Here is a 288358-nt window from a genome sequence, read left to right on the forward strand (position 1 = left end):
ACAATGTTCACTCCTTAACGAACTTGCATATAAAGTAGAGCCTAGTGCCCAAGCTTATATCATCTAAATGATGAACACATGCAAAAAGTTTTTAAAAAAAGAAAAAGAAAAAATAGAAGCAATTGAGATTGGTCATCTGAATAAAAACTGCATGATGCTTACATATTCTACCATAGCCAGAACATTCAAGAACATTTAGACAAGGAAGTGTGACATGAGCTGCTATGAACATTTTTAACCCCTCCATAAAAAAGTGAAGGTGTTTATAGACATTAAAAAGGTACACATCTATTAAGTCCATCCACAACACAAAACCACAGAAGAACTACATTCAAAGTAAAGTGTTGGCTTAACAATTTTAACAATACCTCATAGCCTTAAGCAGCTGTATTAGTAAGAAAAAGCATATTCAAAATAATTTTGGAAAAAAGAATCACTGCTCCTGTGCAGTTGGCATTTTCCTAAAGAAAAAGCATTAAGCATCAAAAGGTCCTAGTCTAAGTGGACATTGGTGTATACCAAAGCCATTCTCATTGACTAGTTGGGCCTTTTGTATGTTAGTCATGTAGCACTTTCCAACAGTGCATAGTTGGGAAATCATGACCAAAGTATAACTCAGAAACTTTAAAGTCTTTGAACCAGACTCACTGATGGTACAAGTAAGTACAGTTCCAAGAATGCAATACACTTGGGCTTATTTTCACTTGTTGTACCTTTTGGTCCATAACATATGGGAAAGAAGGGGAAAAAAAGTGAAAAAAAAAATTATCTCTCATCTTCTAACTAATGCTCAATGAAAAAGCAGTAAAAGCTCTGAATCCCTTTTTACCTCCCCAAACTACCTGCCTTCTCTGGGAAATAATTCTCTCCTTCCCACTACTTCTTATTTGTCATTGTCCCTAAACAGGACAGAAATCCAGGGACCTTGTGGAAATCTGGGGACTCCGTAACCTCTAAGCTCATGTCAACTAAGAGAGAGAGAGTTTGGAACTGTAAATCAGATCCAGTTCCTCTTTAAATCCAGGGAAAGGAGCCTCCTTAACCCATACAAGAGAAACTGATGGGCAGCTGGTTCCCATCTAAACTATGCAGAGAGAACTGGAACCAATATAGGGCTCCCCTCTGTATTTTAAAATGAACAGTTCCAGTTCTTGAGTATTTCCAAGAGTATGAGGAGTGAGGCAATTGACCTGGCAGGAAAGAGAAGAAAAACGAAGCAAGAAGAGATGCCCTTCAGGCTTTCTGCCTATTCTATCACAAAATTAAACAAAGAGCTTACCAGTTTTCCAGTTGGTAGAAATTGAAAAGTAAACAAAAAATCCCTTATAAAACCATTTTGTTTAACAAAGAGTACAATTGCAAGTAATAGAGAAATTGCTTTTATAAGCCTTTATAAGCTGATCCTTTCTATTTTCTTATTCCCAAATAAACTAGTGAGGAACTACAATAAACTTTAAACTTAAAAAATACATGCTGAGTGGAAAGATATCTTGCTTAAAGCTCTGAAAAAGGAGTCACAAGTTTCAAAATACAAACAGAATCTATGAGGAACCACTGACACCACTGCAGTTTGTGTTTGGAGACACTCATGCACAAGGGTAGCTGAATGCACAAGTCACAACATTCAAGGTGTGCACCAGTCCAGTGACTGATCTGCACATACCCTGTTGTGACTGACTTAATGGTGAACTAAGTGACCTGGCATGTTTCTTTAATGGACAAAATTGGTTTATAAGGTTTAAAAAATCAACAAAAGGCAACCAAAAAACTGCAAACCTACAATGCATAAAACTTGGAAAGAGGAAATGTGCACTGTGTTACTGGAACCAAATGTGATTTTTCTAAATGTATTACAGATGTTGTTTCCAATGAATACATTCTTGTCTTTGTAACATTTAGCCCAGAGGAAGTTTGAAAGAACAAGTTATAAACCCTTGAAAAGAGAAGCTTATAGTACAAACACTGGAAGGCCCTTAATTATGGTATAGATGCCTTGGCACTGTTACAATAACAAGTAGTACTCTATGAGTGACTGATACAGGAGGCAATCCTTATTTAATATCAGTCACACTTCTAACTAGTAATAGAGCCTCCACAGCTGAATTAACAGATATTTGCTTTGCTTATCTTATGGTATACTACTTTCAATGAAAATTATTACTTTATCCAATTTTTGTGTATTTTCTAAAAATATTGTTACTTAGACCACCTGCTTATGTCACCTATTCTTCACAAATACTATTACCTACACACATCTGTGTGCTAATTTCCCTTTCAGGAAAATTCCAGCAAAATAATGGTTCTGCCTTTGACAAGGTTATGCAGTGACTTTAGAAGAGGAATCAACTAACATGTCAACTGTGTTTTCATTTAGTAAAACTTCAGACTTAACCTTTGCATTAACATGAAACTCCTTGCCTTTAAGGTATCCTATTAAGGTTCCCAGTGGCTGTGCTTTCCAGACTGTGGGGTCAGTAAACAAGCTAATACAAATTAGTCTCACAAATCCTTAAGACATTAGTTATTTTTAAAAAAACAAGGTGTCAGGTAGAATTCCTCCTTTGCAGACTATGTTATTTTTGTGCATGCAGAATTCCCTATCAAGGATGATGGTAACACAAGAGAGCAACATGTAGTATGCAGAACTAGTGGTAAACCAAGAGGAACTCCCTATTTCAGTAGTGTACACAACTTTACTGGAAATAGTAGTGTACCTGATTCACAGAATATTTATTTTAACAAAAGGACATTCTGCACTGTGTATGAACAACATATTAGTTGCACAGTCTTAATACCACACCAGAATTAAGCTGTGAGCAGAATGAGAAAGTACAGTGATGCCTGGAGAACCACTCTTCTCTCTTGTGTTTCACATTCTTGAAGGTTCAAAGTCTCTCTCTTCTAACAAGTTTATAAGAAGGGAGAAGCTGTCTTTTACTGCCTCCATATCATCCAATGAGCAGGGTTTAAGAATCCATCGCTTTCCACGTGCAAGTGGCTCAAGTTCAAAATATTTTTTGATCTATTAAGAAAAAAAAGAGACACCAATGTATTAATATTATAATGACAACACACTGTCTCTCTCTCATCTAAAAAAAAAAAGCACCACCCAAAGCATCAAAAATCAAAATGTAAATGATCAAGATACTAATTTTTAGAATCTTACCCACAGCTGTTCTTATAATACAGGTTATATGATGTGACCTGAAAGTTTTTTCTTTAGGGGTGAGTGACCTGCTTGGAAGCTACCATTCTACCCATACATTTAACAGCATGGGAGGTCTAGGGAAGAATTATATGAACTTAAGGCAAAGAGCAAAGCACATGAATTAAGTGTTCAAAAACATAGCCAAACCAGCAAAAGTAACTAAGAAATTTTAGGTTACGTTTGTACTTTAATGTTAAAGCTGTATGTTTCATCATACACTTATTGGTAAACACTTAAGATGCAGAATTTGTTTCTTAAATTAATTTTGTTTTTTTAAATTAAACATAGAAGACTAGCACACTAATGTGATTAGAATAGTAATAAATATTATATGTGAGACATGATGGTTTTCTATGATGGCCTTTGTTCAAAATCTAGCATGTTCCAGCAGACTTCAGCTGCTTATTAACAATACCTAATAATGCCTATAAAGATGGAAGCCTTTTAACTAAACTAATTCCATTTTTATTTCTGCAGCAACCATGCAGCAAGGAGGCATAAGAATATGATGCAATATAGAATTGCAAGTTTTAAGGTGATTATAAGCCTTTGACAAAATAACTGAGGAAGATGCAGTTTCTGGGAAAGACCAATCGTCACTGATGCTAATTGCACCAACTGTCAAGGAAGAAACACAGACCGACAGAAAGACTGAGAAAGAAAAGATTTTCATTTAGTAGTATACTCCAATCACTTTTCAAAATAGCAAGTACTATATAAAAACATATTTTTGATCTTATCAATGCCTCTTAGAAGAAGACAGCAGTTTGCAGGTTATTTTGGTCCACAGATTACCATTTTCATAAAAATTTTAGTCTTTGATAGTATTTGATCCGATAGTATTTGATCCAAAAGTCTACTCATGTTTGACTTGTCAAAACAGACAAGTTTTTTAGTTTTTACATCCAAAATGATATCCATCAATACTTGCTGTTGTCAACATACCAACAGAAATATTTAGTGCTGACTTAGTTTGAACATTCTTGTTCCTTGTAATTATTGCCAAATATTCTTAATTTTCTTTTATCACAGACTGAGCCACAAATACACAAAACAACAGGAACAGTTACTCCTATTGTGGTAGGCAGCAGAGGCCCTAGACAGGCAACTGGAGCCACACTGTGCAAGGCTCCATGTGCAAGGGAGAGGGAAAAAAAAAAAGGCTTCCAAAGCCCAAACAAGCTGCAACATCTCTATGCAGCTCTTATAGTGTCTATACAACAGTTTTGTTTATCTAATAATGTATTCTAATAGAAGAAACTGACTGTAGTTGTATCAACTCACATAAAACATAATTCAACTGTGACAATGCATCAGGAAGGATTTCTTATTTTTTAGAAGGGAATTTTGAGCAGAACTTCTAGTAACAAATATCAGAAAACAATGGTGGTTTTGAGATGGGAATTTCTGCTTCCTGCAGCTAAGATACAGGTGTAATCTTTTAAAATCTATTTCCAACAAAGCAGAATTGTATAAATAACAACCTGGAAACATTTGAAAACGAAGCATGGTACTTGACATTCACTTCCCCTCAAACAAATTTCAGAAAACACACAAGTTGAAATAAATGGGGCTTCAACAACCAGTATTTTAATATTAGCATAGTTACTTTTTAGCATTGCTATCTCAGTGCCATATTAGTATGTTAGCATGGTTATATGTGAACAGAACCTAAATACTAATCTCTGTAAGGGATATACTGCAATATCTCCTGCAGCTGAAGTGACACCAAATTGAATTTACCCCCATTATGTTGTGCGATTTGGTATACTACTTCTATAGAACTTGTTTAGCATAACTTGCTTAGTAGCTAAATTTGGTGAAACCTTAGGCCTCAAGCTGTGAACTTTCAACTAAATATGTTAAACTTTTACCTAGTCAAGTAAAAGAAGGCCCCAGAGCCGGTTTGAGCCAGAAGATAAGGAAGCTACATTCATTAATGGAACCTGCAGCCTTAGAGATAAGAAAAGAAATGGCCTGCCTAGAGACAGTGAAAGGACCCAATGAAGAACAGGAAGACCCCAGACCCTAATATTAGTACTGGTCTGAACCGTCACATGAGGGGTGGGGAATTTAGATTTTAAGGGTATCATTGCCCAGGGATTTATTTCTTTGAGGTCCCTCTTCAGAGGCACCCAGCTCAAGCTGTAGCGCTATTAATAAAAAGGACTTTATAGAAGAATCTCTTTTCGGTTTACTGATTCAGCGGAAAGCTAGAGAAAGCTTCACCCTGTTATGGTGACTGGCATGAGTAATTTCCATAACAGTTAATATATTGAATTAATGGCACTGATCATAGTATTGGAGAAGAAGGGTAAGAAAGCTCCCTTGCCTCTTTCAGTAACAGCCTCTTTGACTGCTAAATAAGGGAAGTAAAAGCTGCACAGAAGCATAACAAAGCAAGGTGCCAGTGCAGCTAGCTGATGGAGCAGCCTGCTGGTGTTAGGCTGACAAATATGGCTAAGCAATTTGAAATGTTTTGGACCCACAACCCAGAGGATGTCCACCACATCCCCTCTACTGGAAGACTATTGCCATCAGCCCCTTGAGCTCACTGAAGTCTGTCTGCAATCTTATTTACACAGCCTTTTGAATTAAGGCTATACCATATGAAGAAATTATTAGGAAAAGGTCATTACATTGTAAGGAGAGTACTTGGGTTTTAAAGCATTAAATATCTAAATTTCTATTCCAGCAGTAAAACAGCACCAACTGATTTAGTAAAACAAATTTTGCAGAGAAATTGTTTATTTCAATGTCCAACGTTGATTAAAATTTATTATTTACTATTTCTCAGTGTGTAATCAAAATGTAACAAAATCAGCAATGTGCTGTCATTTTCCACACCTAAGGAACAGTTCAGAGTATCTGCATTAATAGGCCTTAAATGAATGCTGAAATTAGTGATCGTTAAGCAGTGGCTTTTGAAATGGGAAGTTTTGATAGTGGTATGAAAGCACAACTGCTTGTATTCATATAAGTAACAGCTATTTTGTTCATACCTACAGAGAAAAATGATTTGCTAGATCACTTGTCTCTAATCCAAATATAGAAGAATAACATTAATCAGCTTACAAATAATAAATAACTAAACCAGAAGTAGCACAGAAGTGATCTTCCACAACCCGGGGGACACTTTGTGGTATGTTGCTATATTACCTCATTAAACTTCAAACTACAATGGAGTTTACTAAACCCCAGAGCTTTGCAAGCAGCCTCTACTACTTTGAAAGTTCCACAAAGAAGTATGCAGACACAAATATTTTCCAATTTACTATAACTTCTCGCCCCTTTAACTCAGAAGATGTCATTCAGTTCTAAAAACAAGTAAGTTTTTTCAGACTTAAAAAGGAACCCTTTTTTACATGTAAGAGTGTCATGGTTAAGCCCCAGCCAGCAACTAAGGACCATGCAGCGGCTCGCTCACTCCCCTCTCCCCCAGTGGGACGGGGGAGAGAATTGGGAAAAAACTCGTGTGTTAAGATAAAAACAGTTTAATAGGACAGAAAGAGAGAAGGAAACAACAACGATAACAACAATAATAATACCGACAAAGGAATGTACAAGAACAAGTGATGCCCAATACAGCAATTGCTCACCACCCGGTGATCGATAGCCCGTCCCCGAGCAGCGATTCCCGACCCCCAGCTAACTCCAGTTTATGTACTGGGCATGACGTCGTATGGTAGGGAATATCTCTTTGGCCAGCCTGGGTCAGCTTTCCTGGCTGTGTACCCTCCCAGCAAGAGAAGCTGGACTGTCCTTGACTACTTAGCAACAACTCAAAACATCAGCGTGTTATCAACATTTTCTCATCCAAAATCCAAAAGATATCCTCACACTAGCTTCTGTGAAGAAAACCAGCTCTATCCTGACTGAAACCAGGGCAATGTGCTCACAATTGTGGAAGCAACCACCGGATGGCTGGAAACATACCCTATGCCCCATGCCACTGCCCGGAACACTATCCTGGGCCTTGAAAAGCAAGTCTTATGGTGACATGGCACCCCCGAAAGAATTGAGTCAGACAATGGGACTCATTTCCGAAACAACCTCATAGACACCTGGGCCAAAGAGCATGGCATTGAGTGGGTGTATCACATCCCCTATCATGCACCAGCTTCCGGAAAAATTGAACGATACAACGGACTGTTAAAGACTACATTGAGAGCAATGGGTGACGGGACATTCAAACATTGGGATAAGCATTTTGCAAAAGCCACCTGGTTAGTCAACACTAGGGGATCTACTAATAGAGCCGGCCCTGCCCAATCAAAACTCTTACGTACTGTAGAAGGGGATAAAGTCCCTGTGGTGCATGTGAGAGATATGCTGGGGAAGACAGTCTGGGTTACTCCTGCCTCAGGCAAAGGCAAACCCGTTCGTGGGATTGCCTTTGCCCAGGGACCTGGGTGCACTTGGTGGGTAACGCGGAAGGATGGGGAAGTCCGATGTGTACCTCAAGGAGACTTGATTTTGGGTGAAAATAGTCAATGATTTGAATTGTATTATGTTAATTGTTACGCAATACAGTATGACATTGCTACTATGGCTGCTATCTACCCTATCAATGGTATTACAGTAAGAATCACCCAGACTGATGAAGAATGAGCTTCACTGAAACCAAGCAACGTGCAGCAGTGATGGAACCAGAACTGGCTTCAGCAGCTTGCACCCAACAAATCCCTCGAGACCGACATCTTTGACCTGCAGACCATGGACATGGACCGTGCCAGATGACAATCCAACACCACATACCATCTCCCCTGCCCTGAGAGACTGCTATGATGGATGAAGCCCAGAGTCATGGACTGACTGAACTCCACAGACATTTTAAAGTGATGGCCCATGAACTAAGAGAATGGTATCTGTGTGTATATATTAAAAGACAGGAAGAGTAATAATGAATAACTGGAATGTATTGAAAAGTATAGGACCTGGGCATAACGTAAACGGTATGGAATAAGGGGTGGATACTGTCCTGGTTTCAGCCAGGATAGAGCTGGTTTTCTTCACAGAAGCTGGTGTGAGGCTATGTTTTGGATTTGGGATGAGAAACTGTTGATAATGTGCTGATGTTTTGGGTTGCTGCTGAGCAGTCAAGGACAGTCCAGCTTCTTGTGCTGGCCTGCCAGCGAGCAGGCTGGGGGTGCACGGGAAGCTGGGAGGGGACACAGCCGGGACAGCTGACCCAGACTGGCCAAAGAGATATTCCCTACCATACAACGTCATGCCCAGTACATAAACTGGAGTTGGCCGGGAGGCGGAAATCGCTGCTCGGGGACGGGCTGTCGATCACTGGGTGGTGAGCAATTGCTGTATTGGGCATCACTTGTTCTTGTACATTCCATTGTTGGTATTATCATTGTTGTTTCCTTCTTTCTTTCTGTCCTATTAAACCGTGTTTATCTCAACCCACGAGGGTTTTTTTTCCTAATTCTCTCCCCCGTCCCACTGCAGGAGGGGGAGTGAGTGAGCAGCTGCGTGGTGCTTAGTTGCCAGCTGGGGCTGAACCACGACAGTCCTTCAGGGGCTTTAAATGCTTGGCTTGTTTGACCACAGTGCACGTGGAAGTGTCTGTGGAGTTCATTCAGTCCGTGACTCTGGGCTTCATTCATCATAGCAGTCTCTCAGGGCAGGGGAGATGGTATGTGGTGTTGGATTGTCATCTGGCACGGTCCATGTCCATGGTCTGCAGGTCGAAGATGTCAATCTTGAGGGAATTGTTGGGCGCAAGCTGCTGAAGCCAGTTCTGGTTCCATCACTGCTGCACGTTGCTTGGTTTCAGTGAAGCTCATTCTTCATCAGTCTGGGTGATTCTTACTGTAATACCATTGATAGGGTAGATAGCAACCATAGTAGCAATGTCATACTGTATTGCGTAACAATTAACATAATACAATTCAAATCATTGACTATTTTCACCCAAAATCAAGTCTCCTTGAGGTACACATCGGACTTCCCCATCCTTCCGCGCTACCCACCAAGTGCACCCAGGTCCCTGGGCAAAGGCAATCCCACGAACGGGTTTGCCTTTGCCTGAGGCAGGAGTAACCCAGACTGTCTTCCCCAGCATATCTCTCACATGCACCACAGGGACTTTATCCCCTTCTACAGTACGTAAGAGTTTTGATTGGGCAGGGCCAGCTCTATTAGTAGATCCTCTAGTGTTGACTAACCTGGTGGCTTTTGCAAAATGTTTATCCCAATGTTTGAATGTCCCGTCACCCATTGCTCTCAATGTAGTCTTTAACAGGCTGTTGTATCGTTCAATTTTACTGGAAGCTGGTGCATGATAGGGGATGTGATACACCCACTCAATGCCGTGCTCTTTGGCCCAGGTGTCTATGAGGTTGTTTTGATGTTCTTCAGTGGCCTGACTCTTGGATACGTGAGCATCTACATGGCATACTTTTCTGACTAGATTCTCTAGACGGGCAGCAATATCTTGCCACAATTCAGCAGCCCAGATGGGCTTGCCTCTGCGTCGCCAGTTGCTCTGCGTCCATTGCTGTAGCCACCCCCACAGAGCATTTGCCACCATCCATGAGTCAGTATAGAGTATTGGCCATTTGTCTCGTTCAGCAATATCTAAAGCCAGCTGGATGGCTTTCACCTCCGCAAACTGACTTGATTCACCTTGTCCTTCAGCAGTTTCTGCGACTCATCGTATAGGGCTCCATACAGCAGCTTTCCACCTTCGATGTTTGCCTACAATACGACAGGACCCATCAGTAAACAGAGCATATTGCCCTTCGTTCTCTGGCAGTTCATTATATGGTGGAGCCTCTTCAGTGCGCGCCACCTCCTCTTCTGGTGATATTCCAAAACCTTTGCCTTCTAGGCAGTCCATGATCACTTCCAAGATTCCTGGGAGATTGGTTTCCTATTCGAGCCCGCTGTGTGATAAGGGCGACCCACTTTCTCCACGTAGCATCATTCGCATGATGTGTAGAGGGGACCCTCCCTTTGAACATCCAGCCCAGCACCGGCAGTCGGGGTGCCAGGAGAAGCTGTGCTTCAGTACCAACCACTTCTGAGGCAGCTCGAACGCCTTCATATGCTGCCAATATCTCCTTTTCAGTTGGAGTATAGCGGGACTCAGATCCCCTATATCCTCGACTCCAAAACCCTAGGAGTTGACCTCGAGTCTCTCCTGGTGCCTTCTGCCAGAGACTCCAGGTAGGGCCATTCTCCCTGGCTGCCGTGTAGAGCACATTTTTAACATCTTGTCCTGCCCGGACTGGCCCGAGGGCTACGGCATGAACTATCTCCAGTTTGATTTGTTCGAAGGCTTGTCGTTGCTCAGGGCCCCATTTAAAATCGCTCTTCTTCCGGGTCACTTGATAAAGAGGGCTTACAATCAGACTGTAATTTGGAATATGTATTCTCCAGAAACTCACAACGCCCAAAAATGCTTGTGTTTCCTTTTTGCTAGTTGGTGGAGACATAGCTGTTATTTTGTTGATCACATCCATCGGGATCTGACGACGTCCATCTTGCCATTTTATTCCTAAAAACTGAATCTCCTGTGCAGGTCCTTTGACCTTACTTTGTTTTATAGCAAAACCAGCTTTCAGAAGGATTTGAATTATTTTCTTCCCTTTCTCGAAAACTTCTTCTGCTGTGTTGCCCCATATGATGATGTCGTCAATGTATTGCAGGTGCTCTGGAGCTTCACCCTGTTCCAGTGCAGTCTGGATCAGCCCATGGCAAATGGTAGGGCTGTTTCCACCCCTGGGGCAGTCGATTCCAGGTGTATTGGACACCCCTCCAAGTGAAAGCAAACTGTGGCCTGCACTCTGCCACCAAAGGGACTGAGAAAAACGCGTTAGCAATATCAATGGTGGCGTACCACTTGGATGCCTTTGACTCCAGTTCATATTGAAGTTCTAGCATGTCCGGCACGGCAGCACTCAGTGGCGGTGTGACTTCATTCAGGCCACGATAGTCTACTGTCAGTCTCCACTCTCCATTAGACTTTCGCACTGGCCATATGGGGCTGTTAAAGGGTGAGCGAGTCTTGCTGATCGCTCCTTGGCTCTCCAACCGACGAATCAGCTCATGGATGGGGATCAGGGAGTCTCTGTTGGTGCGATATTGCCACCGGTGCACTGTTGTGGTAGCGATCTGCACCTGTTTTTCTTCAAAACTCAGCAACCCCACCACAGAAGGGTCCTCTGAGAGACCAGGCAAGGTGGACAGCTGTTTAATTTCTTCCATCTCCAAGGCAGCTATACCAAAAGCCCACCGGTACCCTTTTGGGTCCTTGAAATACCCTCTCCTCAGATAGTCTATACCCAGGATACATGGAGCCTCTGGGCCAGTCACAATGGGGAGCTTCTGCCACTCATTCCCAGTTAGGCTCACTTCGGCCTCCAGCACAGTCAGCTGTTGGGATCCCCCTGTCACTCCGGAAATACAGATGGGTTCTGCCCCTATATGGCTTGATGGCATTAGGGTACCCTGTGCACCAGTGTCCACTAAAGCCTTATATTCCTGTGGGTCTGATGTGCCAGGCCATCTAATCCACACAGTCCAATAAACTCGGTTGTCCCTCTCCGCCTGGCTGGAGGCAGGGCCCCTCTAGTCCTGGTCATAGTACTCATTACCCACTTCTTGTACATAGGAATCAGAAGTCCCTTCAAGAGGATCAGAGGTGAGATCAGCTCTTCTATTCTTTCTGGGAAACTGCCCACTGGAAAGTGGAGCAACGATTTTTCTGGAGGAACCTGAACCCCCCTTTGTAATTGTTTTTTCTTGCAGCTCACGTACTCGTGCCTCTAGGGTCAAGGTAGGTTTTCCATCTCACCTCCTCATGTCCTCTCCGTACTCACGCAGTTGAAACCACAGGGTGGCTCGCGGTGTGTATCCTCTATATCCTCTCCCCTGAGCAGAAGAACATTTACTCCTAATAGCTGAGATACTGGTCCATATAGGTAGGGCATATCCTCTTTCAGTTGCTGGAACTCCCGGGACAGTTTCTCTACAGCAGAGACGCAGGCCCGTAGGGAGGAAGAGAGACTTTCTTCGTATTGCCGGAGTTGGCCAGCCAATTCATCCACCGTTGGTCTCTCTCCGTCTTTCTAGGCCATTACTGCTAATGAGTTGGCATATGATGATGGTGCACTCCGTACAAACTTCCGCCACATAGGTTGCGTGCAATTGACTTCATCTGGATCTTTGGATGATTGTCCATTGTCCAAGTCACCATAAATCACTTCCAGCACAGCTAGCTCCCTCAGGTACCGGATACCTTTCTCCATGGTGGTCCACTTGCCTGGGTGACATAGAACATCTTCCTTGAAGGGATACTTTTCCTTCACACCCGACAGGAGACGTCTCCAGAGGCTGAGGACTCGTGCACCTTTTCCAATTGCTTTGTCAATGCCCCCTTCCCTAGAAAGGGATCCCAGCTGCTTGGCTTCCCTACCCTCTAATTCCAGGCTACTGGCCCCATTATCCCAGCATCGGAGCAGCCAGGTGACAATGTGCTCACCTGGACGACGGCTGAAATCCTTTCGCATATCTCGCAATTCACTCGGGGATAGAGATCGGGTAGTTGCCATCTCTTTTATGAGTTCTTCCTCTTCCTCCTCTTCAAGCAATGACTCGCTCTCTTCCCCCTTCAGTCCTCGTGATGGCCCTGCTTCAGAGCACCCTGCCTCCTTACTCTCTTCCTCTGGCTCCTTCTTAGAAGAATCTTCCTCGTCCCTTACTAAACTAGCTGACTTCCACTTCCAAGATTTATTCTTTTGTACAGGGGTGACTGATACCAGGACGGGCTGGTTCTCTGGTTCAGCTGCAACAATCTGAGTAGCTACAGTGCCCGTTGCAGGGGTTGGAGTAGTGGCAGTGCCCGTTGCAGGGGTTGTTGTAGTCGTAGTGCCCGTCACATTGTCGTCAGATCCAGAGACCCTCTCTCCCCTTTGAATATTGTTAAATAGAGCTTGGTAGGCATGAGCCAGGCCCCAGCACATTGCAATGATTTGTGTCTCCTTGGAACTGCCAGGCTGACAGCATACTTCTTCCAAATATTCTGCTAGTTTATCAGGATTTTGCACTTGTTCGGGAGTAAAGTTCCAAAACACTGGAGGTGCCCACTGTCCTAGGCATTTGCCCATGCTGTTTCACACACCCTGCCATTCATAACTATCCAGCCTTGGGGTAATATTCTTAAATTGCTTGCTAACCTTAGACAAAACCGAACCAGTGTTCCCCAGAAGTACCAGCAGAAGCATTTTAAGTACCTGTCCTGGTTTCAGCCAGGATAGAGTTAATTTTCTTCATAGAAGCTAGCGTGAGGCTATGTTTTGGATTTGGGATGAGAAAATGTTGATAACGTGCTGATGTTTTGAGCTGTTGCTAAGTAAAGGACAGTCCAGGTTCTCATGCTAGCCTGCTAACAAGAACGCTGAGGGTGCATGGGAAGCTGGGAGGGGACACAGCTGGGACAGCTGACCCAGGCTGACCAAAGAGATATTCCATACCATATAACGACATGCTCAGTATATAAAGCTGGGACGAAGAAGAAGGAGGGGGTGGAGGGACGTTCGGAATTGTGGCATCTGTCTTCCCAAGAAACCATTACACATGATGGAGCCCTGCTTCCCTGGAGATGGCTGAACACCTGCCTGCCAAGGGGAAGTAGTGAATGAATTCCTTGTTTTGCTCTGCTTGCGTGTGTGGCTTTTGATTTACTTATTAAACTGTCTTTATCTCAAACCATGTATTTCCTCACTTTTACTCTTCTGATTCTCTCCCCTGTCCCACGGTGGGGGAGTGAGCGAGCAGCTGCGCGGTGCTTAGTTGCCGGCTGGGACTAAACCACGACAGTCCTTTTTGGCGCCCAACGTGGGGCACAGGGTTTGAGATAATGACAGGTTTGATTGGAATGTGCTAGATAGATAGATAGAATTTATAGCTGTTATTGCTGTTTAGCTCTTAATTTCCAGGCCCCTGTGCTTGCCATGGGTTTGCTTTCCTTACGTATATTAGTCTAGTGCTCATTATTGGCTGCTTTTTGCTTTCGCTGCTTGCTGTATTGCTGTACTGCTGATCGTCTGGCTCTGCTGTGCCTGGGAAGATTTTGATAAGAGCAGTGGCGATGCACCTGGGCTGGCAGATGGCCAGGGCATTGCTGCTGTTTCTGTGCTGCTGTACTGGACAGGCTGGAACTCCACTGTGAACTTGAGTCGAAGGGACTGTGATCTGTGGATGAGTCCATGTGGGAGCAGGACACCCCGAAGCGTCTGCGGCCGTGCATAAGCCCATGCCAGAGCAGGTATATCCTGAAGCATCTGTGGCCATGGTTATGTCTGTGCCGTGGCAGGTATACCTCTGAAGGGGTTCTGGCCCAAGGATAAGTCCATGCTGGAGAAGGTACATCTCGAAGCGTCTGTGGCTGTGGATAAATCCATGTTGCAGCAGGTACACCTTGAAGCATTAGTGGTTGTGCATGAGGTCATGCTGGAGCACCTCAAAGTGTGTGGCCATGGAGAAGCCCTCGACAGTGCAGGTACATTCCTGGAGGGACTGGAACTATGGGTAAGGCCACGTTGGAGCAGATTTATCTCTGGAGGTATTGTGGCCCATGGAGGAGGAGGCCATTTTGAAGCAGGTGCACCTCAAAGTGACTGCAACTGTGGATAAATCTCTGATGCAGCAGATATAACCCTGGAGAGACTGTGGCTCATGGAAAGGACTGCAGTCTGTGGATAAGTCCAAGCTGGAGCAGGGGCAAGGGGAGGAGTTCATCGCAATGTTAAACCCTATGGTCCAGTCCAAAGGGCCCAGGGGTGGAGATTGTAATGGAAATACCTTTAAACTGTTGTAACCCATGATTTGAGCTGCATGTTATAGGAACTACTATAGCAGGAACCACCTGAACGAATGGAGGACAAGCCTTACAAGAAGCAGTGCCAGTGCAGCAGTGACCTGACCTAAGCTGGCTTTGGTGCCCAGTAACTCCATGCAACGCCCCACCTCGCCTGTCCTGAGTGACCACCGTAAGGAATGGAGCCCAAAGTCATGGACTAAATTATCTCAATGGACATTTCATGTACATTTGCAGACATTTCACGGATATTTTACAGGGAAGTCTATGGACTAAGGAGACAATAATCTGTGTATTGTATTAAAGGATGGGAAAGGGGATGGTGGTTAATGAGGTTGTATTGGATAGTGTGGTACCTGAGCATAACGTAAATGGTATGGAATAAGGGGTGGATAATGTCCTGGTTTCAGCCAGGATAGAGTTAATTTTCTTCATAGAAGCTAGTGTGAGGCTATGTTTTGGATTTGGGATGAGAAAATGTTGATAACGCGCTGATGTTTTGAGTTGTTGCTAAGTAGTCAAGGACAGTCCAGCTTCCCATGCTGGCCTGCCAGCAAGAAGGCTGGGGGTGCACGGGAAGCTGGGAGGGGACACAGCCAGGACAGCTGACCCAGGCTGGCCAAAGAGATATTCCATACCATATGACGTCATGCTCAGTATATAAAGCTGGGATGAAGAAGAAGGAAGGGGTGGAGGGACGTTCGGAGTTATGGCATCTGTCTTCCTTGGGACACCTTGGACACCCTTCCTTCCAAGGGTGTTCAAAATACTGAAAAGTTATTGTGATGAAAGAGGAAACATTATGATAGAGGGTAGCAAAGGTACCATTATGCATTTCCTCCATAAAAAGCCTTTCGGAGGCAGAAGTATAATTGCTAATCGTCTCCACAAGACAGTACCCAAAATACAGTAACGGCTTTAGTACAGAGCTCAGATACCACATTAAACTCAAGGTCAGTGTTCTAAAAACAAATCTTGCAGGCAAGACATTAGTAATCATCGCAGAGTACAGCAGCCTGCAGAAACCAACACCAGTCTTTAACATGTACGGCAAAGACGAGAGCATGATGCAAATCAAATAAACTGATATTGTGACCTGCAACCGTTATTATCTCAAGCCTCGTGCCCCATGTTGGGCGCCAAAAAGGACTGTCGTGGTTTAGCCCCAGCCGGCAACTAAGCACCACACAGCCGCTCGCTCACTCCCCCCTCTCCCAGTGGTGATGCCCAATACAGCAATTGCTCACCACCTGGTGATCAATAGCCCGTCCCCGAGCAGTGATTCCTGTCCCCCGGATAACTCCAGTTTATGTACTGGGCATGATGTTGTATGGTAGGGAATATCTCTTTGGCCAGCCTGGGTCAGCTGTCCTGGCTGTGTCCCCTCCCAGCTTCCCATGCACCCTCAGCCTTCTTGCTAGCAGGCCAGCATGAGAAGCTGGACTGTCCTTGACTACTTAGCACCAACTCAAAACACCAGCACGTTATCAACAGTTTCTCATCCCAAATCCAAAACATATCCTCACGCTAGCTTCTGTGAAGAAAACCAGCTCTATCCTGGCTGAAACCAGGACAAAGAGATAAAACAACTATACGAAAATAGACCGACACAATCAGATGGCCAACACTGTTTTTATACAGTTGAGTTTTCCACTGGAATACTCTCAGCTCTCCATCCACTTTCATTTCTCTAGTTGCTTTCTGCCCCGATGGCCATCATTCACACTTGTTCTCTACCAAATTTCCTACGAGGATGCATGCTAATCACCAAAAATGTCCAAAGGAAGCTGAAGTTCTCTGAATACTCACCTAGATAGTTCCTGCATAATCAGATAATCAGCAATAACTATTTTACAGCTCCCTTCAACTGCACTAGTACAAAAGGGGTGAGTTCCTAAGAGGAGCTCATTTGTCTTCCCCTCGCATAAATAGTGAAAAGCTTTCTGCCTGTTCATGGATGCCAAAGCAAAATATAAAGACTCAAACATGCTTCAGATTAGACATGTTCGACATCCATTTACATAGTGGCTTTGCATTTTAAAGTGTTTACTTTGGGATTGCTAAATTTTTAAGATATAACCTTAGAAGAAAATACAAACAATTAAGTCCACATAATTTTAAGACTTCTTTACTACTATTTTACAGAATCTCACTGTATCTTCTGACTCCACATGGGGACCCTGTTTTATAGAGAAGCTGAGATTGTATTTATGCCACATTCTGAAGTCAATAAAATCTAAGAATACACATTTGCAATTATTCCCACTCTTCCCACACTCCATGTTCTAAGTCCTATTCTACTGGCACAATACACTAAGCATATGGTTATCAAATGTTGCTCAACCTATGTGCTAGAAAAGTCAAGACACAATAAAAGGATTGATGCCCAGAACTTCAGCTGGTGTAAATTAGCATAGCAGCATGGAACTGATGTTACCAAATCGATCTACTTCAGCTGAGTAACCAGGCCCTGCTGAAAGCTTTTATATATTCTGTTACTGAACCTCATCTAGCCAGTTCACAACACACATGAGCATAATATAGGAAAAATTAGATACTGGAATATACGAATACTGAGTCATTTCTATCTATTACTCGACATGAAAAAAAAAGCTGCTTAAAAGTACTATTTTTCATTCAAATTCAAAATTTTAATACCAAATTTCACCAACACAAAAAAGGCTTCCAACCCACTCTGATTAATCTGTTGTAAACAAACACAAAATGCAGGCAGTCACTTATATTACCAGGCTGTATTTAGAGAATGTAACGGATAAAATTTGTTTTCATCCATTCCTGTTTTACTAAACAATTTTGCTGGGAATAAAAAACCTTGTAATAACATGTGTATATTATATCTAATCAAAAGCTGCACAACCATGTCAGTGTCCTCACTAATCTGAATTTTTCAAAGAAACACATTTACAGGATTAAGCAAGTACTACTGCAAGAGGGTGACTAGTGGAGGTATGAATTAAACTAAAATTACCTGAATCCATATACTAACCACAAGAAATGGTTCATACATTTATCTCACAGAATCATAGAATCATTAAGGTTGGAAAAGACCTCTAAGACCAAGTCCAACCATCAACCCAACACCACCATGTTCCCTAAACCATGTCCCAAAGTGCCACGTCTACACGTTTTTTGAACACTTCCAGAGATGGTGACTCTACCACCTCCCTGGACAGCCTGTTCCAATGTTTGACCAGTCTCTCAGAAAAGAAATTTTTCCTAATATCCAATCTAAACCTCCCCTGGCGCAACTTGAGGCCATTTCCTCTCGTCCTATCACTAGTTACTTGGCAGAAGAGACCAACACCCACCTCACCACAACCCCCTTTCAGGTAGTTGTAGAGAGCGATGAGGTCTCCCCTCAGCCTCCTCTTCTCCAGACTGAACAATCCCAGTTCCCTCAGCCGCTCTTCATAAGACTTGTTCTCCAGACCTCTCACCAGATTCATCGTCCTTCTCTGGACACACTCCAGCAACTCAATGTCCTTCTTGTAGTGAGGGGCCCAAAACTGAACACAGTATTTGAGGTGCCGCCTCACCAGCGCCGAGTACAGGGGCATGATCACTTCCCTACTCCTGCTGGCCACACTATTTCTGATACAGGCCAGGATGCTGTTGGCCTTCTTGGCCACCTGGGCACACTGCTGGCTCATGTTCAGCCAGCTGTCAACCAGCACCCCCAGGTCCCTTTCCGCCAGGCAGCTCTCCAGCCACTCTTCCCCAAGCCTGTAGCGTTGCATGGGGTTGTTGTGACCCAAGTGCAGGACCCAGCATTTGGCCTTGTTAAACCTCATACAGTTGACCTCTGCCCATCGATCCAGCCTGTCCAGATCCCTCTGCAGAGTCTTCCTTCCCGCAAGCAGATCAACACTCCCACCCAACTTGGTGTCATCTGCAAACTTACTGAAGGAGCACTCAATCCCCTCATCCAGATCATCGATAAAGATAAACAAGTCCAGCCCCAAGACTGAGCCCTGGGGAACACCGCTTGTGACTGGCCACCATATGGATTGGTCAAGCAGGACCTGCCTTTCATGAACTCGTGCTGGCTGGGCCTGATCCCTTGGTTGTCCTGCACATGCCTTGTGAGCGCCCTCAAGATGAACCTCTCCATAATCTTCCCTGGCACCAAGATCAGGCTAAACAGGCCTGTAGTTCCCAGCATCCTTCTTCCGGCCTTTCTTGTAGATGGGCAAGCCTCCGGTCATCTGGGACCTCCCCGGTTTAACCAGGACTGCTGATAAATGATGGAGAGTGGCTTGGCAAGCTCCTCCGCCAGCTCCCTCAGTACTCTTGGGCAGATCCCATCAGGCCCCATAGACTTGTGGGTGTCCAGGTGGCATACAGGTCATTAACTGCTTCCTCCTGGATTATGGGGAGTTTATTATGCTCTCCATCCCTGTCTTCCAGCTCAGGGGGATGAAGAATAACCTGCGGATAACTGGTCTGACTATTAAAGACTGAGGCAAAGAAGACATTAAGTACCTCAGCCTTGTCCTCATCCCTGGAGACAATGTTCCCCGCCATATCCAGTAAGGGATGGAGATTCTCCTTGCCTCTCTTTCTGTTGTTAATATATTTGTAAAAACATTTTTTACAAAATGTTTTTGTAAAATTTTCTACATCTCGAATCTGCATGGACAAGAAATGCAGTAATAACAGGAGATTGGGCTTCCTCATATTCATATTGCAAATGTTTCATTGAGCTGCGATGATGAGATTACATTTTTGGACTCCATAAAAATCTGCCTTTTGGAGCAATGGTTTAGAAGACCCAGGAGAGAAAGACAATTTCAATTGCCAAATCCATGAGCAACTGAAGAGCTGCCTGCAACTGTGACCAAAGCATGCACAAATTCAATAACTTTGGAGAAGACAAAAAGGCAAAAGTCCATCACATAGCATTGTTTTAAAAAGGGAAACTACATAAAATGAGTAAATTACAATTAACTGTGCATCTGTCCTGGTTTCAGCCAGGATAGAGCTGGTTTTCTTCACAGAATCTAGTGTGAGACTGTGTTTTGGATTTAGGATGAGAAATTGTTGATAACGTGCTGATGTTTTGGGATGTTGCTGAGCAGTCAAGGACAGTCCAGCTTCTCGTGCTGGCCTGCTAGCAAAGAGGCTGGGGGTGCACGGGAAGCTGGGAGGGTACACAGCCAGGACAGCTGACCCAGGCTGGCCAAAGAGTTATTCCCCCCTATACAACGTCATGCCCAGTACATAAACTGGAGTTTGCCAGGGGGCGAAAATCGCTGCTCGGGGACGGGCTGTCGATCACTGGGTGGTGAGCAATCGCTGTATTGGGCATCACCTGTTCTTGTCCATTCCTTTGTTCGTATTATTATTATTGCTGTTGTTATCATCGTTGTTTCTTTCTCACTTTCTGTCCTATTAAACTGTGTTTATCTCAATCCACAAGGTTTTTTTTTTCCTAATTCTCTCCCCCGTCCCACTGCAGGAGGGGGAGTGAGTGAGCGGCTGCATGGTGCTTAGTTGCCAGCTGGGGCTAAACCACAACAGTCCTTTTTGGCACCCAACGTGGGGCACGAGGCTTGAGATAATAATGGTTGCAGGTCACAATATCAGTTTATTTGATTTGCATCATGCTCTCGTCTTTGCTGTACATGTTAAGGATCGGTGTTGGTTTCTGCAGGCTGCTGTACTCTGCAATGATTAGTAATGTCTCGCCTGTGAGTTTTGTTTTTAGAACACTGACCTTGAGCTTAATGTGGTATCATATGAGCTCTGTACTAAAGCCGCTACTGTATTTTGGCTACTGTCTTGTGGAGACAATTAGCAATTATACTTGTGCCTCTGAAAGGCTTTTTATGGAGGAAATGCAGAATGGTACCTTTGCTACCCTCTATCATAACGTTTCCTCCTTCATCACAATAATTTTTCAGTATTTTGAACACCCTTGGGTAGTTAAAATACCTCTATTGCTACTTCTGGGGAAAACTGTTTCGGTTTTATCTAAGGTTAGAAAGCAATTTAAGAATATCATCCAGACATCTACTCCAAGGCTGGATAGTTATGAATGGCAGGGTGTGTGGAACAGCATGGGCGGTGGGCACCTCCAGTGTTTTGGAACTTCACTCCCGAACAAGTGCAGAATCCTGATAAACTAGCAAAATATTTGGAAGAAGTATGCTGTCAGCCTGGCAGTTCCAAGGAGACACAAATCATTGCAATGTGCTGGGGCCTGGCTCATGCCTACCAAGCTCTATTTAACAATATTCAAAGGGGAGAGAGGGTCTCTGGGTCTGATGACAATGTGACAGGCACTGTGACTACTCCAACCCCTGCGATGGGAACTGCCACTACTCCAACTCCCGCGACAGGCACTGCCACTACTCCAACCCCCGCGACGGGCACTGCCACTACTCCAACCCCTGCAACGGGCACTGTGACTACTCCAATCCCTGCAACAGGCACTGTAGCTACTCAGATTGTTGCAGCTGAACCAGAGAACCAGCCCGTCCTGGTATCAGTCACCCCTGTACAAAAGAAGAAATCTTGGAAGTGGAAGTCAGCTCGTTTAGTAAGGGACGAGGAAGATTCTTCTAAGAAGGAGCCAGAGGAAGAGAGTAAGGAGGCAGGGTGCTCTGAAGCAGGGCCATCACGAGGACTGAAGGGGGAAGAGAGCGAGTCATCGCTTGAAGAGGAGGAAGAGGAAGAACTCATAAAAGAGATGGCAACTACCCGATCTCTATCCCTGAGTGAATTGTGAGATATGCGAAAGGATTTCAGCCGTCATCCAGGTGAGCACATTGTCACCTGGCTGCTCCGATGCTGGGATAATGGGGCCAGTAGCCTGGAATTAGAGGGTAGGGAAGCCAAGCAGCTGGGATCCCTTTCTAGGGAAGGGGGCATTGACAAAGCAATTGGAAAAGGTGCACGAGTCCTCAGCCTCTGGAGACGACTCCTGTCGGGTGTGAAGGAAAAGTATCCCTTCAAGGAAGATGTTCTATGTCACCCAGGCAAGTGGACCACCATGGAGAAAGGTATCCGGTACCTGAGGGAGCTAGCTGTGCTGGAAGTGATTTATGGTGACTTGGACAATGGACAATCATCCAAAGATCCAGATGAAGTCAATTGCACGCAACCTATGTGGCGGAAGTTTGTACGGAGTGCACCATCATCATATGCCAACTCATTAGCCGTAATGGCCTGGAAAGACGGAGAGAGAGCAACGGTGGATGAATTGGCTGGCCAACTCCGGCAATACGAAGAAAGTCTCTCTTCCTCCCTACGGGCCTGCGTCTCTGCTGTAGAGAAACTGTCCCGGGAGTTCCAGCAATTGAAAGAGGATATGCCCTACCTATATGGACCAATATCTCAGCTATTAGGAGTAAACGTTCTTCTGCTCAGGGGAGAGGATATAGAGGATACACACTGTGAGCCACCCTGTGGTTTCAATTGCGTGACTACGGAGAGGACATGAGGAGGTGAGATGGAAAACCTACCTCAACCCTAGAGGCATGAGTACACGAGCTGCAAGAAAAAACAATTACAAAGGGGGTTTCAGGTTCCTCCAGAAAAATCATTGCTACACTTTCCAGTGGGCAGTTCCCCAGAAAGAATAGAAAGGCTGATCTCTCCTCTGATCCTCTTGAAGGGACTTCTGATTCCTATGTACAAGAAGCGGGTAATGAGTACTATGACCAGGACTAGAGAGGCCCTGCCTCCAGCCAGGCGGAGGAGAGGGATAACCGAGTTTATTGGACTGTGTGGATTAGATGGCCTGGCACATCAGACCCACAGGAATATAAGGCTTTAGTGGACACTGGTGCACAATGTACCCTGATGCCATCAAGCCATATAGGGGCAGAACCCATCTGTATTTCTGGAGTGACAGAGGGATCCCAACAGCTGACTGTGCTGGAGGCCGAAGTGAGCCTAACTGGGAAGGAGTGGCAGAAGCACCCCATTGTGACTGGCCCAGAGGCTCCGTGCATCCTGGGCATAGACTACCTCAGGAGAGGGTATTTCAAGGACCCAAAAGGGTACCGGTGGGCTTTTGGTATAGCTGCCTTGGAGACGGAAGAAATTAAACAGCTGTCCACCTTGCCTGGTCTCTCGGAGGACCCTTCTGTGGTGGGGTTGCTGAGGGTCAAAGAACAACAGGTGCCGATCGCTACCACAACAGTGCACCGGCGGCAATATCGCACCAACAGAGACTCCCTGATCCCCATCCATGAGCTGATTCGTCGGTTAGAGAGCCAAGGAGTGATCAGCAAGACTCGCTCACCCTTTAACAGCCCCATATGGCCAGTGCGAAAGTCTAATGGAGAGTGGAGACTGACAGTAGACTATCGTGGCCTGAATGAAGTCACACCGCCACTGAGTGCTGCCGTGCCGGACATGCTAGAACTTCAGTATGAACTGGAGTCAAAGGCATCCAAGTGGTACGCCACCATTGATATTGCTAACGCGTTTTTCTCAGTCCCTTTGGCGGCAGAGTGCAGGCCACAGTTTGCTTTCACTTGGAGGGGTGTCCAATACACCTGGAATCGACTGCCCCAGGGGTGAAAACACAGCCCTACCAATTGCCATGGGCTGATCCAGACTGCACTGGAACAGGGTGAATCTCCAGAGCACCTGCAATACATTGACGACATCATCATATGGGGCAACACAGCAGAAGAAGTTTTCGAGAAAGGGAAGAAAATAATTCAAATCCTTCTGAAAGCTGGTTTTGCCATAAAACAAAGTAAGGTCAAAGGACCTGCACAGGAGATCCAGTTTTTAGGAATAAAATGGCAAGATGGACATCGTCAGATCCCGATGGATGTGTTCAACAAAATAACAGCTATGTCTCCACCAACTAGCAAAAAGGAAACACAAGCATTTTTGGGCGTTGTGGGTTTCTGGAGAATGCATATTCCAAATTACAGTCTGATTGTAAGCCCTCTTTATCAAGTGACCCGGAAGAAGAGCGATTTTAAATGGGGCCCTGAGCAACGACAAGCCTTCGAACAAATCAAACTGGAGATAGTTCATGCCCTAGCCCTCGGGCCAGTCCGGGCAGGAAAAGATGTTAAAAATGTGCTCTACACGGCAGCCAGGGAGAATGGCCCTACCTGGAGTCTCTGGCAGAAGGCACCAGGAGAGACTCGAGGTCGACCTCTAGGGTTTTGGAGTCGAGGATATAGGGGATCTGAGTCCCGCTATACTCCAACTGAAAAGGTGATATTGGCAGCATATGAAGGCGTTCGAGCTGCCTCAGAAGTGGTTGCTATTGAAGCACCGCTTCTCCTGGCACCCCGACTGCCGGTGCTGGGCTGGATGTTCAAAGGGAGGGTCCCCTCTACACATCATGCGAATGATGATACGTGGAGAAAGTGGGTCGCCCTTATCACACAGCGGGCTCGAATAGGAAACCTTAATCACCCGGGAATCTTGGAAGTGATCATGGACTGGCCAGAAGGCAAAGATTTTGGAATATCACCAGAAGAGGAGGTGGCGCGTGCTGAAGAGGCTCCACCATATAATGAACTGCCAGAGAACGAAGGGCAATATGCTCTGTTTACTGATGGGTCCTGTCGTATTGTAGGCAAACATCGAAGGTGGAAAGCTGCTGTATGGAGCCCTATATGACGAGTCGCAGAAGCTGCTGAAGGACAAGGTGAATCAAGTCAGTTTGCGGAGGTGAAAGCCATCCAGCTGGCTTTAGATATTGCTGAACGAGAAAAATGGCCAATACTCTATCTCTATACTGACTCATGGATGGTGGCAAATGCTCTGTGGGGGTGGCTATAGCAATGGAAGCAGAGCAACTGGCGACGCAGAGGCAAGCCCATCTGGGCTGCTGAATTGTGGCAAGATATTGCTGCCCGTCTAGAGAATCTAGTCAGAAAAGTATGCCATGTAGATGCTCACATATCCAAGAGTCAGGCCACTGAAGAACATCAAAACAACCTCATAGACACCTGGGCCAAAGAGCATGGCATTGAGTGGGTGTATCACATCCCCTATCATGCACCAGCTTTCCGAAAAATTGAACGATACAACAGCCTGTTAAAGACTACATTGAGAGCAATGGGTGACGGGACATTCAAACATTGGGATAAACATTTTGCAAAAGCCACCAGGTTAGTCAACACTAGAGGATCTACTAATAGAGCTGGCCCTGCCCAATCAAAACTCTTACGTACTGTAGAAGGGGAAAAAGTCCCTGTGGTGCATGTGAGAGAGATGCTGGGGAAGACAGTCTGGGTTACTCCTGCCTCAGGCAAAGGCAAACCCGTTCGTGGGATTGCCTTTGCCCAGGGACCTGGGTGCACTTGGTGGGTAACGCGGAAGGATGGGGAAGTCCGATGTGTACCTCAAGGAGACTTGATTTTGGGTGAAAATAGTCAATGATTTGAATTGTATTATGTTAATTGTTACGCAATACAGTATGACATTGCTACTATGGTTGCTATCTACCCTATCAATGGTATTACAGTAAGAATCACCCAGACTGATGAAGAATGAGCTTCACCGAAACTAAGCAACATGCATCAGTGATGGAACCAGAACTGGCTTCAGCAGCTTGCGCCCAACAAATCCCTCGAGACCGACATCTTCGACCTGCAGACCATGGACATGGACCGTGCCAGATGACAATCCAACACCACATACCATCTCCCCTGCCCTGAGAGACTGCTATGATGAATGAAGCCCAGAGTCACGGACTGAATGAACTCCACAGACATTTTAAAGTGATGGCCCATGAACTAAGAAAGTGATATCTGTGTGTATATATTAAAAGACAGGAAGAGTAATAATGAATAACTGGAATGTATTGAAAAGTGTAGGACCCGGGCATGACGTAAATGGTATGGAATAAGGGGTGGATACTGTCCTGGTTTCAGCCAGGATAGAGCTGGTTTTCTTCACAGAAGCTGGTGTGAGGCTATGTTTTGGATTTGGGATGAGAAACTGTTGATAATGTGCTGATGTTTTGGGATGTTGCTGAGCAGTCAAGGACAGTCCAGCTTCTTGTGCTGGCCTGCCAGCGAGCAGGCTGGGGGTGCACGGGAAGCTGGGAGGGGACACAGCCGGGACAGCTGACCCAGACTGGCCAAAGAGATATTCCCTAGCATACAACGTTATGCCCAGTACATAAACTGGAGTTGGCCGGGGGGCGGAAATCGCTGCTCGGGGACGGGCTGTCGATCACTGGGTGGTGAGCAATTGCTGTATTGGGCATCACTTGTTCTTGTACATTCCTTTGTTGGTATTATCATTGTTGTTTCCTTCTCTCTTTCTGTCCTATTAAACTGTGTTTATCTCAACCCACGAGGTTTTTTTTTTCCTAATTCTCTCCCCCGTCCCACTGCAGGAGGGGGAGTGAGTGAGCGGCTGCGTGGTGCTTAGTTGTCGGCTGGGGCTAAACCACGACAGCAGCTAAAATGGTAAAAAGCTTGCAGGTGGCATAGAAACACCCCCCCCCCCCCCCAATTAGAGGCTCAGAGTATATTTATATTGTTACAGAAGAGTTTAAAAGAAACAAAAAAAGCTTTCAACAGTTGGAATAAGGACAATGATGATACGATGGTATTAGAGGTAAAAGAAGTCATGTCTAAAAAAGAGAAACAGAAAACAAAAGAAAGGAAATTCTGGCAAATTAAATAGAAACAACAAATGTTGACCTCCTAACCATAGAGTGGAACCCATTGCTTAAATCACTACTGGCGATACTTGACATATGCCTGCTTGTATGCTTCTTCATAACAGTGATCTCATCCATGTCTAGAGAGATCCCTGTAACGCACCTATGTCTAGTAAGCACTCCTCCTAAAACACCTATACCTCATATTTATTGAATCCATATGAAATATCTCTTACGCAACAGGGAGGGGAATGGAAGTGCCTCAGCTGATGGGAAGGGACAGTGATATGCTGTGGTCTGGAGCAGACCTCCACAGCAACCTATGCACAGGACTATTCCCAGGAACATTAGTTTGAGGTTAAACAACACTATCAACCACTGAAATGCTCTTAAATTCTAGTTCTTTGAAGTTAAATATTTATTGCCAGCTGACTTTTATGTGCCACTGAATCCAAAGTCTGTATGCACAATGTTAAAAATTTGCAATTAATCAATTAAATACATATTATGATAATCGGAAGTATGTAACTGAGCTGCTTTTTTGAGGGCTTTAAAGTATGACCTGCTGAAGTAAAAACAAAAGAAAATCCAAGACTGTCATCTTCAGTATTTCTGTGTGACGGTAGGGTAAGCAATTTCTCCAGACAAGATTTCAAAGCCATCAGAAGCCTTTTTGTACAACTCCTCACAGGTGGTTGTGAATGCTTTACAAATTAGTATTTCTAGTTTGTACAGCTTTAAATTTTGTTGTGTTTTTTTTTTAGTTTTGTACTTAGCTTTATAATAGATATGGCCAATATTTTTGGCTTGTAAGTCTTTACAAAGAGGCATACAGTTACTTATACACATATTCCACAAAATAATTTACACCGTGGTTTGTGGAACAGATGCTATCTTCAAGTGGCCACAAGACACTACCCTTTTCAGATTGCAAGTGACTGCTGAAAGAAAAGTTTTTTAAAGAAGATTCATAACTGTTCTGAATGAAGAAACAGGATGCCTAGCAAATCAGCATAGACATGCCGTTCCAAACAGAGAGCACGCAGTACTGTCAAATGCAAGTGTGAGACAAGAAAAAGGGGAGTGAGCTAGAGAGCTGGCAGAAGAATACAGAGGGGTGCTTACTGTAAGATATAAAATATTGCATAATCTATCAGGATGGAGAGAATGTAAGATTTTTTAAATGGATAAGTATTTTTTATAGAGACACGTGCAGTCATGTAATGATGGGTGTGGAACAAATAAGGCTGATGAGAATGAGGACAGAAAACTGCTGAGGGTGCAAATATACTACTGAGATTTGCATGTATGTGGATGAAAGCAAAGATAGACTTTGAGGCACTACTAGCATCTATCAGTTCTTTTCATGCAAGTCTTTACCATGCAACAATGTACTACAGCATATTAGATTTCTTTGGCTACATTCTGTTAATTTGTTCAAAAGAAATAGTAAGAATCAGGTAACTACCAAAAACATACACCTATACTTTGCCTTCCATATCTCATTCACCCAACATATTCTGTTTATATAAGCTTTTCCTACAACTGGAAGACATACAGATAACATGAGAACGGCAGCAGCAGATCTATATAGAGAAAACCAGAATTCCAGATGAAGATTCATAGAACCAGTGCTGGGCTGGACAACCAAGAGAGGGACTCACAATATCCAACCCCCAAAGTGAGCATCCCTTCTTGAGTTATAAGTGAACAAGAAGAACATTGTACAAAAAAGCATGCAATGAAAGCGCAGTAAAAAAGCATTTTCCTTCAATATCTACAGCTTTAATTTTTTAATTTATTCCAAAGAATTAATCAGGAAAGAAGTGGAAATCAGATAACAGATTTTCAAATACAATATTAACCTGTAATTTCTCTGTATTGGACTGTACATTTTCATGCCACAACTAACCCTTTAAGTTACTGCTCCTATTGCTTCCTCTCTTACCCACTGTGTTTTCCTAAGTACTTTGGGTTGCAATAGATACTGTCTGACAGCTACATACTTACAGTTAAAGTGTTAGAATATAAAATCCTAAAGAGTAATGCTGAAAACTAGGCCTGGTTAAAATCAGATATTTGGAGGACATCTAAAAATCACATTTTTTTCCCCACATACTACATAGACACAAAAATGCCAATTTACTGCATCTAAGGACAATTTTCTATGCAAGTTTATTCTTAGCATATCCAAATATATTCTTAAGATATCCTAAAAGAACTGATTGAATTTAAGATCAATTTAAACTTGGGAAAATTTGTTTAAATTGCTATCATTTCCCAAATATGTTAAAAAAAGGAGCATATCCAAAGATAATTTTACAAGAAACCTATCAAAAGCTTTTCCTATACAGAACCACAGAATCACAGAATCACTAGGTTGGAAAGGACCTTCAAGATCATCAAGTCCAACCATTAATCCAGCGCCACCATGTTCCCTAAACCATGTCCTGAAGTGCCGCATCCACACGTTTTTTGAACACTTCCAGAGATGGCGACTCCACCACCTCCCTGGGCAGCCTGTTCCAACGCCTGACCACCCTCTCAGTGAAGAAATTTTTCCTAATATCCAATCTAAACCTCCCCTGGCGCAACTTGAGTCCATTTCCTCTTGTCCTATCGCTAGTTACTTGGGAGAAGAGGCCAACACCCTCGTCGCCACAACCCCCTTTCAGGTAGTTGTAGAGAGCGATAAGGTCTCCCCTCAGCCTCCTCTTCTCCAGACTGAACAACCCCAGTTCCCTCAGCCGCTCCTCATAAGACTTGTGCTCCAGCCCCATCATGAGCTTCGTTGCCCTTCTCTGGACACGCTCCAGCACCTCAACATCCTTCTTGTAGTGAGGGGCCAAAACTGAACACAGGATTCAAGGTGCGACCTCACCAGTGCCGAGTACAGGGGCACGATCACTTCCCTACTCCTGCTGGCCACACTATTCCTGATACAGGCTAGGATGCTGTTGGCCTTCTTGGCCACCTGGGCACACTGCCGGCTCATGTTCAGCCGGCTGTCAAGCAGCACCCCCAGGTCCCTTTCCGCCGGGCTGCTCTCTAGCCACCCCTCCCCAAGCCTGTAGCGTTGCATGGGGTTGTTGTGGCCAAAGTGCAGGACCCGGCACTTGGCCTTATTAAACCTCATACAGTTGACCTCTGCCCATCGATCCAGCCTGTCCAGATCCCTCTGCAGAGCCCTCCTACCCTCCAGCAGATCAACACTCCCACCCAACTTGGTGTCATCTGCAAACTTACTGAGGGAGCACTCAATTCCCTCATCAAGATCATCAATAAAGATATTGAACAAGACAGGCCCCAGAACCGAGCCCTGGGGAACACCACTTGTGACCGGCCGCCAGACGGATTTAACTCCATTCACCACAACTCTCTGGGCTCGGCCATCCAGCCAGTTTTTTACCCAGCAGAGAGTACACCTGTATAAGCCACGAGCCACCAGTTTCTCCAGGAGAATGCTGTGGGAGACGCTGTCAAAGGCTTTACTAAAGTCCAGGTAGACAACATCCACAGCCTTTCCCTCATCCACTAGGCGGGTCACCTGGTCATAGAAGGAGAACAGGTTGGTCAAGCAGGACCTGCCTTTCATGAACCCATGCTGGCTGGGCCTCATCCCTTGGTTGTCCTGCAGATGCCCTGTGAGCACTCTCAATACCAACCGCTCCATAATCTTCCCCGGTACAGAGGTCAGGCTGACAGGCCTGTAGTTCCCAGGATCCTCCTTCCGGCCTTTCTTGTAGACGGGCGTCACATTGGCAAGCATACCACCACTCATCTCCTCTCCACCTTCTCTCGCTCAGATTTGGGGTTTTTTTGTTATATATTCAGTTAAATAACTTAAAGAATACTAGTAGAAATTCAACACTCAAGACCTTTAAGCAGATATTTTTCACAGCCGTTCAGAGTTTTAGTAGCGCTTTTTTTTTTAAATAGACTGCAGATATTCAAAGAATCATAGAAGCGTTTAGGTTAGAAAAGACCTTTAAGACCATCGAGTCCAACCCTTAACCTAGCACTGCCGAGTCCATCACTAAACCATGTCGTTAAGCACCGCATCTACATGTCTTTTAAATACCTCCAGAGTTGGTGACTCTACCACCTCCCTGGGCAGCCTGTTCCAATTCTTGACAACCCTTTCAGTGAAGAAATTTTTCCTAATATCCAAGCTAAACTTCCCCTGGCGCAACTTGAGGCCATTTCCTCTTGTCCTATCGCTTGTTATTTGGGAGAAGAGACAACACCCACCTTGCTACAACCTCCTTTCAAGTAGTTGTAGAGAGTGATAAGGTCTCCCCTCAGCCTCCTCTTCTCCAGACTAAACAACCCCAGTTCCCTCAGCCGCTCCTCATAAGACTTGTTCTCCAGACCCTTCACCAGTTTTGTTGCTCTTCTTTGGATCCCCTCCAGCACCTCAATATCTTTCTTGTAGTGAGGGGCCCAAAACTGAACACCATATTCGAGGTGCAGCCTCACCAGTGCCGAGTACAGGGGCACGATCACTTCCCTACTCCTGCTGGCCACACTATTTCTGATACAGGCCAGGATGCTGTTGGCTGCCTTGGCCACCTGGGCACACTGCTGGCTCATGTTCAGCCAGCTGTCAAGCAGCACCCCCAGGGCCTTTTCTGCCAGGCAGCTTTCCAGCCACTCTTCCCCAAGCCTGTAGCATTGTATGGGGTTGTTGTGACCGAAGTGCAGGACCCGGCACTTAGCCTTGTTAAACCTTATACAGTTGACCTCTGCCTATCGATCCAGCCTGTCCAGATCCCTCTGCAGAGCCTTCCTACCCTCCAGCAGATCAACACTCCCGCCTAACTTGGTGTCATCTGCAAACTTACTGGGTGTACACTTGATCCCCTCATCCAGATCATTGATAAAGATATTAAACAGAACTGGCCCCAAAACCAAGCCCTGGGGAACACCACTTGTGACCGGCCGCCATCTGGATTTAACTCCATCACCACAACTCTCTGGGCCCAGCCATCCAGCCAGTTTTTTACCCAGTGAAGCGTATGCCTGTCCAAGCCATGAGCAAATGGTTTCTCCAGGAGAATGCTGTGGGAAACAGTGACAAAGGCTTTACTAAAGTCTAGGTAGACAACATCCACAGCCTTTCCCTCATCCACTAAGCAGGTCATCTTGTCATAGAAGGAGATCAGGTTGGTCAAGCAGGACCTGCCTTTCATAACCACTTGCTGACGGGGCCTGATCACCTGGTTGTCCTGTATGTGCTGCGTGAGCGCCCTCAAGATGAACCTCTCCATAATCTTCCCTGGTACCGAGGTCAGACTGATAGGCCTGTAGTTCCCTCGATCCTCTTTCCAGCCCTTGTAGATGGGCATCACATTTGCTAACTTCCAATCAACTGGGACCTCCCCGGTTTAGCAAGGACTGCTGATAAAGTGGCTTGGTGAGCACTTCTGCCAGCTCCCTCAGTACCCTATAGTTAGATACCTTTTCATTTATTTGCATGTTTCAGTGCTAGTTTACATCTAGTATAAGGATAATAAACTTAAGTAAGCACCTAGACAGCTTAAGTAGATACACAAATGAATATCCACACTATGGCAAGATCAGTTCAGGGGTGTAAGAAATAGGTGATCAAGCATAATTATATTTTTAGCATGCCTAATGAAGTGTCTATCATGATAAAAGGATAGAAAAACTTACCTTGACAAAATGAATCCTGCAAAATTATAATTAGTAATAAAAACTCTTCTGAGCAGCTTTACACTTAAGGCAAAAGGACAAGACTGAAAAACTTTCTTTTAATATTACATTATCAAATCTTTAAAAAAAAATCAGTAATTATTTAATTTAAGCAAGTCCTGTACAAGTTGTACCTCAAAGTATTTTCCTGATTTAGAAAGTAATTCTAGAAATAGCTGAGTGGCTCCCTCTTCCTATATGATGCTCTCTAGTTACAATTTATGTGATTTATAGTCATGGGCTTAAATTCCAAGGATTCATTTTCTATGCTCTGTAATGAGATACTAACCCACTGAAGCTAAAACTTCAATCTGAGCATTACTATCAAAGGAACTGTGACAACCTAAATTCAAAAAGGTAAAAAAAGTGACATGAAGTTTAAGGTACCAGTAATTCAAACTCGGGCTGGAATTTGACAGCTTAAGTATGATCTTTTCTTGTTGTCTATCAGTCAGACACCTTACATATTCCCTAAGATCTTTTGCAAACTGCGTCACGTGACTGAGCTTTGGTAGCACAAATGTCAAAATGCAAGGTTTGTGTTCATACTGTAGAGTTAACAGGAAAAGCAATCAAAGAAAAAAGCCACATTTTATTACAAGGGCAAGCAGATGCAACACTGAGTACCGTACAAGGAGTAGATGTGTTGAGTAAGGTGACATTTTTACGTAGTCACTTTTCAAAGTAGAACTAGATTTTGAGGACTTTTGCATATGTTTTACCTGGAGACCTCTGATGAAGTGCCAGTATCAACTTCCCTTTCTCTTTATTTACCAGTTTTATTTGATTTCTTTCTTCAAATATGTGCCAACCAGTTTCAACTTGTTGAAATAACATTTTTTTAAAATCAGTTGCCTTGCTGGAATGTTGAACTGATGCATGTGTGGGTGTGTGCATAATACATGCAAAGATACATTAAAGCAATATAAAGGGTCTTGTTTAATCTTTAAGGCAAAATACTGGAGCAGACACCTCTTTACATATCATAATACATCACAAAAACAACCGCCTATCTTGCATAGAAAGTGTTAAGTGGAAGTGCTCTGTTCATTTAAGACAGCTGTGGTTTATATGGTTGAACTGTAAAACTAATCGAATATCACAAGCCATATTATTCTTTAACAGAAGGAGTTAAATTTGCAAAATATTTCATCCTCAAATATCATAATATGTAATAAAATTATGCAATGCAATATATTTGATGATTATATATATTTGATTGTGTACTAAAGTGCTTTCCAGCCAAATTATTTAATAAAATGTTAATGACATGAGTGTAATATATACTATTAAAGGAACTAAAGCAACATCCTGATCTGGAGAAGCGTTAAGGTTTCTCATTTCCTAATGAAGCCAGCTTCAGGCACAAAAGTTTGCCTGTTTCAGGCCCAGACCTCTAAGTTGTCATAAGTAGCAATTAGAAATCCCAGTTGTGTTAACAAATCTCTATGTTATATCATAACTAAAAAAAGCTATAGGATGAGAATTGTTCATAGACCCTCACATAAACCTAATGACAGACACAGTTCCCCAACAGCACACACCACACTAACTTGTGTAATTCTTGTACTTATGATATACACTACTTTGTAGCTCTCACAGGGATAAACCATAGAGTTTGATATAACATTAAACAACAAATAAGGTGTTCCTTCTGAAAGCTTGTTTTCCAAGTAGGGCTTTCTTGCTTAATTGGATTTCTTTTTGACAACTGATAAAATACTAAATTGCTGCTGCTGTTATCAGGAGAGAGCAACAGAGAAGAGTTAATGGAAAGTTTTGGGGAAAACTTGTAAGATTTTACAGCCATAACAGTCACTTTAGGATAACTGGATGATGAGCATCACTTCAATTAAGAGCAACTATTTGTCCAAGTCCTATCTTTTGTTTGGGTGTGACTTCTAGTCCGCTAGCACAGTAACAAGCTGGTTTGCAAAAATAAGTTTTTTTCCCCCCCATATAAAGTGAACTGTTCAGAAATGTGCTGGTTTTGGCTGGGATAGAGTTAATTTTCTTCATAGTAGCTAGTATGGGGCTATGTTTTGGATTTGTGATGAAAACAGTGTTGATAATACAGGCATGCTTTAGTTATTACTGAGCAGTGCTTACACAGAGTCAAGGCCTTTTCTGCTTCTCATACCACCCCACCAGCGAGTAGGCTGGGGGTGCACGGGGAGCTGGGAGGGGACACAGCTGGGACAGCTGACCACAACTGACCAAAGGGATATTCCAAACCATATGACATCATGCTCAGCATATAAAGTTGTGGGAAGAAGAAGGAATGGGGGGACGTTTGGAGTGATGGTGTTCCCAAGTAACCATTATGCATGATGGAGCCCTGCTTTCCTGGAGATGGCTGAACATCTGCCTGTCGATGGGAAGCCATGAATGGATTCCTTGTTTTGCTCTGCTTGTGTGCGCGGCTTTTGCTTTACCTATTAAACTGTCTTTATCTCAACCCACCAGTTTTCTCACTTGTACTCTTCCGATTCTCTCCCCCATCCCACCTGGTGGGGCGGGGGGCAGCTATGTGGTGCTTAGTTGCCCGCTGGGGCTAAAACACAACAAGAAGAAACTTATTCTTCTCTTCTAGGTCTCTCTGTGCCACATCTATGAATATTTTCAGTGCCTCTGAAGCATGGTCAGATGCTCGCGATCTTTCCTAATGCCTCTGATTTCTACATTTTTCTCCAAAAAATTTTCTGTACCAGCTGTCTGAAACAATAAATACAAATTCTTTTGTTGCTTTACGTGAATCGCCACAGTTTTCACAGAAGTAAAAAAAAAGCCACCCACAGCACCTGCTTGGTCTTGCCTTTTGGACAATCACCACTGGTTTCACCTGCCTAAACTGTTTAACGATATGTTGGGGGTTTTCAGGGGTGGAGGGAGCAGGAGGGTCCTGCTTTTTTAATCACTGCTTGACTTTTCCATTATGTGAAAGGAATTAATTTCTTTAAATTAAACTCTTTCTGTAAGTAGAGGGTATCTTGCATCAAAGACATTTTAAGAATCCTCCTACTCAATAATTCTGTTTGCTTCTGCCTGCCTCACTAGAAGGGTGAATTTGAGGGGAAATAAATTATGTTTATGCTTGTCTAAACGTGATTGAAGACATATGGACAAAAGAAAATGGTAGTCTGTGGAATATTTTTTTTTAAACTTTTCTCTTTTGGGCACTGTTTGCCTTTTCCTGTCAATCACCAGCGATGGATCCAGAAAGTAGTAACTTGAGATTTTACTCATGCACTACTTCAGCATAAGTTTCTGCCACATGGAGTTCATAGGAAGGTCTCAGCGGATGTAAACCAACTAGTAGTTGGCCCAGATTGGCCCTTCATGTTTACATACCTTCTTTTTTGTAAAAAATAGAAAGTTCCCTCAAACAGTCCTTAGTGATTGCAGACACTGACACAGCAAGTTGAAAAGATAATGTGCCAACAAATGAAGTGTTAGTCATAAACAGTTGTCTATGCTCATCTGTTAGGCTCTCTGGTCTATTATTTTAAACACCTGAATACTCAAAAAGTCATAGCATAGCTTAAAAATGAGAGGAATTCCTATAATATTATACACCTATTCAGATTCCATGTATTCTTTGTCGTTGCTTGTCTTTATCTATCCAGGGTCGATCTTTTATGGGCCCGTTTATATGCCTTTGGCAAACCACAGTATTTGATGACTGTGGCTGCATAACCCACCGCTCTGGCATGGGGGATCTCGTACCCACTCACAGGAACAACCAACCTGTCAGGCACTCTCCCACCAGTGCACTCCCCAAAGAAGGATTTGCAGGTGCCTGTTACCTACCGAACAAATATCAGACCCCCAAGTTCAGCTTTGTACACTGATGGTAGCTAACTCTTGCCCCGACTTTTGCCCAATATTTGAAATTTTCTTGCCAATTTGACCACTTGAATCTGAGTAACTTGAGCACAATGCTTTCTGCATCCTTCCAGCATGCAAGGGCACATGCCCACGTGAGCTAAAAGCACTCAAATGAAGCACTTTGTCATCACAGTTATAGTTTAATTGAAATCAATTGCAAAGCCTCACAGAGAAACCCACTATTTTCTAATAGTTCTAATAGAGTTGAATAACAGTAAAATGGTTTTAGTTCAGTCAAATGTATTGCCACAGGTATTAGAGGATAACACTGCCATTTCACAGAACAATCGCCCTTTATGTTAGTTTATTGTAATTTAATAAAACTACTTCACAATCCTAATTTAAGACTTATTTCTCTGATAATTATGCTACTTTAACCAGCAATATGACCACTCACCAGTGTTAAGAGTAACTGTCGTGGTTTAGCCCCAGCTGGCAACTAAGCACCACGCAGCCGCTCACTCACTCCCCCTCCTGCAGTGGGACGGGGGAGAGAATTAGGAAAAAAAACCCTCGTGGGTTGAGATAAACACAGTTTAATAGGGCAGAAAGAGAGAAGGAAACAACAATGATAATATCAACAAAGGAATGTACAAGAACAAGTGATGCTCAATACAGCGATTGCTCACCACCCAGTGATCGATAGCCCGTCCCCGAGCAGCGATTTCCGCCCCCCCGGCCAACTCCAGTTTATGTACTGGGCATGACATCGTATGGTAGGGAATATCTCTTTGGCCAGTCTGGGTCAGCTGTCCCGGCTGTGTCCCCTCCCAGCTCCCCGTGCACCCCCAGCCTGCTCGCTGGCAGGCCAGCACAAGAAGCTGGACTGTCCTTGACTGCTCAGCAACAACCCAAAACATCAGCACGTTATCAACAATTTCTCATCCCAAATCCAAAACAAAGTCTCACACTAGCTTCTGTGAAGAAAACCAGCTCTATCCTGGCTGAAACCAGGACAGTAACTGAAGCCATGCTCAGCCTCTCTGTTGTTGAAATACAATGTCATGTGCAGCTTGTAATGTGTTTCTCCCAACAGCAATATCTAATCCTCATCCAAATCAATAAAAAAAAAGAGATCACAGATGTAAAAATTAAAAAGCACATTTGATATAACAGAGAGGAAGGTTTCATATACATTCCACTCCTGATAATGTCAGAGTTAAATTTATCTCAGATTTATCAAGATGTGAATATGTTCATCATAAACAACTTCTAGTTTTGTTTTTTGTGTTTTAATGCAATATTTATGAATTGACATTGAAATGGTCAGCTTAGTTTTTCTTAGCTACAGATTACGTCTCAAATTTATTTTTTTTTTCCAATAGTATGAACTACTTATGTCAATCAATGCTTAACACTACATCACATAAAAATATACCTATTTAAATGATGGAATGCAAAAAGGAGGGAAATAAAAAAATCAAATTATTTTATGCCATACAGATCATTTACTTTTTCTAATTTATATTTCTGCCTTCAAAATATGTAGCTTATTTATTAAGTTAAATAAGCAAAGCTAGGTGCATTAAGACCTAATTTTTCATTGAGATCTGTAGATCTCAAAAATGAGTTCAGGTATCAGTGACTTGCCTTTCATTAATGAATACACAACACTTCCCACTTGCTTCCATGGACATCTTATTTTGATTCTTGAAAAACAAAAACACTTTCAGTTTCAGCAGAAAATATTAGGCACTCAGAAACTTTATATGTTTTGGTCAGGTGTCTAAAGCAATATACTTATTTTTTAAAACTCTGATCATTGTTATTCAAACAATTTTTATCCAAGTGGCAAATACATTGAACAACATACTGGATTATTTAGGGTCACACAAAAAAGAGATGCAGGACAGATTTGCTAAAAAAGGAAATATTTGAGAGGGTTGGAGGGGAAGAGCCTCCCAAAAGAATAGGAGTGAACAGATGGTAGATAAAGGAAAGCCCTGAGGGATATGGGTCAGGTGAAGAGTTAAGTCAGGGCCCTGAATTTTGGGAAAGGAAACTTCCAGCTCTTCAGGGAGTTAGTCAATAGGACCCCCTGGGAAACTGCCCTCAGGGACAAGAGAGCAGAACAGAGCTGGCAGATCTTTAAGGACTCTTTCCATAGAGCGCTCTCGATCCCCAGGTATAATAAATCAGGAGACTTATGGCTGAGTCGAGACCTGCTGGTCAAACTAAAGGGTAAGAAGGAAATGCACAGGCAGTGGAAGCAGGGACAGGTATCCTGGGAAGAGTACAGAGATGCTGCCCGGTTGTGTAGGGATGGGGTCAGGCAGGCCAAGGTGCAGCTGGAGCTGAGCTTGGCAAGGGATGCAAAGAATAATAAGAAGGGCTTCTACAGGTATGTCAGCCAGAAAAGGAAGGTCAGAGAAAGTGTACTCCCCTAATGAACACGACTAGCAAACTGGTAACAATGGATGAGGAGAACGCTGAGGTACTCAACAACTTTTTTGCCTCAGGACTCAGGGAGTGAAGTCCCTCTCACTGTAAGAGAAGATCAGGTTCGAGACCACCTGAGGAACCTGGACATACATAAGTCTATGGGACCTCATGAGATGCATCGCAGAGTCCTGATTGGCTGATGTTGTTGCCAAGATGATATCTGAAAAGTCATGGCAGTCAGGTGAAGTCCCTGGTGACTGGAAAAAGGGAAACATTGCACCCATTTTTAAGAAGGGTAGAAAGGAGGACCCTGGGAATGACCAACCTGTCAGCCTGTTGTGGTTTAACCTGGCAGGTAGCTAAAACAACCACATAGCCGTTTGCTCACTCTCCCCACCCCCACAGCGGGATGGGGGAGAATTGGGGAAAAAAAAAAGGCAGAACTTGTGGGTTGAGATAAAGACAGTTTAATAGGACAGGAGAAAAAAAAAAAAGAGAATAATAATAATGATAAAAGAATATACAAAACAAGTGATGCACAGCACAATTGCTCACCACCCACTGACAGATGCCAAATTAGTTCCTGAACCACAGCCCCTCCCTGGCCAACACCCCCAGTTTATATACTGAGCATGATGTTGTATAGTATGGAATATCCTTTTGACCAGTTTGGGTTAGCTATCCTGGCTGTGTCCCCTCCCAGCCTCCAGTACATCCCCTGCCTTCTCACTGGCAGGCCAGCATGAGAATCTGTCAGACAGAAGAGTCCTTGACTGCTTGGCAACAGCGGAAAACATCAGTGTGTTATCAACATTATTTTCATCCCAAATCCAAAACACAGCACTATACCAGCTATCAGGAAGAAAATTAACTCCATCCCAACCAAAACCAGGACAGTATCCAAACCTTATTATATACCATCTATGTCATGTCCAGGTCCTACACTTTCTAATACATTCCAATTAATCACTACCACTTTTTCTGTCTTTTTATATATACACACAGATATAATTCCCTCAGTTTATGGGCCATCCCTCTAAAATGTCCGTTGAGTTCATTTAGTCCATGACTTTGGGCTCCATCTGACATAACAGTCTCACAGGGCAGGGGAGATGGTGCGTGGTGTTGGATTGTTGCATGCTGAAGCCAGTCCTGGTTCTATGACCACTGCTCTTTGTTCGGTTTCATTAATCTGGGTGGTTCTTACTATAATACCATTAATATGGCATATAGCGACCATAGTAGTGATGACATACAGTATTATATAGGAATTAACATCAGATAATTCAATTGGCTATTCAAAATCAAATCTCCTTGTGCCACACATAGGACTTCCCCATTCTCCCGCATCACCCAAGTGCACCCAGGTCCCTGAGCAAAAGCAATACCATGAATGGGTTTTCCCTTGCCCGAAGCAGGAGTAACCCAGACTGTCTTCCCCAGCATATTTTTTACATGCACCACTGGGACTTTATCCCCTTCTACAGTACATAAGAGTTTTGATTGGGCAGGGCCAGCTCGATTGGTAGATCCCCTAGTGTTGAGTAACCAGGTGGCTTTAGCTAAATGTTTATCCTGGTGTTGAATGTCCCATCACCCACTGCTCTCAGTGTAGTCTTTAACAGTCTGTTGTATCGTTCGATTTTCCCGGAGGCTGGTGCATGATAGGGGATGTGATATACCCACTCAATGCCATGCTCTTTGGCCCAGGTGTCTATGAGGTTGTTTCAGAAATGAGTCCCACTGTCCGACTCAATTCTTTCTGGAGTGCCATGTCGCCATAAGACTTGCTTTCGAAGGCCCAGGATAGTGTTCTGGGCGGTGGCATGGGGCACGGGATATGTTTCCAGCCATCTGGTGGTTGCTTCCACCATTGTAAGCACATAGCCCCTGCCTTGGTGAGTTTGTGAAAGAGTGATATAGACAATCTGTCAGGCCTCCCCATATTTATATTTCAACCATTGTCCTTCATACCAGAGGGACTTTAACCGCTTGGCTTGTTTGATTGCAGCGCACGTTTCACATTCATGGATAACCTGTGCAATAGCGTCCATGGTCAAATCCACCCCTCGATCATGAGCCCATCTATATGTTGCATCTCTTCCCTGATGGCCTGAGGTGTCATGGGCCCACCGAGCCCTTATGTGCCAGTCTAGATCCACCTGAGCCACTTCAGTCTTAGCAGCCTGATCCACCTGATGGTTGTTTTGATGTTCTTCAGTGGCCTGACTCTTGGGTACATGGGCATCTACGTGACATACTTTTACAACCAGATTCTCTAACCAGGCAGCAATATCTTGCCATAATTCAGCAGCCCAGATGGGCTTGCCTCTGCGCTGCCAGTTGCTCTGCTTCCATTGCTGTAGCCACCCCCATAGAGCATTTGCCACCATCCATGAGTCTGTATAGAGGCAGAGTGGCCACTTTTTTCATTCAGCAATGTCTAAAGCCAGCTAGACGGCCTTCACTTCTGCAAATAGGCTCAATTCACCTTGTCCTTCAGCAGTTGCTACGACTTGTTGTATAGGACTGCACACAGCAGCCTTCCACTTCCGATGCTTTCCTACAATAGGACAGGACCCATCAGTGAACAGGGCATACTGCATCACCTTTTCTGGCAGTTTATTATACGGTGGAGCCTCTTCAGCATGCACCACCTCCTCTTCTGGCAATATTCCAAAACCTTTGCCTTCTGGCATGACCACTTCCAAGATTCCTGGGAGATTGGGGTTTCCTATTCGAGCCCACTGTGTGATCAGTGCGACCCACTTACTCCACGTAGCATCAGTTGCATGTTGTGTTGAACGGACCCTCCCTTTGAACATCCAGCCCAGCACCGGCAGTCGGGGTGCCAGGAGGAGCTGTGCTTCAGTACCAACCACTTCTGAGGCAGCTCGAACCCCTGCATATGCTGCCAATATCTCCTTTTCAGTTGGAGTATAGCAGGACTCAGTTCCTCTATATCCTTGACTCCAAAACCCTAGGAGTTGACCTTGAGTCTCCCCTGTTGCTTTCTGCCAGAGACTCCAGGTAGGCCATTCTCCCCGGCTGCTGTGTAGAGCACATTTTTAACATTTTGTCCTGCCCGGACTGGCCCGAGGGCTACGGCATGAACTATCTCCTGTTTGATTTGTTCGAAGGCTTGTCGTTGCTCAGGGCCCCATTTAAAATCATTCTTCTTCCGGGTCACTTGATAAAGAGGGCTTACAATCAGACTGTAATTTGGAATATGCATTCTCCAGAAACCCACAACGCCTAAGAAAGCTTGTGTTTCCTTTTTGCTAGTTGGTGGAGACATAGCTGTTATTTTGTTGATCACATCCATTGGGATCTGACAACGTCCATCTTGCCATTTTATTCCTAAAAACTGGATCTCCTGTGCAGGTCCTTTGACCTTACTTTGTTTTATGGCAAAACCAGCTTTCAGAAGGATTTGAATTATTTTCTTCCCTTTCTCGAAAACTTCTTCTGCTGTGTTGCCCCATATGATGATGTCGTCAATGTATTGCAGGTGCTCTGGAGATTCACCCTGTTCCAGTGCAGTCTGGATCAGCCCATGGCAAATGGTAGGGCTGTGTTTCCACCCCTGGGGCAGTCGATTCCAGGTGTATTGGACACCCCTCCAAGTGAAAGCAAACTGTGGCCTGCACTCTGCCGCCAAAGGGATTGAGAAAAACGCGTTAGCGATATCAGTTGTGGCATACCAGTTGGCTGCCTTTGACTCCAGCTCGTACTGCAGTGGCGTGTCTTCATTCAGCCACAATAGTCTACTGTCAGTCTCCACTCTCCATTAGACTTTTGCTCTGGCCATATGGGGCTGTTAAAGGGTGAGCGAGTCTTGCTGATCACTCCTTGGCTCTCCATCTGATGAATCAGCTTATGGATGGGGATCAGGGAGTCTCTGTTGGTGCGATATTGCCGCTGGTGCACCACTGTGGTAGCGATCAGCACCTGTTGTTCTTTGACCCTGAGCAACCCCACCACAGAAGGGTCCTCTGAGAGACCAGGCAAGGTGGACAGCTGTTTAATCTCTTCCATCTCCAAGGCAGCTATACCAAAAGCCCACCGGTACCCTTTTGGGTCCTTGAAATACCCTCTCCTGAGGTAGTCTATGCCCAGGATGCACGGAGCCTCTGGGCCAGTCACAATGGGGTGCTTCTGCCACTCCTTCCCAGTTAGGCTCACTTCGGCCTCCAGCACAGTCAGCTGTTGGGATCCCCCTGTCACTCCGGAAATACAGATGGGTTCTGCCCCTATATGGCTTGATGGCATTAGGGTACCCTGTGCACCGGTGTCCACTAGAGCCTTATATTCCTGTGGGTCTGATGTGCCAGGCCATCTAATCCACACAGTCCAATAAACTCGGTTGTCCCTTTCCTCTACTTGGCTGGAGGCAGGGCCCCTCTAGTCCTGGTCATAGCATTCGTTACTCATTTCTTGTGAGTATGAATTAGGAGTCCCTTCATTAAAATCAGAGATAAGATCAGCCCTTCTGCTCTGTCTGGCGAACTGCTCGCTGGAAACTGGAGCAGCAGTTTTCCTGAAAGAACCCCCTTGTCTGATTGTTTTTCCTTGCAACTCACGTACCTGTGCCTCTGATGTCGAGGGAGATTTTCCATCCCACTTCCTTATGTCCTCTCCATGGTCACGCAGGTAAAACCGCAGGGTGGCCCGTGGTATATACCTTCTATATCCTCTCTCTTGAGCTGAAGCAGAGGGACGCTTATTCATAATAGCTGAGATACTGGTCCATACAGGTGGGGAGTAGAACATATCCTCTTTGAATCGCTGGAACTCCCGGGACAGTTTCTCGGCTATGATGTCTGGCAGTTTCTCCACAGCTGAGACGCAGGCCCATAGGGAGGAAAAGAGACTCTCTTAATATTGATAGCTTTAGTTTTTTAGGTTTCAAAATAAAGCATTTCAACTATTATTTGAATACCTTTGTTTCATCTTCAATATTATCTTACTGCAGAGAACATTAGAACAATCTTTTCAATATAAAATAAAATATTGAACTTTTTCATAGTTGTACCATTAAAACTGACAAGTTCCTACAACATATTTCAGTTTCAATAATTTTTTTTCTTTTTTAAACAAAGGACTGTTTCAACATAATAATTTGTGGGACGTTTTCAACTTTATCCAAAACCAAAGCAGCTCAAGTTTCTTGACCACCATATCCTAATATGTTGGTCAAGATGGAAGAAGAAATAGCATGTAGTAGGTCCGAATTGAAAAGATGTCTGCCAGTAGCATGTTTACAGCTACAATTAAACCAGAAGCTGTGGACACACAGTTCTTAGAGTACACAGTGACATGTTTAGGCAAGGTTCACTAGTTGTCCAGCTAATCTATCAAAAAGTCTCATCAACAAAATAGTTGACACATGAAAGTATTACGTTAAGACTGGTAAAATATAGATTGCCGTTGATTTTAATTATTAATAATCTGAGAGATATTTAATATTGTTTAAGGTTTAATCCATTTCCTTCTAGCTCATAAGAATTAAAAGAGGTTTGTACTAGAAACATATTTATTGCTTTTTCATCCTAAAAAATCAGTCAGTTGCTATTAGTAAAGATTATAGACATTAGCCAAGAGGATGCGCCTACATAAACATACACAAGCTCAAGACTCTTCTGTAGTGATAAAGAACTCCAAAGCATCGAAACAAAGATAAGGAACTATCCAGTAGTTACAATCTGAAGTTTGAAGAGGGGAAAAAAAGAAAAAAAACACCACACAAACAAACAAAAAGAGAACTATATTGATTCTTAGCATCACCATCCTCCCAAGAGGAGGGGAGGGAATCACTGATTAATAAGAGCTAGATTAAGACCAGCAGTATTGGTGAAGTTTTGACCCTGTGGTCATAGCTTCATTCTTTCCTGCTCCTCATGGGAAGTGCCTTTAGTTCTATCAGCAATTTCTTTCAGAACATGCTTCACACATACACTCCATAGAACTGAGGAACACACAGCAAAAACACGAGAATGCAGGTATTTTATGTGTCACAAGAAACGCATCATAGAATCATAGAATCATAGGATCTTTGGGTGGGAAGGGGCCTTTAGAGGTCATTTAGTCCAACCCCCCTGCAGTGAGCAGGGACATCTACGACTAGATCAGGTTGCTCAGAGCCTCATCCAACCTGACCTTGAATGTTTCCAGGGATGGGGCATCTACCACCTCTCTGGGCAACCTGTTCCAGTGTTTCACCACCCTCATTGTGAAACATTTCTTCCTTATGTCTAGTCTAAATCTACCCTGCTCATTGCAGGGGGGTTGGACTAGATGACCTCTAAAGGTCCCTTCCAACCCAAACTATTCTATGATTCTATGATTCAGGAGAAACCAACAGCTTGCTTCCTTCATTGAGCGCAAAAACACACTATTGGCACCTCCACTGAGAGAGACCTGGGGAACACAAGTGACAAACACTTTCCTGATCACTGGTTATCATGTTTAAAGGTCACTTTATTTTAAAAGTATGATCTAATATATTATGGTATTTGGGACATAGTGTTAGTATGGTTATAAACTCCTTTGCTTTCTTCCCCTTGCAGACAACAAATGAAAAGTAGAGCAGGAGAGATTGTATTGTTCATGGATATTAACTGGTCCAACCCTGGATTCTCTTAACATAATTATCTTTCTCCATAGTCAATGAAGGTTTATTAAAGTTTAGAAGAAAATAAACGGTCCTGTGTAGATAGGCTGGGGGATATGCTTATTCTTGCCAATTGCAGTGGAAAACTTTCAAGGCCAAATTCCCACCTTAGGCTGCTTAATAAGTAACTTGCCAATGTTTGAAGCTGTAACAACTAGATTTATAATACCTTTCCAGACAAAATACACAAGGAATTAACTGGAATGATCACATGCTTTTTTTTTTTTTTTAAAGAAATAACTTACCCAGTTGCCAGAACTATATTTAAAATCGAACATCTATCAAGAGTTTTATATGGCCTCCATAATTGCTGTGCGCCTATCTGAAACCAATCAAAACAAGTAGAAGTCTATTTAGGAATATGGTTGGGAGACATTTTAATCCATAAATAATATATGAAACTGCCTATGGAGGATTTTAAAAAGGGGGTTTGTTGACATGGGTAAGAAGTTTTGCACTAGTGAATAGAAATGGTTGAAAACAATGCAATCTTCTTTGGATAACAGATGATTTTATTGTCCAATGTAAGTATTGTAAAGAAAACAAAAAGAGAATCACATTATTGGCTCAGTTTAGAAATTATAACATTGAACAAATCAAAGTAAAAAAGAAAAAACAAACCAAAACAATACTGGGAGATGAGACGTCTGGTCAGGATTTAGACAGACTATCCAAACAGCTGGAAAATATTTTGATTCTCCAAGGGAAATCTTTTATGCATTTTACTCATGTTTTTGTGGAGCTGTGGATTGTCCTGAGGGGTTTGAAAGAAGGAACATATGCCAAGAAGTTAAGAACATTACCTGGAGAATGATAGTATTTTACTAGTTTTCCAATATAGCCAACAACAGAATCTAAAGTTAAAAAAAAAGATAGAAAAAATAAAATAAGAACTGATGGGGTGGTCAAAATGAGAGATTGATGAAGGGGATTCTTTTGCTTTGTTTTCAAAGTCTAAGCAGGCCCATGTTTTAAAAAAATAGGGTTTTTTTGAAAAAAATGTTTTCAGAGTTAAATTAAATTTTACAAAAGGTTATCTATTCCTTACTAGTTTTCACAATTGGTCCTTTTATATCCATTAAAATGACAGAAGAGAAATAAAATTCATCACACAGTCAGCTCACACTGACTTATTTTTCGTCACATATGTACTACACGTGACAGACTACACTTAACATGTAATAATGTCTTCACAAGTACCTCTGTTTTATAATGATTATGACTTTAGAAACTATTTATTTTTAGAGATTGGCACTATGCTCCTTCTCACCATTTTCAAGTACTTTATGAAATTGGTAACTATGGAGATATTTTGTGTCTTTCTGCAATTACATCTTCTTGTCTTCAAAGCCAGCTTCATATAATTAAAGCTGGGGCTGGAATGGCTCACAATGTCACTTTTCCAGACAAAGGTTGTCTTCCCTTAAAAACTGTAGCTGAAATTTGTGAGGTGTCAAACCAAGATGACTAGTGTGTGTCATCTTACTAATTACTAATTACTTACTAATTACTGAATTACTAATAAATGTAAATATTCAGAAACTAGTCCAAATTACTGCTTCTTGTTCCAGTGATAAGGTTTGAAGTTTTTACTTCTATTTAAGTGGTTCAGCATTTAATATTTGAGGAAATAAAAAAAATAAAATATATATACCAGGTACTTGTGGAAGGAACACACAGAGTTTGCAAACGCCCCTCGACTGACAGGAGTCAGTGACAGACAGGCCCCTGTGAGAAGGTATGTGCCTGGTGGACCCAACCAATCACAAGGCATGGAGGGATGTGATGGGCACTCGGGGCTTGGCACGGGGCACCGTGCCCCAGCAGGGTCCCCAAACACAGGGCCCCGGGGGTCACACACACCTCCCCCAACTGCATGGGTATCACAGCTTCACACACCAATGCGGTCGACAAGGAAATTACATTGCCCAACCAACCACATTCAGCCCAACAAGAGCTACAGAAAGCACGCAAGACTGTGATGTTGAGACAGTGAGTGGCACTGAGATCAAATGGATTAGGAATGATTAATGTGCAAGGACTCACAATTTCATGATTCTCAAAGCAAGAAACTTGACACATCTCAGTATGTTGAAGTAAGAAAGATGTGCATTCTTTCCAAGACAGGCAAGTAACGAGAGTTCATCAAGTCACCGATCAAGCTGAAGCTAGCTTTGTACACAAGAAATCTTGATCCCCTTCTAGCATGGGAAGCCTCCAGCTGCACCTCCTGAGTATCCGTGCTGCCACATGGGGGGCTCCCAGCATGGCTGAGACCCTCATGGGTAGGCAGCTAAACCTGCTCTTTGCTGGTAGGACCATATTGGTGGACTAATTGGCCATTTGGACTAAAGGCCAAAGCATCAGTGCAAATACACTGGCAAAAACAATTCAGAGAAAATTTTGGAAAGACGAGCACATTGAACAAGGTTGTAAGAGCCCAATTCTGTTCCCAGAAAAATTCAAAAGCATTTTTGCCATTAATTTTGTTTGGAGTAGGACAAAGGACAAAGAGATTACTCTGCAGAAGAGTAATCGAGTTCAAATTGTTTGCAAGCTTAACAGTTTTAAGGATGAATGATGAACATATCCAAATCTTCGGGGAAAAAATTTTCTTGCTCTTTTAGTCCAAAAATTGCAATTAGACTTTAAGCGGCACAGTTAAGCCGATCCAAACACCAATTTAAAATTAAGTCCAGAATCTAGAACATAGCAGCCAACTCAGAAATACCTGGGGATGTCCAGATCAGTCCAAAGGATTTATAACACAAAACCAGCATTTACTTAATAATCATAATAAATTTACAAAAGCATGTTAACATAAAGGCCAGAAAAGCCATTGTATTTACCAAGATACAGAATTCTGACCAAATTCTACAGCAAACAGTTAAATTTGAAGTCATCTAGAACTGGGTTTTCACTGCACCTTGAAAAATTACAAATCGAACAGCAGGATTTTAATTCTAAGTAGAAATCAAGTATCAAACATGTAATGAGAAGACTTCCAGTAGAGTGGAAGACCTCAATCTATTTGAAAGTCACTATTTGGTTTTTTCCCCCAACACCAAAATAAAGGAACACTGATTCAGAAACAAAATCTTTAAAAGTAAAACTGAAATGTTTTTCCTATGTTCTTAATTTAAACCATATCTCAATTTTGGATCTATTACAGAAGCAGAGACAGTCTTTTTCAGAAGAGTTTAAATCCTTATGCACAAATATTTCTCCATTTCCATAATCAGGTGGGTTTTTTTTAAGACAGTAAGACGTGACAGGTAGCACATTTGCAGGAGATCAGCGAGTCCCTTGGTTGCTCTGCAAGACGCAGGTCTAAAGGCAGGGTGACATAAACCAGGCAAGAAGTGCAGTAATCCCCTGGGACTATCTGTCATGTCTCGTTGTCATTATGAAAGAAAAATGGTAAACATGGAAGCCAGTCTGCATTTATGAATTTATGGATGTTTGTTAATGAATATCTCAGACCTAGCCAGACAGCTCCTTTTGGAGTGTTTTTCAAATTTCACAGGCTACTGCAGAATGGTCATTTAAAATTGATTAAAAATGCCACCATCATTAGATTATATGAGGAAAAAACACATTAATATGTTAACACACACTCTGAAAGTCTGGGGATCACACATTCCCTGTAAGTTTCAGACATCAGCTCTTTCCAGTGGACAAATAATCCAGGCATGGAAAAAAAAAAAGGGGGGGGAAGGGATTTAATTCATAAAGGCACAAAAAAGAATGATCCAAGAGGACTCTAAGGACCAAATTAAATATATTTCTAGTTTAAGCCATACAGACAAAAATGAGGTATCAGAAATCATACATTGTGATTTATGCTAAAGGAATCCTTCATAAAAATCCCCAATCACACAAAAAGATAATGAGGATAAGATGACACAATTTAAATGCAGATCACCCAGACAGACACCCTCTCAGTCATTTAGTAAGTCCAGACAGATGATTATTGCAGCAGTTCTCTTACCCTGACTATCCTTAAAATCAAGGTAATCACTCACATGAAGCATAAACTAAAGGGAAAAACCAGCAAAAACCCACTTTTTAAAAAAATCTTTTTCTTAATATTAATTTAAGGACTAAAAAAATAGAATGCAACTAGAGCATGAAGAGATTAAGAGAGAGAAACACTGATGATTTATAATGAGTGCTGGTACCAGGCAGGAGAGTAGGGTTGGGATGGCAGTAGATAAGCAGTTCATAAAAGTGTCTTGGGCTACAGGTCATATACAATATAACACAAGATTTTTTTTTATGGGAGAAATTTACTTGCATGTCAGTTTAATCCTTTGCTGCATGCATTGGTGTCCTGGTTTCAGCCAGGATAGAGCTGGTTTTCTTCACAGAAGCTAGTGTGAGACTGTGTTTTGGATTTGGGATGAGGAACTGTTGATAATGTGCTGATGTTTTGGGTTGTTGCTGAGCCGTCAAGGACAGTCCAGCTTCTTGTGCTGGCCTGCCAGCAAGCAGGCTGGGGGTGCACGGGGAGCTGGGAGGGGACACAGCCGGGACAGCTGACCCAGACTGGCCAAAGAGATATTCCCTACCATCCGACGTCATGCCCAGTACATAAACTGGAGTTGGCCGGGGGGCGGAAATCGCTGCTCGGGGACGGGCTGTCGATCACGGGGTGGTGAGCAATTTCTGTATTGGGCCTCACTTGTTCTTGTACATTCCTTTGTTGGTATTATCATTATTGTTCCCTTCTTTCTTTCTGTCCTATTAAACCGTGTTTATCTCAACCCACGAGGTTTTTCCTAATTCTCTCCCCCGTCCCACTGTGGGAGGGAGAGTGAGCGAGCGGCTGTGTGGTGCTTAGTTGCCAGCTGGGGCTAAACCACGACAGTCCTTTTTGGCGCCCAACGTGGGGCGCGAGGCTTGAGATAATAACGGTTGCAGGTCACAATATCAGTTTATTTGATTTGCATCATGATCTCGTCTTTGCTGTACATGTTAAGGATTGGTGTTGGTTTCTGCGGGCTGCTGTACTCTGCAATGATTAGTAATGTCTCGCCTGTGAATTTTGTTTTTAGAGCACTGACCTTGAGCTTAATGTGGTATCATCTGAACTCTGTACTAAAGCCGTTACTGTATTTTGGCTACAGTCTTGTGGAGACGATTAGCAATTATACTTCTGCCTCTGAAAGGTTTTTTATGGAGGAAGTGCAGAGTGGTACCTTTGCTACCCTCTATCATAACATTTCCTCCTTAATCACAATAATTTTTCAGTATTTTGAACACCCTTGTGTAGTTAAAATACCTCTATTGCTACTTCTGGGGAACATTGTTTCGGTTTTGTCTAAGGTTGGCAAGCAATTTAAGAATATCACCCGGAGATCTGCCCCAAGGCTGGATAGTTATGAATGGCTGGAAACATACCCTGTGCCCCATGCCACCGCCCGGAACACTATCCTGGGCCTTGAAAAGCAAGTCTTATGGCGACATGGCACCCCCGAAAGAATTGAGTCAGACAATGGGACTCATTTCCGAAACAACCTCATAGACGCCTGGGCCAAAGAGCACGGCATTGAGTGGGTGTATCACATCCCCTATCATGCACCAGCTTCCGGAAAAATTGAACGATACAACAGACTGTTAAAGACTACACTGAGAGCAATGGGTGACGGGACATTCAAACATTGGGATAAACATTTAGCCAAAGCCACCTGGTTAGTCAACACTAGGGGATCTACTAATAGAGCCGGCCCTGCCCAATCAAAACTTCTACGTACTGTAGAAGGGGATAAAGTCCCTGTGGTGCATGTGAGAAATATGCTGGGGAAGACAGTCTGGGTTACTCCTGCATTAGGAAAAGGCAAACCCGTTCGTGGGATTGCCTTTGCCCAGGGACCTGGGTGCACTTGGTGGGTAATACGGAAGGATGGGGAAGTCCGATGTGTACCTCAAGGAGACTTGATTTTGGGTGAAAACAGTCAATGATTTGAATTGTATTATGTTAATTGTTCAGTATGACATTACTACTATGGTTGCTATCTACCATATCAATGGTATTATAGTAAGAATCACCCAGACTGATGAAGAATGAGCTTCACTGAAACCAAGCAACGTGCAGCAGTGATGAAACCAGAACTGGCTTCAGCAGCTTGCGCCCAACAAATCCCTCGAGATCGACATCTTTGACCTGCAGATCATGGACATGGACCGTGCCAGATGACAATCCAACACCACATACCATCTCCCCTGCCCTGAGAGACTGCTATGATGGATGAAGCCCAGAGTCATGGACTGACTGAACTCCATAGACATTTTAAGTGATGGCCCATGGACTAAGAAAGTGATATCTGTGTGTATATATTAAAAGACAGGAAGAGTAATAATGAATAATTGGAATGTATTGAAAAGTATAGGACCCGGGCATGACGTAAATGGTATGGAATAAGGGGTGGATACTGTCCTGGTTTCAGCCAGGATAGAGCTGGTTTTCTTCACAGAAGCTAGTGTGACACTGTGTTTTGGATTTGGGATGAGGAACTGTTGATAATGTGCTGATGTTTTGGGTTGTTGCTGAGCCGTCAAGGACAGTCCAGCTTCTTGTGCTGGCCTGCCAGCAAGCAGGCTGGGGGTGCACGGGGAGCTGGGAGGGGACACAGCCGGGACAGCTGACCCAGACTGGCCAAAGAGATATTCTCTACCATCCGACGTCATGCCCAGTACATAAACTGGAGTTGGCCGGGGGGCGGAAATCGCTGCTCGGGGACGGGCTGTCGATCACGGGGTGGTGAGCAATTTCTGTATTGGGCCTCACTTGTTCTTGTACATTCCTTTGTTGGTATTATCATTGTTGTTCCCTTCTTTCTTTCTGTCCTATTAAACCGTGTTTATCTCAACCCACGAGTTTTTTCCTAATTCTCTCCCCCGTCCCACTGTGGGAGGGGGAGTGAGCGAGCGGCTGTGTGGTGCTTAGTTGCCGGCTGGGGCTAAACCACGACAATTGGTATGCATACTATCCTTAAGACATACAGTACAGCATTGTTTCATATATGGTGTTTAACAGTATCTAGGAACTAGCCCGCAGTTGCAGTTTTATAATTGATCAGAACATATTTCCCCGAAATAAAAGTAATTTTTCCATGATTTCTTGAACAAAGGCAAACATCCACTGAACTACCTGACAAAGCCTTAAGAGCATTCTGTCCATGAAACAAAGAAGAGCAGGTCACAGGAACAGCACTTATCTCCATCAGCTAAGATCTAAGTAAAAAAATTTTGTCTGAAACTACGTTACATTTGAGTTATGGGGAAACTCACCCATTTGATATGTTTGCCTCCTTGCAGATTAACCCAGGTGCTGCACATTGCACAACTCAAACCAATTTCAGAGCAGTGTGTCAGTGAGCTCGTAGACTTGAAGCCATTCTGGTCTAAGGGCACGAGAGGCCCCGTTTCCTCCTCTCTGTTCACTATTTCACTTTGAAAAGTTGTAAGAGGGAGGGAGAGCATGACATTGCAGCTACAGTTTCTAGTCACTGGTGAATCCTCTCCCCTTCCCCCAATATCATCTCTGCAGACCCTCAATCTAACAGACTTCCTAACTGTACTCATGCATTCACAAGCTGAGCAGAGCTTAATTGGAGGACTGTTTTCCTGGCTCAAGCAATTGAAGTGACTCTGACAGAGCCAAAGTAGTGCAGAGTGAAAATAAGAGACTGAATTTCATGTAGTAGTGCTGCAAATCTGTGCTACGCATTATTTTACATGTTCAGGTCACCAAAGCGGCCATCGCTCCAGCTCAGCATGTTGCAAAACCTTGTCACTGTCTGCTTAAAAGAAGCAATATTGCTCATACAGTTCAAAGATGTAGGGCACAGTCTTGTTCCACAACTATTTACATTTGGATACTTCTATGACAACATGAAAATAATCAAATTCAAATATGAATATTTCTATGTTATACTAATATAAGTGACCCAAAGAGGAGACTGATTAAATTTCAGAAATCATCTGTAGTAAAAACATCATAGTAAACACAGAGTGCACAGCAAGAAAATAAAAATATCTGAAGTATTTCAGGTGAAATTACATGAATTATCATTAAAATATATGAAGGAATTAAAGCATACTTAAAGTAGTAATATTCCTTTTAGAATTAAATAAGAAAATTACTATGAATGATCCAAAATAGGACCAGAGATCCTATATTCATATAAGTGATTTTATTTTATACAGATCAACATATCACAGCCAGATTAACAAAATATTTGAAGAATGCAAAATTATAATGCTTGAACATGGCATATCCCAACTCTGTGGCATATCCCACAAAGTGTGTGCTTTACTTTTTCAAATCTCAGATATAAATGGATCCAAGGGGAATCAGATATCTTCTTGCTTAACAGCTGTAGCAGTATATAAAGTTACCAAGCTGCAGATATTTCTACTGTCATTCCCCCCACACACACTCACTTGAGCAAGATAAAGCAGTTAATTCTATACGCTCCAGTACATTTCAGCTCAAAGGTTAGTTTAAACCATCTTCATCAGTAGATTACACCAGCACGTTTTACTTGGCTCAGAAAATAATGAGGAGCGTTGTACTGGGTTTGCATGGCAAGGTTTTGGTAGTGGGGGGTGGGGTACAGGGGTGGCTTCTGTGAGAAGCAACTAGAAGCTTCCCCTATGTCCAATAGAGTCAATGCCATCCAGCTCCAAGACGGACCTGCTGCTGGCCAAGGCCGAGCCAATCAGTGACAGTGGTAGTGCCTCTGGGATAACATATTTAAGAAGGAGGGAAAAAAACCTGCGCAACAGCAGCCGGGAGAGAGGAGTGAGAATATGTGAGAGAAACAACTTTGCAGACACAAGGTCAGTGAAGGGGGGAGAGGAGGTCTTCCAGATGCTGGAGCAGAGATTCCCCTGGTGAAGACCATGGTGAAGCAGGTTGTCCCCCTGCAGTCCGTGGAGGATTCATGTTGGAGAAATTCATGGAGAACTGTCTCTCATGGAAGGGACGCCACGCTGGAGCAGGGGAAGAGTGTGAGGAGTCCTCCCCCTGAGGAGGAAGGAGCAGCAGAAACAATGTGTGATGAATTGACTGCAACCCCCATTCCCCATCCCCCTGTGCTGCTGGTAGAGAAACAGGGAGTGAAGTTGAGCATGGGAAGAAGGGAGGGATGGGGGGAAGATGTTTTAACATTTAGGTTTTATTTTCTCATTATCCTACTCTGATTTGATTGGTAATAAATTAAATTAATTTTCCCCAAGTCAAGTCTGTTTTGCCCGTGATGGTAATTGCTGAATGATCTCCCTGTCCTTATCTCGACCCATGAGCCTTTCATTATATTTCCTCTCCCCCATCCAGCTAGGGAGGGGAGTGATAGAGTGGCTTTGGTGGGCACCTGGCATCTAGCCAGGGTCAACCCACCACAAGTACTCATACTGCTGGTTATGTCATCACAGTTCAGGGCCAGTAATCAATGTTTTGTGGGGTAACTTCTGAAACAGCTTGTGGTCTTTCCACACAAAACCTGATTTGGCTCCATTTTCATTTTGGTTGTTGCAATTATATTTTCAAGTTGAAGACAATAAGAAAGATGGGCAATTTTCGCTACAAGCAGCCCACTATTTTCTTCTCTTGGTACCAGGGAGCAAAACTATGAAGATATATCTGCTATTGTCAAAAACTCAATCTTTTAAAGGAAAATTAGTACCATTCCTAAAGGAAGTTATAATCAGCATCCATATCAAGTCTTATGAGTCCAGGATTTTAGAAAAATGAAGTTAAGAGTCTGTAGAAGCTAAAGCAAAGACTTTGTGTTACAAGGCATCAATATTTCTCCATTTTCTCCTATGTCCAATACAGAATTATATTTTCTTGAACTTCTGGTATTCACTTTATTAACATCTTCCAGAGATATCTGCTAAGAATCATTCATATTGTGTGGGGTTTGAGGTTTTTGGGGGGGGGGTGTTTTTTTGTTTGGTTTGTTTGGTTTTTTAATAGTTACCACAGATCAGATTCTACAATGGTAAATGTACACATAGTGGACACACTTAAGTTCGACTGGCTTGAGAAATAATACAGTTAAAGAGTTTCCAGCACTGGCATTTTCTCCCCTCAGAACAGGTAAAATTATTGCAGAATGGGAGGAGCTGTGCACTGTCTGATCTTCTTATTTAAATCAAAACCTTCATTCCTAACTTCAAGAATGATGAACAACTTGCTGAAGACATATGACTAAGGACTCAAGACAAACCTTATAGGGAAAACCTGCCTCTACAGTTTGTGAACACTTTGACTGAATCACGCCACAGAATGTTCTGTCAGAGATGAGCATGGTCTTTGCAGACACAGAGCATCATAAGAAACAAAAGCACAGTTACCGAATGGAAACTATCTAAAGAATCAGCAGAAACTTGAGCATTAGCAGAAGGCATCAGCATGCCTTTGAGCCATGACAAGAGAGACTTCTCTCTTGAGCAGAGTTCCCACCTATGAACAAAATGCATAATCACAACCTTCTAAAGTGCTCTTGTCAGGTTGTACCTACTGTGTGAGCTCAGGCCCTGTGTGCAAATGATCAGTTTTGAGGACACAGCCACAGCATTTAACTATTTGTGCCATGTAGCTTGGCTGCTGCTACAGCAGTGTGCACAGAGTAAAAGAGGGGGAAGCAAAGGGCTCTAGTTTCACATCTCACCTTTGCTCTTGTTTGGAATAAGGGGATGATAATACAATGGTTCCTGAATGTCCTAAAGAAGGAAATCTAACAGTATCCTAAATTTCCTAATAACTCAAACATCTGATTACTTCAACTCTAAAGGTCATTTTTGTTTTATAACAAAGTCTGTAACTTAACAGCAGTGGAACCACATGGAAAATAAACTAAGAATGTTGATCTTGATAATCTTTAAGCAAATAAGTATTTGATTAATTTTTTGATTCTGTTTTTATTTTTGTTTCTCCTCTTTTTTTAAAAAGGCCAGTTGAGTTTCCATGAGTATATTTCTTTTGCAAAAAGTGATTCTACAGATGTTTATGATCTTAGGAAAGTAAGAATGTTACAAATCAGGCTTGGGAAAAATCATCATAGGCTGTTTTTACCAACTGCATCACAGAAACATTTTAATATTGACCCTTCAACTATAAACTATAGGAAATATCGAGTGTATTAGTGATTTCCTGATGGTACCTAAAGTTTAAACATTTGTGCACAGAATGAGTAACCTGACAGTCGTCTGAGTCTACAATAATTGGTTTTGGGTAGATTTCTCTGGTTACAGGAACCTTATTCAATATATTAGTGTTTATGTACATTAGCATAATATTTAAATATATTCAAACTGGTTTTCTTTTAATCTGAAAAACTCAGCAGCTCATTACCACTGGCAGTTAAAATGATCCTAGACTCAGTGGCAGCATGCCTAACCTCAAAATCATTGAGGTTCATTGCAGCAAGCAATCCTCCAAATCTCCACAGTATCCAGTGGGGACAATCAGAATTGTGCTGATTGAGAGGAAACTACAACAAGGATACAAAAAGGTCACCACACCTAAATAAACATTGCAGCTGAAGGCAATTTCAAACTTTCTATGCTTTGTAAACTACAGATTTTTTTTCCAAGGAAAAGCAAAATGAGATTCAAGTCTTTCCATTTTTTCTCTTAAATCATCTGGTTTTATAGTATTGATCCTTTATGCTCTGTCAAGCAATATCATAATTTACATAAGTTTTTGCTGATAGAAAAAAACCTGGAGGCCCTCTCCAATGCCAAGTGGCAGCAGTTTAGAGAGTTTAACTGGTGAGTAATGTACTGATTCAATACCACAATGCAAATTTTTTTCAAAATATTTAGGACTTAAAGATTACTTTTGGAAACGGTAATGTTTCCTAACAAATCAAGCATTTCAAGAACAGACCACCCAAACGTATTACCATAAAAAGATGTCAGTTAATTACAAGACAGAACAACACATTTCTACTTTTTCTCCTCTTTTTTTTTTAAACAAAATGTATCCTCTCTAGAGAGTAAAAGGTTTACAGCACGAGGCAGGTTGAATTAACTTTGCTAGTAACCAACTTCCTCATGTTCCAATTATTTTGGAAATATTTTAACTTGAACCATGATAATGAACAGAATGAAAACACAACCCTTTTTCCGCATCTGAAATGGCTTTACTGAGACCACCTACAGTGACTTAAACTGTATGTACTTCCAGCTAAATGTAAAAATACTTGTATTTTTTCAACATATTTTATAACATTTCAACTTCCCCACACAGATTGCTCAAGATCTACTGTATTTCTGCAGTCTGTGCAAAAATTCAGACATTTCTTGGGATATTTCAAATATTTTACAACAGACTGCTTAAATATCAGATATCAAATATTCTCAACCAGTCTACTTTGAGAAAACATACAACAGAATGTTAATTAACTAGTAAAATGTGAACTAGAAATAATTTACATAAAATTTAATCTGCATCATGATGTGCTATCCTTTATTTATGCCAGTCTAACTCCCAGCAGTAAGCCATTCAGACCAGGTCTCCTACCTTTTAATGCAAATAAACACAGTTCTTATTAAGACTTTATAAGGTCTTCGCAAATGCTGCCTTAATTTACACATATATTACTAAACCTCTCCTCCATCTTAATCGTCTTTTAAAATGAGTAAAAATATTTTGCTAAAATGTATGCAGTAATAAAATGCCTGAATGTTTAGAGAGTTACCTACCAGCAACGTGCCTTAAACACTGGGATAGAATGTTAGAGAGGTATCTACCAGCAACATGCCTTAAACACTGGGATAGCCTAGTGAATATTAGAGACACATGGACTGTATTTTTCTACTCAAGAGCAAAGTTCTGAAACAACTACCTTGTACTTCACTATGTATAAGCCATATTTTGTATTCATCAACATTTTACAGAATAGTAAATTCTACTAAAGAGACTATCAGCATCTGATGAGAAAGCAATGTGTATTAGCAATCCATTAGAAAAGGGTAACAAAAGGAAAAAGTATTTAAACAACTGAATTTCATAGCAGATTAGTGGGTGTCATAAAATGTGCTATATCTGTAAAAACATGAACATACTGAAGGGGAACATGAAATAAAACTGGATCAGAGGTGCTCTGGCAGAGAAAGCAGGGGAAAAAAATAGGGATTTTGTAAAGGAATTCAGCCCTGGTCGTTCTCCTCTTCTGGACATTTATCCTACATTTCCTTCTGGGGCTGTGACAAGATCTTTGGTTTTTCTTTCGTATTTTTTTGTGCTATAGGCCTACCATTTATTTTCACATATTGAATGGATGACTATGCACTTTTCATGGATGGCTGTGCCACTGGTGTACTTCTTATGTGAACCTGAATTTGAGGGGATTCTATACCTCATCTGAAACTAATCTACTATGCAAAGAAACTTCTATTTATCTCCTCTCTACACTAAAATGGTTTAAACCAGATGTGTCAAAGTTCCATGTTTAATTATGCCCCATGGAACAGGTCATAAACCTCGTGCTATCACTGACAAACTTTTTTTGATCCCACTTGAAGAGAAGCTTCTTTGGCCCAATAACTACAGAAAACAGACTTATACAAATGAAAAAAAAATCGTTAGCCTTGCTTTGTAAACACAGGGAAAATAATCAGAGGGGAAAAATGGTATTAGATGTTAATGTAGTATCGTCTGGCAAACAGTTGGGTAGTAAAATGGGATAGAAAACAGCTAACAATGCAGAAGCAGAACTAGCTCAAATTTTCACTTCTTGGGAGGTATCCCATTTGCCTGTTTCTGCAACAAAGTGACTGAAAGAAGTTCCCACCCTTCCTGCATGACAATGCAGTGTGGCTGCACCGTAAAATGGATCATGGAGCCACTCTAGAACAAACATCTCTCTCCAAAAAGAGAGGAGGTTTGCATCAAAGGATGCAGAATTTCAGTGATTCTGTTTACAGCAAAGACATCTCCATCTGGCACCTCCAACAGCAGTGTTAGTGTTATTGGGAATGCAAATTTGCAGCTTGGGAAAGAGTAAAAAGTGGCCAAGGACAGGGCGGGGGGGGGGAAATCAAGCTGCCTTTTTACATCCAGCATGTGACAAACTTTCTCCATCAACCTTTTCAACCCATGCATCACTTGAATTGTTTGAGAATTTTTCATGCCTCACTGTAGTACATAGCTCCCAGTTGATCATACCTTATTTGCTGTTGACAGACTCCCCTAAAATGTGCTTTTTCTTGAATTATTGGCTGGTTCACAGAAACCAAAAAACATATTTCTGCAGTGAATATGACAATTTCTATTATCTATACTACAGTACCATATGAACATACGAACAAAAGACAGTCAATAAGGTTGAATAAATTGGACAAAATTTACATTGTTAAGATATAAAGTTTGGTAACCCAAATGCTGCCTATTCTGGTCATGAGGTCTGCTTGCAACACAACTTCAGGTAACAATTCCACTCAACTAGTATTAAAGACTTCAAATTGGCACATGTAAAAGAAGAGCTGGCATGTAGCATTAGCTTTAACAGCATCCATTGTTGAGATGTTAGTCTCTAAAATCGGGTGGGAACTTAGAGAACAAGAGTTAAGAGGAGGAAAGATGGCTGTAGAAATGCTATGATTAGATAAGCTTGTATGTTGAGGTATCTTTGAAAGAACTAGTTTGGATTATAAAAGAGAGACCGAGGTCATTACGTCAGTCCTTTTTCTACAATTTACTTGGGAGAACATCATCATTTTTGCTAACATGGGTGGTTTGCAAGGTCTTGAAACTTAAAATACTGCTTTTTCTGCTTTTTGAACACTTTCTATAACAAATCATGTGACTTGGGCTGGTACAATTTAAACATCTCCTCTGTTTTGAAAGCTTTCTATAGACCTTTCAGAGGCAATGCTGGCTATCTAAATCCTTACTTGGCACCTAAATAAAAGCCTTTTGCTTTTCACCAATTGGGACACAGTCATGCCATCCCACTGTCTCTCTAGTTTCAGTGTTTGATCCAGAAGCTACTCCCTGAGACATTCTGCTAACAGCAGAAAACTATATGCTACAACACTGAGACAGAAAAGACTAGGTAAAAATTACCTTAGGAACAGCAGAAAGAACAGAGAGAGAAGCACAAAGTATTGCTGAGGGTTACCCTAAGACTTCATGCAAGCACTATTGCCTAATGTACATCTGTGTAAGAGAACCTTTCATCCAAGGTCAGGAGAGCCTTCAACCTGAATTCAAATTGATAGCTTCAGATAGGCACCCCTCAGGCAGCATACCCCTTTTGCCTGCAATTTGCCACAGCTAAACTGTATCATTCAGGTATTTGCTACATACCATAGCAAGGCATGAAAAATTCTCAGTTTAAGTGATGCATGTGTTGAAAAGATTGAGGAAGAAAGTTTCATTTGTGTACTGGCTTTTTACCAAGATCGAAACCTGTGGCCTGGCAGAGCACCTGCCTCGAGCAGAAAATTTTGCCTGTAATTCACTGGTAGGAATCACAGATCCCACAGAGGTTCTGCTCACAGGGGTCAGAAAGCCCCAATAAGGAGAAACAGGACCTCTAGAGCTCACACAGTCCATACTCCTGCCTAAAGTTATGCTAACAGCATCACCAGGCAGGCCAGCTGTGGCTTTATTTCCACGAGTCTTGAAAACCTCCAGAGAGACTCCACAACCCCTCTGTCCCAGTGCAGCCATGTTCTCCCGGGGGAGATTTTCCTCCTGATGCCCATCCTGAGCCATCCAAATGACAACTTCTCCTTTTACATCACATCACCTGGCTCCACTCAGAAGTTTGACTTCATTATCTTTCTAACTGCTTCTCAAGGAAGCAGCTATTTTGATCTCATTTTAGCCTTCTCTTTGCCAGACTAGAGAAACCCAGCTCCCTAGCAGCCTCTCTCAGTAAGAAGGTGGCTACAGGCCCCCAGCCACCTTGGCAGCTCACCACTGGACCCTCCCTACTTTCTCCACATCCTGGCTGAACTGAGGACCCCCCAACTGGAACACAGTATCCACAGAGGAAGACAAAGGGCACAGCAACTTGCATATGGCTCTGCAGAGATGCTGCTAACATCCAGAACAAAATTTGGACAACCCACTCATGGTGCTAATCACTTGTGTGCAATCTGTGCAATGTAACCAGTGAGCGATCCAGATGGTAGTGGCTAGAACTGAAATGTAATTAGTTCAGTCAATACAGTAGTATATTTTTAGATCTTCCACTAGTCAAAACAAGAAATGTTGCTCAAGCAAATTTAACATTGCTTAAAAAAAAGATTGCAAAAACTGTATGCGTGATAATTCTATAGAGACTTTTTTCTGACAACTTAGGCAAGAGGTGGAAAGCATATTTTAATTCATGCAATGACTAAAAGTAAGAGCAGTGCCAGAAAATATGTTTTAGAACAATTTTTGGAATACAGGGGCTCATCTGTTTTGCAAAAGAAAGAATCGGAAGCACATAGGAATAAGCAGCTATTTTAAACTTGCCTATTAAGCAAGGACACCAATAGCTAACAGATGTGGTTATTTGCAAATGCTTTCAGCAAAACACACATGACAAGACTCTCCCCTCCTCAAACCCTGATTGAAACCTGTGTCCTGGTAGAGACATGATGAGAATACAAACCTGCCTATAAAACTCAGTATTTGTTTGAGGAGTATTACACTGCATATTGAATTAGTGTTGTGGTAACAGTATCTTTCAGATTATTTCACAGCAAAGTTGGAATATAAAAAAGTTTAATCTAGATTGTCAGTTCCCAGAACTATTTAAACCACTCAATAGAAAACTAGCTTTTGTTTGAATTTTTCAGTCTGGAATAAGAAAAACTTTTCAGGCTCCAAAGGACTCTTTTCTAAAAACAGACCTAATTGTTTCCAAATATACCTCAGAATATTGAGGAAACCCAAACCTTTGCAAAGTGATTTAAGCACCATGGGTTTGATTATCATTGACATATAACACCCATTACATTGTTTGGGTTTGTTTTGATAAATGCCACACAAACATATTAAGAGTGAAAACACAAGAGGAAAACATATCATCTGAGAGGAAAAGAGAGAAAGGAGACACCAGCCAAGTAACAAATGGCTACTTCATGTCTCTAGCTGCGTAATTGCCAAATTTCAAGAAGCAGTAGTCAAGGAGCAGCGTATGAACTTCCAGAAGAAGGGCAGCTAAACTTAAGATCTCTATCAGCAGTCCATCACAAGGAAAAGGTATTGTAAGGAGAGGCAGTAATGCTTATACAAGAGAGCAAGCAATCTGGTTAAAAGCTAGGTGAGTGCTTCTTAATTATAAAACAATACAGTTCTTAACCTTGACCTTTCTAGTTAACAAAAATATGTGCAGTTTTTGTTTTTGGGGGGGGTTGGTGGGGTTTTTTTGTTGGATTTTGTTTGTTTTGTTTTGTTCTGTTTTTTACTTTGCTGTATTTAGGGTACCATAGGACCAACACCAGGAGAAAAAAACAAACCACCCCATGGCCCTAGAAAATCAGACAAGGCAGTAAAGACCTGGGTTCTCCATTTCAAGAACTGCATAGGGTAAGCTATGTATGTTTGGTTAGGTTTTATGTTATGTTGCATTTCAGTGGTTAGAAAACTTCAGCGGAGCAGTGAAGAGTCCCACTGGCTCAATGCAGAATAGCGGTGGTAGCCAAAGATAACAGTGATAAACCACTTCAAGATGTCTGGTGCACCACAAGGGAGTTCTGTTTCAACAACATAAAAAAGACATGGCAAACGGACCATTAAAATCATTCATTCAAAACACATTTGACAGTTTTTCATGGGGACAGTCTTTCATGGGGACAGTCTTAAGATCATAGGTTTTTATTTATTGATTTAAGCATTTTTGACAAGTTACAAACTCTTTTTTATGTAGGCTGAACATATGACGGTGCTTTCTAAATTACTGCAAGCATGGTTCAACTTTTGTTTTGTTTTTTCATCTTTTGCTTTCACTTTTTGCCTAAACAAGTTTATGAAATATTCATAGCTTCTGCCACCTTCTACCCATATCGAGCAACCTAGGATTTTAAACCAGGGTAGAGTTTTCAAGCTGAACACAGCATATTCTCTACTCTCTAATCCTGCAGAACCTCCTCTGCCTCACATCTGCAGGGCTGGAGAGTTGCCAGTGGCAGGTCTGTTCTTCACGGCACCATTCCTTCAAAGCCTGTAGGAATTTCACTGCAGAAGATAATTCTGACCATATCTTACTAAAAGTTGATACCATTTGATGATAGTTTGATAGCCTGTGTAAATATAATCAAAGGTCTTGCTTAATTTCTGGAACAGCTGGCATTCTCATTAATAAAGAAACAAAAACCCTGATTCACACTACCATGATTACTACCAATTTTTGCAGCTTTGCAGTTCAGACCCAAGGCTGAAGTGGCACAGGAATAAAGACACTGTTTTTCTCCCCTGCAAACTGGCTTCCGAAGTTACAGCTGTACTGGGCAGCCAACAGAAGGAAGGCTGTACTGAATGCTGCCTGCACTGGATGACTTGTGGGCATAAACTCTATGCCAACCACCTCAAATCCAGTTACATTCACTGTCTCCCTCATGAGGGATTAGCGGCTCCTTTCCTTGTTGCTACAGGAAGGTAGTCTTCATCATCAGGAAAATTCCTTCACTGTAGCTACTGTCTCAGATCTATCTGAGATTACCAATTTTTGTTTGTTTTTGCTTTCTGGCAGAACTATACAAGAAGAGAGCCTACATTTTAAAACTTAAAATTCACTTGCTAAATACTATTTTTGGTTACTCGTTTCTCCTGCAAGATTATCATATTCCAGGCTTTAGCTGCTGCTCCATTTCTACCAGATGCTGCAAATCACTAGGGAATATTCTGATTAATATTTTTTGTCATATGAATAAGAGAAATACACTTTTTAAAAAATCAGTTCCCATGCTTCATCTTTGCTTTTCACTTTTTGTAAATTAAATTTGGAGTATTTTTCTCAATTTGTGCATTTTCTCTATTTTAAACGAGGAATTAATGGTTCTGTAGTTATTAAAATAAAAATTTTGGCTGTACTGCTAACAACTGAATAGCTGAGTGTGTGTGTTTATATATATATATATATATATATATTTATGCACAAAAAGGAAACACCCTGAGGCTAAGTTATCTTTTCAAGATTCTCCTTTATCATTTTTATCATGGTAGAATTTACAAACCCCACTAGAGATTGGGGCTCCACTGTATGATATGCTGTACAGACATCTATTAAGAACTCAGCTCCAGCCCAAGAGAGTTCACAAATCTGTATTTCTCCTATGATGCACATAAAAACAGTGTGGCCTTTCAGTTCTTCAGAACTAGCCTGGATAACACCCTTGAGAGCACAGACCATCAAGCAATGACTATACTTTTGAGTTTGACTATCTGCATATTTTTAAAAAAGACCAGGTAGCATTTCAGCTTAAAAATTTTTTGAGGGGCACTTTATTAAAAGACAAACATCAAATGGACTTTGACACTTTATAAAACCAAGCTCAGATAAAGATCAAGCAAGTTTCTAACTGCTGAATAGAAGCAGTCAAAAATCAGTGCTTTTGCAACAGCAAAACTTTTTCCATATGGGAAGTGGTGGGGTAAGTGTTTCAGTCTGCTTTAAACCAAAGAAATAAAATTGGCCTCTCATATTATCAAGAATACCACCAATTAAAATAACTCAGTGGGTCTTTTCTATTTCAGTCATCCCACGATGTTTCTCAGTGCTGCACGTTCACATGACAGCGGCTCATCTGACATGCACACACTTGTTCATTATTTTGTTTTACTGCATTGCCCAATGTGCAGCTGTTGACTCATACCCATTGCAATAGATGCTGCACATACAAAACGGAAGCTCAGCCCCAGAGCTTACAATGCATGTGTAACGACAGAAACAACAGATGGATGCAGACAATATCTAAAAAGGAGGTAAAGCTGGTCAGAGTATTCTCAGCACACTGGCAGATGACTGGGTTTTTTTATATATACAAATAAAAACAAAAATATATATATGGCAAGTTTCTTTTGAGTATAGCAGCATACACAGAGGATGAAGATGCTTCTTTGAATATTAGGTGAGCAATGGAATTTAGCATCATAAATTGTTAGATGAATACTACACTTCACGTAGGCCTGCAAATGTTCCTATTTAAACTTTTTTTTTCATCAGAAATGGAGTCCTGAACAAATAGCTTGCTCTCTTTATATGCAATTTGATTCTACTAGCAACTCCCAAGCAATCATTCTTCTTTTTTCCAAAGTGTAAAAAAAATCCAAAACACCAATGCATCAACAGCATTTGTCAATCAAAAGGGTGCTGTGTATTTCTAAATACTGCAGTGGCAGTGACACAAATATAAAAAAATAATTTTAGGACCACATGAACAGATTCGCCACAGTCTTATTGTGATTATTGTTTACGGTGAAGTTAGTGACAGATTTCCTCTGATCTGATTTCAGACTTGTATCAGTAAGCTACTGAGGAGGTAACTTCTAAGTATGAATCCTTAGTAAACTGGGAACAGTGTCTAAGGTAAATGCAACACCACTATTCTCAAAACTACCAGCTGAACCATTGTTCATACTCTTGCCATTTCCCAAACAGAAGCAGTACCTCCCGTTAAGCTACTGACAAAGTGCTACAGTCCAAAATTGAGTTAATATCATCAAGGATATTAAAACGTAAACTGTTTGCTATTGAAGAATGTAAATATTAAAATTATTAAATAAATTAGGGGATCAAGGCCACTGGGATTGGAGATGAAAGGTCTGTCAACTTGCTTTTTCATCTGTATATTTCCTCCTCCCTTCTTTTTTCCACTCATCTTACTCTCCAGGACTCAAGAGGAGATCAAAGAATGCTCCACCCACTGTAAATCAAGCCAGAGGCTGCCAGGCTGTAGCACACAGCCAGGGCGCAATTGCAGGGAAAGCGAACACAACTGCACTTGCATCAGCAACAGAGGTTTACCATTTTTAAAGGGTAGAAATCACACGTTCACTGGTTTCACAATTACAAAAATGGAGTCAGTGGTTTAGTAGACAATAACAACAAGGTTAAAACATCACAGTATTCACTTTTCTTTTTTTAAAATCAGAAGCCTGTTTTCATTTATCTAGGAAATGACTATTTTTTGAAACCTATTAGTTCTTTTTAAAATGCTTAAATTCATATTCAGCATGATTCAGACTAATTTCTATTAACATGTCTGCAAGTGTAACAATATCCCTATTCTTTTCAAGCTGTTTGAATGTGGGTTTTTTTTCAGCATTTTCTTTAAAACTTTAGCTGATTGTTTTATAATTTGTCACCTTTTGTCTTCTTTCAGCAGTATGTCATTAAGTCTTTAATTTGGCGTTTCCTGTTGTCTGCAGTGGGATATATGCTGGTTTAAATCCAAAGGACTGCAGACATAGATGGTGGGTAAAATCTGTGAACCATAAGTAAATTCTTATAAGGAACATACAAAAAAAAGATTGTTCTTCAGTTAGACTTAAGCCATTACTTTCTTCAAAAGAAGAAAAGACACAAGTTAAGAAAAAAGCACTGCCAAAGACCTTCTGCCCAAATGTGCATCTCCATGAAGTTTCCTGCTAAGTGCATATGAATGCACTGCGATCTGGGAAAAGGATCCAAATAGGATTTCAAACACCCAAACATTTTAACTCATTTAAGTATTTCACCATGCTGCTATTCATTCATTCACTGATTTTTTTTGTCCTAGTTTAAAGAGATACTAAAGAAACAGAGCTCTAAATGTATTTACATTCCTAAATTAAGCTCCTCTAACCAGCCTCCTAGTCTGTCATCCCTTCACAGCTAAACAAACTGTAAAGTCTAGCCCTATGTTCTTGAAGCAAAGTCACAAACACAGTAAGAGAAAAGTTTGGTTTTTCAAGAAGAAAAAGATGAAAAGCACTTTTAATCTACTATAGCTGCCTATGTTGTTTCGACGCCACCTGGAAACACACAAGTCTATAGGGCCGGATGGGATCTACCCAAGAGTACTGAGGGAGATGGCAGAGGTGCTTGCCAAGCCACTATCCATCATTAGGAGGAGGAGCTGGAAGCTATTGTGCAGCAGGACACCTATGATGCAGTTGCCATCACAGAAACATGGTGGGATGCTTCTCATGACTGGAGTGCTGCAATGCATGGCTATAAGCTCTTCAGAAGGGATAAGCAAGGAAGGAGAGGCGGTGGGGTGGCTCTGTATGTTAGGGAGTGTTTTGATTGTATAGAAATCAACGATTGTGATGACAAAAGTCGAGTGCTTATGGGTAAGGATGAGGGGGAAGGCCAATGAGGCAGATATCTTGCTGGGAGTCTGTTACAGACCACCCAACCAGGACGAAGAGACAGATGAGACATTCTATAAGTGACTGGCAGAAGTCTCGCATTCATTGGCCCTTGTTCTTGTAGGGGACTTCAATCTACCGGACATCTGCTGGAAGTATAACATGACAGAGAGGAAACAATCTGGGAGGTTTCTGGAGTGTGTGGAGGATAACTTCCTTAACTTCCTGACACAGCTGGTGAGTGAGCCCACCAGGGGAGGTGCCTTGCTGGACCTGCTGTTTACAAACAGAGAAGGACTGGTGAGAGATGTGGTGGTCGGAGGCTGTCTTGGGCTTAGCGACCATGACATGATAGAATTCTCAATTGTGAGCAAAGTAAGGAGAGGGGTCAGCAAAACTGCTATCATGGACTTCCGGAGGGCAGACTTTGGCCTGTTCAGGTCACTGGTTGAGAGGGTCCCTTGGGAGACAGTCCTGAAGGACAAAGGGGTCCAGGAAGGCTGGACAGTCTTCAAGAAGGAAATCTTAAAGACGCAGGACCAGACGGTCCCCATGTGCCGTAAGAAGAGCTGTCGGGGAAGGCGACCGGCCTGGCTGAACAGGGAGATTTTGCTGGGACTCAGGGAAAAGAGGAGAGTTTATCACCTCTGGAAGAAGGGGCAGGCAACTCACAAAGTGTACAAGGATCTCATTAGGTCAAGCAGGGACAAAATTAGAAAGGCAAAAGCCCAGCTAGAACTCAGTCTGGCCACAGTCATAAAGGATAATAAAAAATGCTTCTACAAATATATTAACAACAAAAAGAGAGACAAGGAGAATCTCCATCCCCTACTGGATATGGTGGGGAACATTGTCTCCAAGGACGAGGACAAGGCTGAGGTACTTAATGCCTTCTTTGCCTCAGTCTTTTATAGCCAGTCCAGGTATCCACAGGGTATTCAGCCCCCTGAGCTGGAAGATGGGGATGGAGAGCACAATAACCCGCCCATAATCCAGGAGGAAGCAGTTAAGGACCTGTTAAGCCACCTGGACACCCACAAGTCTATGGGGCCTGATGGGATCCACCCGAGAGTACTGAGAGAGCTGGCGGAGGAGCTTGCCAAGCCACTCTCCATCATTTATCAGCAGTCCTGGTTAACAGGGGAGGTCCCAGACGACTGGAGGCTTGCCAATGTGACGCCTATGTACAAGAAGTGCTGGAAGGAGGATCTGGGGAACTACAGGCCTGTCAGCCTGACCTCGGTACTGGGGAAGATTATGGAGAGGTTCATCTTGAGGGCGCTCACAGGGCATGTGGAGGACAACCAAGGGATCAGGCCCAGCCAGCATGGGTTCATGAAAGGCAGGTCCTGCTTGACCAACCTGATCTCCTTCTATGACCAGGTGACCCGCCTAGTGGATGAGGGAAAGGCTGTGGATGTTGTCTACCTGGACTTTCATAAAGCCTTTGACACTGTCTCCCACAGCATTCTCCTGGAGAAACTGGCGGCTCATGGCTTATACAGGTGTACTCTCTGCTGGGTAAAAAACTGGCTGGATGGCCGAGCCCAGAGAGTTGTGGTGAATGGCGTTAAATCCAGTTGGCGGCCAGTCACAAGCGGTGTTCCCCAGGGCTCAGTTTTGTGGACGGTCTTGTTTAATATTGAAACAAGGATCTAAAACAATTATAAGGTTTTAGCATGTGTTACTAATCAGCTCTAAGGTTTTCTTAATATATGGAAGGTTATTGATTACATGATTAGTTTGACTTTAGTATAGAATCCTTTAGCCTAATAACTGTGTGATTACGTTTAACAGCCTATTCTCATAGTCCTTAGTCTGTATTTGCCTCAATACTAACATTGTAACTATGTATAAACGGTTAATCATGAGGAAAGTAGGCCTCATGAAAATTAAAACAAAGAAGAGTTAAGAGCAAGGACTGGGAGATTAAAGAGAACAGAGAAGATATCTTAACCTTGAGCGTAGAGACAGACTGGCAGGAATGCTCTAACAAGGATGATAAGAAGGAACTGCTTGGCTGAACAACAGAAGGGGTGAACATTCAAGGAGAAGAAATTATCCTCAAGAGACTTGTGACCATAAAAGGGAAAAAGGAGTAGGGGGCTAACTCCCCAAACGACCACCGACGACCACCCGAGACCCCTGCGCATGCATAGTGTAGTTTTGCAACGCCACCATTATGTAAATGTAATAGATAAGCAAGGAGGCGGTGATTTCTTGGAAAATGTGTGAATATTCATGTCTTTCAGGTATATAAAAAGATGAACTTCTGTTTCAGCACATGCATGTTAGGAGGAGCTATCCCCCATGCGTCCAGCGCTGCAATAAAGATATCTGCTTAATAACACTTTGATGTTATTGAGTTTAAATTTCTTAAGTTTGAATTTCTTCGAATCAATATCTTTATTGATGATCTGGATGAGGGGATAGAGTGCTCCCTCAGGAAGTTTGCAGATGACACCAAGTTGGGTGGGAGTGTTGATCTGCTGGAGGGTAGGAGGGCTCTGCAGAGGGATCTGGACAGGCTGGATCAATGGGCAGAGGTCAACTGTATGAGGTTTAATAAGGCTAAGTGCAGGGTCCTGCACTTTGGTCACAAAAACCCCATGCAACGCTACAGGCTTGGGGAGGAGTGGCTGGAGAGCTGCCCGGCAGAAAAGGACCTGGGGGTGCTGGTTGACAGCTGGCTGAACATGAGCCAGCAGTGTGCCCAGGTGGCCAAGGCAGCCAACAGCATCCTGGCCTGTATCAGGAATAGTGTGGCCAGCAGGAGTAGGGAAGTGTTTGTACTTGGCGCTGGTGAGGTCGCACCTTGAATCCTGTGTTCAGTTTTGGGGCCCTCGCTACAAGAAGGACATTGAGTTGCTGGAGCATGTCCAGAGAAGGGCGACAAATCTGGTGAGAGGTCTGGAGAACAAGTCTTATGAGGAGCGTCTGAAGGAACTGGGGTTGTTTAGTCTGGAGAAGAGGAGGCTGAGGGAAGACCTTATCGCTTTCTACAACTACCTGAAAGGAAGTTGCAGTGAGGTGGGTGTTGGTCTCTTCTCCCAAGTAACTAGCAATAGGATGAGAGGAAATGGCCTCAAGTTGTGCCAGAGGAGGTTTAGACAAGATATTAGGAAAATTTCTTTACTGAGAGAGTGGTCAAGCATTGGAACAGGCTGCCCAGGGAAGCGATGGAGTCACCATCCCTGGAGGTGTTCACAAAACGTGTAGACATGGCACTTTCGGGACATGGGTTAAGTGGGCATGGTGGTGTTGGGTATACGGTTGGACTCGATGATCTTAAAGGTCCTTTCCAACCTTAATGATGCTATGATTTTATTCTATGATTCTATGACTATGAACAGCATCACATTCATATAATAACATGCAGACTGAACTGGCATAGGAGTGGGGTCAATTTCTTTAATATTTTGGCTCTACTAAGCTTTGCTCTTTGACAGTTTCCCCGTCATTAATAGCTTTTCCTGTCCTATCGCTATGACTGGCTCTTACATACAAGCGATATATTTCACAGAATTATTTTGCAAACAAAACCAAAGGATAAATATTTTACCATGTAAAAAGTAGGCAAGAACAACTGTCAGCTCTCTACAGCAGAAGGGTTTCCACCGGGGGAAGCCTGACAGACCCTGCTGCCTGCATTGCATTCAGCACACTGCAGGGCCCTCTTGGGAGCTGTGCACTTTGGCCAGGGCAGGTCATAGAGTGATAGAATCATAGAATAGTTTGGGTTGGAAGGGACCTTTAAAGGTTTTCAGGTCACACACTGCAAACACCAAAACCTGGAAGTTTGGAACCAGGGGCCCAGGAGGATGCTGTGGGTGTTGCTTTTGCACCAAAGGTTTTGTAATTTGCCAACATAAGAGTCACAGTTGTCAACATTTTTCCAGGTTTTAGAGCCTTGTCCCTAAACGTATCCCATCTGTACTTTAAAGAGCATTTTCCCCATTTCTGAATCTGTGACACCAATATTTTTCACACAATACACAACATACATGCTAGGGTTTGTATCTTTCCAAGGAGCTTAGAATCTAAATAACATTAAAGGACACATCGTCCCATTGGGAAACTCCAAACTACTTTCTGTTTGTGCTGAACACTTACTGGCACATGAGTTCTCTGCTGCTGAAGAGGTAGGAATAGCCCGTTTGAAGCAGGGAAAAACATGAGAGTAGTATGGGAATGCGCTACTGGAATAACAAGAAAATTCCTTCATGCACAAAAGAATGTATTTAACCCACTTTTTGAAAGGATTCATTATGATAGCTATTTTGGGTTATTTTTCTTTGTAGACAAGCCTGAAGTGATACCTTTCTTGGTGTACTTCCTAATGTTACATCATCCACCACAATGCTTCAGTCTTTTGGAAACAACTTTGTGGGTAGATCCAGGTATTCCACATTCCAAGTCCTCTAAACTCTTCTATACTTCTAATCTATACAAGGCCTGGTGTATACAGCTTTTCATCAAGCATTTGTGCAGAAAATGTGAAGTCTGAACATTCCACTGTCCTATTTTGAAGTTTTTCACTATTATCTTTCCTTCACACAAGGAAATTTTCCATCCAAATTAAAAAGAAAGTTCTACAGCTTTTTGTGTATTTTTTTTAAACAACAAACATTAAGCAACTTGCTGTTTCAATGTAGGAAATGTGTTTAGAATTTCAGAAACACTTATATAAACTTTAGGTCTTGACTTCAAATTGTTCTTTTTCCTCACCTTCATGAGGAAAATACTGATTCTGATATGGTAGTTATGTTGCTAATCCAAAACTTAACACTGTGCATTAAATCTATTCTATGAAGATAAAAAATGTGCAACTGTGCAGATACATCCATCAGGAGAGAGGCATCCAATAATTTTAAGATAGAGAACAGCAAACACCGGACTGAGGGACAGACAGGGACGACTAAACAAAAAAACCAAACTGTAATTTAGTACTTTATCAAACAAAGCACTGGAGAACAGGCGAGCAAGATGTCTCTCCCTTTTCAAAAGCAGAAGAAATCCTGCCAGGCAGCCAACTCCAGCCAAAGTAACAGAACATATCACTGAATAACCCTCATTTGTCATATAATATCCAGCATTATAAACATTACATAAAAATGCATTTATTTCACTTAATTACTGTTATGTTTAACATCTTTGTTGGAGACATGGACAGTGGGATTGACTGCACCCTCAGCAGGTTTGCCGATGACACCAATCTGTGTGGTTGCAGTCGACATGCTAGAGGGAAGGGATGCCATCCAGAGGGACCTTGACAGGCTTGAGAGGTGGGCCCATGCAAACTTCATGAAGTTCAATGAGGCCAAGTGCAAGGTCCTGCACATTGATCGAGGCAATCCCAAGCACAAATATAGGCTGGGCACAGAATGGATTGAGAGTAGCCCTGAGGAGAAGGACTTGGGGGTGTTGGTTGATGAGAAGCTCAACATGACCCAGCAATGTGCACTTGCAGCCCAGAAGGCCAACTGTATCCTGGGCTGCATCCAAAGAAGTTTGACCAGCAGGTCGAGGGAGGTGATTCTGCCCCTCTACTCCGCTCTGGTGAGACCCCACCTGGAGTACTGCGTTCAGCTCTGGGGCCCACAACATAAGAAGGACATGGACCTGTTGGAACAAGTCCAGAGGAGGGCCACAAAGATGATCAAAGGGCTGGAGCACCTCTCCTATGAAAACAGGCTGAGAGAGTTGGGGTTGTTCAGCCTGGAGAAGAGAAGGCTCCGGGGAGACCTTATTGCGGCCTTCCAGTACCTGAAGGGGTCATACGAGAAAGTTGGAGGGACTTTTTACAAGGGCCTGTTGTGATAGGTCAAGGGGTAATGGTTTTAAACTGAAAGAGGGTAGATTTAGACTAGACATAAGGAAGAAATTCTTCACTATGTGGGTGGTGAGGCACTGGAACAGGTTGCCCAGAGAAGCTGTGGATGCCCCCTCCCTGGAAGTGTTCAAGGCCAGGTTGGATGGGGCTCTGAGCAACCTGATCTAGTGGAAGATGTCCCTGCCCATGGCAGGGGGGGTGGAAATAGATGATCTTTAAGGTCCCTTCCAGCCCAAACCATTCTATGGTTCTATGATCTCCTTTCACCATAAACCTTGCCTTGCTATAGACCTTTGTGACTACAAGACATACAGTGACTTGTGCTAATAATGACTTTTGTGTATAATGGGGCAGCTGATCAATTCAGAAATGAATTTGATTTAAAAAAAAACAAGAAACAAACAAACCCCCACAAGAGTAATAATACAATTCAAGTTCTTTCACTTAACTAGCAGGATAAAGTATTTCCAGGCACCCTGTGATACGAACCCACACAAAAGCAAATAGATAAGAAGTCAGCAGGAAAACAAGAAAAATCATAGAATCATAGAATCTTTGGGTTGGAAGGGACCTTTAAAGGTCATCTAGTCCAACCCCCCTGCAATGAGCTGGGACATCTTCAACTTGATCAGGTTGCTCAGAACCCCGTCCAATCTGACCTTGAATGTTTCCAGGGGTGGGGCATCTACCACCTCTCTGGGTAACCTGTTCTACTGTTTTACCACTAGCTATTATCTATGGAGTTCTCTTGCCTCCCACATATATATGAATAAACAATCTGCATTCTGTTAACAGCAGTATTTTTCCCAGCTCCTGTATTAATTTTATAGCCTATCTGTCAAGTCCTAGGAGGAGAGGCTTAACATAGATCAAAAAGCAAGATTCTGCTCACTGTTTACCCAAAATGGAAAAGGAACTGTGAGTGTGAGCAAAAGGGTAATGCTGTTTGGCTTCAACACCGTACAGTACAGACAGAGGCACCTGTAATGACTAATGAGGTGATCAGGTGAAGAAAATAACACCATGTGGTGGGTTGACCTTAGCTGGACACCAGGATCCCACCAAAGCCACTCTATCACTCCCCCTCCTCAGCTGGACAGGGCAGAGAATATATAACAAAAGGCTCATGGGTCAAGATAAGGACAGGGAGAGATCATTCAGCAATTACTGTCACGGGCAAAACAGACTTGACTTGGGGAAATTAGTTTAAGTTATTACCAATCAAATCAGAGTAGGATAATGAGAAACAAACCCAAATCTTAAAAACACCTTCGCCCCACCCCTCCCTTCATCCCGGGCTCAACTTCACTCCTGATTTCTCTACCTCCTCCCCCCAAGCAGCACAGTGAGACCAGGAATGGGGGTTGTGGTCAGTTCATCACATGTTGTCTCTGCCGCTCCTTCCTCCTCAGGGAGAGGACTCCTCACACTCTTCCCCTGCTCCAGCATGGGGTCCCTCCCACGGGAGACAGACCTCCACGAACTTCTCCAACATGAGTCCTTCCCACAGGCTGCAGTTCTTCACAAACTGCTCCAGCCTGGGTCCTTTCCATGGGGTACAGTCCTTCAGGAACAGACTATTCCAGCGTGGGTCCCCCACAGGGTCACAAGTCCTGCCAGCAAACCTGCTCCAGCATGGGCTCCTCTCTCCACGGGACCACAGGTCCTGCCAGGAGCTTGCTTCAGTGTGGGCTTCCCATGGGGTCACAGCCTCCTTTGAGTGCATGCACCTGCTCCAGCATGGAGCTCCATGGGCTGCAGGGGGACAGCCTGCCCCACCATGGTCTTCACCAGGGGCTGCAGGGGAATCTCTGCTCAGGCCCCTGGAGCACCTCCTCCCCCTCCTTCTTCACTGACCTTGGTGTCTGCAGAGTTGTTTCTCTCACATATTCTCACTCCTCTCTCCCGGCTGATGTTGCGCAGGTTTTTTTCCCCTTCTTAAATATGTTATCCTAGAGGTGTTACCACTGTCGCTGATGGGCTTGTCCATGGCCTGCAGCAGGTCCGTCTTGGAGCCGGATGGCATTGGCTCTATCGAACATAGGGGAAGCTTCTAGCAGCTTCTCACAGAAGCCAACCCTGCAGCCCCCCGGCTACCAAAACCTTGCAACTCTAACCCAGTACATCCCATCCCTGCTCTCCTCCAAAAGAAGGTCCAGAAACAGTTAACCTAATTTGTGCACATGTTTGAATGTCAAATTCTTCAGGCTAATGTAACACAAAATACATGTATGTTATAATAGCCACATTCTTTTAGAACTTATAAATTGGTAATACATCAAGTTGTCAAAAAACTATTAGAATATGCCAATTTCATTTTTAAGTACGCACAGAGGAAGTTTTTGTCACCCAATTCCTGTATCAAATATGTTTTAATTTTGTATTTATTCCCACTGACAACTATAGTATGTCCCAGCTTGCTGCAAAAAAACCCTCACAAACGTTGTAGCAAAAAGGGATGGAGGTATTTCCAAATTGGAAGCAAGAGACACCAAGTAACCAACCCAGTCCAAGCAGTACAGCCAGTAAAAGTAATTACACAATAATGTAATATGTTAAATCCAAAATCAACTAGTTTTCACTGGATGACCTTCAAACTTCTAAAAGCAATCTACAAAGGAACAAATCCTGGTTTCGGTTGCGATGGAGCTGTTTTTTCTTCCCGATAGCTGGTATAGTGCTGTGCTTTGGAGTTGGTATGAGAATAATGTTGGTAACACACTGAAGTTTTAATTGTGGCTAAGTAGTTGTAGTGCTTATACTAAGTCCAGGACTTTTCAGATTCCCATGCTCTTCCAGTGAGGAGGTACACAAGAAGCTGGGAGGGGGCATGGCTAGAACAGCTGACCCAGACTGGCCAAAGAGATATTCCCTACCATATAACGTCATGCCCAGTACATAAACTGGAGTTAGCCAGGGGGTGGGAATTGATGCTTGGGGACAGGCTATCAATCACCGGATGGTGAGCAATCGCTGTATTGGGCATCACTTGTTCTTGTACATTCCTTTGTCGTTGTTATTATTATTGTTGTTGTTATCATTGTTGTTTCCTCTTCTCTTGCTGTCCTACTAAACTGTTTTTATCTCAACCCATGAGTTTTTCCCAATTGTCTCCCCCATCCCACTGTGGGAGGGGGAGTGAGCGAGTGGCTGCATGGTGCTTAATTGCTGGCTGTGGCTAAACCACGACAATTGTAGAGAGTCTTATACAAAAAGTAAAAACATTACTCCTTTGCTATCATTACTCCTTATTTATTTAAAGGACTAATGTACTTACGCCATTACTATTTACACTGTGAGACTGGGAAGTTTTCATAGGCTCTTTGCACCCTTTTCCAGTTCATTTTAATTACAATATGTAAGTTTTCATTTTTGGTTTGGTTTTTTTGTGTGTGTGAAGAAACCTCCCCACATTTGCCAGGATTAAGCTTGGTTTTTCACAAGGTATTTGTGATCCAGGCTCGTACTGCAATAAACAAGGAGTATTTGGGATTAAATCGTGTAGCGTGCTGTGTTTTATTAAAACTGTGAAGAAAACAACAGGAGCAAGAGGCATTTGAAAGAGGCAGGCAAGCCCAAAAATGATAGGGAGACGAAGCCAGGCAGCTGACCTGCCCTCCCCTTGCCCAAATGGGGCATCTGAGAACACAGTGTCCTCTTCCTGTTATACAGATTGTCACCTTGTCTTTTTTCCGACCTCCCTAGTACCTGGTATGTCATGGGCTGCATCTGGAAACACATGTAAGAAGGTTAATGAAAAAAATCCTCCTCTTACTAACTTTCAAAGCATCTTCTTTTTGCCAAGGTCAGAGCAACATTCCAGGCTTTTAAAGAGACTACCCTGCTTTTTACATTTTTAACTAAACCACAGGCCAAATACGCTTGATGGGAGAATAAAAGCAGGAAAACAAGCTGGAACAAGCTACTTCTTAGGGGATAATGGGGGGGGAGAAGAAAAATTTCAAACCATCCTTAAACAAATATGTCAATAGGATATTTGTGTGCAAGGTATTTAAGAAAAAAATACAACTCAAACTGTTCTAGTGACACTTACAAGGAGGGTTTCCTGCAGCATCTCCTACATGCACAGTGAGGCTTTCTGTACAGTTCTGACCAGTGGCATCACATGCTTCAGCCCTCTCCTTGTCAAGGGCACCTGTGGGATTGACTCTTCACCCAGCTGCCACAACATGTGCAGGAGCTTAATTGTCTCTGAGATATTGCCATCAGGATATTCAGCATAAACCAGCCAGACAGTTTTAAAAGTCCAGGTTCAAATAAAAGCTCAAACTAACCACAGGTAAGAGGGATGTATATTCACAAGTGATTATGCCCCATGGCAACAGTAGCCTGTGCACAGACTGCACAAACCTCTTGTCAATCCATTTCCTCTTACCTGGATAACTACAGCATTGTACTGTCTTTATCTGCCCATCCTGACACTGCACAGTCTTCTCATGCAAACATCCCGCAGACAAAATACTACTCCCAGACCAAAGGCATAAAAATCTAAGATCTGTTATCTCCAGTTTTCCACAACTTTGCCCCTCCTTATCAATTTGGATTTATCTTACAATAGACACTACTTTGGCAGTAAAGATGCTAGCTGTCATCTTGCATACCTGTCACAAAAAGAGAAGGAAAAAAAAAGGGGGGGGGGCCCTCCATGTTCTTCCAAATAGATTTTCCTGGAAGGATGATTGAACACAGAGAAGAGTGGTAGTTTCCTCTGCAAACTCCAAACACGATCACAGAATACTGCTGCTGGATATTTCTGTGGAAGAGCTAAAAACCTAAATGTCATAACTGTTATACTTCTTTAAAAGCTACTGTTTATCCACATATTCAGAAAGGCCTTGCTCCCATTGTGCAATGTGTGGAGCTGGGCAAAGCTGTAACAGTGTAGTGCCCAGTCAGGCTGTCACACATTTGGTTCTGCATACATAAAAAGAAACAAATTACAATGCAATAAAAAACCTTGAAATCCTCTAAATTAGTAATGAAAAATAGTGAAATAATCAAATGTGACAGATCTTTCAGTAATATTCAGGAACTTGTATTTTAACATTTTCCCAGTTCATCAGACAGCATGAGATGCAAAAAAAAAGACGGTCCAAATTTGACAGGGTATGAAGACATCCTCTGTTTTTCCTCTTCCCAGAGAGCTGAGGTGTCAGAGAAAACACTAGCATGACTAGAACATATAACCCATTCCTTTTATGGCTTAAAAACAATAATTGTATGATAGCAGATCAGAGTCGCATCAGTTTGATGCAAACTATCTTGAGCCACAGTGAAAGAAATTAGCAACCTTTGTAAAAATATTGGAATGATACAGCATGTGTCTGCCATTCACAAAACAGAGAATAGCCGGCAGTTAAATCTTTACCTCATTTGAAATTAGTATGACATTTAAAGGAAAAATATGGAACTCTGATTTGGATATATTTAAAAAGTATGATCCCTGTGAAAAAAATCAGAATGGGATTTATTCACATTGACTAAACATTTTTGATTATATGGGATATCTGGCTATCATACTTAAGACCGAAATTATGACAAAAAGGTTATGACCAAGTTATATCATTAAATAGTAGGTATTAAATTACTGGTAATAATTGATGAGGGAAAATTGAAGAACAGGGATATCGCTTAATAGTCCCTGCAACTAAGGAGAAAAATTAGGCCTCTACACAAAAGATAGTTCCAACTGCCTTTTTTTCCTAACCATTTTGATTGATGGAAATCTGAGTATATACTAAGATGACCACCAAAGATATTCCAAAACTAAAGTACACGGATTAACTTGTTAATTCAGTGAAAAAAACATTTAGACATATATTCTACAGTACTCAGCACATCCCTTGTCATAAAGTAACCTCCTTCTCACTGTTCTAATTTTGAAAGACTTCAAAATGCATGCCCTATGATTTCCCTCATTATAAAAGATGTAGTTTTATATGATGTTGCAATTACAAATGAAAAGTGTTTGGCAGGGATGCTGATAGGCATATTTATCTATTTAGCTATTTTTGTTCAAGCACAATTTTCTGCAGGTTTTTCTTTTGATCTAGTTTTAACACCAATTCCCCAGACAGAATTAATTTGGTCAGTCCAGTTCCCTTAAATTCAACAAAATATTCTGTTAAAAAAAATCAATCAATCAATCAATCGATCTATCTATCTATCTGCCTTGAAGAATTCAGAGACAAAAATCTACATTTTAGGAAAATATTCTCATTGGTGATAATAAGGAGGTTTTCTGGTAAAATAAAAAGCAAGCACTTTAGGGTGATGGAATGAACTATGGTAATCTACATATTTACCTCCCTATATTGCTCTTAATGAAAGCAAGCAGAGGTTTTTCCAGTGTAATTTTTATCACAGCTACCTGGGACTGGGGAGCTGTGGTGCTGAGAAAAATGCCAGCTTCAGCTAGCAGTTACCACAGATCATGAACAACTTGTTTTCTTTAGGAAAGCCCATGTTGAAATGAAATTTCAGAAGTTTGTCATTATACCTCTTCTTCCCCATACCCCAGCCAGCTTCTTGGCTTTCCACCCCAGTTTGAAGGGAAGAGTTTTCAGTTCCTTTGCAGAACTACTGGAATTCATTTCTATCTGTATTTTGGAAACACTGAAGAAAAGGCAATAAAAATGTGTCCAAACAGCTATAGCAAAGTATCTTAAAGAACATATTTTTTTGTGTCACCTTCCCAATGAAAGACAACTACTTACGATGAAATTCTAGTACTTTTTCTGCTCTAATTTTAAAGGTTGTTATTCTTGGGCTTTATACCATTTCTCTTCCTTCATTATTATTTAAGAGAAGAATCCCTCAAAATAATGACAGTATTCTGTACACAAGTTTCTATCCATTGATTAACGTCATCAATGCTAATTTCAATCACTATATATATCAGAACAATCCCTTTCCTTCCTTAATATTCTTCAGTAATGTGTAGACTGCTGTTCCCTTCTCAGTCTACATGTACCAAAGCTTTATATATTAAGCCCCGCTACTCACTCCTCACATATTGGTCCCAGTATCCTCTGTAAAGTGGGGTCAATTTGTATGCAAGAATGCAGGCAGTTATCATCCTGGCACTAAGATGTTTGAAAGTATCTGGGCAAGATATACAAGGTGTTCTTGAATACTGTTGCATATGATTATGCTTCATTCTTGAGTAGGTCAGAGATGTTTCACTTCCCAAGTGAGATTTATTGGCAGTTATTACTAGGATTTTTTTAATACTTTCTGAAGGCTTCAATTACATATGTCTTGTGCTAATACCTCCCAGGTTTTTTAGAACTTGTTATGGATATGTTCCCAGAAGTTCATTAGCCATTCGTTCATTCATTAGCATTAGCAGCACTATATTTAAAAGATCCTGTTAATAAAACACATATCTCCAACTTACAAATTTAGGACTAAAAAAACCCTGACTCTTTTGGAGAAACACACAATGACACAGGTGATGTTTACATATTTTCATATGCTACTATAAACAAGCCTTTTTCAATGTTGATACTTCCAGGAATTTTCTTCAAAACTTGAGAATACTATCATTGTACATTAAAAGCCATACCTATTATTAAAATATGCATTTTTAACAGGGTGAAGTGCACTTCCATCAGTCAGATGATAACCAACTGCATGAGTGATTATCAAAACATTTCATCAGCATTTAACCCTTTAAGTCTTTGATAACTGCATTTTATTCTAGGGAGTCATATTGACTAAGAATGAACAGATACACAGAAGCAAGCTGCAAGTAGTACAAATGACTCAAGTATATATGCTAGTCCTCACTCCTATATCCCTCATAAGCTGGTCATTTTCTTCCCTTGTCAGTTTATACTTCTTCCTCTCCTGAATACCTTTCAACTATGTGACAATGAAGAAATCAAACACCAAAACAGCAGCAGCTACATATCCTCTGCATGGCAGTGTAATTAATTTCTTCTGCCTTAAGACAGTGTCTAGCACTGAAATCATAGCCTGTTTACTTCTAACTGGTACTATATTACACCAAAGACTTAATTCTTGCTTATATAAAACTTGCACAAAGACCAATTTACTCACAATGGTCCTATTCAGAGTTTAGAGTCCAAACCAGCAGTTCCTTTTATAGCCAAGGCAGTGACAGTTGTTGGACAGAACCCTAGTTCTCATGCAAAAGTACAGAGGAGCTTCAGCTCTAGTGCTACTTGTATTCCTATAAATAAGAAAGCAAACATCTATGCACATTCATTCTTTTTGGTTTTGGAGCTATTTAGAATGGTCATAAGTTTAATATTTTAAAAGAAATAATCTTAAAGAGTTTTTTAAATAGTTTTTATACCTAAAATCAAATATATCTGAAAAAGATCTTTCACAGGTTAATTAAAAGGTAAACATTTGTATGAAGGGGTCTCAGAAATCAGTACTTCTATGCTCATTTGAATTGGGATGCATAAATTCTGATAAACATATGAGACCCAAGGGGGAAAACATTAAACTAAAATGAGGAAATGAAAATGCAACAATAGATATTGTAACTTCCAAAAGAGGAAGAAAATAAAATTATTAGCTGCATATATTTTATGAGCATTTGCAGAATCACAAGGTATTAGCCGAGAGAATCAGAGAGCTGAGAGGACAGCATTCATGCAAGAGTCACGTAGGTCACCCATGCTCACAGAGCTGTCGCATAACCAGATGAAGTTGCTGGTGACTACCTGATCACTGTCACCAAACATGGAAGTGTTTCACATCGTAATTCTTTAGCCAAAACAGTTCCTTTACAACAAACTTTTCAGATACGTCTGTAACAGTAAATTAAACATGTCCATGAGTACATTCCAGGGAACTGAGGCCAACTAGTACAAAATGACATGTGTCTAGGGTGGTAAACTCCCCTATTCTGCAAAACAGAGTGGCCTCACAGAAACTACCTTTTGGGAATGATCCCTGGAACACCAACTACCAAACAGTGTCCAGGAAATAGCTCACTGGTTCTGGCATCAAGTTAATCAGGACATTTTTCCGTAAAACATTTATTTTGGACATAGGTAAGGAAATGCAAAATATTCCCATGTCCAGTCTGCATCCAAACAGAGAGAAACTGCAACCCATCAAACCATCTTCAGCTGGTACAGGGGAAATAGTTCAACATCATGTTAATTAAAACCAGGCAAAAATTGGGAGCCCAAAGCTGAGGAAACAGATACTACTTTGTTACTGCAGTAAGGCAGGTGAGGAACAGCATATTAAAAACTTCATGTCTCCAAGGAGAGGGTCTGGTTAAAAACTTAGTTTTCCATCCATGAAATGCAGAGAGGCAGAGAAACGATGCTATCCCTGTGTTCATAACCTACATGGTTATCCTACTTAACATGGTTACTCTACTCTCCCATGTCAGATGACACAGCTATCCTACTTTAGGGAAGTTGTCTCATCCTCCCCTGTTTCCTCAGCCTGTCAAACAGGTCTCAGGAACAAGTTGGGGACAAACAATGCCCGAGTCACCAGCCAGGAACAATTAAGAAATAATCATGACCTTCACACTGCGAGCTCCTAGATCCGATAAAGCCACAGCCTCAGCGAAGGATGCATCTCACATCTCGGCTTCTTGTGCATGGAACAAAAGGAAACACTCACAGCCATGGCTGAGTTACATAAAGCATGCATTTCACCAAACTGCATTTTTGCTGGGTACATTTCCCTGTCCTGCATAGAGTTAAGGAATGTAACTTGGGCCATATTCTATGAAATTCCTTAAGGCTGCACTATTTTCATATATAATCCAGTTTATGACAAAGCAGAATAAAGCAGGAGTTTCCCCATCTCTGCACTGTACAAGATTGTCTACTATATTAGGAAACTCCACTGCTGTGTTTTGGCAGATCCCTGTTGTGTCATTGGTTATAATGTATCTTACACAAACTAGCTTAATTAACTTATATAAACTCAGTTTTCTTTAGCATATTTTGCATGCCCATAAGGCAAATTTCTCTATAATTTTTAACAATCATCTCCTACAGTGACAACCTTTATCTGTAATAATTGATAGAACTTATTAGTGTGCAAAAGAAAAATCATTCTAACTACCAATACTTATTTACAATTATTCTATCCAAGTGTTTTGCTATTGCTAGCAACCTTAATAGGCATTGCCTCCTAGTATTAAAGTAATGAACATAAAACCATAATTTTTAGCATATTACAGTAAAGATTATTTTTATATAGTTATTTTGAAAATAAAGCCCTCATCTTCTGTAGGTATAAGATTAATAAACAAATCTGTGTATTAAAGTTATCTTGAAGCTAGCACTGATTTTATGGTATATTTCCAATTCCCAGACTAACAAAATACATAATTCATCTTTTATTATACCTGAAAATTAGGACCAATTCCATAGCTAGCAATTGGGTCCTTTAACATGCAACTTCTCAATGAGAGTTCAGAGGTCATTCCTACACAGTAATGCACCTTCATAAATTACATCATGACATTACTCTAAATAGATTTAAAAATAAATGCTTTTAAAAAAAAATCAGAGTCCATTAAAATTGTTCCTACTCTCTAACTCTTCTGGAACAACTTACTCCTTTGACATATATACAGTGAATATAAAAATCCTGGGAAAAAAAAGAAACTCCAAAAGTATCTCATGTGGCCATCTCTAATTTAGGAAAGTCAGTCTATTTTAGTGAAAGAATGCAAAAAGCCTGATCAGACAGTCACTATCAAAAAGTGTTTAACTTCAGAGCTGCAAGCCTAACCTTTTGCTGTCTAGCATGCACCAATTAAGCCCCTATAAAGAAGACACAACTAGATTCACAAAAAATTTCCATTTCAATTACCAGGTCACAGAGAACAAACACCATGTATCATCAGAAGTTTCCAGTAAAGATGTCCTACAATCTTTCCCGTTCATATTATAAGACTCAGTCTTTCACATCCTCATTAGTTTATATTTCTGGGAAATATCTAAACCCTTGAAATTCAAAGCCTATAAATGTTTTCCATCACAATGTCTATTTGGGATTGAGAGTGTTCCAGTTTTCATTTTAGTCTTTCTGATCATCAAAATGTGACACTTGAACAGTTTATAGCAATTGTTTTAACATTATGTTACTCATTTATAAAACTTGGAATGCATACTTTTATAGAATAAGCAAATTATACAATATAAAAAAATAATGATTAACTGAGACCTTTGCTTACAAAGTATTACTCCCTACACCTAGAAGGTTAGACTTATAAAATGTAAATATGATCAGTCTACTATCTGACATTGTTAGAGATTCCTTTAAAATTTCAGGGGGAAAAAGAAAAGTCAAGGGCTTTTACAGAAGACTAATTTCTGTGTTCAAAAAATGCTATTTTAATATAAATATGCCATTCTAAGATTTTGATGTTTCTTTATATTACAAAAGCTAATTTCTGTATTTAAATTGTGTCTTAAGCATAAAACACGAGTGCTATTCCTCAGGTTTTGGTTTAGTTATTTTAAGTTCTCTGCTGAAGTAGAGCTATAGTGAAACAGAGGTGGCAAAACAATTCATGCAAATTGCAAAATAGAACAATAGAAGTTCAGTGGTGGTGTTGGGCTGATGGTTGGATTTGATGATCTTAAAGGTCTTTTCCAACCTTAATGATACTGTGATTCTGTGATTCTTATGACGACCATCTTATTAATGAGTCTTCCTTTTGCTGGGTCACAGGACTCAATAGTTATCATCAAGGCCCTGAGACCAAGTAAAGCCTCAGCTTTCATCTACTTCTGATGATCTCTTCAAAGTTTCATTATAAGATTTCCTTGCACTAATTAACAGAGATCAGAGTCAATTAGCTATTTGCAGGATGCCCATCACATCACAAGGCACCTATGTTTGCAGTGATGCTGCATGACAGCAAACTAGATCAATATAACACAAGACTAATTTTCTTCCCTAAATGTGCATCTCCAGATTTTGGTCACCTCTGTGCAAATATTGTCAAGACTGCTAAACCCAGCACAAGCCAAGTAACTTTAAAACTCTTTACATATAAGAATTACTGTTTTTTCAAACTGTAATGACAGCTTCCAAAAAGCACCAAGAAAAATAGTAATAAACCCCCAAATTTATCAGCGTTCTTTTAACATTCCAAAATGAAGGATCAAGCTTCCTGCACAACTACGTTTTTAACTCCAGAAGGCATTTAGGAGAAGTAAATAATAAAATAATTAATGTTTTCGCACTGCAATTACCCCACAGTCTCTCTGTAAAATGCATCTTCATCTTGGAGCTAGGCTGGACCACAATAGCAGGCACAATACCAAGCCCTGCATTCAGACCACAAAAGAAGTTCACTTCACACTGTGAATGCTGAAGCAGCATTGCCATTCATCTGCCAGTTCTGTACTTCACAGAACATTTGTTTCTTTGAATACAGTGTAATCTTCTATTAATTACAGGATCAGCAACCAGTAGTAGAAAAAGTCTCTATATAGTACATTTGAAACTAAAGACGTTAATGAATACAGTGGCTCCATCTTTCAGTTGAGCTAGGACATGCCTAAATTAATGTGATCTTAATTCTGCTCTATGAGAGTATGCACAGAAGTATAATTCCAAATTAATAATTATTAATATGCATTTTGTGCTAGTATGTCACAATGACCATTACATAGGTATCTCCAAATCTATCTTGAAGGCAGACCTGAGCTTCCTTTGATGTAGAGCTGAGTCACGATTTCAGACCAAGGGGAGAGTACCTGCAGTGGTGTGCTGAGTGCCAGGACATCCTGAGCTCAGTGCCACACTAACACAACTGCATGACTTCTGGTCTGCTCAGAGTACAGAGTCTGCCTGCAGCTGCCTGGAAAATACTACTTAGAGATCACAGAATCACAGAATGGTGGGGGTTGGAAGGGACCTCTGAAGATCATCTGGTCCAACCCCCCCCTGCCAAGGCAGGATCACCTAGGGCAGGTTGCACAGGAATGTGTCCAGTTGGGTTTTGAAGGTCTCCAGAGAAGGAGACTCCACAACCTCTCTGGGCAGCCTGTTCCAGTGCTCCATCACCCTCACAGTAAAGTTTTTCCTCATGTTGAGGTGGAACTTCCTGTGCTGCAGTTTATGCCCATTGCCCCTCATCCTATCACTGGGCACTACTGAAAAGAGACTGGCTCCATCCTCCTGACAGCCACCCTTCAGGTATTTATAGACATTGATAAGGTCCCCTCTCAGCCTTCTCTTCTCCAGACTAAACAGCCCCAGGTCTCTCAGCCTTTCCTCATACAAGAGATGTTCCAGTCCCTTAATCATCTTCGTAGCCCTCTGTTGGACTCTCTGCAAAAGTTCCCTGTCTCTCTTGAATTGGGGAGCCCAGGACTGGACACAATACACCAGATGAGGCCTCACCAGCGCAGAGTAGAGGGGGAGGATAACCTCTCTCGACCTGCTGGTCACACTCTTCTTAATGCACCCCAGGATACCATTGGGCCTCTTGGCCACCAGGCCACATTGCTGTCCTATGCATAACTTATTGTCTACCAGGACTCCAAGGTCCTTCTCCATGGAGCTGCTTTCCAGCAGGTCAACCCCTAACCTGTACTGGTGCATGGGGTTGTTCCTCCCCAGGTGCAGAACCCTACACTTGTCCTTGTAACATTTCATGAGGTTCCCCTCCGCCCAACTCTCCAGTCTGTCCAGAGCCCGTTGAATGGCAGCACAGCCTCCTGGTGTATCAGCCACTCCTCCCAGTTTTGTATCATCAGCAAACTTGCTGAGGGTACATTCCAACCCTTCATCTAGGACATTGATGAAGATGTTGAACAAAACTGGAACCAGTACTGATCCCTGGGGAACACCACTAGCTATGGGTCTCCAACTGGACTCTGCGCCGCTGACCACAACCCTTTGAGCTCTGTTGCCTAGCCAGTTCTCGATCCATCTCACAGTCCACTCATCCAACTCATACTTCCTGAGCTTCATTCTGAGGATGTTATGGGGGACAGTGTCAAAAGCCTTACTGAAGTCAAGGTAAACCACATCCACTGCTCTCCCTTCATCTACCCAGCTAGTCACTCCATCATAGAAGGCTATCGGGTTGGTCAAGCACAATCTCTCTTTGGTGAATCCATGCTGGCTACTCCTGATAACTTTCTTTTCATCCATGTGCCTAGAGATGGCCTCCAGAAGGAGCTGTTCCACCACCTTCCCAGGGATGGAGGTGAGGCTGACTGGTCTATAATTTCCCGGGTCTTCCTTCTTGCCCTTTTTGAAGACTGGGGTGACATTGGCTTTCCTCCAGTCCTCAGGCACCTCTCCCATTCTCCATGATTTTTCAGAAATGATGGAGAGAGGTGTTGCAACAACATCAGCCAGCTCCCTCAATACTTTTTAATCTTTGGTTGATTTTATGCATCTCTTCAGAGCAAATATGTATTTCTTATTTGACATATTGAGCTATTGATATTCTAACTTTTATTTGGTGGAAGACTGAAAACTGGTTACCACATGGGAATTTTGAGTGCTTTTTATTTTCTTGGTTTTATTTTTTTTTAAATGAAGCTAACTCACATTCTGCATTTTAAACGAGATCTCAAGTTCTCTTATAAGTGGGACACACTGCAATTTTATAACACCAGAAAAACTTTGAGATGTCACAAAACCACTCCTTTAACCAATGAGACGGGGTTTACAGAACTATTACTCAACATGCCATGGATGTGAAAATCATTTGTATGTTGTTTTAACCAATAGATTAAAGTAAACTTAAAATTATTTTTCTGCTATCTGATAATAGAGTACATGCATATCATATAAAAAACAATGAGATGAGGGTATGATAAAAAGGATGAGGGAGAGAAGAATGGACATAGGAACTGGAGAAAGAACCACAGGGTCAGAAACAACACTGAAAAATCCTGCCTCACACATATAAAACTAAATGAAAGTCAGAAGAACAAAGACAAACGATTTTAAAAGGGGTTTTATTGTTTGTTTGTTTTTCCTCAGTTCAGTTGCACTGTGAAAGAAGTCAAAGATAATAATACAGCAATTAAGCTAACTATAGATTCTTGAAACATTTACTCTGGGCTTTGATCACTGAACCCAAATCCCTCAAATCCAGTTTTGTGTTACATCCTCATTCTTGCAAGGGGGGTCTAAGCAGAGTTGCCTTCTCACACGCAGTCAGGTGCTGCTTTTTTCCTCATCAGAGCCAAGCAGAGCAGATGATCCAAACAGATGCAGAACTGCAACAAATGTGATTGACCAACCCCTTCAGAAAACTGCAACTTTTCTCCCCATCATATTCTAAACCCTGAGGCAAAGACTTGTGTATTTCACTTCACTTTCCGAATCCTTAAAATCTGAGAACCTTTCTTAGAAGAACAGATTTCCATTATGAGTAATGATAAGAGGAGCTAATACTATTGAAATTCAGGGGAAATTCATACTGAAAGATATCTTTAATTTTACTCTAAAAATTTCTTGAATGGAATGGATTACATTCACAAGTCTAGAACTCATGATTCAGCTTCTACCATTCATGTCTGTCATTTCTGTGCAAAAGCTTGCTTGATTTGCCCAAATGAAGTCTGCAGTACTCTACATTTTACAGAGGGTAAGAGAACTCTGAGGTTTTGGGGTTAGAGAGATGGAAGAATAGGACTGTTAACTGGCCTTTCTTTTCCTGGATATTTTGATAACATTAAGTTCTTCTAGGTGATCAAAGAGAAATGGATAGTGGATTATTTTTTTTTACTGTATTTAAAAATAAAGTCACTATAGATTGGCAAATGATTAGAAATGTCTGAGAGAAAACATGAACATAGGATTTCTTAGAGTTAATTTGTGCCCAACCACTTAAAGTATCTCTGTGTGTTATTCACGTCCTGCCACATCTTGATTAAGACGAAGATGCTTTCAGAAAAGTGTATCCTTTCCAGTATAGCAGTAGAGGTTGTCAGTGTCAAAGGTGATCAAGGTCTCCATATATTAAACCACAGGTATCCTTGTGTAAAGTGAGAATTCCATAAGACCAGTATAAAGACCAGACATGAAGACCAGCACAAACATGTACATTGCAGTGAGACAACTCATTCTTTATGAAAGTACAGATCTTTTCAGGGCATAAAAATTCATGCTGGACCTAACAAGCTTAGGCCTCTGTTATAATTTCTATCTATCATCTCCTTTACCTCTAGGTATATGAGGCCAGATTTTTAATGCAATATTATTTAGATGTATTTCAATCCTTCTGCCAGTTTTTTACTCCTCCAGAAGGATGTTATTATCCAAACATATGGATCTGTTCTTTTCTCTGTAATCTAATGAACAATATTTTATGGGCTGTATATTCATCTAGAAATATTATATGCCTGCAGTCACATACACTGTATTGAAGGTAAGAGAGAAAAAGATACTGTTTATGTTCTTTATACCTGATTGTGTTTTATGTTTCTCATGATGAAGAACAGGACCAGCAAATCTACACACATTGTAAAGGCCTTTTTAAAAACTGCTCACCTCATGGTCTAAACTACTTGCAATAACAGATTATCATCTGATTTAAAGGCTCCTCTAACATAAATAGATAAATTTATCTTGCCTACAGGCATAAATGAGAGTGCATCTGCAGACTTATAGTAATGTTTATCTATCGGTCTCTTTCACAACTTAGTAACATACATGAAAGAAGCATTTTAATAAATTCATCTGCCTTTTGTACTTCAGGAGAGGGGGGGAAGAGAAATAAAACATGCAGACATCTCCAGTTTTTGCGTAAGCCAACAGTATAAAAGGAGTCTATTACAATACACTTGTCTCTTGACGGAACTACTCGAGAACCTGTCATAAGGCATGCCAAGTTCTCTTAAACACTCTGAACAGGTTTATTATTACTAGTCTACAAAGTCTGCAAAAATTCTTGGCAAACCTACCACTCAACAAGAGGAACACTAGACCAGATGTGTTTGGAATACAAAAGTGCAAAGTTGCCTATTTCCATTTACAAGTCACCTTTAATCTTTTCAACTAACCTTTCAAACTATAGTCAGTCCAGGGTCTTTTCTACTTTAGTGAGATAGATAGATGGAAATGTAATGAGAGAGCTCAGTTGTCATACTAGCTGCTCTTCAGCCAAAACCACTTTTCTATTATGTTAGTTAGTCTTTTGGCAAATGTAACTGAAGACAAACTAAAATAACTAAATGTTGCTGGGCAGTAAAAGGACAGTGCACAGATATACAATATTTTACAGAATCACAGAATCACAGAATCATTAAGGTTGGAAAAGACCTTCAAGATCATCAGGTCCAACCGTTAACCCAACACCACTATGCCCACTAAACCATGTCCTGAAGTGCCACATCCACACATTTTTTGAACACTTCCAGTGATGGTGACTCCACCACCTCCCTGGGCAGCCTGTCCCAATGCTTGACCACTCGGTGAATAAATTTTTCCTAATATCTAGTCTAAACCTCCCCTGGCACAACTTTAGGCCACTTCCTCTCATTCTATCGCTGGTTACTTGGGAGAAGAGACCAACACCCACCTCACCACAACCCCCTTTCAGGTAGTTGTAGAGAGCGAGAATGTCTCCCCTCAGCCTTCTCTTCTCCAGACTGAACAACCCCAGTTCCCTCAGCCACTCCTCATAAGACTTGTGCTCCAGACCCCTCACCAGCTTTGTTGCCCTTCTTTGGACATGCTCGAGCACCTCAACGTCCTTCTTGTAGTGAGGGGTCCAAAACTGAACACAGGATTCAAGGTGCGACCTCACCAGCGCCAAGTACAATCACTTCCCTACTCCTGCTGGCCACGCTATTTCCAATACAGGCCAGGATGCTGTTGGCCTTCTTGGCCACCTGGGCACACTGCCGGCTCATGTTCAGCCAGCTGTCAACCAGCACCCCCAGGTCCTTTTCTGCCTGGCTGCTCTCCAGCCACTCCTCCCCAAGCCTGTAGCGTTGCATGGGGTTGTAGTGACCGAAGTGCAGGACCCGGCACTTGGCCTTATTAAACCTCATACAGCTGACCTCTGCCCATCGATCCAGCCTGTCCAGATCCCTCTGCAGAGCCTTCCTACCCTCCAGCAGATCAACACTCCCGCCCAACTTGGTGTTGTCTGCAAACTTATTGAGGGAGCACTCGATCCCCTCATCCAGATCATCAATAAAGATATTGAACAAGACTGGCCCCAGAACCAAGCCCTGGGGAACACCGCTTGTGACCAGCCGACATTGATGTTCACTGCAGCACTGTCTGGAGGATGTATGTAAACATACATGCACTCATCCAGGTTAATTTTGAATGATCTTTCCTCCCCACTCCTTCTTTTCATCTGTCTACCAGAAAACATCTGGAATGTCAAAACTATAATGTTAAAAGTGGCCAAGATGTCACTGATACTGATTAAATGATCAGTAATAGTTTCAAAATCCTTAATTTTCCGTTGGTCATGTAATGTAATAACATAGTAACAATTATTAATCTCTGTTTTGGTGGGGTTTTTGGGGGTTGGTTTTTTAAAGAGTTTCTGGCTCCCAAAATTGAGACAAAAAACTGTTTAAGAAAGATAATTAAAATTGAAGATTCTGGAGCATAATTCTTCGGCAAACAATGACAGCTCTAGCAAATTCAGGATGTAAGTAATCAGAGCTTTTTTTTCTTTTTCATAAAGCCATGTATGTTGCTTAAAATTTAAGATTTCAATTTATCTCTCTGACCAATGCATGTGATTTAAATGATTTGGAAATACTAATTCAGTGTTTTGAGATGTTATATTGCTGTAGTTATCAAAGTTACAGGCTGTGTGGATATGGTATGGCAGAGTACCCTCATGCAAATGCTGGTAGTAAGCAGGAAAGTTGGGCTGTTTCTTCAGGAAAGCGAGTTGAGTGTTGGTGAAAAGTTCAAAATCTTCTGAAGTTGTTTTAAACAACAAAGTCTACAAACTAGGAGCATGCAGCATCTTTCTACCATTTCAGCAATGATGGATTCTAACAGGATGGTAGTAAGAACTATTTTCCGCATTACTGTGTCTAGGATGGTAACCTAATTTCAGCACATTATGTAGGCATTCTTCTACTTCCTTTGTACAAACCAAGATGAGTTGCTCAAATCTGGATGACCTTATGGAAATAAGCATCATACAGTTGTTGCTCTCAACAGCTTATGTACACCTATTCTCATCTTAATGATGAAGCTCAGCAGTTGGAAAGATCATGACTGAGACCTCCCAGGATGATGAAGAGCAGCTGCTAATCGTGCCACAAGTTATGCAACTGCTGGGGGGGAGTTCAAAAACCAAAGCAGATTGCTATGAAGACAGTCCTATGTACAACAGATAGATATCTATATAACTGTAGGGATAAATACTTACCTGTATGCACAGGAACATCAGACAGAGCCAGACATCCTTCTCCTCAGGGGAAACTCAGAACCATGAGACACTATGTGCATTTTGCTCTACATGAACACCATTATATACCTCCAAGGTGAACCCTGGGATCTGACTCGGAGATTGATGAAAGTCAGATTATCCATGTTAATATTCTGATAACATTATGTCAATAGAGTGGAAGGACAAGCATATAGGATGCAAAGGGGAAATATTTCTATGGATCAGTGCTTCCTTTGCAAACAAAATTTTGGGATAGCAAACCCCTTGGACAGAAAACTTTTTTGCATAGAAATTTTTCCATTCAGGTCATGTAATACTACTAATCAATAAATAACTTTCTGAGGACTGTTGAAGAACAAACACCCATTGCAAAACATGCCATAAAATGGGAGTTGATGAATGATATGAAGAAGTGTCCTCCTACAACTCTTTCTGAACATAATGCCAGGACATGTTTGGTTACTGCTTGTCAAATTAAGACAATTTTCTCCTTTCAACAAGCACCTCTTAAAAAAAAAAATCCTTATTAATTAATGTTATTATTCCATAGCAACTTCCTTTACACTGTCACAACAAAGATCTGTTCCATCATAACAAGATTACATAAAATATGCACCCTCCTTTGTTGCATAACACCACCTAAAATGGTCTTTACATAAGCTTCTTTTACCAATGAATTTTTTCTGAACATGTATGCCTTTTGGACAATCAAAAATCTGAAGTTGCTTTCTTCAGCTTAATAAAGCTGTTTTTATAGTCTTGCTGCTCCTTAACTCCTTAAAAGATTTATTATCATTATTCAAAAAGATAGTTGATAAAGAACATTTAACTGTTTAACAATACTCAACAGACAGTTGATTATAGAAAGACACATCAGTGTACATATGGCAGGCGGATAAATTATGCACATCTGGATTACTTTTGGCAAGAAACACAGCTAAGTGTCTAAAGCCAAGTTAATCAGTCTGTCATTATCAATATGTGCATTTAATTAAAAGACAGCAAGGATTCAAAGTCATATTTTCTATTTCTTCATAAATGTTCCAGTGCTTCATGAGACTGCAAAGCAGGTGACAAAACACATTGCTTAAATTGACAAAGGCTGTATAAACAGGGATAATTTTGAACTTGTCGTGCATATAGGAGTAGTCAAATTTTCAAGTCAACTCTATTCTTTATTAGTTTATACTAAAAATATAAGTACACAGGCAAGGCATATAATAAAGCTCTAAATAGCCAGCCTCAAAACTTAGCTGAAAACGGTTAAAACAATTTGGTAAGTTCAATGAAAATGAAACAAGATTAAATTATCAGAAAAGTTGCAATTACAAACTCATTTGTATCAATAATTGTTTATTTTTAGTGATAGTTTAATGATAAAATATGCCACCCCATATCTGACTTTCTTGGCCAAAACAAAATAACAGATTAGTGGTAAATAGAGCTTACACCATCTTGAAAGGCAAGCATAAAACTGAAGGTTGAGAAGTCATGCTTATTCTTAATTTAAATCTAATATTAGTAAACAAAACATAAAAACTCCAATAGATATGGATTAATATTTGCCATGGACACCAATAGGTATATAAAACCAAATTAGGTGATGTCCTGGTTTTGGCTGAGATAGAGTTAATTTTCTTCCTGATAGCTGGTATAGTGCTGTGTTTTGGATTTGGGATGAAAATAATGTTGATAACATACTGATGTTTTTTGATGTTGCTAAGCAGTCAAGGACCATTCAGCTTCTCATGTTGGCCTGCCAGCAAGAAGGCTGGGGGTGCACAGGAAGCTGGGAGGGGACACAGCCAGGACAGCTGACCCAGGCTGGCCAGAGGGATATTCTATACCATATAACATCATGCTCAGTATATAAACTGGGGGAGTTGGCCGGGGAGGCGCTGAGGTTCGGGAACTAACTGGGCATCGGTCAGTGGGTGGTGAGCAATTGTGCTGTGCATCACTTGTTTTGTATATTATTTTTCTTTTTTTTTTTTTCTTCCCCTGTCCTATTTTTCCTTACCTTTTCTCCTTGGAGAGACAATTTAAGGGGGAGACATGTTCCTTCACCCTCCCCCCCCCAATGGGATGGGGAAGAGAATCGAGGAAAAAAAAGGAAGAACTCATGGGTTGAGATAGTTTAATAGGACAAACCTTGTCTTTTCTAACAATAGCCTGCCAGCCCCAGAGACAGACTACAAGAGATATGTGGCTTGGCCCTTACAAGACAAACTTTAGATACTATGTGTAAATAATAATGTTTCCCTAGTGCTATGAAATACAAAAAAGCTGATATGGCCGTAAAATATAGAACCATAGCACAGTAAAACCTTGCAGATCCAGTACCTGCTTGCAGCACACAATTTAAAGGAGAAGTAGCATGGAGTTGTTGGAAGGTTTCTGGTATTGATCCATGTCTAGCATAGAAAATTATGATGATAAGCAAAGTTTTATTTTGGAAATTACTCTCAGCACCTCAAAGCTCATGAACAGGAAGACTATGATGGTGGTGGTATCTATAACTCCTCCTCTGTAGGAACAGCAAGCATTCTACTAAAAGGGTAGATATATAGAAACCCGACTCGAAATCAGAGAGGTTTTTAATAATAAGGTGATAAACCCAAACTCTTTTTGAAAGACAACTATTTTCAATAGTGTCCTGGTTTCAGGACAAATAGCCATGAAGTAGAAATTTGCTCAATAAGACTAGACTTCAATTTTCCTCTTATCACCAGAAATTAAGACTTTCAGAGTGCTTTCAAGTAAGACAATTATAAACATCATGGTGATGACTAAGTGTTCACATCTGTCCCAGCAACAAAAGCTGCAGATAAGAAAACATTTCTCTATTTCCAAGCATTGCACAAAGCAGCCATCTAAGCAAAGTCTGAAGATGCAACAGAGACAAATTTGATAGAGGTTGTGAGATTGATGGCCCTGCTAAGATCTATCACTGTTGTAGAGGGAGGGCAGTTGTCAGGAGTGCAGTCATCTGAAAAATGCTAAATTTGTGGAATCCTGTGGTGTTTTGCAGGATTTCTGGTAGAGTTTTCCTGCATTTCTATAGAACGACATCAGTTTCTTGCCGAGTCTTTTGTGGAGCTCAAGCTGCAAATTCCTTCAAATAGGTACAGGATTGTCACACATTTCAAGCAGTAATAGTTTATACTAGTCCTCACAAAACTCCCATAAACTTGACTCCTGAAGAGCCTCATCAATCTAAATTAACAACAAATTAACTGATGAAGCAACAATTAAGGTCCAAAAAAAGAGAACTGGGAATCAGATTTAAAGCTTTTTCTTTTTAATCTCTGGAAAAATGCAGAATTTTATAAAAGCTTGAAAACAGCTCCACTACACAAACTAGCCATGACTACTTTTTGCCTATTAATACAAAATTAAAGAATCGTTATCCATTAGCACTTACATTCTGTATATTAACACTTATATTCTGAATATTAGCACCTACATTCTGACTTATTAATTCTGAAATACTTCTAAATAGGAACAATATTTTCTTTGCATACAAAAGATGAATTAAAATTCCATTAAGAACATACAATCAAGCAAAAGAAATGGAAACAACTGAAATAATCTAAACAGTAACAGAGAATCTTAATTCTGCAGGATTGAGAAAATTATGGCCTTCAGTGGGTATACTAGCAAAATGACCACTTCAGTATGGACATTTCACATATCTAAAAAATATTTTATAAAATACTATTTATGCATTATTTAACACCATACCTGAATGAACAAGTAAGTCCTCAACCTAAAATAATCAAAGTAGTATTTTACCTTGACATCCCGCTGCAAGCTTTTTGTGGGCTTAATTTTTTTTTTTAAAGAATGTTTATATCTCCTCACTGAATTATAAGGGGAAAATGATCAGACAAATAGAGAATATTAAGTCACCATAGATCTCAAAAAACATTCAACTCTAAGGTTCAACTGTTTCTGGATCATACACCCTTAATAAGAAGATAGTGAAACTGACTGTACATATTGAAAGTATGCAGAAAAAGTTTCTCTATAACAGATAACCAACTAGGAAATACTGTATATTTCTTGGGTAACTCAGGAATACCATTTCAGAACTTGACAGTGCTATATTTATTTCCAGAGAGAAAGAGAATCCAGATGGATATCAAACATGAAAATCTTTTTCAAAGAGACAAAGAAGGTTTTGAATGACACAATGCTCAAGTGTCAAAGCAACATTACTATCTCCTTCAATTAATTTGCAGCTATTGCTGTCAAACAAGTTACAAACTGACAGGTTATGTAAGTACACTAAAAATTGTATTGTGAATATAAATTCAAAGTTTAAATCCAATGAATTCAAAAATCAAAATTCATTTTCAGTGAATGAAACCTAATGATTTTCATAGACAGCTTTGGCACATTTTCCAGCATTCGATGTATTTTAGTCAATTGAATCTAACATAGTGAGTCCCTGACTGATAATCCTGAGCAAGGTAAGTCAGTCAACTCTTCCTTCATTGCTTTATCATAATACCTAGACAATACATATAGTATTCTCAAGCATTTTCAGTTATTCATTGCAGGTCTCAGAATACTTAAAATTGTACTTTTCAGAATACAGAAGTTGAAATAACTGTAAAGCCCCCAGGACTAGAAAACTGGCATACTAGTGTATTGCTTAAATGATTTGCATAACAACAACAATTTATAACTGAGGTATCTCTTTAATTCAGGTTTTGTGTGTCTGAGAACAAAATGGAGTGGAAAGAACAGAAACATAATTATGAATCTGAACTGTCCTGAGAAGGACAGTTTTGCAATATATTTTGCATCTAAGAAGCTAGATTTCTAGTTTCCCCTCAGCCATGGTTCTATCTAATCTAGGACATTAGTCAAGTTCCTCCTTTTTCAATACATCTTTGTTTTCTCCCTCCAACCCCTCTCTGCCTGAACTGTCTTCTACAACGGTGTTTTAGGGCACTGTCCTTAGATAACAGGTCTCCTCCCCAGCATGGTGTTGGCTACAACTGCAGACTCCAAACAATATTTTTATTGAATGATACTTAATATACACTGCTCATCTTCAAATGCCTTATGGAGATTCAGACCCATGCACATCCTGATCAATAGTACACAGGAGAGGATTCAAATACAAGGCCACGACTGAACCAAACTAACACAAAGAGTCTCCACATGCTCCACTGCCAGACACAGTAGATTTTTAAATTATCTCACAGTAAGGGTCTACCAAAAATGGATATGCCGCTTTGCTGACCTACCCTTCGAACACAGCTCACTTCTGGAGCATCCATCTCCCTGCATAGGGGTCAGCGACTTGATGTTCTGATGCTTTCTACACACACAAAAACCATCAGCCAAATCCCATCCCTTATTACCTGCAAGAGCAGACCCTTTAAGCTTTTACCCTGTTTGGACACTAGCAACCATCTTCCTTTGTCAAAAAACTAACACATAACAAAACAAAAACTTAATTCAATGTTCCTGATTTCAAAACAGACAGTTCTTTAGTCAATAAACATTCCTTCTACACTACAATTAAGTGAAAGGTGACTAAAAGGCAAAAGAATTTTTAAATGACTGGAGAGTTTGCAGAGGGTTTGGAAGGAATAAGCTTGCCAGAAATTGCTGGCAAGAGCACTCCCTACAACAGCCGGCAATGGGATATCCAAGCATGCATTTTTGCTTCCTTTCCCAGACATTACCAGTATTACCACCCCCACTTTCTTATTTATGTGGGGGAAGGGTGGCATTATTGAATTCGTTTTCTTAGTTAAGCAAGATTTTTTCCTATTGCACAGAAGAAATGACTTCCAAAGGGAGAGGTAGCCAAATACATCTGGGGAGCATTTTAAGCCCATTTTTTTTACAGTTACTAAAAACTCCGTTGGCATAGCATAACACTTCACTGTTATGCAACATATTAGCTACTGCATTCCCAGTTTAGAACATTTTTAGAGGTATATTTCTCAAATATAGCCTGGAGACACAAATAATGACTTAAGAGAAATGTAAGAAGGCACACCCATTTTCTTCAGTAAAAGAGCACCTGCAACTACTTTTATATTTTGTTTCTCCTGTTTTGCAACCTTAGTGGTTGCTTCCCATTCATGATGTGGACTAAATCATAACCACTTCACCCCATTAAGGTTTTTACAGTGGACAACCTGCAGGAACTGTAGCTTAACTTGCAGGAAGGTATAATGTTTTGTTGCAGGTTATATGTCACGACATATAAACAGCAAACATTTCTATGTTGCATTTTAGTATCTGTATCAAAAGTTAACATCTCTGTCTTAGAAGAAATACTTTCTTAAAAGGCAATTATGAACTGTAAGGAAAATTTTCCAAAAGCCTGCATTTGGCTCTATCCCCTCTTCTTTTGTTGTGAGCAGTCTTCCTGAACTGAGCAACAGTATTACTGTCAAAAAAGATCTTAATCTTTTCATATAATACCTGGCAAGTTTATGTAAAAACAATTTACATGGCAGCAAACTTTCTGTGTTTTTTTAAAAGAATTTCCAGACACCAAGCTGCAAAAACTATTCATGTCTTTAAGAAAGCCAACAAGAATATATAAAAATTTATGATGTTCTTCAGATGGGTAAGTAATACTTACTCTTTCACTGCCCATGACTGGCAGTACATTAATCTACTCTTAGACTGACTTTTGCTTATAAGCCAACTTTGAAATACTGTTCCAGTGTCTTCATTCCTAAACACCCTCAAAATTTAGTCCAGTGAGATGACATTAGTCTCTTCTCACTGACCAAATGCTTTGTAATAAGCAAATTGGCAGAGATTACTTAACAGTACTTACTGTTAATTACTTAACATTACTTACAGACACACTGGGTAACTGAATAATTAAATCAAATAGAAGAGCTAATAAAGAATGCATAGACACTGAACAGACAATGTTATTTAGGGAATGAAGAATGCAAATGAAAAGAGTAGTAAAGCTTAAGTGTGTTTTGATTCAGTATTCTGATTTGTTAAACATTTTCTCATCATTTTATGCCCTAATAAGTTTCCACTGACTAACATGACCTAAAGCTACAGAGAAAGCTAGTCGAGTGCAGTTTCCTAGAATGTATCTATCTCCACCAAGTTGCTACAACAAAACATCATTTAAAATAATCCAGAATATGGAAATGTACCCTGGTAAAATTCTTTGAGTCTAGTTTGTGGTAACCACTAAGATACTTTGAATACTACAGTGTTTCAAAATAAACTAATTTTATATAAAAATTCTAATCATAAGCTAATTTTATGTCATGGCAAAACTAGGATTGACACACTGAGGAATTAATTGAGAAATGCAGCATTGTACACAGAAAATGTTCCTGAAGTCAGATAATAAAAACATTTCTTAATTATGGTCAGCTGTTCTCAAACATTTAAGTTTGTACATACTAACTAATATTAATAAAACTAATACTAGTTGCAATGAGACACAAAAAGATCAAGACAACAAACTCTGTCCCTGTAGCACAACCTAAAAGTTAACATAGTTGTATGCCAATTGTGGAAAACTGATTTTTGACAGGCAGCAGGAGTAAGAATCAATTAGCAGACAGAAAATAGTACCTTACCCCTAAGACCACCCATTTGTTTTATTACCTACTGCTTCAATGCACAATGATAATATAGTTAAAAGGCTGCACTTCAATTTTTACTAAAGCCAGCCAGAACAGAAAGAGCAATGACAAGAGTTTGCTATGAGTTAAAGGCTATCAGTGCAACAGCTTAAAAGGATATTCTGCATGGTAGCTGTACTCTTCTCATCATGGAGATTCAGGACACTGCCAAGTAAGCAAATGAAACAAAAGAGCAAATATAAATTCAGAAATAGGTAGCTCTGACTTCTTCTTTTTGCAATTGCAAAGTGGCCATAAAACATTTGCAAATATTAACCAAAGATGACGAAATATATTAGTCCATCTTAAAGACAGGCTGTCAAGTCCAATGCAAGTGTCAGGAAGCAACATTTACTATTAGGAAAAATTATTCTTCAGAACAAAGACAATGGGGTTTTTTTGGTCTCTGCAATTATAAGTGTAAATTTAAGATAAATCTGTATTCATTTAATGACCAATGGCATGAAGATTAGTGTTTAATGTTTGCTCCAAAAGAAGCAATAAAGGATATGAGGAAAAAAATCATAATATGCTGCAGAAGACTAGAAATCTCCATTCCTGGGCAACTGCCACTAGATTTTTGGTTTTTTATATATATGCATGTATATATACATGTGTGTATACTTAATAAATACAAATAAAAATTATATATTATACAAACATGCATACACATACTCTGTACAGATCTCCATATAAGCAGCACAGGCACATAATTAAGGTGTCTCCAGGACTCATAAAGAAAGTGCAACAACCTTGTTAGTGTTTAGCCTTTCTTTCGCACCCAGTCTCATTATAAAACAGTCAACCATGGAAGTACTTTAAAAAGTTGTTTTTCTTTTTATATTTACAGCATGATTTTATAATGTACCTTTCATGTTTTAAAGAAGCTGGTACTTCTGTATATCCTCCTGGCAAATTCAACATGAACCACAAACTTTCTAATTTTCAACTTTCAGAAATCCGAATGCTTTTGAATATCGGGCTTTTCAACTTTGCAATTTAATGACAACCCTGCCTTTGGCCTTTTCTGACCTGTTGTGAAGTAAATCAGGCACACTAATGTGGGCTAACAAGTCTTTTTCACACTATTCGATCACCCTGCATCTTTTTTTCTCCACAGACACTGCCTCTTTCCCACTCTCTGTCTAGCCATCCTCCCTCAAAGCAAAATGGTCACTGTAACCCTGCATTACTGCTCATTAGATCACAGGTTAGTCAAGTGGAACTGCCAGAGGTTCCCAAAGGAGAGCTATACTTCAAAATGTCCATGTCAAATGAAGAAAAAACTCCTGAGCGTGGGGTCACCCAGATCAATGATCAAAAGAGACTGAGAATAGTGGAGGGAAAAAAGAAAAAGCAGCTCTTTTTTGTTAAAAAACAGCCTTCTGTATAATAAATTAGAATACAAAGATACTAAGCTTTTCCTCTCCCTTAACAACACTCCATTTTCACTTTAAAATGGAATACCTTGTTTTTCAGAAGATTTTCTAAAAGTAAGATTATTTTTCAAGTTCTAAGAGTGAGGTTTCAATAAACCTCAAAATTACCTCAAGAAAATTAACAAGAGAAATAATCATGGAAAATATTGGGGATTTTCTCTCCATCATATAAATATTTAATTATTAAAAATGTAATTGATAGAAATTTTCATTAAATTATGATCTTAATTTAAACAAATGGTGCATTCTGAACTTCATGAAAAATGATACAGGTGGTATGTCCACAGAAAAAGTAGTCAATCAAAATTACAGTTTGCACTCTTCTGAAACATGACGTGCAGACACGTGCAATACTTGAAGAATGTGCAGCACCATTTTTGTAGCCTCTTCATCTTCTAAGAACATATAGCAACTGTAGAACATGACAACTAAGAAAACCAAAGAAAAATCCAAAGCAACAAAAAAATATTTTTAAATAAAGCAACAACTTTATCTGTAATTAATTTTGATACACAGAACAGACCAGTTACCACAGTAATGTAAAAACCAAAACAAGAAAGCAAATGGTGTGATAAGACATTATGAAAAAATATTGGAAAAAAAATACAGAACAAATCTGTATTGACAGAGAGACCAATGGGACAATTTAATTTTACAAAAATAATGCAATTGTAGCAAATATGTAACAATATATGCAGTAATACTAATTATCCTACTCTATACATATGAACAGCCTTTTAAGAAAAGCTGATTCACTAATGCAGGTTCAGGGTTTTGTTGGTTTTTTTAACAGTTTGCTATATGCCTCGCAGTGTGCATTAATACTTGAACAAGGAACTTCAGCATGTATTAACTTTAAAAAGGCCTACACACAAATATTGAGGTTTGAACAACCAAAGATAACAGAGAACATCAGAAAAGTAATGATGTTGAGAAATTGTGTGTGCACATTGCCATGGATTACTCCATGTACTGTTAATACTCTATTCTTCTAAACTGTAGAAAAAAATAATTTTAAGAATGACCTGGGTAAATATGAATACTACATTAAAACATTTTAACAAAAAAAAATAATTTCCTCAAGTTCTGGGTTTTTTGGGGGTTTTTTTGCTTTAAATAAGTTTTCTAGTTTATTTGTATAATCCTTCACTAATAATTCTTTCCTAGACTAACTCAAAATTTTGGGCTGTTCAGATTACAGCAGAACAAGTTACTGTTTCATGTGAGACTGCTGTAATAGTTTTTTCTAAACATTTAAACTATTTTGAGAAAACATTTACGCTTTTCCAGCATGACTAATGATATGCTGCAGTATCAACAAATCATCATTAGAATAATGTCGTTATATTCAAAACTCTGCTTCTAGTCTTATGAAGAAGATTGTTCCCAGATGTCAGAGAGTGGATAATTCATGATTCCTCAGGGGTATGTCTGCATCTGCTGCTTAATCACTGCAAGAAGGGGATGGGAGAATGATTTCCCCTTTTTGAGCCAGATGTCATGCACTGGACAAGAAGAGATTTCTCAAAAAATAATGGACACTGTTCTCAGCATACATCCCTACAGAAAGCGGCCTCCAATGGACTGCTTTAAGCAAAAAAACCTCAGCATTACTCCATCTTCGCTGAACTGTGGGACGCTTCACCACTTTTGAACTTGATGAACTCCCCTCCATTCTTCATATCTGTTTCAATCAGAGATTGCTCTCTACTCATCTCTTCTGCTTTACTGCTAGTAAAGTTTTGGGGAGTGTCAGGGAGAGGTGTGCACAAGATTTGTCACTAGTCCCTTTCCATTCCTCCTGTTAATCCTTATCTTTGGATTATCCCATTTTCAAAAACCACAATGTCCTGTCCAACATTCAAGCTCATAACCTGGGAACAGTCTCTCATTTCTGGCTTCCCTCACACCCACACAGTATGCAAGATTTTTCCAGAAGCATAATGGTATGAAGGCATCCTGGAAAAAAACAGTTCAGCACTGAGAATGGATAGGAAAAGATTTAATCTCACCTTATAATGCTAGGTCATGCTTCCTTGGTCCTTGGCAACTGCAGTGTTGTCCCAGTAACATGCATCCAGTACAGTGATGCAAAGACGATCCTTTCCCTATATGCTGGTTTTGGCTGGGATAGAGTTAATTTTCTTCACAGTAGCTAGCATGAGGCTATGTTTTGGATTTGTGCTGAAAACAGAGTTGATAACACAGGGAGGTTTTAGTTACTGCTGAGCAGTGCTTACACAGAGTCAAGGCCTTTTCTGTTTCTCACACCTCCCCACCAGCGAGTAGGCTGGGAGTGCACAAGAAGTTGAGTTGGGACACAGCTGGGACAGCTGACCCCAACTGACCAAAGGGGTATTCCATACCATATGACATCACACTCAGCATATAAAGCTGGGGTAAAAAGAAGGAAGGGAGGAACATTCAGAGTGATGGTGTTTGTCTTCCCAAGTAACCGTTACACATGATGGAGCCCTGCTTTCCTGGAGATGGCTGAACCTGCCTGCTGATGGGAAGTAGTGAATTAATTCCTTGTTTTGCTTTGCTTGTGTGCGCGGCTTTTGCTTTACCTATCAAACTGTCGCGGCTTTTTCTTTACCTATTAAACTGTCTTTATCTCAACCCATGAGTTTTCTCACTTTTACCCTTCCGATTCTCTCCCCCGTCCCACCGTGGGGGAGAGAGCGAGCAGCTGTGTGTTGCTTAGTTGCTGGCTGGGGCTAAACCATGACACCCTATCCTGTCACTCAAAACACGTTCTTGTTGTATACAGTCTCACATGTATGCCATCATCTCCACGACCAGAGCTGCATGATTCTTTCCCTTTCATAATAATAGGACTTTTATGCTCACCCGTCTAAAGCAGTTTCAACCTCCGAGAGGCAAATGATGCATCAATTTTCAGTTTTTTCTTTGTTTGAAGAGGCACCAAAAGCATCCCATACCCAAGCTGAAGTCTGAGCACCTTCCGATTTGATGCAAGTTTAAAGAAACCCTGCATATACATGTTCCCAGCAATGTCTTTGAGTTGGTAATTATAGACAATATTAATCTATGTTACTTCACAGTGCGGGTAGTGCTGATGTAGCTGAAAATTTTCTACTTTTAAGGCATATAATTAAATTCCATCTTTAACTATCTATATGGATATGAAATGGATAGCTTTTCTCCTATTCAGTTACTCTTGAACCTCCCTTCTGGCATGACCAGTAAAGATGCTCATCATGATCTCCATGCAGTGTGAGAATCTAATTAATTCCCACAGAATGGACTGAGACCAGAAATTCATTTCATATGCCTACTCTAATGTAATGATTATTATGTGATCATAATCAACTTGAATTTTTTTTTTAAATTTACTTCTGTTACATTGAATACCAAATATAAATGACATAGAAAAAGTACACAAAATTATCAGAGACCCTCTTTCCTTGGCAAATAAAAGTTTCACAGTATAGTTAACTTCCCTGCAATCAATAAACTTATTTTAATACTAAAAGACATTCTGATACTTTCTTTTTTTTAAAAAAAGGGATATGTCCTCATCTTTAAAAATGCAGCAGCTTGTATTCTTGCACTCAAGAATTCGTTCTAATATAAGAAGGATGTCTGAAAGGAAAACACATCCTAAATCACTTATACAATAGTGGAGTTTTCACAAACTTGATCCAATGCATTACTAAATACTTTTCCACTCTTTTTCATCTGATCCTGAGACCTTTTTTATAAAAATTGTAGAATTGTATTTGGAAAGCAGTTATATAGCCACTAGTTTGTTCTATTTGAAATAGTTATTTATTCTGAAAGAAATCCTCTCTTGCTCATGCAAAATTTTTGAGCACTCAGGAATTCCTCTGAACAGCAGTTTCATGGACACAGAGGCCCAAAAGGATCATTATGATCATGTAGTCAGATTTGTATCCAACAGGCCTTAGGACTTCATTTAATTACCTACTAAAGCCCAGTAACTTTTGACCAAGCAAAAAAGGTTTCAGAAAGAACTCTAAAAAGCTGCCCTCTTCTCAGCTACAGAAGTCTTTAACGAATACTACATAAGCATTCATAAGTATACAAATAATTATGAAAAACAATTAGTAAAAGATGAACAAGAGGAAATGGCCTCAAGTTGCGCCAGGGGAGGTTTAGATTGGATATTAGGAAAAATTTCTTCACTGAGAGGGTGGTCAGGCATTGGAACAGGCTGCCCAGGGAGGTGGTGGAGTCGCCATCCCTGGAAGTGTTCAAAAAACGTGTGGATGTGGCGCTTCAGGACATGGTTTAGGGGACATGGTGGTTCTGGATTAATGGTTGGACTTGATGATCTTAAAGGTCCTTTCCAACCTAGTGATTCTGTGATTCTGTGAATACAGATTTTTTTATCTGAAAGCATTTGAAAGTTTCTCTAATCACTTCGCTTTTTATTTATACAGACTATGCCCTAACTTCACAGTCACTATGTTTAGTTCTGCAAGCACAACTCCTCTTTGAATGACATTTTCTTTTGTCCTGGCTAGGAAGACAATGAGGACGTTTACTTTTCAAAGCACATAGTGAAAAGAAATGCTTCTTTCATACCTCTCTCTCAACCCCAGAAAAATTACTTTAACATCTGCTCCAGAACCTTCATTGATAAGGAATAGGGGAAAATTATTTCCCAGGTTTTCCTGTATAACCTTCCTCTACTGAGGTTCACTCTAGTGGGATAAGCAAAAAAGGTGAATGAGAAAGTTGGCGGGGGAAAGGTCCAAGTCCCACTGGGTTTATATATGATGAGTCTTAGAGTTCCACATCGCCATTTTTCTGCACCAGTACCACTTCCACTCTCGCCTTTCTCCCTCCCCTTGTTTGGGCCTATACACTAACTTATCCAATTGTCCTGTGAGCTGAGTCTGTTTGAAAATAAGACCAGGAAGGAGAATGTGTTCTTAACTGAAGTCTGACAAATAACTCCTGTGTTCCTGCAAAGGCCACAGTTGTGAAGGAAGCAGCCAATACTCAAAATAGCAGAGTCTATTTCCAAAACAATCTTCAAATATCAGGGGATACACCTTGGATGAGAAGTATTTGCAGTGAGGGGATTGCAAATATTAAGGTCATTAAGGTCACTATGATCTCAAAACAGGGTAGGAATTTTGGTTATTTGCTGTAGTAATTTGAAGATAAATCATTTCAGAAACAGTTTCTTGACGAACCAAAAAATTTGCCCCCAATTTAACTTCATTATAGTTACCCTGTCAAAGTACACAGATTTGGAACAGCTGGTCTTTAAGAATTCAGATTGATTAACTGATTTGAGAGGCTTGACCAGGGTGAGAATGGGACAGTCTGCAAAGAGCGCTTCCATTTTCACTCTCTGCTTCAGGCTGTTTTTGTAGTACCTGGTACTGGAGGCATTATCTGTTCAAAGCTGTTAGCTGAGATGATAGTGCACATTCTCTGAAGCTAAGCTTCCTCACATGTCACTGTTCAACACAGTTTTTCAGATTGTTAGTAATGACATCTACAATAGTACTCACACACTGATAGGTTAAAAGGTTTTCCAAAAAGAAACTATTTTCCCCTAAACTTGCAGAAGCTACAAAAGGCATGAACTATGGCAAAATAGTATGAAGACACTGATCCCTCTAACACAAAATACAAAGTCCTTCAGTCCTTAAGTCCTGGAATTAAGCTTGTCGTATATGCAGCCAACTCAGACCATAAAGCATCAGCAGGCTCAGAAAGTGCAGTTTCTATAGCGCTCTAGCTCCCTTGCATGAGTAAGGGCCTCCGCAGATGCTGACAAACCTGGTCATTCTCCTGCGATGGTTATTTAGATTTAAGACACTTAAGGCATCAAGATGACATTGTCTATCTACAAAATTATTTCCAGACATAAAAAAACAGAGAAGAAACCAGCAGGCTAACAGATATTACCCCTAACATCACTCAGGTGGCTCTTTTCATAAGGAGAGTCACCCTCCACTTTTCTGCTAGCAGAAAACCACAATTCAAAAACCAGATGCCTTTAAAATACTCTCAAATAGATAAATACATCACAATCTATGTAAACATGGGATCAACCTTTTACATTTGCTTTTGAAAATATTGTTTACAATTCAAAGATATTTTTAATTTTGCTCTATCGAAGAAAAAGACTTTCCTCTGGAGTTTCACACACCACAACTTTAAAGTAAGATCTTGTGTGCAAGAGGAAAAAAAAGCACTTGTGATCAGCTCACTACATAATCTTTTCACCTTTTTTTTCCCTGACAACAATATTTAAAAAGATAATATAATCTTAAAATAGACCGAGAAGACTTTTGATTCACTGTCTACTAGTAAGTCTATATTAAAAAGTTCTAGCATTTTTTAAAAAGGGAATTTAGACTATATCTTGAATGATTTCCCCTTGTACTAGTGGTCAACAATTTATATACATATACATATGAAAGAAATGTATTAATTGTCTGCACTTTTGGATAACTCAAAGGAAACCCACCAAAAGGTTATACTCTATGAATGTCTTCACATATATGATCTTAGAATAGAAGAGTTCAGTTGGAACCTACAACAATCATCTAGTCCAACTGCAATCTTGAAAAAAGCCTTAAATTAAAAAAAAAAACACCAAAGAGACTCCCCAAAACCAACACCCCACCACCCAAACACATAGCTGCTTCACCATTGAACTGGCAGAGCTCCATGGTTCAATTGGGTTTCTACTTTGGCCAGTCCTACATGGCTTCCAGAAGTCCTCAAAAGATTCAGATGAGTGTTTGCTCAGAACAGCCTGTTCCTCAAGTACAGTGGCTATGGACAACTTCCAACACATCTTACCTGCACCTCCTAAATATTGCTCTGACTCAGGAGGAAAGCAACTCTCAGTTTGCATATTGTTTCAAATCACAGGAATCCACTGCAACATCCAGCTTCTGATATTAATACACGAAGTAGCATAGATTCCAAAATAAAAACCAACAAATTGGTAATCATAGTCATGCTGCTGTTCCCTTGCAAAACAAATTACAGTGCTCTTATCACCATAAATCTCCTGTAATATTTTAAGCCTGTAACAGAAATCTGACTATTCTAACAGAAATCAAAAACACTTGTTATAATCAAAAACCAGCAGCACACTCCATCAGCAAGATACTTACTAAAAAAATATAATTAGGTACACCATTCTAGAATTGCACCCTGTATTTTGGAAACAGTGGCCAAACAAACTGATATGCCACTACTAAACCATCTTCCCATCTGCTGAGTAACTAAATTTATTTTTCACTTGTAACTATATTTACTAATTCAGGAGGTTTCCAAAAACAGCAGTAAGAACTGACTTACATATGACTGATTCTTCATTATTGTAATTTTAATCTAAGATAAGGTTATTTTGCAATATACCTATTGACTCAAATATGATTGAGTTTTACAATCTGGTTAATATGTTAATACAGTCTTTATTTCAACATGGCTCAGTTGATATAATTTAGTAGCTATTTGAAAACACTTACATATGTGCTACTGTCACAAGAACATCAAAACAACTTACTTACAAATATCTTTGACATGGGAAGATGGAATAAATACCATACAAGTTGACATAACAGAAATAAGAGGCACAATATTTAAAATGACATCTTAATTTATAATTTCTAGAACGAAGTGTCAAATGTACTTTCTTGGTGTCATTTTAAAATTTAAAAAATAGGAAACAGACAACCATCAACTGAACAAAGGAAAAAAGGATTACATTAACTGATTCGTTTTTCAACTTAGCTTCTCCTGTAATTTTTCCTAATCACTTCAATAATATTAAGTATTTTCTCCAATCATGCCTGCAAAATGAATTAGGTTCAATTACATTTAATAAATTAAATTAATTGGATATTCTTAAAAATAGTCATTGTTTTGAATTGAACTATTCATGACATCATTGCTTAATAGTTACAGCATGCAGCTTCTACAATACTGTTTCTACCTAAGCAATGCATGGAGAAAACACACTAAAACTAAAATATAAAATTTTGAAAAACTGAAGCAACTGCACTTCCCAACAATAAATATAACTAACATCTGTTGCAGAAACTGCTTGGCACTTGTACAGTTTTGTGAAGGATTTTTGTTGTAGATAAATATTTTTCTACAATTCCTATTACACACCACTCAGATGTTTTCTTTAATTATACTCCAAAGGGTCCTTTCATATCAATTAAAGAAAGGCAACTTGTTGTCTAAAAGAATGCATACATAGTTCTAAATTTCAACTGTGATTCATTTGTCTTATGACACATAAAAAAGTAAGGCAATACCTATATTTAATGGACTTAGTTCTGCAAAAATGTCTAATAAAACTCAATGCTCAACACATTATTTTTGTTAAAGCTTTAAAAATGCTCTTTTTGAACTAAGAAATGGTTCTATGATGATTCAACATTTTATTTTCTTTCATTTCACACTTCAGTAATGAGGGCAAAAACACAGCAAAGCCTTTAGAAAAGCAAGAAATTTCTGTTTCAACATCAGCAAAATTGACCAAGTAAGGCTCCCGCTTTGCATTCACAGCAAATACAGGACATAATTTTTTCAGGGACAAAATATCAGTAACAACTTTGTGACGTTCTTCTTTTTTTTTTTTTTTAATTTTGTTTTCCACTATTCTGAAGTAAAAAATTTCAAAGACATACACTGAGCTCTTGATACAAGTTTTTTTTCTGAAAATATGCATAAGCTGTGTGCATTTAACAAAATTTTTGTATTCAGCATTTCATACAGACTCAAAGTAGCAAGACTTTTTTGCTATGAAAATATACTGAAAGATATTTTATTTTTTATGAAGAGCATGCAGTAGAAACATATTTAAATGCTACTGTAAGCACATAAAGATCTTTTCCTCTACTGAGATATCAAGCAATTGGTAATGATGCAGAGGGATAAGGAGAAAATGAGGGTACTGTCAATAAAAGAGAAGAAATGCTAACTCTAAATACACAAAAGATTCAGTACAGGCCCAAAGGTCTATCCACATGGGCTCAACTGCAAAATGTAGAGTTAAGTCTATAACTTGCTGTAAAGCAAACTAACTGGCATATGTCACATAGCATATTGTTCCTCTCCTGTATTCACTATTATCATGAAACAAGAGAAGGAACATTTCTTAAATGAGATTTATAATCAAAATCTTCAATTAACTTTAAACCAAATTTGGAGGTTTTAAAAAGGAAAAAAAACCTAAAATAATAAAAGCTTAAAATTACTTAAATCATGTGAAAAAAACATTTCTGTTGATGGAAATTGTAATCTGCATAGCTCTATGAAAAAAGTAAAATTAAAAGACCTTGGGTATATTTGGATGAATAAAAAGAAACCAGTTGTGTCTCAGGACAGTGTCATTTTTTAAGTGGAAGGCTTAGGAATACATGCTTTGCTTTTACACTGCACAATAAACTAGAAGAAACTAATAAACTGATATATTAAAATCTATACTACATTTCCTTTAAACATTCATTACTTCTTCCTAAATTCATTTTTAGGGGAATAAGTCCTAGAACTTTTATATTCTATCCCTGCATCATTTCAGTTTACCTTTTTATGTAACTTGATATACTAAATCCAAATTCTTTATTTCGGGTTTGTTTTTTGGTTTGGTTTGTGTTTCTGTTTTTGTATTTTTTTTTTTTCCTAAGCACAGATTCTTGGAGGAATAGATCAACAATTTAATAAAACATTTTACAGTATAGCTTACACTATTCTCACTCTCATCTTCTGATATTAAAAACATCACTATATCCCAGTCACATTTACATTTGTCCTTCTTAACACATAAGCTTGACATTTTATCCTATATTTCTTTTTGTTAACTAAAGAGGCATAAATAGCAATAAAACAATATAGAATGTACAAAAAGCTATACTGTACAAATAGCAGTTATCCTACAGATTAATGTTTTGCATTGAATTGAATTGGCATTCTTCAGAAAGATCATCTTTTTGACAAAAGCACATCTAAGAGAGCAACAATTTTAAATACAAAGCAGCAACACAGTAAGGTGCTGAAACAGTTTTGGCTCTGCCATAGTAAAAAACACCACTCACGGAACAAACAGGAGATTTCACATACAATCTTTAATGGGAAGAGTCCTTTAAATGACATTTATGAACAGAATGACACAATCAAAGTTTAATTTCTTCCTACTTCAAAAGAATAAGTGGAGCTTCTCATGAAGATTCGGTAACTTTCAGCATTTCCTCAAAGGTATGTGACATGATAGGAATGTAGGGAAGAAGAATTTTTCAGAAACTTAAGAGCAAAAGGTACACTGAATAGAACAATTATATAATTTACTATGTGACAACTACAAATCAGACAAAGACATTATTCCTTAAAATAAGAAAATCAGAACAGGTTAAGGACTTCAGAACAGGAATTGCAACTCTGCCCTCACATCAGTATGTAACAGTTAAGAAAAAAGCTTTTACATAAAAGACTACCCACGGCTGCAATCTACTGGTCTAAGCAGTTGCAAAGAATGGAGTAATGGGATAGTGCAGAATTAAAACTAATAGCAAATAAAAACCCAAGCAAAACAAAAAAATCACTATTCCAGTAGCTTTTGATAAGAGTAGTTTAAAAACATCTTTTCTTCCTTAAGCAAAATATGGTGAAAACACAAGAACTGTGTTTGTATTATTTGGCTGTTTTCCAGAACAACTAGGCCTGTACAGAGTGCATTGGACTAAGTTCTTAGGGGCTGGGACTGTTCTTGGTCTGTGTACTTACAGCGAAGAGTAACTGAGGCCAGTCCTTAACTAGGATGTCAGGGTAATAGGTAATACTGTGTTAGTCGTGTGCAGATAGTAAATACAAACAGGCAAGATGCTGCCACATTAACATACCTCTTGTACGGAGCGAGCTGCTGGCTTGTCTTGATGATTGGCCAGTATTAAGAATGGCAAAGTACATAACTGTGGGTGCTGGAGAGCAGAATGCAGTTCATTCCTAGCAGTTTCTAGATCATCTTCAGAGGAGGCACTGTCTAATACAAATATTACCCCTTGGGATCCTTGGTAGTAACGACTCCAATATTTCCTGATATTGTCAGTCCCTTTCAAGACAATAAGAAGAACGAATTAAAACAAGTATAGTTAAAGAGATTTAACACTTGTATCTGAAAATAACCCTTCTACTTAGAACAATCAAAGCAATAGACTAAATTTTCTCTCCTAAATATACATCATTGAAAGAATAAAAAGGAAAAAAAGCAACCATAAATACCACACACACACACACCAGACTAACATTGTTTAAATAAGGAACGAATTTGACTCAGTGCAGTTCTTTATCCCTGAAAGTTTCTGCTCCATTAATGAGTACTACCATGCTTCCAGTGCCACCTAGACTAACCCTTATACCTTCTCACTGAAATGTCTTGGTATTAATATATAAATCTTTGCCCATTCTTTTTTTCTTAGCTCTGCAACTCCTTCCCATAACCTGTAGCTTCTGTCATGGCAGTTGCTCACATTTCTGAGCATGATAAGGTCTTCCAGTTCATCTCCAAACTATCAGGCAAACACTTCATAACTGGAAAAAAGGTGTCAGGAAAGCCTATTAAAGTTGTAATTAGACACTTAATGAGGAGAATGGTGATACAATAGTGAGTTGAACAGTGACAACATGCAAAGGCATTCATTTCAACTACTTTTGCTCTGTCAGCCACACTATGGATATTGGAAGAGCCCAACAGTAGACACATGAGTGACTATACAGGCTTATGTGCCACAGTAATTTTTAGGACACAGTTCAGCGGCACTCAGTCATCTCAACAGAAGTCAAGCAATAAGGTTATCTACAGAAAGCTTTTGTCTCCCCTGGAGAGCAGTATATGTTTGTAACATTGAGGTAGGAAAAAAAAAAAGGTATTTGACAGCTGTCAAACTATCTAAACTATAATTTGGATATGGGCTATTCTTTGTATGTCTGAACCTGACACTACACTCATGGGGACTAACACTAAAAAGTTAACAGCAGCAGCAATACTCTAGTAGAAAGCTTGACATGTCTGCAAGACAGTGATTTGCAGAAATGTGCTGAAAGTATCCTTTACAGATGCTATTCTTACTTTGAGATAGAGAGAAGTGAACTTTAATGTAGACACAGATACCAAGTGCTGATAATAAAAAACCTCCATTTTTAGTGAAACAAAAAAAACTACACAAAAGTTCTGACCAAAACGTAGGCACACAATGAGGATTTAATGCAACATAATTACTATAACATTGATATGATACTTAAAATATTCACTTAATTTGTACACTGTGCAACAGAAAAGACAGTCACTAAACAAAGGTGAAGAAACCAGTATCTAAGAAGGAATTTACACCATACACTTTAGGCACCCAACTCAGAGTATTCAAATCTTGCTACATGAAGTTACTCCCTTCTCTGTACCAGCCACACTAGAACCTTAAGCACTCAGCTTCTGTATTCTGCACCTAGCACAATTTAGGTGGCTAATGAATGTTGTGAACACACATGTTTTCCTATAGAGGATATTGAAGTCAGACCTGAACAGTATTTTTCTGCAAGAGATCTAAAGAGATGGTTAAAGGAAAACGGTCATGGGATTTAGTCAAGACCTTGCTTATTTCTCAATTTAACCAGACTCATAAAGTAACAACACACAAATATGACAGGTGTTTAATTTATTTTATCAACTTCTGAAGATCACCATTACTTATACAGAAGAGGGATTGCATTGAAAGCTAATTCTACATTTCTGTACCACCATAATATCTATCAATTGTACTTGTAAAGAATTTCATAGCATCTGTTAAATGTCCCAGTCTTTCCAAAGAGCTGTCTATGCCAGAAACAAGTAGAGCAAGTTGCCAGAGGGACAGTATTTACATAGCCACACACAGCAGCGTCGCAGGCTTCTGAAGTATCACATTACTTTAAAAACTGGTAGAGAATCATTTTCAATGAACTGAAAGGCCAACACCATGACCAGTTCTTTGAAGGTCTTTTTTTTCCCCCCTAGCAATACAACTTCTGTCTTATCTACTCTAAGCTTCAGCCAGATACTTTTCAACCACATGTTGCTGCCAGACCCTGAGTCTTATCTCTATAACTGTACTATTTCTAAGGAGAAAAATTGTGAAGTGAACTGCAGAGCATTTGACCTCTTGTATCCAGGCATATGGAAGAAAGCAGCACACGGATCCCTACATGAGACACTGGAGCCAGAAAAGCAGTATGGTGACTTGTTGACCTTATGGCCCTGTCTTTTTGGTTCAGGTTCTTTAGCTGCTGAACTTTGTTTCTCCACATCAACTGTCCCAAAAGAGACATTACCAAAGCATAGTAGTCCTTTTCTCTCCAGCCCTGGCCAGTCACCATGGCATAGTTCTAAGAACCACCTAATAATGCCCAACAAAACTTGGTATTTCCTTCAAGGTTTTCCATTAGAATAGTGACCTGCTCTAAACTTGCTCACGCTTCATTTCTGATGAAATCACAGCCTGAGGTTTAAGAATTAAAAAAAATTGTACTAAGCAGACAAGAAAGAAGACTGAGAAAGTCTGTAACTCAGGGTGCCATTTTAACTTGTTTTTCTGGCAAATGTACTTGAAAAATAATTCTTGGCATCAATAAGCTATCAGTAACTGGAAATCACAATTTCTACAAGACAAATAAGCTTATATTCTTTTGCCTTAACTCTTCATATCCAGGGATCACAACCTGTTCTCAGCTTCTTTCTCCAGAGCATTAGGTAGTATGTGGTGATGCTATCCTGGGCAGGAAACGCCGGCCCATGAATAATGATCCATCCATCGCACTTCATGTTATGACAAATTTAGTCTGCAGAGCAAGCAGTTGTTTTTAAAGGTGTAGTTTAGCACAGACTATCCTATGAATTAATCTTTTCCTCTATTCCAAACGTTTCTAAGACATGGAAATTAAAAGTCTGAGTTCTCCGACAATCCAGAATGCAATGTGCATCCATTAAAAATCCTCAGGCTCTCAGAGACCACTGAAATGAAACCAGAAACTTAACTGGTACCCAAAATGACCTATCAAACAATAGTAACACATGAGAGAAGTATTTAGGTTTGTCAGCCTAATACCATTTGTTGCTCTAACAGCTTTGCAGGCACATGGCTGTTTCTTCAATCACTTCATGCCTAAACTAAGTTTAAAAAAAAAGAAAACACTCAGGTAAAAATCCCCAAAGCATCAGAAAAACCTAGGGAACATGTCATGCAAGAGGTTCACTAAAATGTGACATTCACTGTAGTATTTTGCTCAGAGACAGGCAAAAGCCATGACACATGCCCAGGCATATGTTTCCCTTGACAATAAACCCACAGGAGCCAAAAGTCTTGTGATGCATTGGGACTGCGTGGCAAGGTTTTGGTAGTGTGGGGGCTGCAGGGGTGGCTTCTGTGAGAAGTTGCTAGAAGCTTCCCCTATGCCCGATAGAGCCAATGCGAGCCAGCTCCGAGACAGACCTGCCGTCGGCCAAGGCCGAGACATTCAGCAATGGTGGTAGCGCTTCTGGGATAACATATTTAAAAAGGGTGGAAAAAAACCTTAAGAAGGGGGAAGAAAAACCCGACATGCAGAAATTGCAGCCAGAGAGAAGAGTGAGAGTATGTGAGAGAAACAACTCTGCAGACACCAAGGTCAGTGAAGAAGGAGGAGGAGGTGCTCCAGGGGCCTGAGCAGAGATTCCCCTGCAGCCCCTGGTGAAGACCATGGTGAGGCAGGCTGTCCCCCTGCAGCCCATGGAGGTCCATGGTGGAGCAGATCTCCACCTGCAGCCCATGGAGGACCCCACACCAGAGCAGGTGGATGTGCCTGAAGGAGGCTGTGACCCCATGGGAAGCCCATGCTGGAGCAAGCTCCTGGCAGGACCTGTGGACAGAGGAGCCCAGGCTGGAGCAGGTTTGCTGGCAGGACTTGTGACCCTGTGGGGGACCCATGGCTGGAGCAGTTTGTGAAGAACTGCAGCCTGTGGGAAGGACTCATGTTGGGGAAGTTCGTGGAGGTCTGTCTCCCGTGGGAGAGACCCCATACTGGAGCAGGGGAAGAGTGTGAGGAGTCCTCCCCCTGAGGAAGAAGGAGCAGCAGAGACAACATGTGATGAACTGACTGCAACCCCCATTCCCTGTCCCCCTGTGCCGCTCAGGGAGGGAGGAGGTAGAGAAATCGGGAGTAAAGTTGAGCCTGGGAAGAAGGGAGGGGTGGGGGGAAGGTGTTTTAAGATTTGGTTTTAATTCTCATGATCTCTACTCTGATTTGATTTGGAATAAATTAATTTCCCCAAGTCGAGTCTGTTTTGCCTGTGACAGTAATTGTCGAATCATCTCTCCCTGTCCTTATCTCGACCCACAAGCTCCTTGTTATATTTTCCCTCCTCTATCTAGCTGAGAAGGGGAGTGATAGAGCAGTTTTGGTGGGTACCTGGTGTCTAGCCAAGGTCAACCCACCATATGTGACTAAAATAACCCATTTACAAATAAATTGGGGAAAAAAAACAACCACCAACCAACCAAACAACCCACCACAACACAATCATGCTACTTATTAGAAAAGATAGTACTGAGTCATCAAACATAGGTTTGAATTATTTTATAAAAGGAAAAAAATAACCTCTCTTCTTATAGAAAAACTATGAGGTGCTGTAATTAAAAACTCCAGTCATTCATCATTACTACAGGGCAGGTTTATTCGACTAACTGTTCAAAATTTTTAAAAGTTTTCATTTGTAATTTTTAAAATATCAACTAAATTAATTCTTTTTGTTTATCAGCAAATGGTATAGTGTTTCCATATTAACAAATTTTATTATTTTTATCAGTTCCAATAAGTACCCTCTCAAATGCCCCTTGGAAGCAGGGGGCGGAAGAGTTTGAGAGTTATGTGCAGTTTAATATACATCCAAAACAGGTTCCACAATGGCTGAGACAGAGGTAATTTTCCCCATAGCAGCCCTCATAGTGCTGTGCTTTGTACTGGTAGCTAGAAAGGTGTTGATAACACATCAGTGTTTTGGCTACTGCTGAGCAGTGCTTGCACAGTTTCAAGGCTGTCTCTCCAACATTCCGCCCCCCCCATCAGTAGGCTGGGGGTGGGCAAGATCTTGAGAGGAGACATAGCCAGGACAGCTGACCCAAACTGGCCAAAGGCATATTCCATACCCTATGACGTCAACTCAGCAATAAAAGCTAAGAGAAAGGAGGAGGCGGGGGGGGGGGGGGCATTTGTTATTATGACATTTGTCTTCCGGAACAACCACTACACATACTGAAGTCCTGCTTCCTGGGAAGTGGCTGGACATCACCTGCTGATGGGAAGCAGAGAATAAATCTTTTGTTTTCTTTTGCTTCCACGCACGGCCTTTGCTTTTTTCTTGTTAAACTGCTTTTATTTTGACCCATGTGTTTGGTTATTTTTTCCATCTTATTTTCTCCACCCCTTTCCTGCTGAGGAGGGGAGTGATAGAGCGGCTTGCTGGCACCTGGCGTCCAGCCAAAGTCAACCCACCACACACAATGATGCACTCCTGTAAATTTTATGCAAAATGCAGAGCTGCAAATTTTCCTTTTAACTATGAATACTTCTGTTTACATTTTCATTCACAGCAGTCTGAGGCTACCTTCAATTCCTCCTTTTCAGTACTTTCAGGAGAACAGAACATAGCATTATTGAAAAAAAATCACTGAACAATTTAAAGGCGTCAAATTTGTTAGTTGTCAAACCTGCAGCAAGTCTCCATCGAGAGCACAACAAATGTCACACAGCTCTCGCTTTAAGATAGTCTAGCCTGTGCATGAAAGCTCTTATTCACCTCAAAACAGAAGGAGGAGTACATCACAGCTCCAGAGAAGTTATATTCTCAATCCAGGGAAGAACTTTTTTTCCTTCCCGCCAAAAATAGTTAACCTGAGGCCATGAAAGAATGCGGGTTGCAACCAGTTTTTGTAACACTTCAAATATAACATCCACTCACCTGAAATAAAGATACCTACCTATTTTGAAGGTTATATAGTTGATAACAAGTTACATAGTTAATTCCTCTATGGATATTAAATAGTTTATAACTAGCAAAAAGATTAAAAGATGACAAGGAATATGTCAACTGCACCACAAAAATCTTCTTGCCTGAAAGACTGCCCCATTGGTGGGGGAGTAAGATGGAAGGGAAGGGAAGGGAAGGGAAGGGAAGGGAAGGGAAGGGAAGGGAAGGGAAAAAAATACAAAAAATCTTGTATGTTCTTGCAAAATTTTTAAATATACCCTACCCCCTCCCCGAAAAACCTTATGAAAAGGCTTTTGAAATAACTTTCTAAATTTACTTAGCATTTATAAATTCACTTTCCATCAGTTCCTCACAAGGAAAACTGCCATGTTTTCTCAGGTGATCAGGAAGATACTTGAAATCTTAGAAATCTTAACACATTTTTAAGAGATCTGGCTGCTTCTTATCTCAGACATACTTTCTGTTTAGATCTCCCAGTAATACCCTTGACGAAATACAGCATATAGATTTTTTATTTTTTACATGAGCTATTTTTCAACCTGTTTTCTCCTTTTTATTACAAATAATGTTAGAAAGATTTTATAAGATAATCACTTTGTATGTACATGTAATTTGTCTACACTGACAGACACATCCACACACAGATACAGAAGTTTCTCGCAGGTGTAATGTCAGTCACCCTTCGATAGCTATTTTGTATTGCTACTGCTTATTGCTAAGCAGCAATACAGATGCTAAGCCAAAACCTTCCTCAAGGTTCAAAAGTTCCAAGACTTTTGCTTCCTAGGGTTTAAGACCAAGAGATCACAGCCTGCCTTCTCCAACTTTTCAGGCACTGTACTCCTGCAATCATACACAAAGCATGGTAGCAGGGAATTGGCAGGTTTTTTTCCCTCAAGGAGGAACATTTTGAGATTACTAGATCAGCTATATTCACTGCAGCAATTCAACAATACTCTGAACAAACAGCGTAAAAGAAACAACCCCCAAAAAGCTGAGGAATAAATCTTTATCTTTATTAAAAAAAACAGAAATAGGCATCATTTATTGTGATTATTTTTACTTTTCTTATCGAACTGAAGTTTATGGAAACCACCTCTGTCATCTCTTGTCTGCCTTCCAGGCTTCCCCAGTGAGATTAATCTGGAAGTCAGGCCTTCAGTATTTTCCCTATTGGGTAACTTAGGTGCTGTCTCCAACTTCGAATCTCCACCTATTCAGATATTTAAAACTGTTAGAACAACATTTAGGTTGCAAGCACTTGGAAGTTTTAGAAACACCATATTTACACTTGCCTGCAAAAAGCCAGATTGATCTACTTCAGCATGTGTATTACACTACCATCTTAAAATAAAACATGCAATTTGAAACAAAAATCTCCTGTTCTAGTCAGAACCATGAAGTTAATTGAAAGTTCATAAAAGTTCGTAAAAAATCTTACAGATTACTTTAAAAGGAAGATAAAATATGTGCCTTGCAATATGCTCTAAGATTTATTTAAGTCTGAAGCTTTAATAGTTTTCAGTAGGTGGCACACCACACAAAACTGGACTTTATGTATGACAGTCATTCTCAAAATCACCTCTGCTTTTATTTTTTTTAATTTTTAAAAGCACAAACACAGTAAGTCCTCTAGGGTAAGCAAAGCGAATGGCTGGCAACAAGAAAATCACCTACCAGTTTCCTTTCTACCTATTACCACGTCTCTGCCCTCCCTCCACCTCTGCTGAAGGACTCAACAGCTGAGATCTCAGAAGCAGCAGCAGAGCTCCCCAGACTGACAACTGCTGTCAGCACCCAGCAAGGCTCAGATGTACCCTCCTCCGAGCTGCAGTCACACCTTTGGAAACAGTGCGGGTAATCTCAAATAAAGCTCAAAACACTCTTTATGCATCTATCTCTATGGCACTTAAGACTAGTAGACATACCACAGCTGTGTTAGTTCTGTCTGTCTAGCCCTTCTGCTGACTGGCTCACAAAGTTTGAATCTGCTTTAGCCTTTGAAAGGATCAAAGTCATTTCTGGCTAGAATAAAAAATAAAAACTTTTTTGGGGGTGGGGTGTTCATAAAACATAGATATCTTTTCTGATGCTAAATTAGGCTGTTATACTCTACCCTTTGATTCAGCCTGAAGAAAAAGGAGTTGTAAGTGCAACAGGAGACAGAGAACTTGTAGCAAACCAAAGTTTCCACTTTTCTCTCCACAAAATATCCCATCCAGAAGAAAAGCAGCCCCTCACCCCACAAAAAATGTAACTAGGAAATTTTGTGTTTTGCTTATCCTATTGTACATAGCTTTGATGATAGGTGTTGCTTACATGGCTCCTACTTGTCTTGAATGAGATAGGCAACAGGTTGTCTATTCACACCATAAAAAGCTAATTGTAGAAAAAGAATGTTTTCAAAGAGCAGTGGAAAGATGGCTACTGCTGAATCCTTATCTGAGCTTCCTCAGGACTCAAGATCCATAAGCAGGTGGAAATGATCTCTCTTATCTATGAAATGAGGATACCACCTGTCCTGGTTTCAGCCAGGGTAGAGTTAATTTTCTTCACAGAAGATAGTGTGAGGCTATGTTTTGGATTTGGGATGAGAAAATGTTGATAACGTGCTGATGTTTTGAGTTGTTGCTAAGTAGTCAAGGACAGTCCAGCTTCTCATGCTGGCCTGCCAGCAAGAAGGCTGGGGGTGCACGGGAAGTTGAGAGGGGACACAGCTGGGACAGCTGACCCAGGCTGGCCAAAGAGATATTCCATACCATATGACATCATGCTCAGTATATAAAGCTGGGATGAAGAAGAAGGAAGGGGTGGAGGGACGTTCGGAGTTATGGCGTCTGTCTTCCCAAGAAACCATTACGCGTGATGGAGCCCTGCTTCCCTGGAGATGGCTGAACACCCGCTTGCCCATGGGGAATAGTGAATGAATTCCTTGTTTTGCTTTGCTTGCGTGCGTGGCTTTTGCTTTACTTATTAAACTGTCTTTATCTCAGACCATGAGTTTCCTCACTTTTACTCTTCCAATTCTTTCCCCCGTCCTACCGTGGGGGAGTGAGCAAGCGGCTGCGTGAGGCTTAGTCGCCGGCTGGGGCTAAACCACGACACTACCTGACAACTGTTGCCATCTTCTCCAAGGGTTCATATTTTCCATTCAATTTGGATCGCACGACAGTGTGAGTCCCCTTCCTACTCTCTCTTCTTTTGCTCTTTACTTCCAAATTAAGGCAAAATACACATGCCTTGTTTAACCAATCTTATTTAAAGTTTTTTTTTTTCTCAAGCTCTCATCTCACCTAGACAATTCACTTAGCTGGCCTAAGAGTGTGAATTTATTACTTTGGTAATGAAGCTTAAGGAGGAACAACAGTGGGGAGGACTGTTATCTCTCTTTTCCTGGGCATGCTCAACCAGCTGGAAACTCAAGCATTCCCCATATTTACCACTCTGCTCTTGCTAAGCACTTAACACAATTTGTCTTGAAATTTCAAAGATGACTACACAACATTTTGATTCTCTATGCGTGTGAAAAAGGCCTTTGGGTGGATTACAGAAACGTAACACAAACATATGACAATATATTTTAGTACGTAAAACAGAGAAAGTTACTAAACTCTATAACATGTTAGTATTTTTACTGGCATCTCACCAGTAGTTTCTAAGTCTGCATTTACAAGATAGCAAACTAAATTATAAAATAGACTTATTCTAAAAAAAACAACTGTAAATTATTAGTTGGCCTCTAGAATGGGCCTATAATCTTGATTTAGGCCTGAATAAGCATCCACATCACAACTAACACCATGAATTTGCATTATGTTTTGAAAACATTACAACAGCAAATGATGTGGTTTATATGGTGGTTTAATAAATAAATAATTCAATTAATAAATGGTGGTTTCAGGCACTGTGTCTTCAGGCTGGAAAGATGCTTGTTAGAACCAAAGCAGCAGCTTCCTATTGCCTTTGCACCTTCATTATCTGTCTTGAGATTAAACCTCAGCATCCCAAACTTCTATCAGCAAAACGCTGTTAGAAACTTCTGAACAACAAATGTTATCATCTGCCTTATTTTTCCAGTCTTTCCCCATTCTCCTGTATGTTCATTGTACACAATTTCATCCTTAGTTCCCACCAGAGATTGCTGCACTGTAACAGGAAATCATCAAACCTGTAATTTCTTTCTATACCATTACTCAATTGAGTTGCATAATATAGAGAGATATTTCAAGTTATCCTGGTAAGAGTACATTCTGAAAGAATGTGGACTAGGGCACGGCACATCTTCACAATTACACGCGTTACTTTATAGTCTAAATTTCTGGAAAAAAATGTGTGGGTTTTTTAGTTTCTCAGGGAGCAGGAAGGGTTTCTTGGTATATCAAAATAAAAACTTAGAGAACAGGCAGTTCAACTTGACCAGTAAATAAAGCAAGAGCTCCTTTTCAAGTAATCCAAGCAGGCCTATGTTTGATTTGAAAGCTATATATAGCTTACCTGAGCTAGTGCTCATAAGTAAAAGCTTATATGTACAATAAACACAAGGAACACACTTCTCTGAGCTGGCACATGAGCCATTCTAAAATTATAGCCCAGTTTGTATTCCTGTATGACTTAACCTCTGCAATCTGAGAAATGACATTAAGGAGATACATTAGATACTGATCAGCCTTCTGCTCCTCCTGCTTTTTACTTTTTGTTCTTTCTAGTCAGCATTTGTTCAATTTTTCTCGATTTTATCCGCTTTGGTGAAACATAGGTTTTAAATTCCATCCACACTGGAATTTTTAAATTTAGCATTTCTAAATTTAAAACAACTAACAGTTTGGTATGATGAGATTTAGACACTGCTTGTTTTTATAATCAAATGAATAAACGCTATACCTCCAAGTTCTTTTACATTCAAGATGGCATTCTGGAATGGCACCGCTTTTATGCTAAAACCTAAAAAGTTAAATAAAGGGTATTAGTAAGTTATTTGTTAAAGAGGCCATTTGAAATCAACTGCATACATTCAAAAAAGACTACTTTTTTCACCAAGAACTAGGATTTTCAATGTGAAATTATTTTTCAATACAGTGTTTAAAAATATCAGTTGGGGGGGGAATCAGTATGAGCAATGAAATTTGCAAAGATACTATTACATAACTGGCATACATTAAATTCAGCATAAAACTTATCCAGGCAATCTACCATTTGGTAAGGAGTTAGTACAGAATATGCCTTTATTAAACTATACTATATATATACGCTATACTATATATATACACTATATACTATATATACCTTTATAACTAAAAACTTATAACTATACCTAAAACTAAAGTTTAGATTTCAGATTACCAGTAATACAAAGTGATCCTTCTGCAATTTTTAGGAGACATGGAAGAAGACAACATGCAATTCAAATCACTGTTTTCTTACATTTAAACTTCACAGGTTTTGGTTACACCTAGAGTATTAATCCTGTCTATAAATGTTATTAACAGACAGATCCTTTTACAGACTTGAGTGGTATGTATTAAAATGGTTACAAGCACACTAGAAGCATCCATTAATCCTCTATTAGCCTATTATATGCCTAAAAAAAAAAACAAACCTTAATAAAGTTTGATGTTTTCCCTTAACTGGAAATTCAGACAGCCAAGATAAAGGGAACATGAAGGACTTCCAGCAGTCCCTCCATATACCACATACTAGGTTCTGCATGTTAATGCATGCATACATGTAAATGTATATAATACTTTATATAGGAATAATTACATCTGCTTTTTCTCTTCCTAGACAGGAGCAAAAACTGGAATGGACCTGAGTGGCGTTGATGAGAAAAGCAAAAATATAGGTTATAATTTGAAAACTGAGTGGAGAAGTTCTCACAATGTATTCTTGGATTCTCAACCATATTTTCTAATATAGCACAGATATGGTGCATATGGGTACATTTTCTCTTTGCTGGGTTAAAAAATGTCTGGACGGCCAAGCCCAGAGAGTTGTGTTGAACGGAGTTAAATCCAGTTGGCGGCCGGTCACAAGCGGTGTTCCCCAGGGCTCAGTCTTGGGGACGATCTTGTTTAATATCTTTATCAATGATCTGGATGAGGGGATTGAGAGCTCCCTCAGTAAGTTTGCAGATGACACCAAGTTGGGTGGGAGTGTTGATCTGCTGGAGGGTAGGAGGGCTCTGTAGAGGGATCTGGACAGGCTGGATCGATGGGCTGAGGTCAATAATATGAGGTTTAACAAGGCCAAGTGCCAGGTCCTGCATTTTGGTCACAACAACCCCATGCAACGCTACAGGCTTGGGGAGGAGTGGCTGGAGAGCAGCCAGGCAGAAAAGGACCTGGGGGTGCTGGTGAATAGCCGGCTGAACATGAGCCAGCAGTGTGCCCAGGTGGCCAAGAAGGCCAACAACATCCTGGCCTGTATCAGAAATAGTGTGGCCAGCAGGAGGAGGGAAGTGATCGTGCCCCTCTACTCAGCACTGGTGAGGCTGCACCTTGAATACGGTGTTCAGTTTTGGGTCCCTCACTACAGGAAGGATGTTGAGTTGCTGAAGCATGTCCAGAGAAGGGCAACGAAGCTGGTGAGGGGTCTGGAGCACAAGTCTTATGAGGAGCGGCTGAGGGAACTGGGGTTGTTTATTCTGGAGAAGAGGAGGCTGAGGGGAGACCTCATCGCTCTCTACAACTACCTGAAAGGTGGGTGTTGGTCTCTTCTCCCAAGTAACCAACGATACAACGAGAGGACATGGCCTCAAGTTGCGCCAGGGGAGGTTTAGACTAGATATTAGGAAAATTTCATTACTGAGAGACTGGTCAAACATTGGAACAGGCTGCCCAGGGAGGTGGTGGAGTCACCATCACTGGAAGTATTCAAAAAATATGTGGATGTGGCGCTTCGGGACATGGTTTAGTGGGCATGGTGGTGCTGGGTTGATGGTTGGACTTGATGATCTTAAAGGTCTTTTCCAACCTTAATAATTCTGTGATTCTGTGATTTATTATAAGCTGAATAGCGTAGATATGCATAATTTTGATTTGGATGCTGCCTAGAATCCATTTTCATTACTCGTGTTGCCTAACTAATGATGGTAGTTTGTTGCAACTTTCTAGAAACATATAAGAAAATTAATTTTAAAATAAATCATATTTTCATTATTTCCTTTGATAGATCTATGCTGATATATTACATTGCTGTTACTATTGCTTTCAGAGTCCAGGTGATCTTGCACTAATTTCAGGTGAACTCTAAAGATAAAGGGGCGGAAGAAAAAAAATAAGACTGAATTACAATCTCCTTCTAACCTTTTGAGTTATGCATTGACATCTTCTCACACACAGTGAAGTGTTACATCTCTTTAACATTCCAAATAACACCACTGTGAAGGCAATGGGTTAATTATTCATTGCAGAAACCCCCCCAGTATTTTCTTGTACCTCTTTTACTTTGTTTACTTACGGTTGTATTAAATAGACTTATGTTCTTGTATTTAAACAAGGATACACTGAAAACCAGTTGGGACAATTATAAAATTCAAGCCCATGAACCACAGCTAAAATAGAAAGCCATATAACTATATACACAAATTACTCAACACTCACTACCTGTTCCCTCAGCCAATCGACCTTACTAAATCATTGTAGCCACAGAGCCATATTTCTTCCATCTCTATGACCTACTCTGTCCTCTTTCTGAACTTTGCAGCCAGGTATTCCTTTTCCTCACTCTACAAATTTGGTTTAGTTTTTTTCTGGTGTTTTTTATTTTTGATCAAAATACCCTTTTCAATATTAGGCATTCTGGTTATATATATATATCAGCATACATATTCAACTTTTTTAACTTAAGATACCTTTTATCTCTGGTTGTTGTGTCTGTTTTTATGTATCCTCTCAATCATAGAATCATAGAATGGTTTGGGTTGGAAGGGACCTTTAAAGGTCATCTAGTCCAACCCCCCTGCAATGAGCGGGGACATCTTCAACTAGATCAGGTTGCTCAGAGCCCCGTCCAACCTGACCTTGAATGTTTCCAGGGATGGGGCATCTACCACCTCTCTGGGCAACCTGTTCCAGTGTTTTACCACACTCATTGTGAAAAATTTCTTTCTTACATCTAGTCTGAATCTACCCTCTTTTAGATTCTATGATTTCCAAAATCTCTACTTACACCACAATGTATGTTCTGACTTTCGACATATTTCAAATTGTATATTTTCATGGATATTCAGTGTATGACCAAACACTGAAAGAGTAAGTAGCAGTAGCTTCAAAGCATTCCATTAGGTACTTTCAAAAGCAAGATAACTAAGCTGAAGTTCTCTACTGCCCTTGCTATGCATTTCAGAAGTTACCTTTGGGCAACGTTACAGCACACCATGGAATATAGACAGCATCCTACCTGTGGTAGAAACTATATTCTCCAGGCTTTCACCGCAAAGCTGTGACAGAAGACTTGTCTTGCCAGAACCAGTGAGGCCTATGCAAACCAAGTCATATTCAGGTCGTGGTGGTGGTGGTCCCTTGCAGCAAAGTGCTCTAAAACACTGCTGGGGAGGGTGGGAGAAAAGGAAGAAGTTACTTTTTTGCAAATGTTTCTTCAATAAGGTGCTAAAATTCAAGCTTATAAATTTAAAGGTGCTAGAGAGCAGCAGATTATTATTCCAACTTACTATTTTGGTAAAAACAGCAATTAATAGACTGAGATCAGCTCAACTAAAAGCTATACGAGCTTTATAAGAAAACATAAATATATTCATTAACTTTTCACCTAAACCTCATAGAGCTGGATTGAGGAAAGTGACTTCTATTTCCTGAATAGCATGAACAGTGTACATACAGCAAGATAGGCACATGCTCTACTCAACTCTGCGGTTGGGTATGCATGAGTTTGCTTCCTGTGCTAATTTCATGCAATACCTGGTGTGAACATCAGAGCAGCTCCTGAGCAGCTGCTGGCCAGGCTCTCCCTGTTGTCACAGGAAAGAATCAGAGAACTTTGCTCCATTGATGTCCTTCCTGGGCTTGCTTTGGCACGTGTTTTGAAGGAGGACAGCGCTCATCCTACCTTACAATATCAGCTGTTAAAGAGTACAGCTTGTAAAGAAATAAATTTTGCTGGACATAGCTCTAGTCATAAAAATGCAGATCTCTCACTTTCCCTGGAGAAGTATGAATTAATGACAATGTAAAGAATAAAAATCACTTTACACAAAGCCTACTTTAGAGTTCTGCTCATGTCTCTTAAACAGTATTGCCAAATTAGGCCAAGCCGATCAAAAAGGTCCCCTAAGCCCTTAATAAGGTTCATCAGACCCTTCTTTATATGCAATATGGAAAACTTTTAGGTAAAAAATCTAAAAATATGCCATTCTGGGAAAGCTGGAAGTTTATATTTAAGGTATGGGTATAATTACATACTAATGTCCAAGATAGGTCCCCCCCACTCCAATATATAAATATCTTTTTCCCCAGTATCTGCTACCTTCACATCAGAGGAATACATTTGTTATAGCAAGGAAGGGAAAACATGTTTGTGCAACCACTCCTCTCTCACACATTCTGTCTTTACATAGTCCCAGCTCTTGACCCTTCAGCAATAGAAACCTGAGTCTCCACACCTGAACTGGAGCTCATTGCTAATTTAATTGATTTTTTTCCGTCTTAACCACAATCCAATCACTACATTGGCCAAAGAAACAGTCTTTAACACAACTCTAACCTAGTTGGTCTACATGACTACCCAGGCTCTCTCACTGAGGACTACAGGAGGAACAGAAAAAATGAACAGACATCAGTTAGGCACTACTGCAAATAGCAAGTCGTCCAGAGAGAATGTGGTTATAGAAAGACAGCCCACTGACTGCAGAACTTTTATTGGTTTCTTTCTGTATAGATAAGAAATTATTATACATGCTGCCGAAACAGTCTTCATTGGTTTAAGGAAGCAAAAGATATGTTCAGGGAAAGTTAAGAAATTCCTTGAACGCTGTGCTGGTTTTGGCTGGGATAGAGTTAATTTTCTTCATAGTAGCTAGTATGAGGCTACGTTTTGGATTTGTGCTGAAAACAGTGTTGATAATACAGGGATGTTTTTGTTATTGCTGAGCAGCGCTTACACAGAGTCAAGGCCTTTTCTGCTTCTCACACCTCCCCACCAGCGAGTAGGCTGGGAGTGCACAAGAAGTTGGGAGGGGACACAGCTGGGACAGCTGACCCCAACTGACCAAAGAGATATTCCATACCATATGACGTCATGCTCAGCATATAAAGCTGAGATGAACAAGAAGGACGGGGGAGATGTTCGGCGTTATGGTATTTGTCTTCCCAAGTAACTGTTACGTGTGATGGAGCCCTGCTTTCCTGGAGATGGCTGAACACCTGCCTGCCGATGGGAAGTAGTGAATGAATTCCTTGTTTTGCTTTGCTTGCATGCGCAGCTTTTGCTTTACCTATTAAACTGTCTTTATCTCAACCCACGAGTTTCCTCACTTTTACTCTTCCGATTCTCTCCCCCGTCCCACTGCAGGGGAGTGAGCGAGCAGCTGCGTGGTGCTTAGTTGCCAGCTGGGGTTAAACCACAACAAACACCTTATGAAAACATGAAAGGAAATACTTTAGGAATAAAAACATTTACTGTAGTAGTTAAGCTGAAAAAATGCAACAGATTTTAAAATTAAAAGCTTTGTCTCTTTTAAAATTTTACGCTGAAAAATTATTTTTTTTTCAAGAAGGTTTGCCTTTATATTTGTGTCCATAGCTAAAAGGATTAAACATGCCTTCTAGCTTTATTCACTGATGTCAGTATATACTTATCCCACAGACTCTACAAAGCCACAGCAAATATTCTACTCTGGTACTTAAGTGAGAAAGGCCAATTAAGTTCATGGCACAACATAAGCTCCTTCAGAGTTTCCAGTTTGTATTATTTGGTCTGTCTGAGATGGAGTTAATTTTCCCTATAGCAGCCCTCATAGTGCTGTGCTGTGTATTGGTAGCTAGAAAGGTGTTGATAACACACCAGTGTTTTGGCTACTGCTGAGCAGTGCTCCCATGGCATCAAGGCTGTCTCTCCAACATTCCCCCCACCACCACCAGTAGACTGGGGGTAGGCAAGATCTTGGAAGGGGACATAGCCAGGACAGCTGACCCAAACTAGCCAGAGGGATATTCTATACCACATGGAGTCAGCTCAGCAATAAAAGCTAAGAGAAAGGAGGAGGGGGTCATTTGTTATTACGATGTTTGTCTTCTGGAGCAACTGCTACGCATACAGAAGCCCTGCTTCCCAGGAAGTTGCTGAACATTGCCTGCTGACAGGAAGTAGAGAATAAATCTTTTGTTTTCCTTTGCTTGTGCACAGAACCTTTGCTTTATGCTTATTAAACTGTCTTTATCTTGACCCACGTGGGTTTTTTCCATCTTAATTTCTCCCCCCTGTCCTGCTGAGGAGGGGGAGTGATAGAGCGACTTGGTGGGCACCTGGTGTCCAGCCAAGGTCAACCCACCACAGTCCTTTTTGGTGCCCAATGTGGGGCTCAAGACTGGCAGTTTTTCATGAAGTGTGCTATAGATGTAGTAGTTATTAAGTAGCAAGCTCCTGTGCGGGTCATGGAGTTTGCTGGCTGCACTGCTTATTTCTTTCTTTTGCTGAGCTTGGGAACATGTTGATACAAATAATGGCTATATGTGCTTTGTCCTGGCATTGATGGCCGTGCTGTGCTGAGGGAGCTATCTTGTGGAGGGGATGAGGGAATACATCTCCCTCTCCCTACCTGGAAGTGATGTGAATGGTTTTATTATGCAGCCTCCTGAGGTCCTTGTTCACCCTTATGATGTGAGCTGTTTAATACTATTAATTAACACTGTTGGCGTATTATGGGGTTTGTGGAATCTGGTCTTGTCCTGGTGTAAGAGAAGACAATTTTTGGGTGAGGCCATACTGAAATGTGCCCTGAGGCGGCAGGTCCGTGAGTGGCAGGGTGTGTGGAAGGATTTGGGCAGGTTCCTAGGACGGTTATCACCTCCCATAACTTGGGCCTTTACACCTGAGCAGGCAAGCAACCCTGGCAAACTGACGTGCCACCTGGTAGAAGGGTGCCTTGCCTACCCCAATGAAAACCACCAGCTTCTAGCACTGTACTGGGGCCTGGCCCATGCCTGTCAGGCCACAGTTCAGTACTCTGAGAGGACTGTGGTTGAGTCAGGGACCCAAACAACAACAACAACAACTACAGTAATTGCCCCAGTAGTGAAAAAGAAACAGTGGACAAGGAGAACAATGGGTCCATATCATCGCTTAGTAAGGGAGGAGGAAGAAGAGGAAAGATTTGATCAAGAAGCTGGTCCTTTGACAAGGAGATTGGAGGAAGGAGTGAGAGAATGGAGACAGGAAGCAGAAACTACCTGGTTCCTGACCTCATCAGAACTTCGAGACATGCATAAAGATTACAGCTGCCAGCCAGGTGAGCTGCCTGGCTGCTCCGATGCTGGGATAACGGGGCTGACAGTCAGCAATTGGAAGGTAGGGAAGCCCAACAGCTGGATCCCTTGCTAGAAACTGGGGAATTGAGAGAGGAACTGGAAAGGAGGCAGCAATTTGCAGTGTCTGGAGACAGCTCCTCTCAAGTGTGAGGGCAAGATATCCATCCAAGGAAAATCTTGTGAACTCCCCAGGAAAGTGGACTACCACAGATGAAGACATCCAGTACCTGAGAGAATTAGCGGTGCTGGAAGTCATCTACAGTGATCTAGACAATGATGAGGTCTCCAAAGATGCAGAGGATGTCCTGTGCACAAAGGCTATGTGGAGGAAGGTGATTCAAAGAGCCCCAGCATCATGTTCTAACAGCTTGGCAGCGATGTATTGCTCAGATACACCAACTGTGGAGAGAGTGTCTTCTTGGCTCCAGAACTTTGAAGAAAATATCTGTATCTCCTCATCCCTACAGGCTTTGGGGATCATTCCTCTCCTGCCCCGGTCAGAGGGAGAGGGAGCATGGAGCATGGTGCACTCTGGTTTTTCCTGCATGACTGGGGGGGGACATGAGGAAGTGGGGTTGTGAGCCCACCTTTAAGCTAGAAGCCTGAGAAACTGAACTGAGAGGGAAAACAGCTGTTAAAAAGGGGCCACCCAAGAAGGCTGTCAGCTTAGTCGCTGTAGAGACACAAGAAGGCAATCAGCGATCTCCCAGACACAGAAGAAATGAAATCACCTCCCTTGATCCTGGTGAGGAGACTTCTGGTCTGGCACCACAAAGGTCAGACAGTGAATACTCTGACCAGGAACAGGAACTGAGAGAAGGTCCCTGCCTTCGGCCAGGAGGAGGAAAGGGATGACCAGGTATACTGGACTGTGTGGGTTCGATGGCCTGGCACATCAGACCCACAGAAGTACAAGGCTTTGGTAGACACTGGTGTACAGTATGTCCTGGTGCCATCAGGGTATAGGGGCACAGAACCCCTCTGGATCTCTGGAGTGACAGAGGAATCTGACCCTACCATGCCTGAGACAAAGGCAGCAGATGGAGGCTCCACAAGCAAGAGGGGATCCCCTACCCTCTTGCCACCGGGCAGAAGGAGGGGACCTAAGAGACGAGGGTGAATGGAAACAGGTCCCTGCTCAGGATGGCAGGTGAATCCCCTCCCAGCCTCCCTCACCTTCCCAGCTGCCCTTACACAACAGATATGGGACTCTGGAACTTGAAGGCCAGGCAAATGAGGATATAGATGAAAGTCCATCCAGGGGGTTGCCTAGGGTGAGTCAGTCAGCCCCACGCATTACGACTACCTCTGTTAAGAAAAAAAGGAGGGTAACTGTCGTAGGCGATTCCCTTCTGAGGGGAACAGAGGGCCCAATATGCCGACCAGACCCAATCCCCAGGGAAGTCTGCTGTCTCCCTGGGGCCCGGGTGAGAGATGTTACTAGGAAACTCCCTGGTCTGGTACAGAACACTGATTACTACCCACTGTTGATTATACAGGTTGGCAGTGACAAGGTTGTGCAAAGAAGTCTAAAAGCCATTAAAAGAGACTTCAGAGCGCTGGGGTGACTGGTTGAAAGATCAGGAGCACAGGTAGTGTTTTCGTCAATCCCTTCAGTGGCAGGAAGGAACACTGAAAGGAATAGGAAAACACACCTGGTTAACACATGGCTCAGGGGCTGGTGCCATCAGTGGAATTTTGGTTTTGTTGACCATGAGGCAGTTTACGCAGCACTGGGCCTGCTGGTAGCAGATGGAGTTCATATATCTCCAAGGGGAAAAGGATTCTTGCACATGAGTTGGCGGGACTCATTAAAAGGGCTTTAAACTAGGTTCGAAGGGGGAAGGGGATAAAACCAGGCTCACTAGAGATGAGCCTAAGGGTGGCATGCCAATGTTGGGGGTGAAACCGATAGCCCAGATCAAGTGCATCTACACCAGTGCACGCAGCATGGGCAGCAAACAGGAGGAGCTGGAAGCCATTGTGCAGCGGGACAGCTATGACTTAGTCGCCATCACAGAAACATGGTGGGATGACTCTCATGACTGGAGTGCTGCAATGGACGGCTGTAAGGTCTTCAGAAGGGATAGGCAAGGAAGGAGAGGCGGTGGGGTGGCTCTGTATGTTAGGGAGTGTTTCGATTGTATAGAAATCAATGATTGTGATGACAAGGTCAAGTGCTTATGGGTAAGGATGAGGGGGAAGGCCAACAAGGCAGATATCCTGCTGGGTGTCTGTTATAGACCACCCAACCAGGACAAAGAGGCAGATGAAGCATTCTACAAGCGACTGGCAGAAGTCTCACAGTCGCTAGCCCTTGTTCTTGTGGAGGACTTCAGCTTACTGGACGTCTGCTGGAAATACAACACAGCAGAGGGGAAACAGTCTAGGAGGTTCCTGGAGTGTGTGGAAGATAACTTCCTGACATGGCTGGTAAGTGAGCCTACCAAGGGAGGTGCCTCGCTTGACCTGCTGTTTACAAACAGAGAAGGACTGGTGGGAGATGTGGTGGTCAGAGGCTGCCTTGGGCTTAGCGACCATGAAATGATAGAATTCTCAATTGTTGGTGAAGTAAGGAGGAGGGTCAGCAAAACCACTGCCATGGACTTCCAGAGGGCAGACTTGGGCCTGTTCAGGTCACTGGTTGAGAGGGTCCCTTGGGAAACAGTCCTGAAGGACAAAGGGGTCCAGGAAGTCTGAACATTCTTCAAGAAGGAAATCTTAAAGGAGCAGGAGCAGGCAGTCCCCATGTGTGGTAAGACAAGCTGGTGGGGAAGACGACCGGCCTGGCCGAACAGAGAGATTTTGCTGGGACTCAGGGGAAAAAAGGAGAGTTTCTCATGTTTGGAAGAAGGGGCAGGCAACTCACGAAGAGTACAAGGAACTCGTTAGGTCATGCAAGAGAAAATTAGAAAGGCAAAAGCCCAGCTAGAACTCAATCTGGCCACGGTTGTAAGGGATAACAAAAAATGTTTTTACAAATATATTAACAAGAAAAAGAGAGCCAAGGAGAATCTCCATCCCTTATTGGATGGGGGGGACGGGACACATTGTCACCAAGGATGAGGAAAAGGCTGAGGTACTTAATGTCGCCTTTGCCTCAGCCTTCAATAGCCAGACCAGGTATCCTCAGGGTATTCAGCCCCCTGAGCTGGAAGACAGGGATGGAGAGCAGAATAAATGCCCCTTTAATACAGGAGGAAGCAGTTAACGGCCTGCTATGCCACCTGGACACCCATAAGTCTATGGGGCCTGATGGGATCCACACGAGAGTACTGAGAGAGCTGGTGGAGGAGCTTGCCAAGCCACTCTCCATCATTTATCAGCAGTCTGGGTTAACAGGGGAGGTCCCAGAGGGCTGGAGGCTTGCCAATGTGACACCCATCTACAAGAAAGGCCGGAAGGAGGATCTTGGGAACTACAGTCCTGTCAGCCTGACCTCTGTGCCGGGGAAGATCACGGAGCGGTTCATCTTGAGGGTGCTCACATGGCATGTGCAGGACAACCAAGGGATCAGGCCCAGCCAGCATGGGTTCATGAAAGGCAGGTCCTGCTTGACCAACCTGATCTCCTTCTATGACCAGGTGACCCGCCTAGTGGATGAGGGAAAGGCTGTGGACGTTGTCTACCTGGACTTTAGTAAAGCCTTTGACAGCATCTCCCACAGCATTCTCCTGGAGAAGCTGGGGGCCCATGGCTTAGACAGGTGTACTCTTCACTGGGTAAAGAACTGGCTGGATGGCCAAGCTCAGAGAGTCATGGTGAATGGAGTTGAATCCAGTTGGCAGCTGGTCATAAGTGGTGTTCCCCATGGCTCAGTTTTGTGGCCAGTCTTGTTCAATATCTTTATCAATGATCTGGATGAGGGGATCGAGTGCTCCCTCAGAAAGTTTGCAGAAGACACCAAGTTGGGTGGGAATGTTCATGTGCTCGAGGACAGGAAGGTTCTGCAGAGGCATCTGGACGGGCTGGATCGATGGGCCGAGGTCAGTTGTATGAGGTTTAATAAGGCCAAGTGCCAGGTCCTGCATTTTGGTCACAACAACCCCATGCAACGCTACAGGCTTGGGGAGGAGTGGCTGGAGAGCTGCCTGGCGGAAAAGGACCTGGGGGTGCTGGTTGACAGCCAGCTGAACATGAGCCAGCAGTGTGCCCAGGTGGCGAAGAAGGCCAACAGCATCCTGGCCTGTATCAGAAATAGCGTGGCCAGCAGGAGCAGGGAAGTGATTGTGCCCCTCTACTCAGCACTGGTGAGGCTGCACCTTGAATACTGTGTTCAGTTTTGGGCCCCTCACTACAAGAAGGATGTTGAGGTGCTCGAGCATGTCCAAAGAAGGGTAACGAAGCTGGTGAGGGGTCTGGAGAACAAGTCTTATGAGGAGCGGCTGAGGGAACTGGGGTTGTTTAGTCTGAAGAAGAGGAGGCTGAGGGGAGACCTCATCACTGTCTACAACTACCTGAAAGGAGGTTGTGGTGAGGTGGGTGTTGGTCTCTTCTTCCAAGTAACTAGCAGTAGGATGAGAGGAAATGGCCTCAAGTTGTACCAGGGGAGGTTTAGATTGGACATTAGGAAAAATTTCTTCACTGAGAGAGTGGTCAATCATTGGAACAGGCTGCCCAGGGAGGTGGTGGAGTCACCATCACTGGAAGTGTTCAAAAAACGTGTGGATGTGGCACTTCAGGACATGGTTTAGTGGGCGTGGTGGTGCTGGGTTAATGGTTGGACTTGATCTTAAAGGTCTTTTCCAACCTTAATGATTCTGTGATTCTGTACTGACTCCTGGATGGTGGCTAGTGCCCTATGGAGGTGGCTACAGCAGTGGAAGTCGACCAATTGTCAGTGCAGGGGTAAACCCATCTGGGCTGCTCTGTTGTGGCAGGGCATCGTTGCCCGGGTACAAAACATGGCTCTAAAGGTACGTCATGTAGATGCTCACTTGCCCAAAAGCCGTGTCAGTGAAGAACATCAAAACAATCAACAGGTAGACAAGGCTGCCAAAATTGAAATAGCTCAGGTGGACCTAGACTAGGAGCGTAAGGGTGAGCTATTTTTATCTCGATGGGCCCACAAGACATTGGGACACCTAGGAAGAGACGCAACATAGAGATGGGCTCGTGATCAAGGGGTGGACCTGACCATGGAGGCCATCACACAGGTCACTCACGAATGTGAAACGTGTGCTGCAATCAAGTGAGCCACACAAGTAAAATCTCCCTATAATAGAGGGTGGTGGCTAGGTTTTTGATATGGCGAGGCCTGGCAAATTGACTATATTGGACCACTGCCATGAACATGCCAAGGCAAGCACTACATACTCACCATGGTGGAAGCAACTACTGGTTGGCTGGAAGCATACCCTGTAAACCATGCCACTGCCTGAAACACCATCTTAGGCCTTGAAAGGCAAATTTTATGGCGACATGGTACTCCAGAAAGAATTGAATCAGACAATATGGAACTCGTTTCCGAAATAGCCTCATAAACTCCTGGGCCAAGAAACACGGCATTGAATGGGTGTATCACAGCCCCTATCACCCACAAGCCTCTGGAAAGATTGAGAGATATAATGGACTGTTAAAGACTATGTATGTTGAGAGCATTGGGCAACGGGGCATGGAAGCACTGGGATACAAATTGAGCAGAAGCCACTGGGATGGTTAACAGCAGAGGATCTGCTAACCATCCTGGTTAACAAAACCCCTACATACTGTGGGAGGAGATAAGGTCCCTGTAGTGCACATAGGGAAGTAGCTGGGGAAGGTGGTGTGGATTGCTCCTCCCTTAGGAAAAGGTAAACCCATTTGTGGGATTTCTTTACTTAGGGACCTGGGTGTACTTAGTGGGTAATGCAGAAAGATGGGGAGACCTAGTGTGTGCCTCAAGAAGATTTAACCTTTGGGGGAAAATAATCTGTGATGTGAGTTGTATGTTATAGGAAGTAATGTAGCAGGAATGACCTGAACTGACGAAGAGTGTGTTTTGTGAGGAACCAGATGAGTGCAATGATGACCCAAACCAAGCCGGTGCTGGTGCCCAACAATCGAACATACTGCTTTTCCTGTCCTGAGCATCCATCTTGACAGGTGGGGCCTGAGTCATAGCGTATTCTTGTGAACATCTAGAGGAGTGGTGGAAGCCCATGGAAAGGGAGAGTAATATCTGTCTGTTAAAGGACAGGGGATAATAGTTAATGAGAATGTATAAATCGGTATGTTGGGTATAAGGACGGTTTTAAGTATGTAGTATAAATTGTAAGTGTTGGTAAGAAGGGTTTTTAGTAATGACAATTAAATACAGTGGGATGGTTAGAAGATATATATGTATATATATGTATTAAATTATGTGGGACCTGAGCATGATGCAAACGCTATGGAATAAGGGGTGGAGATTGTATTGGGTCTGGCTGAGATGGAGTTAATTTTCCCCACAGCAGCCCTCATAGTGCTGTGCTTTGTATTGGTAGCTAGAAAGGTGTTGATAACACACCAGTGTTTTGGCTACTGCTGAGCAGTGCTCCCATGGCATCAAGCCTGTCTCTCCAACATTCCCCCCACACCAGTAGGCTGGGGGTGGGCAAAATCTTGGAAGGACATAGCCAGGACACTTGACCCAAACTGGCCAAAGGGATATTCCATACCCTATGACATCAGCTCAGCAATAAAAGCTAAGAGAAAGGAGGAGGGGGTCATTTGTTATTACGACGTTTGTCTTCCGGAACAACCGCTACGTGTACTGAAGCCTTTCTTCCCAGGAAGTGGCTGGACATCGCCTGCTGATGGGAAGTAGAGAATAAATCTTTTGTTTTCCTTTGCTTCCGTGCACAGCCTTTGCTTTTACTTTATTAAACTGCCTTTACCTTGATCCACGTGGGGTTTTTTCCATCTTAATTTCTCCCCCCTGTCCTGCTGAGGAGGGGAGTGATGGAGCAGCTTGGTGGCACCTGGCATCCAGACAAGGTCAACCCACCACACACTTAATGGATATCAGGCTGACGGCCACATAAAATTCTTCAAAGCTCACCAGAGCTTCTGAGGCTGTGTATCAGGCCCTTTGCAGACAGTGTTTAAAAGGGATTCAGTTTGTCCCTATCAGCATGGCATCTTTGCAACAACTTGATGTCATATTGAAAAATATAAAGGAATAGATGAGCTGATGAAAGTCCACGCTTCTCACTTTCCAGACATCATGACAGTTCTTGTGCAGCCAAACACAGTTTTTTATGGCCCCAATGACATTTAATAGCCTGCAGTTCTGTCAAAGATAATTATTGCCTTTTGTAGGACACATACGGAGGCTCTGTGGGTGACAGAGGGGCTCTGCAGGCTGTTTTTGTGAACTGAAGTTCAAGTCTCTCTTTATTGCAGATTCCTTAAGTCTAACTTAGTCTTGAGAGTCTTTACGTGCTGTTGTTTATACGTACGATTAAAAATCCAGATCAACTCGCATGTCTAAAGCGGCATACGCAGACTCGGCCACTCACCCACTCATCCTTCACCAGTAAACATAGGTATTAAAGTTTCTGAGATGCAGCAGACACTGAACCCCAGAAGACCGGGAAATAACTCACTCCATACTACTCATTTTATTTGATATGATTACTCTATCTTTGTTATATTCATGACTTTGCCCTTCTGCAAGGCTAATTTCCTTCAGTAGATATTTTTGTTTGGCTGGAATGAAAACAGGCTTTAAATATTCTAGCTTGAAAAAGTTGCTGAAGTTTAAGCTACTGTGTATAGTACTTGAGAAATTCTACAGTTCTATTATTACCAGCACATTTTAGGGGATACTTGTAATAACATATTTACATTTTATAAACTTGTTTCACAATCCTCCTTACTCAAGCTCAATGAACATCTCTTGCATCAGAAATATCACTATACAAACAGTCCGATCACTGCCTTCCTGTTCTCTCAGCAGCCTAAAGTTACTCATCCCCTAACCAAGTCAGGGCATCCATTATAGAGACTAAACCTCTATTGTCACTGCTTTGGCAGCTGCATCTAGTAGCTGCACAAGACCTGTGTGAGAGTAGAAAATGCAGGTCATTGACGATGCAAACAAAATCACATCCTATATTCTGTTTTTGATTACAGACAGGAAACACATCCCAAGATATTTTATAAAGCATGGACTAGAGATACACCATTATTTAAGATGTCACATATTGCAATGCAGTCTGAAATGCACAGAACTGCAAGAAATATGTGTATAAGTAGTAACTGAAGAAGCCATTCCTGAAATCCAAAACACAAATATCAAAAACATTGAAATAGTTTTTTAATCTACAATTAGCTCTCAGTCTTTTCCAAAACCGGAGTACTATCTGCTCCAATTGGACAAACCAAAGGGCATAAGACAAGCTTGAACTAACAGCCTGGAAAAAAAAAGGCTGCCTTTTAGATATTATGAAACAAACTCAGAACCCAAATGAGGCCAGTTGGAGGGAGTGTTGGAGAGGATGGAAATAAAACATTTGGCTACCACAAATGTAGGGTCAGAGCTAGCTGGCATAGTCACTGAAATGCTATTTGGGAGAGAGTTGTGCATTTCAGCCCCACTGCTAGAAACAAAATAGGAACAACATTTTTTGGAGTCCTTTCATCCAAATAGGGCAAGACCTTATTTATGGATATAACTTTAAAGGGAGAGACATGTCAAACAAAGTGTCAGTTTTCATGATTTTTGAGAATATCACACTCAAAACTCTTTATAGCCATTGGATGGGGAGAAGAGGCAGGCAAAGAGAGGCAGGCAGGGAGAGGCAGTTTTGGTTTTTTTTTAAATGATTGATCAAATTTGAAAGTACTGAAAATAAAGCAATACAGTATCCTGAAAAAAATTTACGCATTTAACCAGTTTTGGAAAAAAGGATGTATTTACCCAGGAAACTGGGAGTAATTAGGTGCTGCAGTCTGCAGAAAACTGTGAAATATTCAGCACCACTGTTACTTTCATTTTACTTGTGTGTATGCGTGCGTGCATGCATAATCATATGCAAGAGCTAAGGGAAGAAGCTAGCTAGTCCTACTCTTGCTTAGGGACTTCTATCCCAACCAGATGATTCCAGTTTTAGGTGGATCAGCATTTGAGCTGACAACCCTAGACAGGCCCTTTAAAACCCTATGGAGGTTCCTTCTAGGAAAAACATTAAATTTTGTGTCTATAGCAGGGGTGGCCAAACACTTCTAACATATGTGCCACTTGGAGATCACAGATTGAAGCTCTGGGCAGCAAATGTCCCTGAATTACTGTTCCTTCCAACACATTATACTGCCTCTGGCCATTGAGTCTGTCTTTGCCTACTCATTGTACTTTTCGTTTCACTCTCCTTTTTGGGGTTGTGGAGTAATCGCTGAGGGGCGCTTTGGAAATTTACCCTCTAAGAACAGCATTGAAACCGGGTGGAACGTAGCACTAGTGTACAATGAGCCTGTACCATGGAGATTCCCTAGACAACCCTAGATGTTGGCAACATCAGGGGCACTTGGTGTGCTGACTCTGGGAGAAATTGCATGGAGGGTGGAGCGGAGTGGAGACATCGCGGCCACGCTCTGTGAACAGGGGAATTTAAGGGTACACAGTGTGTACATTAATAAGCTGCACGTGCGATGCCCTGGGTCAGTGACCTGTCAACTTTGATGAAATGCTGTACTTGGAGTGAACTTTGCTTATTATAATATCATTATAATACTAAAACGCACACCCCTCTCAAAAGTTACCCACCTCCCAAGGTGCGACCATTCCTCAATGAGCGTGCGCACTGAATTTTTCCTAGTCTGTACCTTTAAACGCGAAGCGAGAGAATTCTGCACCAATCCTGATAAAGGTATGTATGACTAGAGTCACTCAAGCTCCACCTGCAAAGTAAAACACTATAAAATAGTGTTTTAAGAGCTGGATGTTAGGGAAGATACCATCGTCGTGTACTACTCTAACTTCTGGGATCAGTCGACGGGCTGAGCCTCTCTTCCCCCCCATCGGGATGCCGTTGGGTAAGATTCGAACACTTGGTCATACCAAGTGCCTCCTCGGGAAACTTAGAAATCTCTATAGAGTCACTTTACATCTTTTAACGTGTTTATAGCCAAGCAGTGTTACTCATACTTTTGGCATTTGCACGTGCTTTGTAGGCAGTGAATTTATCACCGGCAATCCAAAGAACCTGTGTATCTGTTGCTTCAATAAATCGCACTATTGATTGACTCAGCCGCGTGTGTGTTGTCCCTGAACGCGACCGTACCTCTGAGTGCGGCCATGTGAGTTCAGGAGGTGTCCGGCTGAGCAGGTAGTGCGATGTTAGTAGTGCATCCGGACCCGTGATAGTCCAACAAAGGTGTTGGGTGCGACTGGACTACTAACGCTAACTTTGGGCATCATTCAGAACCTAAGCTCAGCCGCCCCCAGTCCCTCTGATATCTGAGGATCGACTGGAATGCAAGGGGGTTTAGTTTCTGCCAAATTGCTCTGCCTCTTAACGCAACAGGGGTGAAATATTCCATTATTTCTGCTTTGTTCTGGATCCATCTCCTATCTGTTTCTTTTGTTGACACTATTTAATAGGGACAAACAGAAGCAAAAGATTTCATGCTTAGCTGATTAAACACACACATGCAAAAATACCCTAAGTTAGTGCAACATTAATGCTAACAAACTAAACATTCAGAGCTCTTGAAATCCAGAATTAAGGCTGAAAGCTCAACCATAACTCTGCTCTTCTCTCCCTCTTGCTTATACTTATGAAGATGGTCTCCCTTTACGTGTTATTTTTCAATTAGGACATCATTGAACAAACAGACTTCTAGTACCCAGCACACATTTATATACAGAGGACTGGTTAATCATCTGAAGCTGTTGATCTCAAGGAGATTAATTTTAAAAAGTCAAATTTACACAAAATTACACACAGCAGTCTCTGTAGTTCTGATGTTGTATGAGATCACACAAGCGCAAAGAAATCTCAAACCTTGAAGAGAATGTGAAAGGGGCGGGGAGGAAGGGAAGACCAAGGTAGACAGTTATAATACTAAAGATAAGAAACAACTCGGGACAGCAGCGGAATAATAAAAATAATAAAACACTCAAATTACTTTCAATATTCATATGTAGTCACCAGCTGAACAGACATAAGACACAGGCTCCAGTACCAAAACCAGACAAATGACACAGCTGTATTCATTCTTCAACATATTTGACAACTCCGCTACCAGCAGAGAAGGCTTGGAGGAAATGAGGTCAAGAAGAACTGTCTGACTTCTGACAAGCCAGATATGACACTGCTGTTCAGAGCACATCACTTCAAAAGACTTCACAGTCATGATGCATTCTTCCTTTGAATGAAGATAATACAATCACAGATGGTTGAATCCTGTCCAAAATCCAGAAGAACTTTTGGATTTCTCAAGTAAATAAAGTCCTCACTATCTCAAGGATAAAATAAAGGTTTCAACTCAGTTATCTTTGATGGTCAAGCTGCTGGCTGCCACATTGCACAAGGATTAAGGACAGTATCTTTGTATAGCAATTGGGCAGAAGGCAGGAGATCATTTGTTTTATCTCGTGATCAGAGGGACTGCTCTGGGGTGAAGGCTTCATCCAGAAGTTCAGGGCTTTAGGTACCACAAAAATTCTATAAATGCAGTCAAGTATGTGCACTACAAAAGTGTAACTAACTAACTTCCCTGGAAGAAGCTGTAAGGCAACAGAAGTCCTTCCCCTTTAAACTATCAGCCAAAACAAATCACAAAAACTAATGCCCAAAATGGAAAATGTACCTCTCTGACCTTAATCTCTCAGACACTCACCTATAAATGAAAAAAAAAACCCCAAAAAACCAAATTATGACTCTCTATTTACTTGAAGAAAGCATGGAGAAAAACAAACATCAAGTTCTGGATGTACTCCGAAATTCAGTACAATAGTATGATTTAAAAGCCTTCATAAACCATACTAAGAAAGCCCTAAGAATCATTGAAAATACCAACAAAAAAGGCAGTAGCAACACCACTGAAATGTGCAAAAGTTGAAGATGTGGCACCACCTGTCATTACTAATTTCTAGTAAGGATGAAAGTTATATGGATTTTTTTTTTAATCCATCCCCCCTCCCCAATAGCTTAAGCTTCCAGGCTTGGTAAAAGCCATCCCTTTACAGGTTCTGAGCCAAATCATAAAAAGCTTTTCCATGATTCATGTGTATTACAAGGTGGGTTACAGAACACTTTTGTTCAGCATAGCAGGAATAATTACTTGTGTTCTATAAGTTCACATGGGATCACAAAAGCCAGAAAGCAGCATATAGACCACTTGGTGTTCTTTGATTTTTCTAATTAAAGTTGACTATATGTCACCTAAATGCAACAGCACACTTTCTTTCTTCTCCCCGAAAACTATTTGGTACACAAGACCCTGGACATCCATATTTGATATACATGGCACATGTAGTATTACTTCTGTAATAATATAAATTTATGGAAACAGTACAGTGGTATATCCAAATCCCACGCCCAAATGGGTCAAAGAACCTCAAAGAAACAAAATTAGTGAAATACTTCAGGTGCAAACCAAAATCCAGACATACACTAGATGAAGAGGAAGGTAAATGAAGACTTGCATTGTATCTCATACATTAAAAAAGAAAAGAAAAAGAAAAGCTACTGCTGCTGTCTTACTCTGAAATTGCTAGGCAAATTCAAAGTACACTAGGAGAGTAAAACAGCCTCATCATCTTCATGGCAAAAGCCCCATCACCAAATGTGAAGTGAGATTTCTGCAAGTTATACTAGGATTTATGTAGCAAAAAGGTTCTCAAAAAATTTCAGTTAAGTTAAAATAAACACAAACAAATTAGTTTGAAATTTAATTGGAAAAAGCACAAGGAATGGGCAAGTACAACAAAGAAGTGTGCCCTCATGCACTGATATCCAGATGATCTCAAGGGGGATTTCAGGTGATACCAGTTAATACATCCCCGAGAAAAGTAACAAGATCCAAATTCTTCCACCTACTGTTTCAGTATCATTTCAGGCTACGCTTTCAGAACTGTTGGGCATCATAATCGTAACTAAAAGAAAACATCTCCTGGGCTGTGTGTGTGTATCTCAGTAAAAAACCAAAAAAACCCAAAAAAACAACCCAAATAACCACCACAACCCCAAAAAACACACAAAAAACCTAGAGAAATTCCAAGTGTGTTTTGAGGGAAAAAGAAGAGATATCTAATGTTTACTTGAGGCAATGTTTCCTCTGAGATTAAGCCCCAGGATATGTCTTGTTTTTTCTTATGAAAGAATTCAAAACTGACATTTATCATCAAATCTGAGAGGAAAGAGGAGAAATCTCTAAGGACAACAGACCAGACTATTTTGCTATAAAGTCCGATCTTACTGAACATGTCCATAGCTGAGGTAGAATAGCAAGTACAAAGATACCATGGATACCAGTCAAAGAAAGAAAATCTGTAAAAAAAAAAAAAAAAACCAAACAAAATAGGGGAGAAGGACTCAAATATGCCATTGACAAATGAGAAACCTAAGACAGTTTTAGAATTATTTTGAAAAATACCATTGAGCAAAATTAAACAAAATTATGATAGTGTGACAGTACATTAAAAAGGAAAGTACGGTTTTAACTGTCACTTTTAAATCTATCATCTGCTCAGGGGTCCCAGCTAATAATCCTCTCTCTGCTCATACAGTACAAGAAGCACACCATAGTAAATTTAGTTATTACCCAACCAAGTAGTTAACAAAACAATGAACGTTTGGTTACTCTACAATTATCAGGAGGCAAGGGAAAGAAGATACCAGTAGAGACTGATGCAAAAGAAGTTACTAAAATCGAAACAGTCTATGCAGTTAACATTTAAATATAAGGGCACAAATAAAAGCATTACTAGTGTACACCCAGTCTAACAAGTAGTAATGTGAGGATTTAGATAAAAGGAGGAGGTGGACAGAACAAGGATAGTTGAATTTTGCACGCAGCGCAAGTCTTCTGGATAAAGAATTCTGCTGCTTGGAACATTTAAGACTAGACTGCCTTCCAACACTAGAAAATGGAGTAAGAATTACACCAGCATTGGCAGAGATGCAAATGAGAGATCTAATTGGCATGCTCTATTATCAGTTCATGGCAGCATCAATCTCCAGCTTTGGATTTGAAGTATTATATAGTTACAGGCCATAGGCATCTCTTATTCTTTAGGCTCTCTATGAATGGTTTTGCTCTTACATGTCCTTTTCATTTTATTTTCCCAGCATGCTATATTTACAAAAATAAGAACCTCTAAGAAGATATGTATTTTGACCAATTTTGACCCAATTCTATAGGGAATAGAAAATATGTAGAAACATATACAGGAACCTCTCTTCCCCCCTTATATAGCATAAGAGTTTTACTTGGCTAGCACAGAACATTACTACTGTGGGAGGAAACAGAAGACCAACAGTAATCCAAAATATACAATTATAGGAAGGCATACAAATCTCAAGTACCATTAAAAATTCTTCAGATTTTGATCAATGAAAGCCTCTTTGAAATCAATATTTGTCTCCACCAAACTCTTAATGAGTTAGGTTTGAGAAACTTCAGCCATTGAAAACATCTCGTGCTCCAGCATAGACATTTTGCATTTCTCGTCTCTCCAGCTGCAAGTTTAGCTTTTTTTTCTGGATAAATATCTACACCTACCACCAAGTTTCTCAGTTGTCACCAATCTGTTTGCTGATGAAGACTATTGGCTATTTTGTTCTTCTAGCACTGTAAAAACAGAACTGTCAAATTTGTCACTGCTGAGCATGCATGGATCAGGGACCATACAGCCTTTAAACTGTCTTAAAGAGAAACCCAACAGGTACTCTGCTTCTAGTCCTTGAAAGTTTGGGGGAACATAATTCAATTTGAGATGGGAATTCTCAGCTGACAGGAAAGGGAATGGACTATATGGAACAACAGGACAACTACAGATATAAACTGTATTCATATGCTTGCAACTGTTAAAAAAAAAAAACACCACACAACAATCTTACTACTCTGTTCAGACAAGACTTTGTTTAATAAACATTGACCAATACCAATTAATCTACTTAGGTGAGAAAAAAAGAGAAAAAGTAAAGACTATTTTGTAGATAAATTCTGGACACACTTAAAGGTTAAGCTGCCTTTGAAAAACCACAGCTGAATTTTAATATTGGGGGGGTGGAATGGGAGCTAGCAAGAACCAGCTTTATTTTTTGTGAAAACACAGATTATTGTGGCCTTGTTCACCACACAGCCTGCCATACAGCTATGCCTACTCACGGGTATGTCAGCATGCCCTGTCTGTGGTGTAGACAGCCCAAACCAACAAGTTTCTGCTGGTATAACTACAACTATGTCTTATCAGGTAAGGGGCATGAAATACTTCAAACCACAGGAAGGTATCACTAAGGCAGAATATTTTTTTTGTGGAAAAGATCCGCTTTTAGTTTCAGAGGTGCTGAAAACCTTTTGAGGTGATTCAAATTTTACACCTTTGGGTAGATGCAGCATCCAAGCAGCTCTAGCCAACACACGCTTTTAAAGGAAACCTTCCTGTGCCATCCCTTTCCCAATGCTACTGCTTTCACTGACAGTGTGCTGTCTGTTTTTCAGATAGTTATTACACAGTACTTCCATTAAAATTCTTTTAAATTAAAAAAGCAACAGCTGTTGCTTAAAAATATACCATATGTTGATGAACTATGATCATAAATCCAAGCAGAAATAAACTCAACATGCAATTCGGATAACAGCTCTAGGGTTCTCAGAGCCTCACGTGCTTTAATGCACAGCTGTGAGAGATTTAATACTTGTTCTAAGGAGGCTGAAGACACCTCAGTAAGGACTCACTGCTTCTTACTGGAAAAAAATTTTACCATTTATTCTAGATCAACATAAATCTTGCCAAGCTGGGAAACTCCTCCTTTCATTGACTAGAGACAAAATTTCACTGAGGACCAGGAAGAATTGCCATAATGATGAGAGTCTATCAGAGAAACATGAGCAATCTGGAGCTGGTGACATAATTCAGAGTGAGACAATGAATAAACACAGGCTTAAGAAATGGAAGATAGCTGTCTTTTAGACACTAAGACATATGATTAGTTGTAAAAGCAGAACACTGGCTTTAACTCAACCTTTTTCTTTACATTTTTGTGGGGTGTTTTTGTGGGTTTTTTTATATTCACTTCCCTAAATACTGACAGATTATTAAAGAATTGTAATAAAGAACTGTAAGTTAGGATTTTGTAATATAAAGGTATGATAAGGAAACAACTTTTACAGTGAGACTTCAGTAACTGCTAATTACCTACATATCAAAAGATCAGTATTTTTGAAGCATAAGGAATGTATAAAGAGTATAAGAAAAGATGCACACACTTCTCATGCCACAGAGGAAGCATTTACAACTCACAAGTATTTCTCCAAAGCAATTTATTACAATGAAAAGATACAATAAGGCACAGGACATATAATACCATTTATACAAGGATTAAGGAGTGCAGCACAGTTTGATTATGTTATTGGGCAATAAAATTCTCAAGTGTAGTATTTAAGAAGAAACTAACTGCACTAAAATGTGTCAAAGATCACAGTAACTGAAAAAGCACCAGGAGTATTTTACTTTCCTAAGTAATAACAATATAGTCCTCTTTATTTGAAGAAAAATGTAAATTATGATGTTTCCTCATCCTTGCAAGAAATTCTTAAGCTCACCTTATCAAGTTTATTGCTACAAAAGCATACAATCACAAATTACGCCTTCTAGAGATCAGTGCTTAATCAGGAAGAAGTGACAAGCTATAAAAGCAGAGGAAGAAAGTCATTTAAAGAAAAAAAGTATTTCAGAACAAATGTCTTAACATAAACATTCATGAAATTAAGAGGCATTAAACCTTGGTTTCGTAGTGGACTGCACAAGATCCTTATCTTTTACCTAGGTGGAATCATCATGCATGCAGATGAACCTTCACTCAGTAGGTTTGCAGAGCAGAAACAAGAACAGGGTGCTGGTGTGCTACCATCAATGAAATCGCTACCTCTGCAGAGCAGTACTAAGCAAAAACTCTGCCCCAAACCCTACAGCCCAACAGAATAAGAGTTGGTAGTGGGGTATCAGCTCCACGTACAACCTCCTTGGACTTGCACAGGTGAAGCAGGAGGTAGAGGGGACTTTCTGAATAGATACTTGTGGTGGGTTGATCTTGGCTAGACACCAGGTGCCCACCAAGCTACTCTATCATTCCCCCTCCTCAGCTCGACAGGGAGAAAATACAACAAAAGCCTCGTGGGTCAAGATAAGGACAGGGAGATCACTCAGCAATTACTGTCATGGGCAAAACAGACTCAACTTGGGGAAATTAGTTTAATTTATTGCCAATTAACAAAGGAGTATGATAATGAAAAATAAGAACAAACCTAAAAACACCTTCCCCCCACCCCTCCCTTCTTCCCAGGCTCAACTTCACTCCCAGTTTCTCTACCTCCTCCCCTCAAGCGGCACAGGGGGACAGGGAATGGGGGTTGCAGTCAGCTCATCACACGTTGTCTTTGCTGCTCCTTCCTCCTCACTCTCTTCCCCTGCTCCAGCGTGGGGTCCCTCCCATGGGAGACAGTCCTCCATGAACTTCTCCAATGTGAGTCCTTCCCACAGGCTGCAGTTCTTCCCAAACTGCTCTAGCATGGGTCCTTTCCACATACCCTTTAGTTACTGCATATGAATGTTTCCTACTCATTTTCATACAGTCAGTTATAAAGCCTGCATAAACAAGAAAAACATGCTGTATGCTGTTCTCCAGCAAGAGGCAAGATTTCTGGTGCCCAATGTAAAGTATGAGCCCCAGTCATTGTGTCTCCTGTCAACAGAGGAGCTGAAGCACCTGCAAATTGTGTGAGGTCACTACCCTCAACCGATAAATGCCAAGAAAAAAAAAATCAAACTAACAAACATGGAGTAACATACAAAAAAACCCATGTAAAACTGACCACCCCTCAAGTCTCATCCAGTTAGGCACAATACTGAAGCAGAAATTCTCCTGCCACTATTAACTTTATTGCTCAAATCTGAAAATTTATCTTAACAGCTACTGTTTTCTGTAGGTACTGTTTTTACTGTAGATAACCTCACAAAGTTGAGGATAATGTCAGCCTGAATAGTAAAATACAGCCAAAGAGCTGAAAAAAAGACCGAGGAACGTTAGCAGGAAGGGGAAAATCTATGTTGTTATTAATGAATTACTTCTAGTGAAATACCACTTAAGTCCAATGTGATCCAAACCACAGCACAATGTGTGTAAAGCAGCAAAGACTAAGTTCCATATACTAAAGAGAAGTAATAATTATATTGCGCTTTTTTTAATTATTTTTTGGCTCAGATTTGGAATTCGATTTTGGGAATCAAATGGGAATCTTTATGTAGTTCAAAAGAAGAGTGTCCCTCAGCATAGAAACATAGTCTAAGAAAAAAAATTTACTAGATGTGAATTTTGTGCAAGTTTTCTTCTTAATGGCAAGAAAAATTATGAGAACATGATTGTAATGTCCATCTAGCACAAGAGTCCTTTAAAGTAGTTCATTAGAACTTTGTCTTATTTGTAGAAGTTTATTTTTCCTAGGATTTTTATTAGGATAGGACTTACTGATTTTACCATTTAAGGCTGCATAATGTCCCCAGCTGAAAAATCTTCAAACATTTAGACTGCAGCTTAATAGTTCATTTTGATTCATGTTTCTGGACAAGAGTCAAATATGAGACTTTTAAGTTTGGTTGTGTCCTCTTACAAAGTTCTAACAGGCCATAAATTGATTTGGAAATGTCCACATTGGAAAAAGGACACTGAGAGTGTTACCGAAAAAGTCGGCAAGAAAACCCTCTAACACTTAGTTTGAAGTTTTAGAAGGCAGGCATTCTTTATCGCAGTGCTGGATGCACAGGGGATCACTCCACCTAACGTGCATGCCCTGAAACAAAAGTTCATCCTTTATATACCTTAGAGACATGAATATTCACACATTTTCTGAGAAATCTCCACCTCCTTGCTTATCTACTACATTTACATAATGCTGGCGTTGCAAAACTACACTACGCATGCGCGGGGGTCTCGGATGGTCGTCGGTGGTCGTTTGGGGAGTTAGTCCCCTACTCCTTTTTCCCTTTTATGGTCATGGGTCTCCTGAGGATAGTTTCTTCTCCTTGGATGTTTGCCCCTTCTGTTGTACAGCCAAGCGATTCCTTCTTATCATCCTTGTTTGAGCACTCCTGCTAGGATGTTTCTACTCTCAAGGTTAAGATACCTTCTCTGTACTCATTAATTTCTCAGTCCTTGCTCTTAACTCTTCTTTGTTTTGATTTCATGAGGCCTCTTGGTTAGCACTGAGGCAAGTATAGCCTAAGAACTATGAGAGTAGGCTGTTAAACATAATCACACAGTTATTAGGCTAAAGAAATCTTTAAAAGTTAAACTAATCATGTAATCAATAACCCTCCAGAAAGTACATAAATGTATAAAAAGCATTAAGCACAGTGTTAAATAGTATGACAACAGGTAAATATTTTTGCACTAAGTGTACATATGAAGTCCATTGTAAAAACATTAAAACCTGCTTGGACTTCCAGGCACACTGAAGTATTTTAATGACAAATATATCATGATTCTTCTTCCTGCTGTCTACTGCTTTTCTCTTCTGCTAAGCCTTACATTCCAGCTTAATAGCAACATATTTTCTACTCCAATCAATCATACTATTCAGTGGTATTTCCTAGAAAAAATTTTATTGTGTGTCAGAAATACAGAAGAAAAGCTTTCAGGGACAGCTTGATATACCACAGATTCCAGGTGAAATAATACTGAAGCAAGAAATTAAGAATTTCCTTAGTGAACCCACCAGCATAGATATGGGCTTCACTCCATAAATTTAAAGCTATGTGGATTCAGAAGGAACAGAAAAGTCATGCTGTGTGAAAGATCAACTTAAGTAAAAATCAACTGAAGAGGTCTACACAAGCAGCATTATGGTATTGCACTATTATATATGATCATGCATGTTTTGTTGGGAAAAAAAAAGCAGCGCATATGTGGAATTTTAGAAGAGTGAAGTCCTTTTCATAATTTTCTGGTTAAAAATTGTTTGGTGGCACCTGACCAGACAAAAACGGTGACAAAAACATTACCCTGCAAGTGCCACACAGAATCCCATTAAGGGTAAACAAAAACATTCTTTCCTTGAGGAACTACTGATCTTCTATCAACAATTAAACATTCCATTAAATCACACTGCACATAAAGAACTGTGTGAATTTTCAGTGCAACTCATTTATCAGTTTTCTCATGCAATTCTGTGCTGCCCACATTTTCAGGAATTAGATGTGAAAGTTTCTCCATTTTTACACATGTTCAAATAATTTAACATTATTAGACTGTCAAAAAGGACTTAAAATTTTTGGCAGGCCATCTGCTCTGAATTTCTCTTAAGTGCCTATTGTGGATGACTTATTTTAACAAGATTTAACACAACACTGTGGCTCAGAAAAAAATCTAAACTCTTAAGTCCTTTGTCCTTCACTTGGCATGTTAGTGATGCAATGTTATATGTGGTATTTGCTTAAAGTAAATTAAGATGCATGACATGTTACATATTGGATATTCTTCTGATCTTAACCATAGACTATTAATCCTTCTAAAGCATGGTAAGAACTCCAGAACATTTTAAAATAAATCTAACACCATTCCACAAATTCTTAACTATATTTGAAAAGTCATACCAGTCTTATTCTGTATTCAAAATATCTGCAATATTTATTAGTTTCAGCATAAGAAGCATCACGAGCAGAAGACTGATTGGCTTGTAATGTTGTGTTGATTGCACTGTAGATCTACTTTGTTACTGCAGTATATGGAAGAATTTAATCAATGTATCTTCTATGCTGGTTTTGATTGGAATAGAGTTAATTTTCTTCATAGTAGCTAGTATGAGGCTATGTTTTGGATTTGTGCTGAAAACAGTGTTGATAATACAGGGATGTTTTTGTTATTGCTGAGCAGCGCTTACACAGAGTCAAGGCCTTTTCTGCTTCTCACACCTCCCCACCAGCGAGTAGGCTGGGAGTGCACAAGAAGTTGGGAGGGGACACAGCTGGGCCAGCTGACCCCAACTGACCAAAGGGATATTCCATACCATATGACATCACACTCAGCATATAAAGCTGGGATGAAGAAGAAGGAAGGGAGGGACGTTCGGTGTTATGGTGTTTGTCTTCCCAAGTAACTGTTACGTGTGATGGAGCCCTGCTTTCCTGGAGATGGCTGAACACCTGCCTGCCAAGGGGGAGTAGTGAATGAATTCCTTGTTTTGCATTGCTTCCACGCGTGGCTTTTGCTTTACTTAACTGTCTTTATCTCAACCCACGAGTTTTCTCACTTCTACTCTTCCCATTCTCTCCCCCATCCCACCGTGGGGGGGAGTGAATGAGTGGCTGGGTGGTACTTAGTTGCCAGCTGGGATTAAATCGCAAGAGTCCTTTTTGGTGCCCAACGAGGGGCTTGAAGGTTTCGAGGTAACAACACGTTTGACTGGAATGTGCTAGATCGAATTTATAGCTGTTATTGCTGTTTAGCTATTAATTGGCAGGCTCCTGTGCTTGCCATGGGGCTTGCTTGTCTTCTTGTATATTAGAGTCTAGTGCTTGTTAGTGGTTGCTTTTTGCTTTCGCTGCTTGCTGTACTGCTGTACTGCTTATCATCTTACTCTGCTGTGCCTGGGAACATTTTGATAATAGCAATGGTGATGCACCTGGGCTGGCAGATGACCAGGGCAACACTGCTGTTTCTGTGCTGCTGTACTGGACAGGCTGGAACTACAGTGTGAACTCGAGTCGAAGGGACTGTGACCTGTGGATGAGTCCATGTGGGAGCAGGACACCCCAAAGCATCTGTGACTGTGGATAAGCCCATGCCAGAGCAGGTACATCTCGAAGCATCTGTGGCCGTGGTTATGTCTGTGCTGCAGCAGGTATATCTCTGAAGGGATTGTGACCCAAGGGTAAGTCCACGCTGGAGAAGGTACACCTCAAAGCATCAGTGGCTGTGCATGAGGTCATGCTGGAGCACCTCAAAGTGTGTGGCTGTGAATAAGCCCATGACAGAGTAGGTACATCCCTGGAGAGACTGGAGCCATGAATAGGGCCATGTTGGCGCAGGTTTACTTCAGAAGGGACTGTGGCTGTGGGTAAGGCCACACTGGAGCAGGTACATCTCTGAAGGGATTGTGGCCCATGGAGAAGGCTGTGCTGGAACAGGTGCACCTCAAAGCAACTGTGGTTGTGAATAAGTCTATGCCATAGCAGGTATACCCCTGAAGAGACTGTGGCTCATACATAAGGCTCCACTTGGAGCAGGTACACCCCTAAGGGACTGCAGCCTGTGGATAAGTCCAAGCCGGAGCAGGGGCAAGGGGAGGAGTTCATTGCAATGTAAAAGCCGATGGTCTGGTCCAAAGGCACCAGGGGTGGAAATTGTTATGGAAATACCTTTAAATTGTTGTAACCCAGGATTTGAGTTGCATGTTATAGGAATTACTATAGCAGGAACCACCTGAACCAATGGAGGACAAGCCTTACAAGAAGCAGTGCAAGTGCAGCAGCGACCCCACCTGAGCTGGCTTTTGTGCCTAATATCTCCATGCAACACACCACCTCTCCTGTCCTGAGTGACCACAGATGGAGCCCAAAGCCATGGACTAAATTAACTCAGTGGACATTTGTGGACATTTTAAAGAGGTTTTACAGGGGTGGTCCATAGACCAAGGGAATGCTATCTGCATATTATATCAAAGGATGGGAAGGGGAGGATGGTGGTTAATGAGATGGTATTGGATAGTGTGGTACCTGAGCATGACGTAAATGGTATGCAATAAGGGGTGAAGAATGTGCTGGTTTTGGTTGACATAGAGTTAATTTTCTTCATAGAAACTACTATGGGGCTATGTTTTAGATTTGTGCTGGAAACAGTGTTGATAACACAGGGATGTTTTTGTTATTGCTGAGCAGTGCTTACACAGAGTCAAGGCCTTTTCTGCTTCTCACACCACCCCACCAGTGAGTAGGCTGGGGGTGCACAAGAAGTTGGGAGGACACAGCTGGGCCAGCTGACCCCAACTGACCAAAGAGATATTCCATACCATATGACATCATGCTCAGTATATAAAGCTGGGTGAAGAAGAAGGAAGGGGGGGACATTCGGAGTGATGGTGTTTCCAAGTAACTGTTATGCATGATGGAGCCCTGCTTTCCTGGAGATGGCTGAACACCTGCCTGCCGATGGGAAGTAGTGAATGAATTCCTTGTTTTGCTTTGCTTACGTGCGTGGCTTTTGCTTTACTTATTAAACTGTCTTTATCTCAACCCACGAGTTTTCTCACTTTTGTCCTCCCAATTCTCTCCCCCATCCTGCCATGGGGGGAGTGGGTGAGTGACCATGTGGTACTTAGTTGCCGGCTGGGGTTAAACCACAACATCTTCCCAGAAAGAATCTCAGCAACTAGAGGTATTTCAGTGGCTCATTAGCCACTTATTAAAAACTATCTTCATCATTGATATCTTAGGAGAGTGAAAACAAAACACAGATTGCATAGATTTGTTTTTAGAGAATTTGATGTCATAATTTTTGCCATTTGTGTTGGGTTTGCATGGCAAGGTTTCGGTAGCTGGAGGGGCTACAGGGGTGGCTTCTGTGAAAAGCTGCTAGAAGCTTCCCCTGTGTCTGATAGAGCCAGCGCCAGGTGGCTCCAAAACAGACCTGCCACTGGCCAAAGTCAATCAATCAGCAATGGGGTCAATCAGCCTCTGGAATAAGAAATTTAAGAAGCTGGGGGGGCGCAACACGATTGGGCAATTATAGCCAGAGAAAGGACTGAGAATATGTGAGAGAAAGAACTCTGCAGACACCAAGGTCAGTGAAGAAGAGGAGGGAGGAGGTGCTCCAGGCACCAGAGCAAAGATTCCCCTGCAGCCCGTGGTGAAGACCATGGTGAGGCAGGTTGTCTCCCTGCAGCCCATGGAGGTCCACGGTGGAGCAGATATCCACCTGCAGCCTGCGGAGGAGCAGGTGCATGCACTCAAAGGAGGCTGTGACCCTGTGGGAAGCCCACACAGGAGCAGGCTCCTGGCAGGACCTGTGGACCTGTGGAGGGAGAAGCCCATGCTGGAGCAGGTTTGCTGGCAGGACTTATGACCCTGTGGGGGACCCACACTGGAGCAGTCTGTTCCTGAAGGACTGCACCCCCTGGAAGGGACTCAGGCTGGAGCAGTTCGTGAAGAACTGCAGCCTGTGGGAAGAACTCATGTTGGGGAAGTTCATGGAGGACTGCCTCCCATGGGAGGGACCCCACGCTGGAGCAGGGGAAGAGTGTGAGGAGTCCTCCCCCTGAGGAGGAAGGAGCAGCAGAGACACTGTGTGATGAACTGACCGCATCCCCCTGTGCTGCTCCAGGGGGAAGAGGTAGAGAAAATCGAGACTGAAGTTGAGCCCGGGAAGAAGGGAGGGGTGGGGGGAAGGTGTTTTTAAGATTTAGTTTTTATTTCTCATTACCTTACTCTGATTTGCTTGGTAATAAATTAAATTAAGTTAATTGAGTCTTTTTTGCCCATGACAGTAATTGCTGAATGATCTCTCCCTGTCCTTATCTCAATCCAAGAGCCTTTTGTTATGTTTTCTCTCCGCTGTCCAGCTGAGGAGGGAGAGTTATAGAGCAGCTTGGTGGGCACCTGGCATCCAGCTAAAATTAACCCACCACACCATTATAAACTGATACTGAAAAGAAATTGTTACTGTAAAGTAAGCATGCATCCTATACTTTCTTGATTCCTCCATTGCCCATGCATAGGAAAAAATACTGCTCTAACACTGCAGAATCCTCCCCTTCCAATACAGACAAGAGATGAGAAGTTTTCAAAACTGAATGAGTAAAATCTTATATTTTCTGTTCTGTCACAGGGAGCAATCTCAGTCTACACTTTTCAAACCATGTTTTCCCCTCAAAAAGATACTGACATAATGAACCTGCAGTTTTCAGCCACTTTACATTTGTTATCATGTGGCAGAAATTTCAGTCATACCCTGAGCATTTTGTACTCACTGGCTTAGATATTCTCCATGTCATGAATCTTATTCTTTAGCATGCAACTTTGCCCGTTCTCAACACATGGAACTTGGGATCTGCGGCTGGGTAGAAAGTTACACTCAGAAACCTGAATATCTAAAAGTTTTAGAGATGTTCAACATCATGAGGGTGAAGTCTCCTGCAGCATTTCAGAGGCTTTCCACACATCATCTAGAGATTATACTTTTCTCTCTACCAGCTGAGACAATATTCAAAAAATTTCTTATTACAGAATGAATTCATAAGTCTGTAGGAAGATATTTTAGAATACTGCAGCGAGTTCTAATCGTTTTTCTGTACTTATATATAGCCTAATAACACAGGAAATTGTGCTTAATTCACCTCAGTCGATACTTTCATCTGAACACCCAAAGTGTTCCAAAATTGAAAAGTCACTATTTCCCCATTGTGCTTATCCTACTGTCACATTATGCCATATTAAGCTGTACCACATAGTAAAGGACAAGTTTTCATTTTCAGTATCAACACATGATACACATAAATGGGGCACATAAAAACCAACATATGAAGAAGAGAACCTTACCTATGGTGTAGCCTCATTCCTTCAGGGGGGTTTACTTGTTTGGGTTGGGGGGGTGTCATCTTTTTTTTTTTTTAATTGCCAATTTTAGACACTGGTAGGCTACGTCTTCCAAATCAGACTACTGAAAGGACTGCCACACCCTGAAAAGCAGAGAAGGGGTTTGGCTTGTTTTTTTATTTGGGAAATACTTGTAGTACTCCTGGATGCTTACATAGTAACAGTAGCTAAAAACTCTTGCCATCTTTGGCTGACCAGGAGAGACTGCACCCCTTCTCCAGGAATGCGGATTCAAGCATAGCTATCCATGTATTCATCACCTCTAGGCTGAGTATCACCAAGCGCTACACCCCATGGATGAGGTGCTTAAAATGAATCAACACGCAGTGTGCTCTGAGAAGCAGCATGTGGAGATTGCTCACCCTGCTCACCCGCGCCGGGCTGCCTGCTGGTCTGTTACCAGATTCTTTCCAAGATCTGATGCTTGATTTCATGCTAATGAGTAGGAGTGGATCCTTTCCCTAGGAATTTCTGTGATGATGGCAGTTGAGAGATCATCAGTATGGGCCAAATAAGGGGAGGGAGGCTCATTTCCACAGCAGCTGACTTCAACAACTAAATACTTGTGGTGGTGGTCTCAACCACAAAACATTTATTAGTTTAGCAAAACTTCCTTTGCGATAGCACTGTGATTATAGGAATGGTTTCAATGCCTACAATGAAAAAAATATAAAGCACCATCTCAGAGCACCATCTCATATTGAGTTTCAGTAGGCACTCGTATCGCATTACTGCATATTTTGACCACATATGCCTGCTACATTTTTGTCTGAACAAAAAGTGTATTTACGAAGTTGCATGGAAAGCTTATGAAATACCCAACAAATGCTTCCTCACAAAGAAGTAAGAGCAGGGAGGGGCCAAAAAAAACCGTGACAGATTTCTTTTACCCAATTCTGTTGTTTGCCAGTTGAAAAGTAGTTAATACAACAGAGATAAAATAAATATAAATCGAGGCAGAGAGCATTCCACAATTTAGATTCCCCATGTCTTCCCTGTTCCAGCTGCTCCTAGTTTACTGCTCTATCAAAGAATCTACTCACTTCAGTAAATAGCACTTTTTATTAGTTGTCTTGTATTAAAAAATACTTTGCAGCCTTGATGCTAGATTTTTAATACTTGCTATTCATATACAGCTCTACACATCAAGAATACTACTGTACCACTGCAGAAAAACAACTACCTAAGGCACAGGCTTTAGAAAGCAATCACTGTAGATCCTGTACAATACAGCAAAAGCTCCAGTTCATCTGGACCAGGCAGAGGAAGAGAACATAATATTGTTCGTTTTCAAAAGTGGGAGTTTATTGATTTAAAAATAAAACAAGTAATGTACCTTACACGGCCATAGTAGGCCCTAGACAGCTCAACTGACAATGTGGAGCTACACAAGTGATACTTAAGCCCTTTCAGGTAATGCACAAAAAGAAAGCAAACATGAATTAAGAAATGGATTCTTATTACTCTCATACATTACACATATGCATGATGCAAGTTAGCCTAAATTAACTCAGTGAATCTTCACATGCATCTTAGCACGCACTTACCCAATTAAAATTGATTTTAAAAACATTTAAGCTGCAACACATGTATAGACTAGAATGTAGCTCAGCATGTACTTACTATCAAAAAAACATAAGGAAACCAAACAGAAATCTATAAATAGAGCTTGAAAACGGTGCGCTGGGTGAAGAACTGGCTGAAGGGCAGAGCTCAAAGGGTTGTAGTGAATAAGGCAACATCTGTCTGGTGACTGGTCACCAACCATGTTCCTCAGGGCTCAATTCTAGAGCCAGTCCTGTTCAATATGTTTATCATCAATGATCTGGATGCAGGAGTTGAATGCACCATTAGCTGATGATACCAAACTGGGAGGTGCTGTTGACTCTCTTGAAGGACAAGTTGCCTTGCAGAGGGATCTAGATAGATTGGAGCATTGGGCAATTGTCAATGGCATGAAATTTAACAAAACCAAATGCCAGATTCTGCACCTGAGACGGAGTAACATCAGGCACAAGTATAAATTGGGAGAGGAGTGGCTGGAGAGCATCCCTGCAGAAAGGGACCTGGGGGTACTGGTTGACAGCAGGCTCAACATGAGTCAGCAGCGTGCCCTGGCAGCCAAGAGGCCAAACCGCATCCTGGGGTGCATTAAACACAGCATAAACAGCCAGTCAAAAGAGGTGATTATCCCGCTGTGTTCAGCGTTGGTGCAGCCTCACCTTGAGTGCTGTATGCAGTTCTGGGCCCCACAATTTAAGAAGAATGTTAAGGTACTTGAATGCGTCCAGAAGAGGGCAACAAAGCTGGTGAAAGGGCTGGAAGGCATGTCCTATGAGGAGCGGCTGAGGACTCTGGGTTTCTCTAGTTTGGAGAAAAGGAGATTGAGGGGCAACCTCATAGCTCTCTACAACTTCCTGAGGAGGGGAAGTGCAGAGGGAGGTGCTGATCTCTTCTCCCTGGTATCCAGTGATAGGGCGTGTGGGAATGGTTCAAAGCTGAGCCAAGGGTGGTTCAGACTGGACATCAGGAATCCTTTCTTTACTGAGAGTGTGGTCAAACACTGGAACAGGCTTCCTAGCGAGGTGGTCAGTGCCCCAAGCCTGTCAGTGTGTTTAAGAGGCATTCGGACAATACCCTAAATAACATGCTTTAGCGTTTGGTCGGCCCTGAAGTGGTCAGGTAGTTGGACTGGATGATGTAAGTAGTGAAAGGCTGCAAGAAGGCTCTGGGGAGACCTTATTGCAGCCTTCCGGTAATTAAAGGGGACTCTATAAGAAAGATGGGGACAGACTTTTTAGCAGCGCCTGTAGCGATAGGACAAGGGGTAATGGTTTTAAACTAAAGGAGGGTAGATTTAGACTAGACATAAGGAAGAAATTTTTCACAATGAGGGTGGTGAAACACTGGAACAGGTTGCCCCAGAGAGGTGGTAGATGCCCTATCCCTGGAAACATTCAAGGTCAGGTTGGACAGGGCTCTGAGCAACCTGATCTAGTTAAAGATGCCCCTGCTCATTGCAGGGGGGTTGGGCTAGATGACCTTTAAAGGTCCCTTCCAACCCAAACCATTCTATGATTCTATGATCATTGTAGGTCCCTTCCAACTGAACCGTTCTGTTCTAAACACCACTTGACAGTGATTAGAGAAAAATCTATCTGGAGAGCAGAAAGAATTAAGACATGTATTTCATACAGATGACTATTTTAAAACACAAATTTCAGGCTGCTCTGCTATGTGAAAATAGTAGCATATTAACATGTTGCTGTCTTCTGGTTCTGTAGACTTTTTAGTGTCTGTGTCAATGCCCTGAAGTTTCCTATGTGAATTTAAGATCTGTCAGTCTCTCAAATCAGAGCCCTAAATGCAACAGCATATTAAAAAAAACTTTGCATTTCCCTTTGTTACTCATAATACCACTCTGATTTCCCACTTTCACAACAGGCATTTATTAACGCAAATACATCAGGCATCACATTTTTTCCCTTAGGTTTCAGACTATGATATTGCCAAAAGTACAAATTTATTTGTTCAAATTTATTTTGTACTTATACTGCATTTGGCATACTGAATGTGCCAAAAAAAAAAAAAAAGAAATCACACCCTCTGCTAAAAGAAATCTCACTTATAAAATCTAACAAGACCACAGCAGTACAAACACAGAATAATCCTTGAGACAATCTAAAGCAATTGAGATATCCAGATAAATGTACTGGGAACTTTCTGAAGGGATACTTGTTGCTGTAAATGGAGTGAGGTCAAGAAACATCAGATAAATCGAAGCCTGAGAGGTTCAAGACTGGATATAAGAAAAATACTTTCTCCCCATGGGAACAGTCCAGCAGTGGAACATGTCGCCCAGAGAGGCTCTGCAGTCCTTATCTTTGATGGTTTCTTCCCCTAGGTTTTCAAGATCAAAACTAAGCTGGATAAAGCCTCGAGCAAGCTAGTCAGACCTCAAGATGACCCTGCTTTGAAAAGATTGGATATAGACCTTCCAAGATCCCTTCCAACCTCAGTTGTCTTGTGAACACAATAGAAAGTCTACAGAGCTCTTCTCTGATCTTTCATCTACACAAGTCTCAGGTGACATTTTCCAACAAATACAGCTTGTAAGTTGACAGAGTCCTTACAAGCTACCATCACAGGGGGGAGCTCAAAAAAGCTTGAGCAGCTTCTACAGTCTGCTTGCTCCAATGTAGGCATGTTTATTGTATTGGGTCTGGCTGAGATGGAGTTAATTTTCCCCATACCAGCCCTCATAGTGCTGTGCTTTGTATTGGTAGCTAGAAAGGTGTTGATAACACATCAGTGCTTTGGCTACTGCTGAGCAGTGCTCACACAGCATCAAGGCTCCAACATTCCCCCCACACCAGTAGGCTGGGGGTGGACAAGATCTTGGGAGGAGACATAGCCAGGACAGCTGACCCAAACTGGCCAAAAGGATATTCCATACCACATGGAGTCAGCTCAGCAATAAAAGCTAAGAGAAAGGAGGAGGAGGGGGGCATTCCTTATTAAAACATTTGTCTTCCGGAGCAACCGCTATGCATACTGAAGCCCTGCTTCCCAGGAAGTGACTGAACATCGCCTGCTGATGGGAAGTAGAGAATAAATCTTTTGTTTTCCTTTGCTTCCACGCATGGCCTTTGCTTTATTAAACTGCCTTTATCTTGACCCACGTGGGTTTTTTCCATCTTATTTCCCCTCCATCCTGCTGAGGAGGGGAGTGATAGAGTGGCTTGCTGGCACCTGGCATCCAGACAAGGTCAACCCACCACATTTATTCACTGCCAGTTTTGCTCAGGTGCTCAAACCCAAGCACCCACATTAGCTTAATCACAGGATGAGTAGCCACTGCCCGAGTTACTGTTTCTTCACCACATTTCTAGAGGTGTATCACAACAGAGTTTTTATTGCTTTGCTTTTACAGTAAGTGGGGGAAACAGAAGCCTCTCCCATATTAACTAGAATGGAATCGTCAAGCATCTGCCTGTGCTTCTGGGGGAGCTGTGGGACAGCTCTGAAGGACTGCCAGACCTATTCTGTATCCTCATTTGCAAGGTGGGCAGGCTGCCAGCTTGAGTTAAAAAAAGACCTGAGGTCTAGTTTATATGCCCAGTTGGGCCAGCTAGCTGGGACTTAAAACGCTCATAAATTTGGGTGTGAGGGCTGCATGCGTTGACAAGGGAATTAGATCATGGCTGTAAAGGACTCCTCTTTCAATGCAAGGTCAGCTCAAGCAGCTCCACTCTCCCCCTCACCCTATTTTCCTTGAGGTCTGAATGGACACAGGCAGCAAAGGGCAGGGGCAGGAGCCTGAGGCTATGCTACAGCCAGGGGGGTGGTGGTAGACACAGGGCCTCAGGAGCAGCGGCCCAGCCAGCACCTAGAAGCAGAGCAACCCATCTCCACTGTCAGGGCAGGCAAGCTGCACATACCACCAGCACCTTTGGGCTGGCAGGGACAGGCTGGTCTCAATTTTTTGTTAAAAAAAATCAGCCCCCCCCCCCCTTTCTCAGCTGCCCATCTGCTTTTCACCACTTACTCCACTCCTCTGCCTCCACACCTCGCACACCAGTCTGTTTCCTCCCCGCTCCCACTTCTCTCTACTTTTGGAGGAATAGGGAGATGGAACTACCTTCTTTCCTAGTTAATCACCTGTGAACAAAATCTCCTTAAAAAAATGAAATGACAGTGACTCCCCCAAGCATAAAACCCAACAAATAGTTGTAAGTTTCACTGCTTGCACATCTCCAGAGTTAGGTAACACCAGTGGGTCACCCCTTTCTAGAGCAATATACTGGGAGGGAAAAACCCAGAGGGCCTCATGCTGCTGAAAGTGGCACAAAGCATCTCTGGCCATTACGATGGCAGTACCCAGCACTGCCAACCAGCAGCTCCTAAGCTTTCCTTCTCTACAGCCGCATGCTCACAGGGCAGAGATTGTCCTTCGCTATGGCACCAGGGGTCTTCATCTCTCAGAACTGGCAATGGTTTGTAATACATCAACCACAGGCACCCAGGCGAGTTCAAGCAGCACAGCACACTATCCTACTGGGGACCTGGCCAGGCCAAATATTTTTTTATTAGACCCTCTGTTGCTTTCTGTAAGTTTAGACTGCCCCAGAAGTGGACTTTGGGGAAAAAAAGAAAAACAAAAAAATAAAATACAACGTGCACCTTTTAACCCATCTTTGACAAATTCACTTCTAATAAGCAACAAAGTTACGTTCAAGTCAGTAAGCCACATCCATTAAAGTGAGCAACGTTTATATAAATACTCTATTGTCTTGCTGTAGAAGTAATGATTCTTGAAAATTTAAACTGGCCGTATAAAAACTTAGAGTTGATTGAGACAAGTTAAGACAGCATGAAGAAAGAAAGTTTTTACTCCAGGTTTTCACCGTATCAAAATAACACCAGAAGTATGCTTAGAGAAAAATCTCAATTTTTAAACTTCAAAGAAAAATATCCCATCTAAAGCCTCCAAGGCTGGGTAAGGTTTTCTAATGCTCCATGAGCAAGAAATAAAAAGTAACTAAGTATAACTTAGAGTCTTGGGATAAACCAAAAACATCTATCTTTATTGTACATAGGTGTGTTTCACAACATCTAGTTAAAAACAGAATAAAACTACAGTGAAGTTAAAATGTTTACTCAACTGTTTAACTGCTGTATTAATATTTGTTGAGTTTATACAGAAAATTAACTGGTTAATTAAAATATCTCAGTGCAACATATGCTTATTCAGATGGGATTAACCTTTCTCAAAAGGGAAAGAGGGTCTTTGCTCACAGGCTAACGGGACTTATTGACAGGGCTTTAAACTAGACTCAAAGGGGGAGGGGGATAATATCAAGCTCACCCATGACAAGCAACACACCAAGGTTAGAGGGACGGGGTGCTAGCGAGGCCCCTCAGCCTGTTGCACCAGAGAAAGACCTCAGAGGAACTAAAGAAGGTTCCTCTAAGAGGGTGACACGGCCGACAGCCCAGCTGAAGTGCCTCTACACCAGTGCACGCAGCATGGGCAACAAACAGGAGGAGCTGGAAGCCACCATGCTGCTAGAAAGCTATGACCTGGTCGCCATTACTGAAACTTGGTGGGATGAATCCCATGACTTGAGTGTGGCTATCGATGGCTACAGGCTATTCATAAGGGACAGGCGAGGAAGGAAGGGCAGAGGTGTTGCCCTCTACATCAAGAAATGGATAGAGTGTGAAGAGCTGTCTCTGAAGAATAGCCAGAAGCAGGTCGAAAGCTTATGGGTAAGAATCAGGGACCGAGGCAACAAAGGGAACCTTGTGGTTGGTGTCTACTACAGGCTGCCCAATCAAGGGGAGCCTACTGACGAAGCCTTACCACTCCAGCTACAGGAGGCCCTGTAGCTCACACAGGCTCTTGTCCTGCAGGGGGAATTCAACCAGCCTGACATCTGCTGGAAAAGTAGCACAGTGAGCTCTAGGCAATCCAGGAGACTCCTGGAGTGCACGGAGGATAACTTCCTATGCCAGGTAACAGACAGCCCTACCAGAGAGGATGCCATACTGGACCTGTTGGTCACCAATGCAGGTGAGCTAATTGGTGACATCAAGATTGGAGGCAACCTGGGCTGCAGTGATCATGCACTGGTGGAGGTCGCAGTCCTGAGGGATATGGGGCAGGCAAAGAGTAAAGTCAGGACCCTGAATTTTAGGAAAGCAAACTTCCAGCTCTTCAGGGAGTTAGTCAATAGGACCCCCTGGGAAACCACCCTCAGGGACAAGGGAGCAGAACAGAGCTGGCAGATCTTTAAGGAAGCTTTCTATAGAGCGCAAGAGCTCTCGATCCCCAGGTGGAAGAAATCAGGAAAGGAAGGCATGACTGAGCGGGGACCTGCTGGTCCAACTAAAGGACAAGAAGGAAATGCAGAGGCAGTGGAAGCAGGGACAGGTATCCTGAGATGAGTACAGGGGCGCTGCCCCGTTGCGTAGGGATGAGGTCAGGAGGGCCAAGGCGCAGCTGTAGCTGAACCTGGCAAGGAATGCAAAGAATAATAAGAAAGGCTTCTACGGGTATGTCAGCCAGAAATGGAACGTCAAAGAAAGCAGACCCCCCTTGATGAGCAAGACTGGCAGACTGGTAACACTAGACGAGGAGAAGGCTGAGGTACTGAACAACTCCTTTGCCTCAATCTTCTCTGGCAGTCTCTCTTCCCACACCTCTTGAAAGGATGGGCTGCAAGATGGGGACTGGAGGAGCAAAGTCCCTCCCACTGTAAGAGAAGATCAGATTTGAGACCACCTGAGGAACCTGAACATGCACAAGTCTATGGGACCTGATGAGATGCATCCCAGAGTCCTGAGGGAATTGGCTGATGTAGTTGCCAAGCCACTCTCCATGATATTTGAAAAGTCATGGCAGTCAGGGGAAGCCCCTGGAGACTGCAAAAAGGGAAACATTGCAACCATTTTAAAAAAAGGTAGAAAGGAGGACCCTGGGAAAAAACGATCTGTCAGCCTCACCCCTGTGCCTGGGAATATCGTGGAACAGATCCTCCTAGAAGCTATGCTAAGGCACATGGAGGGCAGGGAGGTGATTTGAGACAGCCAGCATGGCTTCACCAAGGGCAAGCCCTGTCTGACCAACCTAATGGCCTTCTATGATGGAGTGACCAAGGGAGGAGCTACCAGTGTCATCTATCTGGACTTGTGAAAGGCCTTTGACACAGTCCCCCACAACATCCTTCTCTCTAAATTGGAGAGATATGGATATGATGGGTGGACTGTTTGGTGGATGAGGAACTGGTTGGATGGTCATATCCAGAGGGTAGTGATCAAGGGCTCAATGTCCAGATGGAGACTGGTGATAAGCAGTATCCCCCAGGGGTCTGTATTGGGACCAGTACTGTTTAACATTTTCATCAATGACATAGTGGGATCGAGTGCACCCTCAGGAAATTTGCAAGTGGTACGGGACCTGGAGAAGCTTGAGGAATGGGCCCATGTTAACCTCATGAGGTTCAACAAGACCAAGTACAGGGTCCTGCACCTGGGTTGGAGCAACCCCCGGTATCAATACAGGCTGGGGGATGAAGGGATTGAGAGCAGCCCTGCCGAGAAGGACTTGGGGGTACTGGTGGATGACAAGCTGGACATGAGCTGGCAATGTGCGCTCACAGCCCAGAAGGCCAATCATATCCTGGACTGCATCCAAAGAAGAGTGGCCAGCAGGTCAAGGGAGGTGCTTCTGCCCCTCTACTCTGCTCTGGTGAGACCCCATCTGGAGTTGTGCGTCCAGCTCTGGAGCCCTCAGGGCAGGAAAGACATGGACCTGTTGGAGAGGGTCCAGAGGAGGGCCACTGTATACAGGGGGGTTAAAAGATGGAATTTTGGTCCGTAGTTGGACACTGAGTGAGAAGTAGACAGTGAGAAAACCACAGCAGAGGGGTTAAAAGATGGACTTTCAGTCCGTGAGAACACCGCAGTTAGCACAGTGAGAAAAACAGATAGCTGGGTGAGAAGTAGATAACAGGCTGGGTGAGAGAAACCAGATGGTTTCCCACAGAGATAAGAAAGTTGAACAATACTAGGGGAGGACATGGAGGGAGGAATCCTTGCAACATCTTGCTATTGGCTTAAGCATGATTGATAATATGCCGTGTGTACAAAGCCTACGAACCAACAGACAGGATGGCTATGGTGTGTGCAGCGCGCCTGACCAGCGGGCGCATACGCCATAGGCTCCCTACGCTGAGAGTCAGCAACAGAGGCATGTTTCGGCACTCGCTGGTCACGTGTGTCGAAACCTGCTCCTCTGCAAATGTATAAATACCGGGATTTCCCGAAGAGCAGGGGGATTCGGTGTACAGCGAGGCCACCGTTGCCTCCATGGGGACGCCCACGTAAAGCTGGCACCTACTGACTGCTGGGCTGAACGCACGGCGCAGGACAATACAAGAATGTACGGATGGGCCACCTTCCTCACAGTCCTCGGGTCAGTAAGACAATTGCTTTGCAAGATACCCTTAGTGTAACGCATGCTTGTAGTTAATAAACGCTTATTGCTTTTCCCCTTGTAGTCCGTCTATATGTGTCTACCCTTATAGGGAATCCTCAAAACCACCCTAAGACAGCCACCAAAATGATCAGAGGGATGGAACACCTCTCCTATGAGGACAGGCTGAGAGAGTTGGGGTTGTTCAGCCTGGAGAAGAGAAGGGTCCCGGGAGACCTTATCACAGCCTTCCAGTAATTAAAGGGGGCTTATAAGAAAGATGGGGACAGACGTTTTAGCAGGGCCTGTTGCGATAGGTCAAGGGGTAATGGTTTTAAACTAAAAGAGGGCAGATTTAGACTAGACATAAGGAAGAAATTTTTCACAATGAGGATGGTGAAACACTGGCACAGGTTGCCCAGAGAGGTGGTAGATGCCCCACCCCTGGAAACATTCCAGGTCATGTTGGATGGTGTTCTGAGCAACCTGATCTAGTTGAAGATGTCCCTGCTCATTGCAGGGGTGTTGGACTAGATGACCTTAAAAGGTCCCTTCCAACCCAAAGATTCTATGATTCTGTTGTGATAAAATTCGTGTACAGGAAGAAAAATCAAAACTAGGAATGTCTCTCTTGTTCTACTTAAAGTCAGTCAGGAAATAAATAATGTTGCCACTGAGCACAAAAAGATATATGGAGACAAAGTATTCATCCCAGTAACCACAGATAATATCCCTTAGAAAAAAAAAAAAAGAAAAAAAAAGAATAGCATCTGCATCCTCTCCACATAAAGGAAATTAATTCTTCTTATCCTGCTTTTAAATATCTGTTTCTCTGACATCTTATATTCTTTTCACTGAAGAACTCACACAGAGGAAAGCTGTGTAACAAAGATGTTCAGAACACGTAAATCACAGAAATCTACCCAATAAACAAAGATTATGCCATTACAGTGTCTGACCATGGACTAGCTGATTTTTCCAAGATTCAGTGGTACACTGCTGCTGCATAGCAGAGAGGTCGTGAGCCCTCAAAACAACCAACAGGGAGTGCACACATATTTTGTGGGGACAGTGAACTGCCTGCTGGAGAACCAGTTCTGATTTCCTGGAGCTGATTCTTGTCTATTAATATTTACATATTTACTTTTTATTTACATATTTACCAGAAATATTTACTGTCTTCCGATGTCACAAAGCTCCTTCAAGCAGGAAAAATAGCAAGAGCAGAGAATAAAACTGTCTATAAAATGGCTTTATATTTGATCCAATTCTTGTTCTTATTCATTATCAGTAATAATTATTCTCATTCCTAGCAAATGGGGGAGAGACTTTCCAAAGCACATACCACAGAGACTTGCAAATTAATTCAAGTATTTTGTATAAATTGTTTCTTCATTAAGTAGTAGCATTCCCCAAATATACAGTTTACTATAACATCTGGTTCTTTTCATCATCCCATTACTCCCTTTGTTATTCTTGAAATATCCTAATAACAAGGAAACATTTTAAAACATGCTCTGACATGTTCAAGCACAAAGCTGCAATTCAGCTATTTGGAATTTACACCACCTCTTGTTTCCAATGGCATTTGGAATTCAATGTTATCAGCATGTTCAACTTACTTAATTTAAAATTTCCCCACCATTCCTGCTTAGCGTTCCCACTTGTCCTGGTTTCAGCCAGGGTAGAGTTAATTTTCTTCACAGAAGCTAGTGTGAGGCTATGTTTTGGATTTGGGATGAGAAAATGTTGATAACGTGCTGATGCTTTGAGTTGTTGCTAAGTAGTCAAGGACAGTCCAGCTTCCCATGCTGGCCTGCTAACAAGAAGACTGAGGGTGCCCAGGAAGCTGGGAGGGGACACAGCCGGGACAGCTGACCCAGGCTGACCAAAGAGATATTCCATACCATATGACGTCATACTCAGTATATAAAGCTGGGACAAAGAAGGAGGGGGTGGAGGGACGTTCGGAATGATGGCATTTGTCTTCCCAAGAAACCATTACACGTGATGGAGCCCTGCTTCCCTGGAGATGGCTGAACCCCTGCCTGCCCATGGGGAGTAGTGGATGAATTCCTTGTTTTGCTCTGCTTGTGTGCACGGTTTTTGCTTTACTTATTAAACTGTCTTTATCACAAACCATGACTTTCATCACTTTTACTCTTCCGATTCTCTCCCCCATCCCACCATGAGGGAGTGAGTGATCGGCTGCGTGGTGCTTAGTTGCCGCCTGGGGCTAAACCATGACAGTCCTTTTTGGCGCCCAACGTGCGCCATGAAACGACTTTCGTGGTTTAGCCCCAGCCAGCACCTAAGCACCACGCAGCCAATCGCTCACTCCCCCCTCCCCCAGTGGGACGGGGAAGAGAATTGGGAAAAAAACTCGTGGGTTGAGATAAAAACAGTTTAATAGGACAGCAAGAGAGAAAGAAACAACAATCATAACAACAATAATAATACCGACAAAGGAATGTACAAGAACAAGTGATGCCCAATACAGCAATTGCTCACCACACGGTGATCGATAGCCCGTCCCCGAGCAGCGATTTTCACCCCCTGGCTAACTCCAGTTTATGTACTGGGCATGACGTTGTATGGTAGGGAATATCCCTTTGGCCAGTCTGGGTCAGCTGTCCTGGCTGTGTCCCCTCCCAGCTTCCCGTGCACCCCCAGCCTTCTTGCTGGCAGGCCAGCATGAGAAGCTGGACTGTCCTTGACTACTTAGCAACAACTCAAAACATCAGCACGTTATCAACATTTTCTCATCCCAAATCCAAAACATAGCCTCACACTAGCTTCTGTGAAGAAAACCAGCTCTGTCCTGGCTGAAACCAGGATACCACTGCAACACAAATTCCTGATGTCCCTAAATAAAAACAAAAACACACCTACCCCACTACATTTGGCTTATTTTAAATATGCTCTCCCCAAAATCATCTCTCCCCTGGTCAGCCACCAGTGGTTCTTACATTGCATAGTAGCTATGACCCCTACATTTGATGTGGCACGATCAAAGGAGCCCTGTCCAGACTTGGAAAAACATTTCCACTGAGAATGGACATACTGCCTGTCAAAAGGTTATTCCCACTGCATACAGGGAGCAGCTCATATTACTCCAGTGTAACATGAAAGTGCAAAATGTAGCTGTAGTAATCCACATGTGTTTTTCTTTCCAAAAAGGGCATATGGGAGACACTGACTGGACCAGAACATCTGTATTATTATTTGAAGGGAGGGGATGGATGAACAAGGGAAAGCTTCCTTAACCAATCCAGCTATAGGAATCAGCCTCCTAAAAAAATACTTTAAAAATTCTGCCTCTTACAATAGCAATTACTTCTCTTCAGTTGCTTTCCTCCCCTTTAGTTAAAAATTTATATATACAAATATACATCTACATGTAGATAATTGCCCACATATACATAATCAGACTTTACACTCTGCAGAAGACAAAATAACTTTGGAGGCATAAATCTTAATGTCAATGGCAGGAAGGCTTTGGTGAACCATTACCATAAATCTGACAAACACTAATTTGATGGGTGGCTGTATCTGTCTGCTGCAAGACCAGTCTAGACAGTCTATTGAGAAAGCCTAAAACACAACTGTTTGTTCCCTGTAACACCATCTGGATATGGCAATAAGAGCCAACCCAATGTCATTCACATATGGATCAAAGCACATGCTAATGCCATCATGAAGTCATACACATAAAAAAATTCAATCTGAGAACTCTATGCAATTTTCCTAAGTCCTCAGTCAAGAAATCTCAGACTTGGCACAACTCAAGCTAAGTGCATGGAAGAGGGGGAGAGGGTGGAAAAAAGAAGAGAATATTTAATGAGCTTAGCCTTCCCGAGGAATGTTAGGCCACCCATTGTATTGGAAAAAAGGCTCATGTCACACTTCAGTCACGGCATCCATCAGGGTCCCCCTTTACAAAAATTGATCTGGAAGTTTTTGCAATTACCTGTTTCAAACAGAAAAAGAGTGCCCAGAAATACGAGAAGGTTTCCAAGGTGTAAATCTTGCATTTTCTTATTTAAGACCAAGCTAGCAGAATTTGCAGTATTGCAGACAATACTGAAAACCCCTCTCATTAAACTGCACCGTGGCACTAGATCAAAGCACCAAGGGCCCCCTATTGAACTTCTGTAAATATTACAAACAGAAGAGCAAGTCTGGTTATGCAGAAACTAAAAGTAAAGCCGATTTGTTTTCTGCCTCCAAAAAACCAAAACATGGCTTCCCATGATACAGCTTAAAAATTTACAAAAAAGTACTATATAGCTATACTGCAAACTTTAAATTGACAAAGCTTCATCCACTCCAAAAATAAATAAATCAAAGATTACTGTGGTTTTTCTCTGCATAGCTCACTTCCAACAATTTCTGGGGTACTTTTAAAAAGATCTCTTGAAGGGCAGTAGTTTAATTTTTAATTTAATGTAATGCATTATGTAATAAATTCAACAACCTGCACAAGACATTTAGTTTTATAATAAAATCCACCATTATGATTTTCTGTGAAGTATCCACTAATACTAAGCTTCCAGCAATTATACTGTTCCCAGCCTTTTGACCACTGAGACTGTATCTCCCATTTAACTTTGTTTTCTTCTTATGATTCAATTTGTAAGAGTTTATGGAAAGCAGTCTTTAGTCTTTCTGAAAAAATATGAAGCCAGTTTGCTGATACTGAAGATGTATCAAGACAGAAAGCAAAGGCAGGTTTTAACAACCATTTTGATACAAGCTCCATCTTTAAAAATTGACACCCTATCATTTAAGTATTTTTCTCTAATCTTTTCAAAGCAATCTAACTACTCATATGGAAGTATTTCTTACAGAAAATATTTGGGCAAGACCACAATCCCAGCTCCTTAAATACTTTTCTTTGTAAATTCAAAAATGACAAGTGACAAAATTTATTTCTGCCATCATGAGCAGTTCAATGCAAGTTAAATAACTATTAAAACTGCATTTTAAACTTTTATAGTCTGATGTTAGCAATTTCCATATTCACAAAAACCAGAACTAGCATTTTAACAAGAATAGCCTGTCATAAAATACTGCATCTCTAATATATTTCTTAAAATTACTGTAGAAATATAAACTCCTTAGTTCCTTTACAGAACCCACAAAAATCCTGTAAATCTACACACACACACACACAAAAAATAAATCACTGGAACTAAATTTCCAAACACAAGTAATTGTGACCTCATCGCAGTCTACAACTTCCTCAAGGGGGGGCAGTGGAGGGGGAGGTGCTGATCTCCTTTCTCTGGTGACCAGTGATAGGACACGGGAAACGGAATGAAGCTGCATTAGGGGAAGTTCAGATTGGACATCAGGAAAAGGTTCTTCACTGAGAGAGGATGGTCGGGCTCCCCAGGGAAGTAGTCACAGCACCAAGCCTGTCAGAGTTCAAGGAGCATCTGGATGACGCTCTTAGTCATATGGTTTAGTTTTAGGTAGCCCTTCGAGGAGCAGGGAGTTGGACTCGATAGGTCCCTTCCAACTTGAGATATTCTATGATTCTAATAAAACTCTCAGTCTAACTTGAAAAAAATATATGCTTGTAAGAATACAGATCTAAGTTCTTTACAAGGCTTTTAATAAAAACTTCAGAAGAGAAACAAGTTCAGACTGTTAGAGATATGAAATATTCTGAGGAACTTTCTGCTAACATGCCATCAGAAAGGGCCAATTCTAATAACTTTTTTAGTGATATAGATTAAGTACAATTTCATCTTTTTTGAGAGGATTAATATTCCAGCCAAAAAAAAAAGGAGAAAAAAGAGAGAAACAGAAAAAACTTATTTTTGCAGTCATATAACTCTTTAGGAAAAAAAAGTGATCAAGTAGTCTTTCCATTCAAAGTGTGTTCATGGATAAACAGAAAAACATCTCCACGAAGATTTCCAGTACTAGAAAAGCCACAAGGGACTGGCCCTGACTTAAGACTCAAAAGACTGATAAACTATGAGTCATCAAGTTTTCAGACTACAGAGATGTTTCAATATGAGGAAGCGGGAGATTTACAGGAATGAACTGTGCATCACGAACCAACAGTTGTTTCTGCAGAAAGCAAGTAATTCCCCTAGAGGAAAAAAAGTTAGGAATGTACATATTGCAGTGACTTTTCATTGCATTTAAAATAGCATTAAGTGGCATTAGGCTCCTATGTCTGAATCACATACAAAACAGATAACCGAAGAATACATATGCCCTTAGTATCTATTTATAAATAAAAACCTATAACATCCTGTCCTCCCAAAATTTTGACATGAATAATCGTCTTTAGAGACCTAACCTAATTCTAGATGGAACAATATTTAACCTAACTATTAAAATGTTTCAGCAGCAGACATTTAGTGAAGAGCATGTTACACAGGATTTAAAATTTCTGATAACGTCCCTTCAAGCACTGCAACAGGACAGCACTGCCATCTACTGTTCACTGCCGCAAGCAGAAGCCTTTCACAATCAGACCTGGCTTAAAAACACCATCTCTCTTCACCACCACACAAGACAGAGCGGAATCAGAGACTGAACCTTGAGAAGCCAGTCTCAGGAAAGGCACACGCATCAGTAAACTCCTCTAGTAATTCTATAATTCTGCATAATATAAAAGGGAAAGGTGGTTGGTTTTTTGGGGTTTTTTTATTTAAATGTCTATGAAGCACAGAATTGCAGCGCAGAGCTGCAGCTGCTCACCAGAGCAGCACATGGCACACTAGGTCACTGAACAGCTGTGCCAGTGCCCTTTTCTAATTTCCCACCAACGCAGCTGTGCAACCCACCTCCCTGTCCCTCCATGAACACAGACACAGTCCCTTTTCCATTTTTCAGTCCTTTTCAGAGTACAGACATAAATAAATCTGTTTGTATCCTGAAAAACTACCAAAGCTACCCAAATTATGTACCTAGTGCTGTAAGCACAACAATCATTAATTTTTCAAAATTTTAACATAGCAAATTTTTTTCTACCAAATGCTATAGACTCAAATCATACCTCCATTTGAAATAAAGCTTCCAGATAGACCACATGCTAGCTAATAAAAAGATACTGCATTCAGCTGCTTAAAAGAGCTGCCAGGAAGTTATTGACATGCCTAATTAATTTCAATCACAACCTTGATATGATAAAGAAGTGAGTGAAAAACAAGCACAAGGATTTATTTGTGCCACTGAATTTCTCACTGAAAGAAAATAAGTTTGTCTGGTAAATTGTTAGGGTTATATATTTGAGAATTTCACTCCAAAAGTACTCTTCCAATTAACAACAAATTTGGATCCTCTAGAAACCACTGACACATAATTTAAAGAGAGATTAAATATTTTGTTAATGGGACACATAATAATACTACTACTACTAATCATAATAATCATAATACTGAGACTACTGAAACTTAATATGTAAATATGATGAAGACAAATTTTAACAACTCCATTATGACAAATAAAAAAAAGTTATCACTATTTTACAGGGTACAAACAGCCATGTAATTACTTCAATCATAAAGTCAGTGCCATGTAATTACAGTACATAGTTATTTATGTCTCACAGATTACATGGCAATAAAAACAAGTTTTCTCTTACCATATGTAGTAATTTGGAGTTGATGGTGACACTTGACAGATGTTGAAGATAACTTTAACTTTAAAAAGGTGAGAATGTGAAATTTATAATTGCAATATTATGAGGTTACACACTGAGAGGGTTTTGGTTTGTTGTTTTGTTTTTTGGGGGTTTGGTGTTTTTTGGTTTTTTTTTAAATATATTCTATCAAAATATGAATTACTTCTCAGAAACCTCAGGTGCAGTCTGCCCCTAGAGATCTGCAGAGATGTTATAGGTATAGTGGTCTTGGAACTTCTTAAACAAAACAATCTGTTATCAAAACATAAGATACCAACATTTAATTTTGTATTGTTTCACAGAGCCAAAGATCACCCTAAGATTTTTTTTCCTCTAGCCTTATTATATTTTTGCTGTGTAGCTTCTCTTGCATATTTCTCTTTTAATATTATCTTTAAGGTAACAAAAAGCTTTCCCAAAAGACCTCTGCAAGTCAGTCACTCTACCCCTCTTTCCTGTTAAGAGTTCTTCAAGAATCATAGAATATACTTGCTCTGCAGAACCCACAATAGCAAGTTACAGCATTCTCTTTATTTTCTATACCTGGTAGACAAAAAGAAATACAGATGAAATGGAAAGTTAGCGAGACCCAATTTTGATACAGTTCTGATCAGAAAGTGCTGACCACATTAATCATTCTCTCTCTCCAACAGATCTGGGAACAGATTTTAATCTGCAAGCTGCTAGACTATCAAAATTCAGCCTGGAGACTCCATCAGGAACACAAAGAAATTAACTTTCAGATGTGACATATACAAATTAGTAACTTTTTCTTACTGGCTACATTCACTTTGTGACTTGAAGTCACCAGTGAACAAGAGAAAAAGGCAAACAGTCTGTAAAGGGTGACCTTTTAAATCCTGATTTTTAGAAAAGCAAAATTTGGGAACTGAAATCTAGATGATGCTTCTCTTAGTAGCTCCCCTTTCTTATATTTGAAGACAGACAATCATCAGCTTTGCACCTACCATGTCATGGAAATTGTAGGATTGCTGACAGTAACAAAGAAAAGCAGGAGGAGTGTGTTTAATACACACATCTGTCTGAGAAAAAGCAAATAATAATGTTCTTATGATGATGATGAAATAGTTTCCATTCCAACAGTAACTCAAGAAGATGTTAAACAGCAGCTATTAATTGGAAACTTTTACATCAACAAAGCTAGATAACTTGGATACAAGCATGTTGAAAGAGGTGGCATAGGTACTGGCTGGACTAGTAATACTCATTGTTATTAAGGTTCAGAAAACTGGAACTGGAAAAGTTCACAAGAACAGAAAGAACACAAGTGCTATATCAATACTTACAAAAAAAAAATTGGATGCCCTAAATAATTATAGGCCTGTCAGCCTGAAGTAGATTTTGGGGAAAAAATAAAATTACATAGTGAAATAGTTAATGAGGGATTACATTATGAACAATTAAATTATACAATGAATGCCAATCAACAGGTCTTACAGACAAGACTTATTGTTTTTAAAATGGGTTTAAAAAAAGTAAGTCTTTATGTAATATTCTTACTCTCCTGGAAGACACTCAGTTTGGCACTCTAGAACATTTTGCTTAATCCAAAAGAACAATCTAATATCAACAAAGAACTTTTAAAACTGTATAAGTTTATTTGATTTATGGGCTCCAGGATATACCTTGTAAACAAGGAGTTTTCACCAAGTGTTATGTTTCTAGTGTGATCCCATGGGACCTGTCTATGCTGTTTGGCATTTAACAACACCCCTCCCAAAGAAACCCAAGAACATCAACAACAGAGAAAGAAAACTGATAAATAATGAAAAAGATTGTTGATACATTACTAGGTGGCTAGTAGCACAGCAACGTAATTTGGAATAGATGCTCCTTAACAAATCTACAGAAGAAAATCCTGTTTCAGGTGACTGAATGTGCGCTGGGTTTCCTGGAAAGAAGATCGCAGAAAGCAAACCACAGGCCATGTTGACTATTCTGACCACAAGTAATGGTAGATATAACAAAAACCTCAAGGGTATGCACATTTGCATCTAGAAACAAGGTGGTGGTGTTTTCTACCCTAGAAAACAATGCCTCTGAAAATGCTTTTGGGCATGGTAAGTAAATTTTCATAGAGCATCTGTAAGGATCAGTCATAGCCTTAAAGGACTGATGTCTGCTGTATTGGGTTTGTGTGGCAAGGTTTTGGTAGCTGGGGGGGCTACAGGGGTGGCTTCTGTGAGAAGCTGCTAGAAGCTTCCCCCATGTCAGATGGAACCAGTGCCAGCCAGCTCCAAGACAGATGCACTGACCAAAGCTGAGCAACAACGATGGTAGTACCTCTGTGATAACAAATTTAAGAAGGGGGAAAAAACTGCTGTGCAACTGCAGCCAGAGAGAGGAGTGAGAATATGTGAGAGAAACAACTCTGCAGACACCAAGGTCAGTGAAGAAGGAGAGGGAGGACATACTCCAGGTGCCAGAGCAGAGGTTCCCCTGCAGCCTGTGGTGAAAGCCATGGTGAGGCAGGCTGTCCTCCTGCAGCCCATGGAGGTCCACGGTGGAGCAGATATCCACCTGCAGCCTGTGGAGGACCCCACACCGGAGCAGGTGTATGTGCCTGAAGGAGGCTGTGACCCCATGGGAAGCCCACGCTGGAGCTGGCAGGATCTGTGAACCCATAGAGAGAGAAGCTCACGCTGGAGGCAGGGTTTTCTGGCAGGACTTGTGACTGCTGGAGCAGTTTGTGAAGAACTGCAGCCTGTGGGAAGGACTCACATTGGAGAAGTTCGTGGAGGACTGTCTCCCATGGGAGGGACCCCAGGCTGGAGCAGGGAAAGAGTGTGAGGAGTCCTCCCCCTGAGGAGGAAGAAGCAGCAAAGAGAATGCGTGATGAACTGACTGCAACCCTCATTCCCGGTCCCCCTACACTGCCCAGGGGGAGGAGGTAGAGAAATTGGGAGTGAAGTTGAACCCGGGAAGAAGGGAGGGGTGGGGGGAAGGTGTTTTAAGATTTGGTATTTATTTCTCATTATCCTATTCTGATTTGATGGGGAAATTCATTTATTACCATGACAGTAACTGGTGAGTGATGGCCGTCCTTATCTCGACCCACAAGTCTTCCGTCATTTTTCTCAACCCATCACATCTGCTTTGGAGATTAAGAAATTACCAAATCGGAAAAGAAATGTTTTATGATGTCTGTAGTTGACAAGAATAATTCTCATTGCACTGTTGTTGTCTGTCCTGACATCCCCAAAGAGTGTTCAAACACATAGAAAAATAGAATTAAAGAGGTCAGGGAAGGGTCATTAGAACGAGTGGAAGATTAGGAAAAAAACTCTGATAATGCAGGGCTTGAGGAACTTGTAATATTTGCCTTATAAAACAAAGCAAGGAAAATTTTCCTTAAAACATACAGAAGGGGATCAAAAATGCAGTAGGCATTCATTAAAGGAGAGGCAGTTAAACACTAGAATATCATGCCCAGACTGTAGTGGATTTTCTACTACTGAAAATATTCAAATTATCATTAGATACTTTGACCTTCCCCACAAAAAGCTGTTTTAGTTAAGAGGATACCTATAGACTTTATTATGAAATGAAGATAATGTAATCAAAACAATACCTTCTGGATTTACATCTATTCATTTATACTGGATAACCAACAACCATGGCTTTACTAAAATCAAGAGAAGGCAGCGGATGTCCCCGAGATGAGTATTTCCGTGCTTGGTTCCACAAATGCCATCATGTGCTGTTCAACATCTCAGTGCTGGCAGATGCCTGTGCTATGCTAAAGCATCCCAGACATGGAGATCAATTCACATTCAGAGCAGAAGTAGCTCTCATGGGGACAATAACAGAGTTCACCAAGTTACAATTGCTATTGACTGAATTTCGCTCATTGTGCTTAAGGCAGTTCAGACAGCACAAAATAAACACAATTACCCATTTATAACACAGCAGCCCAATCTTCTCAACACTCTGAAATACCTCTTTCAGGATGTCAGTGCACATCAGGCCTAAGAGGAAAAGCAAACCTTTCCACGGAGGTAATGGAATCTCCTCTGGGGCAGAGCAGCTTACCTGGCCTGTCACAGGGACTGCAAAACATGCAGATGAAGAAATCACTGCTGCAAGAGGAAGAAGAAAAGAAAGGAGGTAGAGGGCGAATAGGAACACCCTCCCATTATTTTCCCTTTCCCTCCCTGCTCCAGCCATGAAGCCAGCAGCAGGAGCTGGTTAAGGAAAGGCAGGAGATCTGCAGGTGTTTAAGTGAGATGCTCGCTACTCCTGCTGATGCTTAGAGGCCACAGCACATTCGGTTGTCCCTGCAGCTGAACAGAAGCAAGGAAGCATTTTGCTCTTCTGCTACTGTGTGCCAAATGGAGTAAGCCTGCAGGACAGAAAGTGACTACCAAAAGATGGACCATATTGACTTCAGTGAAATTCATCTGACAGTCCACTTCAGAAAGCTTTTTATAAACATTAAATTCTTATTCCATTTTTGCTGCATCTCACCAAATTTCATAGAAAATGCATCCAGATTTCTGTGGAAGAAATTCAGCTTTGCTTGTAGACATCACTTCAGAGGGCTTCAGATCAAAAAGTTAAGATGTGCTGTTCACCTCTCTTACATCAAACAGTAAAAGGTTCTCCAGGCTAGCTTGTGCTGCTGGTAACATGTATGCAATCCCTGTGATTTTAATAGATGTGCCCAACTAACTGGCATTCAGTGAACTGTTCTGGGAGTGCTCAGAAAGGCACAGAACCCCAGCAGTATTTCAGTCAGTGAAGCAAGCAGAATCAGCTCCTAACACACAGGGAACAGACAGTTTGTCTTAAACAGTGTATTGGGTCTGGCTGAGATGGAGTTAATTTTCCCCATAGCAGCCCTCATAGTGCTGTGCTGTGTATTGGTAGCTAGAAAGGTGTTGATAACACACCAATGCTTTGGCTACTGCTGAGCAGTGCTCACACAGCACCAAGGCTGTCTCTCCAACATTTCCCCCCCCCACCAGTAGGCTGGGGGTGGGCAAGATCTTGGGAGGGGATACAGCCAGACCCAAACAAACTGGCCAAAGGGATATTCCATACCACATGGAGTCAGCTCAGCAATAAAAGCTAAGAGAAAGGGGTGGGGGGGTGTATTTGTCATTACAACATTTGTCTTCTGGAGCAACTGCTACATGTACTGAAGCCCTGCTTCCCAGGAAGTGGCTGGACATTGCCTGCTGATGAGAAAGTAGAGAATAAATCTTTTGTTTTCCTTTGCTGCCATGTGCGGCCTTTGCTTTACTAAACAGCCTTTGTCTTGACCCACGAGTTCTTTTCCATCTTATTTTCTCCCCCCCCCATCCTGCTGAGGAAGGGAGTGATAGAGCAGCTTGCTGACACCTGGCATCCAGCCAAGATCAACCCATCACAAACAGGAATAGTTTTTATCTACTCCATTTTGAGAAGTAATAAACTATATACTTTTGATTTAGGTCCAAAAATAGTCTATGTGTGCATGCAAACAGGTCTGCGAAGTCTGCACTAACTCAAGAATTGAAATGGTGTCTGTAGATGACCATTAGCAGGTAGCAGTTTAGACAGCTTTTATTCAAACCAATACAGTAGAGAAAATTCACCTTAAATGCAGTAAGCTTGAAAGGAAGGACTGTCACCAAATTATCATTCAGAAATAGGACAAGATTAATTCCTGATGAAAACACTTTTCCTTTTCCCAGCTGGGAACTTACTAGAGGGAAACCTCACAATTGAGAAAACATTTCAGAGAAGAGTGTGTATACGTACCCACACCAGAAAAGATTACCGATGGTTAGCCTAGCAAAGGCAAGCTTATTTCTCTAAAGCAATCCCTTCTCCTCTCAGGAGATAAATATTATGCAAACAATGCTTGCTAGAAATAAAAAACATAGCATAACAAAGAAGAAGGCTGTTAACATTTAATATGAAGTTTGTACCAAGCACAGTGTAGGAATTAAAAAACCCTGGAAAACGCACAAAGTTATTTGCAGTGTTATTCAAGTCAAATTCAGAACATTTTAGTTAGAAAAACCTGGAGTGATTCTGAAGTACAGGAGGCCTTTAAGAGTCTTGGAGATGTTCTCATGAGCCAAACAGGCATAAACAAAAGAGAATCTTAAATATGAAATAAGTCTGAGGTTAAAAGTGAGCCAGCATGGATAAAAACAAAACCAACCAAAAAACCCCATACTCTATCTCGCATGAAACTCTCAGCAAGTCACAACACAAATGTTGTCAGTCCTCTCCATGTAGTAAAATGAAAAAGATGGGGCTAGATGGACAATACAGTATTCTAAGAAAATTCCTCCTGAAAATTCAGTTTACATTTAATAACTTGCATATAAAAATTGTATAAATCACACTTTTTCCATCACAAAGCTTAAATATGTTACCTGAAGCAATTTATGATCAGGTTGAAATAAAGTTATATTTGAGATAGCAGTTTGCAGATAGAAGATGCATGCTTCTACCTTGCACTGTTTTATTTCACTATTTAGGGATTATTTAGCACATATTAATGCCACAGAACATTCTTCAGTTCCCATGTGTAGCAAACAATTCCAGACTGTAGTGACAAATGTCAGTCATCTGAAAAGATCAAGACTAATTCATGATCTGGAAAAAAACAAATAGTAATGCCCATAAGTATGATAACAGACATCTGAGAATAAAATTTGGCACATATTCCTTATAAAATTTGTGCCTTGATGACTGATGATAAAGGACTTCCAGGCACAACAGCCCAGTCCAAGACAAGGTTCCTCCTTTGAGTGTGAAACCAAAATGAAAGAAAGAAAAGCTTATGAGAATTTCTCAGCAATTTATACTGAACCAGGTGGTACAAAGGTGGCACTGGAATGCTGTCTTGGTTAACACCCCGATTTGGACCAGATGCTTACTTGCATGTTAAAGGCAGAGTATTTGGAAAGTGCCAGAAGTACAAGAGTACTCATGGAAGTCTCATGAAGATTGATCTACTTTTCTACAAGAGTAACAATACAAACAGTTTTAAGAAAATCCTATGAATACTGAAAATAATTTTATGGGGAAAGGCTTCTATTGTTAGAAGTTAGAGCAGTTAAGTAAAGGTTATCAGAAAAACACAGGGCCAGAATGGATACAGAAGAGATTATAGAGTCCTGTAGCTCAGCTAATGAGGTGTGAAAGAACAGCAAGATCTGAAACATCCCAAATCTCTAAGACGAGCAAAACCAATGCTTCCCTTTTGCTAGCACTACTGCTCACATAAGCAATTCAGGAATCATATGAGCAGAAAAATAACTAACGGAAGTGATCAGTTTCATGGGCTTAAATCTTTAGATCAATTTAGATCTAGCATCAAAACTTCACTGAGTTAAAGTATTCCACCTTTGTTGTTTTACTTTTCCTCTGTTTCTTGGACAGCCAGCAACTAAAGGAGGTAGAAGAAACAGATGACAAAGCAACAGGTGGAAACAACCCAGAGAGTACAAAGGAATAAGGCTTATGGAAACGCAACTTGATGCTGCTAAGTCAAATCTTCACTCAGCAGCTGAATGAATTCTCTAAGGCCTCCACTGGAGGGAATTTTATAATCTCTCAGAATAAGTCTCAAGACTTCACTATTCACTTTCATAGAAACTAACATTTTTTTATGAATAAACATTTTTTCAGTACATTGTCCATTAGGAGCAGGACAAATATGAACAGTAGACCCTTGATCACCTTCCTTTGTATTAGCTACCCTTTCACAATTTTCTACAAAAACCCGAGAACTAGCCTCACCATGCATTACCTTCTATAAATCTTGAGAACAATATTAATTCATCAAACTTCAGTACCATAGAATCACAGAATCACTAAGGTTGGAAAGGACCTTCAAGATCATCGAGTCTAACCGTTAACCCAATGCCACCATGCCCCCTAAACCATGTCCCGAAGCGCCACATCCACACGTTTTTTGAATATTTCCAGAGATGGTGACTCCACCACCTCCCTGGGCAGCCTGTTCCAATGCCTGACCACCCTCTCAGTGAAGAAATTTTTCCTAATATCCAATCTAAACCTCCCCTGGCGCAACTTGAGGCCATTTCCTCTCATCCTATCACTGGTTCCTTGGGAGAAGAGACCAACACCCACGTCGCCACAACCCCCTTTCAGGTAGTTGTAGAGAGTGATAAGGTCTCCCCTCAGCCTCCTCTTCTCCAGACTAAACAACCCCAGTTCCCTCAGCCGCTCCTCATAATACTTGTGCTCCAGATCCCTCACCAGCTTCGTTGCCCTTCTTTGGACACACTCGAGCACCTCAACATCCTTCTTGTAGTGAGGGGCCCAAAAGTGAACACAGTATTCAAGGTGCGGCCTCACCAGTGCTGAGTAGAGGGGCATGATCACTTCCCTGCTCCTGCTGGCCACGCTATTTCTGATACAGGCCAGGACGCTGTTGGCCTTCTTGGCCACCTGGGCACACTGCTGGCTCATATTCAGCCGGCTGTCAACCAGCACCCCCAGGTCCCTTTCTGCCAGACTGCTCTCTAGCCACTCCTCCCCAAGCCTGTAGCGTTGCATGGGGTTGTTGTGACCAAAGTGCAAGACCCTGCACTTGGCCTTATTAAACCTCATACAGTTGACCTGGATTATGAGGAGTATATTGTGCTCTCCATCCCCATCTTCCAGCTCAGGGGGCTGAATACCCTGTGGATACCTGGACTGGCTATTATGGAGAGATTCATCTTGAGGGTGCTCACAAGGCATGAGCAGGACAACCAGGGGATCAGGCTGAGCCAGCATGGGTTCATGAAAGGCGGGCCCTGCTTGACCAACCTGATCTCCTTCTATGACTAGGTGACCCATCCAGTGGATGAGGGAAAGGCTGTGGATGTTGTCCACCTGGACTTTAACAAAGCCTTTGACAGCATCTCCCACAGTATTCTCCTAGAGAAACTGGCAGGTCGTGGCTTAGACAACTGAACTCTGCTGGGTAAAGAACTGGCTGGATGGCCGAGCCCAGAGAGTTGTGGTGAACGGCGTTAAATCCGGCTGCCGACCGGTCACAAGTGGTGTTCCCCAGGGCTCAGTTCTGGGGCTGGTCTTGTTCAATATCTTTATTGATGATCTGGATGAGGGGATTGAGTGCTCCCTCAGTAAGTTTGCAGATGACACCAACTTGGGTGGGAGTGTTGATCTGCTGGAGGGTAGGAGGGCTCTGCAGAGGGATCTGGACAGGCTGGATCGATGGGCAGAGGTCAACTGTATGAGGTTTAATAAGGCCAAGTGCCAGGTCCTGCACTTCGGCCACAACAACCCCATGCAACGCTACAGGCTTGGGGAGGAGTGGCTGGAGAGTTGCCCGGCGGAAAAGGACCTGGGGGTGCTAGTTGACAGCTGGCTGAACATGAGCCAGCAGTGTGCCCAGGTGGCCAAGAAGGCCAACAGCGTCCTGGCCTGTATCAGGAATAGTGTGGCCAGCAGGAGTAGGGAAGTGATTGTGCCCCTGTACTCAGCACTGGTGAGGCCGCAGCTTGAATCCTGTGTTCAGTTTTGGGCCCCTCACTACAAGAAGGATGTTGAGGTGCTGGAGCGTGTCCAGAGAAGGGCAACGAAGCTGGTGAGGGGTCTGGAGCAGAAGTCTTATCAGGAGCGGCTGAGGAAACTGGGGTTTTTCAGTCTGGAGAAGAGGAGGCTGAGGGAAGACCTTATCGCTCTCTACAACTACCTGAAAGGGGGTTGTGGCGATGAGGGTGTTGGTCTCTTCTCCCAAGTAACTAGTGATAGGTGATACGACAAGAGGAAATGGCCTCAAGTTGCGCCAGGGGAGGTTTAGACTAGATATTAGGAAAAATTTCTTCACTGAGAGGGTGGTCAGGCATTGGAATAGGCTGCCCAGGGAGGTGGTGGAGTCGCCACCTCTGGAAGTGTTCAAAAAACGTGTGGATGTGGCACTTCAGGACATGGTTTAGGGAACATGGTGGCGCTGGATTAATGGTTGGACTTGATGATCTTGAAGGTCCTTTCCAACCTAGTGATTCTGTGATTCTGTGATTCTGTGATCTTCCCCGGTACCGAGGTCAGGCTGACAGGCCTGTAGTTCCCAGGATCTTCCTTCTGGCCCTTCTTGTAGATGGGCGTCACATTGGCAAGCCTCCGGTCGTCTGGGACCTCTCCTGTTAACCAGGACTGCTGATAAATGATGGAGATTGGCTTGGCAAGCTCCTCTGCCAGCTCCCTCAGTACTCTTGGGTGGATCCCATCAGGCCCCATATACTTGTGGGTGTCCAGACGACATAGCAGGTCATTAACTGCTTCCTCCTGGATTATGGGGAGTTTATTCACACAGGAGTATTGCTCCTCAAAGAGACAAGAGAAGCAAAAAGGGTAGGTCATGTTTTGGCCTGAGATGCAACATTTAATAAAATAACTGCAAAAACAAATAACTTGTGTTGATGCAAGTTAGTGTTTGTGTGCTCTGAAAGAGGACATCGATAGCGTTGAGTGAAACAAGGTGGATCCAGCACTTTAACTGATGGTATTAAATGCAGATAAGAAATTGAAGTTTTAAGTCTAGGAAGGCTTGGAACAAACACTGCTGCAAAGGAGGTACAAGAGAATTGACTATGTTCACACAGGCAGTTGCGACAGTACCAGAAACAGAATTGTTAAAGTCTTGGTACAACATGCCATGTGATAGGTATAAGTAACTTCTGCTTTCCAGGACACAAGACATCTTTGACATCACTTCTCAATATCTTACCAGTTCCTAAAAGTCTATTGCCCAGAATGGCATTGGAGATACTAATACACTTAGTTACTCAAAAGCTACCTTATGAAATACAAGTATGCCTATTTATACACATACATACCAGTGGAACCACTTTGTGAAGTTACAGTATCTATTAAACACTATAGTTTTCTACTCTTCAACAACATAATACCTAGCAATATAAACCCATTAAAAATTCAATGCAATTTTGTACTATAAAAAACCTTGCCAATACAAATGAAGTGGCACTCTTCAAAGATCTTCGTATTATAGAATATAAATGGGTTTAAGATTTGTGTGAAATATAATCAAAGTTATCAAAATACAAACATTGCAATAAAAGGCTGATCCAAAAACAGCTATTTACTTTAAAGGGATCTAAGGATGCTGTAGAACAGCTTTTCCAAAAGCATTTACAGCTTTATTTAGACATAGACACAATCTCAAAGCATTTTGAAGACAGCAGATTATAATCATAAAGAAGCTGTAGAAGCAAGAAATTCAGCAGACCACTTTAAGAACTAACTTCAACACCTGAGCAAACATTTTCAACTTCACAGTGAAAAGAAACATCAAACACACCAAGGACAGACACATACTAATGGAGAGAATTAGAAGGGTCTCGTCCCCACCCCCCCTGCAAAAGCTAACTCATAATAAATTAAATTTTGTGGCATTAAACTCCTTCAATTTATTTGATCTACTATCCACTTTATGACCTCCTCCTTTATAAGATACCTATTCTGAAACAAACGCAGGATGTCTTTAGAAAACACAGTTGAACTATTTACAGTAATAATCATAATAGCAACACATATATCAGTGATGCCCTCAGGATACAGTGCAAGCATGTTCATAGGAAAAAGCATTCTTTTATCAGTCTAAGAACAACAGGCAAGCTTTTGAGCTCACAGTATCAAAACAAGTCTAAAGAACAGACTGATCCTACTTCTGCTGTAAAAGATCATGCTGTGAAAAAGGTAATTATCCTGCAAGAAGAAATATAATTTCTAATACACTGTGGTTGTCCAGCCGCTGGTAAACAATCTACATTCATTACTCTTAAGCAACACCACTTTCAGGAATATAATAGTGCGAGTAACAACAGAACAATACATACAACTAAAACAGCTGTATGCAAATACTATAAACAATATATATTACTGATACTCACTATTTCCACTTACAAATCACCTGTTAGATTCTTATTTATGCAACTGTACAAAGTAGAGGATGTGATTGCACACACATACACAGAGCAGTACATGTAACTTTTAGCATAATCATAGGGCAAACTTTCACCACAATTTAGAATTGCCCATCGAAACTCAAGGAATCCCTGCAAATTAACTTGCTTTTTCGCAAGCCTCATGGCTATGCATAATCCAAATTTTTAGACTACAGAATGTAAAAATAAAACTTCACTTTCACTGAAGAGACATTTCTAGTCTTTTTGCCCCCCCCCAATAATCCATATGATAAAGCTAACTGCTAGATTTGAATACTTGCCACATAGTAATTCAACATGCCCCATGGCTATCTGAGTCCACAGTCATAGGGCAGCTCAAATTTCAAGCATGTGATATTTTTAATAAGAGATTGTCAGGATTTTTGAATACCTGTGCTATTATCCATTTAAAAGAATTATTTTTCCTTTTTATAACTAAAGCAGCTACTCTGCAAACTGCACCAAAAAAGGATGCTCAGCAGAGGCCATCAGGAAAATTCCACACTCACACGATCATCCCCAGTACTACTTGAGCCTACAGGAGTAGTTTCTCTTTCACATGGACCAGCCACTGAAGGCAAAACATGACATTTTGCCAGTACATTACAGAATTGTTTTCTGGAAAGAGAGCAGCAATGAAGATCAGGAATCCTGATTTCCAAAGGGAAGATGCAAAACAGTGTCTATGTACAGGATAACTAACCACATAGCTCTGATAAATACAAACTGAACAGCAACTTGTCTGAACAGAAAAGATTTGAGACTCATTTTGTAATAAGGATCTGGGCTTTTTTTCCTAGTCCTCCCTGTTGGGATCACCCTGCATGGCTCGACCTTAAGGAGAAGGAGCTGTGGCACTGAGAAGCTGGTAAACAGCTGGATATCTGCACAGCTCGGCCTTGAGGAGAAGGAGCTGTGGTAAACAACTAAGAAGCGAGGAAAACAGGAACACCTGCAAGCAGCAATCCTGACTGTGTGAGAGGCGCATGGACAGCGCGTGATATTTTGTATATAGCCAATTGCAATAGTGTGTGTAACAAGTTGTAACCAATCATAAGTGTGTGCGCAGTGACTAAGCGAAAATTACGATATATATTGGAGTCAGACAAGACAATAAACGGCTTCGGAATATAACTCTCATAGAGTTGTGAAGTCCATCCTTCTCCCGCAACTGGTGACCCCGACGTGATACGATCTCTGGGATCTCATCGTTGAACACCGGTCGAGTGCAGAGGACGCTGCGGGAGAAGCCCGGTTGGAAGAATTGCAGTCAGCGGGACTGACGCAAGGAAAAAGAAAAAGGAATACGTTGCAACGGAGAAGCACCCAGTGAGCTGAGGTGAGCAACCGGGGCGGCATGGGGCAGAACACATCGCATGAAGAAGGGGCGATAGTCAGACTCCTGCTGCATATGCTCTCTAAGAGAGGACTGAAATATGATGAATATACACTTAGAAGGCTTCTAATTTGGAGCCGAAAGAAAGGGTACCCCCCCGATCCGTCTGTGGCGTTTAAGGCAGAGACGTGGGAGGAGATAGGAAAAATGTTATGGGAGCATATTGAGAAAACCATCGCAGAGTTAGTGACGGCGTGGGAGTTGATATTAACCACATTAAAAGCCTTAAAGGCAGAGGGAAAAGCTGCAGCTGATATGGAGGAGGCTGTTAAACTGCCTTCAACCAATCCCTTTTTAACTGAGTCAGAGGGTCCAGGACCTTCAGCGACTCCGACTGCACCTCCTGAGGGTGAACTGGCCGCATCAGATAAGTCAGAGAAACAGGTCTACAATGATATATATGAGGGCAAGACGGGACAAAGCTGCCCAGAACAATGTACTCAATGTTCCCCTGTGTGCTTGTGTGAAAGATTGATGGGGCGGGCTTCACCACCCCCGAAACCACCCAGACTTAACCGATCGAAAGCCGTAGTTTTGAAGCCCTCAGCCGAGCCCCTGCCACCTTTACAGCCCCCGTTGCCTGATAGCAGCGACGAAGAAGAAGAGCCTGTTGTAGAGACTATAGGGAGGCAAGAGCCTAGAATGAAAGGCGACCCTAGAGAGCGGTGGAAAGACCTTTTTTTAGGAGCAATGAAAGACGAGGAAACGGAGTTACTGATGGCATTTCCTGTTAGTGTACAGCCTCACGGGCCCAATCGCTGGGACCCATTTCATTGGGACTTGATTAAGGAAGTGCGGAAGGCAGTACAAAATTATGGCTTGCAATCACCTTTCACGCAAGCTCTATTAGATAACATATTCACGGGAATGATTCTTACACCATGGGATTGTCGGCAGATGATAGATATGTTATTGACACCAACCCAAAGGTTATTGTGGGCAGACAGATGGTATAAACTCTGTATGCAAGAAGCCCTGAGAAACCTGGAGCGTCAAGACAGCGATCCACTCCAGAACATCACTATGGAACAAATGACAGGCCAGGGACCGTTTGTGGATGTTAGATTGCAAGGTCGGCTGCCTTTAGAAGCCTTGCAATTAGTTGGGCGACTAGCGTTGAATGCGTTGCAAACAGTCCCTGAGGAGGGAAAGAGGCAACCATCTTACGCTCAAATTAGACAAGGGAGAGATGAACCATATATGTCTTTTGTTGATTGTCTGAGAGACGCTTTGAATAAAGTGTATACCAATGAAGACGCAAAACTAGCAGTGTTGTTGAATTTAGCGGTAGAAAATGCCAATGTAGATTGTAAAAGAATTTTGTTAACTTTGCCAAAAGAAGCAACGTTAGTACAAATGGTAGAAGCCTGCAACAGAGTAGGCTCTGCCACACATCAGGCAGAAACACTCGCAAGTGCCTTTGCAGCAGCAATTAAGCCATTTATAAATGGAAAAGGGGAGAAAAAACGTTTTAATTGTGGAAAAACAGGCCATTTTAGAGCTCAGCGCAAGGCCACAAGGAAAGGACCTGGGCAGATTGAGACAGGTCATAAATCCTTCCAACAAGGACCCTTTCAGCAAGGAATAGGCCCAGCAGGAGCACCATGTAGTTGATGTCAAAAATTTGGTCATCAAGCCTCAGAATGCTGTTCAAAGTATCATCGGGATGGTATGAAATGGGGAAACGGGCGACCGAGCACGAAGGCACCCCACACGACGACACAAATGGGGAAGCACCACCAGGCTGCTTGGCAAGCCTCAGCGCCCAAACCAGAGGGAGCACCGGAATGGACGTGGAAACAACAGTAGAAGTTACCTTATGGGACATGTTGGTTTATGATGTCCCGACTAATGCGAATGGACCATTAGGATATGGATTGAGTGCTTTGTTATTAGGACGATCTTCAGCAACAAAGCAGGGACTTTTTGTTCTCCCTGGAGTCATTGATGAAAAAGGCCATATTGTGCCAACCACTAGTCCTAGTCCTTGGAACACACCTGTTTTTGTGATTCCAAAGAAAAGTGGAAAATGGAGACTATTACATGACTTGCGAGAAGTCAATAAGGTTATAGTGGACATGGGAGCCTTGCAACCAGGGCTACCATCTCCCTGTATGATACTGAAGTATTGGAAGCTTTTGATTATAGATCTCAAAGATTGCTTTTTTACAATCCCTCTGCATAAAGACGATGCCAAACATTTTGCATTCTCAGTCCCAAGTACAAACAAGGTGCAACCCATGCAAAGATATCATTGGACAGTATTGCCACAAGGCATGAAAAATTCACCCACAATGTGTCAAATTTATGTAAATTGGGCTTTACAGCCAATCAGAAAAAGGTGGCCTCAATATTTCATCTATCATTATATGGATGACATACTGTTGGCTGGTGATCAATTAAATCCGGAAGAAATGATCGGGGAGCTCGTTGAGCTTTTGAGGCAAAGTGGGCTGCAAGTGGCGCCGGAAAAGATACAAACTGAAGCGCCTTGGAGGTACTTGGGGTGGATGATCACTGAAACGTTGGTGACCTCCCAGAAGTTTGAATTGAGAATTCAGATTAAAACATTAAATGATGTACAAAAATTGGTAGGAGACGTTAACTGGATTCGACCTATTTGTGGGATCACAAACCAAGATATGGAGCCTTTGGTTCAGCTCTTGCGAGGGGATAGCAGGTTAAACTCTCCTCGGCAATTGACCAAGGAAGCCCAGGAAGCAGTAGCAAACATTTCTGAAAAGGTGACTCAAGCATTTAGTTCTAGGATAGACCCCTCAATAGGGATCACTTTGGCAGTAATCAATCACGAGCGATGTCCCTATGCGCTTATAAGACAGTGGATAACAAAGCTAGAATCAAAAGCAGACCCATTGAGAATTTTAGAGTGGGTCTTTTTGCCTCAGCAGCAGAGAAAAACCGTCACCACGAAAGTAGAGTGTTTTGCAAATTTGATTATGAAAGGGCGCAACAGAATTATTGATATATCGGCAAAGGTCCCGAAAAAGATTTTAATACCATTACAACAAGAATATTTGACTTGGGCTTTGCAGCACTCTGTTCCCTTCCAAACTGCATTAGCAGGATTTGAAGGTGACATTCAGATTAATTATCCATCACACAAAATGTTTACCTTTTTTAAAAACCATGAAGTAGAAGAAAAATCAAAGTGTAGTCAATATCCAGTTCAAGGTGCTACAGTATTTACGGATGGTGGTGGGAAAACACGCAAGGCAGCAATAGTATGGCGAGAGCACGGAGAATGGAAAGAACGGGTACTTGTCATGCCAGGATCAGTTCAAAAGGTAGAACTACAGGCAGTAATTGAAGCCTTTAAATTATGGTCTGAAGAACCTGTGAATATAATTACTGATTCCTTATATGTAGCTGGAGTACTCCAAAGATTGGAAGGTTCAATCCTCAGACAGGTACAGCAGGAACAGCTATATCAACAAATTAGAAGGCTTTGGTTTTTATTGCAGAAAAGACGACATCCTTATTACGTTATGCATATACGCAGCCATACCAACCTTCCAGGGGAATTGGTGGAAGGAAATGCAAGAGCTGATCGGCTGACTGCCGCAGTATGGGCTGGACCTGCTCCGGACCGTTTAGGTCAAGCACAAGCCTCTCATGCCTTTTTCCATCAATCTGCCAAAGTTTTAGCGAGACAATTTAATCTAAGTGCAGGTGACGCTAGAGCTATTATACAGACTTGTGCTGATTGTCAACAAATAGGCCCAGGAATCGCGATTACAGTAAATCCCCGAGGATTGCATTCGCTACAACTATGGCAGATGGATGTGACACATGTTGCTGACTTTGGAAGATTTAAATATGTTCATGTTTCAATTGATTGCTATTCTGCAGTAGTTTGGGCCACTGCACAAACAGGAGAAACTAGTAGGCATGTACAAAAGCATTTGCGAGCTGCATTCGCAGCCCATGGTATACCCCTACAAATTAAAACCGATAATGGTCCTTGTTATGTAGCCCAGTCAACCCAACGATTTTTTGCTCAATGGGGAGTGACGCATGTTACTGGAATACCACATCCTCCAACTGGACAAGCTATTGTTGAACGAATGAATCATTCCCTGAAGTGTTTATTACAAAAACAAAAAGGGGGAGAGGCTACCACACCACCCCAAGAACGTTTGAATAAAGCCTTATATGTGTTAAATTATTTGCGTCTAGCAGAAGGAGAAACATGTAAAAGGAATGACAGGAAGTCTGTTTGAGTTAACACAAAATGTGCAAGTAAAAGTTAAAAATTTGGAAAAGAATATGTGGGAAGGACCTTTTCAACTGCTAACCTGGGGACGAGGCTATGCTTGTGTCATTACAGATTCTGGAACTTGTTAGGTACCCACAAAATGGGTAAAACCATGGGTGAAACAGTCACCATCGTCGTCGTCGGACACATCTTGACACTATCGGGTGTCATCGCAATCTGGATGCCACCTCAGCCAAAAGAAAATGTATGGGTAAATCACACTGAAATTAACAGTATCATGAGAGGAACATGGAAAGCTTTTAGGGCAAACCGCTCTATAACGACAAATCCTTTGGTAAGATATAATATTGGTTTTCATAGCTTTATACAAGCACTTTTTCCATCACTAGAAGTAGCTTCTATCGCTAGGAGTAGTACAGCTAGAATTGTTTGCCTTGTAACATTCTGCTATTAATTTAAGCATAGTTGATATGTGACTGCTGGATTATGGTAAGATGCCGTGTGAACAAAACCTACGAACCAATAGACGGGGTGGCTGTGGCGCATGCAGCACGTCTGGCCAGCGGGCACATGCGCCATAGGCTCCCTGTGTTGAGGTGGCAACCGAGGCGTGTTCCGACACTCGCTGGCCACGTGTGTCGAAACTCGTTCCTTGGCAAATGTATAAATACCGGGATTTCCCGAAGAGCAGGGGGATCGGTGTACAGCAAGGCCACCGTTGCCTCCGTGGGGACGCCCACGTAAAGCTGGCACCTACCGACTGCTGGGCTGAGTTCGTGGCACAGGACTATACAAGAATGTACAGATGGTCCATCTTCCTCACAGTCCTTAGGTTGCAAATGATCCATCAGGTTTTGTTTTTAGATAAACAAAAAGGGGGAGATGTTGGGATCACCCTGCATGGCTCGACCTTAAGGAGAAGGAGCTGTGGCACTGAGAAGCTGGTAAACAGCTGGATATCTGCACAGCTCGGCCTTGAGGAGAAGGAGCTGTGGTAAACAACTAAGAAGAAGCGAGGAAAACAGGAACACCTGCAAGCAGCAATCCTGACTGTGTGAGAGGCGCATGGACAGCGCATGATATTTTGTATATAGCCAATTGCAATAATGTGTGTAACAAGTTGTAACCAATCATGAGTGTGTGCGCAGTGACTAAGCGAAAATTACGATATATATTGGAGTCAGACAAGACAATAAACGGCTTCGGAATATAACTCTCGTAGAGTTGTGAAGTCCATCCTTCTCCTGCACCTCCCTAGTTAATGGTCTGTGGAACGACACTGGTGTTCTCTAGAGCAGGGAGACCTTGAACAGTAAGTGGTCATGGACAGCAGAGACCGGTCAGATGGGGCACAATCCAAGTTCATCATTTCCCTAGTTCAGGACAAAGCTCTATTCCATTCTTCAAGTTTGTCAAAAAGACAATATTTCATTCTGACAAAAATTAAAAGCCTAGTTTGGCAAATCATACATTTCACAATGAAATAAATTACTAGTTGTCAAAGGGCTGTAAGTACAGACTATATCAGTTAATACCACAGTGAAGCAATGCTGTCACACCAGCATTGGTTGGACCAAGCTGCTGAGCTCTGAGCAGATAACATGAGCTCTAGCCACAAGGAGAAGCTGCTCAGCAATTCAAGTACAGCTTACTTTGACCAATAAACTCTATGGAGAGAAAGGGTAGGTAATTGCATTCTGATCCTCACTCCTGACCCAGCCTTGATGTTTTCCCACTTCATCTGTCTTTACTTTCCACATTTGAAAAAAAGTCTTTTATTTAAGGCTGGAAGTTGAAAACATTTATACCTTTCCTTTCCAGCAGTCTACCCACAGAATATCAATACTGACTGTGAATGGAATTGTCAACATTTCGCAAAGGGTAGCACATAAAAGGATTTTTTCCTGCTGCACTTTTGTGCCTTGGTTTTGCTGCTCATGTTAAGGACACAACATGGGAAAGGGAGGAGTAGACAGGATATGCTGTAAGAGCTCTGTTATTACTTCAGCTTTCCGGTTTCCAATAGGAAACCACATTGGGGAGAGAAAGAGTCTCACAGGAAGCTTTCCATACTGTAAGCCACAGGCGGACTCCTGAACCTTTCCAAACACGCTCCCATGATTACCTCCTGTTCCATGACTGCCTTTGGTTATCACGTCAGTTAGTTTCTCTTCTCTTAAGAGCATCCCCTCCCACACTTCATGAATAAATGTTATTTGTTTCATTCTAACATATGTTAGAAAGGAGGGTAACTGTCATAGGCAATTCCCTTCTGAGGGGAAGACAGGGCCCAATATGCCGACCAGACCCAACCCACAGGGAAGTCTGTTGCCTCCCTGGGGCCTGAGTGAGAGATGTTACTAGGAAACTCCCTGGTCTGGTACAGAACAATGATTACTACCCGCTGTTGGTCATGCAGGTTGGCAGTGATGATGCTGCAGAGAGAAGTCCAAAAGCGATCAAAGGGGACTTCAGAGCACTGGGGCGATTGGTTGAAGGATCAGGAGCACAGGTAGCGTTTCCATCAGTCACTTCAGTGGCAGGGAAAAATACTGAAAGGGACAGGAAAACACACCTGGTTAACATGTGGCTCAGGGGCTAGTACCATCAGTGGAATTGTGGTTTTTTTGATCATGGGGAGGTTTACATGGCACTGGGACTGCAGGCAGCAGATAGAGTTCAGCTGTGTCCAAGGGGGAAAAGGATTCTTGTTTATGAGTTGGTGGGCCTCACCAAGAGGGCTTTAATCTAGGTTTGAAGGGGGAAGGGGATAAAACCAGGCTCACTAGAGATGAGCCTAGGGGTGGCATGCCAATGTTGGAGGCGAAACCGATAGCCCAGCTCAAGTGCATCTACACCAGTGCACGCAGCATGGGCAGCAAACAGGAGGAGCTGGAAGCCATTGTGCAGCAGGATAGCTATGATTTAGTTGCCATCACAGAAACATAGTGGGATGACTCTCATGACTGGAGTGCTGCAACAGATGGCTATAAGCTCTTCAGAAGGGATAGGCAAGGAAGGAGAAGCGGTGGGGTGGCTCTGTTTGTTAGGGAGTGTTTCGATTGTATAGAAATCAATGATTGTGATGACAAGGTCAAGTGCTTATGGGTAAGGATGACGGGGAAAGCAAACAAGGCAGATATCCTGCTGGGTGTCTGTTATAGACCACCCAACCAGGACAAAGAGGCAGATGAAGCATTCTACAAGCAACTGGCAGAAGTCACACAACTGTTAGCCCTTGTTCTTGTAGGGGACTTCAATTTACCAGATGTCTGCTGGAAATACAACACAGCAGAGGGGAAACAGTCTAGGAGGTTCCTGGAGTGTGTGGAGGATAACTTCCTGACACAGCTGGTAAGTGAGCCTACCAGGGGAGGTGCCTCACTTGACCTGCTGTTTACAGAGAAGGACTGGTGGGAGGTGTGATGGTCATAGGCCATCTTGGGCTTAAATACCATAAAATGATAGAATTCTCGATTCTTCGTGAAGGAGGGGGGTCAGCAAAATCACTACCCTGGACTTCCGGAGGGCAGACTTCTGCCTGTTCAGGACACTGGTTGAGAGAGTCCCTTGGGATACAGTCCGGAAGGGCAAAAGGGTCCAGGAAGGCTGGACATTCTTTAAGAAGGAACTCTTAAACACACAGGAGGAGGCTGTCCCCATGTGCGGTAAGATGAGCTGGCGGGAAAAAGACAACCAGCCTGGCTGAACAGGGAGCTTTTGCTGGGACTCAGGGGGGAAAAAAGGAGAGTTTCTCACATTTGGAAGAAGGGGCAGGCAACTCAAGAAGAGTATAAGGATCTCAATAGGTCATGCAGAGAGAAAATTAGAAAGGCAAAAGTGCAGCTAGAACTCAATCTGGCCACGGTCATAAGGGATAACAAAAAATGTTTTTACAAGCATATTAACAAAAAAAGAGAGCCAAGGAGAATCTCCATCCTTTATTGGATGCGGGGGGAACACTGTCTCCAAGGATGAGGTACTTAATGCCTTCTTTGCCTCAGTCTTTAATAGCCAGTCCAGGTGTCTGCAGGGTATTCAGCCCCCTGAGCTGGAAGACAGGGATGGAGAGCAGAATAAACTCCCAATAATCCAGGAGGAAGCAGTTAAGCCACCTGGACACCCACAAGTCTATGGGGCCTGATGGGATCCACCTGAGAGTACTGAGAGAGCTGGCGGAGGAGCTTGCCAGGCCACTCTCCATCATTTATCAGCAGTCCTGGTTAACAGGAGAGGTCCCAGATTGGAGGCTTGCCAATGTGACGCCCATCTACAAGAAGGGCCAGAAGGAGGATCCCGGGAACTACAGGCCTGTCAGCCTGACCTCGGTACCGGGGAAGATTATGGAGAGGTTCATCTTGAGGGTGCTCACAAGGCTTGTGCAGGACAACCAAGGGATCAGGCCCAGCCAGCATGGGTTCATGAAAGGCAGGTCCTGCTTGACCAACCTGATCTCCTTCTATGACCAGGTGACCCGCCTAGTGGATGAGGGAAAGGCTGTGGATGTTGTCTACCTGGACTTTAACAAAGCCTTTGACAGTATCTCCCACAGCATTCTCCGGGAGAAACTGGCAGCTCATGGCTTAGACAGGTGTACTCTTTGCTGGGTAAAGAACTGGCTGGACGGCCAAGCCCAGAGAGTTGTGGTGAATGGCAGTAAATCCATCTGGCGGCCGGTCAGAAGCGGTGTTCCCCAGGGCTCAGTTTTGGGGCCGGTCTTGTTCAATATCTTTATTGATGATCTGGATGAGGGGATTGAGTGCTCCCTCAGTAAATTTGCAGACGACACCAAGTTGGGCGGGAGTGTTGATCTGCTGGAGGGTAGGAGGGCTCTGCAGAGGGATCTGGACAGGCTGGATTGATGGGCTGAGGTCAGCTGTATGAGGTTTAACAAGGCCAAGCGCCAGGTCCTGCACTTTGGCCACAACAACCCCATGCAACGCTACAGGCTTGGGGAGGAATGGCTGGAGAGCTGCCCGGCGGAAAAGGACCTGGGGGTGCTGGCTGACAGCCGGCTGAATATGAGCCAGCAGTGTGCCCAGGTGGCCAAGAAGGCCAACAGCATCCTGGCCTATATCAGAAATAGTATGGTCAGCTGGAGTAGGGAAGTGATTGTGCCCCTCTACTCAGCACTGGTGAGGCCACACCTCGAATCCTGTGTTCGGTTTTGGGCCCCTCACTACAAGGACATTGAGTTGCTGGAGCATGTCCAAAGAAGGGCAACGAAGCTGGTGAGGGGGCTGGAGCACAAGTCTTATGAGGAGCGGCTGAGGGAACTGGGGTTGTTTAGTCTGGAGGAGGCTGAGGGGAGACCTTATCGCTCTCTACAACTACCTGAAAGGGGGTTGTGGCAACGTGGGTGTTGGTCTCTTCTCCCAAGTAACCAGCGATAGGACGAGAGGAAATGGCTTCACGTTGCGCCAGGGGAGGCTTAGATTGGATATTAGGAAAAATTTCTTTACTGAGAGAGTGGTCGAGCATTGGAACAGGCTGCCCAGGGAAGTGGTGGAGTCACCATCGCTGGAGGTGTTATAAAAACATGTAGACATAATACTTCAGGACATGGTTTAGTAGGCATGGTGGTGTTGGGTTGACGGTTGGACTTGATGATCTTAGAGGTCTTTTCCAACCTTAATGATTCCATGATCAGAGAAATTCCTTAGCACAGCAGCTGTTTCCAGTCAAACCATTTCAAGACATGAATTTATCAGTATAAACAAAGACAAATGCAAGTTAATCCAAAGTAAACCAGAGAACTAAAAGCACGTTTGCACAATTTACTATACTTACCATATATAAACTATAGTAAGCACGGCTTTATAAATGCATCATTTATTTCTATATGTCACTGTGCAAATTCAAACCAAAAGGCTACTAGTGCCAAAATATCCATTACTCATCATTTTCAGGAAAAAGATGCCAACACTGATGCAGTGCTGCATCACTTTTGCCATACCCAGCATCTGAGAAGCAGAAAGATCTAGAGACGTCTTTTTGTTATCCTTATTGCTTGTTTCGGCGGGGGGGGGGTGGGGGGTGTTTAAACTAATGTTTTCTAATTTTTTATTTATTGATGTCATATTCTGCAATCAAGGAAAGCTGTTACTTTCTAATTTCCTCAGAAGGGAAAAATGTTCTTTTCTAGAATTTTTCTTGATAATGCATACCAGCCAAGGACCACACTTCCACTAGGCCTCCTTAGTTTTTCTGCATAGTTCTTACCACTGCAGAGGCTTCTGTCCTTGTTTTGTTGTCCAAAATAATAAGTGATAGGAAAATTACTAGTCTTTTTGCTTATTCCTGAAGTCATATTTGCAGGGTATGGACAGGAAAGAATACACTATTACCCGTGTTCATAAAAAACTTAATATTATATGCCAACAGTTTAGAACAAAAAAGTCTCAAAGCCTAGTACAGAGTATCAGAGAACCTTCCAGAGATGATGTGTAGGCATACAGTCATGCATACTGTTTCTGAGGTGGAGTCCTAAATAGCTATTAAGGTGACAAATGTCCCGTCATAAAAACTGCCTTACAAGACAGACAACAAACTTTTGATTATTTTTCCCCTGAAGTTCATGTAGGTTGAACTCTCCACCATTATTTCATTAGGATTTTTATCTGCTTAAGAAAATTAAATCAGAAGCAGAAGAGAAGTTAATTATAATATAATGATAAGCTTTGCTATGAGGTGTCATATACTTACAATCTCCACAGCTATGCAGATTCAAAAAGTAATTTATTTTCCTGGTCCCACACTTCCAACTGACATGTCTGACTCAGACACTAGTATGGTAGAAGAAGCAGAAACATGCAGTCTGAAAAGACTGGTACTTCTGCCAGAAGGTACTAGCTGTGTGAAACACACAGAGGAAATAGTTTCATTTTGTTTGTTTGTTTTAATCCCAAAAGTTTCCATTTAAGTTTATGATAACTTTTTCATTTTAGGATACACATCTTTCAGCTTCAGATCCCTACAAATACCTACACAGTTTTTATATTAGCCACCTCTGCTTTTCTACTCCCCCCTTGGATCGGGTATACACTTCTAAATAATCTCATATAGTTTAATCCCCCAAAATGGGCATCACATCTCTTTCTGCACTCTTGCAAAGATCTATGTTTTTCCTAGCTCAAGACAACGAAGCTTTATCCTCTTAGTCATGGTAGCTGAAGGCTGCACAGGTCCTTTTGCCATGGATATCTATATAAACCCTTCCTCCATCTCAATCTGTACAGGCCTGAAAATCAGGAAGCCTATTTAATGCAGTAATACAGCTGAAGTAATGGGTGCTCAAGAGTGTTACAGATAAGCAGCTTGACAACAGACTAACAATTGAGATGTCTGTAGTCCAAAGGACTAAGAGCCTTTGTAAGATACTTACCACACTGTACAATGAGGGTGTGTAGAACAGGAAGTGTCCAGATAATACAGTACAAACTGAACACATGGTGCTGGTAAGGACCAGCATTTGAGAGACTGCTTAGCTTTTGGATAAAAATCAATTAACAAAAAAAAAAACTATTAAATCTGAAAAACAGCATGCAGTAGAAAGCACAAGATACAAGGAATTAGTTAAATGGGAAATATGAATTGGAGTTTTGCTTCTTGACATCAGTAGGGAGTACCATACTTGCTAGCTGCCAGACTGCTCATGTACCTGAGCAACAAATCCAGTGACCGAGTTACATGACTGAGCATGAGCAGGGCAGAGTACGGAGAGAGGAACTATCACACTGCATTTCTGCATAGCGCTCACTTCAGCAGACCGCTCCCTTTACTCTGATACCAAAGCTATCCAAACCCACTCTCCATTCAGATCATCTGAAACTTGCCTTTCCAATAACAGGCATTTCTGTATAAGTATTCGAGGCACTTGGCATTTTCCTAAAACAACTATGCACTGCACATGCACTTTATATGGGACACATATCCTCCCTCTACACTGTGGCCACAACATTGCATCTCTGGATGCTCCAAAGCCTACTCATCATCCTCCTCACTTTCCTCCATTGTAGTCTGAGCAGTCAATGAAATCAGTTCCTCTCAGCATTTTCATAAATTAAGCTACCTCTTTATATTTTGTGATCTAAAACGTTTGAAGTTAAAAATTATGCTGCCCAAAAGGTCACAATGAGATATCAATTATCCAATTATCACTATAACTGCAGCTACCACAACTCAGCAGTGAACTGCAGTATACAGACCACACTTACCTATTTTAAATTAAAAAAGAACCAATTATTGTCAGAGGGTGTATTTTACTATACATTATACCTGCTTATACCAGATTCTACAACACACACAAATTTATACTTGGACACCCTCTTGAATTAATTTGGACAGCTTAATATAGCCTTCTAGAGAGTGGCAGGTGGTTTGCATACTTTGCAGCCATTAAAACCTCATACTGTAACCGTCTCTGAGCCTTCAAGATATGCATACTCTTATCACATACGAATTTGGAGAGAAAGTCTTGCTAAGGAACTTAAATACCATAAGAAAACATGCATTTGACTTGAAAAATCACAGTTTCCTCCATGAGGGTTTTGTCCATATTACTCAAATCTGTTATTCTCTACCATTTAGAAAAATAGTTTTTTACATGTTGAAAACAGAACTGTTGTGGTTTAACCCCAGCCAGCAACTAAGCACCACACAGCTGCTCACTCACTCCCCCACGGTGGGACAGGGGAGAGAATTGGAAGGGTAGAAGTGAGAAAACTCATAGTTTGAAATAAAGACAGTTTAATAGGTAAAGCAAAAGCCGTACACACAAGCAGAGCAAAACAGGGAATTCATTCACTACTTCCCATCGGCAGGCAGGTGTTCAGCCATCTCCAGGAAAGCAGGGCTCCATGTGGTGGTGCATCCCCCCTCACCTCAACCTTGTACCTGGGCCGCTCTAATGTCACCGAAATCGGGAATAAACCTCGTAACACCAATGTAGTGTTAAAAGGCAGGCATTCTTTATTCACGGTGCCAGGAACACGGGGGATAGCTCCTCCTAAATCGTGTTCGCTCGATCAGTTCAAAAATCAAACATTTATAGGCAAGATTAATACATATTCATCAAGTTTCCATACAATGATTGGTTAAATATTCCTCGCCTACCATGTAAATGACCACGCATGCTCACTATAATTTCTTGGAATTTTACTTCCTTAATCTTTTGAGTCGGAGGGTTTCTTGAGTGGTTGGTCTCTGAGTCGGTGGTCGCGATCTCCCCCTGCCGGAATTACCTTTCCTTCTGTAACCAAGGTGGTAGAGAATTAAAATAAAATAGGGTTAGAAAATAGGTTTGTGAATTTGTAGCAAGTGGTAACTATAAGAACATTATGCACCAGCAATGCTGCTCGAGAACCCACCTAACCCTTCCCATCTTGATTTAATTATCAAGGAGTTAAGTGTAACATTGTGATCATGGTATTATGTTTTGTTCTAATAACGAGTAGTCAGAAAGAAGGAACACCTTGGTCAGTTCTACGGTCCGGTGGGTAGGTAATTATTCATTCTATAGTCTTGTCTTAAAACAAAGGACTGTGGGGTGAATGATTGCATATTGGACCGACAGCCCGTGAAGATCTATTTAGTGTTGCCAAGTTTAAATGAACTTAGAAGGAAAGGTAATTCCGGCAGGGGGAGATCGCGACCACCGACTCAGAGACCACCCACTCAAGAAACCCTCCGACTCAAAAGATTAAGGAAGTAAAATCCCAAGAAATCATAGTGAGCATGCGTGGTCATTTACATGGTAGGCGAGGAATACTTAACCAATCATTGTATGGACACTTGATGAATATGTATTAATCTTGCCTATAAATGTTTGATTTTTGAACTGATCGATGAACACGATTTAGGAGGAGCTATCCCCCGTGTTCCCGGCGCCGTGAATAAAGAATGCCTGCCTTTTAACACTACATTGGTGTTACAAGGTTTATTCCCGATTTCAGTGACACTTCTAAGTTCATTTAAACTTGGCAACACTAAATAGACCTTCACGGGCTGTCGGTCCAATATGCAATCATTCACCCCACAGTCCTTTGTTTTAAGACAAGACTATGGATTGAATAATTACCTACCCACAGGACCGTAGAACTGACCAAGGTGTTCCTTCTTTCTGACTACTTGTTATTAGAACAAAACATAATACCATGATCACAATGTTACACTTAACTCCTTGATAATTAAATCAAGATGGGAAGGGTTAGGTGGGTTCTCGAGCAGCATTGCTGGTGCATAATGTTCTTATAGTTACAACTTGCTACAAATTCACAAACCCATTGTCTAACCCTATTTTATTTTAATTCCCTACCACCTTGGTTACACTAAGTTGCCTGACAAGCCTTGGCCTCCAAACAAAGGGTTTGGCGGTTGAGAACCCCTCAACCCTACTGAAACAAGGACCTGGGACAGTTATGAGTTTATTTTATCATGTATAATTAGTCAGATGTGGGCTTTGTAACTGTCCTTTTGTAGTTGTGTGTACTTTCTGGAGGGTTGTTGATTGCATGATTGGTTTGGCTTTTGTACAGATTTCTTTGGCCTAATGACTGTGTGATTGTGTTTAACAGCCTACTCTCATAGTCCTTAGGCTATACTTGCCTCAATGATAACATTTCAGCTATGTGTAAATAATTAATCACAAGGAAATGTGTGTGTGTAGAACCAAGAAGCCTCATGGAATTAAAAAAAAGAAGAGTTAAGAGCAAGGACTGAGACATTATCCTTGAGAATAGAAACATCCTAGCAGGAGTGCTCAAACAAGGATGATAAGAAAGAATTGCTTGGCTATGTAAATGTAGTAGATAGGCAGGGAGGTGGAGATTTCTCAGAAAATGTGTGAATATTCATGTCTTTAAGGTATATAAAGGATGAACTTTTGCTTCAAGGCACGCATGTTAGGAGGAGATATCCCCCATGCGTCCGGCGCTGTAATAAAGATGTCTGCTTAATAACACTTTGATGTTATTGAGTTTAAATTTCTTTGAATCAGTACCAAGCACTCTTGTGTAGCCAGGGAGGAGAATGGCACTGAGTGTATCAGGGACGCGATCGCCTAAACAAGGTACAGAACAAGAACAGAACTAATCAATTATCTCCTGACAATCCTGGCAGCCTTATCGTATTGTGATAAACTGTAGACTGTTTTGTTCATCAAACTTTGTGTATAGGTGTTATACAATTAAGTCCTGTGATATGTGTTAGAACCATGTTTGCTAAAGTTTTCTTAAAGCATTAAAGTTTAGATGGTAATGCTAAGAATGAAAGAACCGTATAGTAAGATGGAACAGCATGATAAGAAATCGGTGCTTAACACCTTGAATACCCCTGGCTACAAGACAGAACAAGCCCTGCAATAAGACAAAACAAGCCCGGCAACAAGACAAAACAAGCCCTGAGGTAGAAGGGGAGGGGGGAGCGGAGTAGATTGCAATTGGAAGATTCGAGAGAAGGCGCGAGTGAAAAAAGGTATAAAGAGAGGACTGAAAGACCTGTTAAGTTGCCGGCCGTTGGTGGAGCAGGAGACTCCCCGGTCGCCCAGCGCTGTTTTGCTTACTGGTCGCTTGCTTTAATAAATCAAAAATTTCTAATTGACTAGCCTCTGTCACTCAATTGGACAGGTAAATTTATAACAGTTTAAACTTGAGAAACCACCTGCCTGGATTGTGGAAACTCGCTGATGCCTAAAGTCAATCATCTCCCAGTCCTATAAATAGTGGTCCCAAGCGAGATCCTTTGAGCTCTCCTGGACTGCATGGGCTGCGACCAGCACCTCCCTCTGAGTGGGACACCTCTCAGAGTCCGTGAATCCTCAAGTTCACGACCAACTCAGAGGCTTGACCACCCGTTGAGCAACGCAAAGCATTTGATGTATTTGTCCAAATTCGAGGGGGATATTTAATAGGTACCTTTGTACATATCTATCTCTTTTCTCTACATCTCTTTATGTGTCTCTATCTCTACACCTCTATGTGTGTGAGATTAAGGAATATTAGTAAGTTTTTGGCTGATTATGCTGCTTTATGGGATCGCCCAGCTAGACCAGTTTGGGCACACGGGGGCAAGATGCAGGGAATTGTGAATCTACTCAGCTTCCTCTCACCTTGACAGACCCTTATCTATGCAGAGATGACTTGGGGGGAGCTGCAGAATCGGCTCAGCCAGGGGTTGCCTGAACATTGCATCATGATAAGAAGGGAAACCTGAATAATCCCTTAACAAACAAATGCCCTGAGCACCATTCCACCACTTTTCAGTTACTTGGTGTGCTGATGGGCCATCACACCACCAGAGATAAACACATAATCCACTCAGGCGAGTCCTGCCCCCGCCCATAAATGAAGGCTGTAAGGCTTTGGGCAGGAAAAACCGGCAGGAAGAACCGGCGGTGGCGGCGGGGGGCTTCCCAGCCCGCCACAGCACGCCCCACCGCCGAGCAGAGAGAAGCTGTCTATGGCTCGGCTGCAGCAAGAAGTTGCACAGGGGAGGAGTGGGGGAGCAATGGACGCTGTATAAAGTAACTTCCCAGGGATTAGGCGGCGTTGCCTGAGAGAGGGTGATTAAGAAATATGCATGTGGTGTTTGGTATGCTTTGGGATTGTGATTAATATCTTAAAAAAGTGTGCCAATGTCTAGCATGCCTGTGGTTTAGAATTGCAATAGTGCATTCCTCCATTGTATCCATAAAAACCTGCAACAGTGGTGTATTGGACCTGTGAGTGAAGTTCAAATATCTAATTTGAACCTTACAGTTAAGTCGTATTGGACCTGTGAGTGAAGTTCAAATATTAATTTGAACTTTACAGTGAAGTCTCTTTCTCACCGTCACAGCTGCTAAGTTTTATATGATTTGATACTGTGATTTTATCTCAACATTATTAGTGAATTTGATTACTGATATTTTGTATTAGACTCTTGCCATCCTAAAGTTACACCAAGCACAAAATATATCACTACACCACAATCCCTGATATCCTATCCCTTTAGTCATAAACTGTTGACCAAGTCTGGGACTAGGACTGGATTCAGCCACACCTAGACTCCCCTCTGAGGAGTTTAGAAAGCAAGGGGGTCTACTATGAACCTCGTGACTCAATGGGAAGGTCTCCCCTACTTTCTCTCCTCAATATACACATTAACTCGATTGATCCATGAGTAAATCATTCCAATTTAATTGTAATTTGCTTTCTCTCTGTATACCTTTTCCATCCTGAATAAGTAATAGATGGGACCTTGCCATCAACTTCTGTTAAGTTGCGCTTTTTACAAATTTATATTAAAATCATTCACTTTCTGATATCTTTGGCAGTGATTCTTGAAGCGGCCTAAATTACTCATCCGTGACATTCCAACACACAATGGTTTCTTGGGAAGACAGATGCCATCACTCCGAACACCCCTCCACCCCTTCCTTCTTCTTTGTCCCAGCTTTAGATACTGAGCATGACGTCATATGATATGGTCAGCCTGGGTCAGCTGTCCTGGCTGTGTCCCCTCCCAGCTTCCCGTGTACCCCCAGCCTTCTTGCTGGCAGGCCATCACGAAAAACCAGACAGTCCTGGACTGCTTAGCAACAACCCAAAACATCAGCACATCATCAACATTTTCTCATCCCAAATCCAAAACATAGTCTCATACTAGCTTCTATGAGGAAAATTAACTCTATCCGAGCTGAAACCTGGACAAGAACACAAACAAACATCATGGGAAAAAAATCTCATGCAGATATTGAACCCTAGCTGGAACCAAATTCTAGGAATCTTAAGCTTTGTGATTCTATCCCCAAGCAAGACTAACTGGTGGTACATTGTTGGGATCACCCGGCAAGGGCTCGACCTTAAGGAGAAGGAGCTGTGGCATTGAGAAGCTGGTAAACAGCTGGACACCTGCAGGCCTTAGCCTTGAGGAGAAGGAGCTGTGGTAAACAACTAAGAGGAAGAAAATGAGCACGTGGACACCTGCAGGCAGCGAATCCTGACTGTGTGAGAGGCGCGTGGACAGCACGTGATATTTTGTATATAGCAAATTGCAATAATGTGTGTAACAAGCTATAACCAATCATGAGTGTGTGCGCGGTGACTAAACAAATATTATGATATATATTAGAGTCAGATAAGACAATAAATGGCTTTGGAGTATAACTCTCATACAGTTGCGAAGTCCATCTTTCTCCTGTTCTCATTTCAGCCAGGATAGAGCTGGTTTTCTTCACAGAAGCTAGTGTGAGACTGTGTTTTGGATTTGGGATGAGAAACTGTTGATAACGTGCTGATGTTTTGGGTTGTTGCTGAGCAGTCAAGGACAGTCCAGCTTCTTGTGCTGGCTTGCCAGCAAGGAGGCTGGGGATGCACGGGAAGCTGGGAGGGGACACAGCCGGGACAGCTGACCCAGACTGGCCAAAGAGATATTCCCTACCATATGACGTCATGCCCAGTACATAAACTGGAGTTAGCCAGGGGGTGAAAATCGCTGCTCGGGGACGGGCTATCGATCACCGTGTGGTGAGCAATTGCTGTATTGGGCATCACTTGTTCTTGTACATTCCTTTGTTGGTATTATCATTGTTGTTTCCTTCTTTCTTTCTTTCTGTCCTATTAAACCGTGTTTATCTCAACCCACGAGGTTTTTTTTCCTAATCCTCTCCCCTGTCCCACTGTGGGAGGGGGATTGAGTGAGCGGCTGCGTGGTGCTTAGTTGCTGGCTGGGGCTAAACCACGACAGTCCTTTTTGGCGCCCAACGTGGGGCTTGAGGCTTGAGATAATAACGGTTGCAGGTCACAATATCAGTTTATTTGATTTGCATGATGCTCTTGTGTTTGTTGTACATGTTAAGGAACGGTGTTGTTTTCTGCGGGCTGCTGTACTCGCCTGCGAGTTTTGTTTTTAGAACACTGACCTTGGGCTTAATGTGGTATCATCTGAGCTCTGTACTAAAGCCATTACTGTATTTTGGCTACAGTCTTGTGGAGACTATTAGCAATTATACTTCTGCCTCTGAAAGGCTTTCTATGGAGGAAATGCAGAATGGTACCTTTGCTACCCTCTATCATAACGTTTCCTCCTTCATCACAATAATTTTTCAGTATTTTGAACACCCTTGGGTAGTTAAAATACCTCTATTGCTACTTCTGGGGAACATTGTTTCGGTTTTGTCTAAGGTTGGCAAACAATTTAAGAATATCACCCGGAGATCTGCCCCAAGGCTGGATAGTTATGAATGGCAGGGCGTGTGGAACGGCATGGGCAAATGCCTGGGGCGGTGGGCACCTCCGGTGTTTTGGAACTTCACTCCCGAACAAGTGCAGAATCCTGATAAACTAGCAGAATGTTTGGAAGAAGTATGCTGTCAGCCTGGCAGTTCCAAGGAGACACAAATCATTGCAATGTGCTGGGGCCTGGCCCATGCCTACTGAGCTCTATTTAACACTGTGCAAAAGGGAGAGAGGCTATCTGGATCTGATGGCAATGTGGCAGGCACTGTGACTACAACCCCTGTGGCAGGCACTGTGACTACTACAACCCCTGCAACAGGCACTGTAGCTACTCAGACTGTTGCAGCTGAACCAGAGAACCAGCCCGTCCCGATATCAGTTGCCCCTATACAAAAGAAGAAATCTTGGAAGCGGAAGTCAGCTCGTTTAGTAAGGGATGAGGAAGATTCTGCTAAGAAGGAGCCAGAGTGCTCTGAGGCAGGGCCATCACAAGTACAGAAGAGGGAAGAGAGCGAGTCATCGCTTGAAGAGGAGGAAGAGGAAGAACTCATAAAAGAGACGGTAACTACCCGATCTCTATCCCTGAGTGAATTGCGAGATATGCGAAAGGATTTCAGCCCTCGTCCAGGTGAGCACATTGTCACCTGGCTGCTCCGATGCTGGGATAATGGGGCCAGTAGCCTGGAATTAGAGGGTAGGGAAGCCAAGCAGCTGGGATCCCTTTCTAGGGAAGGGGGCATTGACAAAGCAATTGGAAAAGGTGCACGAGTCCTCAGCCTCTGGAGACGACTCCTGTCGGGTGTGAAGGAAACGTATCCCTTCAAGGAAGATGTTCTATGTCACCCAGGCAAGTGCACCACCATGGAGAAAGGTATCCGGTACCTGAGGGAGCTAGCTGTGCTGGAAGTTGTTGGGATCACTCTGCACGGCTCAACCTTAAGGAGAAGGAGCTGCAGCATTGAGAAGCTGGTAAACAGCTAGATATCTGCACGGCTCGGCCTTGAGAAGAGGGAGCTGTGGCACTGGGAAGCTGGTAAACAGCTGGACATCTGCAGGGCTCGGCCTTGAGGAGAAGGAGCTGTGGTAAACAGCTAAGAAGAAGCACTGTATAAGAAAAACAGGATGGAACCCGGACCACGTAGCAGTAACCGCAAGTAGGAGGAGTATGATAATGCAATCTTTAGGGCTAAGCCAATGATTGTAAGACAAGTATGCATAAGGTAGAACTTAGTGTATAAATATGTGTAAGGTTTTGCAATAAAGTTGAAGCTTGCTTTATCACTCATATTGAGTCGACTGCATGCCTTCCCTCGCTCGTCGCAAGTGGCGCCCGAACAGGGACCCCCATCCTTGTTTTTCACTGGACAGCGAGATCGGAGAAGCACTGGTAGCAGCGACCAGGGAGCAGAAGATCGGCGGACGCTGCCGCGGCGCGCCTGATCCGTGCTTGAACCCAGGATAATTAAGAAGGGGTTCGCCGTCCGAAAGAAGGCTACCCAAGGGAAAAGGCTGCAAAAATAATTGACCGGATAATTAAGAAGGTCAACGTAGCGCGCAATGGAAATAGAGGTAGCATTCGAAATCTTAAAATGCTTTTTAGAAAAGCGGGGAGTAAGCCAATTAAAAGATCTGGCTGGGTTAATTGCGTTAGGGAAAGCGAAAGGGTTTTTTAAAGACCCTGAAAGTATGTTTGAAGTAGACGAGTGGCGTTCTTATGGAGATTGTTTGTGGGATCTAGTAATCGATGATGAAAAATCAGAAAAAAATTAATGAAATCTTGGAGAGATGTTATTCATTGCATGAAAAGATATAAAACTGAAAAGCGAATAGCACAGGCAACAAAGACAGTATAAAATCTACGACGCTCTAGAGGTTGATCCTAGAGACATTAAAAGAACTAAAGGCAGAACGCATCGCATGAAGAAGGGGCGATGGTCAGACTCGTGCCGCATATGCTCTCTAAGAAAGGACTGAAATATGATGAATATACACTTAGAAGGCTTCTAATTTGGTGCCAAAAAGGGTACCCCCCCGATGCGTCTGTGGCGTTTAAGGCAGAGACGTGGGAGGAGATAGGAAAAATGTTATAGGAACATATTGGGAATGGAGATAAAACCACCGCAGAGTTAGTGACGACATGGAAGTTGATGTTAAACACATTAAAAGCCTTAAAGGCAGAGAGAAAAGCTGCAGCTGATATGGAGGAGGCTGTTAAACCGTCTTCAACCAATCCCTTTTTAACTGAGTCAGAGGGTCCAGGACCTTCAGCAACTCCGACTGCACCTCCTGAGGTGCCAGATGCACCGAGTAAACCGGCTGCATAGATAAGTCAGAGAAACAGATCTACGATGATGTATGTGAGGGCAAGACGGGACAACGTTGCCCAGAACAATGTACTCAGTGTTCCCCTGTGTGCCGATGTGAAAGATCAATGGGGTGAGTCTCGAAAGGAGATGGGCAAGCAGCGGAGCTAGCAACAACATGGCAATTGCTATTGGAGACTGTTTTGAAGAGCCAGGGGCTAGCAGCAGACTCTGCAACAGCTTTTGAGTTACCTACCTGGGAGAAAGCAGGGAAATTGGTGTTTGAGGCAGCCTCTAAAGAGGATGATACAGCTGCGAAAGTGTTAACAACCTGGCGATTAGTCAGAGACTCTATAAAGATGATAAAATCAGAGCGGACGGCAGCTGCCGCAGCCCCGGGAGAGAAGGGAGGCCGAGCTGGGGATGGTGAGAACGAGCAACCCCCGCCCGCCCCCCCCCCCACCCCCCCCCACTAACGCAACCAACGGAGGTGGCGAGTCCTCCTTGGCCCCCGCCTCCTGACCCGTGCCGCAACAGGAGGGGGCTGCCTGGGATGGTCCTTCCCCCAAGTCAAGATCCGACCCTGCCCAACATTGGCGAGGCATGAGACAAGAGACTTTGGCAGAGAGGGAGGGGACGGAGTGAAGCGGGTACCGGCCAGGTCGGTACGGCCGGCAGTAAGACCTGAAGATCTTGTCACACGTCCCACGGACGCAGTCAACTCCGAAGTACCGCCAGCTGATGCTTTCACTCTTTTGTATGCGGAATGACGGCTCGTTGACTGTCTCAGCGGCTCTCCCCGGACGGTCAAGAGCAGGAACTTCAATATGCCATATCTGTAAAACAGTGTTGTGGGTTTGTTCTATGTCGTTGTAATTATTGTCACAAATGTATCATTTCTTTTGCAGGGAATCGAAGAGTATATTTCAATTGCTTTTTTACCATTCCCTTAGCAGCTGAGGATGCGGAGAAGTTTGCCTTTATGGTACCATCGGTAAATAAAGGAGAGCTAGCAAAAAGTATCATTGGGTAGTGTTACCACAAGGAATGCAAAATTCACCTACGATGTGTCAGACATTTGTGGCATGGGCTTTAGAACCGGTGTGGAAAAAGTATCCAGATTTAATAATGTATCATTATACAGTTGATATATTAATAGCAGGGACACAATTGAATGCAGACCACGTTTTACAGCACTTAGAGCACGATTTAGGAAAACGGGGTTTAAAAATAGCACCAAAAAAAAAAAAAAAAGGCAAAAGAAGGGACCATGGCAATATTTGAGCTGGATTATTACCAGGGCAGCGGTCCACCCACAAAAAATAAAGATTAAGGCGAAAATAGAAAATCTTTCTGATGTCCAAAAATTAATGGGGGATATACAGTGGGTTCGCAATATTTGCGGAATTACTAATGATGATCTGAGGCCATTGATGCCGCTCCTGGAGTCTTCGGTGGAGGCTCCAGAGCGACGTCAACTGAATGAGGATCAACACCAAGCTTTGCAGAAAATTACTGAGAAGATAGCCAGGTCACAGGATGTAAACCCCACGTTAGCCATTTTTCAGAATGCTACCAATTGGTGTAATTATACAACGAGCAACATCTCACGCTCTACTATTGTCCCAATGAGACTCCCTAAAGGAATATTCTTGATTTGTGGTGATCGTGCATGGCAAGGTGTTCCCTCCCGTTTGAGAGGTGGTCCTTACACATTGGGGCACCTAACATTGTTAACTCCCAACACTTCTATGATATTGAACCTTACCCGACGGCATAGAATAAGATGACAGATTTGAAAATATCAGGAAGAGTGCAATGACCAACTGGATTTTTGGACTGCGGACAAAACCATACTAACCTCTTTCCTTGCCCCTGGGGTCGCTGCTGCCCAAGGCTTAACCACTTTAAATAAATTGGGATGTTGGCTAGCGAAACAAACCAATGCTACTTCTGCAACACTCAGTGCTTTGTTAATGGAAACTGACTCAATAAGGCATGCGACATTGCAAAATAGGGCAGCTATCGACTTCCTACTTTTGGCCCAAGGGCACGGGTGTGAGGAGTTTGATGGCATGTGTTGTATGAATTTAACAGATACATCACAGTCGGTAACTCAATAATTACAAAAACTGAAGGACTTAACGGACAGGTTACAGACAAGTTCACTAAACCTCGAATCATAGCTGTCAAGTTTGGGCCTAAGTGGATGGTTACAAGACTTAATAAAAGGGGCAGTTGTTATAGTACTTGTTATCTTAATACTAATGCTTATTGTACCATGTTTATTGCATTGTCTACAAGGAATGGTTCAAAAGGTAGTAAAGAATGCTTGGCTAGCTAATAACTCAAACAAGTATCTTACACACCCAATGAATGAGCTTTGTTAGATAATCACGCTCAAAACAAAAAGGGGGAGAGGCTACCACATTACCCTAAGAACGTTTGAATAAAGCCTTATATGTGTTAAATTATTTGCGGAAGGAGAAAGGACCTTTTCAACTGCTAACCAGGGGACGAGGTTGACGGTGGTGGCTGTTTAAAACCATGGGTAAAACCATGGGTAACCCACTTTGCAGGTGCCTCGAAGTGGGTGAGGCCATGGGTGGGGCAGTCGCCATCGTCATCGTTGGACACATCATGACACTATCAGGTGTCATCGCAATCTGGATACCACCTCAGTCAAAAGAAAATGTAGGGGTAAATCACACTGAAATTTGCGGTATCATGAGATGAACGTGGAAAGCTTTTGAGGCAAAGCGTTCTATAACTACAAATGCTTTGGTAAGATATAATATTGGTCTTCATAGCCTTATACAAGTACCTTTTTTCTATCACTAGGAGTAGTTTATATCACTAGAAGTAGTACAGCTAGAATTGTTTTGCTTTGTAATATTCTGCTATTGACTTAAGCATAAGTTGATATGTGACTGCTGAGTTATGAAAAAATGCCGTGTGAACAAAGCCTACGAACCAATAGACGGGATGGCTGGGGCGCGTGCAGCACGTCTGGCCAGCGGGCGCATACGCCATAGGCTCCCTGTGTTAAAAGCTGACAACTGAGGTGAGTTCCGACACTCGCTGGCCACGTGTGTCGAAACTCGTTCCTCTACAAATGTGTAATACCGGGATTTCCTGAAGGGCAGTGGGCTGGTGTACAGCAAGGCCACCGTTGCCTCCGTGGGGATGCCCACGTAAAGCTGGCACCTACCAACTGCTGGGCTGAGTTCGCGGCACAGGACGATACAAGAATGTACAGAGGGTCCATCTTCCTCACAGTCCTTGGGTTGCAAATGATCCATCAGGTTTTGTTTATACAAAAACAAAAAGGGGGAGATGTTGGGATCACTCTGCACGGCTCGACCTTAAGGAGAAGGAACTGCAGCATTGAGAAGCTGGTAAACAGCTAGATATCTGCACGGCTCGGCCTTGAGAAGAGGGAGCTGTGGCACTGGGAAGCTGGTAAACAGCTGGACATCTGCAGGGCTCGGCCTTGAGGAGAAGGAGCTGTGGTAAACAGCTAAGAAGAAGCACTGTATAAGAAAAACAGGATGGAACCCGGACCACGTAGCAGTAACCGCAAGTAGGAGGAGTATGATAATGCAATCTTTAGGGCTAAGCCAATGATTGTAAGACAAGTATGCATAAGGTAGAACTTAGTGTATAAATATGTGTAAGGTTTTGCAATAAAGTTGAAGCTTGCTTTATCACTCATATTGAGTCGACTGCATGCCTTCCCTCGCTCGTCGGAGGAAGTGATTTATGGTGACTTGGACAATGGACAATCATCCAAAGATCCAGATGAAGTCAATTGCACGCGACCTATGTGGGGGAAGTTTGTACGGAGTGCACCATCATCATATGCCAACTCATTAGCCGTAATGGCCTGGAAAGACGGAGAGAGACCAACGGTGGATGAATTGGCTGGCCAACTCCGGCAATACGAAGAAAGTCTCTCTTCCTCCCTACGGGCCTGCGTCTCTGCTGTAGAGAAACTGTCCCGGGAGTTCCGGCAATTCAAAGAGGATATGCCCTACCCTCCACCCGTACGGACCAGTGTCTCAGCCATTAGGAGTAAGCGCTCTTCTGTTCAAGAGAGAAGATATAGAGGATATACACCGCGAGCTACCCTGTGGTTTCAATTGCGTGACTACGGAGAGGACATGAGGAGGTGGGATGGAAAACCTACCTCGACCCTAGAGGCACGAGTACGCGAGCTGCAAGGAAAAACAATTACAAAAGGGGGTTCAGGTTCCTCCAGAAAAATCGTCGCTCCACTTTCCAGTGGGCAGTTTCCCAGAAAGAATAGAAGGGCTGATCTCACCTCTGGTCCTCTTGAAGGGACTTCTGATTCCTATGTACAAGAAGCGGGTAATGAGTACTATGACCAGGACTAGAGGGGCCCTGCCTCCAGCCAGGCGGAGGAGAAGGACAACCGAGTTTATTGGACTGTGTGGATTAGATGGCCTGGCACATCAGACCCACAGGAATATAAGGCTTTAGTGGACACCGGTGCACAATGTACCCTGATGCCATCAAACCATATAGGGGCAGAACCCATCTGTATTTCCGGAGTGACAGGGGGATCCCAACAGCTGACTGTGCTGGAGGCTGAAGTGAGCCTAACTGGGAAGGAGTGGCAGAAGCACCCCATTGTGACTGGCCCAGAGGCTCCGTGCATCCTGGGCATAGACTACCTGAGGAGAGGGTATTTCAAGGACCCAAAAGGGTACCAGTGGGCTTTTGGTATAGCTGCCTTGGAGACGGAAGAAATTAAACAGCTGTCCACCTTGCCTGGTCTCTCAGAGGACCCTTCTGTGGTGGGGTTGCTGAGGTTTGAAGAAAAACAGGTGCTGATCGCTACCACAACAGTGCACTGGCGGCAATATCGCACCAACAGAGACTCCCTGATCCCCATCCATGAGCTGATTCGTCGGCTGGAGAGCCAAGGAGTGATCAGCAAGACTCGCTCACCCTTTAACAGCCCCATATGGCCAGTGCGAAAGTCTAATGGAGAGTGGAGACTGACAGTAGACTATCGTGGCCTGAATGAAGTCACGCCACCACTGAGCGCTGCCGTGCCAGACATGCTAGAACTTCAATATGAACTGGAGTCAAAGGCAGCCAAGTGGTACGCCACCATTGATATTGCTAACGCGTTTTTCTCAGTCCCTTTGGCGGCAGAGTGCAGGCCACAGTTTGCTTTCACTTGGAGGGGTGTCCAATACACCTGGAATCGACTGCCCCAGGGGTGAAAACACAGCCCTACCATTTGCCATGGGTTGATACAGACTGCACTGGAACAGGGTGAAGCTCCAGAGCATCTGCAATACATTGATGACATCATCGTATGGGGCAACACAGCAGAAGAAGTTTTCGAGAAAGGGAAGAAAATAATTCAAGTCCTTCTGAAAGCTGGTTTTGCCATAAAACAAAGTGAGGTCAAAGGACCTGCACAAGAGATCCAGTTTTTAGGAATAAAATGGCAAGATGGACGTCGACAGATCCCAACGGATGTGATCAACAAAATAACAGCTATGTCTCCACCAACTAGCAAGAAAAGAAACACAAGCATTTTTGGGCGTTGTGGGTTTCTGGAGAATGCAATGCATATTCCAAATTACAGTCTGATTGTAAGCCCTCTTTATCAAGTGACCTGGAAGAAGAACAATTTTAAATGGGGCCCTGAGCAACAACAAGCCTTCGAACAAATCAAACAGGAGATAGTTCATGCCGTAGCCCTCGGGCCAGTCCGAGCAGGACAAGATGTTAAAAATGTGCTCTACACGGCAGCCGGGGAGAATGGCCCTACCTGGAGTCTCTGGCAGAAGGCACCAGGAGAGACCTGAGGTCGACCTCTAGGGTTTTGGAGTCGAGGATATAGGGGATCTGAGTCCCGCTATACTCTAACTGAAAAGGAGATACTGGCAGCATATGAAGGAGTTCGAGCTGCCTCAGAAGTGGTTGGTACTGAAGCACAGCTCCTCCTGGCACCCCGACTGCCGGTGCTAGGCTGGATGTTCAAAGGGAGGGTCCCCTCTACACATCATGCGACTGATGCTACGTGGAGTAAGTGGGTCGCGCTTATTACACAGCGGGCTCGAATAGGAAACCTTAATCGCCCGGGAATCTTGGAAGTGATCATGGACTGGCCAGAAGGCAAAGATTTTGGAATATCACCAGAAGAGGAGGTGGCGCGTGCTGAAGAGGCTCCACCATATAATGAACTGCCAGAGAACGAAGGGCAATATGCCCTGTTTACTGATGGGTCCTGTCGTATTGTAGGCAAACATCGAAGGTGGAAAGCTGCTGTATGGAGCCCTATACGACGAGTCGCAGAAGCTGCTGAAGGACAAGGTGAATCAAGTCAGTTTGCAGAGGTGAAAGCCATCCAGCTGGCTTTAGATATTGCTGAACGAGAAAAATGGCCAATACTCTATCTCTATACTGACTCATGGATGGTGGCAAATGCTCTATGGGGGTGGCTGCAGCAATGGAAGCAGAGCAACTGGCAACGCAGAGGCAAGCCCATCTGGGCTGCTGAATTGTGGCAAGATATTGCTGCCCGACTAGAGAATCTGGTCATAAAAGTACGCCATGTAGATGCTCACGTACCCAAGAGTCGGGCCACCGAAGAACATCAAAACAACCATCAGGTGGATCAGGCTGCTAAGATTGAAGTGGCTCAGGTGGATCTGGACTGGCAACATAAGGGTGAATTATTTATAGCTCGGTGGGCCCATGACACCTCAGGCCATCAGGGAAGAGATGCAACATATAGATGGGCTCGGGATCGAGGGGTGGACCTGACCATGGACGCTATTGCACAGGTTATCCATGAATGTGAAACGTGTGCTGCTATCAAACAAGCCAAGCGGTTAAAGCCCCTCTGGTATGAAGGACGATGGTTGAAATATAAATATGGGGAGGCCTGGCAGATTGACTATATCACACTTCCACAAACTCGCCAAGGCAAGCGCTATGTGCTTACCATGGTGGAGGCAACCACCGGGTGGCTGGAAACATACCCTGTGCCCCATGCCACCGTCCGGAACACTATCCTGGGCCTTGAAAAGCAAGTCTTATGGCGACATGGCACCCCCGAAAAAATTGAGTCAGACAATGGGACTCATTTCCGAAACAACCTCATAGACACCTGGGCCAAAGAGCACGGCATTGAGTGGGTGTATCACATCCCCTATCATGCACCAGCTTCCGGAAAAATTGAACGATACAACGGACTGTTAAAGACTACACTGAGAGCAATGGGTGACGGGACATTCAAACATTGGGATAAACATTTAGCCAAAGCCACCTGGTTAGTCAACACTAGGAGATCTACTAATAGAGCCGGCCCTGCCCAATCAAAACTTTTACGACCTGCAGATCATGGACATGGACCGTGCCAGATGACAATCCAACACCACATACCATCTCCCCTGCCCTGAGAGACTGCTATGATGGATGAAGCCCAGAGTCATGGACTGAATGAACTCCACAGACATTTTAAAGTGATGGCCCATGGACTAAGAAAGTGATATCTGTGTGTATATATTAAAAGACAGGGAGAGGAATAATGAATAATTGGAATGTATTGAAAAGTGTAGGACCCGGGCATGACGTAAATGGTATGGAATAAGGGGTGGATACTGTCCTGGTTTCAGCCAGGATAGAGCTGGTTTTCTTCACAGAAGCCAGTGTGACACTGTGTTTTGGATTTGGGATGAGGAACTGTTGATAATGTGCTGATGTTTTGGGTTGTTGCTGAGCAGTCAAGGACAGTCCAGCTTCTCATGCCGGCCTGCTAGCGAGCAGGCTGGGGGTGCACGGGAAGCTGGGAGGGGACACAGCCGGGACAGCTGACCCAGGCTGGCCAAAGAGATATTCCCTACCATACGACGTCATGCCCAGTACATAAACTGGAGTTGGCCGGGGGGCGGAAATCGCTGCTCGGGGACGGGCTATCGATCACTGGGTGGTGAGCAATCGCTGTATTGGGCATCACTTGTTCTTGTACATTCCTTTGTTGGTTTTATCATTGTTGTTTCCTTCTTTCTTTCTTTCTGTCCTATTAAACTGTGCTTATCTCAACCCACGAGGTTTTTTTTTTTCCTAATTCTCTCCCCCGTCCCACTGCAGGAGGGGGAGCGAGTGAGCGGCTGCGTGGTGCTTAGTTGCCGGCTGGGGCTAAACCACAACACTCCCGCAACTGGTGACCCCGACGTGATACGATCTCTGGGATCTCATCGTTGAACACCGGTCGAGCGCAGAAGACGCTGCGGGAGAAGCCCGGTTGGAAGAATTGCAGTCAGCGGGACTGACGCAAGGAAAAAGAAAAAGGTATACGTTGCAATGGAAAAGCACCCAGCGAGGTGAGGTGAGCAACCGGGGCGGCATGGGGCAGAACACATTGCATGAAGAAGGGGCGATAGTCAGACTCCTGCTGCGTATACTCTCTAAGAGAGGACTGAAATATGAGGAATATACACTTAGAAGGCTCCTAATTTGGTGCTGAAAGAAAGGGTACCCCCCCGATCCGTCTGTGGTGTTTAAGGCAGAGACATGGGAGGAGATAGGAAAAATGTTATGGGAACATATTGGGAACGGAGATAAAACCACTGCAGAGTTAGTGACAGCATGGAAATTGATGTTAACCACATTAAAATCCTTGAAGGCAGAGAGAAAAGCCGCAGCTGATATGGAGGAGGCTGTTAAACCTCCTTCAACCAATCCCTTTTTAACCAAGTCAGAAGGTCCAGGACCTTCGGTGACTCCGACTGCACCACCTGAGGTGCCAGATGCACCGGGTGAACCGGCTGCATTAGATAAGTCAGAGAAGCAGATCTACGATGATGTATACGAGGGCAAGACGGGACAATGTTGCCCAGAACAATGTACTCAATGTTCCCCTGTGTGAAAGATCGATGGGGCGGGTCTCGAAAGGAGATGGGCAAGCAGGGGAGCTAGCAACAACGTGGTGATTGCTATTGGAGACTGTTTTGAAGAGCCAGGGGCTAGCAGCAGACTCTGCAACAGTTTTTGAGCTAGATACTTGGGACAAAGCAGGAAAATTGGTGTTTGAGGCAGCCTCCAAAGGGGATCATACGGCTGCGAAAGTGTTAACAACCTGGCGATTAGTCAGAGACTCTATAAAGGCAATAAAATCAGAGCGGACAGGGCAGCCGCCCCTGCCACAGCCCCAGGAGAGAAGGGAGGCCGAGCTGGGGATGATGAGAACGAGCAACCCGCACCCCCACTGCTAAAGAGCAGAAGATCCTGTCACACATCCCACAGACACAGAGTCCGACTCCGATGTATCGCCAGCTGATGCTTTCGCTCTTCTGTATGGGAAATGACAGTTCGTTGACCGTCTCAGCGGCACTCCCTGGACGGTTCAAGAGCAGGAACTTCCATATGCCATATTTGTAAAATGGTGTTGTGGGCTTGTTCTATGTCATTGTAATTATTGTCACAAATGTATCATTTCTTTTGCAGGGAATCAAAGAGTATATTTGAATAAGACGCTCTCCCCACAGTGTATACGGTGTAACAGAGTTGGGGGGATAGAGAATTTTGGGTAACTTGCAATCTGCCAGAAGTTTTTTGGGCGCTCGAAATAGGGCAACGAAAACCTACCTTAAAAATGACTTTTTGCAACAACCAAGCAGATGCAAAAGAATGGAGTTGTCATACGCTCATAGATACGGGAGCGGATGTAATCATTAAACCATATGTAGCTCCGATCCCAATCAATTGGCTAGGGAGAGACGTTTTGGGACAAATGAGTTGTGTTCTAAGTATCACTCCTGAACCTTTTGTGGAGCAGCCATTGAGGAGCAACCGACACGCAAATTGACATGGAAAACTGATACACCGGTTTGGGTGCATCAGTGGCCGCTATCTCAAGAAAAGGTCGCTAAGCTACAGGAATTGGTAAAAGAGCAATTAGAAAAGAAACATATTAAACCCACTACAAGTCCATGGAATACACTTGTATTTGTAATTCCTTAAAAAAAAATAAAAAAAAAATTCACAGAATGTGATGTTGAGAACCGAAATCAGAACATTGAACGATGTTCAAAAATTAGTGGGAGCTTTGAATTGGATTCCTAATATTTGTGGAATAACAAATGTAGAAATGACACCATTGTTGAATCTGTTACCAAGACTTTGGAAGATTTAAATATGTTCATGTTTCAATTGATTGCTATTCTGCAGTAGCTTGGGCCACTGCACAAACAGGAGAAACTAGTAGGCATGTACAAAAGCATTTGCGAGCTGCATTCGCAGCCCATGGTATACCCCTACAAATTAAAACCAATAATGGTCCTTGTTATGTAGCCCAGTCAACCCAACGATTTTTTGCTCAATGGGGAGCGACACGTTACTGGAATACCGCATTCCCCAACTGGACAAGCTATTGTTGAACAAAATAATCATTCCCTAAAGCGTTTATTGCAAAAACAAAAAGGGGGAGAGGCTACCACACCACCCCAAGAACGTTTGAATACAGCCTTATATGTGTTAAATTATTTGCATCTAGCAGAAGGAGAAACAGTACCTCCCATAATAAAACATGTAAAAGGAATGACAGGAAGTCTGTTTGAGTTAACACAAAATGTGCAAGTAAAAGTTAAAAATTTGGAAAAGAATATGTGGGAAGGACATTTTCAACTGCTAACCTGGGGACGAGGTTATGCTTGTGTCATTACAGATTCTGGAACTTGTTGGGTACCCGCAAAATGGGTAAAACCATGGGCGAAACAGTCACCATCGTCATCGTCAGACACATCTTGACACTATCAGGTGTCATCGCAATCTGGATGCCACCTCAGCCAAAAGAAAATGTATGGGTAACATTAGCAAATCAAACAGCACAGGACACCTTCTGTCTGTCTCTTTCCTCCCTGGGCAATCCCTTTTCAATCTGCCAGAAGGGTTATGGTGGCTATGTGGAGATCAATTGGCTGGGAAACAGCTGCCCGGGAACTGGTCAGGGGACTGTGCCATGGGCGTCCTAGTTCCTAATTTGCAAATAATTAATCAGACTGAAATTAGCGGTATCATTAGAGGAACATGGAAAGCTTTTAGGGTAAAGCGCTCTATAACTACATATCCTTTGGTAAGACATAATATTGGTTTTCATAGCTTTGTGCAAGCGCTTTTTCCATCGCTAGGAGTAGCTTCCATTGCTAGGAGTAGTACAGCTAGAATTGTTTGCCTTGTAACATTCTGCTATTGGCTTAAGCATAGTTGATATGTGACTGCTGTATTATGGTAAGATGCCGTGTGAACAAAGCCTATGAACCAATAGATGGGATGGCTGTGGGGCGTGCAGCACGTCTGGCCAGCGGGCGCATACGCCATAGGCTCCCTGTGTTAAAAGGTGACAACCGAGGTGAGTTCCGACACTCGCTGGCCACGTGTGTCAAAACTCGTTCCTCTGCAAATGTATAAATACCGGGATTTCCCAAAGGGCAGTGGGCCAGTGTACGGCCAGGCCACCATTGCTTCCGTGGGGACGCCCACGTAAAGCTGGCACCTACCGACTGCTGGGCTGAGTTCGCGGCACAGGACGATACAAGAATGTACAGATGGTCCATCTTCCTCACAGTCTACACGTGCCACGTCTACACATTTTTTGAACACTTACAGTGATGGTGACTCCACCACCTCCCTGGGCAGCCTGTTCCAATGCTTGACAACTCAGTGAAGAAATTTTTCCTAATATCCAGTTTAAACCTCCCCTGGCGCAACTTGAGGCCATTTCCTCTCGTCCTATCACTAGTTACTCGGGGGAGAGAAGACCAACACCCACGTCGCCACAACCCCCTTTCAGGTAGTTGTAGAGAGCTATAAGGTCTCCCCTCAGCCTCCCCTTCACCAGAATAAACCACCCCAGTTACCTCAGCTGCTCCTCATAAGACTTGTTCTCCAGACCCCTCACCAGCTTCGTTGCCCTGCTCTGGACATGGTCCAGCAACTCAACATCCTTCCTGTAGTGAGGGGCCCAAAACTGAACACAGTAGTCGAGGTGCAGCCTCAGCAGTGCTGAGTACAGGGGCACAATCACTTCCCTACTCCAGCTGGCCACACTATTTCTGATACAGGCCAGGATGTTGTTGGCCTTCTTGGCCACCTGGTCACACTGCTGGCTCATGTTCAGCCAGCTGTCAACCAGTACCCCCAGGTCCTTTTCCCACTCCTCCCACTCCAAAAGCTCCAGGATTTGAAGCATGATTTGAGCAACAATGTCTTATACATTCAGTAAGCAGAGCTTACTCAATGAATTTATACAAAACACCCCATTCATCTAACTGTTCTCATCATCAACTGGAACAACTGGGAACAGCAACTGCAAGAAAGGCGAAATTAAAGTATTTAGCATATTTGGGACATATGTTTGAAGTAAACCACATATTTCTTTTATATAACTTAATTAAGATTTGGGAAGTTTAACTTAACAGCATTTAGAAAATATTAAGGTACTTCAGACAAAGCTTACAACTATATGTGCATTTCGCTAACGTGTTTTAATATATGACAAAACTCAAACATCATTGATATTTAAAAGCAAATGTATACAAACCCTTCAGCAATTATATTAGGCCAGAAATCTCAGCAGATACACATGAATACATTTTCTTACCTTAAAAGGTTGGCTGAATTTTTCTTTATCTCTTTAATTAAGTGAATAATACTTTTTCTGTCCCGGTGTTACTAAAACCTTTGATAGGATTTAATCATGCTGTAGTCTGTTTATGTAAATTAATACAACAAATCTCTTCTGCTAACTGCATTACTTCATCCTGCTTCCAAAAAGCTAAGTAACTTCTTTTCAATAAAATGGCATTAACACTAAAAAAAAAAAAAAATTATTGCTAGTTAAAACATTGCCTTACCGTGTAAATGCCAATTCTACAAACAGCAAAATAGAGCTGGATACATTCAGACATAGACTAAAGAAATTTAAATGAAGTCATTACCATGAATGCTATTTATTAAGACTTAAAAGTTTTTCTCCCACCTCTCCCCTGAAAGAAACACCTGATGGTATACTACTTTACATTTCTCCTTGTTATAGTTAAACCAAAGCCGGCAACTAAGCACCATGCAGCCGCTACCTCACTCCTTCCCCCGCAGTGGGATGGAGGAGAGAATCAGAAGAAAAAAAAAAAGAAAAGAAAAAAAAGGTAAAACGTGGGTTGATATAAAGACAGTTTAATAGGACAGCAAGAATAATAATAATAATTAATAATAATAATAGAATATACAAAATGAACTATACACAATATAATTGCTCGCCACCCGCTGACCAATGCCCAGCCAGTTCCCGAGCCACGGTGCCCCTGGCCAACTCTCCTCAGTTAATATATTGTGCATCATATGGTACGGAACACCCCTTTGGCCAGTTTGGGTCAGCTGTCCTGGCTGTGCACCCTCACAGCTTCTCGCTGGCAGGGCATGAGAAGCCAAAAAGTCCTTGACTAGTGTAAGCACTACTTAGCAACAACTAAAACATGAGTGTGTTATCAACATTATTCTCATACTAAACCCGAAACACAGCACTATACCAACTACTAAGAAGAAAATTAACTCTATCCCAGCTGAAACCAGGACAATCCTATAAGACTGTACTAAACAAGCTGAGAAAAATGCCATATAAATGCAGATTATGCAGATACTTATTACTTTTCATAAAGCAGCAGCTACCAACACCATTGCACTTACTAATTCAATATTTCATTATAGGCTTCAAGTTAGGCAATGCTCTCCAAAATGCCAGTAAACGTTAATACTTTGCACGCAAGTTTTCAGTCCCATTTATTTTTATCTACTCTGGTTTAAAAACAACCTGCAAGAGATATTTTAAGAGAGTAATGTGCTTTTTGGCTTCTTAGTGGACTGTAAAGAACTTCCATAGTTCTTCCCTATTATAATAGCTCTTTCTCTGTATCACTCAAATTCTCTTCCTCCATAAAACAATATAATGCATTTCTGTCCCAGTTTTCAGCTGGGATGGAGTTGTTTTTTCCTTCCCAATAGCTGGTATAGTGCTGTGCTTTGGAGTTGGTATGAGAATGATGTTGATTGATAACACACTGAAGTTTTAGTTGTGGCTAAGCAGTTGTAGTGCTTATACTAAGTCCAGGACTTTTCAGATTCCCATGCTCTTCCAGTGAGGAGGTACACAAGAAGCTGGGAGGGGGCATAGACAGGTCAGCTGGCCCAGGCTGGCCAAAGAGATATTCCCTACCATATAACGTCATGCCCAGTACATAAACTGGAGTTGTCTGGGGGGCGGGAATCGCTGCTCGGTGACAGGTTGGTGAACAATTGCTGCATTAGGCATCACTTGTTCTTGTACATGCCTTTATCAGTATTATTATTGTTGTTATCATTGTTGTTTCCTTCTCTCTTGCTGTCCTATTAAACTGTTTTTATCTCAACCCACAAGTTTTTTTTCCCAATTCTCTCCCCTGTCCCACCGGGGGGGGGGGGGGGGGAAATGGTGAGCAGCTGCATGGTACTTAATTGCTGGCTAGGGCTAAACAACAACAGTCCTTTTTGGTGCCCAACATAGGGCTCAAAGGGCTTGAGATAACAGTTGCATGTCACAGTATCAGTTTATTTGATTTGCATCATGCTCTTGTCTTTGCTGTACATGTTAGATTGGTGATGGCTTCTGCAGACTGCTGTACTCTGCAACGATTAATAATGTCTTGCCTGAGAGATTTGTTTTTAGGACACTGACCTTGAGCTTAATGTGGTATCTGAGCTCTGTACTAAAGCCATTACTGTATTTCGGGTACTATCTTGTGGAGACGATTAGCAATTATACTTCTTCCCCCAAAAGGCTTTTTATGGAGGAAATGCAGAATGGTACCTTTGCTACCCTCTATCATAATGTTTCCTCCTTCATGACAACAACTTTTCAGTACTTTGAACACCCTTGGGTAGTTAAAATACCTCTATTGCTACTTCTGGGGAACACTGTTTCGGTTTTGTCTAAGGTTGGCAAGCAATTTAAGAATATCACCCAGAGATCTACCCCAAGGCTGGATAGTTATGAATGGCAGGGTGTGTGGAACAGCATGGGCAAATGCCTAGGACAGTGGGGACCTCCGGTGTTTTGGAACTTTACTACTGAACAAGTGCAGAATCCTGATAAACTAGCAGAATATTTGGAAGGAGTAAGCTGTCGGCCTGGCAGTTCCAAGGAGACACAAGTCATTGCAATGTGCTGGGGCCCGGCCCATGCCTACTGAGCCCTGTTCAACACTATTCAAAGAGAAGAGAGGGTCTCTGGATCTAACGACAATGCAATGGGGCACTGCGGCTACTCCAACCCCTGCAACAGGCACTGCAGCTGAACCAGAGAACCAGCCCGTCCCAGTATCAGTCGCCCCTGTACAAAAGAAGAAACCTTGGAAATGGAAGTCAGGTCATTTAGTAAGGGATGAAGAAGCTTTTTCTAAAAGGGAGCCAGAGGAAGGAATGGAGGAGGCAGACTACTCCAAAGCAGGGCCATCACAAGCAGATCAACACTCCTTGGTGTCGACTCAACACCAACAACTTGGTGTCATTTGCAAACTTACTGAGGGAGCACTCAATCCCCTCATCCAGGTCATCGATAAAGATATCGAGCAAGACAGGCCCCAAAACTGAGCCCTGGGGAACACCACTTGTGACCAGCCACCAACTGGATTTAATGCCATTCACCACAACTCTCTGGGCTCAGCCATCCAGCCAGTTCCTCACCCAGCGAAGAATGCACCTAAGCCATGAGCCGCCAGCTTCTCCCGGAGAATGCTGTGGGAGATACTGTCAAAGGCTTTGTTAAAGTCCAGGTAGACAACATCCACAGCCTTTCCCTCATCCACTAGGCAGGTCACCTGGTCATACAAGGAGATCAGGTTGGTCAAGCAGGGCCTGCCTTTCATGAACCCATACTGGCTGGGCCTGATCCCTTGGTTGTCCTTCACATGCCCTGTGAGCACTCTCAAGATGAACCTCTCCATAATCTTCCCCGGTACAGAGGTCAGGCTGACAGGCCTGTACTACCCCAGATACTCCTTCCGGCCCTTCTTGTACATGGGCGTCACATTGGCAAGCCTCCAGTCATCTGGGACCTCTCCTGTTAACCAGGACTGCTGATAAATGATGGAGAGTGGCTTGGCAAGCTCCTCTGCCAGCTCCCTCAGTACTCTTGGGTGGATCCCATCAGGCCCCATAGACTTGTGGGTGTCCAGGTCATTAACTGCTTCCTCCTGGATAGTAAGTGTCTCTGCATCAGCCCATCCAAAGCATATGCAGTTTATAGAACTAAACAGAAACATGAAATTCCCTTGTCATCTCTGCATTTTCTTCTCCCTCTTATTCACTGACAGAGTAGTGCTATCAACACTCATTTATGAAAAGTACCGACAGTTTACCAAATGATTACTTCATTTTTAATTGCTTCAAAGCTTTTCGTCTCCATTAGAGGCAAAAATAATATAGTGGAAGACTGAACAGTAGTTGCTGTAAAAGTTAATAGAAACATAGAAAGCAGATGCTTCTTCCATCCAAAAGCTCCAAGTCATACCAAGAAAAAAACCCAAACAAACAAAAAAAAAAACAGATCTGCAAACTCACTTCCCCCATATCAAGAGCTCCTAGTGCTCTTTGATGTCACCTTGTTTCTCCAGGCTCTCCAATGTCAAAATTTAATGTAGTCCTGTGAACAAGTTTTTCTTCTACTGCTCCACCGAAATATACGCCATAAAAACAAAGCATTGTACAAAGATTCACGTTCTTCCTGCTGTTTGTCCTTATAAGCAACAAAGCTGTAAGGGAGGACTGCATCTAAACATAAAAGGACTCATCAGCTAGACTTCCTGCTTTGTGTCTCTTCCTCAGATAGCAAGAAGCTACTTACATCCTTGTACTGGCAATTAATATAGTCACCTCACCAGGCTGACAGTGGGACAAAAGAAAAGTTCTGTACTCTGAAGAGCTCCATCACAAAATGAGCCCATTGCTTATTCACTTGCAAGTACCCTATTTATATAGTCAGACATTTTGCACTTCAGAAAGTTTTGCTGCACACAAAGTAAAAGCAGCAAAACCAGCATACTCTATGGTATTATGAACAAAAAAAAAAAAAATCACAGGGTTAAGTACTGCGTATTTTTTTTTGTGCTTACAGCTTTACAGCTGTATGGGCCCACATTTGTGCTTTTAAGTTCGAAACTAAAAAGTCTTCTTTTGTTAATGGGAAGCTGGTATCATCACATAATCACAAAACTTCAGAACTCAGGCTTTAAAAGAACAAACATCACAAGCTGTATTAAAAACCATGAATAATAATGGACTTCTATAAAGCCTTTGACACAGTCCCCCACAACATCCTTCCCTCTAAATTGGAGAGATATGGATTTAATGGATGGACTGTTGGGTGGATGAGGAATTCGTTGGATGGTCGCATCCAGAGGGTAGTGATCAAGGGCTCAGTGTCCAGATGGAGATCAGTGATGAGTGGTGCCCCTCAGAGATCTATATTGGGACTATGATGTATTCTAGGATTCTATGATTGAGATGAGGGTTGTATGCAGTGACTGATTTTTCCTTCTCTGACAATGAAATTAACCAAATCAAAAATATATTAAATATTTACTTAAATATTATTCTTCTGTCTACGTAGCTTCAATTTATTTTGCTTTGAACTGTTAACTACGAAAAGATTAGGTTTTTTGTTTCTTTGTACATTTGTTTCCTGTTATGAACTATTTTACTTCTGTATATGTGCACACAGAAGCTAAAATTTGGATAGATTTGAGTTATTGCACTAAAATTTCAACTTTTAGATGAACAGATCTCAAAATGACTTCAGAGTTTATTGGTTTTGTCTTAATCTCAAGTTCTGGATAGTTAGGGTTTCAGCAAAGTCTTTTTTGACTGGGGAAAGCTGCATATACCAAATGGTGGTGTTCATAAAAACAGTAGGTGACAGTAAAAGAACCAAAAAAAAAAAAAAAAAAAGGGTTTGGGCAACTTTTATTTCCTGGACAGCCTACCGTTAAGGCACTCCATTTAATCATAGAATAGTTTCAGTTGGAAGGGACCTTTTAAGGTCATCTAGTCCAACCACCCTGCAATGAGCAGGGACATCTTCAACTAGATCAGGTTGCTCAGAACCCCATCCAACATGACCTTGAATGTTTCCAGGGATGGGGCATCTACCACCTCTCTGGGCAACCTGTGCCAGTATTTCACCACCCTCAGCATAAAAACTTTCTTCCTTATATCTATATCTCTTTTAGTTTAAAACCATTACCCCTTGTCCTATGCAACAGGCCCTGCTAAAAAGTCCATCCCCATCTTTTTTATAAGCCCCCTTTAAGTACTGGAAAGCTACAATAAGGTCTCCCCGGAGCCTTCTCTTCTCCAGGATGAACAATCCCAACTCTCTCAGCCTGTCCTCATAGGAGAAGTGTTCCATCCCTCTGATCATTTTTGTGGCCCTCCTCCAGACCCTCTCCAACAGGTCCATGTCTTTCCTGTGCTGAGGGCTCCAGAGCTGGATGCACAACTCCAGGTGGGGTCTCACCAGAGCAAAGGGGCAGAATTACCTCCCTCGACCTGCTGGCCACGCTTCTTTGGATGCGGTCCAGGATACAGTTGGCCTCCTGGGCTGCAAGCGCACATTGCCAGCTCACATCCAGCTTTTCATCCACCAGTACCCCCAAGCCCTTCTCGGCAGGGCTGCTCTCAGTCCCTTCATCCCCCAAGCCTATATTGATATGGGTGTTGCACTGACCCAGATGCAGGACCTTGCACTTGGCCTTGTTGAACCTCATGAGGTTCACATGGGCCCATTCCTCAAGCTTGTAAATACAGCAAGCCTTCAAAACAATCCACTGAAAAGAGCATTTCCAGAGATTTTGTTGGATTAGATGATAAGCCTCTCTTGAAAGCTTACACCCATGCACCTATCCTGTAAAGGCAACACAAAGGCTGAGTCAATTTTCTGACTCCAAATACTTCTTGACTGGTCCCAATAGTGAACAGAGATGGCCAGAAGAGACCTGCTCATTGCCCTAGCTGACTCTTCACAGCACTTCACAACAAAGGAGGCACGGTTTATAGGCAAGCACTCAGTGTGACAAAACCTGAATCGTGGGTTGTGCCCATTACACTCTCCTGCTGTTCTATTGAAAAAAAACAGGTAAGCAGGCACCATACAAAAATGAAGTCATCAACTTATTACCTAGCCGTGCCACAGAGTTTACTTACTGAGTGTACATCAGTGAGTCTGAACACCAACTACGACCCCAACCTAAAGCACACACCTGCGATACAATCTCTCACAGACAAATAAAACCAATACTCATTAAAGAGCAATAAATGTCAGTCCTGAATACCAGGCTGCCTGGGCGCAGGGCTGATCCCGCCCAAGGTGATAATTTAGTTCATTCAAGCGTATCCTGTGCTCGCGCATTTAGGAAAAAAAAAAAACAACAGCGACCCGAGTCACGGCTTTAGAAATCTAATAGCAGCCAAATGAGCGGGACCGCCACGCGCCTCAGCGGAACCGAGCCAGCTTACCGCCGTTTAACAGCCCTGCGGGCCGGGGGAAGACAGTGCAGCCGTCCCTCGGGACGCAGTATCCGCCCAGGGCCCCTGCCCGCACCCCTGGCGGGCCCTCACGGCCCGGGCGCCTCCGCCCACCACCCCCACCGGAGACGCCACCTCAGCAGCAGCACGCTCGGTAAAATGTCCGATGGGCCGGCGGCAGGGAGCGCCCCGCTCCCGCCAGGGACCTACCAAATAATCCATGTACCGGGTGGTGCCGGGCGTCGCACTGCTGAGGAAGTCTCCGGGGCCGCCGTCGCTCACCCGGCTGAGAGCGGCGCTAGGCCACCAGACGCCCCACCGCGAGGAGAAGCGGTGCTTCCTTACCGCCACCCCGCCGGGCTCAGCGGCACGAGTAGTTCTGCTGCCACCACAAGTTGCAAAGGCTAAGGGAGGCTCGGCACTCTCAGAATCGCCCACTGCTGCCGTTGCCCGCACCGCAGCAGCTCTACGCACGCGGGGAGGAGGGGGAGGCGGAGGCAGACAGCAAGCGCGCGACTGCGGTACAGCCAACCCACAAGCCGACACCCGCAATGCCAAAGCACAGCCAATAGCGAGAACCTCCGTTCCGCTTCACCCCGCACGATGTCGCTATCACCTGATCGCACACGTGGGGCGCGAGGAGGACGCTCTTAAAGGCGTACGCGCCCAGCGGAGAAACTCTGGCGGTGTGGATGAGAGATCTTAATCGGCTTCTTGAGGGGGTGCGGTGGGCTGGTGCGCTTTACCTTCTGCTCTGGCGGCCCAGCCACCCCCATCTATCAGCATTTCTAGCTGCTGTTCTTGTGCCCTGTTTAAGATGTTACCTACTCCAGAGCTTCTGCCCGAATTGGAGAAAGCCAAGCAGGTGCAAAGGCTTCATGCTACCCCTATGCACCAATTTTACTTTTGTCAGTGCAAAGGTGTGGGTGTGGGTGCGGGTGCAGGTGCTCTGGTGGAGCAGGTGAATGCCAAGGAGGCCATGAGCAGCTAGCTGTGGGCTCCATGGTGCATGACAATTCCATCCTGGGTGTCCAGTTTCCCCACATAATGTGTGAGAAGACTTAATTGCTTCAAAAAGGAAATCACAAAGTCCTGTGAAGATAAATGCTGAACCCCTAACTTGTAAAAAGTGAAACATGCTCCATGATTCAAAGAAATCCAAACTTAAGAAATCCAAACTTAATAACATCAAAGTGTTATTAAGCAGACATCTTTATTACAGCACCGGACGCATGGGGGATATCTCCTTCTAACATGCATGCCTCGTGTTACCAGCATCTGAATTATATAGAGTACATACATTCATATTCATTGCAATGGTTAGCATATTCATGACATTTCCGAGAAATGTTTAACATACTCAAATGTCCCTGACGCATGCGCTGTTAAACCAGAATCAAAAGCCATAGAGGCAAGAGTGTTTATGTTACAGGATTCCTACAGGGAAGAACAGATTCCAGAAGTGGAAAATGCAGTTATTCCTTTGGTCTGGGCAAGTGGAATCCCGGGACGATCTAAATTGGCAGAGCCGGTAAAAGTGATTCTAAAACCTGGAGCCAAGCCGGTAAGACAAAAACAATATCCTATTAAGTGGGAAGCTCAAAAAGGATTAGAGGGGTTGATTACAAAATTTTTAGAATATGGACTATTGGTAGAGTGTGAATCGGAATATAACACTCCCATATTACCAGTAAGGAAATCCAGAGGCCAGGAATATCGATTAGTTCAGGATTTAAGGGCTATAAATCAGATAGTCCAAGATATACACCCAGTAGTGGCTAATCCATATATTTTACTGCCTTCTTTGAAAGAGGAACATAAATGGTTTCCTGTACTAGATTTAAAGGATGCCTTCTTTTGCATACCTCTGGATATAGGAAGCCAAAGCATATTTGCTTTTGAATGGGAGAGCCCCGCCACAGGACGAAAGACCCAATTGACATGGACTGTACTTCCACAAGGATTCAAAAATAGCCCTACGATATTTGGGAATCAATTGGCAAAGGAATTAGAGATATGGAAGAAACAGAACCAAGGGGGAGGCACATTGTTGCAGTATGTGGATGATATTCTGATAGCAGCAGAAAATAAAGAAAAATGTTTTGAAATCACTATCAGTTCACTAAATTTTCTGGGCCAAGGAGGATATAGAGTTTCCAGAGACAAGGCCCAGAGAGGAAAAGAAATTTGGGATTTGAAATATCTAAAGGACAAAGACGATTAGGAAATGAAAGAAAAGAAGCTATTTGTCAAATTCCTGAACCTAGTAGCCCGAAGGAATTGCGAGCTTTTCTGGGAATGATTGGGTGGTGCCGACTTTGGATTTTGGATTATGGTTTTTATGTAAAGCCACTGTATGAGGCTTTAAAGGAATCCAAGGATCAGTATCTGACTTGTACACCTCAATGTCAGAAATCATTCAAAGAACTGAAAAAGGCATTAATGATGGCACCTGCTCTGGAATTACCTGATGTGACCAAGCCTTTTGAGCTGTTTGCACATGAAAGGCAACATCTGGCTCTTGGAGTATTGACACAACAGCTGGGATGCTGGAAATGACCAGTGGGGTACTTCTCTAAACAACTTGACAACGTGAGTAAAGGATGGCCAGGATGTTTACGTGCTGTAGCGGCAACAGTATTGCTGATCCAAGAAGCTCAAAAATTGACCATGGGTCAAAAGATGGTGGTGTGCGTACCGCATATGGTAATAACTGTTCTAGAGCAAAAGGGGGGTCACTGGCTATCCCCCAGCAGAATGCTGAAGTATCACGTTGTCCTATTGGAACAAGATGATGTGGAATTGAAAACCACACCGATTGTTAATCCAGCAATATTCTTATCAACAGAAAATCCAACAGGAAATTTAGAACATGATTGCCTGTTAACTATTGAGCAAGTCTATTCCAGTAACCAAACCTGAGAGATGAACCTCTAGAAAACCCTGATCTGGAGTTATTTACAGATGGAAGCAGTTTTGTGCAAGAAGGAAAACGAAAGGCCAGATATGCTGTCGTCACCACCTCCAAGGTATTGGAGTCAGGGACACTACCTATAAATACCTCAGCACAGAAAGCAGAATTGGTGGCATTAAGGCGGGCTCTGCAAATAGCAGAAGGAAAAAGGGTAAATATTTGGACTGATTCTAAATATGTGTTTGGTGTGATCCATGCTCATGGAGCCATCTGGAAAGAAAGAGGATTACTGTCAGCGCAAGGAACATCAATAAAGTATAAAGAAGAAATTCTCCAACTCCTGAAAGATGTGCAGAGACCAGAGGAGGTGGCAGTAATGCATTGTAAAGCTCATCAATTTGGTCAGACGGCTGTAAATATAGGTAATCGATTAGCAGTCAAAGCTGCAAAAGAGGCAGCAGAACGGGGTATCCTTGCACTAGTACCAGTAAAACAAACAAAATTTCCAAATTCAAAACCAAAATATAATAAATTGGATGAGCAGTTAGCAGAACAATTAAAAGCATCACAAAATGTAGAAGGATGGTGGGTAATGCCAGAAAAACAGGTAATAGTAACCCCGCAAATTATGATAGAACTTGTGAAGGAAAAACATGAGCAAACACATTGGGGAATAGATGCTATGGTTTGAAGTTTAAAAAACATCTGTAGTGTGCATAGGAATGACAGGAATAATTAAGTCAATAATAGCTAAGTGTCCAATCTGCCTTAAAAATAATCCCATGAGCCAAAGGAGACCACCTTTAGGAGTAACAAAAAAAGGAAATTCTCCTGGAGATTATTGGCAAATTGATTTTTCTGAGTTACCCAGACAAAATGGATATAGGTACCTGTTAGTGTTAATTGATACATTTTCTGGATGGCCAGAGGCTTTCCCTTGCCGCACCAACAAAGCTAGGGAAGCAGTTAAGATATTATTGAAGGAAATAATACCAAGATTTGGAGTGCCATTGGGAATGTCTTCTGATAGGGGACCACATTTTGTGGCAGAAGTAGTTCAACAGATCAGTAAAATTTTGGGCATAAAATGGGACCTACATACCCCCTGGAGACCACAATCGAGTGGAAAAATTGAGAGAATGAATCAAACATTAAAAAGACAAATAAGTAAGATTTGCCAGGAAACATCTTTAAAATGGTCACAGGCTTTACCATTAGCTCTCTTGAGAATCAGGATCCAACCAAGATCAAGAGATGGTATAAGTCCATATGAAGTCCTGTATGGTAAACTGTACCAGACTCCTTTAATCCCTGGGGATATGAAGGTAGCTGGGGAAAATTATTTGAAAGTGTATCAAATTTCTTTAGGAAAAATCGTTGGAGCACTTTGGAGATATATCGTGCTGACTAGGTCACTTGCCTTGGATACACCTGTACATCAGTATCAGCCAGGTGATCTTGTATATATAAAAACTTGGAACTCTGAACCACTGCAAGAAAAGTGGAAGGGACCATTCCAGGTATTGTTAACGACTTATACTGCAATCAAGGTAGGAGGAGTGGAACCGTGGATACACTACACCCGAGTGAAGAAAGCCCCATCATGGAAAGTTATCAATAGGGATCCAGAGACTGCAAAATTGACTTTAAAACATGATTAGAAAGGGGAGTTATCACTGCAAAATATGGAAGAGGTGGATTTTGACCTGGAAACTGATGATGATGGGAGCATTGTTTGGGATGATAATAGATCAATGGGAAGGGAAAGTGGAAAGTGAAGCAGAGCAGCTAATATATATCCCAAGGAAAACTCCAGAGGAAAATTTAATGGTGGGACTGATAAAAGAATTTGCAAATTTACAAAATGTAACTCAAATAACTGCATGCCTTCCAATTCCAAAAGCAGTAGGGGACTCAATTCCATGGGAAATATTGACAACAGGTCTAAGCAACAGAGGATTTAATAATGAGAATATGAGTTGTGAACAAGGTCCAAAACAGGTATGGCGGGAACAATTGAAACTCCAACAAAAGCGAAGATATACTCTGAGCAAAGAGGACTGCGATAAGTTAGGAACAAAGGAGTCAAATAAATACACACTGGTGGCTACATTACAAAATCCAGCACCGGGAGGAACATGTGACTATAAAGAATTAACTAAAAAGAATGTTAGTCAAATGATCATGGAATGGAAATGTGGAAAAACCAATCAGACTAACCAAGGATCAGAGGTTATATGGGAATCAGTGTGATCTATGACCATTTTATCTCAATTTCAATATATGGCCAATGCTTCATGGTGTTTTACCTGGGACGGAACAGTCTTTACAGTTTTCCCATTGGTCAATGAGAAGGGAACCACATCCAGGGAAAAGGAAGACATAGTACCCTGGTGGAATTGTAAAAAGATATATAATTGCAGTACAGTTGATAGAGCAGTTCAAGAAGTCCCTCCCTTAGCAGCTGCATTGAAATATGGGTGTTGATGTAGAGGACTTAAGAATGGTTTAAATTTGACTGATGTATACAAAATTAGAAGGGGATCAACATTTAGTTGTAGGAAATCTACAGTTCAGAGCCCAGGACATTTAGTTTGGGCGATGAGCGATGGAACTTGGACCACCCATTTATCAATGGATGGGAAAGTGAAACAAATTACTTTAGGAATGCCGACATTATGTCCAATCTGGAAGAAAGCTCCCTTTAAAGGAGATGCCGAAAATTTGAAGTTAATGCAAATGAAAAGATCACAGATTGATGATACAGAATGGAATGAGCCATCAACAGGAGTAAAACTTGGATGGGCTTTAGAATCATTATTAACTCCTTTGTATACCTATAGGAATAGAGCTTGGTTGTACAAGCTGACAGGTCAGGTAGAGAAATTAGCTAATATAACAAAGAAAGGGTTTAAGCAACTAAATTTACAGCTACAAGCAACTTCAAAGATGGCTCTACAGAACAGGATGGCCTTAGATATGCTCCTATTAAAAGAACATGGAGTTTGCGAATACCTGAGAGATAGGATAGACCACTGTTGTATACATATCCCGAATGTTACCCAGGATGTTGAACATGATTTAGATCTATTAGAACAAATAGAAAATGATACTCAAGGAATACAACAAGATATGCAGGAAGATTGGTTTGATAAAATTTTTGGAGGATTAGGATGGAACTTGAGTTCCTGGGTAAAGTCCTTGGTTAGCACTATGTTATTGTTGTTACTAATATTCTTGGGAGTGTTATTCATTTAGCATTGTTTGAAAAGGGAATTCTATAAAAGAGCGGCAATCGACCGTAAAATTACACTTGCAATGACTACAGGGGGACACCAAAATTTAAATGGACTGGCTAATAATGCTCCCACCATCATACAATAAAGTGATTGAATGTTAATAAGAAAATTAATTTGTAATGGAAGTATTGAAAAGAGATTATTTCAAAACTTCCAAAGGGGGAGAAATGTAACCAAGGTGGTGGGAATTATAATAAGGTTATATAGATGTAACCATAAGAACGTTATGCACCGGCAATGCTGCTCAGAAGTCCACCCAGCCCTTTCCATCTTGATTTAAACATCAAGGATCTAATCAGTATGTAACATTGTAATTGTATAAGATCAGAATTAAGAGTAGTATGTCTCGTTCTTTGATAGCAAATAGAGAACAGTGTAACTAGTCTGAACGGTGTAGTATAACATAGTGAAGGCAATTTTTCTGTCTTGAAACAAAGACTTTGAAATGAATCTATTTGAAATAGATTTGGAGGGGGGAGGGGATAAAACCGGGCTCACTAGAGTTGAACCTAGGGGTAGGTTCAACGTGCCAGAGTTGAAATCGATAGCCCAGCTCAGGTGCATCTACACCAATGCACGCAGCATGGATACCAAACAGGAGGAGCTGGAAGCCATTGTGCAGTGCGACAGCTATGACGTAGTTGCCATCACAGAAACATGGTGGGATGCTTCTCATGACTGGAGTGCTGCAATGGATGGCTATAAGCTCTTCCGAAGGGATAGGCAGGGAAGGAGAGGTGGTGGGGTGGCTCTGTATGTTAGGGAGTGTTTTGATTGCATAGAAATCGAAGATTGTGAAGACCAAGTAGAGTGCTTGTGGGTAAGGATGAGGGGGAAGGCCGATGAGGCAGATATCCTGCTGGGAGTCTGTTACAGACCACCCAACCAGGACGAAGAGACAGATGAGACATTCTATAAGCGACTGGCGGAGGTCTTGCATTCGCTGGCCCTTGTTCTTGCGGGCGACTTCAACCTACCGGACATCTGCTGGAAGTATAACACAGCAGAGAGGAAACAGTCTAGGAGGTTCCTGGAGTGTGTGGAGGATAACTTCCTGACGCAGCTCGTGAGTGAGCCCACCAGGGGAGGTGCCTTGCTGGACCTGCTGTTTACAAACAGAGAAGGACTGGTGAGAGATGTGGTGGTCGGAGGCTGTCTTGGGCTTAGCGACCACGACATGATAGAATTCTCAGTTGTGAGCAAAGTAAGGACAGGGGTCAGCACAACTGCTATCATGGACTTCCGGAGGGCAGACTTTGGCCTGTTCAGGTCACTGGTTGAGAGAGTCCCTTGGGAGACAGTCCTGAAGGACAAAGGGGTCCAGGAAGGCTGGACAGTCTTCAAGAAGGGAATCTTAAAGGCGCAGGAGCAGGCGGTCCCCATGTGCCGTAAGAAGAGCTGGCGGGGAAGGCGACCGGCCTGGCTGAACAGGGAGATTTTGCTGGGACTTAGGGAAAAGAGGAGAGTTTATCATCTCTGGAAGAAGGGGCAGGCAACTCACGAAGAGTACAAGGATCTCGTTAGGTCAAGCAGGGACAAAATTAGAAAGGCAAAAGCCCAGCTAGAGCTCAGTCTGGCCACAGTCGTAAAGGATAATAAAAAATGTTTTTACAAATATATTAACAACAAAAAGAGAGGCAAGGAGAATCTCCATCCCCTACTGGATATGGCGGGGAACATTGTCTCCAAGGACGAGGACAAGGCTGAGGTACTTAATGCCTTCTTTGCCTCAGTCTTTAATAGCCAGTCCAGGTATCCACAGGGTATTCAGCCCCCTGAGCTGGAAGACGGGGATGGAGAGCACAATGTACTCCTCATAATCCAGGAGGAAGCAGTCAAGGACATGCTAAGCCACCTGGACACCCACAAGTCTATGGGGCCTGATGGGATCCACCCGAGAGTACTGAGAGAGCTGGCGGAGGAGCTTGCCAAGCCACTCTCCATCATTTATCAGCAGTCCTGGTTAACAGGGGAGGTCCCAGAAGACTGGAGGCTTGCCAGTGTGACGCCCATCTACAAGAAAGGCCAGAAGGAGGATCCTGGGAACTACAGGCCTGTCAGCCTGACCTCTGTATCGGGGAAGATTATGGAGCAGTTGGTCTTGAGAGTGCTCACAGGGCATGTGCAGGACAACCAAGGGATCAGGCCGAGCCAGCATGGGTTCATGAAAGGCAGGTCCTGCTTGACCAACCTGATCTCCTTCTATGACCAGGTGACCGGCCTAGTGGATGAGGGAAAGACTGTGGTCGTTGTCTCCCTGGACTTTAGTAAAGCCTTTGACAGTGTCTCCCACAGCATTCTCCTGGAGAAACTGGCGGCTCGTGGCTTAGACAGGTTTACCCTTCGCTGGGTGAGGAACTGGCTGGATGGCCGAGCCCAGAGAGTTGTGGTGAACGGCGTTAAATCCGGCTGGCGGCCGGTCACAAGTGGTGTTCCCCAGGGCTCGGTTCTGGGGCCGGTCTTGTTCAATATCTTTATTGGTGACCTGGATGAAGGAATCGAGTGCTCCCTCAGTAAGTTTGCAGATGACACCAAGTTGGGTGGGAGTGTTGATCTGCTGGAGGGTAGGAGGGCTCTGCAGAGGGATCTAGACAGGCTGGATCGATGGGCAGAGGTCAACTGTATGAGGTTTAATAAGGCCAAGTGCAGGGTCCTGCACTTTGGCCACAACAACCCCATGCAACGCTACAGGCTTGGGGAGGAGTGGCTAGAGAGCAGCCCAGCGGAAAGGGACCTGGGGGTGCTGATTGACAGCCGGCTGAACATGAGCCGGCAGTGTGCCCAGGTGGCCAAGAAGGCCAACAGCGTCCTGGCCTGTATCAGGAATAGTGTGGCCAGCAGGAGTAGGGAAGTGATTGTGCCCCTGTACTCGGCACTGGTGAGGCCACAGCTTGAATACTGTGTTCAGTTTTGGGCCCCCCACTACAAGAAGGATGTTGAGGTGCTGGAGCGTGTCCAGAGAAGGGCACAAGTCTTATGAGGAGCGGCTGAGGGAACTGGGGTTGTTTAGTCTGAAGAAGAGGAGGCTGAGGGGAGACCTTATCGCTCTCTGCAACTCCCTGAAAGGTGTTGGCCTCTTCTCCCAAGTAACTAGTGATAGGACAAGAGGAAATGGCCTCAAGTTGCGCCAGGGGAGGTTTAGATTGGATATTAGGAAAAATTTCTTCACTGAGAGAGTGGTCAGGCATTGGAACAGGCTGCCCAGGGAGGTGGTGGAGTCGCCACCTCTGGAAGTGTTCAAAAAACGTGTGGATGTGGCGCTTCAGGACATGGTTTAGGGGACATGGTGGCGCTGGATTAATGGTTGGACTTGATGATCTTGAAGGTCCTTTCCAACCTAGTGATTCTGTGATTCTGTGAATAATTGTGTGTTTGTGTTAACGGTCCGTGAAGGACCATTTGGTATTGCCAAGTTTAAGTGAACTTAGAGAAAAGGTAATTCCGGCAGGGGGAGATCGCGACCACCGACTCAGAGACCACCCACTCAAGAAACCCTCCGACCCAAAAGATCAAGGAAGTAAATTCTTAGAAAGTTATAGTGAGCATGCGTAGTCATTTACATGTTAGGTGAAGAATTTTTAACCAATCATTGTATAGAGGATAATGAATATGTATTTGTGTATCTATAAAAGAATGTTTCTTAGACTGATTGAACGAACACGATTTGGGAAAACTATTCCCCATGTTCCCGGTGCCGAGAATAAAGAATGCCTGCCTTTTAACACTACATTGGTGTTACGAGGTTTATTCCCGATTTCGGTGACACAGTCAGAATACTGAATAGCAGGAAGGGCCAAGCCCGTCTTCTACCACTTAGCTATTAAAATGCTAAAATTGCTAAAATTAACAAACGTCTTAATGATTCAAAGTAAACAAATTCATTTGTACTTATCAAAATTCAATTTAATCTGCTATACAGCTATATTTGACATTGATTCCCAAAGTAAAGTGATGAGGGTCAAAGGAAGCAAGTTTTTTGTAGACTAGACACATGAGGAAAATGAATTATCCATTGACAAGAACTACCTGCTTTTGGGCAGGACAGGGGTAACACCTTATCAACACTCTCTGACACTGATTGGATGATGTAACTGAGCCTGTTTGCAACAGGCCTTAATTCATTACAAAAATTAGAGTTGCAATATCCCCCTCCCCCCCCAGTTTGCTAAATCTAGGCCAACTACTTACTAATATCCTTACAAATACACATTCCTGTTTGCTCTTGAATCCTCATTTACTCCTCCTTTACTCTTTGCTCCTTATCTGCTTTTCCAATCCTTTTTATTACACTGTGGGGTTTTTTTGTTGTCTTTTTTTTAAGTCATCTCACTTGATACTGTCTTTTTAGATTTCATATCCCACAGTCATATTGAGAAGTTTCCTTCTATTCCTCCAGCAAGACAGCTGGAATTGCTAATGTTAAAAATTTGTCAAAAAGCCTACAGGTCAGATGTCAGCTTCCATTATAAGACATTGGCATTGCTTTCACAGATGGTTGGGGGAATTAATACTATAGGATAAAGAAGATAAACCTCTTACCTGCCTACACCAAATTTCTCAGAAATAAGTTTACTAAAAGGTTCTGCTGAATGTAGTTTAGCTACTTTGGTCCCTCCAGACAAGAGTTTGTTTCTTCTGAGGTTAGTAACAAAACTCTTGTACATACCCATCAGGAATAAGTAAGTGTTTGCAAACTTGATTACTCTTTACTCAGGGTAAAGAATCCGTGTGTTTTCAGGATGTTCTGTTAACAATGAGCAACCAAGTGGCACACTAGCTTTGAAAGGGTAAAAGATCTCTCCCCCTTTTTATTGGGTCTGGCTGAGATGGAGTTAATTTTCCCCATAGCAGCCCTCATAGTGCTGCGCTGTGTATTGGTAGCTAGAAAGGTGTTGATAACACATCAGTGCTTTGGCTGCTGCTGAGCAGTGCTCACACAGCATCAAGGCTGTCTCTCCAACATTCCCCCCTCACCAGTAGGCTGGGGGTGGGCAAGATCTTGGGAAGGGACATAGCCAGGACAGCTGACCCAAACTGGCCAAAGGCATATTCCATACCATGTGACATCAGCTCAGCAATAAAAGCTAAGAGAAAGGGGGGGGGGCATTCATTTTTTACAACGATTGTCTTCTGGAGCAACTGCTACACGTACTGAAGCCCTGCTTCCTAGGAAGTAGCTGGACATCGCCTGCTGATGGGAAGTAGAGAATAAACCTTTTGTTTTCCTTTGCTTCTGCGTTCAGCCTTTGCTTTTGCTTTATTAAACTGCCTTTATCTTGACCCACAAATTTTTTCCATCTTATTTTCTCCCCCCCCGTCCTGCTGAGGAGGGGAGTGATAACAGTGACTTGGTGGGCACCTGGCAGCCAGCCAAGGTCAACCCACCACACCCTTCTAAGTAAGAAGAGACTAAAGCATAAAGCGTCGAGGCACCAAGAGTGGTGATTCAAAGAAATCCAAACTTAAGAAATCCAAACTTAATAACATCAAAGTGTTTTTAAGCAGACATCTTTATTACAGTGCCGGACGCATGGGGGATATCTCCTCCTAACATGCATGCCTCGTGTTACCAGCATCTGAATTATATAGAGTACATACATTCATATTCATTGCAATGGTTAGCATATTCATGACATTTCCAAGAAATGTTTAACATACATACTCAAATGTCCCTGACGCATGTGCTGTTAAATGAGTCGGTGGTCCTCTGGTGGTCTCTGGTGGGTTTTTGCAGTACTTGATCCCCTCAACTTGACTGTACTCCAGAGGAACTCTTTTCTTATTGGCTCCTTCCACTTGCTTAGCTTGTATTTTAACATTGTACTGGTTCTTATCGGTTCCTGCCAGTTGCTTGGTTAAGATAGAAGAAGTTCTCCACAGTAGTTTATCTTACACAATCCTCACATACAAAAGGAAATTTACAAAACTCACATTTGATTTGATTGATTAGACATGTTAAAACCTTCTTGCTTGTCTCAGATCTTTTTTTCAGCGGTAGTGCTGAAGTTAAAAACCTGTGATTCATGATACACCTGCTCCACTGTTGCCCAACACTAGAGGTACATAGAAAGCAAAAATGTGAGTTTTCAACATTAAAGTTCACAGGTGTCTGCAGTTCTGCTTCTAGGCATTCCCAAAATGAAATACTTTGGTTTTGCTAATACTACAAATTACTAAACCTTAAACCATACATAACAATCTCTATCCAAAGATTTGGCACCCCCCCTTTCTATCTGGCCTGATGGTCTTGACTACTCTTTTAAAATGACTATTCTTGTGTGCCTGAAATATTTAGGCTCAGCACAAAATACAGCAATAACTTCCTTTTGGCTGACAGCTAGATGCTGTGCATTCACACCCACTCCTCTATTCACAGCAGAGGAGACTCCTCCATGTGAAGTGGTTCCAAACCCTCATCATCTCACCTGCCACAGGAAAGCCCTAATGACAAGGCAATGGTCCCACCTAGGTGGAAGCCCCAGTCTCCTTTCCTGCCAATCCCCATGTAATAAACAGGACCCAGGGGACACAGGGACACACCTTTTCTAAAGAAAAGTCCATTAGGATGTGTTTTACAGCACTGGAAAGATCTGGGGGGGAGTGCCGGGAAGTGTCGATAGAAAAACTTTAATTAAGTATTGTAATCAGTAGTGGCCTCTCTATAAATTTGATGATGGAGAAAAATCACTTGTAGCATTGGACAAAGATGTTTAAAGGTTGGTACACAGAATGAGAGATTAGAGGATTGTCTGACCCTGATTGGGAGGATGTGGATGCAATGTTGCTGTGATGTTTGGTGAGTCAGAAAAGCAGATAAAAGATAAAGCGTTATCTTTTTGTGTGAGCAGCCAGAGCCCAGGTACACACTCTGGTTTTCGCTGGAACTCTGCCGAGAACATTGGATAACCATGTTCCGATGACCAATCCCGGTTGGGACCTTTACCAAAGGGGGGCCCGGGATTTATTAGTGCGGTACAGGGAATGGATTGCTCACAGAATAAGAAAATGCTGTCCCAAAATCAGTAAATTGGTATTCCTGTTTTTGGGACAGTCAGCGGATGATATCAGGAGAAAGTTACAGAAAGTGCAAGGAACAGATGTGGGAGATTTAGAGAAATTGCTGGAGACTGCTTGGCAAGTGTGTCGGAATAGAGCGAGTCAGAAAGTGAGAGAGTAATGGGCAAAACAATTTCCAATGATACAGTGGCTGCTTTGCACACCACAGGGGGCCAGGTAGCCTCTGGGAACCCACCAGGAAACAACACTAATGGGAGGAGAGGAGCCCGGAGAAGTAGCCTAAGTGCCCCATCTAAGGGAAATCAGCCCCTCCCGAAAGATCAGTGTGCCTACTGTAAGCAAATGGGGCATTGGAAAAAGGAGTGCCCGAGACTGGGCAAGTCAGTGATGATTACTGACATGGAAGATAATTGACCGGGACCAGGGGAATCTTCCCTAACGGAACCCTTGGTAAAAGTTCAGTTAGGGAAAGAAGAGAAACTTGTAGAATTTTTAATAGATACAGGTGCCACATTTTCAGTATTAAATCAGACCTTATTACCTGTGAGTAGGCAAACTGTTAATATTGTGGGAGCAACTGGACAGGCTGAGAAGGTGTTCTTTTTGAAACCACTAACATTCAAAATTGGGAAAAGTGTAGGGATTCATAAATTCCTCTACCTGCCTGAGGCTCCTAAACCACTTTTGGGAAGGGACGACTTAGAACAATTGAATGCTGAAATTGGATTTAGAGATGGAGAAATTGAATTTAAAATATCAGATGAGAACCACATTGAAAATTTAAGTTTGCCTCTTACTGAACCCCAAATTGGGGAAGAAGGAATTATACAAGAAATAAAAGGCCAGGTATACGGGCCTGAGGAATACCTGGGAAGGTTAGAAATGCAGAATTGGTTGTTGTTAAACTCAAAAGAGGGAGCATGACCTGTTAGGGAAAAGCAACATCCCCTAAAAGGGGAAGATAGAGAAGGAATAAAAGGGATAATAAATGACTTCTTACAGTCCAGGTTATTGATAGAATGTGAATCTGAATATAACACTCCTATCTTGCCAGTGAAAAAAGCCAGATGGGAAAAGTTACCGTTTAGTGCAAGATTTAAGAGCCATAAACAATGTAGTTGAGGACTTGCATCCTGTGGTGGCAAATCCGTATACGCTACTTGTTATAAATTTACCTGTCCAATTGAGTGACAGAGGCTGGTCAATTAGAAATTTTTGATTTATTAAAGCAAGCGACAAATAAGCAAAACAGCGCTGGGCGACCCGGGAGTCTCCTGCTCCACCAACGGCCGGCAGCTTAACAGTCTTTCAGTCCTCTCTTTATACTTTTCGTCGGTTGTCAGTTTCTCTAATCACAATCCGTTTTCACTCGCGCCTTCTTTCGAATCTTCCAATTGCAATCTACTCTGCTCCCCCCTCCCCTTCTACCTCAGGGCTTGTTCTGTCTTGTTGCCGGGGGTATTCAAGGTGTTAAGCAACGATTTCTTATCATGTCGTTCCATCTTACTACACAGTTCTTTCATTCTTATCATTACCATCTAAACTTTAATGCTTTAAGAAAACTTTAGCGTATGCAAGATTGTCTAACACATATCACAGGACTTAATTGTATAACACATATTACAGGACTTAATTGCATCTGACACAAAGTTTGATGAACAAAACAGTTTACAGTTTATCACAATCCCCCCTTTTTCTTTTCATCATTTTGTTCATCAAATCGCTTAAGCTCCTGCTGGCTTAAAATGAAGGTCTCCTCCACCTCCGATATTACCCAATGTTAAAGAGGACTGGTGGGTTCTTATTTCTAATTGAAACTTCCCTTTTTAGCCTGCAGAATTTGGTTGTGTCCCTTGTGCCTTTTCCTTTTTCCTCAAGCAATAAAGCCTGGGGCCTCGGGGGTGAGTGATGTTGACATCCCCCTTGAGCGTCCTTTTTCCAGCCTCCACTTCTTTACGTCTCTGCCTCCTTCGCCTACACTTTTGCCTAGTGCAGCGAGGTGTACCATCTTCTCGGCAGCAAATGTATTCTTCAGGAGAATGCTCTTGTTTCTCTTTTCGCTTTTTATAGGCCTCCCAATCTTTGCTTTAACTTGAGGTTGTATACAAGGAATGTTAGGCACTGTAGTTCTACAAATGACTTGTACAGTCTCTGGGTGGTAATATTCTCGAGGTTCGTTTGGGTGCATACATCCCTTTTCTGGGTTAATACCAAGTGCCAAAATTTCCCACCAGGCTTGGGTCCCCTTAATTATTCGTCCAGTGGCCACCAACAGCCTTAAAGCTTGTTGAGTTACTTTTCTTTCCCTTTTTATAACACTGTTCGCAGTGATCCCATAAGAGAAAATCCCCGCTACAATGATCCCACCAATTCTCTTTACATAAATTGCATTTTATACAAACAAAAGGATAACAAATACAATCCTTTCTAGGACAGAATATAGTGTTAGTTTCAATCCAGTTCATTAACTCTTTTTTTTTTCCGCAGTTTTAGTTTTAGAGTTTCTGGATCTCCAGAACTCTCCCACTGCTCCTCAGAGATGGGTCCTTTCACTCGGCTGGCATGAGTCCACCCTCTTTCAGCAGTCCGAATGGCGGTTTCTGTAGTAAGTAAAACAAGATAAGGCCCTTCCCAGCGGGGAGTTAATGAGGACTCCTTCCATGACCTGATAAGAACTTTATCTCCAGGTTGTATATCAATAAACTTTCAACCTGGGGATGATCTCGGTGGAACCTCCAAATCATATCCCAAATACAATTATCCCGATTTTAGTAAGCCAATCACCACCCATAAAATCTCCCCAAAATCCTCCTAGATTGATTCCATTCCAAGTTTGTCTCTCAGGAGGCCATTCGTTATACACCTGGACTCCTAGTCGCTCTCCCTAATTTATGGGTAACAGGAAAAAACTAGGTTTTATTGTTGCCAACAACTCCTTCCGATTATACTTGTTTGGAGTACCCATTGTTGTTTCCTATTACCCTTTCCCATTGTTTTCCAAACTTGGGGATTACTTATATTTCTCTCCATAGCTTCCCATGGCCATCGTTCACCTTGATTTGTTCCACCACAAACATCAAAAGGGGAGATTCCCACATCAGTACAGGGTTGAGTCCTATCACATTTTCGAGCAGTAGTTTGGTACAAAGTGTGTTAAATGGTACCAACAAATATCTATATAAAGTCTAACTGAATTTTGTCAAAAGGTCGATGGGTTAACTCTCTTCCTCCTAATGGCCTTTCTCTTAGTTGGTGCTTGTTCACCCTTTGACAAGTTAAGCAGTTTCCAATTATTCTTTTTGCTATATTATATACCCCAATACAGGCATATTTTATAGCAAATTGGTCTACTAATGCTTGAACCCCCCAATGGGTGTTTTCATGGTACTTGCGCACAATTCTTATAGCCATAGTCTTTGAGATGACTTCTCGCCCATCAGGAAGTTCCCACTTTCCTGATTCGATCTCCTTTGCTCCCATCCAAGTTAACTTGTCTTTTTCCTGTACAGTAAAGCTGTACAGGTAAAACTTTTTCCCATGCACACTACAAAATTTATACTTGGGATTATCACAACTACAATGGAGCGCATCGCTCCCAAAATCCTTCCAACAATCATAACAGGGAGGCTCAAGCAAATAATCCCCGCAATTGAACTTTCTTCTCCTTAAAAATCATCAGAGCAGCTCTTTTTGCTTCTTGATCTGCTAAGTTGTTTCCCCTTGTCAGCGGAGTCAATCCCCGTTGATGTCCTTTTAAATGAACCACTGCTATTCCTACTGGTCCCCGTAAAGCCTGCAAAATTTCAACTATTAATTCCTGATGAATCAACCCCTTTCCCTGGGAATTTATTAAGCCTCTTTCTTCCCAAATTTTTCCAAATGTATGCACTATTCCAAAGGCATATCTAGAACTCACATGCTTGGGCCGACCAGCTGGGACTTAGGGGCCCTGATTCCATTAACATGAATGTTTTTCCATTAATTATCGCATATCCTGATTTTCTTTTCCCTTCCACCACCCGGGAAGATCCATCTACAAAAAGTTTTTCCCCATCTTCCAGTTCTTCTTCCTCTAAATCTGGTCTAATTTTAGTTTGTTCTTACTGTAGCCTTCAATCCATTGTCTGCAATATCCCAAAAGGCCCAACAATTGTCTGATCTGTCTCTTAGTTTTTGGAGCCGGCAATGATAATATGCCTGTAACCAAGGTGGTAAGGAATTAAAATAAAATAGGGTTAGAAAATAGGTTTGTGAATTTGTAGCAAGTGGTAACTATAAGAACATTATGCACCAGCAATGCTGCTCGAGAACCCACCTAACCCTTCCCATCTTGATTTAATTATCAAGGAGTTAAGTGTAACATTGTGATCATGGTATTATGTTTTGTTCTAATAACAAGTAGTCAGAAAGAAGGAACACCTTGGTCAGTTCTACGGTCCGGTGGGTGGGTAATTATTCATTCCATAGTCTTGTCTTAAAACAAAGGACTGTGGGGTGAATGATTGCATATTGGACCGACAGCCCGTGAAGATGTATTTAGTGTTGCCAAGTTTAAATGAACTTAGAAGGAAAGGTAATTCCGGCAGGGGGAGATCGCGACCACCGACTCAGAGACCACCCACTCAAGAAACCCTCCGACTCAAAAGATTAAGGAAGTAAAATCCCAAGAAATTATAGTGAGCGTGCGTGGTCATTTACATGGTAGGCGAGGAATACTTAACCAATCATTGTATGGACACTTGATGAATATGTATTAATCTTGCCTATAAATGTTTGATTTTTGAACTGATCGACGAACACGATTTAGGAGGAGCTATCCCCCGTGTTCCCGGCGCCGTGAATAAAGAATGCCTGCCTTTTAACACTACATTGGTGTTACGAGGTTTATTCCTGATTTCGGTGACATGCCCTGTACCCTTTCTGGGTCTAATTTCTTAGTTCCTTTACTCAGCCTAAGTATTTCACTTCCTCTTCGACAAATTGCAGTTTTGATTTCGACACCTTTAATCCCTGTAAGCTTAAAAAAATTTAGTAACCTGATACTCTCCTTCCTAACTGCCTCCTCGTCGCCACCGGCCAACAGTAAATCATCCACATACTGGACAAGGGTCAAACCCCCTTCTAGTTCGTACCCCCGCAATATTTGTTCTAATGCCTGTCCAAACAAATTTGGAGACTCGATGAGCCCCTGAGGTAAGACTGTCCACTGTAATTGTTGTTCTCTGTGAGTGTCCGGGTCTTCCCATTCAAAGGCAAAATAATCCCTGCAATCTTCCTTTAAGGGGCATGCCCAGAAGGCATCCTTTAAATCTATTACACTATACCATTGATCATCTGGGCCTAACTGGCTTAGAAGTGTATGAGGGTTTGCCACTACAGGGAATCTAGTAACCGTTCGTTTGTTAATTTCTCGCAAATCATGCACTAATCGATCACCGAAAAAGGTTTGATATCTAATTTTCCAATGGTCTCCGGAGTATACCATACCTCAGGGTTTATTCTTCCCTCATCAACTGCCCGTAAAGGACACAATTTAATTCTTAGTTCATTTCTTATGACTTCTAAACCAATCTCTAATTCTATCATTAAATCCCTGCCTAATAAGTTATAGTCCGCCTCAGGCATTAACAGCAAGGACCCCACCCCTAATTTAGAATCACTTTCAAGAACCACATTTTTTATTAGTTACTTTAAAAGGTTCCCCTTTTCCCGTCTTCCCACAATAAAAACAGGTTCTTGTTTCCTTTTTCCTTCCCTGGTCCCTACTTTCCTTTCCAGAGGGTCCCGATGGGTTATTCCGTCTGGGCGGAGTACCTCTCTGTACTGCTGTTCTTCCTCTCTCCGGACATAAACCTTCTGCGCCTCCCGGAGTAACTCATCTAATTCCCTTTGCTGCCAGTCCTCCATCTTTTAAACTCTTCCTTAATCTTTCTAACCATTCTGTAGGGGTTTCATCTTTCTTTTGCTGTTCGTTAAATGCTTTGTTAATGTTCTGTCCTCGAGGAACGGCTTCTTTAATTCCCTGTATAATTATTATCCTTAAATCGGACATGTGGCCTCTATCAACTTCGTTCTGATTATTCCAATTAGGTTTTTGGGTTGGCCACTTTATATCTGCTGCCGGACCTCCTTGATGTTGATGGTCCCATTCAAAATCGCTTGTAGCTCATCCCAGGTATATATATTAGGACCTAGGAACTGGTCTAATTTTTCCAAGACCCCTAAGGGGTCTTCCAACAAACTCCCCATTTCTTTTTTAAATTCTCTCACATCCCCTAAGTGGGACGGATACATACCCCACGCCAGGTTGAGGTCCCCCCATCGCAATTTCTCTAAGGGGGTATAACTCTGCCTGCTCCTTTCTCTGTCTAGTTCGGCTACGGGTTACTACCCTATTTTCCTCAGGGGAACTTGGAGCTGAGTCATTCTCATACCCTGGCGCCACCGAGGGGGGGGTGCCGAAGGCTGCGGAGGAGAGGGTGGTGGAATATAAGGGGGAGGCGAGGTAGGAACCCCTTCCTCGTCCCTCGGTTTCTTTCTCCTAGCCTCTTCTTTCTTTTCATTTAAAGGATATAGATTCACTTTCTTCCAAACTAAAAGGTTCCTTTGAGTGTCCAATCTTCAAAGGACCCAAATACAGGCCAATATAGGTGGTCTCCTCTAATTTGTTTACCACCCCAAACTTCCATGCAATAGTGAATCATTATTACTTTATTCTTACCCCGCCTAGAGGGGTAATCATCCCAATTTTTAATCATTAAGCCTAACGGACTATTCGGTGGTATAACCTCAGAACCCATGGGACCAGAGGGCTTGCTTTTCCTCTGTCCCATCTTCCGAAGCGCCTTCTTTCACTCACACACTCGCTTCCCCTGGTTCATGGCCCAGCCCCTCGCGGGGTTTGGGAACCGCACTACTGAGGGTCCGCACTCACTTCGCCCGGTGGACTACTGAGTCCCGTGGACGTCTCACACAAGCACGCTTCAGGATACCCAACCCCAACTGAACGGCTAACCGGCCTATACTCACGCATCCTGCGTCTTCGTTCGGGCTTCGTGCACAAAGATTATGGGGTTACCGGTTTTATTTGCTTACTGTCAAATTTAGGTTCGTCGGTAAAGGATTTGGCGTAGAAGCACCCTGACAAGGGCCGCTTATTCAGCGGGGCGCCCCCCCCGCCAAGGACCTCAGGCCAGATTGCCTTTATCCGAGTCACGGCACCAAATTGTTATAAATTTACCTGTCCAATTGAGTGACAGAGGCTGGTCAATTAGAAATTTTTGATTTATTAAAGCAAGCGACAAATAAGCAAAACAGCGCTGGGCGACCCGGGAGTCTCCTGCTCCACCAACGGCCGGCAGCTTAACAGTCTTTCAGTCCTCTCTTTATACTTTTCGTCGGTTGTCAGTTTCTCCAATCACAATCCGTTTTCACTCGCGCCTTCTTTCGAATCTTCCAATTGCAATCTACTCCGCTCCCCCCTCCCCTTCTACCTCAGGGCTTGTTTTGTCTTGTTGCTGGGCTTGTTTTGTCTTGTTGCCGGGGGTATTCAAGGTGTTAAGCAACGATTTCTTATCATGTCGTTCCATCTTACTACACAGTTCTTTCATTCTTATCATTACCATCTAAACTTTAATGCTTTAAGAAAACTTTAGCGTATGCAAGATTGTCTAACACATATCACAGGACTTAATTGTATAACATATTACAAGACTTAATTGCATCTGACACAAAGTTTGATGAACAAAACAGTTTACAGTTTATCACACTACTGACTAGGTTAAAAGAAACTCAAAACTGGTTTACCGTTTTGGATCCAAAGGATGCCTTTTTCTGTTTGCCACTTGCCAAAGAGAGCCAGAAAATGTTTGCCTTTGAGTGGGAAAATCCCGATACTGGGAGAAGAACCCAGTTAACTTGGACAATGTTACCACAAGGGTTCAAAAATAGCCCAACAATTTTTGGGAACCGATTAGCTTGGGAGCTTGAAGGATGGAATCCACCATCTCCAAATGGGATGTTATTACAATATGTAGATGATTTATTAGTTGCTACGACAACTAAAGAAAGAATGTATTCAATGGACTGTTAGTTTGCTGAATTTCCTGGGACTGAGAGGTTACAGAGTATCTCAGCAGAAAGCCCAGCTGATCCAGACACAGGTAACCTACCTGGGATAGAGGATTTCGAAAGGACAACGAGAGCTGGGGACAGAACGGAAGGAAGCCATCTGCCGAACACCAAAGCCAACTACGGCAAAAGAATTGCGGACCTTCCTCAGGACGACAGGTTGGTGCAGATTATGGATTTATAATTATGGAATATTGGTGAAACCCTTGTATGATTTGTTGAAAGGAAGCCCTTCGCTGTTAGCTTGGACTGGAGAAGCCGAAAGAGCCTGACGTGCGGAAACAAACTTCACAACTCAAAAGAGTTATAAAGCAGGTATGTTTATTACAGCGCTGGACGCATGGGGGATAGCTCCTCCTAACATGCGTGCGCTGAAACAGAAGTTCATCCTTTATATACCTTAAAGACATGAATATTCACACATCTTCCAAGAAATCACCACCTCCTTGCTTATCTATTACATTTACATAATGATGGCATTGCAAAACTACACTACGCATGCGCGGGGGTCTCGGGTGGTCATCGGTGGTCGTTTGGGGAGTTAGTCCCCTACTCCTTTTTCCCTTTTATGGTCACGGGTCTCTTGAGGATAATTTCTTCTCCTTGGATGTTTGCCCCTTCTGTTGTCTAGCCAAGCAGTTCCTTCTTATCATCCTTGTTAGAGCACTCCTGCCAGTATGTCTCTATGCTCAAGGTTAAGATATCTTCTCTGTTCTCTTTAATCTCCCAGTCGTTGCTCTTAACTCTTCTTTATTTTAATTTTCATGAGGCCTGCTTTCCTCGTGATTAACCATTTACACATAGTTACAATGTTAGCATTGAGGAAATACAGCCTAAGGACTATGAGAGTAGGCCATTAAACATAATCACACAGTTATTAGGCTAAAGAATTCTATAATAAAGTCAAACTAATCATGTAATCAATAACCTTCCATATATTAAGGAATTTGCAAAACTTACAGTTGATTAGTGACACATGCTAGAACCTTATAATTGTTTTAGATCCGTGTTTCAAGCCTTTAAATTATTAAAAGCTGAATTCACGAGAGCACCAGCCCTCGGACTTCCTGATGTGTCCAAAGCATTTTGGCTCTTTCCACATGAAAAACAAGGCATTGCTTTGGGCATATTGGCGCAGCGATCAGGGCCATACAAGCGGGCAGTTGCTTACTTCTCTAAACTGTTAGATGAAGTAAGCAAAGGTTGGCCCAGCTGTTTGAGAGCCGTAGCAGCAGTAGTGCTTAACATTGAAGAAGCCCGCAAATTTACCATAGGCCAGAAGATAACTGTGTTGGTGTCACACACGGTTTCAACAGTGCTGGAACAGAAGGGAGCACATCATTGGTCATCACCCTCTCGGTTCCTTGAAGTATCAGGCCCTCTTAGCTGAACAGGACGATGTCAATATAGTAACAACTAATATTGTGAATCCAGCATCTTTTCTCAGTGGCGAAGTTACCGAACCCGTAGTCCATGACTGTCTGGAGACAATGGAAGCGGTTTATTCCAGTCGACCTGACTTAAAGGAAGAACCGCTGGAGGACGCCTAAGAAAATCTGTTTACTGATGGAAGCAGTTTTGTGAAGCAAGGACTTTGTAAGGCTGGTTATGCGGTAACCACTACTTGTAAGGTAATTGAAGCTAATCCTTTACCTGCAGGAACATCGGCCCAAAAGGCAGAAATTATTGCCTGAATCCGAGCACTAGAAATTTCAAAAGGAAAAAGGGTCAACGTATGGACAGACTCCAAATACGCCTTTGGAGTGGTACATGCTCATGGAGCTATTTGGAAAGAAAGAGCGCTGCTGACTGCTCAAGGAAAGCAAGTGAAACGTGTCATGGTTTAGCCCCAGCCGGCAACTAAGCACCACGCAGCCGCTCACTCACTCCCCCTCCTACAGTGGGACGGGGGAGAGAATTAGGAAAAAAAAAAACCTCGTGGGTTGAGATAAGCACAGTTTAATAGGACAGAAAGAAAGAAAGAAGGAAACAACAATGATAAAACCAACAAAGGAATGTACAAGAACAAGTGATGCCCAATACAGCGATTGCTCACCACCCAGTGATCGATAGCCCGTCCCCGAGCAGCGATTTCCACCCCCCGGCCAACTCCAGTTTATGTACTGGGCATGACGTCGTATGGTAGGGAATATCTCTTTGGCCAGCCTGGGTCAGCTGTCCCGGCTGTGTCCCCTCCCAGCTTCCCGTGCACCCCCAGCCTGCTCGCTGGCAGGCCAGCATGAGAAGCTGGACTGTCCTTGACTGCTCAGCAACAACCCAAAACATCAGCACATTATCAACAGTTTCTCATCCCAAATCCAAAACACAGTGTCACACTGGCTTCTGTGAAGAAAACCAGCTCTATCCTGGCTGAAACCAGGACAGTATCCACCCCTTATTCCATACCATTTACGTCATGCCCGGGTCCTACACTTTTCAATACATTCCAATTATTCATTATTCCTCTCCCTGTCTTTTAATATATACACACAGATATCACTTTCTTAGTCCATGGGCCATCACTTTAAAATGTCTGTGGAGTTCATTCAGTCCATGACTCTGGGCTTCATCCATCATAGCAGTCTCTCAGGGCAGGGGAGATGGTATGTGGTGTTGGATTGTCATCTGGCACGGTCCATGTCCATGATCTGCAGGTCGTAAAAGTTTTGATTGGGCAGGGCCGGCTCTATTAGTAGATCTCCTAGTGTTGACTAACCAGGTGGCTTTGGCTAAATGTTTATCCCAATGTTTGAATGTCCCGTCACCCATTGCTCTCAGTGTAGTCTTTAACAGTCCGTTGTATCGTTCAATTTTTCCGGAAGCTGGTGCATGATAGGGGATGTGATACACCCACTCAATGCCGTGCTCTTTGGCCCAGGTGTCTATGAGGTTGTTTCGGAAATGAGTCCCATTGTCTGACTCAATTCTTTCGGGGGTGCCATGTCACCATAAGACTTGCTTTTCAAGGCCCAGGATAGTGTTCCGGGCGGTGGCATGGGGCACAGGGTATGTTTCCAGCCATCCGGTGGTTGCTTCCACCATGGTAAGCACATAGCGCTTGCCTTGGCGAGTTTGTGGAAGTGTGATATAGTCAATCTGCCAGGCCTCCCCATATTTATATTTCAACCATCGTCCTTCATACCAGAGGGGCTTTAACCGCTTGGCTTGTTTGATAGCAGCACACGTTTCACATTCATGGATAACCTGTGCAATAGCGTCCATGGTCAGGTCCACCCCTCGATCCCGAGCCCATCTATATGTTGCATCTCTTCCCTGATGGCCTGAGGTGTCATGGGCCCACCGAGCTATAAATAATTCACCCTTATGTTGCCAGTCCAGATCCACCTGAGCCACTTCAGTCTTAGCAGCCTGATCCACCTGATGGTTGTTTTGATGTTCTTCGGTGGCCCGACTCTTGGGTACGTGAGCATCTACATGGCGTACTTTTATGACCAGATTCTCTAGTCGGGCAGCAATATCTTGCCACAATTCAGCAGCCCAGATGGGCTTGCCTCTGCATTGCCAGTTGCTCTGCTTCCATTGCTGTAGCCACCCCCATAGAGCATTTGCCACCATCCATGAGTCAGTATAGAGATAGAGTATTGGCCATTTTTCTCGTTCAGCAATATCTAAAGCCAGCTGGATGGCTTTCACCTCTGCAAACTGACTTGATTCACCTTGTCCTTCAGCAGCTTCTGCGACTCGTCGTATAGGGCTCCATACAGCAGCTTTCCACCTTCGATGTTTGCCTACAATACGACAGGACCCATCAGTAAACAGGGCATATTGCCCTTCGTTCTCTGGCAGTTCATTATATGGTGGAGCCTCTTCAGCACGCGCCACCTCCTCTTCTGGTGATATTCCAAAATCTTTGCCTTCTGGCCAGTCCATGATCACTTCCAAGATTCCCGGGCGATTAAGGTTTCCTATTCGAGCCCGCTGTGTAATAAGCGCGACCCACTTACTCCACGTAGCATCAGTTGCATGATGTGTAGAGGGGACCCTCCCTTTGAACATCCAGCCTAGCACCGGCAGTCGGGGTGCCAGGAGGAGCTGTGCTTCAGTACCAACCACTTCTGAGGCAGCTCGAACTCCTTCATATGCTGCCAGTATCTCCTTTTCAGTTAGAGTATAGCGGGACTCAGATCCCCTATATCCTCGACTCCAAAACCCTAGAGGTCGACCTCGGGTCTCTCCTGGTGCCTTCTGCCAGAGACTCCAGGTAGGGCCATTCTCCCCGGCTGCCGTGTAGAGCACATTTTTAACATCTTGTCCTGCCCGGACTGGCCCGAGGGCTACGGCATGAACTATCTCCTGTTTGATTTGTTCGAAGGCTTGTTGTTGCTCAGGGCCCCATTTAAAATTGTTCTTCTTCCAGGTCACTTGATAAAGAGGGCTTACAATCAGACTGTAATTTGGAATATGCATTGCATTCTCCAGAAACCCACAACGCCCAAAAATGCTTGTGTTTCTTTTCTTGCTAGTTGGTGGAGACATAGCTGTTATTTTGTTGATCACATCCGTTGGGATCTGTCGACGTCCATCTTGCCATTTTATTCCTAAAAACTGGATCTCTTGTGCAGGTCCTTTGACCTCACTTTGTTTTATGGCAAAACCAGCTTTCAGAAGGACTTGAATTATTTTCTTCCCTTTCTCGAAAACTTCTTCTGCTGTGTTGCCCCATACGATGATGTCATCAATGTATTGCAGATGCTCTGGAGCTTCACCCTGTTCCAGTGCAGTCTGTATCAACCCATGGCAAATGGTAGGGCTGTGTTTTCACCCCTGGGGCAGTCGATTCCAGGTGTATTGGACACCCCTCCAGGTGAAAGCAAACTGTGGCCTGCACTCTGCCGCCAAAGGGACTGAGAAAAACGCGTTAGCAATATCAATGGTGGCGTACCACTTGGCTGCCTTTGACTCCAGTTCATATTGAAGTTCTAGCATGTCTGGCACGGCAGCGCTCAGTGGTGGCGTGACTTCATTCAGGCCACGATAGTCTACTGTCAGTCTCCACTCTCCATTAGACTTTCGCACTGGCCATATGGGGCTGTTAAAGGGCGAGCGAGTCTTGCTGATCACTCCTTGGCTCTCCAGCCGACGAATCAGCTCATGGATGGGGATCAGGGAGTCTCTGTTGGTGCGATATTGCCGCCAGTGCACTGTTGTGGTAGCGATCAGCACCTGTTTTTCTTCAAACCTCAGCAACCCCACCACAGAAGGGTCCTCTGAGAGACCAGGCAAGGTGGACAGCTGTTTAATTTCTTCCGTCTCCAAGGCAGCTATACCAAAAGCCCACTGGTACCCTTTTGGGTCCTTGAAATACCCTCTCCTCAGGTAGTCTATGCCCAGGATGCACGGAGCCTCTGGGCCAGTCACAATGGGGTGCTTCTGCCACTCCTTCCCAGTTAGGCTCACTTCAGCCTCCAGCACAGTCAGCTGTTGGGATCCCCCTGTCACTCCGGAAATACAGATGGGTTCTGCCCCTATATGGCTTGATGGCATCAGGGTACATTGTGCACCGGTGTCCACTAAAGCCTTATATTCCTGTGGGTCTGATGTGCCAGGCCATCTAATCCACACAGTCCAATAAACTCGGTTGTCCTTCTCCTCCGCCTGGCTGGAGGCAGGGCCCCTCTAGTCCTGGTCATAGTACTCATTACCCGCTTCTTGTACATAGGAATCAGAAGTCCCTTCAAGAGGACCAGAGGTGAGATCAGCCCTTCTATTCTTTCTGGGAAACTGCCCACTGGAAAGTGGAGCGACGATTTTTCTGGAGGAACCTGAACCCCCTTTTGTAATTGTTTTTCCTTGCAGCTCGCGTACTCGTGCCTCTAGGGTCGAGGTAGGTTTTCCATCCCACCTCCTCATGTCCTCTCCGTAGTCACGCAATTGAAACCACAGGGTAGCTCGCGGTGTATATCCTCTATATCTTCTCTCTTGAACAGAAGAGCGCTTACTCCTAATGGCTGAGACACTGGTCCGTACGGGTGGAGGGTAGGGCATATCCTCTTTGAATTGCCGGAACTCCTGGGACAGTTTCTCTACAGCAGAGACGCAGGCCCGTAGGGAGGAAGAGAGACTTTCTTCGTATTGCCGGAGTTGGCCAGCCAATTCATCCACCGTTGGTCTCTCTCCGTCTTTCCAGGCCATTACGGCTAATGAGTTGGCATATGATGATGGTGCACTCCGTACAAACTTCCGCCACATAGGTTGCGTGCAATTGACTTCATCTGGATCTTTGGATGATTGTCCATTGTCCAAGTCACCATAAATCACTTCCAGCACAGCTAGCTCCCTCAGGTACTGGATACCTTTCTCCATGGTGGTCCACTTGCCTGGGTGACATAGAACATCTTCCTTGAAGGGATACCTTTCCTTCACACCCGACAGGAGTCGTCTCCAGGGGCTGAGGACTCGTGCACCTTTTCCAATTGCTTTGTCAATGCCCCCTTCCCTAGAAAGGGATCCCAGCTGCTTGGCTTCCCTACCCTCTAATTCCAGGCTACTGGCCCCATTATCCCAGCATCGGAGCAGCCAGGTGACAATGTGCTCACCTGGACGATGGATGAAATCCTTTCGCATATCTCGCAATTCACTCAGGGATAGAGATCGGGTAGTTACCGTCTCTTTTATGAGTTCTTCCTCTTCCTCCTCTTCAAGTGATGACTCGCTCTCTTCCCTCTTCCGTGCTTGTGATGGCCCTGCTTCAGAGCACTCTGCCTCCTCCAGTCTCTTCGGGGGCGTGTGTTTCCAAAAAGGACTGTCATGGTTTAGCCCCAGCCGGCAACTAAGCACCACGCAGCCGCTCACTCAATCCCCCTCCCGCAGTGGGATAGGGGAGAGAATTAGGAAAAAACACTCGTGGGTTGAGATAAACACGGTTTAATAGGACAGAAAGAAAGAAGGAAACAACAATGATAATACCAACAAAGGAATGTACAAGAACAAGTGATGCCCAATACAGCGATTGCTCACCACCCAGTGATCGATAGCCCGTCCCCGAGCAGCGATTTCCGCCCCCCGGCCAACTCCAGTTTATGTACTGGGCATGACGTCGTATGGTAGGGAATATCTCTTTGGCCAGCCTGGGTCAGCTGTCCCGGCTGTGTCCCCTCCCAGCTTCCCGTGCACCCCCAGCCTGCTCGCTGGCAGGCCAGCATGAGAAGCTGGACTGTCCTTGACTGCTCAGCAGCAACCCAAAACATCAGCACATTATCAACAGTTTCTCATCCCAAAGCCAAAACACAGTCTCACACTAGCTTCTATGAAGAAAACCAGCTCTATCGTGGCTGAAAGCAAGACACCCTGCAAGGGCTCAACCTTAAGGAGAAGCTGGTAAACAGCTGGACATCTGCACGGCTCGGCCTTGAGGAGAAGGAGCTCTGGTAAACAACTAAGAGGAAGTAAAGGAACGCATGGACACCTGCAGGCAGTGCATCCTGACTGTGTGAGAAGTGCGTGGACTGTGTGTGGTAACCAACCAGGATGTATTTTGTGGCCCATGAAAGAGCTGTAACTGCATAAAAAGCAGACACTTGTAGCAATAAAGGTCTTCAATTGTTAACTCTAATAGAGTTCCTGAAGTCCGGTTCTTCTCTGTCAAATCAACAAACAGGAATATATTCAATACCAGATGGCAGAATAATAGTGGTTTATAACATTTTATGGAAACTCCTATGGGAAGAACATAATACAACTTCTTCAAATCCCCAAGAGGTGTCGTCTAAAGTCACTCCATGTAATACCTTAGTCTGTTTCCAAATTTCTTCCAAATCAGTAGATATCCTACCGCTTTGATCCACATACATACAACAGCTAGTGTTTATGACGGTACAAACACCTCCCTGTGAGAGGCTGATATATATGATTGAGTACCAAACAGGATTCCAATTTAAGTTTACAATTTATTAAACGAATAGAGGCAAGCAAACAGCGCTGGGTGCGCCGGGAGTCTCCGCTCCACCAAGATGCACGCCGTACAGTTCCTGTTCTTGGTTTATATCCTGTCTGCTAATACATATTCATGAATAGGCGTGTCTTCTTCGGCGCATGCCCTCTTCTCCTTCTAGAGTCTTCTCGAATCTTCCTCAGCGTGCCCCCAGGATGACCCCAAACTTTATGCATGCACTTTACAAGTTTCTCTTTACACAATACTATGCGGTCAGTGGTCAAACTGGTTTGAGCTGATGTACCAGAATGTTCGCTAGGTGGCTTTCACAAGAGGCAGGAACTATATACATTAACTACTCTGCTAGACTTAGGCTTGCGGTCATACAGAAGGTTACACTTCATCACACTAATCAGATGAACATATTTCACAGAGGCCAATAATAAATCCAATGCCATTCTATTTTGTCATGTTATCTGTGATAAACTATCAACTTCAGCTTGCAAAGCTTGAATTGCGTCAATAGTTCAGTTCTCAATATTTTCCAATACAGCAGAGATGTTTACTATTGATTTTTCTAATTCACTGACTCCTAACCATGGTAAGAACCACCTTACAAAGCTCTGAAAAGCACTCGACCTTTGTGCAAGGGGCTTTGAAGATTTCTGGGAAGGCATGTTAAAGTATTTCGAATCCAACTTCCTCCGTGATAGGTGTGATTTAAAATTGTGTCCTTGGGTACAACTGCCCCTAATGTACATAGACCCATCCAATTATAAGGGAGACTTTTCCTGGTGTATGTCCCACACAACCAAAACCATGCTTTGCCTTTGGGTATTGGCCAGGAGGTATGCTTGAAAGTTCCACTAGATAAATTAGTGACTACTTCTATTTCTCCTTCAATAGTAATCGTCCGATTGCACTTCTCTCCAGGCAACTTTCCAACAAAAATTCCATCTTTCTTCTCACCCTCTCGTTTCCTTTTATAACATAACCAGAAGGGCTCACTATCTTGACTGGGAATTTGGACTTTCAAGATTAAATCTGAAGAACTCTGATTTAAATATGAAGTTTTGATCCATCAATTATCAACTCCTCCCAATCAGGGTCAGACAATCCTCTAATCTCTCATTCTGTGTACCAACCTTTAAACATCTTTGTCCAATGCTACAAGTGATTTTTCTCCATCATCAAATTTATAGAGAGGCCACTACTGATTACAATACTTAATTAAAGTTTTTCTATCGACACTTCCCGGCACTCCCCCCCAGATCTTTCCAGTGCTGTAAAACACATCCTAATGGACTTTTCTTTAGAAAAGGTGTGTCCCTGTGTCCCCTGGGTCCTGTTTATTACATGGGGATTGGCAGGAAAGGAGACTGGGGCTTCCACCTAGGTGGGACCATTGCCTTGTCATTAGGGCTTTCCTGTGGCAGGTGAGATGATGAGGGTTTGGAACCACTTCACATGGAGGAGTCTCCTCTGCTGTGAATAGAGGAGTGGGTGTGAATGCACAGCATCTAGCTGTCAGCCAAAAGGAAGTTATTGCTGTATTTTGTGCTGAGCCTAAATATTTCAGGCACACAAGAATAGTCATTTTAAAAGAGTAGTCAAGACCATCAGGCCAGATAGAAAGGGGGGGTGCCAAATCTTTGGATAGAGATTGTTATGTATGGTTTAAGGTTTAGTAATTTGTAGTATTAGCAAAACCAAAGTATTTCATTTTGGGAATGCCTAGAAGCAGAACTGCAGACACCTGTGAACTTTAATGTTGAAAACTCACATTTTTGCTTTCTATGTACCTCTAGTGTTGGGCAACAGTGGAGCAGGTGTATCATGAATCACAGGTTTTTAACTTCAGCACTACCGCTGAAAAAAAGATCTGAGACAAGCAAGAAGGTTTTAACATGTCTAATCAATCAAATCAAATGTGAGTTTTGTAAATTTCCTTTTGTATGTGAGGATTGTGTAAGATAAACTACTGTGGAGAACTTCTTCTATCTTAACCAAGCAACTGGCAGGAACCGATAAGAACCAGTACAATGTTAAAATACAAGCTAAGCAAGTGGAAGGAGCCAATAAGAAAAGAGTTCCTCTGGAGTACAGTCAAGTTGAGGGGATCAAGTACTGCAAAAACCCACCAGAGACCACCAGAGGACCACCGACTCATTTAACAGCACATGCGTCAGGGACATTTGAGTATGTATGTTAAACATTTCTTGGAAATGTCATGAATATGCTAACCATTGCAATGAATATGAATGTATGTACTCTATATAATTCAGATGCTGGTAACACGAGGCATGCATGTTAGGAGGAGATATCCCCCATGCGTCCGGCACTGTAATAAAGATGTCTGCTTAAAAACACTTTGATGTTATTAAGTTTGGATTTCTTAAGTTTGGATTTCTTTGAATCACCACTCTTGGTGCCTCGACGCTTTATGCTTTAGTCTCTTCTTACTTAGAAGGGTGTGGTGGGTTGACCTTGGCTGGCTGCCAGGTGCCCACCAAGTCACTGTTATCACTCCCCTCCTCAGCAGGACGGGGGGGGAGAAAATAAGATGGAAAAAATTTGTGGGTCAAGATAAAGGCAGTTTAATAAAGCAAAAGCAAAGGCTGAACGCAGAAGCAAAGGAAAACAAAAGGTTTATTCTCTACTTCCCATCAGCAGGCGATGTCCAGCTACTTCCTAGGAAGCAGGGCTTCAGTACGTGTAGCAGTTGCTCCAGAAGACAATCGTTGTAAAAAATGAATGCCCCCCCCCCTTTCTCTTAGCTTTTATTGCTGAGCTGATGTCACATGGTATGGAATATGCCTTTGGCCAGTTTGGGTCAGCTGTCCTGGCTATGTCCCTTCCCAAGATCTTGCCCACCCCCAGCCTACTGGTGAGGGGGGAATGTTGGAGAGACAGCCTTGATGCTGTGTGAGCACTGCTCAGCAGCAGCCAAAGCACTGATGTGTTATCAACACCTTTCTAGCTACCAATACACAGCGCAGCACTATGAGGGCTGCTATGGGGAAAATTAACTCCATCTCAGCCAGACCCAATAAAAAGGGGGAGAGATCTTTTACCCTTTCAAAGCTAGTGTGCCACTTGGTTGCTCATTGTTAACAGAACATCCTGAAAACACACGGATTCTTTACCCTGAGTAAAGAGTAATCAAGTTTGCAAACACTTACTTATTCCTGATGGGTATGTACAAGAGTTTTGTTACTAACCTCAGAAGAAACAAACTCTTGTCTGGAGGGACCAAAGTAGCTAAACTACATTCAGCAGAACCTTTTAGTAAACTTATTTCTGAGAAATTTGGTGTAGGCAGGTAAGAGGTTTATCTTCTTTATCCTATAGTATTAATTCCCCCAACCATCTGTGAAAGCAATGCCAATGTCTTATAATGGAAGCTGACATCTGACCTGTAGGCTTTTTGACAAATTTTTAACATTAGCAATTCCAGCTGTCTTGCTGGAGGAATAGAAGGAAACTTCTCAATATGACTGTGGGATATGAAATCTAAAAAGACAGTATCAAGTGAGATGACTTAAAAAAAAGACAACAAAAAAACCCCACAGTGTAATAAAAAGGATTGGAAAAGCAGATAAGGAGCAAAGAGTAAAGGAGGAGTAAATGAGGATTCAAGAGCAAACAGGAATGTGTATTTGTAAGGATATTAGTAAGTAGTTGGCCTAGATTTAGCAAACTGGGGGGGGAGGGGGATATTGCAACTCTAATTTTTGTAATGAATTAAGGCCTGTTGCAAACAGGCTCAGTTACATCATCCAATCAGTGTCAGAGAGTGTTGATAAGGTGTTACCCCTGTCCTGCCCAAAAGCAGGTAGTTCTTGTCAATGGATAATTCATTTTCCTCATGTGTCTAGTCTACAAAAAACTTGCTTCCTTTGACCCTCATCACTTTACTTTGGGAATCAATGTCAAATATAGCTGTATAGCAGATTAAATTGAATTTTGATAAGTACAAATGAATTTGTTTACTTTGAATCATTAAGACGTTTGTTAATTTTAGCAATTTTAGCATTTTAATAGCTAAGTGGTAGAAGACGGGCTTGGCCCTTCCTGCTATTCAGTATTCTGACTGTGTCACCGAAATCGGGAATAAACCTCGTAACACCAATGTAGTGTTAAAAGGCAGGCATTCTTTATTCTCGGCACCGGGAACATGGGGAATAGTTTTCCCAAATCGTGTTCGTTCAATCAGTCTAAGAAACATTCTTTTATAGATACACAAATACATATTCATTATCCTCTATACAATGATTGGTTAAAAATTCTTCACCTAACATGTAAATGACTACGCATGCTCACTATAACTTTCTAAGAATTTACTTCCTTGATCTTTTGGGTCGGAGGGTTTCTTGAGTGGGTGGTCTCTGAGTCGGTGGTCGCGATCTCCCCCTGCCGGAATTACCTTTTCTCTAAGTTCACTTAAACTTGGCAATACCAAATGGTCCTTCACGGACCGTTAACACAAACACACAATTATTCACAGAATCACAGAATCACTAGGTTGGAAAGGACCTTCAAGATCATCAAGTCCAACCATTAATCCAGCGCCACCATGTCCCCTAAACCATGTCCTGAAGCGCCACATCCACACGTTTTTTGAACACTTCCAGAGGTGGCGACTCCACCACCTCCCTGGGCAGCCTGTTCCAATGCCTGACCACCCTCTCAGTGAAGAAATTTTTCCTAATATCCAATCTAAACCTCCCCTGGCGCAACTTGAGGCCATTTCCTCTTGTCCTATCACTAGTTACTTGGGAGAAGAGGCCAACACCTTTCAGGGAGTTGCAGAGAGCAATGAGGTCTCCCCTCAGCCTCCTCTTCTTCAGACTAAACAACCCCAGTTCCCTCAGCCGCTCCTCATAAGACTTGTGCCCTTCTCTGGACACGCTCCAGCACCTCAACATCCTTCTTGTAGTGGGGGGCCCAAAACTGAACACAGTATTCAAGCTGTGGCCTCACCAGTGCCGAGTACAGGGGCACAATCACTTCCCTACTCCTGCTGGCCACACTATTCCTGATACAGGCCAGGACGCTGTTGGCCTTCTTGGCCACCTGGGCACACTGCCGGCTCATGTTCAGCCGGCTGTCAATCAGCACCCCCAGGTCCCTTTCCGCTGGGCTGCTCTCTAGCCACTCCTCCCCAAGCCTGTAGCGTTGCATGGGGTTGTTGTGGCCAAAGTGCAGGACCCTGCACTTGGCCTTATTAAACCTCATACAGTTGACCTCTGCCCATCGATCCAGCCTGTCCAGATCCCTCTGCAGAGCCCTCCTACCCTCCAGCAGATCAACACTCCCACCCAACTTGGTGTCATCTGCAAACTTACTGAGGGAGCACTCGATTCCTTCATCCAGGTCACCAATAAAGATATTGAACAAGACCGGCCCCAGAACCGAGCCCTGGGGAACACCACTTGTGACCGGCCGCCAGCCGGATTTAACGCCGTTCACCACAACTCTCTGGGCTCGGCCATCCAGCCAGTTCCTCACCCAGCGAAGGGTAAACCTGTCTAAGCCACGAGCCGCCAGTTTCTCCAGGAGAATGCTGTGGGAGACACTGTCAAAGGCTTTACTAAAGTCCAGGGAGACAATGTCCACAGTCTTTCCCTCATCCACTAGGCCGGTCACCTGGTCATAGAAGGAGATCAGGTTGGTCAAGCAGGACCTGCCTTTCATGAACCCATGCTGGCTCGGCCTGATCCCTTGGTTGTCCTGCACATGCCCTGTGAGCACTCTCAAGACCAACTGCTCCATAATCTTCCCCGATACAGAGGTCAGGCTGACAGGCCTGTAGTTCCCAGGATCCTCCTTCTGGCCTTTCTTGTAGATGGGCATCACACTGGCAAGCCTCCAGTCTTCTGGGACCTCCCCTGTTAACCAGGACTGCTGATAAATGATGGAGAGTGGCTTGGCAAGCTCCTCCGCCAGCTCTCTCAGTACTCTCGGGTGGATCCCATCAGGCCCCATAGACTTGTGGGTGTCCAGGTGGTTTAGCATGTCCTTGACTGCTTCCTCCTGGATTACGAGGAGTACATTGTGCTCTCCATCCCCGTCTTCCAGCTCAGGGGGCTGAATACCCTGTGGATACCTGGACTGGCTATTAAAGACTGAGGCAAAGAAGGCATTAAGTACCTCAGCCTTGTCCTCGTCCTTGGAGACAATGTTCCCCGCCATATCCAGTAGGGGATGGAGATTCTCCTTGCCTCTCTTTTTGTTGTTAATATATTTGTAAAAACATTTTTTATTATCCTTTACGACTGCGGCCAGACTGAGCTCTAGCTGGGCTTTTGCCTTTCTAATTTTGTCCCTGCTTGACCTAACGAGATCCTTGTACTCTTCGTGAGTTGCCTGCCCCTTCTTCCAGAGATGATAAACTCTCCTCTTTTCCCTAAGTTCCAGCAAAATCTCCCTGTTCAGCCAGGCCGGTCGCCTTCCCCGCCAGCTCTTCTTACGGCACATGGGGACTGCCTGCTCCTGCGCCTTTAAGATTCCCTTCTTGAAGACTGTCCAGCCTTCCTGGACCCCTTTGTCCTTCAGGACTGTCTCCCAAGGGACTCTCTCAACCAGTGACCTGAACAGGCCAAAGTCTGCCCTCCGGAAGTCCATGATAGCAGTTGTGCTGACCCCTGTCCTTACTTTGCTCACAACTGAGAATTCTATCATGTCGTGGTCGCTAAGCCCAAGACAGCCTCCGACCACCACATCTCTCACCAGTCCTTCTCTGTTTGTAAACAGCAGGTCCAGCAAGGCACCTCCCCTGGTGGGCTCACTCACGAGCTGCGTCAGGAAGTTATCCTCCACACACTCCAGGAACCTCCTAGACTGTTTCCTCTCTGCTGTGTTATACTTCCAGCAGATGTCCGGTAGGTTGAAGTCGCCCGCAAGAACAAGGGCCAGCGAATGCAAGACCTCCGCCAGTCGCTTATAGAATGTCTCATCTGTCTCTTCGTCCTGGTTGGGTGGTCTGTAACAGACTCCCAGCAGGATATCTGCCTCATCGGCCTTCCCCCTCATCCTTACCCACAAGCACTCTACTTGGTCTTCACAATCTTCGATTTCTATGCAATCAAAACACTCCCTAACATACAGAGCCACCCCACCACCTCTCCTTCCCTGCCTATCCCTTCGGAAGAGCTTATAGCCATCCATTGCAGCACTCCAGTCATGAGAAGCATCCCACCATGTTTCTGTGATGGCAACTACGTCATAGCTGTCGCACTGCACAATGGCTTCCAGCTCCTCCTGTTTGGTATCCATGCTGCGTGCATTGGTGTAGATGCACCTGAGCTGGGCTATCGATTTCAACTCTGGCACGTTGAACCTACCCCTAGGTTCAACTCTAGTGAGCCCGGTTTTATCCCCTCCCCCCTCCAAATCTATTTCAAATAGATTCATTTCAAAGTCTTTGTTTCAAGACAGAAAAATTGCCTTCACTATGTTATACTACACCGTTCAGACTAGTTACACTGTTCTCTATTTGCTATCAAAGAACGAGACATACTACTCTTAATTCTGATCTTATACAATTACAATGTTACATACTGATTAGATCCTTGATGTTTAAATCAAGATGGAAAGGGCTGGGTGGACTTCTGAGCAGCATTGCCGGTGCATAACGTTCTTATGGTTACATCTATATAACCTTATTATAATTCCCACCACCTTGGTCACAACTGTTTTCCTTATAGTTACAGCCATTGCTGGTGTGAAATATGTTTATCTGATTCGTGTGATGAAGTGTAATCTTCTGTACTTTTATGGATTTCTCCTGCACCATAAAAAGGGGTATTTTACAGGAGAAAGTTAAACTACTTTGCTGGTATATCGGCTCAAACCAGTTTGACCACTGACCGCATAGCATTGTGTAAAGAAAGTGCATGCATAAGGTTTGGGGTCATCCTGGGGGCACACCGAGGAAGATTCGAGAAGACTCTAGCAGGAGAAGAGGGCATGCGCTGAAGAGGGCACGCCGAGGAAGATTCGAGAAGACTAGCAGGAGAAGAGGGCATGCGCTGAAGAAGACACGCCTGTTCATTAATATGTATTAGAAGACACGCCTATTCATGAATATGTATTAGCGAACAGGATCACGCTGAGGAAGATTCGAGAAGATTCTAGAAGGAGAAGAGGGCATGCGCCGAAGAAGACACGCCTAATCATGAATATGTATTAACGGACAGGATATAAACCAGGAACAGGAACTGTACCGCGTGTGTCTTGGTGGAGCAGAGAGTCCCGGCGCACCCAGCGCTGTTTGCTTGCCTCTATTCGCTTAATAAATTGTAAATTTGAATTGGAATCCTGTTTGGGACTAAATAATTTATAACAATTGGGGGCTCTTCCGGGATGGTCTTGGTTCCTGAATTCTGACTTGATCTAGGAGGGGCGCCCCACCTTTTGGTGGCTCCTGATCGGGTCGGGTCGGGACTAACGCCATCCTGAACCTGAATAGGGGCAAGCAAAGAATTTGATTTTTTTATGAGCTCCCTTGCCGGCTGCAGCAGTTTATTTTGCCCGCAATTCTGCGCGCGAAGATCCGAACGAAGACGACGGAGTCGTAAGTATTTAAGGTGTATACCGTTCGGTTGGGTAGTATTCAGTTGCCTGTGTGTGTAAGAGTGTGACTGAGACAGAACCTAGTTCCGAAGCGATTGTGGAGGTCTTCTAACCGCGGTTCCAATCTCCCGCGAGGGACTTGGCCGGTGAAGGACCGAAGCGATTCTTAGAGGATTCATGGGTGGGTGATAGGTCCTAAACCCCCTGCAAGACACTCTTACTGGTAGCCAAGGGCTGTAGGAATTGCCACAGTAAAAATTCCTAGATGGGTCAGACGAAATCGAGAACCCAGGATCAGAAGAAAGGGAGCGAATTACTAGAAATACCTCCGGAGAGTCCATTAGGAATAATGATTGAAAATTGGAATGATAGGGGCCCCAGAAAAGGAAAAAGTAAATTAAAATTAGTTCAATATTGTATGGTCAAATGGCCAAAAGAACCTTTGAGACCACATGTCTTTTGGCCTGTTTTTGGATCTTTTGAAGACTGGGTCTGCCAGGCCTTAAATATATATGTTAATTCAAAGGAACCTTTTAGTCAGGAGGAAAGTGATTATGCAGGATTATGGGACAGAACTTTACGTCCTTTTCCAGCCTCAATACTTACATTAAAAACAGATGAAAAGTTTGAGGAAGAAGAAGAGGGGAAAAGTGAAAAGGAAAAAGATGATAAATGGGAGCCACTGGATAACCTACCGCCTCCATATTCTAATAATCCATCTTCGGCGGCGGCTCCCCCTCCGGTGGCTGTAGTACCTCTATCTGTACCACTGTTGCCCCTATCTCCACCACCAACAGCACCGGAATTAGATCGACCTCCGGCTGCATGTACGAGAAGTAGGACTGCTGTATCTGAGGGAGCTTCTCTATACCCCTTATGAGAAGTACCCCTCGGAGGCAATCAGGGAGGCATCGGGTTTGTGGCAGTCCCATTAAATACCACAGATGTAAGAAATTTCAAGAAAGAAATGGGGACCCTATTAGATGATCCCCTCGGAGTAGCTGAAAAATTGGACCAATTCCTAGGCCCCAATACTTATACCTGGGAAGAAATACAGTCCATTTTAGGGACCCTATTCACTGTTGAGGAAAGGGGAATGATTAGACAAGCTGGAATGAGAATTTGGGAAAGACAGAATCAGGCAGGACCCCCGGGAGATCAGAAATGGCCAAATGTGGATCCCCACTGGGATCATCAACAACCCCAAGGAAGACAAAATATGAGGGATTTGAGAACGTTAATCATACAGGGAATAAGGGAAGCGGTTCCCCGAGGGCAAAACATTACTAAAGCATTTAATGAACAACAAGGGAAAGACGAATCTCCAACAGAATGGTTGGAGAGGTTGAGGAAAAACCTACAAATGTATTCTGGACTTGATCCGAATACAGTGGCTGGGACCGCACTCCTTAGAACACAATTTGTAGCTAAATCCTGGGGGGATATAAGAAGGAAATTAGAAAAATTGGAAGATTGGCAAGAAAGAGGATTAGAGGAGTTACTTAGAGAAGCCCAGAAAGTCTATGTTAGGAGGGACGAAGAAAAACAAAAAGCAAAAGCAAAAATTTTTGTAGCAGCAGTAAGGGAAAGTCAGAAAAATAAGACGACTCCTGGAGAGAAAAGGGAAAAAAGAATAGAGCAGACACCCCGGGGACAGCCTTATCGAGAAAGATTTACAATTCCCGTCTGTTACTACTGTAACAAGAGGGGACATGTTCAGAAGAACTGCCGTAAGCGGGAACAAGATGAGAAGATGTTCAAAGAAGACTAGGGGTGTCAGGGGCTCTATCTTCTGGGGACTTCAACATCAACAGAGCCCTTGATAAAATTATTAATTGGTCCCCATAAAGAGGAAGTTTTATTTTTAGTGGATACAGGGGCCGAAAAGTCAACCATTCAAAAACTTCCAAAAGGAATAGAAAAAGGGAAGAGTTACGTGTCAGTAGTAGGAGCAAAAGGAGAGCCTTTTAAAGTAAATATATTGAAAGCTGTAGAAGTAGACACAGAAAAGAAAATTTGTCTTAATGATTTACTTTTGCTCCCTGAAGCGGAATATAACAACATAACTGTTTAGAGGTAATTGAGACCCAGACAAAGGTGAGACCAGATTTAAGAGATGCTGAGTTGGAAAATGGAGAAGCGCTGTTTATAGATGGCTCCTCCAGAGTGGTAGAAGGGAAGAGAAAATCAGGTTATGCAGTAATTAATAAGGACTTGGAACTTGTGGAATCAGGACCTCTGAGTCCATCATGGTCAGCTCAGGCTTGTGAGCTGTATGCCCTATGTAGGGCCCTGGAATTATTAAAAGGAAGAAGTGGGACTATATTTACAGATTCTAAATACGCATATGGGGTGGTCCACACTTTTGGAAAAATTTGGGAAGAAAGAGGTTTGATTAATACTCAAGGGAGGAATTTAATACATCAAGAATTAATAGTAAAGATTTTGAAGGCGTTAAGAGAACCAAAGGAGATAGCAGTGGTACATGTGAGGGGACACCAAAAGGGATTAGATTACCGAACTAGAGGAAATAACTTAGCAGATAAAGAGGCCCAGGAAGCAGCCTTGAGGACTAAAGTTGCCAAAATTAATGTAATACAAACAAAGGAGGACACCAGCAAAGAAGAACGAGAGGAAAGAGAGAAGTCGTCTACGCCAGAAGAACAAACAAAATTGGAGAAAATAGGAGCTAAATTAGAACAAGGAAAATGGACACTGCCCGATGGGCGAGAAATGTTGCCAAAAGCCTACACCAGGCGAATATTAGAACGTTTGCATACGCAAACACATTGGGGTACAAAAGCGTTAAGTGATCATTTTCTTAAACAATTTGGTGGTATTGGAATTTTTGAAATAGCAAAGCAAATTACACAAGGTTGCTTAACCTGTCAAAAGGTAAATAAGACAGTGTTTCGACAAGCAGCCACGGGAGGGAGAAAAACAGCTTACAGACCTTTTGAGAAAGTACAAGTCGATTTCACTGAATTGCCTAAGGTAGGGAGGATAAAATATTTATTGGTAATAGTAGATCATTTAACACAGTGGGTAGAAGCGTACCCTGTAGCACGAGCTACGGCACAGATGGTGGTAAAAATTTTTTTGGAACATTTGATACCTAGATATGGGATAATCCAGTACATTGATTCTGACCAGGGCACACATTTTACTTCTAAGTTAGAAAGAATGAATCAAACAATAAAACAACAATTGGCTAAATTAATGATTGAGACACAAATGCCTTGGACAAAATGTTTACCATTGGCACTTCTAAACATAAGAATGAAACCATACAGTGAGACTGGATTATCGCCATATGAAATGTTATATGGCATGCCTTATTTTCAAGGAATGCCTCTAGGGAACAATGTAATTGAGGATCATAGTATCCAACAATATATAATTACCATTGGAAAAAGATTAAAAGAATTAAGAGAGATTGGGATGGTGGCCCAAACACCACCTTTAGGATTTGCAATTCATCAGTTAGAACCAGGAGATAAAATTCTGATAAAAACATGGAAAGAAGGAAACCTATCTCCCCTCTGGGAAGGACCTTTCCTTGTTTTATTTCACGAGTGAAAGGTCCAGTGAAGGAGTGGAAGGTCACATCTGACTAAATTGCTGTGGGAATTTTATTGCGGCTACTCCTGTAATAGAAACAGGAGTGAAACATGAAATTCCCACAGTTGCTAAAAATCTATTTGTAAAGTCATTGAATATAACTAATTGTTACGTTTGTGGTGGAACAAATCAAGGTGAACGATGGCCATGGGAAGCTATGGAGAGAAATATAAGTAATCCCCAAGTTTGGAAAACAATGGGAAAGGGTAATAGGAAACAACAATGGGTACTCCAAACGAGTATAATCGGAAGGAGTTGTTGGCAAAAGAAGAACAGGAAAAAGGAGCTGGAACTAGAATTTGTCCTTTGTGTAGAAGGTGGTGTGTATTTGTAAGATTAGTGTTGCAGGCTAACTGGCAGTTTTCTGCAGCCATAAAGCCTTGCAAATAAAGAGGATCGCCAGGCTCGGGCAAGTGCTCAGGTCTGGACAAACCACTGATCTATCAAAGCTCTGGCCTTCACAAGCAGTGCTCAATTAATTTGGGTACTAAGAAAGCACCCCCTTAAAGGAAAGAAGAGGGCAAGACCGGAGGGGAACTGCTGTTGCGGCTTAAAAAAGGGTCTGCCAAGGGCTGCAACCCCTTCGGGCTGTGACCGCCGATCACTATGGCCCTGACCGGACCTCTTCTAGTTCTACTTGGGGTGAGTTCCTACAAGTCCAGCTGGGGTTTACCCCAGAAAAATAGAAAAACTGAGGACCTTTTCTAGTTGTACAGCCCGTACCTGTAATCAACAATAAAACCTAGTTTTTTCCTGTTACCTATAAATTAGGGAGAACGAATGGCCTCCTGAGAGACAAACTTGGAATGGAATCAATCTAGGAGGATTTTGGGGAGATTTTATGGGTGGTAATTGGCTTACTAAAATGGGGATAGTTGTATTGAGGATATGTGGGGGATTGTTCTGGGATTCTATCCTTAAGACCCCCACAAACTAAAACGGAAATTAGGCAAATACTGGGATTATTAGGATATTGTAGACCATGGCTTGAATAACCAACTTAAATGGTTTATTGAAGATGATCAGAGATTTGAGGAAGTAAAAAAGGCATTAATACAAGCACCTGTCCTGAGCCTCCCAGATCTAGAAAAACCTTTCTATCTCTTTGTGAATACATCAAGCCAGACAGCATATGGAGTTCTTACTCAAGACTGGGCAGGAATCAAAAAACCCGTGGGTTATTGTTCTAAGTTACTTGATCCAGTAAGCAGAGGATGGCCTGCTTGTCTCCAAGCTTTGGTTGCTACAGCATTATTAATAGAGGAAGTTAGGAAGATTACCTTTAGTTCTCCTTTAAAAGTGTATACTCGGTTATACTTAATTGGAAATGAAAACACGAATCAATACTATAAAGAAAAAGATGGGGGATTGTGAAATATGTTTATCTGATTCGTGTGATGAAGTGTAATCTTCTGTACTTTTATGGATTTCTCCTGCACCATAAAAAGGGGTATTTTACAGGAGAAAGTTAAACTACTTTGCTGGTATATCAGCTCAAACCAGTTTGACCACTGACCGCATAGCATTGTGTAAAGAAAGTGCATGCATAAGGTTTGGGGTCATCCTGGGGGCACGCCGAGGAAGATTCGAGAAGACTCTAGCAGGAGAAGAGGGCATGCGCTGAAGAAGACACGCTTGTTCATTAATATGTATTAGAAGACACGCCTATTCATGAATATGTATTAGCGAACAGGATCACGCTGAGGAAGATTCGAGAAGATTCTAGAAGGAGAAGAGGGCATGCGCCGAAGAAGACACGCCTAATCATGAATATGTATTAACGGACAGGATATAAACCAGGAACAGGAACTGTACCGCGTGCGTCTTGGTGGAGCAGAGAGTCCCGGCGCACCCAGTGCTGTTTGCTTGCCTCTATTCGCTTAATAAATTGTAAATTTGAATTGGAATCCTGTTTGGGACTAAATCATTTATAACACTGGCAACTTTCTGCTGATCATGGGATGTCCTTTTGACAGTGGGAACTACAGGGTGAACAGAAGTGGCTGAAGTATACCTCTCAATAATGTAACAAAGGAGCTGTAAGAAACTCAGATTTCATCTTCCTTCTGTTATTGCATGTGGGTTTTTTTTTAACATTTTGCAGTGCTTTCCCCTTAACCTTTAAAACCCTATATTTCTTCTTTTTAGCAGCAGTAATACACCACTCTTGAGACTTGCTGCATTTAGACACTTTTCTAAATGAAGGGTGACTAGAAGAGAATCTAAAGGAGAGCATCAAGAACAAGCAGAGATTTCAGATGTGTTTCCTATAAGAGTAGAGTAATGGGAAAGGACTGAGAATTATATCATCCAGAGCTGATTGAGTGGAAAATAGAATCCATATGTAGACAGTTGCTGCAAAGAGGATGTGGTGATGGGAAAAGAAGTGATTGGCTTGCATTGTAGCAAGGGAGGTTTAGTTCAAGCACTGGAAAACACTTTAATGGTAAGGATAGTCAAGCACAGAAAGACATCACTATCAAAAGTGGTAGGATTTCTGTGAGTGGGCATGGGTTACATAAACATTGCTCAGGCGTGGTTTAGTTAGCATTCATTTTAATCTGTAGAGAATGAACTAGAAGACCCTTCTGTTTTGTATGATTCTGATATCTTGGATCTGATTATGAAGATGCAGTATGTTTATACATGCAAGGAAAAATACCTATTCCCAAATGACTATTTTATACATGAAATTTTATTTCTAGCTTATAAACAAGTGTTCATGAGCTGAACAGAACATCAGTTTACAAAATCAGAAAAATTCTAATGTATACACTGCAAATCCCACAGATTTGATCAAGAGAGAAACCAAGCCTAAGCTTATATATTAGTTCTTCTGTTCACTATAAACAAACAAGTATTTTGGCCATTGTGTAGCCTTATGGAGCATTCATTTTATGACATAAAGTGAAGAATAAACTACAACAATAACACTGAATAATAGCAGAATGTAAGCAGAATACAAGTCCTATAACATGTGCCTTCTAGCCTACATAGCAATCGTCATGTTGCTAAGGTTTTTCTAGCAAGTTCTGTAAGACTTTTTTCATCTAGGAAGAAGTCGAATCTTATATTGGAATATAAAACTTATGCAGTGTTAGCTATCTTCATAACGAAGCTTGTCAGCAGGAACTAACATGTCAAGAAAGAAGTGAAAAGATCAAAGTATTTTAATGGGGCAAAACTTCATGTGGTGGCTATTAGGTAATAACTCTGGTTCCAAAAAGTAAAGTGAGCTTCTTCACAGAAGTGTGAGTGTATCTTCAGTTGAATCCTGTTGCAAAAATTATTTCTGGAAAACTTGTATGAAAAAAATCAATCTTGGACTATTTGTAATTAGGCTTTGACCCTGAGAAGTGCTGAGCACAACATTTAATCATCTATTGTTTATGTCAGTGCAATTTAATGAGTTTGAACATTTTAACCTATGATTGCCACCTGCCAAATTCAAGGTTTTACAGCACTAGCAGTCAACAAACTCTGAAGACAGAATTGACATAAAATTTATTTGTTCATTAGCAGATATTAGCAACATGGGAATTTAAAACCTAAAGGAGTGATACCAATGAACTTGCCTATTTCCAAACATATCTGAATGGAATTAGTAGGGTTTTTTTCAGAACTGTATAGTCAACCATATAGATACAAGTTGTCCAGAAGCATTATCTTGGAAAACAACTTGAGGTACAGGCATACTTTAGTATACCTTTTAGTCATACCACTTTAATTTCTGGTCTCATCAGATAAAAATATTCTGGCAAAGATAATACTTGTATAGAAGTGTTGTAGAAAGCAGTGCTATTCATTCAGCAGCAGTACATAGGAACAGTGTGGCCAGTGTTCCTGCATTATGGTTGGAATGACCTGAACACTGGATGTTTTATAGAAGGTGCCCTAAAGCAGAGAGACCTTGCAGTATATCAGTGATTTAGACAGTCTAAACCACTTTGCCACATTATAATAATTTCATTCAGTAAAGAACAAAGTGGATGGTGTATTTGTTCTCTTCCTGCTCCCTCCTGCCCTTCCGAATTGCCTTACTTTTTAATAACCTTAGGTGAAAGGCAACTGACTTTTGTTTATTAGCAATAAGGTAGTTGTACTAATCTTCATTTTTTACTGATATAAGGTGCCCAGATATCTCTGTTTAAGAAGCAGAATAATTACAGAATAAATATTACTCTTCTAATTAAAGTTGAGAAGCAGAGATAAAGCATTCAATATCTCTGAAAGTAATGAAAGAGACTACCTTACTCATACTATGTTATGTTTCAAAATTCAGTTTTCCATGGTACAAGGCTGTTACAGAGGGCATACACAAACTCTCATCTTGGCAAGTCATAGGATAGTTAGCAGCAAGAAAGCAAAACATTACAACATCTGTAGCTTCATGTTAATACCATATCCTTACTCTGGAATAATAAATATCTGTGGAGAAAAGCCTCACATAAAAATATGGACCACTTTGACTCAGGATACTCATACAATAATGAAAATGCTCCCAAATGCTACAAAATCCCTTTATTTGGCATGGCTAGAAATTTAGAATCAGGTGCCTTAATAGATACAAATTGTGGTTAGCTCAACAGGACAAATAATGTGATAAAAGTCTCCTACTTCACTGACAGAATAGACAAGAAGCTAGAGATAAGAAGTAAGACTAGTTAGAGGAGTTCTGAGGTTTGGCATCTTGAAAACAGATGGGAAAAAGATACGAATGGTCTAATGGTAATAGATTACTAAGTATAAATTTTAACAGTAAATGTGTTTGGCCAACTGTCACCAAAATTATTTCCTAGAAAGATCCAGAAGGGCGTAAAAATGGAAAAAGAACTAGACATAAAAAACAAAGAATGGGTTTTTTATAAGGAGAGTTTGAGTATTAAATAGAGGCCAAGAGCAGTCAGCAGTTGTATTTGCAGCTCTAATTTTGGTACATGACTTGGAGCCTGCTGTTAAACAAACTCATGTAACTGTTACTGGGGAAAGGGAAAAACTGCTCTGAGTAAATAAAACTTGAAGTGATTTGCAACTCTGTCTGACATATTGACGAATGTCAACATGCAGCGATACTACAGACAAAGGTGAATGAGCGCTATGGGAGAAGCAAGACCTCTCAGTCAAAAATCTTCTCTTCCTTTTCCTCTATGCTCTAATGCTTTGTTATCTTCTGGCATTATGGTAACTATCTGTGCTACGGTTAGGTATTTTTCCTACAGAAGAACATGTGGTTATGAAAGCAAGCAAGCAGATTTTGAAAAGGATTTTTCACCTTTTCTCCTCCTTTTTCTTGTTTCCTGAAATATCTGTCTGTCCTTTAGGTAACCTTACAAAATAACAAACAAAATAACAACAGGCAGTATAAAAGCAAAGATTAATGGTAAAAAAAGGTCAAAAGTAGAAACCAGGTTCTGACTGTAGTTACACTGATAAAATTTAGTATAATTTCAATTCATCATTAATTTAAACCTATGGGATATGAATAAAGTAATTGTAATATTACAGTTGATTTTATATAAGTTATTTACTCTTCCCTGTACCCCAAAAATGTTACTGTTGGTAAAGCAATGCAAGTTAAGGGGACAGACAAGTTAAGGGGACAGACTTTTTAGCAGCACCTGTAGCAATAGGACAAGGGGTAATGGTTTTACACTAAAAGAGGGCAGATTTAGACTACACATAAGGAAGAATTTTTTCACAATTAGGGTGGTGAAACACTTGCACAGGTTGCCCAGAGAGGTGGTAAATGCCCCATCCCTGGAAACATTCAAGATCAGATTGGACGAGGCTCTGAGCAACCTGATCTAGATGTAGATGTCCCTGCTCATTGCAGGGGGGGGGTTCATTAACAGCCACATCTTCCAGAGAAGTCAGTGTGACTACCAACCTATATAACTAAATTTTACCTGTAGTCTAAATATAGCATATATTGAGAATATACTCAGCAAAGCATTTCAGCTGTTGTCCCAAAAATGGGATTGTATACCCGGTGTGCAACATGCCAATATACACACAGAGTAGAGGTATTTTATTTATAGCATATTTGCTCAGATATGGGTGCTAGGTGGTATTCCACAAAGCTAGCACACCACACAGAGGAATCACCACATATTTATCCTGTTACATGATTAGCGAAAAAAATAGAGAACCCACCCAAGTTTACATTCATTGGCTAGCAATTACCACATTGCTTATTATTGGTTACACATATTCAAATTGGTGCGTATGCTCCTAGAAAGGGGGGGTAATTTGCATAGTCACTCAGTTGAGTTGGTGGGCATGATCTCCCCCTGCCACTTTTACCTTTAACCCAGTTACTGTGGATTCTGCTGACTTCATGACAGTTACATTTTTCAAGAGTGCAGGAACAGCTAAGTCTTCATGATTTACTGCTTAAGTACAACCACTTCTTCATCTTCTTGACCACCAGATCCAGTTTAATTCTAATGTTGTAACCTTTATGGTATTGTTAACTCCTACCCATCTGCACACTAGAGCTTTCCATTTCCCTCAGATATCACAGCTATCAGTGGAAATGACCATTTCTCACTGGAAATAATGAACACCAGAAACAGTATCTCAGTGGTTGCAGTTTTTCTACATTTTAACTTACTTTGTTTCTGAATCTTAAATGAAAAGCAAAATGCCTTTTAGCAAAAAGGATAAAATAAATGCTCAAAATGAGTAAGAAATAGTTTGTTGGTACAGATATACCTTTATGGCAGAAATGAAGCCATGTTTTAGCCTAATCTAGGTAATTAAGAAGAGAAATGACGATGTAGTAACACACGCCTTAGAGTTTGAACTCCAGTTACCAGTACACACAGAAGTGATGCTTTCACTTTTATTCATGTTAGTGAATTTAAGCTATGCAGGCATGTGAACACAAGTTATAATTGAACCTGCATTTTGCTATGTAGCATATCCTTAGGAGCTCTTTTTTCTTTAAATCATGTCCTAAAGTCCTACTGATTAAAGTGTGCTTATATGCTTTGCTGCATATTCCTGATGAATTAAAGTATGTAACTAATGATAAGGCACACATATCAACATACAGCTGAAACAGGATTAAAAAGCAGTATCAGAGCATAAGACTCTGGAAGCAAAATCGGAGGTATAGATATCAGTGCCTCAAGAAATCATAACAAGCCTTGAACAATATCAGTCCAGAAGGAGAATCCTATGTCGGTCAGACATATTTACCATAAGGATTGTGGTTCAGCCACTTTTTGAAGACAAGTGTCCTGGTTTTGCTGGGATAGAATCATAAAATCAGTTTTCTGTTCAGGAAAGATGCATTTCTGAGAAGACTGCAGCACCCGTTACTGTGAGAACAAAGTTGATAAGACACTTTGTTTTAGTTCACAACCAGCCATGGTATGCGGGTTTCCATAGTGATCAAGGCCTCTAGCAGTCTTGAGATAGCCAGGTGCTAAAGCTAGGAGGAATGGAGGCCAAGGCAGCTGACCCAGGCCGGCCAGCAGAAGTATTCCATACCATAAACATCACGCTCACCATAAATTGGGGAGTCTTCTAGGAACGTCTCTCTCTCCCTCAGTGACTGCCATCCCTGGAGGGTCTTGCCCGTCACTCTGCTCCTGAGGTCTACTCTCCCTCCACTGGAGCTGTGCTGCTCGCAGTGTTCGCCAACCAGCGTTTGCCACTGGGAGCACACAGCTCACGACCACTATCTGGGCTGAGTATAACTCCGTGTACTTTATATTGCTTTAGTATTAATATTAATTTTATTATTTTATTAAATCTGTTTCTATTTCAACTTTCCTTTCTTTCCCTGATTTCCCTTTCTTGGCTGAGAGGGGGTTTTCGGGTGATTGATAGAGCAATTGGCTAAACCAAGACAACAAGGAATAGGGAAAAGGTTATATCAACTGCAGATCATTTTAAAGGGTTCCCATTTCATTTACAATGGGGAATATGGGCCAATGTACTAATTCTTGAGGAAAAAGTAGATATAGTAAGTAAGGAGATACTGTGAATTGAAACCAACAAGCTAATTAGGAAATCATATCTCTCCAAAGGATTTGTTTCAATCGTAACTGTTCCTGAGGTATTTTGTGATGTTTTTGTAGTTATAGTTCTATACATCTGAGAGAATAAAAGTTTGAAGCAATGATATGCCAAAAGAATCCAGATAAATCAACTTCATGCTCCCCCACTAGGACAGCAGATGTATTTTTAAACTGGAAACCTAAGAAAACAGTGCTACACTGGAAAATATGTCTGCAAGCAGGAAAGCAAATGTGTGTAACTGAAAGTATTGTTTCTTTTTCAGTTCCATTAATCTCTCTGTACTGGGTGTCGTGGTTTAGCCCCAGCTGGCAACTAAGCACCACGAAGCCGCTCGCTCACTCCCCCTCCCACAGTAGGGTGGGGGAGAGAATTAGGAAAAAAACCTTGTGGGTTGAGATAAACACGGTTTAATAGGACAGAAAGAAAGAAGGAAACAACAATGATAATACCAACAAAGGAATGTACAAGAACAAGTGAGGCCCAATACAGCAATTGCTCACCACCTGGCGATCGACAGCCCGTCCCCGAGCAGCGATTTCCGCCCCCCGGCCAACTCCAGTTTATGTACTGGGCATGACGTCGGATGGTAGAGAATATCTCTTTGGCCAGTCTGGGTCAGCTGTCCCGGCTGTGTCCCCTCCCAGCTCCCCGTGCACCCCCAGCCTGCTTGCTGGCAGGCCAGCACAAGAAGCTGGACTGTCCTTGACGGCTCAGCAACAACCCAAAACATCAGCACATTATCAACAGTTCCTCATCCCAAATCCAAAACACAGTGTCACACTGGCTTCTGTGAAGAAAACCAGCTCTATCCTGGCTGAAACCAGGACAGTATCCACCCCTTATTCCATACCATTTACGTCATGCCCAGGTCCTGTACTTTCAATACATTCCAATTATTCAGTATTACTCTTCCTGTCTTTTAATATATACACACAGATATCACTTTCTTAGTCCATGGGCCATCACTTTAAAATGTCTGTGGAGTTCATTCAGTCCATGACTCTGGGCTTCATCCATCATAGCAGTCTCTCAGGGCAGGGGAGATGGTATGTGGTGTTGGATCGTTATCTGGCACGGTCCATGTCCATGATCTGCAGGTCGAAGATGTTGGTCTCGAGGGAATTGTTGGGCGCAAGCTGCTGAAGCCAGTTCTGGTTCCATCACTGCTGCACATTGCTTAGTTTCGGTGAAGCTCATTCTTCATCAGTCTGGGTGATTCTTACTGTAATACCATCGATATGGTAGATAGCAACCATAGTAGTAATGACATACTGTATTGTGTAACAATTAACATAATACAATTCAAATCATTGACTATTTTCACCCAAAATCAAGTCTCCTTGAGGTACACATCGGACTTCCCCATCCTTCCGCATTACCCACCAAGTGCACCCAGGTCCCTGGGCAAAGGCAATCCCACGAACGGGTTTGCCTTTGCCTGAGGCAGGAGTAACCCAGACTGTCTTCCCCAGCATATCTCTCACATGCACCACAGGGACTTTATCCCCTTCTACAGTACGTAAAAGTTTTGATTGGGCAGGGCCGGCTCTATTAGTAGATCCCCTAGTGTTGACTAACCAGGTGGCTTTGGCTAAATGTTTATCCCAATGTTTGAATGTCCCGTCACCCATTGCTCTCAGTGTAGTCTTTAACAGTCTGTTGTATCGTTCAATTTTTCCGGAAGCTGGTGCATGATAGGGGATGTGATACACCCACTCAATGCCATGCTCTTTGGCCCAGGTGTCTATGAGGTTGTTTCGGAAATGAGTCCCATTGTCTGACTCAATTCTTTCGGGGGTGCCATGTCACCATAAGACTTGCTTTTCAAGGCCCAGGATAGTGTTCCGGGCGGTGGCATGGGGCACAGGGTATGTTTCCAGCCATCCGGTGGTTGCTTCCACCATGGTAAGCACATAGCGCTTGCCTTGGCGAGTTTGTGGAAGTGTGATATAGTCAATCTGCCAGGCCTCCCCATATTTATATTTCAACCATCGTCCTTCATACCAGAGGGGCTTTAACCGCTTGGCTTGTTTGATCGCAGCACACGTTTCACGTTCATGGATAGCCTGTGCAATAGCATCCATGGTCAGGTCCACCCCTCGATCCCGAGCCCATCTATATGTTGCATCTCTTCCCTGATGGCCTGAGGTGTCATGGGCCCACCGAGCTATAAATAATTCACCCTTATGTTGCCAGTCCAGATCCACCTGAGCCACTTCAGTCTTAGCAGCCTGATCCACCTGATGGTTGTTTTGATGTTCTTCGGTGGCCCGACTCTTGGGTACGTGAGCATCTACATGGCGTACTTTTATGACCAGATTCTCTAGTCGGGCAGCAATATCTTGCCACAATTCAGCAGCCCAGATGGGCTTGCCTCTGCGTTGCCAGTTGCTCTGCTTCCATTGCTGTAGCCACCCCCATAGAGCATTTGCCACCATCCATGAGTCAGTATAGAGATAGAGTATTGGCCATTTTTCTCGTTCAGCAATATCTAAAGCCAGCTGGATGGCTTTCACCTCTGCAAACTGACTTGATTCACCTTGTCCTTCAGCAGCTTCTGCGACTCGTCGTATAGGGCTCCATACAGCAGCTTTCCACCTTCGATGTTTGCCTACAATACGACAGGACCCATCAGTAAACAGGGCATATTGCCTTTCGTTCTCTGGCAGTTCATTATATGGTGGAGCCTCTTCAGCACGCGCCACCTCCTCTTCTGGTGATATTCCAAAATCTTTGCCTTCTGGCCAGTCCATGATCACTTCCAAGATTCCCGGGCGATTAAGGTTTCCTATTCGAGCCCGCTGTGTAATAAGCGCGACCCACTTACTCCACGTAGCATCAGTCGCATGATGTGTAGAGGGGACCCTCCCTTTGAACATCCAGCCCAGCACTGGCAGTCGGGGTGCCAGGAGGAGCTGTGCTTCAGTACCAACCACTTCTGAGGCAGCTCGAACTCCTTCATATGCTGCCAGTATCTCCTTTTCAGTTGGAGTATAGCGGGACTCAGATCCCCTATATCCTCGACTCCAAAACCCTAGAGGTCGACCTCGAGTCTCTCCTGGTGCCTTCTGCCAGAGACTCCAGGTAGGGCCATTCTCCCCGGCTGCCGTGTAGAGCACATTTTTAACATCTTGTCCTGCTCGGACTGGCCCGAGGGCTACAGCATGAACTATCTCCTGCTTAATTTGCTCGAAGGCTTGTCGTTGCTCAGGGCCCCATTTAAAACCGCTCTTCTTCCGGGTCACTTGATAAAGAGGGCTTACAATCAGACTGTAATTTGGAATATGCATTCTCCAGAAACCCACAACGCCCAGAAATGCTTGTGTTTCTTTTTTGCTAGTTGGTGGAGACATAGCTGTTATTTTGTTGATCACATCTGTTGGGATCTGTCGACGTCCATCTTGCCATTTTATTCCTAAAAACTGGATCTCTTGTGCAGGTCCCTTGACCTTACTTTGTTTTATAGCAAAACCAGCTTTCAGAAGGATTTGAATTATTTTCTTCCCTTTCTCAAAAACTTCTTCTGCTGTGTTGCCCCATACGATGATGTCGTCAATGTATTGCAGATGCTCTGGAGCTTCACCCTGTTCCAGTGCAGTTTGTATCAGCCCATGGCAAATGGTAGGGCTGTGTTTCCACCCCTGGGGCAGTTGATTCCAGGTGTATTGGACACCCCTCCAGGTGAAAGCAAACTGTGGCCTGCACTCTGCCGCCAAAGGGATTGAGAAAAACGCGTTAGCAATATCAATGGTGGCGTACCACTTGGCTGCCTTTGACTCCAGTTCATATTGAAGTTCTAGCATGTCTGGCACGGCAGCGCTCAGTGGTGGCGTGACTTCATTCAGGCCACGATAGTCTACTGTCAGTCTCCACTCTCCATTAGACTTTCGCACTGGCCATATGGGGCTGTTAAAGGGTGAGCGAGTCTTGCTGATCACTCCTTGGCTCTCCAGCCGACGAATCAGCTCATGGATGGGGATCAGGGAGTCTCTGTTGGTGCGATATTGCCGCCGGTGCACTGTTGTGGTAGCGATCGGCACCTGTTGTTCTTTGACCCTGAGCAACCCCACCACAGAAGGGTCCTCTGAGAGACCAGGCAAGGTGGACAGCTGTTTAATTTCTTCCGTCTCCAAGGCAGCTATACCAAAAGCCCACCGGTACCCTTTTGGGTCCTTGAAATACCCTGTCCTGTGGTAGCCTATGCCCAGGATGCATGGAGCCTCTGGGCCAGTCACAATGGGGTGCTTCTGCCACTCCTTCCCAGTTAGGCTCACTTCGGCCTCCAGCACAGTCAGCTGTTGGGATCCCCCTGTCACTCCGGAAATACAGATGGGTTCTGCCCCTATATGGCTTGATGGCATCAGGGTACATTGTGCACCGGTGTCCACTAAAGCCTTATATTCCTGTGGGTCTGATGTGCCAGGCCATCTAATCCACACAGTCCAATAAACTCGGTTATCCCTCTCCTCCGCCTGGCTGGAGGCAGGGCCTCTCTAGTCCTGGTCATAGTACTCGTTACCCGCTTCTTGTACATAGGAATCAGAAGTCCCTTCAAGAGGACCAGAGGTGAGATCAGCTCTTCTATTCTTTCTGGGAAACTGCCCACTGGAAAGTGGAGCGACGATTTTTCTGGAGGAACCTGAACCCCCTTTTGTAATTGTTTTTCCTTGCAGCTCGCGTACTCGTGCCTCTAGGGTCGAGGTAGGTTTTCCATCCCACCTCCTCATGTCCTCTCCGTAGTCACGCAATTGAAACCACAGGGTAGCTCGCGGTGTATATCCTCTATATCTTCTCTCTTGAACAGAAGAGCGCTTACTCCTAATGGCTGAGACACTGGTCCGTACGGGTGGAGGGTAGGGCATATCCTCTTTGAATTGCCGGAACTCCTGGGACAGTTTCTCTACAGCAGAGACGCAGGCCCGTAGGGAGGAAGAGAGACTTTCTTCGTATTGCCGGAGTTGGCCAGCCAATTCATCCACCGTTGGTCTCTCTCCGTCTTTCCAGGCCATTACTGCTAATGAGTTGGCATATGATAATGGTGCACTCCGTACAAATTTCCACCACATAGGTCGCGTGCAATTGACTTCATCTGGATCTTTGGATGATTGTCCATTGTCCAAGTCACCATAAATCACTTCCAGCACAGCTAGCTCCCTCAGGTACTGGATACCTTTCTCCATGGTGGTCCACTTGCCTGGGTGACATAGAACATCTTCCTTGAAGGGATACCTTTCCTTCACACCCGACAGGAGTCGTCTCCAGAGGCTGAGGACTCGTGCACCTTTTCCAATTGCTTTGTCAATGCCCCCTTCCCTAGAAAGGGATCCCAGCTGCTTGGCTTCCCTACCCTCTAATTCCAGGCTACTGGCCCCATTATCCCAGCATCGGAGCAGCCAGGTGACAATGTGCTCACCTGGACGACGGCTGAAATCCTTTCGCATATCTCGCAGTTCATTCAGTGATAGAGATCGGGTAGTTACTGTCTCTTTTATGAGTTCTTCCTCTTCCTCCTCTTCAAGCGATGACCTGCTCTCTTCCCTCTTCAGTCCTTGTGATGGCCCTGCTTCAGAGCACTCTGCCTCCTCACTCTCTTCCTCTGCCTCCTTCTTAGCAGAATCTTCCTCTTCCCTTTCTAAACGAGCTGACTTCCGCTTCCAAGATTTCTTCTTTTGTACAGGGGCAACTGATACTGGGATGGGCTGGTTCTCTGGTTCAGCTGCAACAGTCTGAGTAGCTACAGTGCCTGTTGCAGGGGTTGGAGTAGTCACAGTGCCTGCCACATTGCCATCAGACCCAGAGAGCCTCTCTCCCCTTTGCACAGTGTTAAATAGAGCTCGGTAGGCATGGGCCAGGCCCCAGCACATGGCAATGATTTGTGTCTCCTTGGAGCTGCCAGGCCGACAGCATACTTCTTCCAAATATTCTGCTAGTTTATCAGGATTCTGCACTTGTTCGGGAGAGAAGTTCCAAAACACTGGAGGTGCCCACCGCCCCAGGCATTTGCCCATGCCGTTCCACACGCCCTGCCATTCATAACTATCCAGCCTTGGGGCAGATCTCCAGGTGATATTCTTAAATCGCTTGCCAACTTTAGACAAAACCGAAACAATGTTCCCCAGAAGTAGCAATAGAGGTATTTTAACTACCCAAGGGTGTTCAAAATACGGAAAAATTACTGTGATGAAGGAGGAGACGTTATGATAGAGGGTAGCAAAGGTACCATTCTGCATTTCCTCCATAGAAAGCCTTTCAGAGGCAGAAGTATAATTGCTAATCGTCTCCACAAGACTGTAGCCAAAATACAGTAACGGCTTTAGTACAGAGTTCAGATGATACCACATTAAGCTCAAGGTCAGTGCTCTAAAAACAAAACTCGCAGGCGAGTACAGCAGCCCGCAGAGACCAACACCGATCCTTAACATGTACAACAAAGACGAGAGCATCATGCAAATCAAATAAACTGATATTGTGACCTGCAACTGTTATTATCTCAAGCCTCGTGCCCCACGTTGGGCGCCAAAAAGGACTGTCGTGGTTTAGCCCCAGCTGGCAACTAAGCACCACGCAGCCGCTCGCTCACTCCCCCTCCCACAGTAGGGTGGGGGAGAGAATTAGGAAAAAAACCTTGTGGGTTGAGATAAACACGGTTTAATAGGACAGAAAGAAAGAAGGAAACAACAATGATAATACTAACAAAGGAATGTACAAGAACAAGTGATGCCCAATACAGCAATTGCTCACCACCCGGCGATCGACAGCCCGTCCCTGAGCAGCGATTTCCGCCCCCCGGCCAACTCCAGTTTATGTACTGGGCATGACGTCGTATGGTAGGGAATATCTCTTTGGCCAGTCTGGGTCAGCTGTCCCGGCTGTGTCCCCTCCCAGCTCCCCGTGCACCCCCAACCTCCTTGCTAGCAGGCCAGCACGAGAAGCTGGACTGTCCTTGACTGCTCAGCAGCAACCCAAAACATCAGCACATTATCAACAGTTTCTCATCCCAAATCCAAAACACAGTGTCACACTGGCTTCTGTGAAGAAAACCAGCTCTATCCTGGCTGAAACCAGGACACTGGGGCTATTAAATAACTTGAGTTTTTAAATTGCTCATCTGTCTCCTTGGTTTCCAAAAGCAACTCACATACACAAATCTGAATGGCATCTGCAGGGAGTCAGAGAGAGGATTTTCTGAAGTCTCAGAAGCTCAAGACTGATCAGTAATAAATGGAAAAAATCAATATCAGGTTCTGCTGTGGTGAAGAAAAGAAGTGGCAGGGCTCAGCAAGTGTATTTGAGGGTTTTGTTCTAAAGAACTGATTGAAAGCAGGGGAAGAGGAACTGGGAGTGAGTTTAGGGGTGTTTAATGGGAAGGATGACTGGAAAAAGTCAAGTCTGTGGAAAGGAGTGGAATTACAGAAAGAGGAAGGAGAAGGATCAGGGAAGTTATGAGGCTTTGTGGAGTCTCTCCACACACTCACTAGTACTCATGCTGTTGAAGGTATGTGAGGAATGAAGCTAGGGGTATTGTTTAGTCTCTGTGAGGAGTTAACAAGGCACAACCTTGAGGGAAGGAACAAAATAATAAAAAAAGGAAGACAACTACTGAACCTTGAGTGAATTATACTAATTAACATCTAATTGGCATAATAGAAACCTGCCCCTGGGCAGGGAAAGCCTCCTCCTCACAAAAGCCCCTTCCTCACTGAGCACGTTGTAAGGATCTGGAAGAGTCCGGACCTTTAGAGTTCGATATGATCACCCCGGTCGAGATTAAAACACAAACGAGGTTAATGTATCGGTTGGGAAGGCTCCAAGCTTTATTGGCAAAGAAAGGAGTGAGAGCAAGAGAGAGAGAGATAGAAAGGAAAAAGATAGCGAAGATAGATGTTAAGCAGAAGATAGTCATCACCATGGATCCGAGAGGCATCTCACAGAATCCTGTGCAAGTGTATAAATATTTTCCACGTGTTAACTGAGGTGTCCTATCTTTGTGGATCTACCACCTAGCACCCAACTCTGTGCAGATTTGGAATAAAAGCAAATATCTCAACTCTGTGTGTTTTTTGTCTCTCTGCACACCGGGTGGAAGAACCCATATTTGGGACAAGAATGTCTTCAGATGAACAGGATACAGGACAAGTCAGTGGCTGTCAGCTCTCACCCTCCCCAGAGGAAGCATTCACCTGACTCTGCACAGACAGGGTAGGGAAGGGATGGCCAAAAATAAGCCGGCAGGTTGTTGCCAGGTCTCACACTAACAGCCCACGCTTCACACATTCCAGCTTCCCCCCCCAGCAAATTCAATTCCCAGAGATCTTGCAAAACAGGTAGCAAGGTCACATACTGTTGTTTACTTTGGCTATACCAAACATCTTGCGTTATAAGACAGTTTAAAGGAAATTTAACTCCACCAATAAATTTACTGTTGTGCTTCTGTGCTTGCAATTATCCACAAATATTTTCAACATTTTTCACATATGGAGTTTAGCACATTTCAAATTATAGCCACTTATCTCACTTATTATCACTGAAACATTTTTTCATATTAATGTCCAACAAGTCTCTGAGGCTTATTTTTTTACTCTTTCTAGAGTACAGGTATTATAAAAATAAATATTTAATCCTTTTGTGCTTTTGCTCCTTTTCAGTCCTCATGCATGGAAAATTCAATTTCAATATGAACTTTGCCCAAGAGAGGTCTGAAAGATGAGCCTACAATTGTTATTTTAAACTGAACTCAAGCAATTTCATCCTGTAAAAGCTCTTTGTAGACAAAATCCATTAATAGTACTACAGTGTGAAAAGCCTAGAATGGGGACTTTTTTGTGTTTTCTTTGCAAGCTAATATTCTACTGGTGAATAAAGCAAAAACAAGATCATCAGCCATACAAACAGGACAGCAATACAATTACATTTACTTTATCAATAGCAGCAAAAGGTAAATCTCAAAACATATTTTTTTCTATTGAATATGCATCCATTTGACAAACTTTGATTACTACATACTTTCTTATTTTCTGTATACTCACTCTCCACTTGCTATACCCTCTATTTTCAGTTGCATTGCAATGATGCCCAGGCATGTAGCATTGGAGGCAGTATGCCGTAGCTATGCTATCACATCCCATGAAGCAAGTGACATACTTGGTGCCATAACAGAGGAGGGGGGAGTAAGTCCACCTCTGATACCTGAGTTCTTTGGTTTCATCAAGAATATTAAAAGTATATTCACGTTAAACTCAATTTCATCTTTGTCACTAGTGATACACCTTCATACTTAAATTTTTTATGATTCTTGTTTGCACTGCCTTTTTCCT

General features: G+C 42.5%; 1 protein-coding gene across 2 annotated transcripts; it reads right to left on the reverse strand.

The window, feature by feature from the left end:
• Positions 1–2743: 2743 nt before the first annotated feature.
• Positions 2744–223516, reverse strand: LOC309415113 (ADP-ribosylation factor-like protein 15; the record flags this gene model as incomplete). 2 transcript variants are annotated; one of them, XM_082012562.1, is made up of 5 exons in its annotated part: positions 2744–3022; positions 112814–113022; positions 123847–123906; positions 127363–127507; positions 222868–223516. In XM_082012562.1, the coding sequence occupies 5 exons, from the start codon at positions 222919–222921 to the stop codon at positions 2870–2872; spliced, it is 621 nt and encodes a 206-aa protein (XP_081868688.1). In that variant the 3' UTR covers positions 2744–2869. The 2 variants fall into 2 exon arrangements, with proteins under 2 accessions (XP_081868688.1, XP_081868687.1); XM_082012561.1 differs by lacking the exon at positions 222868–223516 and adding an exon at positions 157593–157655.
• Positions 223517–288358: the final 64842 nt, after the last annotated feature.

The sequence above is a fragment of the Phaethon aethereus genome (assembly GCF_964289735.1).
Source record: "Phaethon aethereus genome assembly, chromosome: W".
Taxonomy (NCBI): domain Eukaryota; kingdom Metazoa; phylum Chordata; class Aves; order Phaethontiformes; family Phaethontidae; genus Phaethon; species Phaethon aethereus.